Source organism: Thalassophryne amazonica, chromosome 6 (assembly GCF_902500255.1).
Source record: "Thalassophryne amazonica chromosome 6, fThaAma1.1, whole genome shotgun sequence".
In the NCBI taxonomy this organism is placed as follows: Eukaryota; Metazoa; Chordata; class Actinopteri; order Batrachoidiformes; family Batrachoididae; genus Thalassophryne; species Thalassophryne amazonica.
Window position 1 is genome coordinate 31,755,105 of NC_047108.1, and position 288,358 is coordinate 32,043,462.

The 288,358-nt window shown below is 41.2% G+C and overlaps 2 protein-coding genes across 4 annotated transcripts; both read left to right on the plus strand.

Annotated features, from left to right (window-relative positions):
* Positions 1 to 1,838: 1,838 nt before the first annotated feature.
* Positions 1,839 to 233,613, plus strand: mib2 (mindbomb E3 ubiquitin protein ligase 2). 3 transcript variants are annotated; one of them, XM_034171925.1, is made up of 20 exons: positions 1,839 to 1,990; positions 30,235 to 30,395; positions 85,823 to 86,227; positions 89,121 to 89,292; positions 132,067 to 132,173; positions 133,557 to 133,751; positions 135,558 to 135,700; positions 137,089 to 137,196; positions 150,111 to 150,215; positions 150,479 to 150,641; positions 151,233 to 151,366; positions 155,744 to 155,892; positions 160,004 to 160,160; positions 175,276 to 175,430; positions 204,231 to 204,357; positions 204,881 to 205,141; positions 216,065 to 216,243; positions 216,430 to 216,626; positions 220,223 to 220,288; positions 232,503 to 233,613. In XM_034171925.1, exons 2-20 carry the CDS (start codon positions 30,356 to 30,358, stop codon positions 232,742 to 232,744), a joined length of 3,105 nt encoding a protein of 1,034 aa, XP_034027816.1. In that variant the 5' UTR covers positions 1,839 to 1,990; positions 30,235 to 30,355; the 3' UTR covers positions 232,745 to 233,613. The 3 variants fall into 3 exon arrangements, with proteins under 3 accessions (XP_034027816.1, XP_034027818.1, XP_034027817.1); XM_034171927.1 differs by lacking the exon at positions 30,235 to 30,395 and having other exon boundaries at positions 1,839 to 1,992; XM_034171926.1 differs by lacking the exon at positions 137,089 to 137,196 and having other exon boundaries at positions 30,235 to 30,397; positions 85,825 to 86,227.
* Positions 233,614 to 254,485: 20,872 nt separating this feature from the next.
* Positions 254,486 to 272,100, plus strand: LOC117512008 (E3 ubiquitin-protein ligase MIB2-like). The gene is made up of 4 exons (XM_034171944.1): positions 254,486 to 254,745; positions 254,932 to 255,128; positions 258,715 to 258,780; positions 270,991 to 272,100. The coding sequence occupies exons 1-4, from the start codon at positions 254,501 to 254,503 to the stop codon at positions 271,230 to 271,232; spliced, it is 750 nt and encodes a 249-aa protein (XP_034027835.1). The 5' UTR covers positions 254,486 to 254,500; the 3' UTR covers positions 271,233 to 272,100.
* Positions 272,101 to 288,358: the final 16,258 nt, after the last annotated feature.

Genomic DNA, 288,358 nt, shown 5'->3' on the forward strand with positions numbered 1-288,358 from the left:
TTGTACATTCTATTAACATAAGAATATACACGAATGAGATTCATTTCTTCATTTCATTCATGATATACTGAATATTCCAGTGTGATGTTTTCAGATTTCTTTCAGCTTGGTCCAGAAATTATTGAATAATTTTACTTTCACCCTGGCTGGTGTGGCTGTTTCATTTTATTTATTTCATTTGATATTTTCGCGGAGAAAGGTCGCCGCAGTTGGGTTAAGAGCAGTCTTTAATATTAAACTCTTACTTTCACCCCTGATTATTTACCATCTTTAAACGGTAAATGGACTGCATTTATATAGCACTTTTCCATCTGCATCAGATGTTCAAACTGCTTTACAATAATGCCTCACATTCACCCTGATGTCAGGGTGCTGCCATACAAGGCGCCCACTACACACCGGGAACAACTAGTGGAGTAATTAACTAGCCAGACAACCGACCTGAATTAGGCTGGATACTGGCCACCATTTAGGAGTGGGTTTTTAAAAAGGAATCGTTTGCACCATGTGTCATGCTTAGCTATCATGTCACAGGGTAACATATGTCACATGTTATCAAATCCAATGGATGTCTACATTGTTTGACCTTTACTTTACAGACCAAGCATTCAACACAGTCAAAACTATTCGATATATTCAAGGTTCCTTCAATATATTGAAGGTTTCCATTCAATATTTTCAGGCTTCCATTCAATATTATCAACGTTTAAATCAAATTTTCAGTTTTCCATTCAATTTATGCAATGTTTATTCAATATTCTCAAGGTTTCCATTAGAGCCCGACCAATATATTGACCGGCCGATATTATTGCCCGATATAAGCCCTTTTCAATGTACTCACTATCGGCCGAAATTTTGCCGATAGAACACAGATAGTTTCTCATAAACAGAACAGCTACTGAAATAATGTTTGTGTCGGCAATGTAAAATGTCCTTGCACCGTTTGTCCAGTAGATGGAGCTCTGACTCCATTCAAATGAGAGCTGCTTACACCCCTGCTTAAATGTGTTCATTACCGGCCCCTGTAGTTCGCTGTCACACTGCACTGATTGACTGACAAAAGCATACAAGTTTATAAGGATGTTGTTTGTAATAACTTTATGATTACATTCACCCCACATTTCTCCCGTTTCAATTCAACTCAACTTGATTAACTCAGTTTATGTAGTAAGATCAGATGTATTTCACAACTCTTTTTAAGGATATGTATTTGCTAATTTCACAAAGGTTTAATTCTTGATTGCATTTTTTGAACTTGAAAATTCTTCTCTGTTATAAAGTTAATCAATATGAGGACAAAGCTTCAGCTTTTAGCTCATACCTTTTTTGTTAAGGGTCCAAAAAAGAACATTTTATTCATTAAAAAAATATTAATAATAATATCGGCTGATTTATCGGCTATCGGCAAATCAGCCGATTTATCAATTATCTGCATTTTTTTCATCCAAATATCGTTATTGGCATCGGCCTCAAAAATCCATATCGGTTGGACTTGAGTTTCCATTCAGTTACTCAAGATTTCATTTTTGTATTCTCATATTTTCCTGTTTGGCATGCCATAAAATCAATCAATCAATCAATCAATCAATCAATCAATCAATCAATCTATCTATCTATCTATCTATCTATCTATCTATCTATCTATCTATCTATCTATCTATCTATCTATCTATCTATCTATCTATCTATCTATCTATCTATCTATCTATCTATCTATCTATCTATCTATCTATCTATCTATCTATCTATCTATCTATCTATCGTCTAAAAACACTACAATGCTATTTAATACGAGGAGCATGTGAAGGCAGCATTAACAGTGACGTCATTTATGGGCGTGTTGTCATGGTGGCTGTGAGCTGCACAAAAAAAAAAAAAACCCTTCGCGTGTAGTAAATAGTTCTGTCCTAAAATAAACCATGTCAGCGTTCTTAATGCACGACAACATGCCGTTTTATCCAACCACACACTGAACAGTCTGGCAAAGGTCCGGTAAGTTTCCCCAGCATAACGGCAAATGTTTTTTTTATGGCGATAAGTGATTTGGAAGCGGGAGTTAGCTAGCTAGCGTCAACGCGGGACAAGCTCGAGTAATCATCATCCCAGCTCCCGTTAAATGAAGCTGACACTCACTTCCAAATAAACCTTTACGCCATTATCGCCTCAACACTCTCAACTGTCGTATTATTAACTAAACATGATCAAATAGACGCTGAAACTACGAGTGTAAATGCTTTTCGTTGCTCGAGTGTGCCCATTTCTCTTCATTCATTAAAGGTTCATTAAATCAGAATCGAATTAATTTGTCAAGTAAGTTCGCACATAAAATGAGTTTGATCTGGTGTTGTTGGTGCATAAACAATAAGAAAAGAAACGACACATATGAGAATTAGAAAGCGTCAAATAGACTAACCATATCACTGTTAACTCAGCATAATGTTTTAAACCAACCAGGTGAAAGTTGACTCGCGTGGACTGCTTTTGACCAGCATGTTCCTCCTTGTTTTCAGTTGTCCCTCTGTCTGCAGTGTCAACGTGTTATGACTTGAAACTGGAGTTTAAAATGTCACAAATGAAAGTAAATACAAATAATATTTTCAGCTCATTTATCCAGCAGTCCCGTTGGTATGAGCAGTCCGATTGTTTCTAACGTGTTTTTTTTTTATTTTTGAAATGGCTTGGTTTTGTGGCGTTTCTGATATTTTGATAGTGGATCAAGAAATAGCCACACCTTCTGAGGAGCACAGCTTCCCTCATTTATTTCTGGCCACAAATGATCAGTTCATTCATTATGCTTGCTGGTTTGCATCACAGAAATGATGTTGAGAGAAACTGACAGATGACTATTTGTGGTTGTGGTTGAAAAGAAATGATGAAAATATTGTGTAGACTCTGTCCAGGTAAGATTCTGCATTAAAGATTGGCCATGGGTATTCTCACGGCAGCCATGTCCATAACTCTCATTTGGCTATTCGCACGGCAAGACTCTGGTGGCAAAACTTGGAACTACTTCTATAAACAACTGCATTGATGATGTCATAATTCCTTTAATATTGTTCGATTTTGATGATTTTTTTTTTTTTATTCGGCTGTGTCCACATTTCACTATTCGCACGGCAAGACTCTGGTGGCAAAACTTGGAACTACGAGGTCTGTTAGAAAAGTATCCGACCTTATTATTTTTTCAAAAACCATATGGATTTGAATCACGTGTGATTGCGTCAGCCAAGCTTGAACCCTCGTGCGCATGCGTGAGTTTTTTCATGCCTGTCGGTTGTGTCATTCGCCTGTGAGCAGGCTTTGAGTGAGGTGTGGTCTACCCCTCTCGTCTATTTTTTTATTGCGAATAAATGTCTGAACGATTTGGATCTTTGCTCCATCAATTTTTTTCCAGAAACTGTAAGAGACCTCCAGGAGGACACCATTCGAAAAATTAATATGGCTTTCAGGGACGATTTTATGGGGATTAAACAGATTACGGGGTGTTACTGCCGCTTTAAGGACTGCCCACAACTGCTGAGAGCTCAGCGTGCTCCCAGCACCGATGGACAGGCTGACACCCCGCACAAACAACCAAATCATTTCCAACGTGAAAGCTTTGTTGATCTGGGACCTCATCTGACTTTCACAAAAAGGCAGAAGATGTGGACATCAGCACTTTTTCCGGCACATTCCACCGATACAGGAGTTTTTTTTTTCATGGAAAAAGAAGCCGAGGGACGTGCTACGGAGCCGTTCATTACGCGGGACAAAACCACCTCGGTGTTGGTCTCACAGGATGGCTTAAAGGTGGATTTCAGACGGATTCCGGTTGCTTTCCAGTCGTGTGAATATCTGATTGTGATTGTACATGAGCTGAACATGCCAGAACATGTCCTGTAAGGCTTCATCACTGCATTTCTTTTCGCCATGCAGCTCCGCCGCGACGTGCGGAATTCCTCCGCCTTTGTTCCTCTTTCCATGACAAAAACTCATGTAACAGTGAAATGTGCCGTTCATTTCTAAACTGGACGCTGTCTTGATCCGGTATGTCCTCTGACTAGCACAGGAATTGTGAAAAGACGTGGACATCAGCACTTTTTCCGGCACATTAAGACAGACGTGCGGAGGAGTTCGGCACGTCGTGATGAAGCCTCACAGGACATGTTGGGGCTTGTCAAGCTCAAGCTCAATTTCTTGGATATTCACACGTCAGAAAAGCAACCGGAATCTGTCTGAAAGCCGTCCTGAGAGACCAACACCGAGGTGGTTTTGTGCCGCGTCAAGAGCGGCACGGTGGCGCGTCCCTTGGCTTCTTTTTCCATGAAAAAAAAAACTCCTGTAACGGTGGAATGTGCCGGAAAAAGTGCTGATGTCCACATCTTTTCACAATTCCTGTGCTAGTCAGAGGACATACCGGATCAAGACAGCGTCCAGTTTAGAAATGAACGGCACATTTCACTGTTACAGGAGTTTTTGTCATGGAAAGAGGAACAAAGGCGTAGGAATTCCGCGCGTCGCGGCGGAGCTGCATGGCGAAAAGAAACGCCGTGATGAAGCCTCACAGGACATGTTCTGGCATGTTCAGCTCATGCACAATCACAATCGGATATTCACACGACTGGAAAGCAACCGGAATCTGTCTGAAATCCACCTTTAAGCCGTCCTGTGAGACCAACACTAAGGTGGTTTTTTTGTCCCGCGTAATGAACGGCTCCGTGGCGTGTCCCTCTGCTTCTTTTTCCATGAAAAAAAAAAAAACTCCTGTAACGGTGGAATGTGCCGGAAAACGTGCTGATGTCCACATCTTCTGCCTTTTTGTGAAAGTCAGACGAGGTCCCGGATCAACAAAGCTTTCACGTTGGAAATGATCTGGTTATTCCAGCGGGGTGTCAGCCTGTCCATTGGCGCTGGGAGCGTGCTGCGCTCTTAGCAGTTGTGGGCCGTCCTTAAAGCGGCAGTAACACCCCGTAATCTGTTTAATCCCCATAAAATCGTCCCTGAAAGCCATATTGATTTTTCGAACGGTGTCCACCTGGAGGTCTCTTACAGTTTCTGGAAAAAAATTGATGCAGCAAAGATCCAAATCATTCAGACATTTATTCTCAATAAAAAATAGACGAGAGGGTAGACCACACCTCACTCAAAGCCTGCTCACAGGCGAATGAAGCAACCGACAGGCATGAAAAAACTCACGCATGCGCACGAGGGTTCAAGCTTGGCTGACGCAATCACACGTGATTCAAATCCATATGGTTTTTGAAAAAAAAATAGTCGGATACTTTTCTAACAGACCTCGTACTTGTATAAACAAACACACTGCATTCAGGATGTCTTAACTCCTTTAATATTTTTCGATTTTGATTATTATTTTTTTTTATTCAGCCGTATCCATAACTCTCATTTGGCTTTTCGCACAGCAAGACTCTGGTGGCAAAAGGCAGACCCTATTCAAACGGCGGCCGTGTCCATAACTCTCATTTAATGCAGTATGTTTATACAAGTAGTCACCAGAGTCATGCAGTGCGAATAGCCAAATGAGAGTTATGGATACGGCCGAAAAAAAAAAAAAAAAAAAATCATCAAAATCGAAAAATATTAAAGGAGTTAAGACATTTTGAATGCAGTGTGTTTGTTTATACAAGTACGACGTCTGTTAGAAAAGTATCCGACTATTTTTTTTTTCAAAAACCATATGGATTTGAATCACGTGTGATTGCGTCAGCCAAGCTTGAACCCTCGTGCGCATGAGTTTTTTCTTAAAGATTTTGAAGTGGCTCTCGGTATTCGAGGCATATCCTAAAACACGAATTCTACACGAATTCTACAGCTGCAGTGGGAGAAATACAGAGCTGCAACAAACATTTATCTGCATGGGAGGAATAATGTATAGTCCCTTAGGGTTAGTGTTAGGGTCAGTGATGGTGAATGGCATGGCCATGTCTCTTTGTCTTTCAGCCAATCAGAATCCATGTTTTGGGATATGTCTCATGTACCTGAAGCCAGTGCCTAAAGATTCTTGTTCATCTTTGTTGGCATTTTAAAGGCAGCCTATGTTCCACTAGGTCTACAGTAATAATTTTAGTTTTGAGCTCTTTTTTTGTAAGTTTTTGGCATCCGTTCAGAGATCATTTAATGGACTTGTAAAACAGCAGGTGACTGTTACTTCTATATCAGTAACTGGATCCAGATCATGGTTGTTAATAAAATGGACTCTTTCTCTTAAATGGACTGCATTTATATAGCGCTTTTCCATCTGCATCAGATGCTCAAAGCGCTTTACGATTATGCCTCACATTCACCCCGATGTCAGGGTGCTGCCATACAAGGCGCTCACTATACACCAGGAGCAATAGGGGATTAAAGGCCTTGCCCAAGGGCCCTTAGTGATTTTTCCAGTCAGGTGGGGATTTGAACCGAGGAGCTTCTGCCCAACACCTCTTGCAATGATGCAATAGTTCTACAAGGTTTGACAAAACAGAGTTTGTAACACAAAGGTTTAACAGACCCAATCTTTTATCACAGTCTGGTTACAGGAGATGTACAGTAACCAGTTCTAATTTTGAACTAAAGTTGCAGTTGGCAGCATATTGGAGCTAATTGGGGCTAATGCCTTTAATTGTTGTTGTTGGGTTTTTTTGTGTGTGAATTTTTGTGTCTGTGTTGAATGTGATTTATTGAACAGTGGAAGTAGTTCTGTAACAGTTTGAAGATCGAGCCAAAGCCAGTCATTAGAATTAGTCAGGGTTGAGATTTCCAGTTTAACCTTTGTGTTGTGTATGTACTCTCTTCTCCATTTGAGCTCCAGGTCATAAACAAACCGCAACACATGTCCACTGTATCGTCACTTTTTCCTTTGCATTTTCACTTTGTTTGCATATAATTTGCCCAAATACTCAGAGAAAGTGGCATGTTGCTGATGGGGACAGATGGGTGTGTCCCCGGTTGTAGAAAAATTGCGTCATATTTTACCCCTTTAGTGCCCTCTCTCAAACAAGACCGTGCTGCCCAATTCCTTAATTCTGCAGAACATATGTACTGTGGTCTTGATGTTTAAAGGGACAGTGTCTCTCTCCCCCAAATAAGCCCAATTACAGTGATTTAGGTTTTTTTCCTACATATCAGATCTGAGTGCATTAGGGGTGTCGGAAAAAATCGATTCATGTCTGAATCGCGATTCTTATTTATTACGATTCTGAATCGATCCAAAATGTCCAAGAATCGATTTTTAAAAAGCATTTTTTTTAAACATTTTCTTGCTTACTCGCGGCGTGTACTGTTTGTCAGGCAACGGCTTCCGTACTACAGCGTCCCGGGGGGGGGGGGGGGGGGGGGGTCTGGCATGCTTCAAACACTCGTGAGCTGCAGAGTTCATTGGCTGTAGCTTAGCATGGTGGACGAAGAGCTAATTCAGCCAGCACCATCTTTGCTGAAGGCAAATGTTTGGGCGCATTTTGGATTTTATTATTTGCTGTGTAAGAAGGAGCTTGACATGACTTATGCAGTGTGCAAAATCTGCAAAATGAAAGTCAAATACTTCGGAAACACTTCAAATCCGCAAGCCCACATGCTACGTCATCACCCGGAGCTAAAAGAGGGGAGCAGCGGTATCTGCCGACTACTGACCAGCGCTTCGCTAAACTGCCAGCCAACTCTGAACGTGCAAAGGAGATAAGTAAATTTACATCTAGAATCACTTGATTAACCTTGTAAAGCTGCATTTTCTTAAACATAAACATTTTTTAAGTAATATAACTATTTCTCAGAGCTCTCTGAATCGAAAATCGATTCTGAATCGAATCGTCACCCCAAGAATCGGAATCGAATTAAATCGTGAGTTGTTGAACGATTCACATCCCTAGAGTGCATGTCATCTTTTTCATAGCTATTAGCTGTTGCCAATTGTTAAATTGAAATTGGAACTGTTGCAAGCTTATCAGTGTAAAAACTTTGTGCACTTGTAGGTGTCAGTGTTAGTGTCAGTATTATGAAGGAGCTCATCCCTTCAGTGTCTGAAGCCAAAAGTAATGCAGTCAGCTGACGTACAGAGCTCTTAACAGTATCACTGGTTCATCTAAATTAAAGAATGTGATTGTGTACTTGTAGATAGCATGAAGGAGCTCGTCCTCTCAGTGTCTGAAGCCAACAGTAATAACAGTAATGCAATCAATTGAAGTACAGAGCTCTCAACAGTGTAAGTGCTTCATCATTATTTATATAGTCAAACTTGATCCGTTCGAAGTCGTCTAGAATAAAGTGGAATGTTATAATCAAATAACTGTGGCATTCAGAGTGCATGGATACAGTACAACCTGCATGGCTATCAAGAATTATGCATAGATCACTTATATACTGGACAAAGCCTATGTGACATCACCCATAGGTTTTCCTGTTGAGATCCCGAACAGACCGTATGAAACCCATGTCAGGATGTTACCATTTTGGCAGCAGTGGCACCGCTGACTCTGGATAGGCTACGGAGAACCCATGAATGGATAAAGAAGTGGAGTGTGAGATCAGATTTTAAGGTTCTGCTACTAGCCTATAAAATTGTTCACAGACTGGTACCTCCCTACCTAGCTGACCTAATTAAACCCTACATACCGGTCCAGGGTGCAGGATTAGGCTACGGGTCACAGAGCTTTCTCTTATCATGCCCCTGTTCTGTGTAATGATCTCCCTGTGTCAATAAAACAGTCAGATTCTGTAGAGACTTTCAAGTCCAGACTTAAGATGCACTTATTTTCTCTTTTGTATGGCTAGCACATTGGCATAGTATGTTACTATGCTTTTTACCCTTTAAATTAATTTTATTAGGAAACAGAGCAGGCTATGGCCTCAACTTCATCTAAATTCTGGGTCTTTTAGTGAAGCTTAGGGCTAGTGGCCGGCGATCACCTTACTAGTTCTTTTGTTTTTCTTGTTACTTAATGCTGACAAATTATACTGTATGTGTTGTCTTTCTGATGCCTGATTCTGTTTTTTTTTTGTTTTTTCTCTTTGTTTGAGGTGCGGCTCCATCCGGAGATGGGTTTGGTGTCTGTTACAGATATCCTCCTGTCCTGTGCACTGGACCAGCAACATTTCCTCTATATTGTTTTATGAATTGTTTTGTAATTTCTGTCGGTAGCATGGCCCAAGCAGAGGGTCACCCCTCTGAGGTTTCTTCCTCAGAGGGAGTTTTTCCTTACCACTGTTACTCAGGGGGTTGGTAAGGTTAGACCTTACTTGTGTGAAGCACCTTGAGGCAATTTTTTTTTGATTTGGCACTATATAAATAAAAATAAATTGGAATTGAGTGTGGGTAGCTCACTTGTGTGACAGCTGCTGGCAGTGCTACTGGAGTTGGGATACAAGATTAAATAAGACAAAATATCACTCGGTGTGAATATTGTAGCAGGAACGTCTCAGCTGATCCGTTAGAACATTTCACCACACAACAAACCAACAGCGGTGTGAATCTTTCAGCATCTCGCGATTTGATTGGCATTTTCCACAACTCGGTAGGGGTGCAGGTCTTTTCAAATTAAATGGGTATTGGCTCTATTTATTGTTTTTGCACATTCAGAATTGACTGGAAATTTGTTAAAGTGAAGCAGAGTAAAATAAATCAAGATTTCTAGGTTTTTTTTTAATCTGATGTGAGAGCCACAACTTGAGTCAATTTAAGTTAAACATGATGCAGATTTCAGATTGCAATATTTTGTTATATTTTATGTAATTTGATGTTATATATTATTCATAAATACCATTTAAATAGTTAAACACAATATCAGTTTTGTGTGTGTGTATATATATATATATATATATATATATATATATACACACACACAGTGATGAAAATAAGTATTTGAACACCCTGTGGTTTTGCAAGTTCTCCCACTTAGAAATCATGGAGGGTCTGAAATTTTCATCTTAGGTGCATGTCCACTGTCAGAGACATAAAAAAAAACACAACAACAAAAAAAAATGGTTCCTTTCGGGTATCGTTAAGAAATGATTCGATCCACCGACATCAATAACCTTTTTACTTAACGATTCCCTTATCAGTCCTTCAGAGTGGCCGTTGTTTTTGGGGGTGTTTGTCAGGAAAATTATAATTTCTCTGCATTGATTACAGACCCTGCAGCGGGTCTGTAATCAACTTTTCTGCAGCGCGGCTTTGCCTTGAACCTTGAACCAATCGAAGCAGTGATTCGCAGATCGAAGCAGTGCTTCGATCATTGCTTCGTTGATTAATTTTTTCTTTCGCTTTCCCCCGCAAAAACCCTAAAGAGCATATGGCTGTGAGTATTATTTACCTTTTTTATGTTAAACCGACCTGTTATGGTCTTCTGAAACAGTAGATAGATGTATTTTATTTGAGTCCAGTCGTAATTAATAACTTCAAAGCGAAACACCGTTTTGTTTATTTTTATTTATATCCAGAGATCAAGGATACAGTGACCAATTTCATATTTATTTACTTTAAGACTCAGTGAAATACATAGAAAACCTGTAAAGCCTACTTTTAGTACAAAATTCACAATAGGTATCGATAAGGGAATCGATAAGGAATTGGATTGATAAGCAGAATCGATAATGGCATCGATATCGATAAAATCTTATCAATACCTATCCCTAACAATGTATGATTTTTTTTAAAAATAATTTATTTGTATGTTACTGCTGCAAATAAGTATTTGACCCCCTACCAACCAGCAAGAATTCTGGCTCTCACAGACTTGTTAATTTTTCTTAAAGAAGCCCTCTTATTCTGCACTCTTTACCTGTATTAGTTGCACCTGTTTGAACTTGTTACCTGTATAAAAGACACCTGTTCACATACTCAATCAATCACACTCCAACCTGTCCACCATAGCCAAGACCAAAGAGATGTCTAAGGACATCAGGGACAAAACTGTAGACCTGCACAGGACTGGGATGGACTACAGGACAAGAGGCAAGCAGCTTGGTAGAAGACAACAACTGTTATTATTTATTAGAAAGTGGAAGAAACACAAGATGACTGTCAGTCTCCTTCAGTCTGGGATTCCATGCAAGATCTCACTTTGTGGGGTAAGGATGATTCTGAGAAAGCTCAGAACTACACATGAGGACCTGGTCAATGACCTGGAGAGAGCTGGGACCACAGTCACAAAGATTACATTAGTAACACATGATGCTGTTATGGTTTAAAATCCTGCAGGGCAGCAAGGTCCCCCTGCTCAAGCCAGCACATGTCCAGGCTCATTTGAAGTTCACCAGTGACCATCTGGATGATCCAGAGGAGGCATGGGAGACGGTCGTGTGGTCAGATGAGACCAGAATAGAGCTTTTTGGAATCAACTCCACTTACCATGTTTAGAGGATGAGAACAACCCCAAGAAAACCATCCCAACCGTGAAGCATGGGGGAGGAAACATCATACTCTGGGGGTGCTCTTCTGCAAAGGGGACAGGACGACTGCACCGTATTGAAGGGAGGATGGTTGGGGTCATGTATTGCGAGATTTTGGCAAACAACCTCCTTCCCTCAGTCAGAGCATTGACGATGGGTCATGGCTGGGTCTTCCAGCATGACAGTGACCCCAAACACACAGCCAGGGCAACTAAGGAGGGGCTCTGTAAGAAGCATTTCAAGGTCCTGGAGTGATCTGGCCAGTCTCCAGACCTGAACTCAATAGAAAATCTTTGGAGGGAGCTGAAACTCCAAACCTGAATGATCTAGAGATCTGTATGGAGGAGTGGACCAAAATCCCTGCTGTAGTGTGTGTAAACCTGGTGAAAAACTACAGCAAATGTTTGACCTCTGTAATTGCAAACAAAGGCTACTGTACCAAATATTAACATTGATTTTCACAGGTGTTCAAACACTTATTTGCAGCAGTAACATAAAAATAAATTATTAAAAAAATCATACATTGTGATTTCCGGATTGTTTTTTTTTTTTTTTAGATTATGTCTCTCACAGTGGACATGCACCTAAGATGAAAATTTCAGACCCCTCCATGATTTCTAAGTGGGAGAACTTGCAAAATTGCAGGATGTTCAAATACTTATTTTCCTCACTATATATATATAGATATATATAGATATAGATATATATATAGAGAGAGAGAGAGCGAGAGAGAGAGAGTTTTTCTTCTAAACCGCGAAATAGGGGCACTGCACCCCCTTGTTTAGGCTGCGTGCCTCCTTACCAAAATGCAGAGTTTTATTTCTTAAAGCGTAGCATACATCATACAGCCTTCTGCGATCTATTCTTCTGTAAATACATGACATTGATGCTCGGAAATAGCAAGCTCATTCATAATGAACAATGTATTTTTTTCCCAAAATACTAAAAACATGGCAAAATTACAGTAACAATGCATAAACATGTCCTATTTTACGCAGCTGCCATGCTCTGTTGCTGTAAGGATTAAAGGTCTCTGTTTCTACGACAGATTTCCATCGATTGGGCTGCCAAAAGGCAGCGTTCACGCTCTGGAGCCATCCTTATGCAGAATCAAGGCTGGACACAAGATATAAAATTTACTGCCTTCAAAATGTTCAAAAATAAATTTTTAGAATTTCTCTGCTTTGTTTTTTCTCCTGACAGCAGGTCTTTCTGCCTCTCTCTCCTCTCTGCACAGGGTTGAGTGTATCACAGCACCGTGTTGAGACACGGAGCAAAAAGAAAAGCAGAGTTTTACATATTTTTAAACTTTGCGATACACCCAAAATTTCTTTCTGAGGACACCTTATGTCTCAATCAACCCGCGCTTTGCACATAAATACATACACAAGATCTTGATTGTTCCTGCTCAGAGACTGCAACCCAGGGCCAAATCCAGATAGAAAGAGGGTGCTGTGTGGGGAACTTGCCCTCCACAATCCTCCTTGATTGAAGGTCCACTTTTGAAGACATTTTCTTACTACTACTATTACTTATAATAATAATAATAATAATTAATAATTTTAACAATTAAAATGTTTAAAATCAGTATTATTCTGGGCCCAAGTTTTACTATAGTAAAGATTAAGTTTAATTGATGTGTTTTCTGTATAACTAAAGTGGGATGTGAAGCAATATCTTTTTTTTATGTTGTGTCTAAGCTTGGCATTACTGGGTCTGTTTGGAGCTCTACCTTTTAAAATGAAGTCAGTTAGGATGAGGGAAGCCAAAAATATGAAAATCTTTATTTAAAATGTACATTTATTCATATGAACAAACTGTTTTGGTGCTATAAATTAGTTCATTAAACTTTTGGGCCATAAAAGTAGTATAATACGATAATAATTGTAGATAAGTGAAAAATAAATGTCCAAAATAACTGTGTATTTTTTTTGTACATTGTTACTCTACATTTACCAGATTTTACAGGTATAATGCCCATGTGTTGCATATCAACTGTAATTCATAGTGGTGTGATTAGAATAGTCATTTTCATATAATCGCCTCGATATTTAAATGATGCAATAATTACTGCAATTATTCCTTGTTGGCCCAGAACAAAGTTGTACTGTCTCTATTAAGATAAAATCTTCCTGCAGTTTGAGCAGCAGAAACAGAATGTGTGCCCACTGTTGACATAAAAGTGTGTATGTGTTGTGAGGAGTGATGACGACTTCAGCGTAGACGTCAAACTCATCAGTCCAATTGTCTTGAGCAACACACATACGTGCATGTATCGAGCTTATCATTTTTATTAAAAACCCATGTAAATGATATGGATTCACCAGTAGAAATGATTCCTTTAAAACTAGATTCCATTCGGGTTGTAATTATTCATATAAACTTTGCTAGTATAACTGGTTGGTCATAAGTATTTTATTTAGATTTATTTCAGCATGTAAGCATTGTGTTAATTTCCTGCCAGGACTTAATCACACTCTCATTTCTGCAGTCCTTTTGTAGAGAGGCTGTGTGAATGAATGAATGATTCATATCATGTGATCTGGATCTCCTTGTCTGTGGGAGAGTGGAGCATTAACCTGCATAATAAACTGTGTCTGGACCCCTTCCTAATCCCCCATTCATTCATAGCCATTCATACTCTGGCGCCAACCAGCATCAACAGATTGCTGTTTTGCTTGGTTGGGAACCATACTGGTGATGCTTGCCACATTAAAGTGTCTTGAATCATTGGCGGGCACATTGTCCTTGTCTTTCCTTGTAGGTCTGGAGGAGATTGTGGGATGATCATACCAGCCTGACAACAGCGATTGCACTCGCAGTTTGTGATTGTAAGTGGAAATTGTGACAGGTGTCCATTCATCAAAATTGCTTCTCTTTTTTTTTCCTGAGGACCACCTACTTTGGGGGGGTGGGGGGGAGCACCCAGGCCCTCCCCTCTCAAACGTGTTGCCCCTCCCCCTTCACACTGTCCTCTGCTTGCCCGTGCATTGGCAGTATAGCGAGCACTGTCCCTATGAGCTGTACCGTATAATGAACTCTGTGTACGTGTTTATACAGATTGAAGAGTAAGCACAGTGCGCTAGCTTCACATGCGTTACTGATGTTCATGATCTTCTGGGATGGACAGTAGCTTCTGCAAAGTACATGGAACACAGCCCACTGGTCTACTTTCATATAGCGGGGGAACACGGAACCAGATACAGCGCTCATCAGGCAGGCAGCCGCTCTCTCCGGTCGTCGTCCTTCGTCTTGTCTTCATGCACGGTGGTAATCTTGCTGACACAACGCACAAAGGACTAAATGCAGGCTGCATCCTCTAGCAGCAAAGGTTTTTCTTTTCTGTCCTCCACCTTTGATCCTCTTCAGCCAGGCAGTTCGTCTGTGCAGCTGGATTGTTTTTATGTAAGATTGTTCACGACTGTTTGTCACACCTCTGGAACACAAGCGTGGCTGCTTTCTTCTGCTGCCTCCTTCCTCCGGATCTCCTCCTCCTCACCTCGTTCACTCAGAGATCGTCAGGGCATCTTTCAGTCTTTAGGTGGTATTGTTTTTCCACCCCCCCCCCCCCCCCCCCTTTTTTTTTTTCTGGAAACTGGTAACACCTGACAGTAGATTTTTAATATCTTTTCCCCCTCCCAACCATTGATGTGCTAGTTATTTGTTACATTTTTATTTGACCACTCACCCTGCTGCATACTACCATTCCTTCAGGTAACTATTATTTACATAAGTAATTTAATCTTGTGTTTTAGATAATATTGGTGTATTTTTATTAGGCTGTGAAATGTATACGTGGATGCTGTTCAGTTTGTATAGGTTGGAAACAGGACACCCAGCAACTAATTAAAGAGAAAGTCTGGGAAGTGTGACAAATGATGTATGATGCTTTGTGTACTGTTTGGGGAACCAGTTGTCCTCTTAGGGTGCTTTTACAGGTGGGTTGTTTGGTTTGGACCTTTATTTACTCCAAACCAAAATACGCGTGAAAGCTGCCTCAGACCACAGTTCGGACTGAAGGACCAAAATTTGGTCAGACCAAAAAAGGTGGTCTCTGTCCTGATCAAACTGAATCATAGCCTGGTTTGTTTGGAGAGTGAAAACACTTTATGAATTGGTAGGACTTTCAGACCAGCTACAGGAAGTTGAGGCAGGTTATTGTCACTCATTAAATTGCAGAGTAAGGAAGAAAGAAATGGACAATTTCATAATTTTAAGGATGCAACAGAGTTTTGGCGTTTTCTCTGGCTGTGATGGCTGCTTAAAAACTCAAATTTGTGTGACATTATATATTACGTAACTTCTCTTTGTAATGTGACAAATTATGTTTCCACAATAACAACCTTCCTTTAGTCCTCATTGCTGCAGCAGGCAGTACAAATTGCAAATTTTACTTTTGATAGCAAGTGCTATCGCATGCTGCTGCTAAAACAAAACAAACAAAAAAACCAACAAAAAAGTAGCAGTAATAGTGTAGTTACAATGAAAGTGATCTGTTCAAATGGAACTTCCCCCAGACTAACAAGTCACATCTACACACACATCGACAAACTAATCAGTGCTGTGTATGGATTGTATACATCGACAATGATGTTGGAGCATATGTAAATCATAAAAAGTTCTTTAGTGCGAATGAAATGTAATATAAAACCATAGTAAAACAGGCCAAACACGTAACAACATGAACCTTGGTTTGATTTTTGTCCTGAACTTCCAAGTGTGAAAATGCCCTTACTAGGCCTGCTAACATGTACACATTTTTCATACCAGGAATGTGTTTTGACATCAAAGTGCAGATCGTACCAACATACGATTTGTCACTTAAAACTATACTACCCACCAAAAAGCTCAAGAAAATTATTGCCCAGTTGTGCTGTCTGTAAAAATAAAAATAAGTTGGTCATTATTTTTAATACTGGCAGCCAAGCCACTTATCATGAAAATTACCACCCACTCCACAAAAATAAGCATCTAAGCATCGAGGGCACGGGAACCAAAGCTATCCTGTTAGCTTTAGCTTGTTTGGTAACTGAGATGGGGGCCTAGAAAAGCAAAGTTTGCCACTTATGAGGCTTCATAATACAACTAAGTAATTAATACTTGAACTCTTTGTTTATATCAACTACGTAAAACTTAGTAAGACAAATTAAAAACTCCTGGAAGAGTGTAAAATATGGACATTTTTTTCTAAATGAAAAACCTCAAATTTATTTTGTTAGGCTACTATTAGTTTGTCTTGATTTGTTTATTCACAGAACCTTTGACTTCAATTTACAGTTTAGTTCATATTAAATTACTGTAATTGTCTTATTTTATTTTCAGGTGGACTCTGTCAGTAATCTCCCCCCCCCACTAGGCAATTCTTATTATTTGTTTTCACTTTCATTTGTGACTTATTCAGTATTTCAGTTTCATTTCATTTTATATAGTACCAAATCACAACAAAGCTGCCTCAAGGTGCTTCACATGAGTAAGGTCTAACCTTGCCAACCCCTAGAGCAAGCATACAGGCAATAATGGTAAGGAAACACTCCCTTTGATGATATTGAGGAAGAAACCTCAAGCAGACCAGACTCGGTGGGGTGACCCACTCCTTAGGTCATTCTAACAGTTAAAAGGTTTTTGCAAAGTTTTACAAAGCTAAAGAATCAGAAAGCAGGAGATCAAAGCAACAATAAAAACAAGATGCAATTGTTCAGATGACCACAAGCATTTATGCCGCAGGCAGGGGGTCATCCAGTGCCCTGGGGTGCAGGGCCATTGTTCATTTCTCATGCTGTCAGTGGGCCAGTCACCGCGGCACACTATTCCAAATGCAGAGTGCAGTGTGCTGCATCAGCTTCAGGCATGGCATCTCATGGTCAGTCCAGCGCCCTGTGGTTTGCAGCTGTCAGTCTTGTGCGATGTCATCAGTACCTTGGACAGAGAGAAAAAGAGCAGAGTCAGTTGGCCAGAAAAACTACACCTAAGGTATAATTCATAAATTAAGGTCGCCAGCCACTAGCTGTAAGCTTCACTAACTCAGAATTTAGATGAAATGAGGCAGAGACCTGTTCCATTACTAATAAAATTAATTTAAATTTAATAAAATTTTAGAGGGAACTCTAAAAATAGTAGGACCTGCAGGAGCTTTTTGTCATCCGCTAGTCTCTGCAGCGCCTTGTTGGCACAGAGTTGATTGCTGCAAGAAACGTGTGAGTAGTTTTTCTCATTAATGAAATGCATTTATGCGAGCACTATGATTATAAATCCTCATTATTAAGCAAGCTAGCTAGATAACATATTTGGCTAACATCAGCAATCTAGCTGAGTAGCAAGCATTTATGAAGGGGCTGTGAGTACATATGCACCATATTTCAAACTGATTTGAAACTGTTATTTCATTGGTTAAAACATCTGTATTCAGTTGGTTTGGGTCTGATGACATTCTGAAATTTTGGGGCTAATCTGTATGTACATTTGTATGCTTTCAGCTGACTTTGACAGGTCTGATGCAACTAACTGTACTCTTCCATGTGACTTTGCCGGCAGCTGACAAACCTTCCTGGTGGTTTCAGCTGATGCTGGATTGGTGGCGCTAGAGCTAGTGCATACTGTTCCTTAAGTATCATAGTGAATTGTGAGACAATGGCCAAACTATTCAAGTTAGTGAACCCTACTGAGCCTGGAATGTCTGATACACAGTGCCTGACCACAGACTGGGATAAATGTGTTCTGTGTCAGGAAGATAGAGATGAGATACTGAAATGTCCAGCTAATTCAACACATGGCAGAGATGGAGCAGGATCACTGATCTGTATATAACACTGGATAGCTCATTGGCTAACATTTTTTGAAGCAAATCAGCTGCCATATTGCCACTCCCACTGAAAGCTCTTGGAGTTAACGCGCTAATGTGAAAAAACTGCAGTGGCGGATACAGTGGCGGTCCACAAAAACCATAGTATTCCCTTGCTGAGTCATCATTTGGGGATATAAATAGGACCACTGCATTCCTCATCCTTAAAAATGTAGGATTAGGAACCAGGATCAAGACCTTTGGTGGTCTAAAGCCTGAGCTACTAATAAAACAACACATGGTGGCCAGCATGGAAAATGGCCGCCTCTGTGATGTCCCTATAGCCAAAAATTATATTTAGGCTATGCTCGAACACTGTGCCAAATTTCATGCTTTTATTGTCAAAGTCACGATTCATCCACGTATCTGTTCCGCTAGATGGGACAAAGCTTCCCTGTGTTTTGCAGGTGGAAGAAAGCAGTCCTTGTAATATCTCTAATGTGTAGGTCAAAGGACAGCGTGGGATCAAAATCACCCCAAAGTTCCTCATGTCAATGTGATGTATGATATACGAAACTAGGTTAAGTGTTAGCTGGTCAAACTGATTCCAGTGTCTCGCTGGACCAAGAAGCATCATTTCGGTCTTGTCCAAATTTAAAAGAAAGAAATTGCTGGACATCCAACTTTTCAGTGAGGCAAGGGAATCCTCTAAGCAGTTATTGGCATGTACAACTGAGTGCCATCAGCATAGCAATGAAAGGTAATCCCAGAGCACCGCAGTATGGGCCCAAGGGGTGCTATATAAATGTAGAAATGCAAGGGGCCTAAGACGTACCCCCGTGGAACCCCATATTTCATGTTACCAAGAAGTAGTGTTGTTGTACAAGACACAGTGAGAGTGACTGATTAGGTACAATGTCAACCACGGAAGGACATGCCCAGTAATCCAAAAATGAAAATGTTTTTTGCCAGGTTTTGGACAGACATACTGCAACTGGTTCTGTTTTTGAGTTCAGGTACATTTCTTACACCAGTGGTGTAGCAACCTCAGCACGGGCCCCAGTGCAAGATGGGCCCTATGTGCATGTTACTAGTTATTACGCGTATGGACGCAAATTGCGCAATCATGCACATGCATGTGCCCACCCACACTATGAATTCTATATAGATTTTTACCAACAATGTTGGATTTTATAATCAAATAAATGACTTGGGTTATTGTATTAAAAAATTTTTAAGAGGTGAGGAATTTAAGTTTTAAAACACCCCAGCTCTGAATCACATGTGCACAAGAGTCTGCAGCCAACATACCTCATCATGGCATCAGACAGCAGAGGAGAAGCTGTCTAATTCATGGCGCTGCTGAAATGACTACAAAATCATTTTTCTTGCAAAGTCAAGTGTGCACCCCTACATGATAAACCTTAAGGCAAAAGAGATGATCATAAAACGAAGCCTATGGCATGACAAGACAGAAGAAAGATACTGTTTTTTTTTTACACTTTATTTAAAGATTTTGTGACTTGCACGGATTTGATCCACGCACTGGCATGCAATTTGGCATGCCAGTGAGTAAACCCGTCGTAAACGGTTGTAAACTGTGCATGAACTGTGCGCGGCTGCATGCCCATACACAAAGAAAATTTTGAAATGTTGTAGGGCTGCAGCTATCGAATATTTTTGGAATAGAGTATTCTTGCGATTATTTTATTGATTAGTCAAGTAATCTGATAAAAAGTACTTTTGTGTTTTTAAACAATATCCATAGTGGATAGGCTCTCCCTAAACAATGGCACAATGTTGCTTTGCCGTCATGCAGATTTTTAAGTTTAGGTTGTTCCCTCTCTCTCTGTGTTTTCCTGGGTAATTATGTATTTTTTGACATTATTAAGCATGTTGGAGCTTTGCGCCCAAGCAGTCTGTGAAATCTTCAGTCTGCGGACAGGACATTCTTTTTTTTCTCTTATTGCACATTTCATTTGCACTTTTTATTACTGTGATTTTAGTGTGTGTTTGTACATGCCTTACAGAGTGCAACTCAAACCGAAGTCAAATTCCTTCTTTTCTGTGGATACTTGGCGAATAATACAGCCTTTGAAAAACGGCTGTGCAGGGTTCTCAGCAGGATTTTTTTCTCAGCGTAATAGGATGGAAAAATCACGTTAAGAAGCTGGGGGTCCGGGGACTGCTTAGGCTTTGACCCCGCTGAAGCTTTTGCTTTATCGGTTTATAAAGGGCCTTCTTTGGTGTTTTTTTTTTTTAATTTCAAAATGTAATCAGAAATTAATCGTGAAGTTAAAAAAAAACATTTTGTAAGGATTTTCTACAGTAAACTGCGGTGTATAAATTAGCTCCTGTGCAGTGACACACATTTCTACACTCTTCCATGTTTTGGTGTGATGCCTCTTTCTTTTGGCTTTAAAGTAAGGCTGTAACAAAGACAAAAAAAAACAAAAACAAAATGATGGCCCTCTGAATGCAGGCAGCAGTGTTTCGGAGGGATATAAATGGAGCACTGAGAAACCAGGATAAATTCTCCCCGACGGAACAGAGGACATCTCATTTTGGGGAAAAGCGGCTTTTTTCAGATGAGCTTGTAGTTTGTCTGTTTTGCAACATTTGGAAAGAGGTGTCATTTGATTTTAAATGGCGATTCGCTTTGAAGTTATTGATTGCGGAATGATCCGTCTTTCCATCTCAGCAGAGAGCCACAGCAAATCCCGCAAGACACACAGACACGGAGCAGAGGATATTATCGTTAGTATTAATATTTTCATGAGGGACACTAACTTTAGTTTATGAACCAGAGAAGCGGGAGATAGATGTTTCAGTCCACGGCAGAGAACCACATCGTTAGCTGCACCACACAAAAGGCATGTTAATGACGATTGAATAAAAACTGTCCATGTGAAGCAGGGATGATTCTCGCAGAAGAGTCCCGTTTAGAGACTTTAATCAGCAGAAAAGGCAGAAATGGCTTTGATACAGGTTGATGAATAAATTGTGGATGCGCTGCTTCTATATCAGAACCAGCAGCTCCACAATCAACATAGAGAAATGATTATTTTCCATTACACATCATCAAAAACAATGTAACGGTCTGTTAGGCTGTTATAATGCTGGTGAGAACCCTGCTCTGAAGTGCAGCATTTCCAAAAAAGCTGCACTGATAAATCACCTGTACAACCTGTTGATGAAAACTCTTATCAAATCTGAATAAAGGCTTTTTTTTGAATAGTTAAACATGATTCACTTGAAGTGCGCTTCCTTTCGAAACGATTAGTCGAGTAACTCGAATAATTCGATTACAAAAAATGTTTGAGGCAAATTCTGTGCCTCGAAGCTTCATTTAACATTGTAGTACATATGCCAGGCCTTTGTGTGGTGCTGTAACGTCCCCAGAAAAAAACAGAAGAAGACTAGAGCATGCGCATATGCCGTGTAAACGGTAATGAATTAGCGTGAAAGGCTACCACTTTCCAATACGGCACACAAAGTAAAAAATAGCCTTTTAAGAGAACGACAGTCCATGCTGATGATCTGAAATAGACTTTCTGCGTTGGGATGGGTATTGGTAAGATGTTATCGATATCGATCCCATTCCTTATCGATACCTCTTGTGAATTTTGTATTAAAAGTAGGCTTTACAGGTTTTCTATGTATTTCATTGACTCTTAAAGTAAATAAATATGAAATTGGTCACTGTATCCTTGATCTCTGGACGTTCTAACTTGACTCGGCAGAGAGCCGCGCAGCATTTGGAGCTGTGTGAACAGAACAGGACGATTCTCGTTTCTTTCTCGAAACAAGACAGGAGTCCCAGTTCGTAACTTTAATCCGCACAAAAGTGACTCATGATTGACATATTCAGAAACCCAAAATTACCCCCCAACACCACCTGCGCGAAAATGTTTGAATTCTAGAAGCTCTGAAATGCAGTCTGGGACTATTCCAGACAATAAACCACAGTGAGTGCAGCATCCATTTTGGTGAGGGAAAAAAAACAAAAAACAACTTTCTTTATTCAAAGGTGTAAGAGTCACTAGGTGTATGTATTTATGTATGTTCATTGTTAGTTGGTCTTATATTTTCTGTTACGTTTTTATTCAGGTTCTTTTTGTCTCTTTCTCTAAAATTGTATATAATAACTAATCATTAGATTAGTTATTATTACTATTGTTGTTGTGGTTACTATTATTATTAATATATAAACAAACATAAATTTAAAAAATATTACAATGCACCCAAACGTGCTGACAGCTGCTACAGCTTAATGCTAACTTTAACATTGAAAACGCCATAGACATGCTAACGCGTTAGCATCGGTCCTGTTTTTAAGTTATAAAATACATCTATCAACTGTTTCAGAAGACCATAACAGGTCGGTTTAACATAAAAAAGGTAAATAATACTCAGACATATGCTCTTTAGGGTTTTAGCAGGGGAAAATTAAGATATAGCGAAAGAAAAAATGACTCAACGAATCAGTAGATTGAAACCCTGCTTCAATTGGTTCAAGGTTCAAAGCAAAGCCGCGCTGCAGAAAAGTTGATTACAGACCCACTGCAGAGTCTGTAATCAGTGTAGAGAAATAATCATTTTCCTGACAAACACCCCCCAAACAACAGCCACTCTGAAGGACCGATAAGGGAATCGTTAAGCACAAAGCTTATTGATGTCGGTGGATCGAATCATTTCTTAACGATACCCGAAAGGAACCGGTTCTCGATACCCATCCCTATTACTGCGCATTTAAAGCAAAGCAGTGTGTTTGTCTATTTTTAAAAAACACACGGTCCAGTGACTATGCAGCCGGTTGCTGTCTCTCCCTGCCTGAGTCACAGCTCCGTCCCCAGATACACTGACAAACAGTTTCTGAAAGAAGATCCTCTCAGCAAAAGTCAACTCTTTCTTCTGTGTTTTGCTCAGATTCACTGTTTCGCTTTTTAATTTTCGCTTTTTTGGGCAACACACAACGCTTCACAAACGCTGTAATGGAAATTAAATTGTAAAAAAACATAAATTGACTGCGAGGCTTGCACGTTCAACTTCCAGCTGAAATGCATCTGCTGAATCAGAGAGAGAGGGATTAAAAAAATCACGCAGGGACCCATTCCACCACCTTAAAAAAAAAAGCTTAAAAACAAAACAGAAAGCCTCATCCCATCACCATTTCAGCAAAATGTCAAGACTTTGGTGCAACGACATTGTGCCATTGCTTAGGAAAAGCCCTGGACTGTTGTTGATGTTTAAAAATGCAAAAGTACTTTTTTATCCGATTACTTGAATAATCGATAGAATACTTGATTACTAAAATAATCGATAGCTGCAGCCCTAATTCAGTCTATAATAAACATAACTTTACAGATACATTATCTAATTCATAAGAAGGAAAGAAAATGCAACTGTTTTACCAATCCATTAAAATACATGTATTATAAATAATTACTTTTGAGACAAGATTACAAATGCGTTCACCGCATGGCACTTATGCGACAGCTTGTAGCTGTAGATGATTTCTCTGTGATTCTGGGAGCGATGAGAGAATGATTTCATTAGCCAAGTTCTGAGAGCAAATGCATCATCAGCTACAAGATGATTAGGCCTATTTTATATAGCATGGCGTCCAGCAGGACACATTGGCATGACAAATTGCGTGGTCGTGCGGGGATCAAATTTGTGCAAGTGTCAAGGTGCCTGAAAAACACAGACACCCCCCCCAAAACTGGCACACAGCTGTGATCAAACAGGAAAGGGTCATGGCAACCCATCACAGATTATTATAAGATACCCCAAGTTCCCTGAAAATATTTGGCTCAGTGGCAGGATGTCTTGCGAGCCTTGCGCGGGACAAAATTTTCTGTAACATTCCCAATGTCCTACTCCCTGGCTCTTGAGTTTTCAGTGGAGAGGATAGCTAAACCACTCATCTGCTCCTGCCCCATGGTGCTCCTCAGACATGTCTTAATCACTTTTAACTTGGAAAACGATCTCTCAGCTGACGCTACTGTCACTGGCAACGTCAAAAACGAGAGGAGTGGCCGGTCCCTGGCTCGTCGGTGGGCTGCTGCCGCTGGCTGTGCTGGAAAATCCAAAACTGTCTAATTTAGTCAGCTTTGCTCTTATCTTCTCCTTCTTTTCTGTCCTTTCTGTTATTACTGTTGGACTTGTGTTTGTAGGAAGCCTTTTTTTTTTTTTTGAAAGGTCTTTGGTGTCATTAGTTGTCATAAATGTAGCTATGTCATTGGTTGACATTAGAGCATGACACAGGAGTGGATTTTCACTCCCGTCCCATCCCGCTCCCAGAAAAAAAAATCCCATCCTGTCCCAATCCTGGACTGGAGTAAAAAAATAAATCCCATCTCGTCCCAATCCTGGACTGGAGTAAAAAAATAAATCCCATCCCGCTCCCACTCGAAATCAGTCCCACTCCCATCCCACTCCCGTATGTCTTCGTGGCTAGGATGCGGTTTGACATCTCCCAATTGTGGATGTAGTGCACGGTGACCGTTATGTAATTTGTGTTAGTTCTCTCTTCTAACCACAGATCTGTGGTAAACGCATGGTCTCTGCTCTAAGCGATTTTGAGCGATTGGCGCGTTTGTGGCGCGATATTGCGTCGCATCAAGTTGCGTTGCCCTCCTCCCCAAGTTGAAAAATCAACTTTATCGTCTCATCGTGCCGCGATGATCAATCAGGGACTGAATATGTAGTGACGTGGAGATGTCTGGAGTTTGACTGAAGATGTGAACATGTCCTGTATCTGGTAGCAGCCTGTGAGCAGGACTTATGTCTCTTATCCTTTATTTCACAATTATGACAGAGTTTTTGGAGTGAGCAGCAGCACCACAGCAGTGGGGAGCGGAGTTTCTTTTTCTTTTTATTTTACGTGCGCGCACGAATGAATCATCCATGGAGATTATTTTACTTATTAACTACACAGATGTACGAGGGTTGTCAATAAAGTATAGGTCCTTTTTATTTTTCAAAAACTATATGGATTTCATTCATATGTTTTTACCTCAGACATGCTTGAACCCTCGTGCGCATGCATGAGTTTTTCCACGCCTGTCGGTGACGTCATTCGCCTGTGAGCACTCCTTGTGGGAGGAGTCGTCCAGCCCCTCGTCGGAATTCCTTTGTCTGAGAAGTTGCTGAGAGACTGGCGCTTTGTTTGATCAAAATTTTTTCTAAACCTGTGAGACACATCGAAGTGGACACGGTTCGAAAAATTAAGCTGGTTTTCCTTGAAAATTTTAACGGCTGATGAGAGATTTTGAGGTGATACTGTCGCTTTAAGGACTTCCCACGGAGTGAGACGTCGTGCAGCGCTCCCAGGCGCCGTCGTCAGCCTGTTTCAAGCTGAAAACCTCCACATTTCAGGCAATATTGATCCAGGACGTCGTGAGAGAACAGAGAAGTTTCAGAAGAAGTCGGTTTCAGCATTTTATCCGGATATTCCATTGTTAAAGGAGATTTTTTTTAATGAAAGACGTGCGGACGGGTCTGCACATCGGGACGCAGCCGGCGCGGTGCGGCGGCACAGGAAAAACACCTCCGTATTGATAACCATTTGTAAAATCCAGGCGGCTTTTGATGGCTTTCAGTGGAGTGAGTATATGAGAAATTGTTTAACAGCTGGACATGTTCCAACTTGTCCTTAAGGCTTCCAACGGAGGTGTTTTTCCTGTGGCGGAGCGTCGCGGCGGCTGCGAGCCGACGCTGCAATCCGCCCGCACGTCTTTCATTAAAAAAATCTCCTTTAACAGTGGAATATCCGGATAAAATGCTGAAACCGACTTCTTCTGAAACTTCTCTGTTCTCTCACGACGTCCTGGATCAATAGAGCCTGAAATGTGGAGGTTTTCAGCTTGAAACAGGCTGACGACGGCGCCTGAGAGCGCTGCGCGACGTCTCGCACCGTGGGAAGTCCTTAAAGCGACAGTATCGCCTCAAAATCTCTCATCAGCTGTTAAACTTTTCACCGAAAACCAGCTTAATTTTTCGAACCGTGTCCACTTCGATGTGTCTCACAGGTTCAGAACAAATTTCAAACAAAGCGCTAGGAATTCCGACGAGGGGCTGGACGACTCCTCCCACAAGGAGTGCTCAAAGGCGAATGACGTCACCAACAGGCGTGGAAAAGCTCACGCATGCGCACGAGGGTTCAAGCATGTCTGATGTAAAAACATATGAATGAAATCCATATAGTTTTTGAAAAAAATAAAAAGGACCTATACTTTATTGACAGACCTCGTATAATAAAACAAATGGTTTCTAAACACAATCATGACAGAGTTTTTTGGGAAAGCGCGAGGAGCAGCCCTGGAGCAAGCAGCAGAGTTTCTTTTTATCTTATGTGCACGCGCGAGCGAATCGTCCATGGAGATTATTTTACTTATTAACTACACAGATGTATAATAAAACAAATAGTGACTGGTTTCTAAACACAATTATGACAGAGTTTTGGGGGAAGAGCGAGCTGCAGTCCCACAGCAGGCACCAGAGTTTCTCTTTTTTTTTGTTGTTTTTTTTTTTTATTGTTTACACGTGCACGCGTGAACGGGACAGGAGGTCCTCAAACTGGGTCCTGCAGAGGTGGAAGGGCCGCTGAAAGCGGCCGTCATCCAGACTCAGCTCCTGCAGCAAATAATGATACTCCTTGTATTGGGAGCTTTCCACAACAACTCGCTCCGTATGATCAAGGTCCATCATGTTAACTTGACTGACAACCGGAGCCGGCGAGCAGAATGGAAGCTCCTCCTATTTGATGACGGTGCACCGGGGCGAATTTTCGCAGCAAAAGCAGAGCGACACACCGGGCGAAAGAGGCGCGTCCATCGCCACGCGACCCCCGTGAATTTGTAGCGTCTGATCGCGCCCGGTGTGAACGCGGCATAACAATGGACGGGTGTAATTTTGGTCGTTTTAAATAGATGAAAATCATCATCTATTTTTGGCATTCCGGCTCCTGCCCGCTCCCGTTCACTTTTATTCCCATCCCATCCCAATCACGGGATTGATAAAATTTTAACTCCCATCCTGCGGGAATCCCTAAGGAATCACGTGACCTACGGGAATTCCCGAAAAATGTCATCCTCTAGTTGACATGGAGGCAGCGTATAGTTTACCCAGCATTCATCACTACATAGCATCTTCTGAAATACCCTAACAGACATTTTGTTATTCTTTTAACGGAGTGTTCTTTATTGTAAATTTAGCCTATTATTCATTAAAAAAATTACACTATTTGGGAATATTTTACGCTTAACTATTTCACCAATTGGGAAACCATGACAGAAAGAGGTTTGCTTAAAGCTATAAGGTAATGAATCAGCTGTGTAATGTGCAAGGTGTGCATAATGTAAATTAGTTATGACAAATTCACAGGCCCCCTCCTGGGCCCCAGTGCGATGGCACGTGCTGCGCTGTCTATCTCTACACCACTGGGTTACACAGATAATAAATAAATAAATTGCTAAATTGCTACACAGTATATTTTTATATACACATGCACATTCTGCTTTTGGTCATGAGTGATTGTATTATGAGCTGTCTTTTTTCCGCTCGCCTGCATGAAGTGCTTCTCCATGAGTTTGTGTTTGTGTTGAGACGTTTGCGTACCTGTGAACTTTTACATGTTTGAATTTTGTAATAACATAAAAAAAAAATCAGACGTCTTTATATTAAAATTTCTAAAATGATTCCTCTTAAACCCACAGTCAAAATCTCTACAACATGACATAAATTAAATAAAAAAAAAGTCTAAACAACTGTGTGCATATGTGTGGATGTCTTTAAATATAACACAACTAAATCACTTGTACAGTCACTTGACGGCCAGTGATGGGGTGGGGTGGGGTGGGGGTGGGCTGTTCTAACCATGACTTGGGGTGGGGGCTGGGCGTGGGGGGTGGGGGCTGGGCATGGCCTGAGTGCTGGCCGAGGACCCTCTGGCATATGTTTGGGGTGGTCTGTGGCTGTGGCCCTCAGGTACACCAAGGCAATTCCTTGGGCAGTTGCCTGCGCTGTGGGCACGGGCACATGCCAGGAAGCTGCATGGTGATGGTGCTGTTGTCCTTTGGTCTCTGAGGGGTGGGGGAGTGGATATCTGGTTGGCTGACAGGTGTTGAGGAGGTGGTGTGCTGTGGGGCTTTTGGGGGCCCACTCAGTGGGAGATGAAAACCAGTGCATGCCTGGCTCCAGTGGCCGAGTTGAGCTCGGCCCTCTGCATCAGTGTGGGGACCTTGGCCATGGGAGGGGCATTTTGGTGCTTTGAGGAGGTCTGGCCTTGCTCCTGTGGGTGGTCCCAGCGGGGCTTTGAACCATTAGGTCTGTGCAGTGCTGGACTCTGTTTGGTGCTCTGATTGTGGTTGGTGTCCTGCTTCTTGAGCTTGCAGGGCTGCTTCGCTCCCATGTGTGCACTGTCTGGGCTGTAGTACCCACGGCTGCTTTTCATTGTCAGATAGGATGGGGTACTCGTCAGGGTTCGATTTTAGTTACCCGGGAACCTGTGGCACCCTACTTTGGGGGCGGGCACACAACTCTTTAGACTTGCATTCCCGACTGGAATCCACCTTTTTTATTTCATAACTGTACAGAAATCTATCAAATTTGGATAAAATTTGCGCAGAATTTGACTTTCTGAGACAGACACATACACAAAACGTCATCAAAAAATGTTCTCCTCCTCTGTTTGTAATGCCGCGTTTTATTATACACAGATCAAATGGATCGTTTTTGAGGGAAGAGCAAACAGCAACCAGCGGAAAGTTTTTTATATTTCTCTACGTGCGCGCGTGAGCAAATCATCCGTGAAGATTATTTTATTTATTAACTACACAGATGTATAATAAAAGCAAATGGTGACTGGTTTATAAACATAATTATGACAGAGTTTTTGAGGGAAGAGCGAACAGCAGCCAGCGGAGAGTTTTTTTTTTTTTTTTTAATTTCTCTACGTGCGCGCGCGAGCAAATCATCCGTGAAAATTATTTTATTTATTAACTACACAGATGTATAATAAAAGCAAATGGTGACTGGTTTATAAACACAATTATGACAGAATTTTTGAGGGAAGAGCGAACAGCAGCCAGCGGAGAGTTTTTTTTTTTTTTTTTATTTCTCTACGTGTGCGCGTGAGCAAATCATCCGTGAAAATTATTTTATTTATTAACTACACAGATGTATAATAAAAGCAAATGGTGACTGGTTTATAAACACAATTATGACAGAGTTTTTGAGGGAAGAGCTGCCTTAGATTCTGAGCTTAATTCTGATTCTGAGGAAGAACACCTTGAAGTGCTGCAGAGAATGGCAGATGACCATGATGACTGCCAATAGATTTTCTGTAATCACAAGTGTAATCAACACTCATGGCAGCCATGATTGTTAATGGGCTGGATGTTTAATAAAACATCGGCAGCTGAGATGACCCCATGCCAATCTGCCTGTGCATATTAGCATGGGGTCATCTCAGCTTCTGACAAGGTTAGAAAATTTCAAAATTTCAGAAAATATTACTCCAAAAACACAAAAATTCCCTTCCATAATTTCATCCTGTCTGATGAAGGGCGAGGCCCGAAACGTCACCTTTGGTGTGTTATTAAAGGCTTGTTTGGGAGCTAACTGGCTGTGCGGATCTCTTTCGTTTTTTGTTCTTCCATAATTTCACCCCAAATCTGCTCCAGATATCACCAGAATGCACAATTTGCATCCTTTTATATCAACATTTTGTGGGGGGCATGCCCCCAGACCCCCCTAGTTGCTTTGCCGCTATGCTGCGTAGCGGTAGGTTTGGTACCGAACTTTTCTGAGGGGCACCAAACTTTTCAGATTTTGGTGCCCTTAAGGCACACAACTACTGCCTTCTCTTGCAGGGGTGCTTTGGGCTTTGGTGTTTACTGTGGCTGCGGTACTCCGTGGGGCTGTGTTTGGGTTTTGGGCCTTTTTAGGGCTAGGCGGTGTTTCAGTAATATAAGTTATGCATATGTATTTTTAAAGGAGATCTGTAAGTAGAGCAATACCACAATGCTGATATAACTTTGATGTTGCGTTATGAGCTTTTTTTTTTCATTAAAGTCATTTGCTCTTCTCTTCGAGTCCACAGAAAACAGGCAGGGTGGCTCAACCCGGCCCCCTTTCTCCATCTGCAAGGGGAGCTCTTCCTCACACACAACTTTCCAGCAACATGAGGCTACAGAGTTGGATTTAACACCGATGCAGATACATGTAGCGTCCTGCGGACACAGAATGAACGGTACGAAAAGTTCTGTTTAGACCGCTGAGAGCTTAGCTTCATCATGGGAGTTCACTTAAATAAAGCTGTTATTAAAACAATCCAAACATTATTTTGTAATGGTTTCACACAGTGTTTAAGCTGTAAAACACAAACAAAATGTTTCTGTCCTGATGCTTTCAGTGTTGCTCATGAATTTCGCTGATTACTCTATTTTCTGGAGTCTAACGGAAGTATACACACACTTGTCCAAAAGTTCTTTTTTGCATTTTTCTGTCTATGTTAAGAAAATAAATAATGTTGAAAAGTTTAAAAACACATTAATATTTGACGGACATAACATTTGCTCTCTTCTTCAAATATGACACACTGTACCTTTAATCCAGTAAGACAGGCAGAGTTTTTCTGTCATGTTGACAGTTTAGGTTTTTTTTTTTTACATTTTTGAGTGGGATTGCATACTTTAAAAAAACAAAACAATATAACCCGCATTAATCAGGTGTGATCACCCTGATCGATCACGTCATCTGATCATCACACCACAGTGACGACGCGTTAAAAGTTTAAATCATCAGAGCGCTTCTGTGTATTCAGAGCATGACATAGGCATCCCATGAGAAACGCACCAGAAAAACCACAGAGGGACTTGCTTTAAAACACTACGTTTCCAGCCATGAATTAAAGTATTTTCAGAGGTCATTTTCAAAAATCAGGAGTTTTATGTGGATTCATGTCCGTCTGTGATGGTGAATTGGACTGAAATGAACAGGTCAGATTACTCCATGTGTGAATGAAACAATTGTTCTGTTTTGAGGAGCTCAGGTTATTAGGACATACATCAGCGAACGTGTTTCAGCGTACTTCAACTTGCTCTTAACTTATAAAAAAAAAACTTACCCTTAACTTATTGGACTTATGCCAGCGTTTTTAATACAGCTGGCTAAATCGTTAAGGTGTGACAGGGCCTTAAATCAGTCTCAAAATAAAAGTTTCTAAAATGATCTTCCTTAAACTCAAAGCAAATCTCTACAGCTTTAAATAAATTAATTAAAAATATAAAAGCCAAGATGATGGGTTCCATAAGTAATGGGCCCTTTTGTATTAAGATAAGACTTTATTGATCTCACAGTGGAGAAATTCACATGTTACGTCAGGTCTTAATAAACACAAGATGAGTGTGAGTAGAAGAAAATGTGCATCAAACAGTGTGTGCAAGATAAAGCAAAAATAATAATAATAATAATACCTGTAACACTACAATAAAATAAGAAAATGAAGTAGGAATAATATATATATATATATATATATATATATATATATACGTACATACATATATACATGATTGAAATTAAAAATAGGAGCATCTTATTTAAAATATGTGAAGTAAGGTTTAGATGTGATAAGGTGACACTAGTGCTGGAATTTATAAACAAGTTATTGCACATGATTTGTGGACATATTATTGCATGTGGTTATTTCACAGTGTTATTGTACAGTCTGACAGCAGCAGGGAGGAACGACCTGCGGTATCATTCCTTCTTGCACTGAGGATGCCTCAGTCTGTCACTCAAGGAGTTGTTCATGATGGATGCTAACTTGGCTAACACTCTCCTCTCAGCCACCTCCTCCAACGAGTCCAGAGGACAGCCCAGGACAGAGCAGGACTTCCAGCTTCTCTCTCCTTCTCTCTCACGGACCTGGTAGTTTTTCTTTAACCCTCTGGGGCTGACGCCGTCGTTTACGACGAGCCAGCCGTTCACCATCTTTGTACTCCTCATAGAAGCTGTGTGATGTTGTGCACAGTGTGAGTGTCCAATCGGAATTGGTTCACTGTCACATAGTTTTCCGAAATCCAATCATAGGGCAGATTTACCTCACATGATAAACCAAAGATTGTTTTTAGGAGTGATGTGTTACTAGTTGGCCCGTTTGAACAGCCCCCTGGCTGCTGGCTTCTATGCGCCCTGCGCCATTATGCACAGCGGTCAGTGAAAATGAGCAGAGGGAGCAGACAGAGGGCCTTTCATACAATCTCACATGCTCAAACACAGAGTGTGAGTTTCAGAGATGCTCCACTACTCATTGGCTGTGAATATTATTGAATAAGCCTGTGGCAAGCTCTCTTGCTCCAGCGTAAAGCACTGTTTACCATATCAATGGAGCAAGGGGGGAGGGGCCGCTCCTCAAACTGTGAATAGCCCTCTCTAAAGCCCCTTTCACACCGGGGGTGCTCCCAGTTGCTCCCAGTTGCGCCGTGCATCATTATGATGACGCCGCATAGAAGCAACTCAGTGCCAAGACGATGCAGCTCGGCACCACAACAGCGCGAGGGGCGCAAAGGAAGAAGCAAGTCGGACGCTGAAAAATTAAACCTGTTTAATTTTTTTGGTGTCCTGTGCTCGACGCAGAAAGGAAGTGGTTCCAGCACAAGTCGGGGCAAAGTGGCGTTACTCGGCATGACTCGGAAACCAATTTATGATTCCCGCTGTTTTCCATTGTTCCTGCAGTATAAATCATGCAGGATTGTTTTTATACTGTGTACTTAATGCAGTAAAAACTACGCGCTTAAAAAAGAAAGACCACAGAAAAAAAAATGCTGATTGCAGCTCAGCTCCTTCTCTGTGTGGAGCTATCTGGTGAAGAGAGGCACTGTGAGGCAGCAGCTTCTTCTCTCACAAATGTGTTTAAATAAAATCCATTAAAGTCCTGCTCACAGACTGATTGCCAAAGACATCCAGTAAAAAGTCCGGACATCTCTAGTCCACTCATGGATGGGTCGTTCACGCGCGCACAGGTGAACAATTAAAAGAAAAAAAGTCTGGCTGCAGGCATTAGTTCCTTGTTCTCTGCTCAAACTCTCTCATCACAGTTAAAAAAAGGACAAAAAACGACATAAGTCCTGTTCACAGACTGATTGCCAGAGACAGGACATGTCAACATTAAGAACTCTAGACATCTCCACATTTGCTTACGGACGGTTCGTGCGCGCGCACATCTCGCGGTCAAAGGAGGAAAGATAAACTATAACAGAACTCAGAGCGCAGCCCTGCAGCTCTGCACAAGAACAAATATAAACTAGAAGAGAAGTCAGAGTGCACAGTCTGTCTGCAGCCAAACTGTGCACGCTGACCTCTCTGTGCAGAGAACCTGCAGGCTGCATTCTCACCTCCTTTCTGCCCCCTGCTGCGCGCACCTGACGCAGATATTCCTGCGTTGTCATGACACCACAGGAAGCAACTGGGAGCAGCCCCGGTGTGAAAGGGCTTTAAATGTGAAAGCTTTTCAGTGCAGGCACTCACTCCAGAAACACAGTCAACTTCATAGTAGAAGTTTGTGATGTGACCTTTGTGAAATAGCAGACAGAAATTGCTTTGAGATGAAGACAAACAAAATGCATAGACCATTTTGTATATATTGTTCAAAATGTGCATTTGTGTTTATTGTTATAACCTTTTTGTTGTACAGTTTTTATACAATAGAATAGAATAAAATGGAATAGAATGCTTTTATTGTCATTATACACAAGGTACAATGAAATTAAAAGACAACCCCCGTAGTGCAAGGGTGTAAAAAAAAAAGTAAATATAAAAAGACAAATAAGAATATATACATGCATTTACAAAGGAGCCAGTAGGTGTATATAAATAGAAGAATACATGATCCCAAATTACCTTTATAAAGTCAAAGTGAACTTTATTTTCAGTCAAGCCATGCAGCAGTACATTACACAGAAGACTGAAATTGTGTCAACAGTCAAAACAGTTGTTTATTATAGTTTGCTGTGTTTTGAATAAATGTGTGTGGAAAATTATTTTCTGCTTTACTTTTTCCTTTCTTATTTCTGATTGTAAACCTTTATTACACCTATAAAACACCACTATAGCATATATATTCTGAACGTACAGGTTGTCCTGAAAAAAGAGACATAAAAGTTGATTGTGGGATGAAGGGAGAGCTGTTAACAGCAATAATAAAACATTTATGCCAGACGAGTGAACTGTCCAAAAAATGCTCTCGGACCCCAGACGGTTAAGAAGTCCTCCTATTCTGCACTCGTCACCTGTATAAAAGATACCTCTCCACACACTCAGTCAATCGCACTCCAACCTATCCACCATGACCAAGACCAAAGAGTTGTCTAAGGACACCAGGGACAAAATTGTAGATCTGCACAAAGCTGGGATGGCTACAGGACAACAGGCAAGCAGCTTGTTGAGAAGGCATCAACTCAGAAAATCAGAAAATGTGATTTTCTGATTTTCTTTTTCTTAGATTCTGTCTCTTACAGATGAAGTGTACCTACAATAAAAATTACAGACCTCTCCATAGTGGATCAAATACTTACTTGCCTCACTGTGTGTGTGTGTGTGTGTCTTTTACACAACATCCCAACTTAATTGGAATTGGGGTTGTAAAGGGCCTTTCAGACCGGAAGCGTCAGAAGCGGCAGTTAATGTGCATCAGTGACGTCAGATGGGTCGCTCCAGATGCGGCAAGGGGGGGGATTTCTACGTCACTTCTTGACTTTTTCCAAAGCCTGAGAAAGCTGAGCGATCACCATCTTGATTTTTCGCCTGTAGAACCACAAAAAAGCTTTAAAAAAAAAACAGCATTAGAACGAGTCTCCCATCATCCTGCTGGGAGAAGCTTTTTTTTTTTCAGCTACTTTTCGGAGTGACGCCCGGCCGAGGGAGGATCGATGACTTGGTGGGTTATCGATTGAACCGCGATAGCATGCAGGAGCCGGAGTTCAGGCTTCATTCCGGGGCAGAGGAAGACATGGAACAGTGGCAGTGGAGCAGACCGACTAAATCGGAAATTCCTCACTTTTGGATATATATACAAACACCCAGTTTGAACAGCGGAATTTAGTTCTACAGCTTAGTCTGAGATGAGAATAATTTAAAAATTAAACGTGACGTTACTGCACTGCTGAAGTTCAGCTAACATTAGCTTAGCATTTTAGCACAGTTGAGCTGAGTGAATGCTTTAATTTGTAAATTGTTCAGTTTTTATTTTTACCAAATAAAGCTACAGCTTTTTTTGTTACTTCTGAGACCACAAAAAGCTCAACTTTAAATAAATTGAAATTGAAATGTTGTCAAGAGTGGCTGGAACCCCCATCACTCCTTGGCCATATTAGCTGCAAGACACAGAGGCAAAGTGACCAGGTGCCACTCATTTTTAATTAGAGTGAGGGTTTTTTTTTTTTCCAGCAACAAGAGACAAGTCCTCACTTTCCTGCCACATTGGCAGGACAAAAATAGATGAAAAGCCTATCTTATGCAAATGCTGAGTCATGCAATATGGCAACTGTCAGTCCGAGTGAAGGCAGTGTGATGAGCAGCAGACGTTGGTCGGTTGCTCCAAAAAAGTAATGCAAGATCACGAACTATGCTCCCAGACAGCTATATTAAATAACTTAGATTTTTTTCGAGTGTTTTTTTTCCCCCATTTTTTTAAATGAACTGTTTAGTGTTTCTTTATATTTTAAGATTTTTTTTTTAATTTGTACCACAGTCAGGAACATTTGCTGTGCAGGCAATCTAAATTCAGACACGCTTCAAAAACCTCCAGTGATGAGTTGAACACCATGAAATTCCAGTCAGAAGAAAACAGTTCTGTTCTTAAAAATGGGACCAAAGTGTCTTCAAAAACTCCACCAGAGGTCAAAGCTGCAGAAGACACCTTCATCTGGTTAAATGTCCTGAGAATCCAGCAAACCAACACCTGCTCCTGCTTCTACGCTTCTAAATAAAACAAAGACTCTTTAAACAGCAACTATTTTATTATTTTTTAAAAAGCTTTCATTTTATATTTTACGTTAAATGAATGGATCATTGAAAATGTCCATGAATTCAAAGTTCAGTCAAAAGACATTTGCACAGGTAGAAGAAGCCCTGCCCCCATTGTGCACAGTTTTAAAACATTCACAGTCACTAGTCACATTAAATTAGTCAAAACTAATCAACAAGAATTTTTTTTATTTTTTACGGAGATAGAAGGAATATATAATTTCAGTGGCTTGTATCATTTTGAAATTGCTGGCGCTCGTGATGACCAGGAAAGGCTTCTGTGTCTCCATTTGTGGTCCCCAAAAAATTGAATGATCTAACTGAGGAACTCAAACAATGTCCAAATATTGCCTGGTTTAAATATCTATATAAAGAAATGTTCTGTGGATATGTATCTGATGAAGTAAGTTGAGTTTTGTGTTTTATGTGTCACTAGACTGCGAATATATATTAACATTCGGATTGTGTCCTTTGAGTTAGACTAATTAATGTGACTGAAAAAGGAGAGTAGGAATAAATAAGTTTTACATCCCCCCCACTCCTTTTCCGACTGGATTGGACTGATGGACTGGATGTGTCAGCCAGGCATGTAGGCGCAATGGTGCTGAGTTGTTGTTGTATGCATTATGTCCGAATAAACTATTCATTCATTCATTCAAAATTCATATTTTAGAAATTACTCTGTCCTGATCACAACATTAAAGGCAATCACATATTCTGTATTTACAAGCTGAAATGGCTCAATTAAAAAAAAAAATGATTTCATCATGAGGTTTGTCACATTATTTACAATTGCACTGCAATCATTGTTAAATAATCTCCTGTTGCATTTATAATAAACATTTGTATTTATTTACAGTGTCTGTTTTTATGGTTGTAACGAGATATGAATAATCTACCAGACTTAAAAATCTACACATTTCCATGCTATTTTATTTGTCTAAAAATAAATGGTCAAGGTTCCTTATGTTAAACAAGAAATCATCTCATCTGAAATAACAGGTTAGTATGGTTTTAATTTAAAGATGAAGAAAGGTTTCTAAAGACTCTTTAAATTTTTACTATTTTAATTACAAGTGTTCCAATGTAAGAAACATTTTTTGTACAATAATCAGAAATTAATTTTGAGGTTAAAACATTTGCAAGGATTTTCTGCAGTTCTGTGACACGTTTCTGCCACTGATCTGTATATAACACAGTGTTATATATAGATCAGTGGTTTCTGCCACTGTAGTCTAACATGTTTCGGCCTGATGTCTCATTTCTATTGGGCAGTGTGACGCTACGCCGCAGCTCACAGCAGCGAAAGTTGGATTTGGTTGAATTTTGACCATGGCAGCTTGACGGCAAGCCGCAACACACTCTCCCGGCGATGCGTCTCTTTAACCTTGATTTTTGTCGCAATGCCAAGTGTCAGTTTCAAAAACTTGAAGCGTCTCATTGAAAATAATGCTTTTTAGACTGATCCGCGGCACTTCAACGACTTTGACACTTCGGGTCTGAAAGGCCCATAACACAGCTGAAATGATCTTGTTTTTAAATAAAAACCTTTGAAGCCCCCAAATCTCCTTCTTGTTGTACAAGTATGGTCATAACAGTCACTAGTTGCACAAGCAGTCCACAATTTATATCTCTATTACATAAAGTATTTTATGATGGCACAATCATATTAAAACACAAGCATATTATTAATGTCTTTAAATGAAAATATTGTCAAAAATTTCAAGATGCACATAAACCCTTTATTAATTAACATAATAAACAGTATCAGTAGCTGACTGTTATATTGTTCCATGCAAGTGCTATGGTAAAGATTGGCCAGCAAAGGTCTATATCAAATTCTTCAAAACACTGAACCATTTCAACATAATTAATTCATTGGTACAAAAGGCTTCGCTTTCTCCGTCCCTAATAATTAGCAATAAAATGCGTCAGCGACCACTAATTATTATTACACGTGCATGGATAGACTTACAATCGTGACTACTTGCTAACCAGGATGTTAAATAATGTGCGACATGCCTTTGTAACAACCCACAACCCAAGTAATCCATTCATACAAAGAAATCAAACCATATATGCTCAAAAATTGTGTAATGTGAAATGACATAATGAGTTGCAAAAAGGCATGAAAAGCCATGACACCAGCTGAAATCTGTGCAAATTATCAGCTGGTTCAGTCCCAACTGATGGCTTATAAAAAGGTGTCTCATTACCAAAGTGTCACACAAGAAGTCTCTCACGATGGATGTTTGCAACTTTATTGTTGCAAAACATACTGATGGCATTTGTTACAGAAGAATTTTTAACTTCTGAATGTTCCAGTGAGTACTGTTGGGGCCATAATTTGAAAGTGCAAAGAACATCATTTCACTGTAACCTGGGCATGACTAGGTGCTCCTTGCAAGAATTCTGACAAAGGAGTGAAAAAAATTATCAGAAGAGTTGTCCAAGAGCCAACAACCACTTGTGGAGAGATTCAGAAAGACCTGGAATTAGAAGGTACAATTGTTTCAAGGAAAACATTAAGTAACATACTCAACCACCATGACCTGTATGCACACTCACTAAACAAGACTCCATTGCTGAAATACGAGGGCTGTCAATAAAGTATAGGTCCTTTTTATTTTTTTCAAAAACTATATGGATTTCATTCATATGTTTTTACGTCAGATATGCTTGAACCCTCGTGCGCATGCGTGAGTTTTTCCACGCCTGTCGGTGACATCATTCGCCTGTGAGCACTCCTTGTGGGAGGAGTCGTCCAGCCCCTCGTCGGAATTCCTTTGTCTGAGAAGTTGCTGAGAGACTGGCGCTTTGTTTGATCAAAATTTTTTCTAAACCTGTGAGACACATCGAAGTGGACACGGTTCGAAAAATTAAGCTGGTTTTCAGTGAAAATTTTAACGGCTGATGAGAGATTTTGAGGTGATACTGTCGCTTTAAGGACTTCCCACGGTGCGAGAAGTCGCGCAGTGCTCTCAGGCGCCATCATCAGCCTGTTTCAAGCTGAAAACCTCCACATTTCAGGCTCTATTGATCCAGGACGTCGTGAGAGAACAGAGAAGTTTCAGAAGAAGTCGGTTTCAGCATTTTATCCGGATATTCCACTGTTAAAGGAGATTTTTTTAATGAAAGACGTGCGGACGGGTCCGCGCGTCGGGATGCAGCCGACGCGGTGCGGCAGCACAGGAAAAACACCTCCGTGTTGATAACCATTTGTAAAATCCAGGCGGCTTTTGATGGCTTTCAGTGGAGTGAGTATATGAGAAATTGTTTAACAGCTGGATATGTTCCAACTTGTCCTTAAGGCTTCCAACAGAGGTGTTTTTCCTGTGGCGGAGCGTCGTGGCGGCTGCGAGCCGACGCTGCAATCCGTCCGCACGTCTTTCATTAAAACTCCTTTAACAGTGGAATATCCAGATAAAATGCTGAAACCGACTTCTTCTGAAACTTCTCTGTTCTCTCACGACGTCCTGGATCAATAGAGCCTGAAATGTGGAGGTTTTCAGCTTGAAACAGGCCGACGATGGCGCCTGAGAGCGCTGCACGACGTCTCGCTCCGTGGGAAGTCCTTAAAGCGACAGTATCACCTCAAAATCTCTCATCAACCGTTAAAATTTTCACTGAAAACCAGCTTAATTTTTCGAACCGTGTCCACTTCGATGTGTCTCACAGGTTTAGAAAAAATTTTGATCAAACAAAGCGCCAGTCTCTCAGCAACTTCTCAGACAAAGGAATTCCGACGAGGGGCTGGACGACTCCTCCCACAAGGAGTGCTCACAGGCGAATGACGTCACCGACAAGCGTGGAAAAACTCACGCATGCGCACGAGGGTTCAAGCATGTCTGACGTAAAAACATATGAATGAAATCCATATAGTTTTTGAAAAAAATAAAAAGGACCTATACTTTATTGACAGACCTCGTAAAAGCAGGGTAGGGTAGGGTAAATAAAGGTAGTGCAGCGTGAATGGAAAAATTAAAAATTCTTGATAAAAATCTGCTGCCATCTACTAGGATGATGAAAATGAAAAGAGGGTGGACATTTCAGCAAGACAATGATCCGAAACATGTAGTCAAGGAAACTCGGAATTGGTTTCAGAGAATGAAAATAAAGCTGCTAGAATGGTGCAGCCAATCAGCTGACTTGAATCCAACAGAAAATCGATGGAAAGAACTAAAGATCAGAGCTCATAGAAGAGGTCCACAGAACCTTTAAGATTTGAAGGCTGTTTGTGTGGAAGAATAGGCCAAAATCTGGCCTCTGGTGAATTTCATGTCAGTAGCACCTTTAGAAATATATTTCCTGAGAAAAATGGTGACTAAGGTTGGGACCGATCCAATTCATTATCGGTATTGGCTTCCGATACCAACGTAATTCAAGTATCGAAATACTGCTACAACTTGTCATGTTTTCCGATACCGGAGAGAAGCCACGTATGTGAAACTTCTCAACTGCTGCTGTTGTTCTCTGCTTGGTTTACTGCTGAGCAGACAAATTTTGGCAAATTTTCTGCCCGGCTCTCAGGTTCAAATTGTCTGTGCCGCTGAGCATGGATTTTCTGAAAAATTAACTGAATTGTTGCTTAAAAAAAATCAGCCATTTCAGCATCCTGAGGCTGTGAAATGCTATTAAGCAGCAGCTCAGAACACAGCACAGGAGCAGTCAGATTTTCTCTCCACTGAATTGGGAAAAAACTCCATCAAAATCCGTCAGTATTAATCCAGAGTTCCTTGCATGAGTGTCGATGATACATATAGACATTTACGGTTTATTTTACAGTTGAAAAGCTTTGTGTTTCCAAAATGTTCCACGTTTGCACAGCAAGAAGACTGAGAGAGAGAGAGAGACTTACAGAGGGAGACAGAACTTAATTTTTTAATTTGTAATGTAATACTTGCTTTGACAATGTAAATATGTTTCCCATGCCAATAAACTCCATTGAAATTGAGAAGGGGAGAGAGAGAGAGAGAGAAAACACTGTCTTTTCTCTTTTACATCTGTAAAAATAAGTCTTTTAGCTGAACTTTCAGGCCTTCTTTTTAAGAAAATCCTCCTTTAAACACTTCATTGTGAAGCTCTATAACTGGGAATACAAAATATCCTCCTAGAAAAGCAACAGTAATGATAATAACAATATTAAAACAAACAGAGCTCTGGTATCGAAATAGTATCATTATTGGCAGATATCCAAATTCAAGTTTCGCGATCGAATCGCAAGTGAAAAATGTGTATCGGTGCATCCCTAGGTGTTCAATATGTATTTTTCCCGCTGTATGACTTTTTTTTCCACAAATGAATTGGGGTGTTTTAATTTGAAAACTTTTTTTTAAACAATTTATGACTTTTATTCTTTTCATTTGCTTTAGGAAATTATATTGTCGTCAAAGCATTCCAAAAGAATTTCACAGGTGTGTTTTGGATTAGTGATGAAGTGGTGAGTGATATGGTGCATGTTGTGCCAAACAGCTGATAGCAAAAACGCTGCTGTGAGATTCATTTTACAGACGTGTGTGTGTGTGTGTGTTTAAAGCAGAAATGATGCCTGTCAGCACTCGGTGTTTCTTTATTCAGATACTGAGTAAAATGTCCTTTGTGAGAGTGAACAAGTGGTTTGAGTTGAAATCGATAGCGTTTTGGATTGGCTCAAAATGTGTAGGTAACTCATTGTTCTATTGATTTTTGAAATGACGTTGAAGCTGATTGAGCCAGTTGAGTGAGTCTAGCTCACCTTTACAGCAGCATAAGCAAACAGAAAGGTCAAAGCTGCCTTACATGGTTGTGAGCTGCCTCTACTGGTGGTTGGCTCTCACTGCGGTTTTGTATCACTTCCTGTTCCGGAGCACAGTGGTGTTTTTGCTGTATCTGTTAGCTGTTTAATTTGCGCAGTTAGATTGATCTAGTTAACTAGATAACGATTTGTTTCACAGTGTAATCTTCACATGCCTTAACTAAAGCACTCCCTCTGCTGAATCACCTCTAAATTATTTACACATTATTCACTTTGCGTGTTTTTAGGAATCCGCTAGCTCAGCGCAGCTACTAGCTCTTAGCCGGTTTAGCATGGCGGCTTCTCCTGTCTCTCCCGCACTTTTCTGCTCTGGGTGTGAAATGTTTAGTTATTCCTCGTCCTCCTTTAGCAGTAATGGTACTTGTAATAAGTGTAGCTTATTCGTAGCTTTGGAGGCCAGGCTGGGCGAATTGGAGACTCGGCTCCGCACCTTGGAAAATCCTACAGGTAGCCAGGCCCCTGTACTCGGTACGGACCAAGGTAGCTTAGCCGCTGTTAGTTCCCCTCCGGCAGATCCCGAGCAGCCGGGAAAGCAGGCCGACTGGGTGACTGTGAGGATGAAGCGTAGTCCTAAATAGAAGCCCCGTGTACACCGCCAACCCTTTCACATCTCTAACCGTTTTTCCCCACTCGGCGACACACCCGCTGAGGATCAAACTCTGGTTATTGGCGACTCTGTTTTGAGAAATGTGAAGTTAGCGACACCAGCAACCATAGTCAGTTGTCTTCCGGGGGCCAGAGCAGGCGACATTGAAGGAAATTTGAAACTGCTGGCTAAGGCTAAGCGTAAATTTGGTAAGATTGTAATTCACGTCGGCAGTAATGACACCCGGTTACGCCAATCGGAGGTCACTAAAATTAATATTGAATCGGTGTGTAACTTAGCAAAAACAATGTCGGACTCTGTAGTTTTCTCTGCGCCCCTCCCCAATCGGAACGGGAGTGACATGTTTAGCCGCATGTTATCCTTGAATTGCCGGCTGTCTGAGTGGTGTCCAAAAAATGAGGTGGGCTTCATAGATAATTGGCAAAGCTTCTGGGGAAAACCTGGTCTTGTTAGGAGAGACGGCATCCATCCCACTTTGGATGGAGCAGCTCTCATTTCTAGAAATCTGGCCAATTTTCTTAACTCTTCCAAACCGTGACTATCCAGGGTTGGGACCAGGAAGCAGAGTTGTAGTCTTACACACTTCTCTGCCGCTTCTCTCCCCCTGCCATCCCCTCATTACCCCATCCCCGTAGAGACGGTGCCTGCTCCCAGACCACCAATAACCAGCAAAAATCTATTTAAGCATAAAAATTCAAAAAGAAAAAATAATATAGCACCTTCAACTGCACCACAGACTAAAACAGTTAAATGTGGTCTATTAACCATTAGATCTCTCTTTTAAGTCCCTGTTAGTAAATGATATAATAATTGATCAACATATTGATTTATTCTGCCTTACAGAAACCTGGTTACAGCAGGATGAATGTTAGTTTAAATGAGTCAACACCCCCGAGTCACACTAACTGCCAGAACACTCGTAGCACGGGCCGAGGCGGAGGATTAGCAGCAATCTTCCACTCCAGCTTGTTAATTAATCAAAAATCCAGACAGAGCTTTAATTCATTTGAAAGCTTGTCTCTTAGTCTTGTCCATCCAAATTGGAAGTCCCAAAAAACAGTTTTAATTGTTGTTATCTATCGTCCACCTGGTCGTTACTGTGAGTTTCTCTGTGAATTTTCGGAGCTTTTGTCTGACTTAGTGCTTAGCTCAGATAAGATAATTATAGTGGGTGATTTTAACATCCACACAGATGCTGAGAATGACAGCCTCAACACTGCATTTAATCTATTGTTAGACTTGATTGGCTTTGCTCAAAATGTAAATGAGTCCACCCACCACTTTAATCATACCTTAGATCTTGTTCTGACTTGTGGTATGGAAATTGAAGACTTAACAGTATTCCCTGAAAACCCCCTTCTGTCTGATCATTTCTTAATAACATTTACATTTACTCTGATGGACTACCCAGCAGTGGGGAATAAGTTTCATTACAGTAGAAGTCTTTCAGAAAGCGCTGTAACTAGGTTTAAGGATATGATTCCTTCTTTATGTTCTCCAATGCCATATACCAACACAGGGCAGAGTAGCTACCTAAACTCTGTGAGTGAGATTATCTCGTCAATAGTTTTATATCCTCATTGAGGACAACTTTGGATGCTGTAGCTCCTCTGAAAAAGAGAGCCTTAAATCAGAAGTGCCTGACTCCGTGGTATAACTCACCAACTTCCAGCTTAAAGCAGATAACCCGTAAGTTGGAGAGGAAATGGCGTCTCACTAATTTAGAAGATCTTCACTTAGCCTGGAAAAAGAGTCTGTTGCTCTATAAAAAAGCCCTCCGTAAAGCTAGGACATCTTACTACTCATCACTAATTGAAGAAAATAAGAACAACCCCAGGTTTCTTTTCAGCACTGTAGCCAGGCTGACAGAGTCAGAGCTCTATTGAGCCGAGTATTCCTTTAACTTTAACTAGTAATGACTTCATGACTTTCTTTGCTAATAAAATTTTAACTATTAGAGAAAAAATTACTCATAACCATCCCAAAAACATATCGTTCTCTCTGGCTGCTTTCAGTGATGCCAGTATTTGGTTAGACTCTTTCTCTCCGATTGTTCTGTCTGAGTTATTTTCATTAGTTACTTCCTCCAAACCATCAACATGTCTGTTAGACCCCATTCCTACCAGGCTGCTCAAGGAAGCCCTACCATTAATTAATGCTTCGATCTTAAATATGATCAATCTGTCTTTATTAGTTGGCTATGTACCACAGGCTTTTAAGGTGGCAGTAATTAAACCATTACTTAAAAAGCCATCACTTGACCCAGCTATCTTAGCTAATTATAGGCCAATCTCCAACCTTCCTTTTCTCTCAAAAATTCTTGAAAGGGTAGTTGTAAAACAGTTAACTGATCATCTGCAGAGGAATGGTCTATTTGAAGAGTTTCAGTCAGGGTTTAGAATTCATCATAGTACAGAAACAGCATTAGTGAAGGTTACAAATGATCTTCTTATGGCCTCGGACAGTGGACTCATCTCTGTGCTTGTTCTGTTAGACCTCAGTGCTGCTTTTGATACTGTTGACCATAAAATTTTATTACAGAGATTAGAGCATGCCATAGGTATTAAAGGCACTGCGCTGCGGTGGTTTGAATCATATTTATCTAATAGATTACAATTTGTTCATGTAAATGGGGAATCTTCTTCACAGACTAAAGTTAATTATGGAGTTCCACAAGGTTCTGTGCTAGGACCAATTTTATTCACTTTATACATGCTTCCCTTAGGCAGTATTATTAGACAGCATTGCTTAAATTTTCATTGTTACGCAGATGATACTCAGCTTTATCTATCCATGAAGCCAGAGGACACACACCAATTAGCTAAACTGCAGGATTGTCTTACAGACATAAAGACATGGATGACCTCTAATTTCCTGCTTTTAAACTCAGATAAAACTGAAGTTATTGTACTTGGCCCCACAAATCTTAGAAACATGGTGTCTAACCAGATCCTTACTCTGGATGGCATTACCCTGACCTCTAGTAATACTGTGAGAAATCTTGGAGTCATTTTTGATCAGGATATTTCATTCAATGCGCATATTAAACAAATATGTAGGACTGCTTTTTTGCATTTGCGCAATATTTCTAAAATTAGAAAGGTCTTGTCTCAGAGTGATGCTGAAAAACTAATTCATGCATTTATTTCCTCTAGGCTGGACTATTGTAATTCATTATTATCAGGTTGTCCTAAAAGTTCCCTGAAAAGCCTTCAGTTGATTCAAAATGCTGCAGCTAGAGTACTGACAGGGACTAGAAGAAGAGAGCATATCTCACCCATATTGGCCTCTCTTCATTGGCTTCCTGTTAATTCTAGAATAGAATTTAAAATTATTCTTCTTACTTATGAGGTTTTGAATAATCAGGTCCCATCTTATCTTAGGGACCTCTTAGTACCATATCACCCCAATAGAGCACTTCGCTCTCAGACTGCAGGCTTACTTGTAGTTCCTAGGGTTTGTAAGAGTAGAATGGGAGGCAGAGCCTTCAGCTTTCAGGCTCCTCTCCTCTGGAACCAGCTCCCAATTCGGATCAGGGAGACAGACACCCTCTCTACATTTAAGATTAGGCTTAAAACTTTCCTTTTTACTAAAGCTTATAGTTAGGGCTGGATCAGGTGACCCTGAACCATCCCTTAGTTATGCTGCTATAGACTTAGACTGCTGGGGGGTTCCCATGATGCACTGAGTGTTTCTTTCTCTTTTTGCTCTGTATGCACCACTCTGCATTTAATCATTAGTGACTGATCTCTGCTCCCTTTCCTGGTTCTCTCCCTCAGCCCCAACCAGTCCCAGCAGAAGACTGCCCCTCCCTGAGCCTGGTTCTGCTGGAGGTTTCTTCCTGTTAAAAGGGAGTTTTTCCTTCCCACTGTCGCCAAGTGCTTGCTCACAGGGGGTCGTTTTGACAGTTGGGGTTTTTCCGTAATTATTGTATGGCTTTGCCTTACAATATGAAGCGCCTTGGGGCAACTATTTGTTGTGATTTAGCGTTATATAAATGAAATTGATTTGATTGATTTGATTTGATCTGATATGACAATGTTCCCACATTATTTAAAGTACAGTGACTTTAAAAAGTATTCACCTCCACCCCCTATCCCGAGGTTTTACTGGTAAGGCATCATATAAAACTATAAACATCCAGCCTTAAAAAAAGTTTTGTCTAAAACAGAAAGTGGATACTAACAACATGAACTCAAAAATAAAACAATTTCATAAATATTTACCTCTTAATCCATCACTGCATTCATGGCTGTACTCACCATTGAGGCCCCATGTTCTGCACCCCTTTTTTTTTACCTGAAATGTTTTGAGGTAATTTCTAAAAATTGACTTTACTTTGGTGGTGTAATGACATTGGAAAGTGCCATTATAACTGACAAGTGATCACCACCATTACATGACCATGGGTGTGGTGATCTTGACCTTGTGACAGTATGTTTGTGCAACACTGTGGTTCTTGATTTATGTCAACAAACCAGAGAGATGCCAACACTGTGGCATAGTGGTTAGCACTGTTGCCTCACAGTGTGAAAATCCTGGATTTGCTTCTGCCTTGGTCCTTTCCGTGTAAAGAAGCGGTTTCTTCCTGTGTTTGTGTGGGTTCCCTCCAGGTACTCCAGCTTTCCCCGCCTCCAGAGACATGCAAAATTAATATGTATATATTTTTAACTTGTGAGTTTCCCACTGAGTGAATACAACCTTTTGATCTTAGAGCACAATTTTTTGATTATAATTTGTGTTATTAATGTGTATCTACACAGTAATGAGGAAGTAAAGCTGTCAGATAAATGTTGTGAGGTAAAATGTACAGTATTTGTTACCAGTTGTAGTGAAGTAGAAATATAAAATGGGAGAAATGTAAGACTGGGGCAGTTATGCTTGATGTTATTAACTAGGAGAAAAGAAAGATTGCAAACCAGACACAATAAAACAACTGAGAAGATGGTTTGCCAAACACACCTACACTGTCTTACTGCTCCCTTAATCTGGAACAGAAGCCCGGCTATTTATGTCAAGATATGCTATTTTGTTTTTTTTAATCCCACAAAATTTATGCTGATATTATCATTTTCATTATTATCATGGACGATATTATGGAAAGTACTGCAGATGCGAGGAGGGAGGCAGATGGCTAGGAAGGTACTAGGCCTGACATCTGAACAGTGGAAGGAAGACGAGGAGACTTGCTCGTGGAATAAGTATAAGGGGAAACAGGTTGGCGAAAAAAGTCTTTGGATAGTCTGGGAGATGATGAAAGTAGACAGGAGTACATATTGGCATATAGTGAACTGAACATGAAGCTAAACAGGAAAGGAGGAGAAAAGGACTTGTACCAGTTGGCTAGACAGAGGGACCGGGCTGTAAAGGAAGTGCAGCAGGTTACAGTGATACAGGAGGAAATGTGTTGAGAAACGAGGAGAGTATGTTGAGAAGGTGTTTTGTGTGTGTGTGTGTGTGTGTGTGTGTGTGTGTGTGTGTGTGTGTGTGTGTGTGTGTGTGTGTGTGTGTGTGTGTGTGTGTGAAAGAAAGAAAGAAAGACTGGGGAAATGCAAGGACGAGGATTAATAAGGATGAGGAGTAGATGAGGATGCTGCGAAGAGGATGAAGAGTGAAAAGGCAGTTCTAGATGACATTACAGTGGAGCCATGGAAATGTTTAGGTTATAGAGATGGCAGTGGAATTTCTAACCAGATTGTTTAATAAAATCTTGGAAAGTGAGATGATGCCTGAGGAGTGAAGAAGAAGTGGGTTTGATTTTTAAGAACAAAGGGAAATGGGCAGAACTGCAATAACTACAAAGGCATAGAGTTGACCAGCCACTGCCTGACATTATGGGGAAGAGTAGACGCTAGGCTTAGAAAACAGGTGAAGATCTGTGAGCAGCAATATGGTTTCATAGTGAGAGAGCACTACAGATTGAATATTTTCTCTGAGAGTGCTGATGGAGAAGTATAGAGAAGGTCAGAAGGACTTACATTGTGTGTTTGTGAATTAAGAGAGCGTAAGACAAGGTGCCAAGAGTTGTGGTATTGTATGAGGAAGTCTGGAATTGCATGGAAGTATGTGAGGGTGGTGCTGGATATGTACAAGGACAGTGTGACAGCATTGAGATGAGCAGTTGGAATGAGAGATGCGTTCAAGATGGAGGTGAGATTACCTCAAGGATTGGCTCTTAGCCCTTTCTTTTTGTAATGGTGATGGTAGGCCTGGGCAATTTGGCCTAAAAGTAAATTCCCCCCCCACACACACTTTTTTAAAGAAAACATTTCAGTACAAATGACAGAGATAATTCAAAACAAGTTTTGCTTTTATTGTATCAAAAACTTGCTTTTATTGTATCAAAAACGTAACAAAAGTAACCCCTACTTACCTCCTGGAATTGAAGCGCCACCTGTTCTTTTGATTTAAAAAATACACTTGGGTAAATGATTCCACCAGAGTAAAGCTAACTGCTTTTTAGCGAGAGTTTGCACTCTTGTTCCCCTCGTAAAGTGTGGCATTTCTCCCATGCAGCTGGATGCCTCTGTTTTAGATGCTGGAATAAGTTTGTTGTACATCTGCATTTTGTTGCAATGGGCTTTAGACAAACTTTGCAGAGTGCAGTCACTTGTTCCACATCTGTCGCAGTAATCCCAAACCACTAACGAAACGTGCTCTTCATTAGTGGTTAGCCATGTTTGTTATTGTGTGAAGGAAACGGGATGGGGAGGGGGGAGCTACAGAAGGCCCTGGGGACAAAAAGGTGCGCCGCAGCAAGAGGAGAAAAAAACTCAGATTTTTTTATTTTTTAAATCGTCTGCAACAAAAAACTCAAATTAATCGATAAAATCGATATATCACCCAGGTCTAGGTGATGGACAAGTTGACAGATGAGATCAGATCCATGAACTATGATGTTTACAGATGACAGTGATTTGTCGTGAGAGGAGAAGGCAGGTTGATATATACCTGGGGAGGTGGAGGTACGCTCTGGAGAGAACGGGAATGAAAGTCAGTATGAGCAAGACTGAGTACATATGTGAATGAGAGGGAGCACAGTGGAAATGTGTGGTTTCAAGGAGTAGAGTTGGTGGAGGTAGATGAGTTTAAATACTTGGTGTCAAGTATCCAAAGTCGTGGAGAGTAGGGGTGCGTGGTATATGCAGTGGATGGTAAAAATGAAATCAATTTGGCCTACGGTAGAGATTTGGACTCCACCGACCAATCATGATAACGTTGGTTGACGTCATTGTATTATCCTCAGTGTGAAAATGGCTGCAAGCACAGGGACCACAGAGCAGGAGGAGCTGGTTAAAAAACATGGTGCTACGTTGGTGATTTGAATTTGGTTCAGATTTAAAAAGTCAGAATGCAGTGGGTTTCAATACGTGATTAAAACCCTTGATCTATGATATGTAGTGCTGAGCCGCAAGTACTACAACCCCTGGCAAAAATTATGGAATCACCGGCCTCGGAGGATGTTCATTCAGTTGTTTAATTTTGTAGAGAAAAAGCAGATCACAGACATGACACAAAACTAAAGTAATTTCAAATGGCAACTTTCTGGCTTTAAGAAACACTATAAGAAATCAGGAAAAAAAATTGTGGCAGTCAGTAACGGTTACTTTTTTAGACCAAGCAGAGGGAAAAAAATATGGAATCAGTTCTGAGGAATAAATTATGGAATCATGAAAAACAAAAGAACGCTCCAACACATTAGTATTTTGTTGCACCACCTCTGGCTTTTACAGCTTGCAGTCTCTGAGGCATGGACTTAATGAGTGACAAACAGTACTCTTCATCAATCTGGCTCAGACTTTCTCTGATTGCTGTTGCCAGATCAGCTTTGCTGGTTGGAGCCTTGTCATGGACCATTTTCTTCAACTTCCACCAAAGATTTTCAATTGGATTAAGATCCGGACTTTTTGCAGGCCATGACATTGACCCTATGTGTCTTTTTGCAAGGAATGTTTTCACAGTTTTTGCTCTATGGCAAGATGCATTATCATCTTGAAAAATGATTTCATCATCCCCAAACATCCTTTCAATTGATGGGATAAGAAAAGTGTCCAAAATATCAACGTAAACTTGTGCATTTATTGATGATGTAATGACAGCCATCTCCCCATTGCCTTTACCTGACATGCAGCCCCATATCATCAATGACTGTGGAAATTTACATGTTCTCTTCAGGCAGTCATCTTTATAAATCTCATTGGAACAACACCAAACAAAAGTTCCAGCATCATCACCTTGCCCAATGCAGATTCGAGATTCATCACTGAATATGACTTTCATCCAGTCATCACAGTCCACGATTGCTTTTCCTTAGCCCATTGTAACCTTGTTTTTTTCTGTTTAGGTGTTAATGATTTCTTTCGTTTAGCTTTTCTGTATGTAAATCTCATTTCCTTTAGGCGTTTTCTTACAGTTCAGTCACAGACGTTGACTCCAGTTTCCTCCCATTTGTTCCTCATTTGTTTTGTTGTGCATTTTCAATTTTTGAGACATATTGCTTTAAGTTTTCTCTCTTGACGCTTTGATGTCTTCCTTGGTCTACCAGTATGTTTGCCTTTAACAACCTTCCCATGTTGTTTGTAGTTGGTCCAGAGTTTAGACACAGCTGACTGTGAACAACCAACATCTTTTGCAACATTGCGTGATGATTTACCCTCTTAAGAGTTTGATAATCCTCTCCTTTGTTTCAGTTGACATCTCTCGTGTTGGAGCCATGATTCATGTCAGTCCACTTGGTGCAACAGCTCCCCAAGGTGTGATCACTCCTTTTTAGATGCAGACTAACGAGCAGATCTGATTTGATGCAGGTGTTAGTTTTGGGGATGAAAATTTACAGGGTGATTCCATAATTTATAATTTATTCCTCAGAATTGAGTGAGTCCATATTTTTTTCCCTCTGCTTGGTCTAAAAAAATAACCGTTACTGACTGCCACAATTTTTTTTCCTGATTTCTTATAGTGTTTCTTAAAGCCAGAAAGTTGCCATTTGAAATGACTTTAGTTTTGTGTCATGTCTGTGATCTGCTTTTTTTCTACAAAATTAAACAATTGAATGAACATCCTCCGAGGCCGGTGATTCCATAATTATTGCCAGGGGTTGTATAATGATACAGAAATGTCCAAACTGTATGGCCAGCTCTGAGAGAAAGTTGAAAAAGACCTCCGTGAATTAAAGTATTTCGCAACTACTACGGACTTGTGGTCGAGTCGCACCATGGAGCCTTATATCAGCCTCACAATCCGTTTTATAAGTGATGAGTGGGAACTGGCCAGCCGGTGCTTACAGACTTCATATTTCCCTGATGACCACATGGGTGAAGCAATCGCAGAAGGATTAAAGGATGCACGGGAGTAATGGGGTCTCTAGAATCTCTAGTGTGCATTACTACCAACATTGGCACAAATGTGAAGACAGTGACTCCGAGCAACTGGAAAAGGCTGCAGTGCTTCAGTCACTGGCTCCATCTTGCCATTAGTAGGTGAAAACCTCTTTGTAAAAGTGTAACATTATAAGTGATTTTAATTTACTTACGCCACCAGGTGGAGTGTACAACAGAGGTCGTGTTAACAGAATATTTTCTGTTGTTGACGGATTCTTTTATAACAATGACGGAGCACTTTGAAGTGTTGAGATCTGCATTACAAATGTTCTCAAAATTCCATTATATCTGTTTTTGTTTTTTGATGCTTTTTTAATCAGTTTAGCTTTGCTAAGGGACTATATAATCCATTCAGAAACACTTCCATTATAATTTTTCCACTTACTTTTACATCACAATATATACAGTTACTGTGAAGTGATTCAGTTTATACCACAATATGAATTTTAGGTCATATCGCCCATCCCTAATGGACAGTGTGGTAGAGAGGTGGAGAAAGGATATCTACAACAGTAAAAATTTGCAAGGCTGGAGACAGACCAGCTTTGTTGTACAGCTGAGAGACAGCGGTACAAACAAAAGGACAGGATACAGAGTTGAAGATGCTGTGATTTTCTTTGGAAGTGACATGTCGGGACAGGATTAGGAATGAACATATCAGAGGGACAGCTCAGGTTGGACGGTTTTGAGACAAAGTCAGAGAGGTGAGATTGAGATGGTTTGAAGTGTGGAGGAGGGACCCAGGGTACATAGGAAGAAGGATGCTAAGGATGAAGACACCAGGCAGGAGGAGAAGTGGGAGGCCAAAGAAGAGGTTTATGGATGTGGTGAGGGAGGACATGCAGGTGTTTGGTATGACAGAGGACAGATTGCAGCCCTTGACATTAACAGTTGTCTGATTGTCCGGGACAAGCAAATAATATGATTGGACAACACAGACCCCTATTACATTGGTGTCCAAACTATTCCAGAAAGGGCCAAGAGGGTGCAGATTTTCTTTGGAGCCACTGACTCCAGCAGGTGATTTCACTGATAAACCCATCCCATCTGCTCAATTTGATGTAAACCAGTGATTGTAACCCTCTAACTTTGGGTTGTCTGGATGTCTTGGTTAGAGGTCCACCGATCGATCGGCCACCGATCATTATCGGCCGATCACGCCTTGATCGGTGATCGGCAAAATGCGCCGATCAAAAGGATCGATCACAACAGTGCACAATTGTTTTGGGGGGTGTTTGTCAGGAAAATGATAATTTCTCTACATTGATTACACACCTTGCAGCGGGTCCGTGATCAACTTTTCTGCAGCACGGCTTTGCTCTGAACCTTGAACCAATCGAAGCAGTGGTTTGCAGATTGAAACAATGCTTCGATCTGTTGCTTCGTTTATACTTTCTTTCTTTTGCTTAATTTTCCCCCGCTAAAACCCTAAAGAGCATACGTCTGTGAGTATTATTTACCTTTTCTATGTTAAACCGACCTGTTATGGTCTTCTGAAACAGTTGATAGATGTATTTTATAACTTATTTTATAACTTAATCTAATGCTTATTATATACAATTTTAGAGAAAGACAAAAAGAACCTGAATAGAAACACAACAGAAAATATATAATAGCAACTAACAATGAACATACATACATAAATAAATAAATACATACATATAGAAATAAATGTTTCCTGTGAACACCTAGTGTCTCTTACACCTCCCTTTCATTCCTGTCTTATTTAAGTTTAATGACAGTTTGTTTCGGTCAAACCATATTTTCAATTTGTTAATTTCTTCAGTGATTTTCTCCAGAACTATCTGCCAAACTAGAAAACTGCTGCATCCTAGTAAGAGCAGAATACTACTGGAATGAATTTGAATAAGGAAAGTTGTTTTGTTTTTTCTCACCTAAATGGATGCTGCACTCACTCCAGTTTGTCTGGAATAGTCCCAGATTGCATTTCAGAGCTTCTAGAATTGAAACATTTTTGTGCGGGTGGTGTTGGGGAGTAATTTTGGGTTTCAGCTTTTTTTGTTTTTCACCACTTTCGTCCCTGAATATGTCAATTGTGAGTCACGTTTGTGCGGATTAAAGTTACTAACTGGGACTCCTGTCTTGTTGCGAGAAAGAAACGAGAATCGTCCTCTGTTCTGTTCACACAGCTCCAAACACTGCGCGGCTTGCTGATGAGTCAAGTTAGAACGATAGAATCCAGTCTGAATTAATAACTTCAAAGTGAAACACTGTTTTGTTTATTTTTGTTTTTGCTTTCCTCTGTGACGTAAACTCATTTTGACTTCTGATATGAGCTGGACGGACAAGGAGAGCAGTTGCCATCATCTAATGTAGTCTGTGTCCGTCCAGCTCATATCAGAAGTCAAAATGAGTCAGATGGCACTGAGAGATCTAAATAGACTGCTGTGTAATGAATGGAACCACACTGCCATCTAGTGGGTATCCAGTGTGCGTGAGTGTGTATTTGTGAATCAGTAGGCATTTGTTTGTGGATCTGTGGATTTCGCGAAAAGAATGTCTCAAAATTACGTCACAGAGGAAAGCGATGAATGCATGTAATTGGTGATCCACAAATGCTGAAACTCAATTCATAAATACAATTTCCAGGTTTACAAATGTAATTTTTTTTTTTTTACAAATTAAGTTTTATATGTGCAAATACAACATTATTTGCAAAGACCAATTTACAAGTTACAAATATGAAATTTGCATTTGTGGATATCTGAACACATTTGCAAATCAATGATTATTTGTAGATCACCCTGTGTGCATTTACAAATATTAATGAGACACTTTTAACCCCATAGAATGAGGGCTGTATTTTACATTCTCAACGTTCTGTAGGCTGTAACCTGAGCAACATGAAACATGGAAAAGAAAAGCTTGCTGGTAGAACAAAGTCAGTGTAATAAAACAAAAGTTGGCAGTTTATTCTAGTGTCTTTATTTGAATGTATGTTTTTTGTTTTCATCATTAAGTTTTAATGCAAAAATAGTCCTATACATTAGATCTATATTCTTATTTTGGGCCTGATCCAAATATGTACTTGATCGGTATCGGCCTTGATCGGTATTGGCCGATCAAAATTTCAGTGATCGGTGATCGGCCTAAAAAATCCTGATCGGTGCACCTCTAGTCACTCTAGGTGCACTGTTGTCGTGTGTTACCTGCGCTGCTCCACAGCCTGTTCAGTGGATTTTTATTTTATTTTTTGGCACTGTTGTCGTGCGTTACCTGTGCTGCTCCACAGCCTGTCCAGTGGATTTTTATTTTATTTTTTAGCACTGTTGTCGTGCGTTACCTGTGCTGCTCCACAGCCTGTCCAGTGGATTTTTATTTTATTTTTTACCACTGTTGTCGTGCGTTACCTGTGCTGCTCCACAGCCTGTCCAGTGGATTTTGATTTTTTTTTTTTTTTTTTTTTTTTGGCGCTGTTGTCGTGCGTTACCTGTGCTGCTCCACAGCCTGTCCAGTGGATTTTTATTTAGCGCTGTTGTCGTGCGTTACCTGTGCTGCTCCACAGCCTGTCTAGTGGATTTTTATTTTGTTTTAGCACTGTTGTCGTGCGTTGCCTGTGCTGCTCCACAGCCTGTCCAGTGGATTTTTATTTTTATTTTATTTTATTTTTTAGCACTGTTGTTGTGCGTTACCTGTGCTGCTCCACAGCCTGTCTAGTGGATTTTTATTTTGTTTTAGCACTGTTGTCGTGCGTTACCTGTGCTGCTCCACAGCCTGTCCAGTGGATTTTGATTTAGCACTGTTGTCGTGCGTTACCTGTGCTGCTCCACAGCCTGTCCAGTGGATTTTTATTTTGTTTTAGCACTGTTGTCGTGCATTGCCTGTGCTGCTCCACAGCCTGTCCAGTGGATTTTTATTTTATTTTTTAGCACTGTTGTCGTGCGTTACCTGTGCTGCTCCACAGCCTGTCTAGTGGATTTTTATTTTGTTTTAGCACTGTTGTCGTGCGTTGCCTGTGCTGCTCCACAGCCTGTCCAGTGGATTTTTATTTTTATTTTATTTTATTTTTTAGCACTGTTGTTGTGCGTTACCTGTGCTGCTCCACAGCCTGTCTAGTGGATTTTTATTTTATTTTAGCACTGTTGTCGTGCGTTACCTGTGCTGCTCCACAGCCTGTCTAGTGTCGGATTCCCTGTTTGGGAATCCGCTAGCTTAGCGTAGCTACTAGCTCTTAGCCGTTTTAGCATGGCGGCTTCTCCTGTCTCTCCCGTACTTTTCTGCTCTGGGTGTGAAATGTTTAGTTATTCCTCGGCCTCTTTTAGCAGTAACGGTACTTGTAATAAGTGCAGCTTATTCGTAGCTTTGGAGGCCAGGCTGGGCGAATTGGAGGCTCGGCTCCGCACCGTGGAAAATTCTACAGCTAGCCAGGCCCCTGTAGTCGGTGCGGACCAAGGTAGCTTAGCCGCCGTTAGTTCCCCCCTGGCAGACCCCGTGCAGTCGGGAAGGCAGGCTGACTGGGTGACTGTGAGGAGGAAGCGTAGCCCTAAACAGAAGCCCCGTGTACACCGTCAACCCGTTCACATCTCTAACCGTTTTTCCCCACTCGACGATACACTCGCCGAGGATCAAACTCTGGTTATTGGCGACTCTGTTTTGAGAAATGTGAAGTTAGCGACACCAGCAACCATTGTCAATTGTCTTCCGGGGGCCAGAGCAGGCGACATCGAAGGACATTTGAAATTGCTGGCTAAGGCTAAGCGTAAATTTGGTAAGATTGTAATTCACGTCGGCAGTAATGACACTCGGTTACGCCAATCGGAGGTCACTAAAATTAACATTGAATCGGTGTGTAACTTTGCAAAAACAATGTCGGACTCTGTTGTTTTCTCTGGGCCCCTCCCCAATCAGACCGGGAGTGACATGTTTAGCCGCATGTTCTCCTTGAATTGCTGGCTGTCTGAGTGGTGTCCAAAAAATGAGGTGGGCTTCATTGATAATTGGCAAAGCTTCTGGGGAAAACCTGGTCTTGTTAGGAGAGACGGCATCCATCCCACTTTAGAGGGAGCAGCTCTCATTTCTAGAAATCTGGCCAATTTTTTGGGATCCTCCAAACTGTGACTGTCTAGCGTTGGGACCAGGAGGCAGAGCTGTGGTCTTATACACCTCTCTGCAGCTTCTCTCCCCCTGCCATCCGCCTATTACCCCATCCCCGTAGAGACGGTGCCTGCTCCCAGACCACCAATAACTAGCAAAAATCTATTTAAGCATAAAAATTCAAAAAGAAAAAATAATATAGCACCTTCAATTGCACCACAGACTAAAACAGTTAAATGTGGTCTATTAAACATTAGGTCTCTTTCTTCTAAGTCCCTGTTGGTAAATGATATAATAATTGATCAACGTATTGATTTATTCTGCCTAACAGAAACTTGGTTACAGCAGGATGAATATGTTAGTTTAAATGAGTCAACACCCCCGAGTCACACTAACTGTCAGAATGCTCGTAGCACGGGCCGGGGCGGAGGATTAGCAGCAATCTTCCATTCCAGCTTATTAATTAATCAAAAACCTAGACAGAGCTTTAATTCATTTGAAAGCTTGTCTCTTAGTCTTGTCCATCCAAATTGGAAGTCCCAAAAAACCAGTTTTATTTGTTATTATCTATCGTCCACCTGGTCGTTACTGTGAGTTTCTCTGTGAATTTTCAGACCTTTTGTCTGACTTAGTGCTTAGCTCAGATAAGATAATTATAGTGGGCGATTTTAACATCCACACAGATGCTGAGAATGACAGCCTCAACACTGCATTTAATCTATTATTAGACTCTATTGGCTTTGCTCAAAAAGTAAATGAGTCCACCCACCACTTTAATCATATTTTAGATCTTGTTCTGACTTATGGTATGGAAATAGAAGACTTAACAGTATTCCCTGAAAACTCCCTTTTGTCTGATCATTTTTTAATAACATTTACATTTACCCTGATGGACTACCCTGCAGTGGGGAATAAGTTTCATTACACTAGAAGTCTTTCAGAAAGCGCTGTAACTAGGTTTAAGGATATGATTCCTTCTTTATGTTCTCTAATGTCATATACCAACACAGAGCAGAGTAGCTACCTAAACTCTGTAAGGGAGTTAGAGTATCTTGTCAATAGTTTTACATCCTCATTGAAGACAACTTTGGATGCTGTAGCTCCTCTGAAAAAGAGAGCTTTAAATCAGAAGTGTCTGACTCCGTGGTATAACTCTCAAACTCGTAGCTTAAAGCAGATAACCCGTAAGTTGGAGAGGAAATGGCGTCTCACTAATTTAGAAGATCTTCACTTAGCCTGGAAAAAGAGTTTGTTGCTCTATAAGAAAGCCCTTCGTGAAGCTAGGACATCTTTCTACTCATCACTAAGAAAATAAGAACAACCCCAGGTTTCTTTTCAGCACTGTAGCCAGGCTGACAAAGAGTCAGAGCTCTATTGAGCTGAGTATTCCATTAACTTTAACTAGTAATGACTTCATGACTTTCTTTGCTAACAAAATTTTGACTATTAGAGAAAAAATTACTCATAACCATCCCAAAGATGTATCGTTATCTTTGGCTGCTTTCAGTGATGCCGGTATTTGGTTAGACTCTTTCTCTCCGATTGTTCTGTCTGAGTTATTTTCATTAGTTACTTCATCCAAACCATCAACATGCTTATTAGACCCCATTCCTGCCAGGCTGCTCAAGGAAGTCCTACCATTATTTAATGCTTCAATCTTAAATATGATCAATCTATCTTTGTTAGTTGGTTATGTACCACAGGCCTTTAAGGTGGCAGTAATTAAACCATTACTTAAAAAGCCATCACTTGACCCAGCTATCTTAGCTAATTATAGGCCAATCTCCAACCTTCCTTTTCTCTCAAAGATTCTTGAGAGGGTAGTTGTAAAACAGCTAACTGATCACCTGCAGAGGAATGGTCTATTTGAAGAGTTTCAGTCAGGTTTTAGAATTCATCATAGTACAGAAACAGCATTAGTGAAGGTTACAAATGATCTTCTTATGGCTTCGGACAGTGGACTTATCTCTGTGCTTGTTCTGTTGGACCTCAGTGCTGCTTTTGATACTGTTGACCATAAAATTTTATTACAGAGATTAGAGCATGTCATAGGTATTAAAGGCATTGCGCTGCGGTGGTTTGAATCATATTTGTCTAATAGATTACAGTTTGTTCATGTAAATGGGGAATCTTCTTCACAGACTAAAGTTAATTATGGAGTTCCACAAGGTTCTGTGCTAGGACCAATTTTATTCACTTTATACATGCTTCCCTTGGGCAGTATTATTAGACGGTATTGCTTAAATTTTCATTGTTACGCAGATGATACCCAGCTTTATCTATCCATGAAGCCAGAGGATACGCACCAATTAGCTAAACTGCAGGATTGTCTTACAGACATAAAGACATGGATGACCTCTAATTTCCTGCTTTTAAACTCAGATAAAACTGAAGTTATTGTACTTGGCCCCACAAATCTTAGAAGCATGGTGTCTAACCAGATCGTTACTCTGGATGGCATTTCCCTGATCTCTAGTAATACTGTGAGAAATCTTGGAGTTATTTTTGATCAGGATATGTCATTCAAAGCGCATATTAAACAAATATGTAGGACTGCCTTTTTGCATTTACGCAATATCTCTAAAATCAGAAAGGTCTTGTCTCAGACTGATGCTGAAAAACTAATTCATGCATTTATTTCCTCTAGGCTGGACTATTGTAATTCATTATTATCAGGTTGTCCTAAAAGTTCCCTAAAAAGCCTTCAGTTGGTTCAGAATGCTGCAGCTAGAGTACTGACGGGGACTAGCAGGAGAGAGCATATCTCACCCGTGTTGGCCTCCCTTCATTGGCTTCCTGTTAATGCTAGAATAGAATTTAAAATTCTTCTTCTTACTTATAAGGTTTTGAATAATCAGGTCCCATCTTATCTTAGGGACCTCGTAGTACCATATTACCCCATTAGAGCGCTTCGCTCTCAGACTGTGGGCTTACTTGTAGTTCCTAGGGTTTGTAAGAGTAGAATGGGAGGCAGAGCCTTCAGCTTTCAGGCTCCTCTCCTGTGGAACCAGCTCCCAATTCAGATCAGGGAGACAGATACCCTCTCTACTTTTAAGATTAGGCTTAAAACTTTCCTTTTCGCTAAGGCTTATAGTTAGGGCTGGATCGGGTGACCCTGGACCATCCCTTGGTTATGTTGCTTTAGACGTAGACTGTGTTTCATAATTATTGTATGGCCTTGCCTTGCAATGTGGAGCGCCTTGGGGCAACTGTTTGTTGTGATTTGGCGCTATACAAGAAAAAAGTTGATTGATTGATTGATAGTCTTGGTGGCTTTTCTCGCTCTTCCACCTCTTGCACAGTCACTCGGTTTTTGAGAACTGTCTACTCCATACAGATTTACCATAGAGTGTTTGTGTTTCTTCATGATTGATGTAAATAAAGTCCAAGACATATTCAGTGGCAGTTTTACCATCAGAGAGCCTTGTCCACAACTACTACAAAAGACTCCAAGCTGTCAATGATGTTATTAAGTTTACATTATTATGTAAACTTTTGATCCTTAACTTTTCTTCCTCAAAATCTTATCTTTGGGAAACCTGTTCACCAAATAAACATCATGAGTGTTGCTGCTGCATGCTTCCAAAACGCACTTGTTCACCATTTTGACGTCTTCAACGTCAGAATGCACCAAAAAAAATACCAATTTTGAGCTGCAAAAATTTCTTATTTGGTTCAGTGACGTCTCTGAGTGTTAAATCAGATGATTTCATCCAAGTCTGCCTTTCTCAGGCTTATGTTTTGAACGTTTATCAGTGGCAGGTAAAATCAAGCTAAATTCCCCATGTTTATGACTTAATTTCTCAGGACATATGGCACAAAAAATGAAATGCAGTACATCAATACTATTCTTTCTTTATTTAGAATTGGTAGCCCATTTGACATTTCATTTACCAATAATATGCACTTTAATTGCAGGCACCATGATCAAGCATGTCCACATAGTTTCATAATGACCACATCACAACGTTAGCTTTTGCTTTTGTGATTATCTCACCTTTTTGTGGACAATGCACCCCACAGTTCAGGTGTTTTTTGAGAATACCTCTGGGCCTGAAACAAGTCTCTGGGGAAACACTGAATTTGATGTCTCAAAGCAATAAAAACATGTAAAAGCCAAAGGAAGTGAGTACATTTTACAGGCACTGTCATTCTTTTGGAGAAATGGCATTAGTCTCTAATTTCTTTATTGTAGTAAAGGTCTTTTTGAGATGACACACCAGGCATGGCCAGACCTTGCGCAACATGTATTAGACGAACCCGCCCCCCTCACAAAAAAAACAGTACATGGAAAACGTCATGTTCCTGATTAAAGAGCAAAGTTCACTGTAAACCAAATATGAAGAATGTCCCAGATAGGGTTCATGTCCCTGTTGGTAGCACTCTGAATTTCATATATACTGCTCACCGATCTGGATAACAGCAACAGTCTGGATAACAGCAACACAAAGCTCGAAGTGTCACGACACACCAGAATATAGCAGCCAACTATGTTCAAAGGAGGGATGAGAATCATTGGGAGTGAGTAAGATGATTAATAGTTTGATAATCACAGGAATTTTGCTAATTGGCAGTGTCATATTATGATTGTTGGGAAACGTAGTGTGTATAAAAGGCTTCAAGTATTATGTTGGCTCATGAAATTTGTTCTGCTGATTTCACAGTTTGACTTTTCTTTTCCCATTAAGCATTGTAAGGATGATGGTGGAAAATTCTGAGATATGAAATATATTAGCAATATTAACAGAAGATACTCTGTATTGTCATTTAATTTTGTTTTGTCTTAATGATTTTTTTTAAATGACATGTTGAAATTTTATTTATTTTTTAAAATCCTCTTAAATTACACAACTTATTAGATTGATATTTCAAACCGTGCTGAGGAACATGGGAAAAGTAGAATTCTAAAAGTGAAATAGTTTAACTGAGGATTTTGTTTTAGGTATTTTGCCCACTCTGAAGGAATCTAGTATGAATGTGTTATTTACTCAGTCCTTATTGATTTTTCCTGTGTCGCAATCCAGTCTGAGCAGGCTCTTACTCATTTCTGACATTAAGGCTGACAACTGTCACGGATTTCTGTGTGCACTGTATACTGTTAATCGTTTGGTCTATCTGTAGCATTAAGACTGATAACTGTTAGGGCTGCCGGAAAAAATCGATTCATGTCCGAATCGCGATTCTCATTCATTACAATTCTGAATCGATCCAAAATGTCCAAGAATCGATTTTTAAAAAAGCATTTTTTTAAACATTTTCTTGCTTACTCGCTGCGTGTACTGTTTGTCAGGCAACGGCTTCCGTACTACAGCGTCCCTGCGAGGGGAGGGTCCGGCGTGCTTCAAACATTCGTGAGCTGAAGCTTAGCATAGCGGACGAAGCGCTAATTCAGCCAGCACTGTGTTTGCTGAAGGCAAATGTTTGGGCGCATTTTGGATTTTATTATTTGCTGTGTAAGAAGGAGCTTGACATGACTTATGCAGTGTGCGAAATCTGCTAAAAGTCAAGTACTTCGGAAACACTTCAAATCCGCAAGCCCACATGCTACGCCATGACCCGGAGCTAAAAGGAGTGGAGCAGCGGTCTCTGCCGACTACTGACCAGCAGTTCGCTAAATTGCCAGCCAACTCTGAAAGAGCAAAGAAGATAAGTAAATTTACATCTAGAATCACTTGATTAACCTTGTAAAGCTGCATTTTCTTAAACATAAACATTTTTTAAGTAATACGAGGTCTGTTAGAAAAGTATCCGACCTTTTTATTTTTTTCAAAAACTATATGGATTTGAATCACGTGATTGCATCAGCCAAGCTTGAACCTTTCCGCGGAACTCCTCCGAACTCCTCCGCACGTCTGTCTCAATGTGCCGAAAAAAGTGCTGATGTCCACGTCTTTTCACAATTCCTGTGCTAGTCAGACGACATACCGGATCAAGACAGCGTCCAGTTTAGAAATGAAGGGCACATTCCACTGTTAAAGGAGTTTTTGTCATGGAAAGAGGAGCGGAATGCCGCGCGTCGCGGTGGAGCCGCATGGCGCAAAGCAACGCCGTGATGAAGCCTCACAGGACATGTTGGGGCATGTCCAGCTCATGCTCAATTTCTCGGATAATCACACGACTGAAAAGCAACCGACAGCCGTCTGAAATCCACCTGAAAGCCGTCCTGTGAGACCAACACGGAGGTGGTTTTGTGCCGCGTAATGAACGGCTCCGTGGCGCGTCCCTCCGCTTTTCTTTCCATGAAAAAAAACTCCTGTAACAGTGGAATGTGCCAAAAAAGTGCTGATGTCCACGTCTCCTGCCTTTTTGTGAAAGTCAGACGACGTCCCGGATCAACAAAACCTTCACGTTGGAAATGATCTGGTTGTTTTAGCGGGGTTTGAGCCTGTCGATCGGCGCTCGGAGCGCGGCGCGCTGTCAGACGCTGTGGGCCGGCCTTAAAGCGGCAGTAACACTCCTTAATCTGTGTAATCCCTATAAAATCTTCCCTGAAAGCCATATTAATTTTCTGAACGGTGTCCACCTGGAGGTCTCTCACAGTTTCTGGAAAAAAATAGATGCAGCAAAGCTCCAAATCGTTCAGACATTTATTCGCAATAAAAAAAAAATGACGAGAGGGGTGGACCAGTGGTCACACAAAGCCTGCTCACAGGCGAATGACGCAACCGACAGGCATGAAAAAACTCACGCATGCGCACAAAGGTTCAAGCTTGGCTGATGCAATCACACGTGATTCAAATCCATATGGTTTTTGAAAAAAATAAAAAGGTCGGATACTTTTCTAACAGACCTCGTATAACTATTTCTCAGAGCTCTTTGAATCGAAAATCAATTCTGAATCGAATCATCACCCCAAGAATCGGAATCAAATTTAATCGTGAGTTGTTGTACGATTCACAACCATAATAACTGTCATGGATTTGTGTGTGCACTGTATACTGTTAATCATTGTTCTCATTTCATTAATCATTTCATTGTTACGCAGATGATACCCAGCTTTATCTATCCATGAAGCCAGAGGACACACACCAATTAGCTAAACTGCAGGATTGTCTTACAGACATAAAGACATGGATGACCTCTAATTTCCTGCTTTTAAACTCAGATAAAACTGAAGTTATTGTACTTGGCCCCACAAATCTTAGAAACATGGTGTCTAACCAGATCCTTACTCTGGATGGCATTACCTTGACCTCTAGTAATACTGTGAGAAATCTTGGAGTCATTTTTGATCAGGATATGTCCTTCAATGCGCATATTAAGCAAATATGTAGGACTGCTTTTTTGCATTTACGCAATATTTCTAAAATTAGAAAGGTCTTGTCTCAGAGTGATGCTGAAAAACTAATTCATGCATTTATTTCCTCTAGGCTGGACTATTGTAATTCATTATTATCAGGTTGTCCTAACAGTTCCCTGAAAAGCCTTCAGTTAATTCAAAATGCTGCAGCTAGAGTACTGACAGGGACTAGAAGGAGAGAGCATATTTCACCCATATTGGCCTCTCTTCATTGGCTTCCTGTTAATTCTAGAATAGAATTTAAAATTCTTATTTCTTACTTATAAGGTTTTGAATAATCAGGTCCCATCTTATCTTAGGGACCTCTTAGTACCATATCACCCCAATAGAGAGCTTCGCTCTCAGGCTGCAGGATTACTTGTAGTTCCTAGAGTTTTTAAGAGTAGAATGGGAGGCAGAGCCTTCAGCTTTCAGGCTCTTCTCCTGTGGAACCAGCTCCCAATTCGGATCAGGGAGACAGACACCCTCTCTACTTTTAAGATTAGGCTTAAAACTTTCCTTTTTGCTAAAGCTTATAGTTAGGGCTGGATCAGGTGACCCTGAACCATCCCTTAGTTATGCTGCTATAGACGTAGACTGCTGGGGGGTTCCCATGATGCACTGAGTGTTTCTTTCTCTTTTTGCTCTGTATGCACCACTCTGCATTTAATCATTAGTGATTGATCTCTGCTCCCCTCCACAGCATGTCTTTTTCCTGGTTCTCTCCCTCAGCCCCAACCAGTCCCAGCAGAAGACTGCCCCTCCCTGAGCCTGGTTCTGCTGGAGGTTTCTTCCTGTTAAAAGGGAGTTTTTCCTTCCCACTGTCGCCAAGTGCTTGCTCACAGGGGGTCGTTTTGACTGTTAGGGTTTTTCTGTAATTATTGTATGGCTTTGCCTTACAATATAAAGCGCCTTGGGGCAACTGTTGTGATTTGGCGCTATATAAATAAAATTGATTTGATTTGATTTAATCGTTTGGTCTATCTGTAGTATTAACGCTGATAACTGTCATGGATTTGTGCATGCACTGTTTACTGTTAATCATTTGGTGTAATTGTAGTATTAATTTTAATCTAGTATTAATTTTAATAACTGTCATGGATTTGTGCGTGCAATGTATACTGTTTATCGTTTGGTCTATGTGCAGTAGACTTGTGCATGCACTGTATACTGTTAATTGTTTGGTCTGTCTGTAGTTTTAAGGTTGATAAATGTTATGGATTTGTGTGTGCACTGTATACTGTTTATCGTTTGGTCTTTCTGTAGTATTAAGGCTGATAACTGTCATGGATTTGTGCGTGCACTGTACGAGGTGTGTTAGAAAAGTATTGAACCTTTTTTATTTTTTGCAAAAACCTGATGGATTTGAATCATGTGTGCTTGCTTTGAGCAAACCTTGAACCTTTGTGCGCATGCGTGAATTTTTTCATGCCTGTCGATTGCGTCATTTGCCTGTAAGCAGCCTTTGTGTGAGGATGGGTGGAGTCTCTCGTCGTTTTTTCTTTGCAAGGAAATGGCGGAATGACTGGAGCAGCGCGACTGCATCAAATTTTGCCAGAAACTGGGCGACAGCCAGGTGGAAACCATTCGGATTATTCAGACGGCTTTCGGTGACGATCCTATGGGTATCTCACAGATTAAGGAGCGGTACAACCTGTTAAGACAGCTGCACAATGGTGGAGAGCACGCCGCGCTCCAGTCGGCCATCAACATGCTGAAATGACCAGATCATTCCAAAGTGAACGCTGTGGTGATGTGGGACCGTTGTGTGACTATCCGAGAAATTGAGGTGGACATCAGCACTTTTTTGGGACATTCCACTGTGACAGAAGATTTGGCCATGAAAAGAGTTGCAGCGAAATTCATGCCGATGGCTTGGGCACGAAGGTGATGGCGGAACAAAAGCGCCACCGTGTTGAAGTCTCACGGGACATGTTGTGACATGCTCACCTCTTCCACCATTCGGAAGATTCAGATGGCTTTCGGTGGCTTTTCAGTGGTGTGACTATCCAAGAAATTGTGGAAGAGGTGAGCATGTCACAACATGTCCTATGAGACTTCAACATGGTGGCGCTTTTGTTCTGCCATCAGCTTCATGCCAAAGCCATCGGCATGAATTTCGCTGCAACTCTTTTCATGGCAAAATCTTCTGTCACAGTGGAATGTGCCGAAAAAGTGCTGATGTCCACCTCTTCTGCAATTTCTCGGATAGTCACACGACGGTTCCACATCACCACAGCGTTCACTTTGGAAATGAGCCAGTCATTTCAGCGTGTTGATGGCCGACCGAAGTGTGGCGCGCTCTCCACCGTTGTGCGGACGTCTTTAAACCGGTTGTACCGCTCCTTAATCTGTGTGATGCCCATAGCATCGTCACTGAAAGCCGCCTGAATAATCCAAATGGTTTACATGCAAGGTTGGCTCATGCAAGCACACGTGATTCAAATCCATCAGGTTTTTGAAAAAAATAAAAAGGTCCAATAGTTTTCTAACAGACCTCGTATACTGCTAATTGTTTGGTCTATCTGTAGTGTTAAGGCTGATAACTGTCATGGATTTGTGCGTGTACTGTATACTGTTAATCGTTTGGTGTAATTGTCGTATTAAGGCTGATAACTGTCACGGATTTGTGCGTGCACTATATACTGTTAATCGTTTGGTCTATTTGTAGCATTATTAACATGCGGTGAAGGCAAGCAGCCTGTTGTTTGAACACAATGAGTATATAAGGTCGTGAGACCATGTACTCGTACGGTAGGACACACAGCCTTTGCTGCCTCACACAGTAGGTCATATCTGATGGCAGTGGCTGTGTGAGGAATAATAAAACATGATTCCTTTTCCATTTTTACAATTTAATTGTAATTGTGAATTTGTTTGTTAGCATTTGGATTGTGTCCTTTAAGATGAAGAGATTGAAGTGGTTGAAAAAGGAGTGGGAATAGATGTTTTTTTTTTTTTTTTTACTTTCGGACGAGATCATTTTATTTTTGGTTAAAGGGGTAGGCGTTAATGAGCTTTGCTTCTGTCTGTACCCTTTCAGACACATGGATGCATTGTTAATCCATTTTCTTTCTCCGTTGTAAGGTTTTTGTTGTTGTTTTGGACTGTGTGCTGAATAAATTTATTCATTCATTCAAATTTATTCATTCATTTTTGAAGCTGCTCAGTGGTTATTGCCGTTATGCGCAATTGTCTGCTTGGGTCAACAAACCTTTCACTTATGTACTTGAAATCTGAGAATTTGGATATCAAAAGAATGACTCAGGATGATTCATCAATTGTCAAAATAAAGTAATTGCTGATTTTTAGATAGTTGATTAAAATTGGTTAATCATTACAGCTCTCAATTATTGTTATCTTATAGATGTATAAAAATAATGTTTTGTTCATTGTAATATAGAAGTAATTTTGAAAATAACTTACAAAACACATTGATAATTAAGGTACCGTTCGATTAATACAAATCATAATCATCAATATGAATGTAAAATCTTGTTTCATTTTAAAATAATTGCATTTCAATGTGTAAAAATTCTCGCAGTTGAAAGTTGACGTTTGTCGTTGCATAATATATATTTGTTTCCATTGTTGAATTTGGATGCAGTTTGCATGTTTGTTGTTGCTCAACTACTGTGAGGTTGTTGTGTGACGCAGGTGGATGTGACTTTTTTTAGATTTGCTCTGTGTGTGTATGATGGAAGCCAGTCCATCTGTTACAGGCAGAGAGCTGTAATCCTGGCCGTTTTAGCCTTCAGTCGTGGATTGGCAGTGATGCTTCAGCAGAACAGGTGGCCTGACCATGACCGACTTTAACCCGCTGACTGTGAGGGAATGAATGTTTGCTGGCCTTTGGCAGTGAAATTCTCGAGCAATATTATATTTTGTTCCAACTAATTGGCCACAACAAACGTTTACAGTTGTTGAGGCAAGAAATGGTCTCCCAGCTTGAGGAATTATTCACCATAATCCATTCTTCTTTTGTCAGTTTTTTGCTTTTATCATGTCTGATTTGAAGTCCTGCATGCTGTCTAACTTAGCCAGGTTTCAGGAGGTTCAGGTTAGAAATGATCTTTGCGTATTGCCAAATAACAGTTAAATTCATACAGTGAGATTATTAACACAACTATCCTGCCAAACTAAATTTTGATGTGAATATATTTTACTTTTCTGCCTCATTTAAAGCATACAAGTCTTTCTCATTGTGAATCATAAATTTACTTCTTATGGATGTTATGGCTGGGTGTTATGGCCTAAAATTCATATTGTGGAATAATTCCAAGCATAGACTGACATGGTATATATTGCAGTATATTCTTTAGTATATGAATTTCAATATAAATGCAAGTCAATTCATTGTTTTTTTTCACTTTAACAGCATTAAGAAAAAAAAATCACCTTCAATCTAAGCAGTCTATTTTTTTAATTAAATAAGCAGATTTTTTGTTTTATCAATTCCACAAAACTAGAACACTCAGAGTAATAGTAACTGAATCACATTTTAGCTGTTAAAATACATTAATTATCATCATCTAGAGATGTACCGAATCCAAGACTCGGTTTCGGATTCGGCCGAACATTGGACTTGTTGACGGGGTTCGGTTTCGGCCGAACCCTAGAGCACCAACCGAACCGAATCCTACCGCACGTAAGCACAACGTGATTACGTTGTTAATGTAAAAGGCCGGGTTCACACGGCAGGATAATTAGCCCGATATCGGACCCGATCTTCCCCTTCCGACAATCTTAAGGACGCACCGGCAATCGTGATGGCGCTAAAGATAATCTTATCAGATATTTCTGTCATGTGTGGTGTGTTCAGAGCGCTCTGATCTGCTCGGAAGGGTGTCAGGAGCGCTCCGATTGCAAACCGGGGATATTCAACATGTTGGATTTTTTTGGCCCGATATCGCAGTGTGTGTGGTGTCCTCCAACCACAAACGAGCACGCAGCCTGCTGAATGTAACGTGCAGCCAATCAGAAAGCGAGGTGACGGACGCACGGAGCGGAAAATAAAATCAAAACAGCTGTTTTGACTTACCAGAAAGTCCGGTGGTCGCGCTGTCTCCACTCTTTTAAAGAACGCCTTTTCTTTTTCTTTTTGTATCTTTTTTCCCCTCTGTTTTAAATAGTCCACAAAGTATCTCTGTTTGTTTACTCTGAAGTCACATTTAATCTCGAGAGATTTTGCGAGATTTCCTGTCTGAGCTGTGAATGTTCGTGTGTGGTGGTGTTCTTACCGTGTGGCTAAACACCACACACTGTACGACCAAACCTGTTAGAGCTTGATTTTTTATCTTCACATGTGTGGTCTCTCAGGTTTTGGAAACCTAAAGATCATTTTAAAATCCTTTCGTGTGAACCAGGCTTAAGAGAAGATAACCTTTTTGCTCTCTTTCTTTGTTCTTTGGAATGAACAGAACACTAAGCCTGTACACTGAATGGCTTTAAGCTTAACATTTCAGTGGTGTTCTCTAAGTGTGACTAGGAGGTGATGGTCTAGTGGTTAAGGTGTTGGGCTTGAGTCCAGAAGATCATAGGTTCAAATCCCCGTCTGACTGGAAAATCACTAAGGGCCCTTGGGCAAGGCCTTTAATCCCCTATTGCTCCCGGTGTGTAGTGAGCGCCTTGTGTGGCAGCACCCTGACATTGGGGTGAATGTGAGGCATAATTGTAAAGCACTTTGAGCATCTGATGCAGATGGAAAAGCACTATATAAATGCAGTCCATTTACCATTTATAAAAAAAAATAATGGTAGAAGTTATTGCCTATGTTTTATCTTACTGTTAAGGAAAGGAAATACACTGTGCAATGGTTTTCATTGCATTATAATGTACTAGCTGATGATCGGAGTAGGATTCGGTTTCGGATTCAGCCAAATCTTAAGCAGTGGATTTGGTATTTAGCAGAACCTTAAAAATCAGGATTCGGTACATCTCTATCATCATCATTATAATTATTTTTTTTGTTTAAAAAAAAATTTTAAAGGACACATCCCACAGAAAAACAAAAGCTGTTATTGACCATCTGATGATTTGCTGGGATTACTTTGTGCACTTCCATGAACACTCTCGAAGTATACGGTATTCACCACAAACAGCAACGGAGACTACTGAAAAAAGAGGACTTGTGAGTACTCGTTTTTCTGACAGCATTTACATAGCTTTGAGGAAACGTGCCAGAATGCTGTTGAAAGGAATGTAGCTGCTAACATTAAGAACAGAGCTGCAGATTAAGTGCGAAGTTTACATAAGTGTGATGTTGTGTTATAATTAGGGCTGGGTACAGAACTTTGGCTCTTTTGTGGCACCGACCGAAATGCTTCGGTAGTACAGAGTATCAAAACATGCCTCCTCTTTCGGTGCCAAGTTTTGGTACCCAGAGGTTAATCACGTGATCAAGACTTGACTTATCGGTCTTTCAGAGCGGCCATTGTATTTGAGGGTGTTTGTTGGGAAAGTGATCACTTCTCTACACTGATTGCAGACCCTGCAGCGGGTCTGTAATCAACCACTTCTGTAACTGCTCCGCTTTGAAGCAGTGAACCAACGAAGCAGTGCTCCGATCCACTGCTTCGTTGGTTCGTTGCTTCGCTGCTTCACTGTTTTTCAGAAGTGGCAAATCCGCTTCTTAACCCCTCTCAAAGCCATTAAAATATGTCAATCGTGAGTCACTTTTGTGCGGGTTAAAGTCACTAACTGGGACTCCTGTCTTGTTGCGAGAAAGAAACGAGAATTGTCCTCCATTCTGTTTGCATAGCTCCAAACATGGCACGGCTCTCTGCTGAGTCATGTTAGAACGATAGAGTGTCCAGTCAGAATTAATAACTTCAAAGCGAATCACCGTTTAAATCAAATGACACCTCTTTCCAATCATTAAAACCCAAACAATAAACTGCAATCGATGAAAACATTTTTTTTCCTTCCAAAATGAGACGTCTTGCGCTGAGGTGCAGCAGCCAGCTGAGTTCAGCTCAGAAATATGGAGTGACATTCATGCCAAAATATCTGAAAGGAAATGCTTTTGATAAAAAAAACTACAGATTTTGTTTATTTCTATTTAAGTCCAGAGATCAAGAATCCACCATGTAGATTTTATTTCAGTCCAGAGATCAAGGATCCAGTAACCAATTTCATATTTATGTACTTTAAGACTGAATAAAATGTTGTTGATAATAATATTATAACATAAAATTGCTATCAAAAAAGTATCGTTCAGGAACCGGTGTTGGTACTGGTATCGAAAATTTTTGATTGATACCTTGCCCAAGGTTATAATGACTTGTTTTTAAGTGATAACTGTTCATTTTGATGCTGTTATGGTAAAAGCAACATCCGCTGTCCACTGTAAGAAGACTTATTGTATGTGTGTGTGTGTATCATTAACACAGCCTGTTAAAAACAGTGTCTGCTATTGCCTCAGGTTTGCGCATGCTTATTAGTGTTGTCATTGATATAACTGAAAAATCTAAGAAATACATCTGTGTGATCAGGCAGCCTGAAAAGCAGCGGAGAGTGTGCATGTTCATGGGGTTAAAATGGTGTGCTGCTCAGGTACAGAGAGCAGACTCCACACACATCGAGTTCTGACATCTGACATCTCAACATAAAATAAAATTAACAAAGCCAACCAGCTCCACTGAGAACAAAAAACAAAAGGAAAAAAAAACTGAACAGGGCACTCACTTGTAGAATGATTTCCAAGATTATATATGTGAAGTCCACACTTTCAAAGCAGTCGTCATGCACAGATGATGCACAATTGCCAGCCGGAGAATAATGTTCAGGTTTATGCCATCCTCCTGTGGACAGATGTCCTTCATGGTTCTGCTGTGTTTAAGCCCATTTCTGTTTGCGGGGGCTGACCATGGCTGCCAGCATAAGACATTTCCCCATTGTGGTCTTGATTTAAAGGAAGAAGGATATTCCCAGCTGGTGGGGACAGGTGTGTCCAGCCCACTTACCATTAGCCACAGCTGATGGACTCTCTCAGCCACTTCCAAAAGCAGCTCCCTCTTCTATCATCTCTGCTATTCTGGTGTGCTCCCACGCAGCTCTGCCATCAGCTCCTCACAACGTTCTTTCACAGTTCTGTCACATTAGATAGAAAGTCCATTATCTCCTGAAAATAATGTATTCTGACTTTCTCCAGTGTAATAAATACATCTGCATGTTCAGGCAGTCTGTTCAAACAGCATTGTGGAGACATTCCTTGTGCACAGACAGAGCATCCTGCGGCACAGACAGCAGAGTCAGCACACGTTAGGATCCAAAATCCAACAGACTCAAAGAATTAAGAGTTTTGGGGTGAATTGTGTCATCTTCTCTCTGTACAGCCTGTGTAAATTTGGACCATCACTTTCAAATGAAAGCTTAGAAGCTTTGTTGCGGACGTAGCAGTGTTTGCTTCACTCTGTCAGCCATCAGGATGTTTCTGCTTTTGCTAAAATGCTAAAAAATCAAGAGAGGTGGAAACTTTCCAACAGGGCTTGATTACTTCCAGCACACTTTAAACAGTCGGGTCACACAAATGAACGATCATGATGCCATTACTGTTTTGAGCTTTTCCTCATCTCAGGCTCCAGATAAAATACAATTAGCAGGCATGCTCACTTCAGGCAAATAAAAATGAATAAATGTCTTAATCAAACAGCAACTAGTACTGTCAAATGACATAAAGAACTGCACTGTGACAATACACAGGAACAGATGTTCATGTCTGTTCCTATGCGTCGTTAGGGTGCAAATGAACACACTTACATTTCCACAGAAGAATAACAACGTGAACAGGAAACAGATAAATACACTGTGACCTGATTTAAAACTAAATTTACCGTATGTGTGTTGGACTACCCTGTAAAAGTAAGTCCCTTCAGCTGCTCCCTTGTTTTCACTTGGGGTCGCCACAGCAGAGGTGGCTCTGCATGTTGATTTGGCACACGTTTTATGCTGGATGCCCTTCCTGATGCCTGTTACTTTGGGAAATGTTCCACATAGAAAGGCAATCCAAAAGAGATCAGTGCTGAGCTCAAAATGTCAGCATGATAATCCACCATTAAACGTGGAAGAGGAAAAGTCCCAAACAGCTGACTCCACTCTGGAACAAGACTCAAATAAAACAGTCTGTCCTCTGATCACAAATCTGGGTCCGTAGCTGGGAAGATCCATGAAGGAGCCCCTTGGCAGTCCAGAGGGAGAAACCACCCACAGAGTGCACCCGCCGGTCTTGCAATCCAGAAACACAAATGTCCGATTTGTAACTTGTTGTCATTTTTTAAAATAAATAAATGTGCATTTGTAAATGTATTTTTTTTTTCATTTGTAATAAAAAAAAATGCATTTGCAAAACTGAAAATGGTGTTTATGAAGTGTGATTTAGCATTTGTGGATCACCGATCACACGCATTCATCGCTTTGCTCAGTTACGTAATTTTGAGACAATAGCAGTGTTGTTCTATGCATTGATGTGACTATGGTTTGCACTCAACTTAACTGGACTTTAGCTTTCATGGTGAAACCATGTGTGAAGGAGATAAGCTATTCCTTGCCCTACATTAAGTTATAAATGGTATATTTTGTAAAAAATAACAATGCAAATGTTTGTTTTTTACAAATGAAAAAATTGTATATTTACAAATACAGATTTATTTGTAAAAAATCAACACACAAGTTACAAATCAGAAATGTATGTTTGTGGATCACAAAACACATGCAAATCAAGGAATATGTGTAGCTCACCGTCTGCTTTTGCAGGTATTAATGAGACAAATTTAACCCCACACTAAAGCAGTGTTTGTGTTAAAATAGACATATATGTAAACATACGAATGATACACTGAGTTTTCAAAGTTTCATCGAGTGGTAGGTTCATCTCACATATGATCATCTGTTCCGTGGCTGAAAGAAGCAGTTTACTCGCATTTTATGCCCTTATACTCACATGAATTAGCTCATTAGCTGTGCTCCTTAACACCATATGCCTTATAAATGAATAATACAGTAATTTAACCCATTTTGCTTCTTCTTGCATGAAGTGATACATGCGACTTATACTGTAATGCAACTTGTACTGTAATGCAACTTATACTCGGGAAAATATGGTAACTGATGCCATCAATCAAAATAATACCTTGATCTGGCAATTTTCCTGAACAAAACTTTGTGGTTCTCACTTTTGATGCAAGTCGATAATTTCATTAACAAGCGCTACCCTGGTTCACTGGTGTAGTCAAAGTCCTTACTGTTGGACAAATTTATTTAATTTATATTGTCATTAATACTGCCCAGCCTGAATGATCATGCAGACTTCTGAACTTTCACAACATGAGTGTCTTGTGTTTTGAAGTGTTGGACTTCAGAAATTTCTCTATGTACTCCATTCAGCACCGGATGTGTCCTCAGGCACGGCGTCAAGCCAAAAGCAGTGGAAGCTCTGTATTTAAGTCCCAGTTGGCAAACAGTTTGCACCAGAAAGCCTACTCTGAAATCAGGGTGGAGCGATACTCCATGACACAATGCATATCACAATACACCTATATAAATCATTTAGAACAATCAAACCCTAAGCTAATAAGCAAACTCTACAATGGTCCAAGTTTATTAAATCTGTCTCATCAGAAGGTAAAGTTCTAGTTTAACACAGGATAGTTGATGCATGCTAAATGCAAAGTTGTGACATCTCGGTAAACTGGTCAGCGAGCATCCATTGGTGCTGTGTGTTGCCGTCAAGCGGCAACACTCGAGCTCGCATTTTGACCAAACCAGGAAGTGTAGTTCCCTGACTGGCTTGAGGCCGGCAGAACAGAGTACATTCCCATGAAAGCCCATTTGAGGTCATCAAACTTTAGAGCAGAAATAAATTTGTTTATAGCTTGGTACAAAAAAAGGTTTTGGTCTCTGTAGATAGTTTCCTTCTCCATGACAACAGCATGGGGTGACGTTTTTGGTAACTTCTTAGTTTAAGATGATTTAATTAATGAAATTCTGTATAATTGTGTGCGTGACTGCTTTGAGTGACAACAGCTGTGCACATTGATGACTCCTCTCGTGGTCTCCCACCAAAACAGAGCTACTTGCTTTTCTGTCTGTTTGGAGTATTTTGTTACTGTTCATCTAAGACATCTCTGTTGCAATATTGATGCTGAGTGAAATGTTGTATGGTAACTGTGTTACCACTTTAAGCAGTGGTCAGTAGGTCCACTTAATGTGTGATTGCTGAGGAAATATGTGGCGGATAACTTTTACTGTCTGCACCAAAGTAAACAGTTCTGAGAACCACTGCACAGTCTCCAAAAATATAATTTAATAAACACCCAAACTGAGGTTAGCTGGACTGTTGTTCGGATTCAGAGACATGGGTGTGTTCAGTTTTTTATCGTCACACACAGAGCCACCCACACTCCACCCCTTCATGCATAAATGAGTTAAGGCCCGGTCACACGGCACTTAATGAAGGGCAACGAAGCTCAAACGAAACAAGAAATCTGGATTTCCATTGACTTTCGTTGGCATTGTTTAACCTTCGCGCAGCTTCGTTCCTGCAGCTGGCGCTTCATCAGGATTTTTAAACTGTTGGAAAATTTGAATGAATGTCGCCAAAAACCTCAATTCGTCCATATTTTGTTTTGCTGTAGTTCTTGGTGTTTTTTTTTTTTTATCATTTGCTTAGTTATTGTAACGTTAGCATTTAGTTTGACTTTGTTTGACCAGCTGAATGTTTTCATACAGTGCAGTAGCCGGTTTGTGAGCGCTGCTGCTGAGGCTGCGTTCATGTACCGTCTGAACTTATGTGACAAGTGACAAAGTTTTTATTCGGCACACAAAATATTCAGATAGAAAAAAAATGAACAATTCCACAAACAAACACAGACAAAACTAGTGAGTCCGAAAGGGTGTGGGCTGAAGCAAAGCTTATTAGCGCCCACCCCTGCTAGTACAAGTCCAACAATTCTAATCAGTCATATTTACATAAATATAAATTCACTACTACATGTCGACACACAGACATACACATCAATATACTATTCACTTATATTTATATAGTACCAGATCACAAGAAAGTCGAATCAAGGCACTTTACACCAGTAAGGACTAACCTTACCAACCCCCAGAGCAAGCACTAGGCAACTGGTGAGGAAAAACTCCCTATAAGGAAGAAACCTCAAGCAGACCAGGCTCTTGGGGGTGACCCTCTGCTTGGGCTGTGCCATATATACCTATATACATACGTATATACTTTACAAACATAAATATATACATACATATACACAGTCACTTATATACATATACATATACACCTACCCATATCTATATATCTACATACGCATATACATACCCACACATTCAATATACAATACGTCCCTCTTATAAATTGAACATTCCATATAAATCAAATTATATTTGCTTCTTTATGATACTTAGACATAATGTTCTTTTTGAGTAGTTTCTTAAATCTCACTAAGGTACTACTCATTCTAACCTCTGTTGAACATTTGTTCCATTTCCTCACCCCAACCACAGACACACAAAAACCCTTTACATTTCTTACTGGTGGTTTCATAAAAATTGCACAACCTCTTAAACTATATCTGGATTCCCTCAATCGGAACAGACTCTGGACATGTCTCGGTAAGGCTTGGTTTTTCGCTCGAAATAAAGTTTGAATTGTAATGTAATCGACCAAATCAATGAATTTTAATAAATTTAAAGACACAAATAGAGAATGAGTTGGTTCACGATATTGTTTATTGCAGATGATTCGTATGGCTCGTTTTTGCAAAAGGAATATTGGATTGGTATTTGATTTGTAAGTGTTTCCCCATGACTCAACACAATATGTCATATATGGTACCATCAGAGAATGATATAAAGTAAGTAACCCTTTTTGCGGCAGTAGGTCTTTGGCTTTATACAAAATGGCGATAGTTTTTGACAATTTTGATTTCACATAATTTATATGTGGTTTCCAGCTAAGTTTATTATCAATTATAACACCTAAAAATTTATTCTCTGTTACTAACTCAATTTCCTTATTGTTTATAGTTAATTTTTTACATTTGGGTGCCTGTTTATTTCCAAATATAATACATTTAGTTTTCCTAAGGTTGAGTGACAACTTATTAGCGTCAAACCAGACCTTAAATTTTTCCAGTTCTTTCTCCACTATGTCCAGAAGCTGTTCAAGATTTTCACCGCTACAGAACACAGTTGTATCATCCGCAAAAAGGACACATCTCAGTGAACTCGACACCCAACTTATATCATTTATATAGATTATAAACAACAAAGGACCCAGCACTGAGCCCTGCGGCACCCCAAATGTGACATCCCTGAGTTCAGAATTTGTATTATTGAATTGAACATACTGAAATCTGCCTTGTAAATAACTAGCTATCCATTCATATGCCAGACCTCTGATTCCATATTTCTGCAGTTTACTTAATAGTATTCCATGGTTAATTGTGTCAAACGCTTTCTGTAAATAAAAAAAAAACACCTATTCTATATTGTTTATTGTCAATTGCAGTTGCTATACTTTCCACAAAGTCCATCAAAGCATGTGATGTAGTTCGAGACCTTCTGAATCCATATTGTTCTTCACAAATGATATTATGCTTCAGTAAATAATCATTTAATCTTTTAGCAAATATTTTTTCCAAAATTTTGGAAAATTGTGGCAGGAGTGATATAGGTCTATAATTAGAAAATGTGTGTTTGTCACCAGTTTAAACAGAGGAATTACTTTGGCTATTTTCATTTGAGAAGGAAATTTACCAGTACTTAGTGACATATTGCAAATATAATTGAACGGTTTTACTATACAATCAATAACTTTTTTTTAATAAAGCCATATCCAAATTATTAAAATCAGTCGATTTCTTACTTTTTGAACCATGAACCAGATCAAGTATTTCCCTTTCATGAGTACCACCAATGAACATTGAAACAGATTTGTTAAACGTTGAATTATTTACCCAGAAGTTATTAGTTGATGAGTCAATTTTACTGGCAAGATTTTTACCCACATTAACGAAGTATTCATTAAAGTGTTCAGCAATAGACTCGTCGTTATCAATCGTGATGTAGTTGTTACTCTGAAAAAATGAAGGATAATCTCTAGTTACTCTGTTCTTTTTTACTATTTCATTTAATATGTTCCATGTGTTTTTGATGTTATTTCTATTTTTGACAAGTAACTCATTATAATATGTTTTTTTACTGAGTCTCATGATATTAACTTATTCTTATATGTTTTATACTTACTTTCAGCTTCCTTAGTTCGTAGTTTTATGAATTGTTTATATAGTACGTTTTTCTTTTTACATGCCCTCTGAAGTCCCTTAGTTATCCATGGTTTGTTGCTATATTGATTTCTATATATTTTGTCAACAAATGGACAGTGTTTATTATACAAACTGAAAAAATGGAAATGAAAGCATCATATGACCTGTCAACATCATCAACAAAAACATCTGACCAATTCTGACTTGATAAATCCTCCCTTAAATTATCAATTGTTTCAGGTGTTACTTTTCTACTCATGAATTTGATATTGCTTCGATACTTACAACAACCCTCCAATGCAAAGACTGAGAAAACTGGCAAGTGATCACTGATATCACTGACCAGTAGTCCCCCACTAAGATTACCGGATATAACGTTAGTTAAAATATTGTCAATGAGAGTTGTTGTATCCATAGTTATTCTGCTAGGATGAATGATGGTTGGAAACAGTCCTAAACAGTACAAGGTGTTTATAAATGAGGTAACTTGTGGATGATTGTGAGGGTTTAAAAAATCTAGATTGAAATCTCCACAGACAAATAAATGCTTATTTCTGTTGATTTTGTTGTACATTCCTAATATAATGTCTTCAAAGGTGTCAATATTTGTCCCAGGAGCTCTGTAAATGCAACTAACAACTATGTTTTTGGAGTTTATAGATGTAATTTCTATGGTAACACATTCCATGATGTTGTCCACTGTAAATGACATGTTAATGAGTTTACAGTTATAATCTGACCTTACAAACAATGCAACACCTCCGCCCCTTCTCGTCTGCCTATTAACCAGGAACAATTCATAACCATCAAGATATACCAGATCTTTATTATCCTCATTTAACCATGCTTCTGAAATTGCAATAACTGAAAAACGTTTTTTGGATGTTTTCAAACAATCATTAATAGTGGACAGATTACGAGAAAGACTTCTGCTGTTGAAATGTATAATTGAAAAATCTTCATCATTGATTTTATAATTTTTGAATTGTTCTTCTGTAAAATATTTGCACTGTCTCACAATATTCTCACTGAAAAAGGTATCAGGATCATTTTCAGATTAGAAGGGGTGGTTAGCAGAGTTATTATAATTAAATGTATCTAGACAGAGCTCCTGGGCAGAAATAAATGGATCATTATCCTTAGTCATTATGTCTCTCTTGTCTCCGGGTGTAGATGATGTGGATGAGTGGGATGCTCCAGTCTGCATCATGGTGCTGTGATGTGTTTGAGTCCTCATACGTATTGTTCATATTTGTCCAGCTCCTCGATGTTCCTTATTGCCATAACCTTTGCTTGTTCAGGTGATCCGTTCAGTTTGATGAATATTTTACAGTTTGAAGTCCATGTGTGCTGGATTTTTCCCTGTTTCTTTAAGAAGCGTGCTTTCCTGGCGATGTCGGCATTCCGTTTGGTGAGATGTTCATTGATGAATACGTTTGTCCCTTTCAGTTTTCTTCCTTGTTTTAACAGTGCTGTTTTGTGTTTTCTGTTGATGAATCTCATGACGGTTCGTTTATCACCGTCATTTCTCCGGGGCAGAGGGTGGCACGCTTCAATGTTATTTAAATCCATTTCTATACCTTTAGATAGGAGGAAATCAGCAACCTGTTTTTCCACAGAGCTGACCTCCTGTTCACTGGGCTCCCCTCCGCTCTCATCTGTTACCGCCCGTGCGTAGGACCGTGGTTTGATGTGAAGACCTGTGATGATGATGTCGTTGATTCTGGTGTACTGCTCCAGTTCAGCCACTCTGTTTTCCAGCTGCACCAGACGCCGGTCTTTCTCAGCGTTCTGGAGCCGTAATGCCTTCACCTCCTCCACCAGATCCATGATTGATTTCTGTTGCTGCTTCACAACAGAAATCTCCTCTGATAGAAAGTCCAGAGAGATTTAAATATCGTCACCTTCCTCCGCTGTCCGAACCTTCTTAGGCCCCATGGTCGGCTTATGAGCAGCTTGTCGATCGCCGATGTTAACAGCCTGCGTTGTTTGTCACCGGGATGGATCTGCACTGCGCTGGTGCCGCGCGGCCTCGGTGTTTCCGCGCTGATGGATCCGCGGTGGCTGCACGAGGCCTCGGGGAAGCGGCACTCGTGACGCGCGGCCTCAGTGAATTCACCACGTTGGGCGGGCCTCGGACGTTGTTGCTGTCCAGTCGCGGGGCTAAGTTGCCGGTTGAGGTGGTATTCCCACTGTCCGGGTTGGCAAACACCGGCGTGGCAGATGGCAACTACAAACACCACCTCTGAAAACTCAGGTACAAACTTTTTACAGCTCGCTCTGATGACACGCAGCTCTCTGACAACACGCAGCGACAACAAATACTGTAGAAAAAAGCAGATCACAGACGTGACACAAAACTTAAATCATTTCAAATGGTAACTTTCTGGCTTTAAGAAACATTATAAGAAATCATGGAAAAAAATTGTGGCAGTCAGTAAAGGTTACTTTTTTAGACCAAGCAGAGGGAAAGAAATATGGAATCACTCAATTCTGAGGAAAAAATTATGGAATCATGAAAACAAAAGAACGCTCCAACACATCACTAGTATTTTGTTGCACCACCTCTGGCTTTTATAACAGCTTGCAGTCTCTGAGGCATGGACTTAATGAGTGACAAACAGTACTCTTCATCAATCTGGCTCCAACTTTCTCTGATTGCTGTTTCCAGATCAGCTTTGCAGGTTGGAGCCTTGTCATGGACCATTTTCTTCAACTTTCACCAAAGGTTTTCAATTGGATTAAGATCTGGACTATTTGCAGGCCATGACATTGACCCTATGTGTCTTTTTGCAAGGAATGTTTTCACAGTTTTGCTCTATGGCAAGATGCATTATCATCTTGAAAAATGATTTCATCATCCCCAAACATCCTTTCAACTGATGGGATAAGAAAAGTGTCCAAAATATCAACGTAAACTTGTGCATTTATTGATGATGTAATGACAGCCATCTCCCCAGTGCCTTTACCTGACATGCAGCCCCATATCATCAATGACTGTGGAAATTTACATGTTCTCTTCAGGCAGTCATCTTTATAAATCTCATTGGAGCGGCACCAAACAAAAGTTCCAGCATCATCACCTTGCCCAATGCAGATTCGAGATTCATCACTGAATATGACTTTCATCCAGTCATCCACAGTCCACGATTGCTTTTCCTTAGCCCATTGTAACCTTGTTTTTTTTCTGGTTAGGTGTTAATGATGGCTTTTGTTTAGCTTTTCTGTATGTAAATCCCATTTCCTTTAGGCGGTTTCTTACAGTTTGGTCACAGACGTTGACTCCAGTTTCCTCCCATTCGTTCCTCATTTGTTTTGTTGTGCATTTTCGATTTTTGAGACATATTGCTTTAGGTTTTCTGTCTTGATGCTTTGATGTCTTCCTTGGTCTACCAGTATGTTTGCCTTTAACAACCTTCCCATGTTGTTTGTATTTGGCCCAGAGTTTAGACACAGCTGACTGTGAACAACCAACATCTTTTGCAACATTGCGTGATGATTTACCCTCTTTTAAGAGTTTGATAATCCTCTCCTTTGTTTCAGTTGACATCTCTCGTGTTGGAGCCACGATTCATGTCAGTCCACTTGCTTGCTAAATTCAGTAAGTCTTTATTTTTGAACTTTTCAGGCTAGTTGAATGAAATTTTCAGTTGTTCTTTGGTACTACATGTGTGTACTATAAAAGAAGCTCCACAGTTGCATATTTGCCAGTTTATAGCTTGCTGAAAACTATAAAAAACAAAAAAAGATTTTCATGTGTGCTTTGGAGCAGCCCTCTGTATTTCTACATTAAAGCGCATCAGATCTCTCAAATTCTGAGATTTATTTCTCATGTTACCTTACTATTTGGGTGACTAATATTGAATAAAGCATCTTTTTCTATACCATTCATTTTTGCAGTAAAATCACTTGTCATGCTCCATTTTTAAAGCCCCAGTATGCCACAATCCAATAAAGATATAAGGCTGAAATTTTGTATGGTGTTTAATGGGAATAACAACATTTGTTTGTGAACGTATGGAGTAAATCGGAAATGGTCAGGCCAATGATGATTTTGCATGGAGAATGGGGGAACTCTGCTGCAACACAAGCAAAACTGAAATGAACACCTGGTGTTAATACAAAAATGTATCAACCGGCTCCGACTCCTCTCTGCTCTCATCTCCTGCTCCAAACATAGTACATCAGAAGTGACCACAGCACAGCGGGGAACTGTTATAACAGTAATCCAGTGCAGCCATTCCTGGCTCGTGTCTCATGCCGCTTCAGTAAAACCACATAAAACAAGTGCAGGTGGCCTCCCAAAATAAAACCTCACAAATTCACCACGTTATTGGAGGCATCTCCTGTCACATCTCCAAAATTTCTCCATTCTTCAAAAAACTCAACAATAGTACCCTGGGACAAGCCAGCTATAAACTTAGTGCACATCCAGCCCATTGCATTTTTTTTCAAATCCTGGTCATCCTTCATAAAATAGAAATCCAACTAAACAGCGCCTCAGATGAGAACCGTGGTACATGTTCAACCAAGCAACAGTAATCCAGGCAAATAGACAAATATTTATGCACAAATTCAAAACTGAAATGAAACTCTGTTCATGCAACAGCAATTCAAAATGCTGCTATCATGTCACATGACAACGTGAAAATACAGTTGATATAGTAGCATTTCAACCACCCTAGTTAGCTTAAGTGGAATGTGTTGCATGAGAACTTTGAGATATATATATATATATATATATATATATATATATATATATATATATATATATATATATATATATATGGGTACTACTCATCGGTCCAGTGGGGAGAGCTCTTCTGCACAACAAAAATGTATCGGTTTATCTTCCAGTGCCAAAAACAGCACCATTAACAGTTGGATCTTACAGTACTCCAGGTTTTAATAATTTAGCCCTTTGTAATACTAGGTTTCAGCACCTATTCCTTGTCAAGTAGCATGGAAATTGTTTCATGCAACTTGTAAACTGCAGTTAGTTGCATAAACGTTTCACTGTGTAAAGCCACCCAAAGGAGGAACCTGACATTTGAAAAAATGTCTAAAGTGGAATATGCACAGGAGAAAAACATTTTTCTGTCATTGTGTCCCTTGTGTGTCATTGTTGTCGTCATATTTCCTTGCTGTTCGTGCGCCAGGACTTCACACACACACACACACACAGCGACAGAGACAAGGAACTCATTTTGCACTTTATAACCACGCTTAATAAAATTAACTTTATTCATTAAAATGATGACAAACAGCCCCGATCATTGTGTGTTCATTCATCATCCGTTGGGGGGGGCATCATGGCATTGTCTGTGCATTGTTTGAGCGTCCTCCAGCCTTCTTCGGTGTTTGTCAGGCGCGCCTCCATACTTCACTGCGACCATGGTGAGCATGGTGTGTAGTGCGCAACTACAGAGCGTGCTTTGTAAGGTCTTCGCAATGCAGTGTGCATTTCTACCGCATCCTGTGGTGATCTCCTGCTTGCATAACGGATGCGGAATGGACACTGTCCCTGTGTAATGGGGATCTTAGGGCAGTAACTCATGGTAATTTACATAATTGATTAATTGTTCAGTATTTGGGTCTATGAAATATATACTGTGTGTGTGTGTGTGTATATATATATATATATATATATATATATATATATATACTCGTGTGTGTGTATATATATATATATATATATATATATATATATATATATACACACACACACACATTTTATTGGCCCATCTTGTGTGTGTGTGTGTGTGTATATATATATATATACACACACACACACATATATATATATATATACATATATATATATACACACACACACACACACAGGATGGGCCAATAAAATGTTTCCACTTTTTATAATCCAAAGAAGAGGAGCGTGGATTGAACATGTCATCATCATTGAACTGTGTGGAAAACAAGAGACAAAGTGGGTAGTCTTTGGTATCAAATGTTAATTCACGAGTCGATAAATAAAATTTTCGAATAAGTTCTCATTTCAAAAACTTGTGTACGATCAAAAAGTGGTAACATTTTATTGTCCCACCCTGTGTGTGTGTGTGTGTGTTTTTCAAAACTTTTCTTCAAGGAAGAATAGCAGCATTTCCAGTTTTCTAAAATAGTTGCTGGAACTTCCTGTGGTTATTTTTCTGACTTTGGAATTCCGGAAACGTGAGACAGTGCAGTTCTTTGAGTGTATAATTTACCTTGACTGAACTAACAACTGATTGTTGTCCTGATTAAGTGTGCTTTTCATGTCGGGCCTTTATAAGCCCAGCAGGAATTCATTACCAGCTGCTCTCCAGAAGTCAGCCATGGCACAATGTGAGGCCTGTACTAAATGATCTGTCAGCAGGATCACTGCTGAAATTACAGCTGTGACACACGTAGCCTTCATGATTCCCTCAGCAGCCACTGATGGGCACAGCAATAGACAAAACTGTCAGGTTATGGACTTTCCACTGACTTTCAAAGCAGTGGAATGGACATCCTCTGACATTTTGGCAAATGAACTGCTGATTGGTTTCCACTGCAAATATAAGCATAGCACAAACAGAAAAAGAAAAGTTGGGAAGCAGATTCCATTCTGTGTTTTTGTGAGGAAAAAGCCACTGTGACTAAAAACTTGGAGCATAATCTTGAGCTGTCACATGTTCTGTCAAATAAATTCCACTCACAGAGCTGCAGCTGTGATATCTTTGAGCAAGACTGTAGGCTTTCGCTGCTACAGGGTACTGTGGTTTCCAACCGAGAGCCTATGATTTAATTTTTTTCATTTGAATTATATTGTGAATTTATTCCTGTGTTATTTCGAGATTTTTAGGGAAGTCCTGTATCCAGTTAATATTTTTTCTGGTCTTGTGTGATTCTAGATGATCTATGTTTCTTCTCTCTCACATCCTTGTACCAGATACAGAAAAACACTTGTAAGATGTGTGATTTCTATAACATTTGAAAGTGACACTGTTGAGCAAAAGCTTCCCTCTCTCATAATTAAATTAAATTTTCAATTCAAAATTCTATTGATGTGACAAATATGTACTTGTATTGCGATAGCAGTCATTTCAAACTGCGCTATTCTACAAAAGATGTGCAGACGAGAAGCATTTACGTGATTACATGATTTCAGAGATTATATCTCCAATATGTGTGAGTGATTACAGAAATGTGTGCATCACATCTTTGCTGTTGAATGCATTGCTGAATTTTTTGTCTTTTTTTCTCCCCTCTATTCACTCCAGCGGCTCCTGATCCATTACCAAAAACCCCACTGGCACCACCTCTGCCTTCTCTATCATTGGCACGAACCGGCCCCACCCATCAGGAGACCCAGAGGCGAAGCAGCAGCAGCAGCGGAAGTGTTGGCGCTGCCAGGCCTCGGCCGTTGCACTCCACCGCCAGGCCAGGCCTCAGCAAAGGCAGCATGGAGGTGGGCATGCGTGTGGTGCGTGGCTTGGACTGGAAGTGGGGAAACCAGGATGACGGCGAGGGTCACGTGGGGACTGTGGTGGAGATTGGCCGGCAAGGCAGCACCACCACTCCAGATAAAACTGTAGTGGTGCAGTGGGACAGTGGCACTCGAACAAACTACCGCACCGGGTACCAGGGGGCATATGACCTGCTGCTGTATGATAATGCGCAAGTTGGTAAGTCTTATACAAGAGGCACATTATTTGACTTATTTTGAAAATATTTACAGTGAGCCAACATACTGTGTGCATGGGGGGGGGGGGGGGGGGGCATTAGTATTTAGTTTTTGTTTTTTGTTTTTGTTTTTTTTTTGTTTTTTTTTTCTCTGAGCTTGTTTGTTCCAGCGCCGGCACAGTGTGAGACTCAGTTATAGGAACTGCTGCACAAGACAGCGGACAGACCGCTCCCCTCATCCAGCACTGATATATTGACAATATTGGGATGGTAAAACTGGTACATCTAGCGAACATCTTATGCCAGTTACTAATAGTGTGAACTGGTCTTGGCCCCTAGTAAGCATAGACAATACCAGTAGTGCTAACTGATTCAGTGTTCTGTGTGCAGCTGTCTTGTTGAGATCGTTAACCCGATGTAGCTTCTTCTTCAAACCTTCTTGGTCACACTTGCTTAACATGGATGTGAAGCATTGTAAACAGTTCTCATCACTGCATATACGAGTACGTATATGCAGTGACGTAAAAACGTGCTATGGGGAACACAATTTTTTTTTATTTGAATTTTCTGAGATTTTGTGATGAGCGTATTTCCAGCTTTATTGTAGCCCATGGTGTATTCTGAAACCCCCCCCCAAAACATCATATACGTCTAAATAAGACTGGATAAGCACAAATAAATAATACATTCCCTGAAACACAACCGCATCCCGTTGATTGGGTTTCTGCTGTGTTAACACACAGCAGCCATGTACAATGTTGTTCTGCTGTCGAACGTTGCTCCGATTTCACACAGCTTCGTATGTAAACAAAGTCATTGTCCCCTTCATTACTTCAAAGTCCTACAACTTCCACATGATGGTCAGTATACATTTGATAGCCATTGTCATGTTTGCATCGCTTGATTATTTCATTTGTCTGTCCACAATCAATAAGCAGGTAAGCATAGACACTGGTAACGTAAATGACTAGTAGCCATTTCAATTCCCTTGTCCACATTACAGCTGTCTCGTTGAACCATGAATAGAGCCGTTCATCGTAGTCATCCACTGTTGCTTATATCACACAACTCTGCTCAGCAAAGGGGACAAGGATCACACTCTTAATTGGTAACTTGGGTTTAATCAGTCTGATATAGATCACTCAAAAATGCTTGGATGCACCATTTCTGCTCAAGGATGATTTTTTTTCTGTTTGTCATCTACTCACTGCTGCTTCGCTTCCTCATGTCTAAAAATATGTCTCAGGCCGCGGGTCACGCAAGGTGCCATCAAAAGTGTATCTGTAGAAGGTGTTCAACTTGTAGAGATGTCAACTTATCTCAGCAGCAACATACATGTCTCTGTGTCCTCTGCATTTGTGATTGAGATACACTTAGGAAACGTGGAATCATGGGTTCGTTGGACAAGGGTTTGGCGATGCCTATATCTTTGCAGGAGAGCATCAAAGTCTTTACCCCTCGCTCACACTGCCTCCGGTGTTACCGTTGCGTGGTACGGATGTGGGACCCACAGAGAATCCAAGTCATTAAAAAGATACAGACCTGTCTCAGTGACCACGGGGGCTCTGCGGCTACGGTTACCGAGACCCTGCGACGCTGCGGATTTTTACGCAGTCTGTCCTTTTAAGAAGTCTATCCTTGCAGGCTGCCAGAGTGCTCCGCATCAAAACAGCGAGCGTAGTCTCTGGACCTGTTGCCGGAGTTGGCCGCAGCTCCGCACAGTAGACGGGGGGCAGTGTGAGTGGCCCACTGCAGTGCTTGCCGAGCCCGCAGACTCGGTAAGTGCATTGGAGGCAGTGAGAGCAAGGCCTTAGGGTCCTGGTGCTTCATGTCTGTGTGGCTGTGAGATGTAAACACTAACCAGTGACCTATGTGGACAACTGTATGGCTTTGGCACTAGGTCTCTTTAGAGGGTCCTTGGTTACCCCTTGAATCAGACCGGTTACTTGTGGGAAACTCAGGTGCGCATCGGTTACAGCCTTTTGGCCATGTGGCATATTTCTCTTTGTGTGATCCAGCATGTAGAATTCTCAGTGTTGAGGATCCCAACACGTGAAGAAAGCCAAGGGAATGCCCACGTTTTAACTGGTTGTTGTAGATAATTGGTTGCTTTTGAGAGGTGGAGATGGATCACTTTTCTGCCTGAGTGATTGCCATCCAGGGGCTAGGCCAGTTCTGTGGTTTGGTGGATGCAGCACAAATGCTTCCAGATCTGGCTTGATCTAAGAAAAAGATTAAGGGATGGTGATACAGTATGGTTTCACTGGTCACAGGCTTATTATGAAAATGGATTTCCTTGTGTTTCTCCTGTATGTTTCCAGTTGAAGTACAAGTCTTGCAATAACTCATTCGGTTTTCCAAAAGCCTAAATTTAGCAAACCCATTTCTGATAGTTACCTAGACAGTGCTCTTTTGGATGTGAATCACAGGAGAATGTCAGAGTTTTAACATTGTGCTCATTTTAAAGCAATGTTTTCTGCCTCAGAGGTTTGGCCTTTACTTAATGAAGACTTGATAAGATGAGGAGCTCAGGGGGTATGTGTATTTTTGTCACACTTGTTTGTGGCCTAATTCTTCCCCATCTCATTATATCAGCGAGTGTGACAAATAACATAGGTAACATGATGCATGTGTTAAATACATTAATGATTTTCATATTGAAGACCAAATAATGTAATAAAACATTAATTAGAGCTGAAATGTGATCATAACTCAATAGATATGTCATACTGTGAAGGATATGAATGTTCCTTATTGTAGTTTGGAATTGACTCACTGGGAGTAAACACAGTATTCCCTTTTTTGTGAAAATTGTGGAAATATGGTCCTGATTTTAGAGTAACACTTATTTTTGGGTATATTTAGACCTTTTGACATTCTCTTGTTCCATTCTAGGGGTGCGTCATTCCAACATCATCTGTGACAGCTGCAAGAAGCATGGCATCATGGGAATGAGATGGAAGTGCAAGGTGTGCTTTGACTATGACCTTTGCACTCAGTGTTATATGAACAACAAGCACGACTTGAGCCATGCTTTTGAGCGTTATGAGACTGCACACTCCCAGCCGTGAGTACTGCACCGCCACTCACCCACATTAGTTCCTCATAGCTGTTAGGACTGCATATGTCGTTTGAACATTGTCATTGTGATGTGCACGTGTGCGATTTGTTATGTTGCAGGGACTTGCAATGTAGCATAATTACGTTAAGCATGCGCATTTACATTGCTGAGTGATAAGGCTAAAAATCTGCTTCCGTTTTTCATGACGAACCAACAAAAAACATTGAACCTACTTGAATAAAGGATCCTGGTAATGCGAGTGCGTGACATGCTCCTTCTCCCTTGCTGCGCTGCACGCATCAATCACGTTCTCAGCTGAAAAAAAGACAAAGCACTGGGAGCACCGTATCATAACACTGAGACTTCTTTAAAATTGCTGTTTATTCACAAGCAATTTCCAAGATACAATATTTAAAGTAGACCTGCTTTGAAATAAATGTGGTCAGATCTTTTTTTTTTTTTTTTTTGCCAGCTTGCACTCGGCTGAGACGGACGCATTTTCTCCTCTCCCTCCCTCCTTACCTTTCCTGCTTCTGTGGCGTGTTGTCTGTGAGGCTCCAGTTTTTGCTCTTCTGAAAAGTGACAAAATGGAAGGGAAAAAATGGATTTGTTAAAGTGGTCTCTGAACGCAATTGACACTATTTTTTCTACAAGACATTCGGGGGTGGAGGACCCGACCTGTCCTGCCGGGACACATGTGATGGGCTACGTGATGGACTCATGGAGGAGATGGCAGGTCATGTGCCTTTACTCGCTGTCTGTGGAGGACATCGAAGATGTGTATCTATTTGGCTTGGGAGTGACCGGCTTTCTGCTGTGTGACGCGGGCATAGCGCTGGTTTACTGGAAAATCAAAAAGTGGAGGCTGTTTTGATTGGGCCGTCCAGATTGCCCCACTTGATTGATTCGATTGGAAGGACAGTGACTGCTCAGTCGGTGGGTGTTAACCGCACGTTGGAAGACATCTCTGGGAGGATTGCAGCGCTGGAAAACCGCCTTGACCGTCAGTAAATGACCACATTTCCTTTCTACATTCAGATGCATTGAGAGCCACTTTGTTCTCAGAACTGTGGAATCTTTCAGGCGTCTGCTAAACAGACATTCATTTGGCTTCCCCAAGACAGCTGCACTTCAAGGCCGCTGCGATAATAAACCTCCAAGAAGATTAAACACTCAAGCCTCGCTTCCCTGGTTTCCCCCTCCCTCAGCTTCTCCAGTTCTGACGTTGACTGTGAACAGTGGACTGCTCAGAGAACCCCCCTCCCTTCCAGGATTCAGTCATGGCCGTTGTTTAGCGCCAAAAAGGGCTGCTACCGGAGTGTTCTGATAAACTGGACTTTCAAATCTTGGCTGTCGTCCTGTGTTCTTGTTTGTCTGTGTGTTTACTGTTCTCTGTGCTGATAAGAGTTTTTTCCTCATTGTTGTGGCTTCTCGAAGGCAGCGACCTTGAGGGTTTTTTCTCTTCTTTACCTTGTGTGTGCTTTTTTTATACGTGTTTATGTACCAGGCCGGCTTATGTCTGTTACGTGTGTGTTGTTTGTCTTTGGGTCGGTCATGGTTTGCTCAGCCCTGCTGTGACCTAAAGCAGGGATGTACATCTAGAGCTGGTCCCCGTGCGCCTTATGGCGACTTCTGCTCCTAACTGGCAATTAGGATGGGTTCAATGCAGTAGACACAATTCATTGTGCAGGGAACATGTTCCTTTGTGCATATGACAATAAATTCTTTTGAATCCTTGAATTGAATCTCAGAAAGAAATAGCTGTTTTGTATTTATAAGACCCTTATGAATGCAGTAAAGTAAATCTGCAAGCCCAAATTTGTAATTCAGCAGAGAAATCTTTGTTTAAAAATGACAAATTTGCAGCTAAAATTTGGCCCTCTGTGAAAACTGTTTGTACATCTGGGACATTGCCGTGACGTAAGAGAGAAGACAGAGCGCTAGCGCCTTCAGTCCGATCCCGCGCATTGAGTGGATGCAGTACTAGCTATTTCTCAATTCGAACGCTTGAAAATGATCGCCGAATTGTTGGACAGTGAGCTCAATCTCGACATGGAAGTTGACGTAGAGGATCCTGATGATCTTAGCAGTACCTCAGATAGCTCAAATTGTGACCAAGATGATGGTGATATCTGAGAATTTGATGAGGAAAATGACGGCGGAGATTAAGGTGGAGAAGCAGCAAGGGTGGCGGACACACAGCTAAGACCTTATCAGCACAAACCCGAGCCATGAGGGGAGAAGCCGCTGATCCAGGCGCCGAAGTGTGGGATGAACCGGCAGATCCTGGTTTCATCATCCAAAAGTAAGCTGCAATGAATGCGAGATACAGCTCTGCATGCTCAGATCAGCGGCGACATCGACAGCGGGCGATGTTCATCCCCAACTCTTACTGTGCCAGCCTGCTTGCTAGCATGCGAGCGAGTCGTCGCGGTAACCCCGACCCCAGCCCTGCCCCGTGAGAAAATATTGGCTTACATGGAGTGCCTCCATTGCAACACCACTCAATCAAATGGGCGTATGAAAATGTCCCCAAAAATAATTTTCAGGCAAAAATAAAAGACATGTATACTCACCAAACTTACTGCAAGACAATATGAAGTTTTATAAAAAGTCGCTACTTCCGTATAAGACAATAAAAAGGTGCTTTTGTAAGAGATGCAAACTGACGTAAATCCACAAATTACAGTTTACACTGCTATATCCATCCCGGTGTGCGCAATGCATGCTGTGATAGGGTCTTTTCTCTTATGTCACGGCAGCGTCCCGGATGTGATGAGTTTTGCGGAGGTCCAAATTTTAGCTGTAAATTTGTCATTTTGTTTAAATGTTGTATGGCTCTGGGGTAAAAACTGTTCAAAAGTCTGTTCGTGTGTGTTTTTATGGCTCTGGAAAGGGCATAAGGTTGAATATTTTGTGTCCAGGATGTGAAGAGTCTTTTAAAATGTTTTTGGCTCTGGAAAGGTATCGAGCACCTGCAACATCTTCCAGGGAGGGAAGAGGACAGCCAATAATCTTTTGTGCTGTTTCCACCATCGTTTGTAGAGTCCTTCTTTCTGCTGCTGTACAAGCTGCATACCAGACTGTGACTCCGTAGGTCAGCATGTTCTCAATAACAGCGTGGTAGAAGGACTCCATTACTGCTCTGCTGAGATGATGTTTCCTTAGGATTCTGAGAAAGTGAAGGTGTTGCAATGCCTTCTTGATTAGATCAGTTGTGTGCACTGTCCAGGAGAGTGTGTTTGTGATGTGTATACCCAGAAATTTATAGCTTTGAACAATTTCCACTGAGTCACCTTTTATAAAGAGGGGCAGGTAATCGACCCTGTTCTTCCTGAAGTCTATTATCATTTATTTTGTTTTTCTTATGTTCAAGTTGAGGTTGTTCGCAGAGCACCACATTGTCAGACTTTGGACTTCCTTGCAATATGCTATCTCATCCCCCCCTGAGATGAGGCCAATGACCGTTGTATCATCTGCAAACTTAATTATTGTGTTGGCTGTGGAAGCAGATGTGCAGTCAAATGTATATAGGGAATACAGCAGAGGGCTTAGCACACAGCCTTGAGGGGAGCCTGTGCTGAGAGTTAGTGAGGAGGAGAAATGAGAACCAAGTTTAACAGACTGGGGACGGTGTGTAAGGAAGTCCAGGATCCAGGAGCAGAGATGTGAAGAGAAGCCAAGATGGAAAAGTTTCCTGATAAGAATATCCGGAATGATGGTATTGAATGCTGAGCTTTAATCAGTGCACAGCATCCGGGCATACATGTGACTTCGTTCCAGGTGCTGTAAAACTGTGTAAAGGGCTGTATTTATGGCATCCTCGTGGATCTGTTTTGTCTATATGCAAACTGATGGTTATCAAATGATGGAGGGAGGTTGGCTTTTATATGCTGTGCTATCAGTCTCTCTAGGCATTTGGTGACCACGGGTGTGAGGGCAACAGGTCTATAATCATTCAAGTTCTTTATGTTGTGTTTTTTGGGTACTGGAATGATTGCAGCTGTTTTAAGACAGGAGGGGACTGTGGCACTGGCAAGGGACAAGTTGAAATGTTTCTAAAAAACCTTTGCTAGTTCATAGCTACAGGCTTTCAAGACCTTCCCAGGTACACTATCTGGGCCTATGGCTTTCCTTGGGTTGACAGCTCTGAACACACTCCTCACTTCATGTTCTTGAACAATCAGAACCCTCGAGTCCATAACAGGGATGTTTATGTGTGAGGGTAGAGAAGTTGCCTCAAACCTTGAGAAGAAGCAGTTCAGCTTCTCCGCCAGAGAGGCACTGCTCTCAGAGATGGTGGCAGTATTTCCCTCATAGTTGGTAATTCCTTTCAGTCCCTGCCATGCCTGTCTTGCGTTGTTATTCCTGACACTCTCCTCAATCTTCTTTGAGTGCGTCCGTTTCGCCTTCCTGATGCCTTGTCTTAAGTTTGCCCTTGCGCAGCTGTATAAGGCCTGGTCTCCTGACTTGAAGGCCCTATCACAAGCTCGTATGAGCATGGAGACCTCCTTTCTAATCCATGCTTTCTGGTTTGGAATGGTCCGGACCCATTTCTGCACTGTGACACTATCCACACAGCACTTGATGTAGAAAAGAACCTGCTGTGTATATAATTCCAGGTCAGAATGGTGGAATAAATCCCAATCAGTTCGTTGGAAACAGTCCTGAAGTTGTTCGAGAGCTCCACTGGGTCAAGTTTGAATTATCTTTGTCACAGGCTTTGTTTTCTTCCTGCGAGGGATGTAGGCTGGTACCAATAGAAGAGAGACATGGTCTGACAGGCCAAGATGGGGCAGTGGTACAACTCTGTCTGAATATACATGATCAAGTATATTGCTACCTCTGGTGGGACACTTAACATACTGTATGAATCTTGGAAGCACTGTTTTCAAGCAAGCCTTATTAAAGTCACCAGCTATGATGTGTGTCCCTTCTGGGTACGCCTTTTGCTGGAGGGTGATGATGTCATACAGATAACTCAGAGCTGTGCTCACATTGGCCTCAGATGGAATGTAAACAGCAGTGATAACTACAGCAGAAAATTCCCTCGGTAGATAAAATGGTCTGAATAATACAGTCAAAGTTTCTATATCTGATGAGCAGTGTTTGTTAATGACACGGCTCTGCGATCACCAATCGTTATGTGCGTACAAGCAGAGACCGTCTCCCCTCTTCTTACCAGAGCTGCTGTCTCGATCCTGTCGGTAAAGCGTGTGGCTAACTAGCTGCACACTAGTGTCCGGGATCGATGGATGAAGCCAGGTCTCAGCTATAATAAGCACGCTACAGTCCTGCACAGTCTTATTAGTGGAGATAAGGAGTTCCAATTCATCCACTTTGTGCACGATGGACCGAGAGTTGAGGAGAAACAGGCTGGGAAGAAGGGGTTTTTGCGGTTGTCTCCGTAGCCGTGCTAGTAGGCCCGAACGACATCCCCACTTTTTCTTTCTGTCCCTCCTCCGCCTGCCGCGTTTGATCGAGCCGCCAACAATCCAGGGAGCCCCGGCTGGTCGTGTAATGTCCAGGGAAATCTTATGATCCCACTGGAACTGTTTTGTCATACCGGCGCGTGACTGTAATCCATGCAAATCAGTTCTTGTCGGCTGTAGATATGCTTTGTATAGCAAAACGGGGAAAGTCAAAGGACCCCAAATAAGACAAACGTACACCATACTGGAAAGCCTAAAGCTGCAGCACTAGTGCACCCATCATCACGTTAAAACAAATATTTCTCTGTTGAATGATAGATCTGGGCTTGCATATTTACTTTACTACATTCAGAAGGATCTTATGTGTAAATATAAGTCATTTTTTGGTCCAAAGATCTGACTGCATTTATTTCAAAGCAGGTCTACTTTAAGTATTTCCACTGCGATGATCCAGCCGAAACGACGAAACAGGTCAGAATAAAAGACTCTGCTTATTGCTTTGAAACATTCTAACCTTCTGCTGCTACACTGACATCACGGGTAATTATTTCTAGACAGGCTGTGTGTGAATGTGAACACAGCTTGTGAAAAACTGGGCTGTGTTAGTGCAGCTTTTCCTCCAAAGACACATTGATAAATCCACTGTTCACCATGTTGATCAAAATCTTATCAAATCCAAATAAGGGCATTTTTTAATAGGTAAATTTGATTCATTTAAAATGCAGAAGTTGCAGATCAGCCAGTGGATCAGTACACAGCGACATGTTTTGTAAAAATACACAAACGCACTGCTTCACTTTAAATTCGCAATAAGGCTTTCAGATGCTCATTGCAGGCCCTCTTTCTCTTAAAAGGCTTTATTTTACTCAGTGTGGTGCTTTGCAAAAGTTGTTGATTTGACTACTGCAATGTTCTATTTTCTGGTTTACCGCAGTCCAGCATTAGGGGTCTCCAAATTGGTTCAAAATGCTGCAGTCAGACTTTTGACACGAAACAGAAAGTTCGACCACATTACACCCATTTTGGTATCCCTTCACTGACTTTCTGTCCCATTGAGATCAGATTTTAAGGTTCTGCTACTAGTCTATGAAATTGTTCACGGACTGGCACCTCCCTACCTAGCTGACCTAATTAAACCTTACATACCGGTCCGGGCTTTGCGTTCTCAGGGCGCAGAACTACTTTGTGTTCCTAGGGTGAATAAGAACTCTACAGGTCACAGAGCTTTCTCTTATCGTGCCCCTGTTCTGTGGAATGATCTCCCTGCGTCAATAAAACAGTCAGATTCTGTGGAGACTTTCAAGTCCAGACTTAAGACCCACTTCTTTTTCCTTTCGTATGGCTAGCACATTGGCATAGTATGTTACTATGCTTTTTACCCTTTAAATTAATTTTATTAGTTTTGTTATATAGTTTTGTTTACACTTTTTACTCTTTTAATTCATTTTATGAGGAAATGGAGCGTGCGGCGGCCTCAACTTTACCTAAATTGTGGGACTTTTAGTGAAGCTTAGAGCTAGTGGCTGGCGATCACCTTAGTCTTTCTTCTGTTTTTCTTGTTGTTTAATGCTGGCAAATTATACTGTATTTCTTGTCTTTGTGATGCCTTATTCTGTTTTTTTTTCTCTCTGTTTAAGGTGCAGCTCCATCCAGAGATGGGAGTTGTGTTTGTGCTGACAACCCTCCTGTCCTTTGCACCAACACAGTTTCCTGTATATTCGTTTTGTGAATTGTTCTGTGAATTGTTCTGTAATTTATGTCTGTAGCATGGCCCAAGCAAAGGGTCACCCCTTTGAGTCTGGTCTGCTTGAGGTTTCTTCCTCAGGAGGAGTTTTTCCTTACCACTGTTGCTCTGGGGGTTAGTAAGGTTAGACCTTACTTGTGTGAAGCGCCTTTAGGCAACTCTGTTGTGATTTGGCGCTGTATAAATGAAAATTTAAAAAATAATTTGCTTCTGATGCACCATCTGCTGCACCATCTGTTTTTGTGGAAGTTCCACAAACCCTTTCCATAGTGGAAGCATTGCAGTGACACATACAGGCCTGGCATATGTACAGGGCTTTCAGCCATTTTCAGTGTATCCTGAAAAATCCTGCAAGTTATTCACATATCACCATTGGCAAAAATAAATAAATAAATAAATAAAAATTAAAAAATATTGCAATGTCAATTTTTTTTTTCCAAAATTGTGCAGCCCTGGTAGCTGTCTTCAGTTATAGTTTCCTGCCAGTATTATGAATTGTTCAGTGTTTCTTTTTGTTAATGTCTGCATGGACACTTTGCAAGATATCTTCTGTTTTGTGGCCTAGCATGTTGTGTTGATGCTTTTCTTTCACGATAAATTTTTAAATCTATGTCTATCTAATCTATGTGGAGGTAAGATATTGGTATGTTTAATTTACAAATATTGTTTCTCAACATCTTTTCCCCACCTGTGTGTGGTTGGTGTTGAGACATAAATTCTGGCTGTCCAAAATGAGGCACAATAGGAAGAAAAAAAAGTTGCAGTTCCTTGACTGGTCACTTGAGGAGTGAGGTTTCCATAGAAGCACATCTTAAAATGTCTGGTTTTAAAGCAGAAATCAGGCGTCCAGTCTAACTTTTTTCAGTTGGAGCACTGTAGCCTCTTACTGAAATCTTTAGGAGTACAAGTAGAAAATCTAGGGGTGAAAATCACCAGGACCCAAGGCAATGTTATGGCATTGTGGATGCGGTAAAGCTCAGCACCACCGCATGCTCCCAGACTTGACACCAAAGCAAACTGCTACAAAAGCCCCCAAAATATGATTAAATTAACAGCCAAACCAAGGTTAGCCTGTTAGCTTAGCTTGCTCAGTAACTCTAAAATGGGCAGACGTTCAGGCATCATTCATCTCACCTAGGTCATGCAGGGTCTCACCCACACTCCACCTCTTTATCCATTTTTGTGTTTGTCGTGATGTAGACAGCGTGAGTAAGCACTACCAACATGGTGACACCCAGAGCAGCAACTTTTGGCTTTCAAAAGTGCTGCTTTGGGACTCCATAGATAACCTATGGCTGACATCACCCAGGGTTTATCCAGTGTATGTACAGTCTATGGTCAGGGTGTGGAATTCAGCACTTTCAGCTTCAGTGATTTTGATCAAGAAATGCTGGAAAGGGCTTATGGAGTCATGAGCTGGAAAGGGCTTATGGAGTCATGAGGTCTTTGAACACAGGTGCTTCCAGTCTTACTGTATGGTTGTCAGACCTGGATACTCACCAGGGGCCCAAGGTTGTGGCTGGATATCTTTCGTGCTCAGTGTCTTCTGAGAATTCTTGTATGCTGTTGGAAAAATGTTGAGTCACAGGGAAAATGAGATGAGGTACACTGTTTCCATTGTGAGAGATCGTCCGTTGCAGCACTGTTATGGCCTCTTGGTCTGCTTCCCTGAGCATGATATGAGCCAGTCTGCTTTTTCAGTCCCAACACTGGTTTTTAGTAACAGTGCAACATTTTTCAGTTGATTTCACTGCCAGTATTTTCATTTTCATTTTCTGCTGTGTCTTTCAAAGTCCAATTTTACTTTCAGTACCAAAAGTTAGCAGTCATCGAACTGGCTCCACATAAATGGTGTCATGTTAAAAATCCTCAAGCACATTATTTGGCATTTAAAATGGGCCATTGTTTCACTTATTTGTAAGTTTTTAAGCTATTCCTAGTTGTGCAGCAACTAGGAATAGCAGTTACTGCATCAACTGTCATAGTATGCTAATTTATTTGCGTGCAAAGTGATGTGATCAGTTACTGAACCCTTCCAAACATTGAAAGGTACAGTGCTAACAGGGCTCGATGATTGGCTATTTTTCAGAGTTTAAATGTAAGACTGAGCCTCCACTGATGAGACGCACAGACGCATGTGGGGTTGGGCCCTGGATGGCTGTGGGGGCCTGAGGTGGGGGGGTCTCGCCTCTTTCCTAGGGGCTGGGCCCCACCCTCATGTGCCGGTGGTCTCTGCCTGCGCTCTGGGTTCATTTGCGGTGGCTCCTTTGCCCCCCGTCCCCGCCGCCGCTCGCTCCTCCCTCTGGTGCTGTGGGCGGGGTGGTGAGGTTCTGGGCTCCCCCCTCTTGGTGGGCCCTGCCGGCGCCCTGCATGCTCCCCTCGGGTGTGGGGTTAGTTCCTGTGCCTCCATTGGTGGGGGGTGGTGTCGGGGATGCTTTCCGGCGCCGTCGGGCCGCTTCCTTGTTGGTCCTTCATGCTGCCCCGGTGGCTGTGGTGGCTGCCCTTCCTCGCCCCTGTGCCCTTCTGCTTCCCTTTTTTGCCTGGTTCCTCCTGGGGCCCTACGTCCTGGGCCCTTTTCCGTTGTCGCTTGCGGTTGGCCGTATTGCTTCCGATACGCCTGAGTAGTCCATGTCTTATGGTAGGGTTCTGTACTTTTATCTTGGCCCAACACACCAGCCACAGTAGTGATCGAAAATATAGCTGTGATCTGGGTCTCTGTGTGTGGCTGGTCACGTGTTCGTGGCCGGCACCACAATTCGGTTTTGGGTGCTTTCAAAGGGATCAAGACTCTGGTGTCCTAGATTAGGGAATGAATGCTCACTAACTAGACAATAGATTGTCACTGTCACTGCTTGTTCATGTGTGGTGGTTTGTTCCGGCATGTTTTATGTTGGGGCCCCGTCTCCTCGGTGTCTCACTTCACAGTTATTGCTTTCACCACTTGTCTTTCGTTTTTGTCTGTCTTCATATTGTTTTGGTGGTCAGTCCCTCCTGATAGAAGTTGTCAGTTGACCTTTGAGTAGGATCTTGTAGGGTGATCTGGAAGGGCGGATGGGGGTCACTCACGCACTACATACCTTCTGTCCTGCAAGAATAAATTGCATATACAGTAGTGTTCAGAATAATACTAGTGCTATGTGACTAAAAAGATTAATCCAGGTTTTGAGTATATTTCTTATTGTTACTTGGGAAACAAGGTACCAGTAGATTCAGTAGGTTCTTACAAATCCAACAAGACCAAACATTCATGATATGCACACTCTTAAGGCTATGAAATTGGGCTATAAGTTTTAAAAAAAAAGTAGAAAAGGGAATGTTCACAATAATAGTAGTGTGGCATTCAGTCAGTGAGTTCATCAATTTTGTGGAACAAACAGGTGTGAATCAGGTGTCCCCTATTAAAGGATGAAGCCAGCACCTGTTGAACATGCTTTACTCTTTGAAAGCCTGAGGAAAATGGGTCGTTCAAGACATTGTTCAGAAGAACAGCGTAGTTTGATTAAAAAGTTGATTGGAGAGGGGAACACTTATACGCAGGTGCAAAAAATTATAGGCTGTTCATCTACAATGATCTCCAATGCTTTAAAATGGACAAAAAAAAAAAAAAAGACGCATGGAAGAAAACGGAAAACAACCATCAAAATGGATAGAAGAATAACCAGCATGGCAAAGGCTCACCCATTGATCAGCTCCAGGATGGTCAAAAACAGTCTGGAATTACCTGTAAGTGCTGTGACAGTTAGAAGACGCCTGTGTGAAGCTAATTTATTTACAAGAATCCCCAGCAAAGTCCCTCTGTTAAATAAAAGACGTGCAGAAGAGGTTACAATTTTCCAAAGGACACATCAACTGGCCTAAAGAGAAATGGAGGAATATTTTGTGGACTGAAAGTAAAATTGTTCTTTTTGGGTCCAAGGGCCACAGACAGTTTGTGAGGCGACCCCCAAACTTTGAATTCAAGCCACAGTTCACAGTGAAGACAGTGATAGATTATCTCGTCAATAGTCAGTCACAGTCAGTCAGAGCTGCGTGTCGTCAGAGCGAGCTGCAAAAAGTTTGTACCTGAGTTTTCTGAGGTGGTGTTTGTAGTTGCCATCTGCTACGCCGGTGTTTGCCAACCCGGACAGTGGGAATACCACCTCAACCGGCAACTTAGCCCCGCGACTGGACAGCAACAACGTCCGAGGCCCGCCCAACGTGGTGAATTCACTGAGGCCGCGCGCTGCGTCATTAAAGCCTCCTATCTAAAGGTATAGAAATGGATTTAAATAACATTGAAGCGTGCCACCCTCTGCCCCGGAGAAATGACGGTGATAAACGAACCGTCATCATGAGATTCATCAACAGAAAACACAAAACAGCACTGTTAAAACAAGGAAGAAAACTGAAAGGGACAACGTATTCATCAATGAACATCTCACCAAACGGAATGCCGACATCGCCAGGAAAGCACGCTTCTTAAAGAAACAGGGAAAAATCCAGCACACATGGACTTCAAACTGTAAAATATTCATCAAACTGAACGGATCACCAGAACAAGCAAAAGTCATGGCAATAAGGAACATCGAGGAGCTGGACAAATATGAACAATAGGTATGAGGACTCAAACACATCACAGCACCATGATGCAGACTGGAGCATCCCACTCATCCACATCTTCTACACCCGGAGACAAGACAGACATAATGACTAAGGATAATGATCCGTTTATTTCTGCCCAGGAGCTCTGTCTAGATACATTTAATTATAATAACTCTGCTAACCACCCCTTCGAATCTGAAAATGATCCTGATACCTTTTTCAGTGAGAATATTGTGAGAGTGCAAATATTTTACAGAAGAACAATTCAAAAATTATAAAATCAATGATGAAAATTTTTCAATTATACATTTCAACAGCAGAAGTCTTTCTCGTAATCTGTCCACTATTAATGATTGTTTGAAAACATCCAAAAAACGTTTTTCAGTTATTGCAATTTCAGAAACATGGTTAAATGAGGATAATAAAGATCTGGTATATCTTGATGGTTATGAATTGTTCCTGGTTAATAGGCAGACGAGAAGGGGCGGAGGCGTTGCATTGTTTGTAAGGTCAGATTATAACTGTAAACTCATTAACAACATGTCATTTACAGTGGACAACATCATGGAATGTGTTACCATAGAAATGACATCTATAAACTCCAAAAACATAGTTGTTAGTTGCATTTACAGAGCTCCTGGGACAAATATTGACACCTTTGAAGACATTATCTTAGGAATGTACAACAAAATCAACAGAAATAAGCATTTATTTGTCTGTGGAGATTTCAATATAGATTTTTTAAACCCTCACAATCATCCACAAATTACCTCATTTATAAACACCTTGTACTGTTTAGGACTGTTTCCAACCATCATTCATCCTAGCAGAATAACTATGGACTCAACAACTCTCATTGACAATATTTTAACTAACGTTATATCCGGTAATCTTAGTGGGGGACTACTGGTCAGTGATATCAGTGATCACTTGCCAGTTTTCTCAGTCTTTGCATTGGAGGGTTGTTGTAAGTATCGAAGCAATATCAAATTCATGAGTAGAAAAGTAACACCTGAAACAATTGATAATTTAAGGGAGGATTTATCAAGTCAGAATTGGTCAGATGTTTTTGTTGATGATGTTGACAGGTCATATGATGCTTTCATTTCCATTTTTTCCAGTTTGTATAATAAACACTGTCCATTTGTTGACAAAATATATAGAAATCAATATAGCAACAAACCATGGATAACTAAGGGACTTCAGAGGGCATGTAAAAAGAAAAACGTACTATATAAACAATTCATAAAACTACGAACTAAGGAAGCTGAAAGTAAGTATAAAACATATAAGAATAAGTTAATCAATATCATGAGACTCAGTAAAAAAACATATTATAATGAGTTACTTGTCAAAAATAGAAATAACATCAAAAACACATGGAACATATTAAATGAAATAGTAAAAAAGAATAGAGTAACTAGAGATTATCCTTCATTTTTTCAGAGTAACTACATCACGATTGATAACGACGAGTCTATTGCTGAACACTTTAATGAATACTTCGTTAATGTGGGTAAAAATCTTGCCAGTAAGATTGACTCATCAACTAATAACTTCTGGGTAAATAATTCAACGTTTAACAAATCTGTTTCAATGTTCATTGGTGCTACTCATGAAAGGGAAATACTTGATCTGGTTCATGGTTCAAAAAGTAAGAAATCGACTGATTTTAATAATTTGGATATGGCTTTATTAAAATAAGTTATTGATTGTATAGTAAAACCATTCAATTATATTTGCAATATGTCACTAAGTACTGGTAAATTTCCTTCTCAAATGAAAATAGCCAAAGTAATTCCTGACAAACACACATTTTCTAATTATAGACCTATATCACTCCTGCCACAATTTTCCAAAATTTTGGAAAAAATATTTGCTAAAAGATTAAATGATTATTTACTGAAGCATAACATCATTTGTGAAGAACAATATGGATTCAGAAGGTCTCGAACTACATCACATGCTTTGATGGACTTTGTGGAAAGTATAGCAACTGCAATTGATAATAAACAATACACAATAGGTGTTTTTTTTTATTTACAGAAAGCGTTTGACACAATTAACCATGGAATACTATTAAGTAAACTGCAGAAATATGGAATCAGAGGTCTGGCATATGAATGGATAGCTAGTTATTTACAAGGCAGATTTCAGTATGTTCAATTCAATAATACAAATTCTGAGCTCAGGGATGTCACATGTGGGGTGCCGCAGGGCTCAGTGCTGGGTCCTTTGTTGTTTATTATCTATATAAATGATATAAGTTGGGTGTCGAGTTCACTGAGATGTGTCCTTTTTGCGGATGATACAACTGTGTTCTGTAGCGGTGAAAATCTTGAACAGCTTCTGGACATAGTGGAGAAAGAACTGGAAAAAGTTAAGGTTTGGTTTGACGCTAATAAGTTGTCACTCAACCTTGGGAAAACTAAATGTATTATATTTGGAAATAAACAGGCACCCAAATGTAAAAATTTAACTATAAACAATAAGGAAATTGAGTTAGTAACAGAGAATAAATTTTTAGGTGTTATAATTGATAATAAACTTAGCTGGAAACCACATATAAATTATGTGAAATCAAAATTGTCAAAAACTATAGCCATTTTGTATAAAGCCAAAGACCTACTGCCGCAAGAAGGGTTACTTACTTTATATCATTCTCTGATGGTACCATATATGACATATTGTGTTGAGTCATGGGGAAACACTTACAAATCAAATACCAATCCAATATTCCTTTTGCAAAAACGAGCCATACGAATCATCTGCAATAAACAATATCGTGAACCAACTCATTCTCTATTTGTGTCTTTAAATGTATTAAAATTCATTGATTTGGTCGATTACATTACAATTCAAACTTTATTTCGAGCGAAAAACCAAGCCTTACCGAGACATGTCCAGAGTCTGTTCCGATTGAGGGAATCCAGATATAGTTTAAGAGGTTGTGCAGTTTTTATGAAACCACCAGTAAGAACAAATGTAAAGGGTTTTTGTGTGTCTGTGGTTGGGGTGAGGAAATGGAACAAATGTTCAACAGAGGTTAGAATGAGTAGTACCTTAGTGAGATTTAAGAAACTACTCAAAAAGAACATTATGTCTAAGTATCATAAAGAAGCAAATATAATTTGATTTATATGGAATGTTCAATTTATAAGTGGGACTTATTGTATATTTGAATGTGTGGGTATGTATATGCGTATGTAGATATATAGATATGGGTAGGTGTATATGTATATAAGTGACTGTGTATATGTATGTATATATTTATGTTTGTAAAGTATATACGTATGTATATAGGTATATGTGGCACAGCCCAAGCAGAGGGTCACCCCCAAGAGCCTGGTCTGCTTGAGGTTTCTTCCTTATAGGGAGTTTTTCCTCACCACAGTTGCCTAGTGCTTGCTCTGGGGGTTGGTAAGGTTAGTCCTTACTGGCGTAAAGTGCCTTGATTCGACTTTCTTATGATCTGGTACTATATAAATATAATTATAAGTGAATAGTATATTGATGTGTATGTCTGTGTGTCGACATGTAGTAGTGAATTTATATTTATGTAAATATGACTGATTAGAATTGTTGGACTTGTACTAGCAGGGGTGGGCGCTAATAAGCTTTGCTTCAGCCCACACCCTTTCGGACTCACTAGTTTTGTCTGTGTTTGTTTGTGGAATTGTTCAATTTTTCTATTTGAATATTTTGTGTGCCGAATTAAAAAAACTTTGTCACTTTGAAGCATGGTGGTGCAAGCATCATGATATGAGCATGTTTCTCTTACTATGGTGTTGGGCCTATATGTCGCATACCAGGTATCATGGATCAGTTTGGATATGTTGAAATACTTGAAGAGGTCATGTTGCCTTATGCTGAAGAGGACATGCCCTTGAAATGGGTGTTTCAACAAGACAATGACCCCAAGCACACTAGTAAACAAGCAAAATCTTGGTTCCAAACCAACAAAATTAATGCCTCGCAGATGTGAAGAAATCATTCAAAACTGTGGTTATACAACTAAATACTAGTTTAGTGATTCACAGGATTGCTGAAAAAGCAGTTTGAACATAACAGTTTTGAGTTTGTAGTGTTAACAGCAGATGCTACTATTATTATGAACACCCCCTTTTCTACTTTTTTTTTTTTTTACTAATAGCCCAATTTCATAGCCTTAAGAGTGTGCATATCATGAATGCTTGGTCTTGTTGGATTTGTGAGAATCTACTGTATCTACTGGTACCTTGTTTCCTATATAACAATAAGAAATATACTCAAAACCTGGATTAATCTTTTTAGTCACATAGCACTACTATTATTCTGAACACTACTGTATGTGTATTAATGTTCATAAATGGTTCTGCCAGTGTGGCATTTACCATTACTATATATGCAGACAGGGGAAAAAAAAGGGGGGGACGCCAGAACAACACCACCCGGACCACGTCCCTGAAAGGGAGGACCGAGCGGCGGTGGGGACAGGGGACAAAGGAGCCACTGCACCCGAAACAAAAGCGCAGGCAGGGACCAACGAGCCATATGAGAGCTGGGCCCGGCTCCCACACTAGAGGCGAGACCCAACGCCCCGGGCCAGGAAGCAGACGAGGCTCCCCCAACACACAAGACTCCTCCAACGCAGCCAGCAGGATGCGTCCCATCTCCCCCCCCAGCCCACCTCCCCACCCCGAATCCCACCCCAAACACCAAAACCCAAAATCGGGTGGCCACCCAAGCGAGAGCGGGGTGACACCCCACAGAGACCACGGCCCCCACCCCCCCAGCAGCCGCGCCCCACTGCAATCACCCACTCTCCCAACGGGCTGTGGGACCCTGGGCCCCACAAGCCACAGAGTAGGCCCCCGAGACCATTGCAGAACCGGTGAGGCAGACCCCCCCACCCTAAAGCCCCGGTTTCCGACTCCCCTTGAACACAACACACATCCAGGCCCACACACACACACACACACACACACAGTTCTGTAATTTACTCATGCCCCCTGGCGAGAGAAACCATATGACGCCAGATGTCGTGTATCTAACAGAGCAGTCCTCGGCTTGCAGTCCAGAATCCAACCTTCCAAGTGCGGTGAAACGTCTCCAGCGACCATGTGATACGGGAACAAGTTCTGACGAACTTCCAGTTTGCAGCGAACTTCGGCACAAAGCAGACACACAATGTGTAGAACTTAAAACACTGCCATGGCCAGCGCGTGGAAAGCAGAAACAGGCTACCCGTTAGATGTCTTGGAAGATGCCGTATTTTCCATCAACACATCTTGGTGGTGTCTCTGCTGCTCTTGGGCATCCGTCTCCCTTCTCGAGGTTATCGTGCACTCCCGTCTCACCGTCCGGCGTTCCTCCTCACTCAGCCATGGTGATTCCCACGTCTCCTCCTTCTGGTTGCCCACCGACAGTGTGGCGACTCCTGTCTAGTTTGTGTCCGGGGTCAGTGTTCGCTTATGCGGCGTCGAAACTGCTCTCTGCATTGCTCAGTCTTAAGAGAAAAATAGTGAACGAGTTCTCTCAACGACAGAGCCTTCCCCATAAAAGCACCTCCAGTCCACTTCCGCATCCTGCTCTTCAGACTGTGGCTGTGGATCTCCCTGTGGATGGTACAGGCTAGTTCGCGACTTACAGACCCCAAGCATTCTCAGCAGATCCTTAATCAATCTACTCTCAAAATACCTCCCTTGATCTGAATGAATGCGCGCAGGAAGACCGTAATGCACAAAATACTTCTCACACAGGATTTTTGCCACGGTAGCTGCTGTCTGATCCTTCGTGGGAAAAGCTTGCACCAAAAAAAAGCCAAAAACTCTAACTGATGCACAGGATAGTTCCGCTATAATGTCCTAAGCTTCCGGCTAGCAAAAGTTACTGGCCTAATGCCTTCAGGATGTTCCTGATTAAGGACAGCCCCCAAACCACCAAGACTAGCATCAGTATGAAGGATGTACAGCTTCGCCGGATCTGCACATGCCAATACAGGTGCACTAGTTAAGCAGTGAATAGTAGTCTGGAAAGCTTCCATGCACGATTTATCCCAACGCTCACCAAAAGGCTCCTGGACTTGATTATAAGTCTTCGCCACCAAGAGAACTGTCCTTCTCTTCCACTGAGTGGGGGGGATATCCCTTGCATAGATCGGTTAAGGGTTGAACCAGAATAGAATAGTTCTTTATGAACTGATGGTAATACCCACAGAATCCCAGAAAAGACTGCAAGGAGGGGAGGTCAATGGGCTGCTTCCACCGAGTCACCACTTCCACCTTAGCTGGGTCTGTGGCTATACCCTGTGCTGACACAATATATCCAACATAAGTCACTTGGGAATGACAAAAACTGACACTTATCCAAGGACAGTCCGGTTTCTTCCAAACGAGTCAAAACCTTAAGCAACCTTCATTCATGTTCCTCCAAGGTAGCACCAAACACAATCAAGTCATCCAAATACACTATTATCTCCAGCATATGCATGTCCCCGACAGCCTTCATCATCAGCCTTTGAAAAGTCTCCGGGGCCCCCATTATAACGTGCGGCATTTGCTCAAACTGATAGAATCCCAAAGGGCATATGAAAGCTGTCTTTTCCTTGTCCTCCTCTGCCATGGGAATCTGATAGTAACCACTTCGCATATCTAACACCGAGAACCACTTACTGCCAAATAAACAATCCAGGGCATCCTCAATGCATGGTACGGTATACTCATTTGATAGTTCACTGATTTATAATCCACACACATACACAATTGTCCATTCTTCTTACAGGCAAGTACAATAGGCGAGGCATAAGGGCTCCGGGACTCTCTTATGATCCCTGCCGCTTATGATCCCTACCCCTGAATGCCTAAGGTCATCCAGATCTGCAGGAGCTATGCTATGAGACCGCTCCTGGAATGGAGTATCATCCCGCAAATCAATCCGATTCTCTGCCCTCTTAGCCAAACCTACATCCCATTCCTCCCTTGAAAAGACCTTTGAATGTTCTGACAACTTTCTGCGTAGCCTCTCCTTCTATTTCTCACTAATCAGAGTATCCCCAAAATCCAACAACGATGAGTCCAAAACCGGAGCAGTACCCCCTTTCGGACATGAAGTGTCCATCACCATGTCTGCTACATGCAAATGAGAAATCACTGTCCCCATGGAAATAGCAACCTGCTTTAAGGACTCATTACACAAAAGCACCAGAAATCGATTCCGATCAAGCAACTTGGAAAACAACGCACTGGGCTGGACCAAAACACTAGCTGGTAGGGCAACTGATATGGCACCCTCCATAATCAATATACTGTCTCCCACCTGTGCATTCTCTTTAACCTTGCATATTGCCACCTACTCGGCCCCAACAGGAATCACCAAGGGACCAGGCCTCGGCCACGTAACTCCCCCCCACTGGCAACTCACAGCCATGATCCAGTCTCGACGATCCTGCACCTGCACTCAACCAGGCTGGCAATATTCCTCCACTTTAGGTGAAGTACACGACTGAATGGATTACATCCCTCTTACATTAGTACCCAGCAAAACTGGTACCGAGTCGGAACCACCAGTATCCGGACATACCAAGGCCAAAATAGATTCCGACTTGGTTTTCCTAGTGTATGGCTAGGCAACTCAAAATCCACATTTTGCTAGTCCTGTCAAAGGATGCAACGGAATATGAGACAAATGTTCAGGGTACCAGCGGCCAAAGATGATCGTAACCTGAGAACCACTGTCCACCAAAGCAGTACAGGGGTTTCCATCAATTCTAACTGGTACAGTAGATGGAGGTCCAACCAGTCCCTCTGGCAACTTGCTCACTGGCCTCTGCACCATGCTCCTCTTAACACTAGCTTGAATGGTCTGATCTCCAGGATTTCGGTCAGATGCCAGCCTAACCTTCTGTTTCCATCACTCTTGTAACAACTTTTGTACCACCTGAGCATAATTCTCTGTCAACATACTTAAAAGCCATATGCCCATCCTCATCACACCAGTAACAACAACAACAAAAAAATCCCTAGACTCTCACTGAACACAACTTATAGGTGTTACAGACTTGGGCCTCGCCTTCCTCGACCCGGACACCTCAACCGGCCTATACTGGGGTTTAATTCCCATAACGGAAACTTGCTTTCGAAGCTTCTTTACTTCTTTCTTAAATGCTTATACACTTGCGGGGTCAGAATTCTCCACCGACATTAACACGGTGGCTGGAACATGAGTGACTGCAGACCTAGGTGAGACGGCAACTATCGTGAGCTCCTCCACACGACTCTTAAGCTCCTGTATCTCGGCCTGCAAACCTCGCACCTCTGAGTCTGTTGTAACCATAGCATTCCTAGCATACACCCCACTCCCAGCTTGTAGTCGCTGGCGAGCCGCCTCATGCTCCTCTTCACTCTGAATTTCATTCAACAGCCTCAAAAAGATAGGAGGATTATCCTGACGCTCTCGCATCATATCACATCATATCGGCTCAAGTAGCACCCTTAATAAACTGATCCAGACGTGCATTGTCTGCTGCTGTTACCTGCAACCCACCTTTCTGCACCATCCTATTAAGCGCATGCTCTAACCGCCTCAAAAATTCAGAGTTTCTCACCCGAATGTTGACACAGTGATCTAAATACAAGATAAAGTTCCTCCCCCGTTTCAGGAGTACCAAATGTATTCTCCAATATGTTCAAATATTTCAGAGCGGTAGTATCTGGACTATTAAACTGAACAGCATGCAACATCTCCAAAGCAGGACCCTTCACACTTTCCATTATCCTCATTCTCATCTCCCGTTCCGGACAATCATTCCTCAATCATTAGCCTAGCTTGTTTGAGCCAGATTTCCATCTGCTCCTCCCCCACTGGGTAGGTAAAATTCCCCAAAATGTTCGCAATCGCTGGCACAGGCAAGTTTCACTACTTCAAGGCGGGTTAGTCATCTGCAAAACATCCCCCATGGCTCTTTAATAGCTAATAGCTTTGGGCGTAAATGCTGAGAATGAAGAAGGTGTACTAGGGGCTGACTTTACCGTACCTTACTCGACAAAAGGAGGCAATGCACTTTCCCCTTCAATTCGCCACGCCCGATTGAACCCTTCGGGCAGCACCTCTGATGGAAGAACTTTTGCGATAACGTTCTCTTGACACTTGCATAACACCACAAGGCTTTGTGGCTGTGGGGCATATATCCTGGCTCGTACCCGAACTCGCCCTAATGCTTTGACAGATTGCAGTGTTTCTTCTACGAAACCCACTTCAGCTTCGAATGAAATGTCCTTCACTAGAATAGCATTATCAGGGTCAATACCTTCCCCCTTACACCAGCACATTAATTGCGCTATCGCCACAGGATCAGTCATAATGACATTAACACAGCAAAAACACTCAGTCACGGTCCACATAATTCCCACGTTTGTTAAAACACAAACAAATTCCAACCATAAAAACAAATCCATAGTTAAATTCAAACACAACACAACCCCCCCCCCCCCACACACACACACACACAGACACACACACATCCACACAGGTCTGTCTTTTACTCACGCCTCCCAGTGGGAGAAACTGCATGAAGCCAAACGTAGCATGCTCACAGACCAGTCCTCGGCCTGCAGTCCAGAATCCAACTGTCCAAGTGAGGTGAAACGTCTCCAGCGACCATGCGATATGGGAACATGTTCTGACTAACCTCTGGTTTGCAGTGAACCTCGGCACAAAGCAGATACACAATGTGTAGCTCTTGCAACACTGCCACGGCCAGTGCGTGGAATCAGGCTACCGGATAGATGTCTTGGAAAATGCCGTATTTTCCATCAACGCTTCTTGGAGGCATCTACGCTGCTCCTGGGCGTCTGTCTCCCCCCTTGAGGTTGTTGTGCACTCCCATCTTGCCATCCAGCATTCCTCCTCGCTCAGCCGCGGTGACTCCCGCGTCTCCTCCTTCTGGTCGCCCACCGACAGTGTGGCGAGTTCTTGTCCGGGGTCAGTGTTCGCTTATGCAGCGTCGGAACCACTCTCTGTGTCACCCAGACTCCAGAGCAAACGAGCGAACGCATTTTCTCAACGACGGAGCCTCCCCCGTCGAAGCACCTCCAGTCCACTTCCATGTCCTATTCTTCAGACAGCGCCCAAGCACTGAAACCCCGCCTCACTCACACTGCAGCAATCACTACGTGCCACAAGCCCTCCAACCAGCCAATCACGATCCACCAGCTGGTACACATGCAACTCATTTCGCAGTGCCTCTCCTGATCTCAATCTTCTAATCAAACATTATTACAAATAGCAAAACACCATCATACACGTGCAGCATCTGACCTTAATGCAAACAGTCAATTTACATAAAACAAAAAAGGTACACACATATCCCTCTTCTATAATAATATAATAATAATATAATAAGTATTTGAAAACCCAGCAATTTTGCAAGTTCTCCCAATTAGAAATCATGGAGGGGTCTGAAATTTTCATCTTAGGTGCATGTCCACTGTGAGAGACATAATCTAAAAAAATAAGTCCGGAAATCACAATGTGTGATTTTTTTTTTCTTTTTTCTTTAAGAAGCCCTCTTATTCTGCACTGTTTACCTGTATTAATTGCACCTGTTTGAAATTGTTACCTGTATAAAAGACACCTGTTCACACACTCAATCAATCACACTCCAATCTGTCCATCATAGCAAAGACCATAGAGCTGTCTAAGGACACCAAGGACAAAACTGTAGACCTGCACAGGGCTGGGATGGAATACAGGACAACAACAACAACTACAGGACTACAGGCAAGCAGCTTGGTAGAAGACAACTGTTATGATTATTTATTAGAAAGTGGAACAAACACAAGATGCATGGAATCCCAGACCAAGGGAGATTGACAGTCAAGATCTCACTTTGTGGGGTAAGATGATTCTGAGAAAACTCAGAACTACACAGGAGGACCTGGTCAATGACCTGAAGAGAGCTGGGACCACAGTCACAAAGTTTACATTTGTAACACATGATGCTGTCATGGTTTAAAATCCTGCAGGGCAGCAAGGTCCCCCTGCTCAAGCCAACACATGTCCAGACCCCTTTGAAGTTCACCAGTGACCATCTGGATGATCCAGAGGAGGCATGGAAGAAGGTCATGTGGTCAGATGAGACCAGAATAGAGCTTTTTGGAATCAACTCCACTTACCATGTTTAGAGGATGAGGACAACCTCAAGAAAACCATCCCAACCATGAAGCATGGGGGTGGAAACATCAAACTCTGGGAGTGCTCTTCTGCAAAGGGGACAGGACGACTGCACCGCGTTGAAGGGAGGATGGATGGGGTTGTCTATTGCAAGATTTTGGCAAACACCCTCCTTCCCTCAGTAAGAGCATTGAAGATGGGTCATGGCTGGGTCTTCCAGCATGACAATGACCCCAAACACACAGCCAGGGCAACTAAAGAGGGGCTCCGTAAGAAGCATTTCAAGGTCCTGGAGTGGCCTGGCCAGTCTCCAGACCTGAACTCAATAGAAAATCTTTGGAGGGAGCTGAAACTCCAAACCTGAAAGATTTGGAAAAGATGTGTATGGAGGAGTGGACCAAAATCCCTGCTCCATTGTGTGCATACCTGGTGAAAAACTACAGGAAACATTTGACCTCTGTAATTGCAAACAAAGGCTACTGTACCAAATATTAACATTGATTTTCACAGGTGTTCAAATACTTATTTGTAGCAGTAACATACAAATAAATTATTATTAAAAAATCATACATTGTGATTTATGGATTTTTTTTTTTGATTATGTCTCTCACAGTGGACATGCACCTAAGATGAAAATTTCAGACCCCTCCATGATTTCTAAGTGGGAGAACTTGCAAAATCGCAGGGTGTTCAAATACTTATTTTCCTCACTGTATATGTATGTATGTATGTATGTATGTGTATGTCACGTGCCCGTGGCTCAGAGGACAGTGACAAGGAGGAGACACAAACAAGAGGATTAGAAAAATAGAAGTATTTATTTACAATAGTTTGTCAATAAATTAAAAGGTGCAAAGATGTGCAGCTGTGCAAAAAGGCACTCTGTTACCGGTCGGTGCAGCGAGACGTCCTAGAAAGAGAGAGGGAGAGAACCAGATGAATTAGTTGGGCCCACTTAAATAAGAGACAGGGACACCGGGCCCAGGTGCCCCTGATTATGGGCCCGCCCTGCTACAAAATGGCGGGGACCGTCACACCCTCCCCCTTCAAAAGGGAAGTCCACCTAAGGACTTTCCAAACCAATTGCAAACAGCACAATTCTCTCTCTTTTTTTTTTTTTTAGTAGTACTACATTATATTTTTTTTGTTGCACCAAAATTACAATATTATTTACAGCTTACCTATATTCAGCTATACATTTTTTCCCTTTACAAACTACTTTAAAATCTGATAGGACTAAGTTTTTTCTTCTGTTTTCTATTATCAAACAAGAGAAATTCTACCATTTGCAAGGAATCAAATTAGACTTAGCTATACAAGGCTAAAGATGACACCAATTGGTAAAGTCACAAGTTTAGCACACGTTCCGGCGCCTGAACCTGGGGAGAGGCAGAAGAGAGATGGGCACAAAAATTAAGGCAACTTTGCTTTTTCCTTTTTTAAACTGGCACACGTGACAAAGCATCAGCCAACAAGTTATCAGAACCTTTAATATGATGAATGTCTAAACTGAACGCCTGTAGAAACAGCACTTTCAACGTTTTTTTTCACACCTAAGTGACCAAAGTCATCATGGGCAACTCTGAGCACATCATGAAACATCTCAGGAACAACAATCTGAAGAATGGGCTCACCAACGAAGTCACCGTGACATGGGACCCACTTGCGCACCAACAGACCCTCCTGCATGAAGTACCCATGAGCAGCACTCTGTACCTTGTCACCTGGAAGAACATTTTCAAACAAAACTGAAAGAGTTGGATCAGACTTTTGATGCTGACTCCATTCCTTCACAGAAACAGATGCGGGGAGCTCGGGCAACAAGACTGAGCTCTCAAGCACATCTGACTCAGACGTACGAAATTGAGCGCGCATCACGACACAAGCCAGAAACACCTCTGGACACTGCTCTTCAAGCAGAGATGATGAATGTGGCTCAGGGGTCACCACGGGCAAAGGAGACCTCGGCCACACCGCACTACCAACCAAATCATTGCCTAAAATCAATGAAACCCCAGGAAGCGGCAGAGCGGGGCGCACGCCTACAATCACCAGACCATTAATAAACCCACATTCTAACATAATTGTGTGCCTCGGCGCGGAGACCACACCCAGCTCCATCCCATGCATAAGGACAGAGTCACCCGTTTCTGTAGCAGAGGCAAATGGAAGCACAGAAGCCACTATAAATGAGTGTTAGCCCCTGTGTCACGCAGCATCTTAATATGAACACACTGCTCGCTCCCTACAATGGACACATACGCATCATGGATGAAAGGAGCAAAAGCTTTATCGAACTTTTTCCTGGACTTATTGTTTGAAGCTGACAGAACAGGAGCTGAAGGTACGTACATTTTACGCCTGCTTTTAGACTTGAGCACAGGACACTGAGACTTCCAGTGGCCCGTTGCCTGACAGTAATTACACCTGCTAGAGTTCCCTCTGAATGAAGCAGAGCGACCCTGCGCAAAGGTCTGTGAGTAGGAGCGACTTTCACTGACTATAGGCTTGGTCCTAAATGGAAAAATTTCACCCATAGCCCCCTTGTGAGTCAGGACAAAATCATCTGCCAGCTCCGCTGCCTTCAGAGCGGTGCTGGGTTTCTGTTCAGTAACATAAGTAGCTACATGCTGAGGAATACAGTTCTTAAACTGCTCCAAGATCATCAACTCTGACAAACCCTCAAAAGTGTCAATATTCAAAGCAGAACAGCAACGATTAAATTGACAGGTTAAATCTCTAACAAATTCCACGTGAGTTTGACGTTCATTTTTCTCAAAATTCCTGAATTTCTGGCGATAAGCTTCTGGGACTAATTCATAGGATTTTAGAACCGCAGCCTTTATTTTGGCATAATCCAGACACACTGCAGCGCTCAATGCAGAATAAGCCTCCTGGGTACGGCCAGTAAACACGGACTGCAACAACAACGCTCTATCACAATCCGCCCAATTTTTAACATCTGCAATGCGCTCAAACAGAACGAAAAAAGTATCTGGATCTTTTTCATTAAACTTTGGCATTAGGTGCAGACTAGCACCCACGTCAAACGCATTAGGAGCAGGCCTACAAACAGCAGAGGAAAATGATTCTTCACTCACCTTACCTATAACCTTACCATCCCGAATCAAATTCAATTTATAGTGTTCCAATTCCAATCTCATTTTTTCAGTCTCTTGTCTGACACGTTCCAATTGAACCTCTTTTTCAGCTTCAGTTCTCAGTCTCATTTGTTCCAATTGAAGTTCAGCATCTTTTCTGCTTTTCTCTTGTTCAATTTGCAGCAACATTAATTCCTTACGCTGCTCAAAACTCAGTCCATCAAACGAAACAGACAGCTCGGGTTTAGAATTGACATATAAACCCGACTGTTGCTCTCCCCCTCTCAGGACGCCTTTATTAAAGAGCGTAGCAGTGATTATATCTCTAACATCATCTTTGCGTATATTATTTCCCACTGTAATGCCATAGTGTTTAGCTATCTGCAATAAGTGTTTCTTTTGACAATTTTCCAAAAAACTTTCAGAAGGAGTGGAGAAAAAATGCGAAACAGAAACCATGGTTACAAAAAACGTAATGTGAACCGAACTGAATGCAAACTGTCAATCTCACATAACCGAGGCTGAGGGCCAGCGTGTCCCTCGGAGTCCCCCGCCCTGAACTACTTAACCCAAATCTACCTGCTTAACCTAGTCTTCTTGCGGTCTCATATGGTGGGTATTTATGCGCTAAAACCCGATGGGTCTGAGCAGCGACCAGCAAGCTGACAACACCCAGAACCACCGGACGCGTCCCAAGCCGAAGCTTGTAGCCACGTTCACCGTTGCCCTCACAAACAAAAGCAGGCAAATCTCCTTATGAGAAAAGCCACTAAAGCCTAACGAAGGACTCCAAAACACCATGCAGAACGTATTTGGAGCTGTCAAAAAGGTAATTATTTGTCATGTTTATATTGTAATAGCTTGGTAAAACAGCTGTATGTTCTTTCCTTCTTGTGAGCAGCTGTAAAAGTATGACAGATTTAACATCTCATTATAATCGTTCAGATGAGCTGCGCTCTGATGCAGTGCCGTCATGCAATCACTCCCACTCACAGTGCATTCGCACTCGCAGTGTTTTTGACTTGTTTGGTTATGTTCACGTGAAGTTCACGTAATTAATGCGTGATGGAGATTTAAAAATTTTCTTTGCGCTCTTGCACGAAGCTGCGCACAGTTTACACCAGTTTACAATGAGTTTGAGACACGTTTACTCTCATGCCCGGCAGAGTGCGTGCAAGTGCGTGGATCAAAGTCATGCAAGTGTCAGGGTGCTTTAAGGGAGCTAATGCCAAGTGTCTAATGTGTTGAGATTTACTGGAGTGAGTTTTCGCATCAGAATCCACTCTTCTGCATCAGTGCACATTAAAGCTACAAACTGCTCAGGCACTCTGAATGTCAGCTGAATGCCATCTTTTTATTTTAATGAAGTGATATGTATGACCTAGTTTTCTTGTATAATTTGTCCAGTTCCAATACAATTTCATTTATTTTCCTTTGCCAGCTGTCCAGCGAGATCCGCAAATAGAATACACAAATTAAATGCAAGTGATTCAAGCGAGAGACTGAGAGATTCACCTTGGCACTTTAGTTAAAGACAACCTTTTTTCTGTTAAATTGAAACCTTAATTCAACAAGGAACAGTCAGAAAAGTGGAAATAAAGGTCATATGAGGGACAGTGAACAACAAATGCAGAAATCCCTTCAAGTAGGGTTGGGCATTGTGAAGGATTTTTTTCTTTTTTTTTTTTTTTATCTTTTTCTTTACATATGGGGATATGTAAAGAAAAACCCAAACACACACAGACACACACTGTGTGTGGGGCAGTGTTCACCAACGTTGAGCAGTGTTTGGAGTGCAGTGTCTTGCTTCACACTTGGCAACAGTCAGGACTCATTGACCCTTCAGTTAATGGACAACATCTTTCTCCAGCTGAGACATAATCATCCCTCAAGAAAATATTGATGTGCTCCAATAATTATCAAGGCAAAGTTTCTCTTGTATTAATAAATTAAGTTTAAATTCATGTAAGAAGCAGTCTGCTATAATAACGTGGTTGTTCTCCAATCAAATAATTAGTGGTTCAAAATCAAGATCCATGTTTTGGAACTTCTAAAAGTAATGTTTCAGCATTCAGGATGTGTCATTATACAGTGTGTGGCAAGGCAGCGCCTCCTAATTGTGCTTCACAATAAAGTACTTTATTGTGGCAGTATTGTAAACCCCTATAATTAATAATAAAAAAAAAAAATCCAGGAATGGCAGTTAAATTTAGTGACTGTACCTTCCTAAAACAATGACTATGAATTGTATTTAGGGTTTTATTGGGAGTGGGTCTGTTTTTCTTCCATTTTATTTTGAAATCAGAATGCCTGCCTCACTGTTAAATTCTAGATTTGATTTGGTTCACGTTGTTTGCAGTCGATGTTGACATTTTGGGTGGAACTGACACTCTGTGTACATATTTTACACCACATGCAGTTTTCCCACTTTAAGTGAAACCCTGCCTGTGCCAGTCTGGGAAAATAGTACAGTGATCATTTAGCATTCTGTCAGGCACTGGAATTTCATTTCTTCTCTCAGCACAGCTTCTCTACTGAGGTATTGGTTCGTCATTGAGGTCCGAGTGTGGTTTGGCTCAGCATTGTGGTTCATTAAAATGTGTATTTGGTGGGGCAAACATATTTCTGTGACATTCAACAGATTTGATGAGGTCCCAGTCCTCCACAACCAAACAATACACACATATGACCACAGTTTTACTGGCAAGCTTATTAATGCTCTTTTCTTAAATCTGGTAAGTTCGTTTGGGGTTTTTGTGTGATTGGATAATACTGTGGTGCATAATACTGAGACTAATTTTAAACTTGGAAAGCACAGCTTGCGAGCTACTTTTAAAATGACCAAGTCAAAATGATTAACCTACATTACCTACACCAACACTAACATGCCTCAATCTTGTATTTAATTTCTCACTTCTACATTTCACCCATTTCATCAAACAGTAGAACTGTGCAACAGTGTTGAGCACTTATGTGCATGCCGTCTTGGCTTCTGCATGACTGTTGTGTCCTTCTGTACATGCAAACATAAAAGTGGGCAGCTTGTCCTGCATACAGCGAGGCACATACAGTGATGTGCTCCCTGACCACCGGCGATGGACAAACGCAGTGATGGCTGAGCCAAATACCATCAATTTTATATATATATATATATATATATATATATATATATATATATATGTGTGTGTGTGTGTGTGTGTGTGTGTGCGTGCGTGCGTGCATAAGAAGGTGACTATGGCATATGTTTCAAACTTAGTCCAAAATTGGAACTCTGTGCATGTGTCACCACAACTTCTCCCATGTCGTAAAAATAAGGAGAAAATAATCTTTACTACTTGTTGTAAAAAGACCTACCGCTTTCAAACAGCCCTACCCTCCCTCCCCAAAAGCAGAGCAGTGTAGCATGGTATATTATAGCCAGTAAATAGTCTCTATTTGATTTGCTAGTGGTTTAAAAAGAATTTCACTTACCACTTCAATTTCAATTTTTTCAATTTATTTTCATTTATATAGCACCAAATCACAACAGAGTTGCCTCAAAGTGCTTCACACAGGTAAGGGCTAACCTTACCAACCCCCAGAGCAACAGTGGTAAGGAAAAACTCCCTCTGAGGAAGAAACCTCAAGCAGACCAGACTCAAAGGGGTGACCCTCTGCTTGGGCCATGCTACAAACATAAATCACAGAACAATTCACGGACGAATATACAACAAATGCTATTGGCACACAGGACATGAGGATTACCAACACGAATACAGCTCCCATCTCTGGATGGAGCTGCACCTTAAACAGAGAGAAAAACAGAATCAGGCATCAGAAAGACCAAAAAAAATAGTGTATAATTTGTCAGCATTAAACAACAAGAAAAACAGAGAAATACTAAGGTGATCGCCGGCCACTAGCCCTAAACTTCACTAAGAGACCCAGAATTTAGGTAAAGTTGAGGCCGTGGCCCGCTCCAATTACTAATAAATGAATTAAAAGAGTAAAAAGCGTAAAACAAAACTGTACCAGTATGCTAGCCATATGAAAGGGGAAATAAGTGTGTCTTAAGTCTGGACTTGAAAATCTCCACAGAATCTGACTGTTTTATTGATGCAGGGAGATCATTCCACAGAACAGGGGCACGATAAGAGAAAGTTCTGTGACTTCCTGTTTGGTCATCCATTCAGATCTCTCGTCCTGCAGTTAAAAAGCTGAAAAGTTGCTCTAAAACATGGTGTCAGGTTCTGTGAAAATTCCGTATGGCAGTCATTATGCAAATCCATTCCCAACTTTTATTCATGTAATTGTCCGCACGCATACAGTACCTGTTGTGTGGTCACATTTGTGCTGTAAGAAAACACAGCTTCCTCTGCAGTGTAAGGATGTCTGCAGTGTCCTGATTGCTCCTAAAGTCAGGCACATGACAACATTTAGTGATGTAATGTGACATGCCTGCAAATTACAGCCTAATTAATAAATAGTCCAGACAGTCCCGTTGTTTTAATGCTGTATCGACGCACCCTCATCATCACATTTGATGATTTGGGGCCACTTAAATATAATAAAAGTGCAGATATTGCTGTGCTCATAACATCTTGCACTGTTGAATATGAAATTATGAATTTCAGTGGAAATATGCACAATACTACAGTGAAATCATAACACGTTGCTCTTGACTTGCTACTTTATTGATGATGCTATTTAGTTAATCAGTGAGGTAAGTATCTCTTTAAAGGTGCCTTCAGCTGTTTCATATGATCAGTTCTACTGATTAAAATCAAATGTCTGGGGGTTTGAACTACAACAATTGGCAAATAAATTGTTTGGTCACTTGACTGAAAAATACTCCATGTTGAATTGTTTTCGTAATTTATTTTGGAAAATGTAAATTATTAATTGGATCCTGTTTCTCAAATGTGAGGTTTGGCTCATTTTCTCTGTACACTAAATGGAATAGCTTTGGTTTTGGACTGTAATTCAAACAAAGTATGAAGTCAGTGTGAATCCCCCCCAGTATTTGATCATTTGCTCAAGCAGATAATTGATCATGCTTTGTTCACGGTACTCTAGCTGTTCTGCAGCAATGAATAACTGCACTTTGACTGACACAATGGCTTCATAACGTGAACAGGGATCATGAGCATATTTGCTTTTAGCATTTGTTTTGATAGAAATAGCCACTGCTATTTCAGGTGCTGCTCAGGTTGAAGACTACATTTAAGGTTCCTTGTTTGGTTCTTGTGGGGAATGAACAGATGTGTCCAGACAATCCTCAGGACCAGGATTATGTATTTACTTCTTTTTTTTTTTGGTATCTGAAAACACTAGTTTTGAGTGTTTAGTAACACTCAAGTAGTAACTAGTATGTTTCTGTAAATATTAGTAAGTAGTAGCTTAGCATGGCGGACGAAGAGCTATTCTGCCAGCACCGTCTTTGCTGAAGGCAAATCTTTGGGCGCATTTTGGATTTTATTATTTGCTGCGTAAGAAGGAGCTTGACATGACTTATGCAGTGTGCAGAATCTGCAAAATGAAAGTTAAGTACTTCGGAAACACTTCAAATCCGCAAGCCCACATGCTACGCTATCACCCGGAGCTAAAAGAGGGGAGCAGCGGTCTCTACCGACTACTGACCAGCGCTTCGCTAATCTGCCAGCCAACTCCGAACGAGCAAAGCAGATAAGTAAATTTACATCTAGAATCACTTGATTAACCTTGTAAAGCTGCATTTTCTTAAACATAAACATTTTTTAAATAATATAACTATTTCTCAGAGCTCTTTGAATCGAAAATCGATTCTGGAGCGAATCGTCACCCCAAGAATCGGAATCGAATTGAATCGTGAGTTGTTGTACGATTCACATCCCTAATGGTCAGACAGGTGTGAATGATACTGCGACAACGGTTTCATGCACGCTCATACACGCACACAAACACAGTGTGAGCACCTGGAATATGTGACACCACATCACACCACTGCTGTGGGGAAAAAAGACCACACACCAAAAAACACTGAATTTCTAATATTTAATCCCCCTTATTGAGCGGATAATACAAGTATGATCCTTCTGTTCCTTTGTATATGGCCCATGGTCATAGATGTACAGTCATGAAATGACATGAATGAAGCAGTGGGCCCTTATGTCCACATCTGCCGGTGCCGCGTGTCCAGCCATCCCCGCATGTCCAGCGAGTGGCACGCCGAAGGACACCCCGTCATGTGGACCATAGCTGACATGGGTGACGTGACATTCAGATCGCCAGCTGAGTGTACACATGATCAGACAGTTCTTTTCACATGTACAGCCCTGCTGTTTGTGCTGACATGGTAGCTCCCGTCTGTTGCAAAGGCAATGTGTTTTTATGTATTTCCACGTGAGGACAGCATGCCCAAGCAAGCGCCACATGGTGGGGAGTTGTCAGATGATGTCCTTCATAACATGGCGTGTGCTCTCCAGCTGAGACTTGCAGGTCCACAGATCTCAACAGCAGCAACTGGCGCGGACACGCCCAGCTTACCGAACAAATTCAGCTCAAAGACAAAAAAAAATCATGTTTCTGTTCCTTTGTTATATGATTATTTATGTCATGTATTTGTTATTATGTTTGTAGTTATTGTTGTATTTATTTAATTGGCCTGTTCTCTGTGTTTTTAATTTAACACATCGTGTGCACTGAGCTGCTTAGTGCAGCAGATAACTGAAACAATCTTTCAAATGGTGATACAAACACCAAATTTGGCACACATATTATTTAAACATTACTCTTTTGAGAAAGCAGACTATCCACTTGATTGTTCAATAGGCGGCCAAGTAGGGGTCAATGAAGAATTACACAGGGGTCAAGATTTACATATGCTCCAGTCATATTGAAAGATATACCACATTATTCATCTGATCATACAGATACCAAAAAGGTATAGTTTGGACCATCTTTGATTGAATGTTATGAAGTTATGGGGTAAAAACAGCATAAATGGTACCAACGGTCAATCTCAGTTTGTAAAGGGGGCCAAAGTTAAAGTTGCTCCAATTTTGGTACAAAGTGATGCAAATTATTGGTTGAGTGAATAGGGTTTTAAAAAGGAATAGTTTGCACCATGTGTCGTACTTAGTTATCATGTTACAGGGTAACATATGTCATATGCCATAGAATCCAATGGACATTGACATTGTTTGACCTTTACTTTGGACAGTAAACATTCAACACTGTCAAATCTATTTAATTTATTAATCCTATTAGTTCAACCAACAATTTGTATCACTATTTACCAAAATTGGAGCAACTTTAACTTTGGCCTCCTGCACAAACTGAAATTGAGCTTTGTCACTGTTTTTGCTGTTTTTGCCCCATAACTTCATAACATTCAAAGATAGTCCAAACTATACCTTTTTGGAATCTTTATGGTTGGATGAATAATGTGGTATAGTTTTCAATATGATTGGAGCATCTTTTAATTTTGATCCCTGTGTAATTATTCATTGACCCCTACCTGGCTGCCTATTGAAAAATCGAGTGGATAGTCTGCTTTTTCAAAAGAGTAATGTCTCAGGACTATTTGTGTTGAATTTGGTGCTTGTATCACCATTTGAAAGATTCCCCTGTAAATATTCTCTAATCTGCTGCACTAGCTGTCAGCTGTAACTGACGAGAGCATGAGAGCCCACCCAGACATGTGCATTGCATGGAGTGTTCTTCATGTTGTTGATGGCATGACATATGTTCCCTAGCTGAGTTGCAGGTACACAGTGGTGAGCTGTTCCAGCTGGACATTACAGCTGTCCATATGTGTGCAGCGCTGGACAGCGATCGCACTCCAACCACTCCAGTCACACCTGGCAATGTTGGTTCATGGTGGGGGGCGGTGGACACACTCATATCCCATATTGTGTTGGGGGGACGCACTCGCATGCCACGTGTTGGGGGGATGCACTCGCACGCCACATGTGTTGGGGGGGCGCACTCGCACGCCACATGTGTTGGGGGGACGCACTCGCACGCCACATGTGTTGGGGGGATGCACTCGCACGCCACATGTGTTGGGGGGACGCACTCGCACGCCACATGTGTTGGGGGGGCAACACACTCGCACACCACATTGTGTTTGGAAGACACACGCGCACACCACATTGTGTTGGAAGACACACGCGCACACCACATTGTGTTGGGAAGACACACTCACACACCACGTTTCGGGGAGGCGACACACTCGCACACCACATTGTGTTGGGAAGACACACTCGCATACCACATTGTCGGGGAGGCGACGCACTCGCATACCACATTGTGTCGGGGAGGCGACGCACTCGCACACCACATTGTGTCGGGGAGGCGACGCACTCGCACACCACATTGTTTCGGGGAGGCGACGCACTCGCACACCACGTGTCGGGGAGGCGACGCACTCGCACACCACGTGTTGCTTGGTAATGGCACACTGGTCAGGCACTTAGACATTGCGGCAACTGGCTTGAATGTGGTTGCCTGCCCTCTACTCTCATGCCGGCTGCAAGAATAGCCCCGTCTTTTCTAAGTGCCCCGCGAGTGGTGTTGGAAGTTCGTGGGTGGCACATGGACTCCGGCCATCACCTGCCAAGAGGGGGTTGAATGGGCACTTGCTGTCTTTCAGCCGCTGGTGTAAAAGCTGCTTTGATCATGTCATTTGGGCACAGTGCGACATGGGCGATAATTTTATGCAGCATATTGTGCCGTAGCACGATATGTCTGACCTGTGTACGACATGCTGTGCGAATGCTGCGAACATGATCAGTTGACAATGCAACCTTATCTTGTTCGCCGTTGGAATGGGTTACAGGTGCCAGCAGCACACAAATGTAGAGTGTATGTGCTGTGCACAAATAGCTGTGGTGACAGCTGTATGAGGTGTTCGAGGCAGCTCCAATTTTTTCACGAGTGGCATGTGATTCCTCCTTCGTGCGCAGGCAGCTTCAGTGTTTTATGTGTGAAGGGCTCTGTACAGTATTTCAAGTTTGCTATTGCTAATTTGTAAGACTGTCTCAAAATGTTGGTGTCATCCCCAGCCGCACATTCTTTCCATTCTTTAATTCCGGTTTCATTTTCCTGTTCTGTTTTATACTTGGTTCTGTATTTGCCTCCATAGTGGTCATGTTGTTTCTCCCCACATCTGCCAGTTTGCTAAGTAACGCTCATATGAAGGTGGTTGTTTTGTTAGCTGATGCTCACCTGGAGGCCGACAGTGGGTTCTAGTTTTCCGTAATCCATCCAGGATCCACTGACTGCCCACAAGGTGGCAAACATTTCAATGGATTTTACATAGATAAAACATATGTGCTTTTTAGATTCATTTGGTGCATCAAAGTTCATATAAATAAATCCTTCATGTCTCCCCCCAACTTAGTGACTAAAAGTCTTATCATGTATTGCATATAAACCAGGTGATTTCATTGATTAGCTCATCATCCTGCCTGAAGAGTTGAGCTGTTATATTTTCCAGAGTATAAATCACTTTTTCTCCAAGCTTCGAGGAGGGAGGAGCTTCGGGAGGAGCTCGGAGTCAAGCCGCTGCTCCTCCACGTCGAAAGGAGTCAGTTGAGGTGACTCGGGCATCTTTTCCAGATGCCCCCTGGACGCCTTGCTGGAGAGGTGTTCCGGGCACGTCCCATTGGGAGGTGGCCCCGGGGAAGACCCTGGACACGCTGGAGGGACTACATCTCTCGGCTGGCTTGGGAACGCCTTGGGGTTCCCCCGGAGGAGCTGGGGGAGGTGTGTGTGGATCGGGAGGTCTGGGCGGCTTTGCTTGAGCTGCTGCCCCCGCGACCCGACTCCTGATGAAGCGGAAGAAGATGGATGGATGGATGGATGGATGGATAAATCACATTTTAGTACTTTGGGAGGTCCTGTGACTTAGGCTCCGGTGCGACTTGTAAACCAAAAAAAAATCACCCATACTTTACTAGTAGTAATAATTAACTGTTTATACAGGACTTTACCAGGAATCAAAGCACTGAACAAAATAAACTCTAATAATAAAAGATATAAATGCCAAGTACATTACAACAGTGCACAAAATCATATATATAATATGGGTTTTTCCTCATTTCCTCAGACATTTTTTAACAGGGGCAACTTAGCCTCTACTCTGGAAAATAGAGTAATTACAACATGGAGCAAATGTGTGGACTTTAACTCACAGAAGCTGAGTTTGAGGTTTCGTTTGTTTGTTTTACACATGTTGTCTGGAATGGACTAACACTGTCCCGCATTATTGCTATCCAAGCCTTGCACTGTTTGCATTGCAGGGAGAAGTTCACAGGTTGTCTGTCAATCATATTACAGCCAAATCATGTTGCGAAAGCGATCTGGATTTTAATGTGTAATATAATCCACATTTCCTCAGCATTGATTAAAGGGCCTGTAAGAATTCAGGTTACGACTTTGATTTTTTTGGTTCAGGCTATCTGTTGTGCTGTGAAAATGCTATAAAGCTTAGTGCAGATGGTTGTTTACTATGTTGTGTTCTGAGTGCCTCACAGTGTCCTGTTTGTAGTTAAGGCCCATATATTAAAAGCTACCTTGAGTCATGTCTAGCCGCTTGCATGCTTACAGCACTCAGGGCAGCATATGTGTGAGCCATATGTTTATAAGAGGTGGTTACTGTTCAGTGTATGAGGTCTGTTAGAAAAGTATCTGACCTTTTTATTTTTTTCAAAAACCTGATGGATTTGAATCGCATGTGCTTGCATGACCCAATCTTGAACCTTCGTGCGCATTCGTGAGTTTTTTCACACCTGTCGATTGCGTCATTTGCTTGTAAGCAGCCTTTGTGTGAGGATGGGTGGAGTCTCTCGTCGTTTTTTCTTTGCAAGGAAATGGCGGAACGACTGGAGCAGCGCGAATGCATCAAATTTTCCCAGAAACTGGGTGACAGCCAGGTGGAAACCATTCGGAAGATTCAGACGGCTTTCGGTGACGATGCTATGGGCATCACACAGATTAAGGAGAGGTACAACCGGTTTAAAGACGTCCGCACAACGGTGGAGAGCGCTCCGGGCGGCCATCGATATGCTCAGATGATCAAATGATCATTTCCAAAGTGAACACTGTGGTGATGTGGAACCATCGTGTGACTATCCGAGAAATTGTGGAAGAGGTGGACATAAGCACTTTTTCAGCACATTCCACTGTGACAGAAGATTTTGCCATGAAAAGAGTTGCAGCAAAATTCATCGGCACAAAGCTGCGCCTTCGTGTTGAAGCCTCACAGGACATGTTGTGACATGCCCAGCTCGTCCACAATTTCTCGGATAGTCACATGACTGAAAAGCCACCGAAAGCCGTCTGAATCTTCTGAATGGTTTTACCTGGCTGTCGCCCAGTTTCTGGCAAAATTTGATGCGGTTGTGCTGCTCCAGTCATTCCGCCATTTCCTTGCAAAGAAAAATGATGAGAGACTCCACCCATCCTCACACAAAGGCTGCTTACAAGCAAATGACGCAATCAACAGGCCTGAAAAAACTCACGCATGCACACGAAGGTTCAAGGTTGGCTCATGCAAGCACACGTGATTCAAATCCATCAGGTTTTTAAAAAAAATAAAAAGGTCGGATACTTTTCTAACAGACCTCATATTTCCTTAATCGGTTTTTCAACACACCGACAACACACATACAGTTCCAGTAGCGTTACTGGGTCAGCGCTGTCTAATCCATTTGTTGAACATAATGTTCCACAGCTCCACCTGACCTTCTCAGTTCTATGTCCTATAGTTGCAATAAAGATGCATCACAATTCCACCGTTAGCCTGTTTCTGGACTTTCTCTGCAGTGTAGTTCCAAACACCAGCAATTACAGCTGTTTGCTGCTGTTTTTGTAATGATTACAGTATGTAACCCCTTAGTTCGAGTAACTTGATTAATTTCTTTCACTTCATTCCATTCACTTCTACCGCTTAGTCCAATGAAGGGTCGCGGGGGGCTGGATCCTATCCCAGCAGTCACAGGGCATGAGGTGGGGTACACCCAGGACAGGACGCCAGTCTGTCGCAGGGCCACAAACAGACATACCCACACGCCACACTAAGGGACAATTTAAAGATTCCAATCCACTTAACCCGCATGTCGTTGATGTGGGAGGAAACCAGAGCACCCGGAGGAAACCTACGAAACACTGGGAGAACATGCAAACTCTACACAGAAAGGCCACAGGAATTGAACCCACGACCTTCTCACTGTGAGGCCAACAGTGCTAACCACTAATCCACCGTGCCACCCAACGCGAGTAATTCGATTACAAGAAATGTTTGAGGCAAATTCTGTGCTTCGAAGCTCCATTTAACATTGTAGTACATATGCCCAGGCCTGTATGTGGGCTATAACGTCCCCAGAAAAAAACAGAAGACTAGAGCATGTCCATAGCCATGTAACCTGCTAATCAATTTAGCACCAAAGCTTCAGCTTTCCAGTGCAACCCACACACAGAGTAAAATAAGCCTTTTTTGAAAAGCACGGTCCATGCTGATCATCTGAAATAGCTCACTGCGCATTTAAAGGCGAAGCAGCGCGTTTTTGAGTAATCATGGTGAACAACGAAACAACCAGCTCACCAGTGAAACCTTAACCTCTGGTGTCTTTCAATGTAAAGGTTGTGATTTTCTGACAGTTCTGTGTGAAAGGGAAGTGATCTCTTGTCAACAAATGTTACTTTTGTACATGCCATCTTGCTATATTTGGCAGTGCAGCACGCAGGTGGCTGTTGACCCATGGGCAGTTATTTCGGGAGGTGTATTCCTCTCGTCTTGATCCTGTTTGGGAACGTTGGTAACATTTGGTTAAATAGGATTAGTAATCCTGATCCCTTGTGGTCTTACACAGAGTTGCTGAACTTAAAAAAGAAACAAAACATCATTAACAATGATGTCTGGCTTCTGTTTTTATGATACAAGGAATCTGACACTCATTCATGAAATATTTTGAATTGCCTTTGAGAAAATACTTTTTCTCTAACTAAAATTGTTCTACTTGTCATTTATCATGTACTTGGTCATATTAAGGCTGCACTACTTATGTTTTGTGCTTTTAGGGAGTTCCCCTTTTTTTTTCTCTGACTTAAAATAAACAGTATCTTCCTCAAACCAGCATTACGTTTCCTGAAATTTACTGCAGTAACGCACTGAACCAAGTGGAACATGTACGGTCTTATCTGTCTAATGACAGACTGATATATCCACATGGCTCTCGGTTCACATTCCATGCTTTCCATGTTTTGACCTGAGGTATCCTGCCTTCTGATAGCCATGCTGTCCAAGGATTAGGCTCAAAGCTCTTTTCATAAACGCGTCCAAGCTGAGCTCAGACAGTTTTACGCTGAGAATTACTGTTCTGTGAACTGCTGCAGGATCCAGGGACTGAAGAATTCTGACAGGCAGCGAGGCAATGTTTGAGAGACATGGGAGAAGCAAAGCCTCCCTGAGGACTCACGCTCACAGAGCGTGTTTCAAGTACTGTGGATTCTCTAATTTTTTTTTTTTAATATATCTAAAACAACAAAAACAAAAAAGCTGTTCTGTTAACATGGAAGCCATTGTTTAATCGCCTGTAGAAGTTATGGGAATAGGCAGCTCCTTTGCATCAAGATCGGATCAAATCTTCACCATTAGGTATGCTACCACTTGAAAGCTTTTTGTCTGTACTTGTATGTCTGAAAAGACTGTTATTTTGGAACAGAGGAGGATTATTTTCTTCAAAAGAGGACATCAGCTTTCAACAACAGTTTGTCACAAGGCACATGGGAGACTCTAGACTAGATTTGACCATTTAAAAAAAAATTTCAATCTTTGTGTTTCTCTCCACTGTGAAGCTCTATGACTGATGGTGCAACAGACCAGACTTACACAATTCTCAGTTTCTGTAATCACATCCACAGAAGACTGTTGTTTTGTCCACACAGAAACCGAACTTTCCCAATACAGTCTCTTTCTTTGTTGCTTTCAAAAAGTGTTCAGTGAACACGACACCATTTCAAGAAATATCTGTGTACACGCAAAACTACTGAAAAAGACTAAAAATGCTGTAGGATATATATTAGCAGAGGAAGATGTGGCGCATGCGCATAAAGCTTACATGCATCTGCAAACACAGAAGATGATGATGACATCGTTTCACAGAAGTTGCATATTCATTGTACACACAAAAATACAAAAGCGGTATTATGAGATGTATCCACTGTGAGACCCGTTTTCGAAAAGTAGTGTTTTTGGGCTCTGAAATGCTAACATGATACAAACCTTTTGCGGATATGCCTAAACTCGTCTCCGTGTGGACTGGCTCTGTAACTCTTTCAGGGTTGCTATCTGTCTTGATGGCTTCCCTCACTTGTCTCCTTTTTTGCATAGTCACTCAGTTTTTGAGATCCACTACTTCAGACAGATTTACCACAGTCCTATACTGATTTTATTTCGTAATGATTGGTGTACATATTCAGTGACTTGGAAATTTTTGTGTGTCTGTCCTCTGACCTGTCTCATGAAAACTGGCTATAAGTGTTTTTGTGTTAAAAATAACCGTTATACATAATTTGTCCAGTTATGGAGTCTGAAAATAGAGGCACCGTGTACAAAAATAGCTGGGTAGCACTTTACTATAAAGATACATTAATTAATATGGTAATATGCATTAACCAAGAGGAAATTAAGGGCCTGGTCACATGGCACACTATGATAGCTGAACGAAGGAAAAAAGTCACAAAGTAAAAAATCGTTGAGAAAAAGAGGACAAATGAGCTTGGAGTTTTCCCATCACTGAAAAGTCTGCGAGTCCAGACCGCATAAATGAACAAAACAAAACCGAAACTAACAAAAGAAAAACGAAGCGAATGTCGACCTTGACGCTTTAGACAAAATTAAAATGAACATTCATGATGATGTGACTTGACAACGGGTATCAGACCGAGTGCCAGCCTGTGGTCAACTCTGCAGCCAGTCTGCGGCACCTGCAGCTGCAAGATCTGGATGTCTTGACAACAGGTTTGTCTTCATTACAACAATGTATGCACACAGAGACAGCTGCAACGTGTGTAAATAGTTAAATTAGTTGATAAAACGTTCTTGCCACTATTGTTTCTGTATGTAAATGTTGCTTTTCGTCCCACACATGGACGAGTTACGTTCAGCTCGTCGAATCTTTAGTTATTGATCTGTTCAGATGTTGTCGATGTTCGTGCAAGACGTCGGACTTGGGAGGTTGGTTGGACAAAGTTGGATGACAGTCAAACGGGACGCTGATGGTACAGGGACTACGCAAATGATGAGGAACCGTCAACACAGAAAGCAAAATGGAATACAGATGAATTGAGGTTGTTATCGGGATTTGTTCACATTTTTTAACAGTTCGAAAATTTTGACGAAGCGGCAGCTACAGGAACGAAGCTGGACGGTGGTTAAACGATGTCTCAGAAATTCAACCTAAGTCCAAATTTCTTGTTTCATTTTGGCTTTGGTGTCCTTCGTTAATGCTGTGTGACTGGGGCTTAAGACTTAACTGTACTGAGTAGCCTAATCATTTGCTAAGGATGTCCATGTTAACTAGCATAATAATTCATACATTGTTTTTCATTTTTTTCAGCAGTTGTGTTCTGTATTGTAAACCTTTTGGTAGAATGGCCTAAGCAGAGGGTCACCCCTTTCAGTCTGATCTGCTTGGGTTTCTTCCTCAATGTCATCAGAGGGAGTTTTCCTTACCACTATTGTCTGTGTGCTTGCTCTAGGGGTTGCTAAAGTTTTGGACCTTACTTGTGTGAAGCGCCTTGTGGCAGTGTTGTTGTGATTTGGCGCTATATAAACTAAATAAATTGAAATAAATAGAAATTGAATTTATAAAGATGCTAGTAAGTAATTTCTTTTGGCTTCTTTCTTTTTCAATTGGGATCACCACAGCAGTTCCATTATGGATTTTCATGTTGATTTGGCACAAGCATTATGCCAGATATCTTTCCTGATGCAACTGCACATTCTATGGAGAATGGGCAGAGGTGGGTCTTGAACCACGAACCTTCTGCTTTGGAAATGAGCACACTAACCATTTCTCCACCACCTATCCCAATTTATAAAGGTGCAGAATACGTTAATAATAGTTACTCAGCACACTTCACTGTTAATTCACTGCACAGTGAGTTAATGCAGAAGTCAGCATTAACTCACATGAACACAATAAATGATTACTAAACACAGTTAGCATTAAATTCACTTAGTTGATGCTTATTACTGCATTAACTAAGATCAGTTGATGTGCCTTTATTGTAAGGTGTTACCATTGGCTATCATTCCTGAATGGTTAGTGAGCCAGTTTTGTTAAACTGCTTGTATTAAAACTGAAAGTCAACACTACATGCACATGTTCAGTTTAACTCTGCTGTGGTGGTATAGAGCACAAAAACTGCTGTACTCACTGAAAACAAATACACCACTTTACACTGACAGAAGAATTTTTTTGTGAGCTTCATATTCCCAATTTACTTTAGCTGTGGAAAAAACTGTTCATGTGTTTTATTAAATCCACCACTGTTGCATTATAATTGGTATTTTTCCCCTTTGAAAAGCATGTCATTCTGTAACTGTCTTCAAACATTTTCTTTTGGTTTTGTTGCACTGGACATATCTGGTTTATTATATAACCAATATAAATTATAATACCAATATATTTCTTTCTTGTACCTGTTACTGGAATTGCATTTCTAATAACCTTTTGATTAGATTATACGTATTGTAGCATAAGATGGGTTGTTTATTTGAGATTCTTTTTGTTTATCACAGAGTGTCTTTGTCACCAAGGCAGAACCTCCCACGAATTATCCTTAAAGGAATCTTTCAAGGTGTTAAAGTGGTTCGTGGACCAGACTGGGACTGGGGCAATCAAGATGGTGAGTGGTGAGGTGGATAGCATGTGAAGCACGTCTCTGGACTGCTCATACCACTAAAGCCTCATTGCCCACACAGCAACTTCCTTTCATCTTTGCTTTGGAACTGTACCTCCTTAAAGTGTTTAATCACCTGCTAGCCATAATAACCTTTTATCCTCATGTTTCAATAACCCATGAAATGTTGCATTAATACGTGTCTGCGTGCACTCATCGTGTTGCCAGTGACTCATCTAAGTCTGCTGTGCATATGTGCTTTTAGATTTGCATGTCTGTGTCATGACAAAGACCATATTCAATAACATTTCCTTTTTTTTTTCTTTTTTTTTAATTGTTCTCATTCCAGCTCTGTTTAGCGACATAAACTGAGAAGGTCTTTAATTTGAAAAATAGTTTATGGTGGAAGTTGAAAATTGCGGTCTTTGGGGTTGTTTCTTGTTTGAATTCTGTTTTTATGGCTCCTTGAACAGCTGCCATTTCATTTCTGATGAACCATTATTCAATATTGTCGCTGTATTTATTTTTATTTATTCTTTCAGCATTAGAGGTGATTAGCCTCTACTAGTGGACGTTCAAAATAGTTTCAGAATTTCAGAATTTTTTTCTGATCACTCAGCTAAATGAGCACTCTTTAATGTTTCTTTATGGAGAACTGATGTGTTAATAAATGGGTGTTTTCTGGTATCATCATTTTCTGAGAATAGCAACACTCCCTTTTCTGGGTTGGAATGAATGAGTCAAAATGTCCTTTTGGGGTCTCTGAAATCACCACCCTGGGCTCTGGCTTAAATTGCTCATCAGGCTTAAACGGTGTGTGCTTTAAGTGCAATGTGCACAGTGCCATGCGCTTGCTTGAAATCAGCCAGGTCACTGCTTTACTTGATGAAGTTCGGCACTGAGGCAGATTGATGACTTTCATCTCAGTTGAATTTTATTTATCTCTTGCAATTCGGTGTGCAGCTTTGAAAAGTGAAACGTTTGTTTTTTGTGTTGTTTTGCAGTGCTATGATATAGAATGCAAACGTTTTATTCATACCATTAGGTCTGACTTGCCACTAAACAAATAGAAGTGAATGACTTTGACACCTACTAGCTCATGTTCCTACAGCGAATACGTTTTCTAACATTCTTCTGTGTCTGTCATCTCTCTCTCACCTTACATTCACTGTCGTTCATTCTTGTGTGTTGTCTGCATTGGTCTTTTGAAACATGTTTGCACTGTTGTTATTGAGTCGTGTTTAGATATTTCTTGCAAACAAATCTACATTTTTCAACCATAATGCATGAAAACTTTTTTGTTTTTAAAACTGACTTTTAATTCTTCATTAAGGTTGTTACTGTGCTTTCCTCTTAAATATTTGTGTTTGTGTGCACCTGTATGTTTAGGCGGGGAGGGTAAGGTTGGGAAAGTAGTGGACATTCGTGGCTGGGACACAGAGTCAGGTCGCAGCGTGGCTAGTGTCACCTGGGCTAACGGCACTACCAATGTCTACCGAATGGGTCACAAGGGCAAGGTAGACCTCAAATACGTCACTGATGGCCAAGGAGGCTTCTTTTACAAAGACCACCTTCCAAAACTTGGTAAGCTACAGCGACTTCTTTGTTTAGACACCACATCACTCTTTAATCAGTCATCTGTGTATTAAGCCGATATGGACCATCTTGAAAAATCTGATGTCCATCTGTGAAGCCATTTTCTCCTGCTTAATGATGAGCAGCCCTTTACTTCATGCTCAGTAATTATTAAAGTACAGTGAGTGGCCAGAAAGTATTCATAGCGCTTAGGCATTTTCCACATTATGTTATGTTACAGCCTTATTCCAAAATGGATGAAATTCATTTTTTTCCTCAAAATTCTACACACAATACCCCATAATGATATTAGAAACGTTTTTTTTTTTTTGCACATGTGATTTATTAGACTGAAACGAACTGCTAAAATGAACATTAAGATAAAGATCAAGAACTTTTTGGTATGAATGCCAGGTGTCATGTTTGGATGAAATCAGACACCGTCTTTACACTGAAGCGTGGTGGTGGCAACATCATGCTGTGGGAATGTTTTCCAGCGGCAGGAACTGGGAGACTAGTCAGGATTGAGGGAAAGATGAATGCAGCACTGTACAGAGACATCCTGGATGAAAACCTGCTCCAGAGCGCTCTTGACCTCAGACTGGGGTGACGGTTCATCTTTCAGCAGGCTAATGACCCTAAGCACACAGCCAAGATATCAAAGGAGTGGCTTCAGAATAATGTCCTTGAGTGGCCCAGCTAGAGCAGATCTGATTGAATATCTCTGGAGGGATCTGAAAATGGCTGTGCGCCGACGCTCCCCATCCAACCTGATGGAGCTTGAGAGGTGCTGCAAAGAGGAATAGGCAAAACTGCCTAAAGATAGGTACACCAAGCTTGTAGCATCATATTCAAGAAGACTTGAGGCTATAATTGCTGCCGCCAAAGGTGCATCAACAAAGTATTGAGCAAAGGTGTGAATACGTACGTGTGATTTCTTAGTTTCTTATTTTTAATAAATTTGCAAAAAAAACAAACAAAACAACTTTTTTCGTATTGTCATTACGGGTGTTGTGAGTGGAATTTTGAGGGGGGAAAAAATGAATTTACTCCCTTTTGGAATAAGGCTGTCAAAATGTGGAAAAAGTGAAGCACTGTGAATACTTTCTAGACGCACTGTAACCAAACATAAAATGGTTTTTGAAGATATTTTTACTATACAAATGTTTTCAGTGGGGTCTTTAAAAAGTACCCCTGCCAAAAGGTTGTATTTTTATCTGCAGCTGTTGGTTTTATTTGCTAGAGTACATATAAAATAATGAACCTGTTCTGCCAAAGATGAAAGCCAAAACTTATCAAACTTTCTTCCATGATTTCAGTTTGATGACACTTGGTGAAAATGCTGGACCAAACCTGGAATAGATGCTTATGTTTTGAGGTAGATCAATATAAAGGGACAGAGCTAAAATACTTAATAATTTTGCAGTAGGCAGATTTGCCTGGTCTGCAACAGATATCTTGACATTCTTTAGAAGAGCTGTATACAGGAGCAGAGCCATTAACCTGTTCCCCCACCAAAAAAATTAAAAACAGGATTCAAACAGATATTCATACCATTTTTGATACAAATCTGTAATTTCCTACGGCATCTCCCTTTGTTCACTCAGTGCCACCACAGCAATCAACTTTTTAACATGCTTTGGATCATACTTTAATGGAATTCATGAATTTGTCTGGTGGCTCCTCCAAAATGGACATAAAGGAAAGTTATTTTTTGTGACAGTTTTATAATCACTGTAGTATTTACATTGATTTTTAAGATGTTTGTTTGTTTGTTTTTTGTGCATAGTACTTGATGCTTATTTGTGTGTCCAGGAGAGCACGCGGAGCTGCAGCGCCAGGAGAGTGCAGATGGCCACTCCTTTCAGCAGGGAGACAAGGTTAAGTGTCTCTTGGAGGTGGACATCCTGAGACAGATGCAGGACGGCCACGGAGGGTGGAATCCCAAAATGGCAGAGGTACTTAAATCTTCTCTTTCATCTGAGTGATGTCATACTTATTTTAACTGTAATTTTACTTGGAAAGATCTGCTTGAAATTAGAAAAGCATCTATAGCAGGTACGAATGTAGTTGCACACAACAAAATAAAATACAGTTGTTGTTGTTTGCCTTGTGGCTGTTCTTTTGTTCAGGGGTACCACAGTGGACACAGCACAGATCCGCATTGAGATTTGGCACAAGTTTTACTCGGGGTTCCCTTCCTGATGCAATTCTAGTTTTAGCTGGAGAAGCACACCTTTCTCTCCCTCTCCCTCTCCGTGTCTCTCTCCAACCTCCCCCCCTCTCTGATCACTCACGCGTTTGCTGGTTTGAAATGCAGAGCTTTTTGGAAACGTGATCCCTTTCAAACTGTAAATTAACTGCAAATTTCTGAATATGTCATCAGATACAGAAGGACCTCTGGTTTATTTAATGTAGAAGTTTTATGGCAGAGTTTTCTTTTTTTTTCTTCTTCTTCTTCTTCAGTTCAGAGCGGAGCAGAGACACTGTTTTCAGCTGCTGCTCTTCACAGCTCTGTGGCCACAGAATGCGCTGACTCTGATCTCTGCTGTTTGCGATTTGATAAGAAGAAAATGACAAATATATTTCTTATAACTTTAATTATTGGTTTAAAATTGCAGAACTATGACTCTATAAGCTTGAAATACAATTGAATTGGTACATTTTCAGCAACATTTCAGTTCATTTTTCAGAAATTCTGTGCTGGGTGCCACAGCCAATTTGAACCAGAGAGCTGGGTGAAAATGTGCAGTACTGGGCAGGGGCCACCTGGTGCCGCCCACCGTGGCTAGAACCCTGTGTATAATGCGTTTACATATAAAAACCGTTTTATACTTTTTTCCTGTTCTCTTCTGCAGAGTGACAGAAAGCTGGGCGCTTACCCCCCCCCCCCCCCCCCCAAATTACATTTGCTTGAACCCATAATCCTAGGTATACACTATAGTTTATTAGCTTGGGGGTGAATGGCTGTGTGTCATGAAGGACCAAAACTGCAGGTTTTTCTTTAAAACCAGTCGCCTCAGCAGATGATTTTTTTTGATGAGGTCCTCCTACCAATTTAGTCTCCATCTGCTGAAATCACCTGCTGAGTTGATTGGTAGCAAGTTAAACCTGCACTGCCTTAGCTCTTTACATTCACCTCTGTGTTACACAAGCATTAACTGAGTTTCAGTGCAAGAACGTCTCTTGAACGTGGCATGCACATTATTTATGTAATGCTCAGATGGTCATCTGTGTTCAGCAGAGTGAAAGTAAACCCACTGTGAAATCACAGCTGCTAAAATGAACATTAAGGTCACAGCAATACAGCGAGAGACTCAGGGTGATGAGCTTTTTGTGTTTGCAGTACATTTGCAGGATCGGGACTGTTCATAGAATTACTGACCGAGGCGATGTCAGAGTGCAATACAGTAACAACATCCGCTGGACTTTCCATCCTGGGGCTCTTACCAAGGTACTGTTCCAAAAAGCTTCTATTACTTTAAAGAATAGGCTCTTAGGCAGTTCCTAACCAAACATTAATTACCTCTTGCTGCTGAGTGGAAAGAGCGCTGCTGGAAGGCATACCACCCATCCATTCTTTTGTTAATGCATTTGTTTATCTGTGCATTGGTCCAGATCATTCGGAAAATGATACAACTTGATGAAACATGATGGCACTTTTGTGCACTGAGCACCCCCGCTGGTAATTTGTGTCATGGCATTCACTTGACCCGTTTCACAAAAGGATTTGTCAGTTGTTGGTTGGTAGAGATCGGACAAAATATGCAGTGCATCATGGGAAATTGTTGAGAAAGAAACCCGGTACCGCATGATCCACTTCTCATGCTGTGTATATACTGTTTATGGAAACATAAATAACTCAATTTTCATACCTTTTTGATAAATTCCTTGAGCATTTTCATTTGTGAATCAGATCAGTCTTATTCCTGTACATCACATATCTGCTCTCCTTCACTGTCTTTGCAGTCTGTGAGTCGGTCAGAGTCCAGACTGTTGATGTTTATGCTTGTTACTATATTGTGAATCTACTGTTTTTTCTTAGGGCCTCATAGTGCGAATAAGTACAACTCAGGGTGCTTCACGGTGAAACAGGTCATATGAGCGAACCACGAAACATTGCGCCGACGAGCAGGCGTGCACAATCCCATTGCAACGGTTCATGCACACGACGGTGTCTTTCAAGCAGGAACAGTGTGAAAAGCTGCTGCTCACACTGTGTTCCATAGGACAAGATGCATCACATCATGCCGCTGATGGGGGGTGGGGGGGGAGCGCACGAAACACACGCACACGTGTTGTGGGTAGAGGCGACACTCTGGCACACAGTCATGGGGCACTTAGACAAATTTCACATCCAGCTCAAAAGTGATCGTCTGCTGACTGTTTTTTGTTAATAGTGTGAATGGCCGCACATTTTCCAAGTGCCAAGTAAGCGGTGTTAGATGTTCGTGTGCGTCAGCTGGAATTTGGCCGACACCTGCTGCGAGAGGGTTCGATGGGCTCGCACAGCACACACTCTCTTTCAGCCGCTGGTGTGTGCAAATATCTGTAGCAACAGGTGTACGAGGCATTGGAAGCAGCTACGATATTACACGTTTTGCACACTTAGGCTGAATCTCAGTTCTACCCCTTGGCCCTTCCCCTCTGTTTTGCGTGGGCACGAGAGACAGAGGGGTGTCTCAATTCTCTTTTTGGAGCGAGGCTGAGGGGAAGGCGGAGGGCTGCAAACCCCTCCGTTTGGAGTGAATCTGGATGCACACTCCGTTTGGAGGGGTAGGAGGAGCTTACTGCTGTCTCCGAAAAAACAAACATGGCTCAGAAAGAGCCGCACAAATGTAAGCAGTTTTCATTGCAAATTACGCTGTTTAGAAAGTTATAACTTGCCAAATAACTTTACAGGCCGTTGCCTATGACAGCAACGTGTATGCTGCTGGATGCATGTTGCGTATGTTGTCGTTCTGAAGAATATTGTAACGTTGCTCATGCGCTGAGGTGTTCTAATGCACATACACACGAACGCTACGATAAGACACTTTTATATCTCACAATGGAGAAAATCACGATAAAGGATAAGCATGTTAATTTGTATGTTCATAAATCTTTGGATAATAATGATCCCTGCTGTTGGATTTCAAGGTGTGTAACGTGTGTATTTTGTAAACAAACAGGGAGCCCTGAGTACACTCCTCTCCTAATAAGAAAATGAGAAGTTTCATCAATGGGAATAAGTTGGAAAATATATACACACACAAGTATATGTGTAACACATAACCTGACATCCTAATAGACTGATATTGTTTGTCAAGGAAAGTTCTAAAGGAAATAGTGCTGGATGCAAAAAATGGGAGAATTTGAAAAAGAAATATCAGGTTAACAGAACTAGATGCAGCCCATAACATACATACAGGTGCTGGTCATATAATTAGAATATCATGAAAAAGTTGATTTCAGTAATTCCATTCAAAAAGTGAAACTTGTTTAATGTATACATTCATTGCACACAGACTGATATATTTCAAGTGTTTATTTATTTTAAATAAATAAACTGTTTTCCTGTTTTATTAGTATTTTATATGATTGTGTCTTTTTTTATTCTTTTTATTCTTTTACTTCTTTTACTTACACTCAACAAAAATATAAACGCAACACTTTTGGTTTTGCTCCCATTTTGTATGAGATGAACTCAAAGATCTAAAACTTTTTCCACATACACAATATCACCATTTCCCTCAAATATTGTTCACAAACCAGTCTAAATCTGTGATAGTGAGCACTTCTCCTTTGCTGAGATAATCCATCCCACCTCACAGGTGTGCCATATCAAGATGCTGATTAGACACCATGATTAGTGCACAGGTGTGCCTTAGACTGCCCACAATAAAAGGCCACTCTAAAAGGTGCAGTTTTATCACACAGCACAATGCCACAGATGTCGCAAGATTTGAGGGAGCATGCAATTGGCATGCTGACAGCAGGAATGTCAACCAGAGCTGTTGCTCGTGTATTGAATGTTCATTTCTCTACCATAAGCCGTCTCCAAAGGCGTTTCAGAGAATTTGGCAGTACATCCAACCAGCCTCACAACCGCAGACCATGTGTAACCACACCAGCCCAGGACCTCCACATCCAGCATGTTCACCTCCAAGATCGTCTGAGACCAGCCACTTGAACAGCTGCTGAAACAATCGGTTTGCATAACCAAAGAATTTCTGCACAAACTGTCAGAAACCGTCTCAGGGAAGCTCATCTGCATGCTCGTCGTCCTCATCGGGGTCTCGACCTGACTCCAGTTCGTCGTCATAACCGACTTGAGTGGGCAAATGCTCACATTCGCTGGCGTTTGGCACATTAGAGAGGTGTTCTCTTCACGGATGAATCCCGGTTCACACTGTCCAGGGCAGATGGCAGACAGCGTGTGTGGCGTCGTGTGGGTGAGTGGTTTTCTGATGTCAATGTTGTGGATCGAGTGGCCCATGGTGGCGGTGGCGTTATGGTATGGGCAGGCGTCTGTTATGGATGAAGAACACAGGTGCATTTTATTGATGGCATTTTGAATGCACAGAGATATCGTGAGGAGATCCTGAGGCCCATTGTTGTGCCAAACATCCAAGAACATCACCTCATGTTGCAGCAGGATAATGCATGGCCCCATGTTGCAAGGATCTGTACACAATTCTTGGAAGCTGAAAATGTCCCAGTTCTTGCATGGCCGGCATACTCACCGGACATGTCACCCATTGAGCATGTTTGGGATGCTCTGGACCGGCGTATACGACAGCGTGTACCAGTTCCTGCCAATATCCAGCAACTTCGCACAGCCATTGAAGAGGAGTCGACCAGCATTCCACAGGCCACAATTGACAACCTGATCAACTCTATGCGAAGGAGATGTGTTGCACTGCATGAGGCAAATGGTGGTCACACCAGATACTGACTGGTATCCCCCCCCAATAAAACAAAACTGCACCTTTCAGAGTGGCCTTTTATTGTGGGCAGTCTAAGGCACACCTGTGCACTAATCATGGTGTCTAATCAGCATCTTGATATGGCACACCTGTGAGGTGGGATGGATTATCTCAGCAAAGGAGAAGTGCTCACTATCACAGATTTAGACTGGTTTGTGAACAATATTTGAGGGAAATGGTGATATTGTGTATGTGGAAAAAGTTTTAGATCTTTGAGTTCATCTCATACAAAATGGGAGCAAAACCAAAAGTGTTGCGTTTATATTTTTGTTGAGTGTATTTATGTTTTAAATTTTTTATTGTGTTCTAATCTTATTTCATTTTATTCTGCTTTTAAATGATGTTTGTGAAGCGCCTTGAGGCGATTAGCCGTGATTTGGTGCTATATAAATGAATAAATTATTATTATTATAAATTATTTTAATTACTAATTAATTAATTACTAATCAATCAATCAATGATTAATCAAACTAAATTAATTATTACTATTATTGATTCATTATTATTAGTATTAACATTAATCAATTACTAATTAATCAATTATTAATACTATTAATTATTATTATTATTATTATTATAAATTACAAATTAATTGAATTAATTAACATGACATGATTGCAATGCGTCGAAAGCTGCGACTTCTATTTCTTTGCATTTATGCAGAAAGGCGAGAAAATAAAAAGAGCAAACAGGCTGCTGCAACATGTTGCGATGTTAACAAACAGTGAAAACGGCAGTTTGACACGGGCAGTTTTTTTTCTCCTAAGGCGGAGGGGTGTCTCAATTCATAGGGCTAGAGGAATATCCCTTCACCTTACCCCTTGTTTTAAAGGGGTAGGGGTAGGGCCAAGGGGAAGGGGTACAAAAGAGAATTGAGATTGGGGGTTAAGGTGCAGTTCGACCAACTTCGTACTATGTGTGAATGGGCCCTTAGTGTTGGCTTGATCACTTTGGGAACTAAATTTGAATGAAACATGACTTTTGTGTTGTGATACTGTGTGTGGAATAAAAACAACTAGCTGTGCTGCTAACTTAACCATGCTATCACATTGGGAATTGGGTAAATAGAGTATTGGCATGTCTGCTTTCAGTATCCAGAACTTGATTGCTTATTTGTTTGTATTTATTTATTTATTAGGATCCCCAGTACCTTCTGCCTAAGCAGTTGCTAGTCTTACTGGGGCCCTTAATCAAAAGAAAAGTTTACACCCAAAGTCACACAATATACAACAATGAAAATATAACAATGTGCTAAAACCCCAGATAGCACTGTAGTCAGTACACTCAATAAAATTCCAGTCTAATCATTCACATAGTTCAAACAAACAACCAAACAAAATATTTTAGATGGACGTTAAAAATGTACGTACAGGTTAAATTTCTGATATCATCAGGTAAAATATTCCATTCTGTGAAAGCTCTCTAAAAAACAGGCTGTTTAAAAAACAAATTGTGCCTAGGAAGAACTTTTCCTGCAAGATTAACAATAACTGAGTAGAGCCTAACATGGCTTTCTTTACAAACATTTAGACCCAAGTGAAGTCCAGTTTAAAATAAACAAACAAAAACAAAAAGCATTGTAACCACTTATGAATATCAGTAATTTCAACGTCAATTTCAACGTCACAGTGAGACATTCAAGATATTGTTATTACTACCCTTGTTAGCGTGATATCTCAAGAACTAGTTGACCAGTTTCATTCATATTTAGCATACTTGTGTACTTGGGCGACCCTCTTTACACTTTGTATTACTGATCTGTTGGGACGGGGGGTATATGTCATCTCCTGATGACTCTGATGTATACCCTTTTTGTTAGCAACAGACCATATAACAGAACATTAACTCAACCTTCATAATCATTGAAGGTTCAAGATTCTTCTGTTCATGCTTCACTATCCCCTGGCAGAAGATGGTCACATCTTGACCCTCCACATACCTTTGTTTTGGTTGAGGCCAACAACTTTTTGTAGTACCCTGATATTCATTTTATACACAGCATTTGTCAACCTTCTGCAGGGGTGGTGGCCAAGTGGTTAATGCGCTTGGTTTCAGTTCAGAAGGTTCCGGGTTCAAATCCCACCCCTGCCACATTTCTCCATGTAATGTGGAGTTGCGTCAGGAAGGGCATCCGGCGTAAAACTTGTGCCAATTCAACATGCAGATCCACTTTGGATTTGCTGTGGCGACCCCGAGTGCAAACAAGGGAGCAGCCGAAGGGACTTACTATTTGTCAACCTTCTTTCTATTGATCAGTCAAGTGACCAGCTAGATCATTTTGCTGTAATTATTGCTATTTGTAATTATTAGGGCTTTGTGCTTGGTCCCTTGTTATTTATTTTATATATTAATGATATAGGTCGGGTGTCGCAATCACTAAAGTGTATTTTATTTGCAGATGATACAACTGTCTTCAGTAGTGGTGATAATCTAGAACAGCTTCTGGACATGGTGGAGAATGAGTTGAAAAAGTTTAAGGCTTGAATTGATGCTAATAAATTGTCACTCCACCTTGGGAAAACTAAATATATTATATTTGGAAATAAACAAGTACCTAAATGTAGAAACCTTACTATAAACAATATGGAATTAGAATTAGTAACGGAGAACAAATTCCTAGGTGTTATAATTGATAACAAACTCAGCTGGAAATCACATATAACTTATGTCAAATCAGAAATGTCAAAATCCATCACCATTTTGTATAAAACTAAAGACATACTTTCACAAAAAGGGTTACTCCTTAATAACTCCATACATGACATATTGTGTTGAGATGTGGGAAAACACAAATCAAATATTTCTTTTACAAAAACGAGCTATAAGAATCATCTGCAATAAACATTACCGTGAACCAACACATTCTCTATTTGTGTCTTTAAATTTATTAAAATTTAGAGATTTGGTGGATTACATCACAAGTCAAACTTTGTTTAAAGCAAAAAGCCAAGCCTTACCGATACATATCCAGAATCTGTTCAGATTGAGGGAATCCAGTTACAGTTTACGAGGTTGTGCAATTTTTAAGAAACCACCAGTAAGAACAAATGCAAAGGGTTTTTGTCTGTCTGTGATTGGGGTGAAGAAGTGGAATGAATGTCCAACAGAGATTAGAATGTGTGGCACTTTAGTATTTTTCAAGAGATTATTTAAAAAGAATATTATAACAAAGTATTACAGTGAAGAAAATATGATTTGAATTATAGGTATTGTTTAATTATGGACAAATATATGCATATAAGTGTGTGTGTGTGTGTGTGTGTGTGTGTGTGTGTGTGTGTGTGTGTGTGTGTGTGTGTGTGTGTGTGTGTGTGTGTGTGTGTGTGTGTGTGTGTGTGTGTGTGTGTGCGCACATGTATGTATCATCATTCATTCAGGTGTATGTAGGTATGTGTATATATGTATGTAGATAAACATATGGTGTTCACTAGATATGTTTATGATGGGAATTGAGTTTGTGTTGTGTTAAATGTGTTTGTAGCATGGCCCAAGCAGAGGGTCACCCCTTAGAGTCTGGTCTGCTTGAGGTTTCTTCCTCAATACATCGGAGGGAGTTTTTCCTTACCACTGTTGCCTGTGTGCTTGCTCTTGGGGTTGGTAATGAGTATACATGTATGTATGGATGGATGGATGGATGGATGGGGTGGGCGTTTATTAGCTTTGCTTCTGCTCACCCCCTTTTGGTCACACGTCACTGTGGAGTTGTCTTGTGTATCAGTTTTTTGTTATTGTTGAGTCTGTGTGCCAAATAAATTCATTCATTCATTCAAAAAATCTCTGAGCATCAAAGATTTTAACTCCTGATCAAGCCTTGGAGAACTTCTAACCATACAGCTCCACGGAAGGGTCTGTTAAAACAAACTATGTTAACACAAAGCTCTTTGAATGAATGTGATTGATGCGTGAAGATTTGTAACCGCCTAAGTTGTACAAACTCTAGTTGAAGTGGATATAATCTGGGTCAAACTACAAAGAGACGTTGATGTAACTTCTTCTTAGCAGTACATTTCTGACATAACCAGTCAATATTGAAATCCCCTAAAACAAATTTTTCTCTGTTAGCATTCATTTTCTACACCTGCTTTCTCCAATTAAGGGTCACAGGGGCTGGAGCCTATACTAGCAGTCATAGGGCATGAGGTAGGGTACACCCTGGACATGATGCCAGTCTATCGCAGGGCCATATATCGACAGACAAACACATCCACGTCCCAACGCACACCTGTGGTCAATTTAATGTTTCCAATTCACCGAACCTGCATGTCTTTTAATGTGGGTGGAAACTGGAGCACCCAGAGGGAACCCATGCAAACATAGAGCGAACATGCAAACTCCACACAGGAAGGCCCCAGGTGAGACACAATCTCATGACCTTCTTGCTGCAAGGCAACAGCACTAACCACTAAAGCGCCGGTCACAACCCACTGTGCGTTTTTTTTTTCGCCGTATGTTTTCTGCGGATGCCATGGCCACTACGTTTTTGTGAAAACGTACGGAGGCAGTAGCAAGAGGAGGGAGGGAGTACGTTCAACGCACATCTCTAGGAGTGTAACGATAAAGAGAGTTGACAATAAAGCAGTGTGTGTGTGTGGGGTCGCTTTTCTTTTTTATGAGCGGACCGGAGCGGCAGGTGTTATTCGGCATCGGCGATGCATGAGCATGTCCAGCCTGCAGCGGTCAGTTGTACAAGTGTTTACTTGCCTCGAAAAGTTACAGCTAGTTATCAGACTGAAGCTGTGGAGTGTGTGTTGCTGACGTTTGGAAATAAAGTCCAAGTTGAAGTGAGAAGCTGCGTTGTGCATGCAAGTCTGTCGGCCTCCATAGTATGTGGTGAGTGCCGTAATCCGTACTGCCTACGTACGGATTTGGTTAATTCAATAGTAATTGAATGAAAATGTGCTGCTTTGAATCCGTACTGAGGCAGTACTCACAACGTGTGTCATCTGTACTGCTGGTGAATCCGCAGCCTGACCGCAGCGAAAGTTCTGCATGCACTAAAACCTCTACGGCGTGTCTGCGTGCTCCTAAATTCGTACTGAGGCAGTACTTACGACGTACGAATCTCCAAATTTAGCCCACGTTTTTGCAAGTAGACTGCACGCACATGCAAGTACGGCGGGTTGTGACCACGGCTTAAGCCACCACGCTGCCCCGTTTTCTGTTTGTTTGTTTTTTTTTTCCTGACAGTTTGTAGCTGCTCACGGATCTCATCTGAGCATGATTTATTGGCATTCTGCGGTCTATGACAACATCCAATCTGAAGTGGCTTCGTGTGTAGCTGAACCCAAATGATCTCCAAATCATGTCTCATTCAGTCTGACTGAAGTTTGCTAGGAATAGCATTATTAACGTATAAAGCAACTCCACTCCACACCCATTCCTGTCTCACCCATGACGCTTGTACTTTTGAAACTGGAAATCACTATCAACAAATGTAGAGTCTAAATGGGTCTCAGAAAGAGCTAATACATGAACATGATTAAATGTCAAGTTAAACTGAAGTTCATTTATTTTTATATCTAAGATGACAAATATTCACATGAGCAAACAATAAACCTTTCCCTGTAAACCCAGCTATGGGCATCAGACAAGCCATAATTCATCAACCATTAAAACAAGCAAACATAATAATTCAGTCTGACTAATTGATTTATCTTCCAAGACATGACCAGTTTTATCACCATGTACTGTACAAGGACAGTACTTTTGAGTTTATTCAGATCAAAGAGTTCTGAATTTCTCTACTTCCTAAAGGTCTTTCACATGCACGGCTTTCATCCCTCCTTTTCCAGAATCCAGACTTATGGCCCAGTCACACGGCACATTACGATTCCTAAACGAAGGGAAAAAGTAAAAAAAAGTCACAATTCGTTGAGAAAAGGTGGACGAAAGAGCTTTATCACTGAACAGTCTGCGAGGCAAGATTGTAAAAGGGACGAAAGAGGAACTTAACAAAACCGAAGCTCACAATCTCTATGCTTTAAATGAAACGTGCCTGGAGCCACAGCTGGAGCAGTGTTTGTCTGCATCTTTGCGTTCCAGGACTCAGCGCTGGGATGCACCTCATAGTGCCTGAGTCTTGGAGAAACTGCAAACAGGAGCTGTGGAGATCTGTGTGCACATCGGTGGACCACCTGCTCTGGTTCCTGAACAGTTTCTGTTCAGGAACCAGAGCAACAAACGAGGGATCATCTACATCATCAGAACCCACACTGTCTGTTGACACGCTGCATGCTCAGTCTTGCTCCAATAAAAAAAAAAAAAAAAACACACACAAACTCTGGTGTGCCGTGGTCACTGCTGTATCATTGTGTTGTGTTAATTAAGATATATATATATATATATATATATATATATATATATATATATATATATATATATATATATATATATAAAACAGAAAACTGTCAAAAGGGGGAATAAATATAAGTGTAAAGATGATTGAATATATCAGAGCAGTAAATTGATCAGTGCGCGTGAAAGCGCACATTGACTCACATGTGCGGTTATTTCAACCAGCTGCAGCTGATCCACAACGTGACTTCTGCCTTCCAGAACAGCTCTTTTTTATAATCATCTGAATCATCTACCTGTTGCCACATGTACATAAGGGCTGGATTGTCATTCCTACACTCATATTGTTATATTTAATAAAAAATAATAAGCGCACTCAGCAACTGCTGCTGCTGCATTCAAGTACTGTCGGAAATTACACATCGTTTTTGTTGTTTCAAATTCAGCAGTTGCTTGTGGCAAAATAATTCATTATATCCACACAAAATCTTAATTCTGGCCTATATAAGGTGCCTGAGCCCAGTGAAGCTGACTCCCCACCCAGATAAAAAAAAATTCAAGCAAACAGGCTGAGTTTGCCCTGTAATTTCCAACGATACATGAATGCAGCAGCAGCATCAGTGCTCACAAACCAGCTTCTGCACTGTGTGAAAACATTCAGCTGCTCAAACAAAGTCAAATTAAACAATAACATTACAAAAACTAAACAAACGATTAAAAACGTCAAGAACAGCAACAAAACGAAAAACAGACGAATTGAGGTTTTCCTTGCCCTTCGTTCAAATTTTTCAACGGTTTAAAAATCCTGACGAAGTGCCAGCTGCAGGAACGAAGCTGCGCAAAGGTTAAACGATGCCAACGAAAGTCAACGAAAGTCCAGTTGTCCTAAATGATCTACGGTATTCTTTGCTTTAAAAATCATGCAATCTTTCTCCTTAGTAGCTTTAGTTCCTTTATTTCTTGCAACAGTGCTGTTATCTGTGGTTGCTGTGTCAACTCCCCAGGCATATAATTTAAGGAGTTTTTAATATACGAGGTCTATTAGAAAAGAAACCGACCTTTTATTTTTTTCAAAAACGATATGGATTTGAATCACGTGCGATTACATCAGACAAGCTTGAACCCTCGTGCGCATGCGTGAGTTTTTTCACGCCTGTCGGTTGTGTCATTCGCCTGTGGGCAGGCCTTGAGTGAGGAGTGGTCCACCCCTCCCGTCTATTTTTTCATTGTTTAGGAATGGCTTAGAGACTGCCGCTTTGCTTGATCAAAATTTTTTTCAGAAACTGTAAGGCACATCCGAGTGGACACCATTCGAGAAATTCAGCTGGTTTTCGGTGAAAATTTTAAGGGCTGATGAAAGATTATGGAGTGTTACTGTCGCTTTAAGGACAACCCACGGAGTCGGAGAGCGCGCCGCGCTCCAAGCCGCCGTTGTCAGCCTGTTTCGAGTTGAAAACTTCCAAATTTAAGCCTCTGTTGACCCAGGACGTCATGAGAGAACAGAGAAGTTTCAGAAGAGGTCGGGATCAGCAGTTTATCCAAACATTCCACTGTTGAAGGAGATTTTGTAATGAAAGACGTGTAGACGGATTGGCGCGTCGGCAGGCAGCCACTCATGGCCCGGCGCCACAGGAAAAACACTCCATCTCACACATTTGTGCCACAGATAGATAATAGGCCATGGAAGACTTCACTGAATTTTGGAGGTGATCCGGATCCGAATCCGGATTCTGGATCAAGATTTCACTTGATATAGTCATTGAAGGATTATGTCAAAACTACTTCACGGATTCTCACCACATCTTCACCATGGATACATATTAGGCCATGGAAGACTCCATTAAATGTTGCAGGTGATCAAAATCTGGATTCTGGGTCAAGATTTCAGTTTATATACGCTTTGAAGGATTACTTCAAAACTACTTCCTGGATTCTCACCAGATTTTCACCACGGATACATATTCAGCCATGGAAGACTCCATTAAATTTTGGAGGTGATCCAGATCCTGATCCAGATTCTGGATCAAGATTTCACTTTATATAGGCTTTGAAGGATTACTTCAAAACTACTTCATAGATTCTCACCGAATTTGTACCACAGATAGATATTAGGTTATGGAAGACTCCATTAAATTTTGGAGGTGATCCGGATCCGGATTGGTGGATGTCAGAAATCTCTGATTGCTCTTGTTATTAATATGCATTTAGCTGGCCTAGCCAATCCCTAATGGTTAGCAAGCAAGCCAACAAAGCTTTTTTGAGAGGTTGAGCCAATGACAAAAGCTTGTTGATCAAGACAAAAACAGGAACATGATGATTCAGCTTGGCGACAAGAGAACTGCTGGTCACACAGACTGGCAGGATGACAGCAAGAAGCAGGCTAATCCAGCCCCCAGCAGAAGGCTAACTTACTCAGCAAACAGTTGAAGGCTAGCTGGTTAAGCGATTGGCAGGAGAATTGCAGTTCAAGCCTACAACAAAATGCTAGCTGGTTGGGCTGATAACAGGAGGGTAATTGGCTGAAGGTTTAGAATTTATGTTGGCCATTGTTGATGTGTTTTTGTGGCTGATTGGTTAGGGTCTGCAAAAGAAAAATTTCCAGCTGATACTGACAAAAACAAACAAACAAAAAATCATGGCTGCTGGACAATAATTAATTACAAGTGCCGATGCTTTAAAGTGGGGGGTGGGGGGTCCTTAGGGGATCTTATTGAAAGCCATCGTTCTCAAAATCAAATTGTTTTGAGATGCACTTACTTGGGATGCCCTTAACAAATCTGTTGATAATCTAATCAATTTTCTTGTTATTGTGTAGTTATTATGGACACAAGAAATATGATTGACACATGGACTGACTGAATGTATTTCTATGTCCTGTTTCTGGCCTTCAGCTGACGGGGATATTTAGTGAGGTTTTTCAAATGTGCATACATTTTGGAGGGTTGTGGTCAGTGCCTCTTGTAGAGACTTGGGAGGTCAGCAGACAGATATGACAGCTGCTGCCATTAAGTTTCTCAATGCAAACATTATTGTAGTATTGCTAGAGTTTTCTTGAAGTATTATCTTAATACAGTGAAACTTTTGTGTCTTTGTTTTTTTCTTGCAGGTGAACACTTTTGGAGTGGGTGAACTAGTAAGAGTATTGGAGGACATGGAGAGTGTTAAGAGACTGCAGGCTGGCCATGGAGAGTGGACGGACAGCATGGCTCCAGTATGATAACATAATGTGATGATGAATGCCCCATAATGCTCTTAAAATCTAATGGTCTACTTATTGATAAATGTCTATCTGACACTCCCAACCATGAACAGTTTCTGTTCAGCACAGGCTGAAAATTAGTTTAACTTGTTTGTCTTCACTTTTGCTTTTCTTGATTTGTTTTTTTTTTTGTTTTTTTTTTTCCTTCCCTTGGAAGAAGAAAGCATTCTCACTTTACCCATGCCATATTCATCTTACTTTTTTTTCCTTGAAAGGTTCTTGGCCAAGCTGGGAAGGTGTTGAAAGTCTATGCTGATGGTGACCTTCGTGTGGCGTTTGGGACCCAGACATGGACGTTCAACCCTGCGTGCCTGTCGGCACAACCTGTGGAGGTGGATGCAAACCTCATGACAACTGAGAACCCCAACGAATCTGGAAGTAAGGCCTGTGCTGGAATGAGGATGCTCATGTCTATCAGTTCATCCAGCCAGCTCCAGTGTTGCCTCATGTTTTTCTTTTTCGTCCTTTTCTGTCCTCATTCTAGCTTTGCCTCTGCCATGCATGCTAAATACAGGTTGCAGATATGCTACCCATAGCAGCAGTGATGGCCATTTCCTGTTTGGCTTCTGTCGTCAGTGTGTGTGAACAGGATATACAATTCAGTCTCCTGAAGTGTTCCAGTCTATAGCATGTCATGATTGTGCATGTTTACAGCTGGAGGTGATTCTGCAGACAAGGGTCATCTTGCTCAAAATTCTCAGCATGCATCTGTGCTTGTTTATGCCTGAGTGCATGTTTGCAGCCAGGTTTTGTTGCTGCATGTAAGGACATTTTGACTCATTCCAGTGATCCTCTTTTGAACTTGGTTTTGACAGTCCCATTGACCTGGAAGATTTGTTTCTAAGCATGCTATCAACATCAGACTGGTCGATCTAATTCATCTTTTTTGTCTCACCTGCCTACCCCTTTTTCTCAATTTTTATTATCTTTTGTTTGCCTCCCTCTTTTCCAACTCTTGTCTTACATCAGGTACTGTCATCTCAGTGTTAGAGAAGCTGTTGTCTCAGTCTACAGAGCACGACAACCCCAGCCGGCTGGTGATTGAGGCGGCACATGGCACTGCCAGCAAAGTACGGGAGTTGGTGCAGAAGTATCCTGACAAGGTTAGTGCAGCACTCCTCATCTTTGCTGCAGTCTGCTGCCTGTTCCAAGAGCTCATTCCACCAACAAACAAAGATAGGGGGCAGGGAATTTAAAGACCAAAATATTTCAGATAGAATAAGTACGCTCTCCAAAATTTTGTGCACTGTACAAAAAAAATTAGTGGTGTTTGTCATCACATATGACAAAATAACGGTTGAGATAAGGGAATCTCATGCAGCCGTTAGGGCTGTGCTGATATGTACAGTCTAACATACAAGGAAACAATGAGTGGACCATCGTTGTTTGCATATTTTTTGCTTCTGTAGTGCTGATCTCTCATTAGTAGTTTCCAGTTACTCTACAGGAAGGTAGTGAGAGTGTATTTGATTTATGGTGAACATGAGCAGACTGACTGCTATAATCAAATGACCTCTGCCTTCAAGCAGACTGACTGCTATATTCACATGACCTCTGCCCTGATCTGATCTTGTAAATGCAGAGGTCATTTACAAGATCATCAGGAAAAAAAAGCCTGCAGGTCTCATTATAGAATATGAACATTGATTGTAAACCAGCTGAGTGCGAACAGGCTTTCTTTGTCATGAGTTCAACATGTCTTTGAGTTCTTAGGTTCCCCCTCCCCCAAAATGATATCTGTGAATTTGATAGTTTATACTTAAAAAAAAAAAAAAAATCATGTGTAGGATGTTTTTTTTTAAAGACAAAAAATTGAAACCACATCAACACAAAAATGTCATGAACAATATTCCACCTGTCCATATGTGTATCTATGAACTTTCTAACATACGTATTTTGTATTAACATACATAGGAGCTTGGCATAACTAGATTATGGCTTTCGATCTAGAAATAATGTATAATTTCAGTTAGCAAAAAAAAAATGTTTGTTTTCTCTTTGTGGATCTCTCAGTCATGTATTATATCAAAAAGTTATCCTGCTTCTATATTTAAATATGTTGTAACTCAACCACACAGCTTTTGACTTCATAAAGCTCAAAACAGGAAAACAAAGTTGAAATGAAAATATGTTTGTGTCTCAACTGTCTAAAGAATATTAACTGTCATATTCTGCTGGAACTTTGTAATATTACCATTTCTAAAAAATAAAGCACTCCAGATAAATAAATAAATAAATATGCAATGACTTTGAACGTTATTTTTTCAGCAAGCTCTAGAGGAAATTTCAATAACTGACTGTAGTTTTATTTTGCAGCATATTACTCTTTAAAAAAAAACCCACTTTTTTTGTCTGGACCCTCCTCTGTGTGGTCTTCAGGTTGTGTTAAGCTGGTGTCATCAGTCTCCTCCGACGTGCACTTTACATCATCATCATCTCTCATATGAGAGCACAAATTAACGTGATGTACGAAAGTGAATGAGGATAAAGAGTGTTGGTTAACTCGATGACAGACTGTGTTCATGCACTTTACTCCGAGAATAAACTTATGGGATAACTTAACATGAATCCCCAACGTTAACTTGAACTAAATCCACACCTTTGGCTCAAAGTACGCCTCGTAAAAAAATTTAAAAAAAGGAACGTTGAGTTAGCGTGATTTTATCAGGACTTACCGCTTTCCGGTGACTCGCGTGAACTTTCCTCCGGTGGAAAACCGACTTCTACTCCGGTGTCCTCCTTGGAGAGGGTCGACCTCCGATTATTACTCCATTAATTCATAATAAGAGAAGCTGTTTGGAGCCGCGCCGCTTCTGCTCGTTTAGCTTCTCCTTGTAGAAAGCGCTCGTTGGTTCCCTGCGGTTTTTAATTTGCTCTACTTACCTGCTGACTCTGGACACAACAAGTCTGTGCTGCCAACTTACGTCCGTCAAGCTTTTCCACTTATTGTAAATTCTTTTAAAACGTCGAGGAGTGTTGGCTCTTGTTAAGTCCAGCTCTGTTTTTTCCGTCGCCATTTCCGCAAACACAGAGCAGGAAGCGTCACGTGGTGATGTGACGTAACAGACATGCGCAGTAAGGCTCCTCACAGGCGGACAATCCGACGTGCCGTTTACATGGAACGCGATTGGGTTAAAAACAGGGTTACACCACCTCCTCTAACCCGATTGTAATTTCGATCGGATTGGGCTATTCTAATCAGATGGAGCTGTTTACATGGTGTGATTTTGATCTGATTGTTCAATTTGGTTGTTCAATCAGATTACTTTTGGTCCATGTAACCGCAGCTACTGATGGTTGTATGGTCTTAATCATTTGGTGGATGCAAATTTCAGTGGGCTTGACTGGAACACACAACTCATCTACTGTTTGCATTTTCATTACTACTAAGGATACAGAGCGGAGTTTCTGTTTGCTCTCACTTAATTTTTTTTTCTCTGAATGTGGCCAGAAACACCTGTTTTGAACTTCGATATAAAATGGGTGCCCTCACTGTGCTTCAGAAATAGGTCATTAGTTTGATATACAGTTGCCAACTTAAGTTTAGACATACCTTGGCTAAAAATTTTGAAGGTCAGTTTTCCGTTTTATCAAACAATATGCGTGTTGGCCCTGCGATACTGGCATCCTGACCAGGGTGTACCTACCTCTTGCCCTGTGACTGCAGGGATAGACTCTAGCCCCTCCATGACCCTTAAATGGAGGAAGCAGTTATAGGAACTGAGAGAATATGCATGTTGAGTTACGCTGCTGTGAAAAAATGTTTGCCCTCTTGACCCTTTACATGTTAGATTTTTATTAGGACATCAAAAAAAAAAAAAATTCAGGCCTTGTATATTAGAATTTCCAAAATCATCCAAAATCCAAAACTCAGTGAAAGTAAATCTCTACAGTTTGATATAAATTAATTAAAAATCTAAAAGCCAAAATGATGGTGTGAATAAGTAAGTGCCCCCTTTCGTATAGCACATGTAAACAATCACTTTTATATACACTTTTCTTCGGACAAGTTAGGGGATGGATATGTGAATATTCCCAAGACACTGACTATGTCTTGGACATTATTTACATGAATTATGAAGAAATACAAACAGTCTAGCACTCTATGGTAAATCTGTGTGGAGTAGACAGTTCTCAAAACTGACTGTATAAGAAGGTGAAGAGTGAGGAAAGACACCAGGACAACCCTGAAGAAGTTATAGATTTCTGTGCCTGTGATTGAAGAAATTGAAGTGCAGGTTTTGAGTGTTGCATCACCAGTTAGACAGCTTCATGATGAAGTGGTATAGAGAAGGTTTCTATAAAAAAAAAAGAAAAAAAAAAAAAACACTTGAAAGTTCAGCTACAATTTGCCAGAAGGCACATTGGAGATTCAAGCATAGATTTGATGTTTTATTGAAAGAAAATTATTCTCTGTGCAACTCCACTATGAAGGCAGGAGTGGTGATACAAAATGGAAAACTTGCACTATGCACACGGTAATTAGTGCTAAATGTATTCAAATCAATAAAATGACAAGGGTGCCCAAATTTAAGCACCTGCCCAATTTTGTTTAAATAATTATTGCACACTTTCTGTAAATACTAGAAACGTCATTTCACTTCTCAAATGTCAGTGTGTTTGCTATATGACATATTTAACTGAAATTTCTGATCCAGACAACCAATGATTTATAAAGGAAAATCATGAAAATTATCAGGGGTGCCCAAGCCTTTGCATACAACTGTATTAATTTATTATAACCTCAGAAAAAGTTAACTTTTAAAGCTGCTATCGGAGCCAGGGCTTCCTGTTTGTTAGAATGCTATGGAAACACTAAAACTCTAGATCTTTAAGTCAATTATGTCCATGTTATTTGTTTTTTATACCCGCTTACTCCAATTAGGGGTTATATTGGAACCGGAGCTTATCCCAGCAGTCAGTGGGTGAGACTGGAGGTGGCTGCCAATCTATCACAGGGCCTCATACAGGCAGACAAACACATTCACACTTACACCTGCCATCATTTTAAAGTTTACAGTTCCCCTGTCTTTGGAAGTAGGACGAAGTCTGAGCACCCCGGGAGAGAACCCACTCAACACAGGGAGAACATGCAAACTCTACACAGAAAGACCCAGCTGGAAAACGAACCTGGAACCTTATCAGTTTGAGGCAACAGTGCAAACCACTGAGCCACCGTACTGCCCAGTGGGCATGCCATTGGCATTAAAAAAACGATGCCTTGTGTCGTCACTGACAGTTTGCCGCTGCAGACCACAGGAATTCTGCTGTTACGATCACTATGATGCCTTTTCTACCACCAGCATATGAAAGCAGCATGATCTGTACCACGTGACTATTACGCTGGTTTGGGATTATGGATCAATGGCATGACAGAGGTGGCTACAGTTAATGCGCAGATTATTTCCAGCCGGTGTCCAGTCAGTTGTGCAAACAGCAGCAGCAATATGAATTTGCAGCAGTGTTTGTTTTACTGGCAGGTGGACATCAAGAACCAGGGAAAGACTGCACTGCAGGTTGCTGCTCACCAAGGCCACATGGAGGTAGTGAAGGCACTGCTGCAGGCCAACAGCTCTATTGAGGTTAAGGATGAAGATGGAGACACAGCATTGCACTACGCTGCTTTCGGGTGAGAATAGATGTGCTCTTTTCCTGTATGTTTGAGTATACAGATGATGCAAAGTCTTTTGATTTGGAGGCACTACACAGTATGTAGAGCATTTTTATTTTTCTTACCTGTTACGTGATAATTCACTCACATAAGACACTCAAATCATCGGCCTTTGATACCATCTCTCAGGGTATGAATACTTGTTGAAAAGTAACAGTCTTGTTGGTGGCATGCAAGATAAAAGTGAAATATTAGTTCATGAAGCATGATGATTTTGTAATCTTACATGCAAACTTTGGTCCTGTAGTGGTTTTTGCAAGCATATCAAATCAAATCAAATCAATTTTATTTATATAGCGCCAAATCACAACAAACAGTTGCCCCAAGGCGCTTTATATTGCAAGGCAAAGCCATACAATAATTACGGAAAAACCCCAACGGTCAAAACGACCTGCTGTGAGCAAGCACTTGGCGACAGTGGGAAGGAAAAACTCCCTTTTAACAGGAAGAAACCTCCAGCAGAACCAGGCTCAGGGAGGGGCAGTCTTCTGCTGGGACTGGTTGGGGCTGAGGGAAAGAATCAGGAAAAAGACATGCTGTGGAGGGGAGCAGAGATCAATCACTAATGATTAAATGCAGAGTGGTGCATACAGAGCAAAAAGAGAAAGAAACACACAGTGCATCATGGGAACCCCCCAGCAGTCTAAGTCTATAGCAGCATAACTAAGGGATGGTTCAGGGTCACCTGATCCAGCCCTAACTATAAGCTTTAGCAAAAAGGAAAGTTTTAAGCCTAATCTTAAAAGCAGAGAGGGTGTCTGTCTCCCTGATCCGAATTGGGAGCTGGTTCCAGAGGAGAGGAGCCTGAAAGCTGAAGTCTCTGCCTCCCATTCTACTCTTACAAACCCTAGGAACTACAAGCAAGCCTGCAGTCTGAGAGCGAAGCGCTCTATTGGGGTGATATGGTACTATGAGGTCCCTAAGATAAGATGGGACCTGATTATTCAAAACCTTATAAGTAAGAAGAAGAATTTTAAATTCTATTCTAGAATTAACAGGAAGCCAATGAAGAGAAGCCAATATGGGTGAAATATGCTCTCTCCTTCTAGTCCCTGTCAGTACTCTAGCTGCAGCATTTTGAATTAACTGAAGGCTTTCAGGGAACTTTTAGGACAACCTGATAATAATGAATTACAATAGTCCAGCCTAGAGGAAATAAATGCATGAATTAGTTTTTCAGCATCACTCTGAGACAAGACCTTTCTAATTTTAGAGATATTGCGCAAATGCAAAAAAGCAGTCCTACATGTTTGTTTAATATGCGCATTGAATGACATATCCTGATCAAAAATGACTCCAAGATTTCTCACAGTATTACTAGAGGTCAGGGTAATGCCATCCAGAGTAAGGATCTGGTTAGACACCATGTTTCTAAGATTTGTGGGACCAAGTACAATAACTTCAGTTTTATCTGAGTTTAAAAGCAGGAAATTAGAGGTCATCCATGTCTTTATGTCTGTAAGACAATCCTGCAGTTTAGCTAATTGGTGTGTGTCCTCTGGCTTCATGGATAGATAAAGCTGGGTATCATCTGCGTAACAATGAAAATTTAAGCAATGCTGTCTAATAATACTGCCTAAGATGAGTCCACTGTCTGAGGCCATAAGAAGATCATTTGTAACCTTCACTAATGCTGTTTCTGTACTATGATGAATTCTAAACCCTGACTGAAACTCTTCAAATAGACCATTCCTCTGCAGATGATCAGTTAGCTGTTTTACAACTACCCTTTCAAGAATTTTTGAGAGAAAAGGAAAGTTGGAGATTGGCCTATAATTAGCTAAGATAGCTGGGTCAAGTGATGGCTTTTTAAGTAATGGTTTAATTGCTGCCACCTTAAAAACCTGTGGTACATAGCCAACTAATAAAGATAGATTGATCATATTTAAGACCGAAGCATTAATTAATGGTAGGGCTTCCTTGAGCAGCCTGGTAGGAATGGGGTCTAATAGACATGTTGATGGTTTGGAGGAAGTAACTAATGAAAATAACTCAGACAGAACAATCGGAGAGAAAGAGTCTAACCAAATATTGGCATCACTGAAAGCAGCCAAAGAGAACGATATGTCTTTGGGATGGTTATGAGTAATTTTTTCTCTAATAGTTAAAATTTTATTAGCAAAGAAAGTCATGAAGTCATTACTAGTTACAGGAATACTCGGCTCAATAGAGCTCTGACTCTTTGTCAGCCTGGCTACAGTGCTGAAAAGAAACCTGGGGTTGTTCTTATTTTCTTCAATTAGTGATGAGTAGTAAGATGTCCTAGCTTTACGGAGGGCTTTTTTTATAGAGCAACAGACTCTTTTTTCCAGGCTAAGTGAAGATCTTCTAAATTAGTGAGACGCCATTTCCTCTCCATCTTACGGGTTATCTGCTTTAAGCTGCGAGTTTGTGAGTTATACCACGGAGTCAGGCACTTCTGATTTAAGGTTCTCTTTTTCAGAGGAGCTACAGCATCCAAAGTTGTCCTCAAAGAGGATATAAAACTATTGACGAGATAATCTATCTCACTCACAGAGTTTAGGTAGCTACTCTGCCCTGTGTTGGTATATGGCATTGGAGAACATAAAGAAGGAATCATATCCTTAAACCTAGTTACAGCGCTTTCTGAAAGACTTCTACTGTAATGAACCTTATTCCCCACTGCTGGGTAGTCCATCAGAGTAAATGTAAATGTTATTAAGAAATGATCAGACAGAAGGGGGTTTTCAGGGAATACTGTTAAGTCTTCAATTTCAATACCATAAGTCAGAACAAGATCTAAGGTATGATTAAAGTGGTGGGTGGACTCATTTTGAGCAAAGCCAATCGAGTCTAACAATAGATTAAATGCAGTGTTGAGACTGTCATTCTCAGCATCTGTGTGGATGTTAAAATCACCCACTTTAATTATCTTATCTGAGCTAAGCACTAAGTCAGACAAAAGGTCCGAAAATTCACAGAGAAACTCACAGTAACGACCAGGTGGACGATAGATAACAACAAATAAAACTGGTTTTTGGGACTTCGAATTTGGATGGACAAGACTAAGAGTCAAGCTTTCAAATGAATTAAAGCTCTGTCTGGGTTTTTGATTAATTAATAAGCTGGAGTGGAAGATTGCTGCTAATCCTCCGCCTCGGCCCGTGCTACGAGCGTTCTGGCAGTTAGTGTGACTCGGGGGTGTTGACTCATTTAAACTAACATGTTCATCCTGCTGTAACCAGGTTTCTGTAAGGCAGAATAAATCAATATGTTGATCAATTATTATATCATTTACTAACAGGGACTTAGAAGAGAGAGATCTAGTGTTTAATAGACCACATTTAACTGTTTTAGTCTGTGGTGGAGTTAAAGGTGCTATATTATTTTTTCTTTTTGAATTTTTATGCTTAAATAGATTTTTGCTGGTTATTGGTGGTCTGGGAGCAGGCACCGTCTCTACGGGGATGGGGTAATGAGGGGATGGCAGGGGAGAGAAGCTGCAGAGAGGTGTGTAAGACTACAACTCTGCTTCCTGGTCCCAACCCTGGATAGTCACGGTTTGGAGGATTTAAGAAAATTGGCCAGATTTCTAGAAATGAGAGCTGCTCCATCCAAAGTGGGATGGATGCCGTCTCTCCTAACAAGACCAGGTTTTCCTCAGAAGCTTTGCCAATTATCTATGAAGCCCACCTAATTTTTTGGACACCACTCAGACCGCCAGCAATTCAGGGAGAACATGCGGCTAAACATGTCTCAAAATTGTCTCACATTTCTCAAAACAGTCGCCAATAACCAGAGTTTGTTCCTCGGCGGGTGTGTCGCCAAGTGGAGAAAAACGGTTACAAATGTGAAAAGCATATGAATTCTGACCTCAGCGTTAAGTAATTTGAAAACTTTTGGGATTGTCTGAATGGGTTGAATGGGTCATCAGAATTGGACAGTGGGGACTTATCTATGTCTTTGTGTGTGTGTGTGTGTGTGTGTGTGTGTGTGTGTGTGTGTGTGTGTGTGTGTGTGTGTGTGTGTGTGTGTGTGTGTGTGTGTGTGTGTGTGTGTGTGTGTGTGTGTGTGTGTGTGTGTGTGTGTGTGTGTGTGTGTGGTTTAGTAACCAGGGGGAGATTGTCCGCTTGCTGTTGAGCAAAGGAGCTAATGTCAATCTTCTGAACAACTCTATGTGCACGGCGCTCCACATCGCTGTCAACAAGGGCTTCAGTGACGTAGTGGGGGTGCTCTGTGAGCACTCAGCTGACGTCAATCTGCAGGTGAGCAGCTCACGCATCAGCAGTACTACATAATAGGCTAATGTTAGCCTGAGATTAAAACCAGTCTGTGGTCATTAACCACAGAATTGGTTGCACTTGTGGTTTAGATTAGATTGTGTTGCTTGTGTAATTCTGGATCATTTCCCTGGTACCTGTTTAACTTTATGCGTACCTGTTACTGTATTACAGTAGGTAATGAGGTATCACTGCATAGACATCCTTGGCTGTTGGTAAATCTCAGCTCAGTTCTCTCACTGCTACACACCAAGTAGTAAGCATCATATGTCCAAAATGAAGCCACAAGGTCCATATACGGATCAACTACAGTCCATTACACCACTAAATTATATATGCACGCACAGTAGTTTGTACAATGCCTACTTCAATGACTTTAAAATATTCATGTATACATTCCTTGACTTGCCTAAAAAATGGGAGTAAAAGTTAATTTTGTCATTTGGTTAATTTACCAGTAAATCTTAATAACTTTTATCAATAGTTTTCAACCTTGCAACCTCAGAAAAGTGTTTATTTTACAAATTTTCAAAATTCGCAACATATGCAGGATATAATGTGCCAAAAATTAAAAAGTCATTCATGGGGAAAAACTATGGACAAAAATGTACACTGCTCTGCCTCTTCCAGAAGGACAAAAGACAGAAAATATACGGTGCACCCAGAAAGTATTCACAATGCTTCACTTTTTCCACATTTTGTTAGATTACAGCCTTATTTAGAAATGGATAAAAGTCATTTTTCCCCTCAAAATTATACACACACAACACCCCATAATGACCATGTGAAAAAACATTTTTAAAGATATTTCCAAATGTATTAAAAATAAAAAAAACTAAACGATTACATGGACATAAGTATTCACAGCCTTTGCCAAAAAGCTCAAAATTGACAACGTAATTGGAGTCCACCTGGGGTAAATTCAGTTGATTGGACATGATTTGGAAAGGCACACACATGTCTACATATAAGGTCCCACAGTTGACAGTGTATATCAGATGACAAACCAAGCATGAAGTCAAAGGAATTGTCTGTAGACCTCAGAGACAGGATTGTTTTGAGGTACTAATCAGGAATGGCACATTTTGGCTGCTTTGAAGGTCCCAATGAGCACAGTGGCCTCCATCATCCATAAATGGAAAAAGTTAGGATCTACTAGGACTCTTCCTAGAGCTGGCCATCCGTCTAAACTGAGTGAGCGGTGCAGAAGGGCCTTAGTCAGGGAGGTGACCAAGAACCCGATGGTCACTCTGTCAGAGCTCCAGCCTTCCTCTGTGGGGAGAGGAGAACCTTCAAAAAGGTCAGCCATCTCTGCAGAATTCCACCAATCAGGCCTTTATGATAGAGTGGCCAGACAGAAGCCACTCAGTAAAAGGCACATGGCAGCCCACCTGGAGTTTGTCAAAAGGCACCTGAAGGAATCAAAGACCATGACAAACAAAATTCTCTGGTCTGATGAGACAAAGAATGAACTGTGAATGGTGTGAATGCCAAGTGTTATATTTGGAGGAAACCAGGCACCATCCCTACAGTGAAGCATGGTCGTGTCAGCGTCAGGCTGTGGGGATGTTTATCAGTGGCAGGAATTGGGAGATTAGTCAGAATTGAGGGAAAGATGAATGCAGCAATGTACAGAGACATCCTGGATAAAAACCTGCTCCAGAGCGCTCTTGACCTCAGACTGGGGACACGGTTCATCTTTCAGCAGGACACTAGCCCTAAGTTCACAGCAGAGCTATCAAAGGAGTGGCTTCAGGACAGCTATGTGAATGTCCTTGAGTGGCCCAGCCAGAGAATGAGATGCACACCTCCTTAGGGTGGTTAAAGATACTGGATAAGTTAAATGCAAACGTACTATGTTATGTACACACTGCTATATTTAAAGGGTATCCAGCTTTCTTTGTAGATAAGTTGGTGTATAGTGGCTACTGTCATCAGCATGTCACTCGGCAGGTTAATTTTCAATTTCAGTTCAATTTATTTTCATTTATATAGCACCAAATCACAACAGAGTTGCCTCAAAGCGCTTCACACAGGTAAGGTCTAACCTTAGCAACCGCCAGAGCAACAGTGGTAAGGAAAAACTCTCTGAGGAAGAAACCTCAAGCAGACCAGACTCAAAGGGGTGACCCTCTGCTTCGGCCATGCTACAAAACATAAATTACAGAACAATTCACAGAACAATTCACGGATGAATATACAAGAAATGCTATTGCCGCACAGGACAGGAGGATCACCAACACGAACACAACTCCCATCTCTGGATGGAGCTGCACCTTAAACAGAGAGAAAAAACACAATCAGGCATCAGAAAGACAAGAAATAGTGTATAATTTGTCAGCATTAAACAACAAGAAAAACAGAGAAATACTAAGGTGATCGCCGGCCGCTAGCCCTAAACTTCACTAAAAGACCCAGAATTTAGGTAAAGTTGAGGCCGTGGCCCGCTCCAATTACTAATAAAATGAATTAAAAGAGTAAAAAGCATAAAACAAAACTGTACCAGTATGCTAGCCATATGAAAGGGAAAATAAGTGCGTCTTAAGTCTGGACTTGAAAATATCCACAGAAGCTGACTGTTTTATTGATGCAGGGAGATCATTCCACAGAACAGGGGCACGATAAGAGAAAGTTCTGTGACAGACTTCTTATTCAACTTAGGGACACAAAGTAGTCCTGCACCCAGAGAACGTAAAGCCCGGGCCGGTACGTAAGGTTTAATTAGGTCAGCTAGGAAGGAGGGTGCCAGTCCATGAATAATTTTATAGGTTAGTAGCAGAACCTTAAAATCTGATCTCACTGGGAAAGGAAGCCAGTGAAGGGATGCCAAAATGGGTGTAATGTGGTCGAACCTTCTGCTTCGTGTCAAACGTCTGGCTGCAGCATTTTGAACCAATTGGAGACCCTAATGCTAGACTGCGGCAAACCAGAAAATAGAACATTGCAGTACTCCAATCTAGAAGAGATAAATGCATGGATCAGGGTCTCAGCATCAGCCATAGACAGGATGGGACGAATCTTCGCTATATTTCGCAGGTGGAAGAAAGCAGTCCTAGTAATATTTCTAATGTGGAGGCCAAAGGACAACAAAGGATCAAAAATTACCCCAAGGTTCCTCACTTTGTCAGTGTTATGTATGACACACGAGCCGAGGCTGAGCGTTAACTGGTCAAATTGATGCCGATGTCTCACTGGACCAAGAACCATCATTTCAGTCTTATCAGAGTTTAAAAGTAGGAAGTTTCTAGACATCCAACTTCTCACTGCTGCAAGGCAATCTTCTAAGGATTTTATGTAAACGAGATTACCAGCAGTTATTGGCATGTATAACTGAGTATCATCTGCATAGCAGTGAAACGTAATCCCAAAACGCCGCAATATGTGCCCAAGGGGTGCTATATAAAGGGAGAAAAGCAGGGGGCCTAAGACAGACACCTGTGGAACCCCAAATTTCATGTCACTAAGGTTATCGGTAGTGTTACTGTACAAAACACAGTGAGAACGACTGGTCAAGTATGACGTCAGCCATGCAAGGGCACTTCCAGTAATCCCAAAATGATTTTCCAGCCTATCAAGTAAAATATGATGATCCACTGTATAAAATGCAGCACTGAGATCTAACAGCAACAGAACCGTAGTGGTGTCCGAATCCATTGTAAGCAGAAGATCATTCACCACTTTAGTGAGAGCCGTCTCTGTGGAATGATATTTTCTAAAAGCAGACTGCAGTGGCTCAAAGAGATTATTCTCAGTAAGATAGTCTACGAGCTGCCGTGACACCACTTTTTCCAGAATTTTAGAGAAAAATTATAGATTTGATATCGGCTGATAGTTTGTCAACACACTAAGGTCAAGATTAGGTTTCTTAAGTAATGGTTTAATCACTGCAGATTTGAAACATTTAGGAACAGATCCAGAAGTTAAAGAAAAAATAATAATTTCCAGCACAGTCGGCCAAAGAGTGGGCCACAGGTCCTTAAACAGTTTTGTTGGTATAGGATCAAATAAACAGGTTGTGCTTTTTGTTGACATTACGAGTTTTGTCAGCATGCCTAGTGAGATACTGTCAAATTCTGTAAATCTAGGTAATACCTCAGTAGTGGTGCCCACATCAATAGCAGGGTGTAGTGGCTGGATTAAGGCATGCCGGGATATGTTTAACCTGATGTCTTCTATTTTCTTCCCAAAGTAATCCAGGAAATCTTGTGCTGTAAAAGGAGCGCGAACTACAGGTGGTTGTCCATGCAAAGGTGTTGCCACCATGTCGAACAAGAACTTTGAGTTATGCTTGTTTTTGTTGATCAAATCAGAGTAGTAAGGCCGCTTTGTCGCCAATAATGCATGCTTATAGTCTAAGATAGCATCACGCCACGCAAGGTGAAATACTTCTAATTTTGAACAACGCGATTTCCTTTCTAGACCTCTTGCTTTATGCTTGAGGTCACGCAGATATTCATTGAACCAAGGTGACTGTGATTTGGGGGAGCGCAGTTTTAACACAGGTGGTGCAATCATGTCGAATGTAGTTTTGAGCACTGAGTTTAAACTATCCGCTAGTCTGTCTACTGACTGGGTATTTGTCAAATGTGAAGCTAAGACATCAGGCAGTCTAGCTTCGAGTTCAGTCAGTTGAGGAGTTGATGCATCGCCGTAAAGATATAGAAGGTTGTTGTTCCACTAAACACGGCAGCGAAACTGTAAACTTAATAAGTGAGTGATCAGACACCACTGATGTAAGAGGCATGTCAATATTCGTGACAGCAATACCACGTGCGAGAACCAGATCCAGGGTATTTCCACTAATGTGCGTCGAATCCCGAATGCATTGCCGAAATCAGAATGTTATCTACACTAGTTGACAAGTTAGAGATGAATGCAGCAAATTCATCTAAGAATTCAGAATATGGGCCAGGAGGCCTATTTACAGTGACAAAGTAATACGACTGATATTTATTCTTCTGACCTTGGCAATGTGTAATATCCTGAGCAGAGCGGAGAATCTGATGCTCAAGTGAGTGATATTTGTAACCCCCAACAGCTAATAAGCTAAATCTAGATTTATAAATAAGAGCAACACCCCCGCCTTGCTTCGCATCACGAGGGATGTGACTAAATGTATATGCTGGTGGGCAGGCCTCATTTAAGGGGAGGACAGCTGTAGGTTTAAGCTAGGTTTCACATAACCCAATCATATCTAAGTGATGATCAATAATTAGATCATTGATCAACAATGATTTTGAGGACAGTAATCTTATGTTAATGAGACCCAGTCTAAGGACCTCACTGGGGTTGACAGTTGAACTGTTTGGGTTTAGGTGTGGTTCCAGAGTAGCATATATAAGATGCCTAGAAGTTTGGATTTAAAACATTCCATGCGCGTTGTAGGTAGCACATATGAAATCTTTGCTATTGCTGGAACAACCACTGGGCCATCTTCAATTTCAACATCATCCAATATAGTAATGGGTATTAAGTTTGGAAAGCATATCCCTCTATGATTTTTATGGACACGACTACGAAGCAGGCCCCAGTCTCAACTTGTTGAAATTCTCTCCCTGGCAAATAAACTGCACTATCACCATAGTGGATTTTCTGCACTAAATTTCCCGCTAAGCTAATGGATTCCACACCCACATTTGTCATAGAGACCTTGCAGGGTCTCTAATCACCTGCTCCGTGGCCTGCTGTAGATTCCTAATGTTACCCTCCCTGTAGAGCTCTATCTATGTTCGCAGATAAGATGGCGGCACCTTCCCCAGTAGGGTGGAGGCCGTCCGGCATCAGCAAGCCACGGTGGCCCCAGAACGAAGGCCAGTTATCAATAAAGCTAAAGCCTTGCTGTCTACAAAACTGCGCCAGCCACCTATTTAATGATGTCAGCCTGCTAAACGCCTCATCAGTACCCCGGGAGGGGAGGGGACCAGAGACTATTAATCGATGTCGACACATCTTTCTGGCAAGGTCACAAGTCCTCTCTATGTCCATTTTTGTGACCTCTGAGTGCTTCATCCTGATATCATTGGTGCCAACGTGAATAACTATGTGACTATATATCGTGTCATGTTCCTTCATCTGTCTTCCCTTCTGCAGCGTCAGCACCCTAAGATGAGATGCAATGTCGGGAGCTCTGGCCCCAGGAATACATTTAACGTCAGCTGGCGTCTGTAACCTGACTTTGCGGGTGATGGAATCCCTATCACTAAAGTCCGGTGTTTTGGCCTGGAGACAGGAGTGGAAGTCACTCGTGGGCTGAGAGAATTCACATCTGGCAAATCCAAGGGGGAGAACCGATTCACAGTTCGCACTGGCGAGTGTGATCGGGGTGCCACAACCGGGCACCAAGCCCTTCAGGACTTCCTCCGCCTAGCCACAGTCCGAAAGCCGTCCTCCACAGCCGGCGTTTCTAAGCTGATGCTAATGGGCTCACTAGCCGGCCCAACACTAACCTCATCTGGAGTGCCTGTAACATCTAACTCCACTGCGCTAAGAAGCTGCTCTAACTTACGGACACGGCTCTCTAAGAGAGCCACCCTATCTTCCAACATCACGCAGGATTTACGGAGGGTGTAAAGTATAATAAGTAGTGTACTTTGTGCACTAAGAAATTCAAAAATGTAGCCAAGCAAACACGAGCTAACCAATAATGGATAAGCTAGCCACTCCTAAGGCTCACACAGATGCAGATAAATGAATGAAAATTCACAGCAGTTACACTGAAAAAATAACAGAAGTATTAAACAGGTAAAAAAGCAGCAGCTATAAAATACACTAAACAGTTAATTAACTAACAGGAGTGTAAAAAAATGAAATAAAAAAATGATGAGAAGGGTCAGAAATAGCTAACGCAAGCTAACCACTAGCGAAAATGCTAGCTGCTCCTAAGATTTTACACAGGAGTAAAAATTACTTAAAATTCACAGCAGTTCAACTGAAAAACGAACAGAAGTATTAAATGGGTAGAATAGAAACAGCTATAAAAAGTAACAACGGAGAGGGGAGGTGTCGACCTAGCTAGCGAAAGCTGACCACTAGCAAATGCTAATGGCTAGCGAATGCTAACTGCTAACGATTCACAACAGGACTGTTGTTAAATAACGTTCAGAGTAGATACAATTAATAACCAGAAGAGTGCTAAACAGAAATAAAAGAAGCGTATACAACCGTGTGAAGTTCAGAGTGGCGTCACAGCAACAAATAATCCGTCAGAAGCAAGTTGCCAGATCTGTGAAAATCAGCCCAATTTGACCAAGGTTAGCCTTGGTCATTTAATCGTACCTTTTCCAAATTTCAACTGTATGAGGAGAACAGTGTTATTTAGATCCTCAGAAGCATGGAACCATTTGTCTGGGGTTTCAAGGCAAATAAACTGTTGATATTATTTTTAAAAGATTTTAAAACAAAACTGTATGAATGAATTGAAAAAAGCATAGATTGTGGACCGAGTTCAGTGTGAAGGATTATGAATTGAATTTGTTAATTGCATGGAGTATTTATTGAAATGTAGTTGTGACTTAATTGTATGTATTATTTATCGCTGGAATATAATTGTATTGTGATTTTAAGTTATTGGACCCCAGGATGACTAGTAACCACTTAGTGGAAGCTAATGGGGTTCCAAAGAAATAAAGAAATTGGCTGGGCCGATAATCGGCCAGGGGTGATTATCAGCCCCAGCCGATCGGCCAATGATGATAATTGGCCTATATACAGCCAGTGTCGACCAAGCCGATTATCGGTCTATCCCTAATGTTTGAAAAGCCCCAAAACACATAAACTGGCCTTCCTGAAAATTTGCACTGTTCTTTTCAGTTAAAGGTGAGACGGTAAGGTAGGAGGCATTTAATGAACTGACATGTAATAATGATCCTTAAGCATCATGAAAGCAGGACAATATCCAAAATCTACAAAAACTAGAGAAAACGTTGAGAGGTATTAAAATAATTGAGCCCCCCCAGTTCATTCATTGACTAGCTTGAGAGTAAGCTTATGACTAAGTCAGTGAATGGGAGTTGCATGTTGTGTGAGTAACCAGTGAACTAGTTTCTGAAGGCGGTTGTCATTTGGTGAACACTTCATTAAGGCTTTCATGAATTCTTTATCCAAAATTTACCCTTTTTTTTCTGCCTGCTTTCAGCCATTAGCCTTTTTAATGTAGTTTAGCATTTCTTTCATGATATTTTGTACTACATTTCAAAAGCCTCCAACTAGGTCTGGAGTCTTTCACTTGCTTGAGTATTGATTGTCAGAGCAGCCAAGAGTTTGATTTGCTGTACATATCTGGTTGAGGTTGATGCGCGCAATATCCCCAATTTGAGATAGCGCAGACAAGGGTGGCCTATCCCGAGCTCTGGTAGTGTGGCTGTTTTCTAGTGTGTTTTTATTGTGTTTTTTGTCCAAAGTCTGTTCAAATTGAGTATTTAATTTTTTTGAGTGTTGATATTTACTCTATCCTATGGATACCGGCTTTTACGCTGCTTGTAAGGGCGGTAACAAACTGGTTTACACACGGGCGTGGTTGCTGGCATTACGGACTAGTGGATTTAACATTACAGACATTTACATCATACCCAGGGAGTTGAGGAAAACTTACTGCGGCTGCAGAGCAGGCAAGAAGCTAAAATTCAGAAGACTGGAGAAGCAATGGCGGTATAAACCCTCTGTTCCTTCGGTTGTGATGGGGAATGTTAACTCATTTGCCAACAAAACGGATGAACTAGCAGCCTTGGTGAGGAATGTCAGGACATATCGAGAGTGCAGCGTTCTGTGTTTCACAGAGACGTGGCTAAACAGCAACATCCTGGATGCTAACGTTGAGCTACCCGGCTTTTCCACAGTGAGATTGGATGGAAGTCCGGAGCTGAGCGGAAAACATAAAGGTGGGGGGCTTGTACTTTTCATCAACATTAAGTGGTGTCACCCAGGTCACGTCACTGTGAAAGAAACAGTCTGCTGTCCGGATATAGAACTTTTAGCTGTCAGCCTCAGACCATACTACGTGCCTCGAGAGCAGTCACCTGATCGCTGTATGTGTTTACATTCCACCGCGTGCACTTCCTGAGAAGGCGTGTGACGTCATTCACTCCACTGTTGCTAAGCTCCAGACTCAACATCCTAATGCCTTCATTTTTATCTGTGGGGACTTCAGTCATGTTACACTGGAGTCAAATCTGTCTGCATTCTATCAGTTTGTGAATTGCCCCACAAGGAAAAACCAGACAATTGACCTCATGTATGCCAATGTGAGAGAAGCTTACAAGGCCATTCCTCTGCCTCCACTGGGTAAATCAGATCACAACTTCGTTTTACTGCAGCCACAGTACATCCCGTGTGTGCGCAGACAGCCAACCGTCACACGCTCAATTAGGGTGGGGTCCCCTGAGGCAGAGGATGCTCTGAGGGACTGTTTTAAGAGCACAGATTGGAGTGGAACAACAACCTTATGTATCATTACGATGATGCATCAACTCCTCAACTAAGGCTGAACTCGAAGCTAAACTGCCTGATGTCTTAGCTTCACATTTGACAAATACCCAGTCAGTAGACAGACTTGTGGATAGTTTAACTCGGCGCTCAAAACTACACTTGACTTGATTGCACCATCTGTGTTAAAACCGCGCTCCCCCAAATCACAGTCACCTTGGTTCAATGATTATCTGCGTGACCTCAAGCATAAAGCAAGAGGTCTAGAATGGAAATGGCGTCTTTCAAAATTAGAAGTATTTCACCTTGCATGGCGTGATGCTATCTTAGACTATAAGCATGCATTACTGGCTACAAAGCGGACTTACTACTCTGATTTGATCAACAAAAACAAGCATAACTCAAAGTTCTTGTTCGACACGGTGGCAACAGTTATTCATGGACAACCACCTGTAGTTTGCGCTTCTTTTACAGCACAAGATTTCCTGGATTACTTTGACAAAAAAATAGAAGACATTAGGTTAAACATATCCCAGCATGCCTTAACCCAGCCACTACACCCTGCTATTGAGGTGGGCACCACTACTGAGGTATTACCTAGATTTACAGAATTTGATAGTATCTTGCTAGGCATGCTGACAAAACTCGTAATGTCAACAAAAAGCACAACCTGTTTATTTGATCCTATACCAACTAAACTGTTTAAGGACCTGTGGGCCACTCTTGGGCCGACTGTGCTGGAAATTATTCATCTTTCTTTAACTTCTGGATCTGTTCCTAAATGTTTCATATCTGCAGTGATTAAACCATTACTTAAGAAACCTAATCTTGACCCTAGTGTATTGGCAAACTATCGGCCGATATCAAATCTGTCATTTTTCTCTAAAATTCTGGAAAAAGTGGTGTCACGGCAGCTCGTAGACTATCTTACTGAGAATAATCTCTTTGAGCCACTGCAGTCTGCTTTTAGAAAATATTCCACAGAGACGGCTCTCACTAAAGTGGTGAATGATCTTCAACTTACAATGGATTCGGACACTATGGTTCTGTTGCTGTTAGATCTCAGTGCTGCATTTGATACAGTGGATCATCATATTCTACTCGATAGGCTGGAAAATTATTTTGGGATTACTGGGAGTGCCCTTGCATGGCTGATGTCATACTTGACCAGTCGTTCTCACTGTGTTTTGTACAGTAACACTACCTCTAACCTTAGTGACATGAAATTTGGGGTTCCACAGGGGTCTGTCGTAGGCCCCCTGCTTTTCTCCCAGTCTCCCACCCCTTGGGCACATATTGCGGCGTTTTGGGATTACCTTTCACTGCTATGCAGATGATACTCAGTTATACATGCCGATAACTGCTGGTAATCTCGTTCACATAAAATCCTTAGAAGATTGCCTTGCATCAGTGAGAAGTTGGATGTCTAGAAACTTCCTACTTTTAAACTCTGATAAGACTGAAATGATGGTTCTTGGTCCAGTGAGACATCGGCATCAATTTGACCAGTTAACGCTCAGCCTCGGCTCGTGTGTACATCACACTGACAAAGTGAGGAACCTTGGGGTAATTTTTGATCCTTTGTTGTCCTTTGGCCTCCACATTAGAAATATTACTAGGACTGCTTTCTTCCACCTGCGAAATATAGCGAAGATTCGTCCCATCCTGTCTATGGCTGATGCTGAGACCCTGATCCATGCATTTATCTCTTCTAGATTGGACTACTGCAATGTTCTATTTTCTGGTTTACCGCAGTCTAGCATTAGGGGTCTCCAGTTGGTTCAAAATGCTGCAGCCAGACTTTTGACACGAAGCAGAAAGTTCGACCACATTACACCCATTTTGGCATCCCTTCACTGGCTTCCTTTCCCAGTGAGATCAGATTTTAAGGTTCTGCTACTAACCTATAAAATTATTCATGGACTGGCACCTCCCTACCTAGCTGACCTAATTAAACCTTACGTACCGGCCCGGGCTTTATGTTGTCAGGGTGCAGGACTACTTTGTCTCCCTAAGGTGAATAAGAAGTCTGCGGGTCACAGAGCTTTCTCTTATCGTGCCCCTGTTCTGTGGAATGATCTCCCTGCGTCAATAAAATCAATATTTTCAAGTCCAGACTTAAAACACACTTATTTTCCCTTTCATTTGGCTAGCATACTGGTAGTTTTGTTTTACGCTTTTTACTCTTTTAATTCATTTATTAGTAATTGAAGCGGGCCGCGGCCGTACCTTTACCTAAATTCTGGGTCTTTTAGTGAAGTTTAGGGCTAGTGGCCGGCGATCACCTTAGTATTTCTCTGTTTTTCTTGTTGTTTAATGCTGGCAAATTATACAGTATTTTTTGTCTTTCTGATGCATGATTCTGTTTTTTCTCTCCGTTTAAGGTGCAGCTCCATCCAGAGATGGGAGTTGTATTCGTGCTGGTGATCCTCCTGTCCTGTGCGCCAATAGCATTTCTTGTATATTCGTCCGTGAATTGTTCTGTGAATTGTTCTGTAATTTATGTTTGTAGCATGGCCCAAGCAGAGGGTCACCACTTTGAGTCTGGTCTGCTTGAGGTTTCTTCCTCAGAGGGAGTTTTTCCTTACCACTGTTGCTCTGGTGGTTGGTAAGGTTAGACCTTACCTGTGTGAAGTGCTTTGAAGCAACTCTGTTGTGATTTGGCGCTATATCAATGAAAATAAATTGAAAAATTGAAATTGAACCCACAAATTATTGGGTAAAAGGACAACCCCCTCTCATTGCCTTTGAAAGTGTTTGCTTACATCCAGCAATAACAATTAGAAGTAATTATAGTGAGCAAAACATTCTAAGTGCCATTCCTTTTCAGAGCCACAGTAATCTAGATTAATTACAGGTGACTGTTTACTACTGTACAGATCCATCTCTATATTATTAGCACTTTTGTCAATGCAAGAAAGTTCTAGGTTCAAACCCAACAATGCCCTGTTTCTTTCTGTGTGGAATTTGCATATTTCCCAAGTGTACTGTAGTGTTCAGAATAATAGTAGTGCTATGTGACTAAAAAGATTAATCCAGGTTTTGAGTATATTTCTTATTGTTACATGGGAAACAAGGTACCAGTAGATTCAGTAGATTCTCACAAATCCAGCAAGACCGAGCATTCATGATATGCACACTCCTAAGGCTATGAAATTGGGCTATTAGTAACAAAAAAAAAAGTAGAAAAGGGGGTGTTCACAATAATAGTAGTGTGGCATACAGTCAGTGAGTTTGTCAATGTTGTGGAACAAACAGGTGTGAATCAGGTGTCCCCTATGTAAGGATGAAGCTAGCTTTTCTCTTTGAAAGCCTGAGGAAAATGGGACGATCAAGACATTGTTCAGAGGAACAGTGTAGTTTGATTAAAAAGTTGATTGGAGAGGGGAAAACCTATACGCAGGTGCAAAAAATTATAGGCTGTTCATCTACAATGGTCCCCAATGCTTTAAAATGGACAAAAAAAACCAGAGACGCGTGGAAGAAAACGTAAAACAACCATCAAAATGGATAGAAGAATAACCAGAATTGATTAGCTCCAGGATGATCAAAGACAGTCTGGAGTTGCCTGTAAGTGCTGTGACAGTTAGAAGACACCTGTGTGAACCTAATTTATTTGCAAGAATCCCCCGCAAAGTCCCCCTGTTAAATAAAAGACATGTACACAAGAGGTTACAATTTGCCAAAGAACACATCAGCTGGCCTAAAGAGAAATGGAGGAATATTTTGTGGACTGATGAGAGTAAAATTGTTCTTTTTGGGTCCAAGGGCCGCAGACAGTTTGTGAGACGACCCCCAAACTCTGAATTCAAGCCACAGTTCACAGTGAAGACAGTGAAGCATGGTGGTGCAAGCATCATGATATGGGCATGGTTCTCCTACTATGGTGTTGGGCCTATATATCGCATACCAGGTATCATGGATCAGTTTGGATGTGTCAAAATAGTTGAAGAGGTCATGTTGCCTTATGCTGAAGAGGACATGCCCTTGAAATGGGTGTTTCAACAAGACAATGACCCCAAGCACACTAGTAAACGAGCAAAATCTTGGTTCCAAACCAATAAAATTAATGCCTCGCAGATGTGAAGAAATCATGAAAAACTGTGGTTATACTTGTACAACTAAATACTAGTTTAGTGATTCACAGGATTGCTAAAAAAGCAGTTTGAACATAATAGCTTTGAGTTTGTAGCGTCAACAGCAGATGGTACTATTATTGTGAACACCCCCTTTTCTACTTTTTTTTTTTTACTAATAGCCCAATTTCATAGCCTTAAGAGTGTGCATATCATGAATGCTTGGTCTTGTTGGATCTGTGAGAATCTACTGAATCTACTGGTAGCTTGTTTCCCATGTAACAATAAGAAATATACTCAAAACCTGGATTAGTCTTTTTAGTCACATAGCATTACTATTATTCTGAACACTACTGTATGTGTGTGGTTTCCTCCGGGTACACCGTTTGTGTCCACTATCAGGACACGACCAAAAAAAAAAAAAAGGTCCTCATGGAGTTGACATTGCAGCAACAAGGGCATCTGGTGAAAACGTTTTGCCTAACCAACATGCAGATTCATGTCTATCTGCTATGGCAAGCTGTTGCAAACTGGAACAACTCAAAAGCAGAGGAATCTGATGGATTTTATTTTTTTATCAAGTTCATACTTTTTAATCACTCGTGTTAAAGTACTCTCATATATAAAGTTACAAAAAACCCTTCTATCGTAATTTCTACACTATAGAGAGCACCTGAATATAAGCTGCACCTCCAATTTTAAAAAGAAAAAAAATGTACATAAATAGGCCACACTTGTCTATAAGCCGCAGGTCTCTACTTTGTAACATTTGACATTTACACAGAAAGATGTTAGACAGAAAGATTTTTTAACTTTTAATTAAATATGTACCGTAAATGCTTTTTTCCCCTGAAGGTGTTACATGTAAATATTGACCAGCACGGCATTCCAGGGCGCGCACGGTGGCATGTGGCATCTCCTCTCCACACGGAGAACTGAGTAACTTTAACTTTTTTCTTCTTTGTGGATCATGAGATAATTTCATCGCATGCAGCCAGGATCACCTGGTGTCTATGGTAAATGAGACGTTAATGAGGCATTGTGACTTTTTCAACTTGTGGTGCAAAGAGAGAGACCCGTTTGGGGGTGGGGGTCTCCGCTGACTGATTTGACAGCGCACCCTTGGCACAAAATTCCCTGAGAGGGACTTTTCTTCAGCCATGACAAGGAATTAAAGTATTTTCAGATGTCATTTTCCAAAATCAGGAGGCTTTAGGGGGATGATTTTTCTTCAGGAGGTGATGATGATTCCGCTAAAACAAATAAGTAAGACTTTATATTTACTTTGTGTGTGAATTTATGCCGCATGAGGACCTCAGCTTTCAGCCAATCAATGGACAGCCTCAATTGACGTATTTTGACTTATGTGAAAGCCTGTAAAAATTCACAAATTAGCTGCATCATTATTTAAGCCACAGTGTTCAACATGTGTGAAAAAAGTAGCGGCTTATAGTCTGGAAATTACGGTAATTCTATTTTCCATTTGTTATGTTAAGTTGTTGATAAACTTCAGAAAGGGCCCATACATCTCCAGCGCAAATATGGCACTGATTTGCACTGGATCCTCTTTCATGGTGCTACATTTTCTTATTTTTGTCTATCAGGATTCTTATGGGGACACGCCACTTCATGATGCCATTGCTAAAGATTTCCGCAGTATTATTGAGATCCTGGTCATGGTACCGAACATTGACTTCACCCAGCAGAACAATCGAGGATTCAACCTGCTGCATCATGCTGCCCTCAAAGGGAACAAACTGTGAGTAGAGTTTGCACATTGTCAAAAACATCTAAAACCTTCTGCAGTGGTATTTTGGGTTTATGGTTTTATGGCTAATCATGCTGCTGCAAAAGGTTTATACAGTTGTGTTTAAATTAATAGCAGTGTGTTTAAAAAAAAAAACTGAGTAAAGCTCAAAACCTTTGTAATAGCTTTTATTTTCATACACACAGATGCATTGGGAACACTGCACATTCTATTCCAAATCAAAGCAAATTTATTACTTTACAGAAAGTGAAGAAAAAGGAATATTAGGCTGTTCAAAGAAATAGCAGTTACTGTATAAACTGAAAAAAAATCTTGAAGATTTACCTTTCCTGTGAATCACTGAATTAATATTTAATTGTATAACCAGTGTTTCTGAGAAGTACTTCACGTCTGTGCTGCATGAAGTTGACCAACTTCTGGCGTCTGTGAACAGGTATTCCAGCCCAGGACCATTGGACTACATTCCACAGTTCCTCTGCATTTCTTGTTTTTGCCTCAGAAACAGCATTTCTGATGTCACACACATTTGATTGGTCTGACTACTCCATAATGTTGATCTTGTTGGTCGGGAACCAAGATGTTGGTCGCTTGCTGGTGTGTTTGGAGTCATTGTCTTGTTGAAACACCCATTTCACGGGCATTTCCTCTTCAGCATATGGCAACATGACCTCTTCAAGTATTGTGATGTATTCAAACTGATCCATGATTCCTGGTATGCGATAAGTAGCCCCGACAACATAGTATGAGAAACATCATCATATCATGATGCTTGCGTCACCATGTTTCACTGTCTTCACAGAGTAATGTGATTTGATTTCAGTTTTTGGGAGTCATCTGAAAAACTGTCTGTGGCCCCCAGACCCAAAAACAACAATGTTGCTTTCATCAGTCCACAAAATGTTGCACCATTTCTTTCTAGATCACTCAGTGTGTTGTTTAACAAATTGTAACCTCTTCAGCACTTGTTTTTCATCAGTGGGACTTTGCGGGGGCTTCTTGCCCATAGTGTGGCTTCACATAGGCATCTTCTCATTGTTACAGTACTCACAGGTAACTTTAGACCTTCATTGATCACCCTGGAACTGATCATTGGCTGAGTCTTTGCCATTCTGGCTAATCTTCGATCCATTCCATTCCATGACCTCAACTCAATGTGACATCTGTGGTGTAATCAAACTGTGCGAGCAAAGGAAATACTTATCTGCTTGTGTGCTGATTCACACAATATGGAAGTAAAACTTCAAGACAAAAAATTGACTTGTGTGGATGACCATTTTTTAAATTAATGAATTAAATAAATTAAAAGGACAGATCTTTGAATCTCTGTGAGCTTTGGAAATAGTGGTTATGAACATGAGAGTGGGGATCATCTGTTTTATGTGTTAAAATATGGACTCAAAGGTCAACTCTCAGCATTAACAGTTTGAGAGAGTTTGTCTCCCACTCAGCTTTTGCTGCTATTTGGAGGATTGTCTTGGAAACAGACAAAAATGTAGCACTTTTAAACGACCTTGTACTGTCTCCTACAGTTTATTTCCTTTTTGTCCCCACCCCTAAATAATAAGTATTTTAACAAAGTGCCCCCCCCTCCGCAATATCTAAAGCCCTGGTCCCACCGAATAATGAAGGATGAAGAATGAGCCACGTAAGCATGTTTTATTTGATAAGAATCCACTTATTCAGCAAACGTAGGAGAACTGTAGCTCTTAGAGGCTCTTCTAGGCAGAATATTCTGCTAACTAGGCTCATCTCTGAGTGTGGAGCTAATTTCAAGAAGTTCAAAATTTAGTAAAAACAGCATGGAGCAGTTTGTGTACGAGGTACTACAAGGACAAACAAGGATGTAATGACCCAGTGACACAGCACACGACGATTCCTGAACGAAGGGAAAAAAGTAAAAAAAGTCACAATTTATTGAGAAAAGGTGGACGAACGAGCTTTATCACTGAACAGCCTGCGAACCAAGAGCGCAAAAGGGACGAAAGAGGAACAAAACAAAACCGGAGCTAACGATCTCAACTCTTTAAATGAAACGCGCCTGGAGCTGCTGCTGGAGCAGTGTGTGTCTGCATCTCTGTGTTTCAGGACTCAGCGCTGGGACAGAGCTCATAGCACCTGAGTCCTGGAGAAACTACAAACAGAAGCTGTGGAGATCTGTGTGTATGTCGGTGGACCACCTGCTCTGGTTCCTCGCCCAGAACAAAAGCGGGATAATCTCCTCATCATCAGATCACTTGCACTCACTCAGTGTTTTTTAATTGTTTGCACAATGTTCATATTTGTAGCTCATTATTTGAATAATCACTAAAATTTCTGACAAATCCATATGAGTCATTATTCATGACTATTCATGACACTATTATTTAGTGGGACCAAAGCTTTACACCAGATTTGGGGATTCACAGGTCTAAAATCCTTTCCAGTTTTTTTGTTGTTTTTTTTTTGAGAAACATTGTTTATAAACATTTCAATAATTATGTTTTGTGCAAATTGTTGCAGGTTTGATAGCAAGGTGGATAAAACATGGTCTTGTTGGGGTCAACCTTAATGTTCAATGCGTCCAATTTAATTGAGCTCCTGCAATTTAAGTTTAAAAAGGCTTGGCTTGTGTCAAAGACACAGTGATAGACTTGTGCTTATGAGCAGCATCACACAGTGCTGTTCAGAGTGCTGCAGATGTACGTAAATGTTTTTTGATTTTCAGATTAATGGATATTTTGTGTTGTTTTTCATCTTCATGCCTGCATTTCTTAGTTGGTTCTGGGAAGTTGGTTCTTAGTTGGTTAGTTGGGGGAGGTGATGGTCTAGTGGTTAAGCGCTTGAGACCGAAAGATCCTCAGTTCAAATCCCAGCCTGACTGGAAAATCACTAAGGGCCATTGGGCAAGGTCTTTAATCCCCTATTGCACCCTCACATCGGGGTGAATGTGAGGCATTACTTGTAAAGCGCTTTGAGCGTCTGATGCAGATGGAAAAGCACTATATATATGTAGTCCATTTATTTCTGTTTATAAAAACTAAAAAACAATTCTGGCCTGGTAGGGGTGCTCATTAGCCTGGTGGCTCACCAGGCTAATAATACCACAAGTGAAACACTGGTGTCATAATTTAAAAATGATTGAACACAAAGTTGCAGACAGAGACCACACAGGAGTAGAAAATGTCAATAGTTTATTTACTGTTGAATGAGATAGTGGGGGGGGGGGGGGGGAAGAGGACAAGGGGAGACAAGCAAATACAGAGTTAGCAACTACTAACAGGAGCAGAATGAACCAGAATAACCTAGCGAAGTGAGGGCAGAACAGTGACAAACTTAAATGGCGACCTGTAATGAGAAAATGAGAGATAGGTGTGGGGATTGTGATGAGACACACCTGTGAAGGAACACCAAGTGACAAGGCCACACCCACAAACACATACAGGGACTGACAGAGACAAAGTGAAACATCAAGTTGACTAGCACCTACATCCCCAATTCCAATGAAGTTGGGACATTGTGTAAAATGTAAATAAAAACAGAATATAATGATTTGTGAAAGAGGAGGAGGAGGGTTACCCCGGAGGCGGTGGGGGAGGTGTGTGTGGATCGGGAGGTCTCGGCGGCTGTGCTTGAGCTGCTGCCCCTGCGACCCGACCTCGGATGAAGCGGAAGAAAATGGATGGATGGATGGATGGATATAATGATTTGCAAATCCCCTTCAACCTATATTCAGTTGAATGTACCACAAAGACAAGATATTTAATGTTCATCAGTTTGAACATTACATAGGTTGAAGTAGATTTGCAAATCATTGTATTCAGTTTTTATTTACATTTTACACAACGTCCTAACTTGGAATTGGGGTTGTAAAACAAACCATAAATAATTCCCAAAATAGAATAGTCTTTGTTGTCATTGTACGGGGGGGGATTACACCGACATTGGGGGTACTCCTGCAAAGTTATGTACTGTATAATTATATATATATATATATATATATATATATATATATATATATAATCAATAAAGTCCAGTTTAAAAAGTGTCTATAAACATTTAGGCAGTGATTGTGAACACTGGGGGCACAGAAGCCAGTGCTGTTAAGGTACTAAAGGTGGGAGAAGTTATGTTGGGGAACTCTCGTACAGGAAAACACAACAACTGACAGACAGTAGATGAGACCAGGGCAGGGGGCAAGACCACAACACACTTTGTGGGTATGGATTAGTTAAGTACCTGGGTGGTTGCCATCTGGGACCCAAGACAATGACCTAGTGTGGTGGAGAGAGCAATATTCATCAGCAGCGCATGCTCTCAGACGCTCATTACATAGCCTCTGTTCGGATGTTTTGATTACACCCTCCGAATGGGTTAGTGTCAGGCAGCACACCTGGTATGTCTTGTGTTTGTCTTTAGTTTTATAGTTTATTGTAATTTCAAACAGAACAGACCACAGGTCATAAACCTGAAAACACACAGAAATGAACAAAATTTACAATTATATTCATTGAATAGAAATGCAACATCATTTCAATTAAACAATACATTCTACTGTTTAGCTATGAATAATATGACCTTTATTTCTAATTTTTCATACTTGTATACTTATAATTATTCTTATAAACCCCATCCAATCTATATTCCCTGGTTTTCTAATCTCCCACTAATGCAGTAGGCCCCACAGACTACGTTTCCCATCATGCATAGCGTTAAACACGCTTGCGCAGAGTGCAGTTCCCCCACGCTCCGACTGGCACTGTGCATAAAGACCAATGTGACGCTCAGAGACAGCCCTTTAGACTAGCGCGACTCCTTTAAAGCCTACCACACTATCGTCTGCTACATTATTCAGCTTGGTAATCACCAAACACACAGTTGTGGCTGCAGCTAATATAGCTAACCGAGAGCACGCTCCCCACATGCCACGTACCACACATGATGCAATTTAACCAACCTTCTTTCATGCTACACGGACATAGCGCAGTAAAGTAAATAATTACAAACTAACTGTACTTTAAACTGCTTCTAAAGCAAGGTACATTAGCAATTGGTAGCTTTCAGTACACATTTCACAGTTTACAAGTTGCTACATACCAGTGGGCTGTGTGCTCCTGACGATGGGTTGATGATAAGTGACGAGACTGATCAACACTTTACTAAGATATGAGCGCAACCGCACATGCTCAGTTTTAACGACCGTCATGTACCAAACATAATAAAGGATTACGGGAATATATATAAACTTACAACTGAAATGACTGGACGAAATTAATTATTTGAAATGAATTACTCTTAATATTTTAACCAGATTCCCGTACCAATGAAATTTTTACTGTTTTATTAACCAGTGACCCAAAGAACCGAACATCTCCCACTTGGCCGACTGATCTTGATCCAAGGAGGCCACTACACAAACAGTCAGTAGAGCCTTTACATAAAAACAATGAAAATGTCTTTCAAAGCTATAATTAGCTCAAAGCCCTAACTAAAGATGTAGGCCCTACCATCTTGCCTCCTCCTGAGTGCAGGTTTCCCCTTAAAACACTCAGTTGCCTCCCAGGGTTATCCACTAACTAAACAAAGAAAGAGTCCTTTGGGTACCCACTGGTGAGGACTTTCATACCTTCTGCTGATCTTCAACAGGAAGCAAAACGACCAGTCTCCGTACATCTCTGAGAAGGATTATAGTTGAGGGTAGAGTAGAGTTCTTTACCTGGGCTCTGGATACAAGGGGAGCAGGAAGGCCTATACAGGTCACCACATCAGCATCACGAACCACACCAGTCTTATCCAGATAGGTGACGACAATCCGCCCAAGCCGGAACTGTCCTCTAAGGGCGTTCTGGTCTGCGATCCAAACCAGATCCCCAACCTTGACACTTCTTTCCGCTCTGTGCCATTTGTGCCGGATAAACAGGTTTGGGCCTGCTAGTTCACTCCACTTTGACCAAAACTTGTCAATTCCTGCCTGGACGGCCCTCAGTCTGCGCCAAGGGTGGATCTCTACGTCGATCCCGTACAGGTCTCCTCCGTGACCAGTGCGCCCCAAAATGAGGGAGTTAGGAGTCAAGTATTCCACAGTTTCTTCTTGCTCCTGTGCCTTGGCGTCGATGGGTCGCTCGTTAGTCAGGTTGGCTGCTGAGTAGAGAAGAGTCTGGAATTTGCCACAAGTGTAGCAGTCTGTTGTTCCACTGAGGCTATTGAGCGCTCTTTTAATAAGTTTAACAGCTGCCTCTACCGCTCCGTTTCTGTGGGGTGAGTCTGCAGGATGGAAGTCCCACTGCCATTCAGTTCCATTCTTTGCTGCTGTGCTTTTGACAGACCCATTCTGTAAACAGGCTAAGTGCTTGTGTAAGTCTTTCAGAGCAGGCTTGGTACCCACAAAATTTGTGCCTCTGTCGGACCATAACGTCCGAGGATGACCCCTCAGGGCAGTGAATCTGGTGTAGGCCTGAAGAAAGCTCTCGGAAGACAAGTCGTCGACAGTGTCTGCGTGGACTGCTCTGGAAGCCGTGCAGCAATACACCACACCCCAGACCTTCTTCTTGGTTCTTTTCTTTACAGCATCTCTCACCTCGAAGGGGCCAAAAAGATCTAACGTAGTATACTCAAATGGGTTTGCTCTGCTAGTATGCTCAGGAGGAAGGTTGCTCATCACTTGCTGGCATAGTCTGGCTGTTTGCTTTTTGCAAGCGATACACTTGTTAATAACCTTCTTGACTATCCTTCGACCTTCAACAACCCACGCCTTTCTTCTCGTGCGTAGTAGGGTGGCAGCAACACCTTCATGATGGGCACTGTGATCTTCTCTAGCCAGCAAGGTCCCCAGCCATGACCGAAAGGGGATCAATGGTACAGTTGTACCGTCTTCATTCCAGGATTGGACTCTACCACTGCAAAGCAGGAGTCCTGTGCTTTCATCTTTGGTTACAACCAGGCGGTTCAAGGTTGTAGTTTTGAAGTTCACGCCTTGCTGGGCAGCGAGGACAAGAGCTTGGAAGGCCACTGTTCTCTTTTCTGCAGACAGCTTAGAACCCTTTGCCTCCCACTTTGACACCAAGGCTTGATACTTCATATTTAGCCAAGATTCTGCAGCTTGTTGAACCCAGGCAAGAGTTCCACATAGCTTTGACAAGCTACTGAACCGTTCAGGCTCAACTAGGCTCACAAGTGCCACACTCCAAGGTTTTCTCTTTGGCTGACTCGCTGCTTGGGTTGGCCTGTGATCTTTTGGTAGTGGCCGTAGTACACTTGCTCCCACGGCAGCGCTATCATCAATGCTGCAGGAACTTAAAACCTTTCGTGCCTGAGCCCTGGTTGTTACAGCTGAAAATGCCTTCCTCCGCATTCTTTTTACATCATCAGCAACTTTTGTTACAATCTCACTGGCCATCTTCACAGGCCATTCTGCTTCAGGTCGTTTTAGGAACTCAGGGCCTTGTTGCCATTTTGATTCTTCGTTGAGTTCTTCAGGGGTAGCTCCCCTCGTGACAATGTCAGCTATATTGAGATTACCGTCGACCCATCTCCAATCTTCCACTGGCCCCGCCATCTGTATCTCACTAATACGGTTGGAAAAGAAAGTTTGGTAGCCATAACTATCTTTCTGAATGGCTCCTAAGATAGTTTGGCTATCTACAAAGTGGATCCAGCGATCAACCTTAAGGCGGCAGTGCTTCTCAAAGTACATTTTTAAATGGGTCGCAAAGACGGCTCCACATAACTCTGCCTTGATAACGTCTCCTTTCTGGTTGAGAGGAGTGAGCTTGGCTTTTGATTCTACCAATCTCACAACAACTCCTTCTTCAGTCTCCCACCAAAGATAGAGCACGGCACCATAGGAAGCTTCTCTGCCGTCTGAAAACGTGATACCCCAGGGGCAGCCAATAGCTCTAAAGGGTGTGAGACTTCTTTCGAACCTTATCTGGCCGAGTCTGACATACTCCTCAAACAGTCTTATGGCAGCCTCTCTGAGTTTTGGTGACCGTGGCTCATCCCAAGTGTCTTTGGCTGGGTTGCCTGTGCTGGCTTCTTGGTAGGACTCCCTCACAAGCATTACTCCTTTCTGTTTAACAGGTGTGGCAAGACCGATAGGATCGTAGAAGCAAGCAACCTGGCTTAGAAGTATCCAATGAGTTAAAGGGTTTGGAGTGCTGCTTCTCACTTCATCTTCCCGTAAATCAATTCCCATCCTCATCTTTCCTCACTTCTTTGAGAAATTGATGGACGTCATCACACGAAGTTTGTCTGTTTCAGGTTCGTAGCCAACCCCCAGTGCTTTACTTTCTTCATCTTGCATCTGGTTAGGCGACACCAGAGTCTTTAGCGCAAGCGGCGTTGGCTCACTCTGACCTCCCACTTTGGCCAGTCAAGACCCATGGTTTTAGTGAGAAGCCTCCAGCCTTTAAGATCTTTTCCACACTTTTGGTGATCTTCTTCAGTGTTCTTTTGAGCTGGGTTGAAGCTGATCCAACTCCTCAAGAATGTCTTCCTGTTTCTTTAGGTACTCCAGTAAGCAGTCAAAGTGATTCCTTGTGGAGAAGCCGCTCATTGGGTCGTTGTTATATGTTAGCCACTTTTCTTTCAGGGAATCCGGCAGCTTGCTCTTAATCGACTGTGCCACAAGCCGATTTTTCACAGCATCTTCTTCCCCTAGGACTTGAAGGTCACGAAGAGCACTCTCGACAGCCTGAATCAGTTCGATTGTCTTTCTGGGGTTGTTTCCCTTGACAGGTGGCAGTCCATGCACTTCTCTTGAGATAAGCAAGACTATTTTAGGCTTGTTTCTGTACTTGTTGTCCAAGAGTCTGAAGACATCGTCGGCAGATCCGCAGCCGGACAGTACGAGGTCTCTCTTGACTTTGTCTTCTAGGCTTCCAAGGAGATGAAACTTACGTATGTTTTCTATTCCATGGGGGTTCCCCAGCTGCTGAAGGTCCTCCCATTCAGCTTTCCAGCGGTAGTAATCTCTCATGTTACCAGAAAATTTGGGCAGGTGAGCTCCTTCCAGGGTGATCTGTGGTTTGACGCTGAGTGGCCCAGGGTACATGCCGGGAGCTCCTTGGACTTGCAGTGGTGTGCTTGCAGCATCTGGAAGTACACCATAGCTGAGATCGGTGGGAATGCCAGGAGGGTTAGGCTGGACTTCTCATACAGGGGTATGACTATCTATGGGACAGGACAGGTTAATGTTAGGTTCAGAATGTATAGACGCAGCTTGCTCGTCTTGGTTCTTTTTCTCCGCAACATCTAGTTTCACCTGTTCTTTCTGCTCCTCTTCGTTGTCAGACCAACTGTTTCGCCGCCATGCCCACTAATCACTTAGTCTCTCTAGTCGCTTCCTCAGCTTCCTGCAGTCGTCACTTGACTTTGTAAACTTGGCTCGAAGGATCATGTCTGTCCACTCAGCAACTAGTCTGTCGACTTCATCAGCTTCTCTTTTGAGGTCTTTATTTGCCAAATTGCACTCCATCCTGCTCATCTTCAGGTGATCAGTCGCTTCCGCTTGATCCATGGCTGAGCCGGCCTCTTTTATGAGAGCGGAGATTTGCTCCTCAGCAAACCTGGTCCAGAGGCTATTTAAGACAAGATCCTTAACATCATCAAACTTATGGTCACATTCCATTATTTTCCTGTCGACCTGATCCGCCTTCTCTGTGGCCTGTTCATCCTCTAATTCTCGCAGGGCCATGGCATAATCAAGTCCTGTGTCCGTAACTTTGGCGTGTTCCCCTTTAAAGTTTCTCCACTCGCTCTTGAGCTCATTCTCTTCTAGTGCTTCTGCCCACAAGATGAGATGGTTGGCTCTTTTGGTGAATGCAGTCTGGGCCGCTATACAGGTTAACAGTTGAGTGGAAAGTGTATGGAAGGTCCGGGCTCTGTACTGGCTTCAAACTCAGGCCACAATGTTGACTGGTAGCCTTTGGTTTATGACTGTTCGGATGTTTTGATTACCCCCTCCGAATGGGTTAGTGACAGGCAGCACACCTGGTATGACTTGTGTTTGTCTTTAGTTTTATAGTTTATTGTAATTTCAAACAGAACAGACCACAGGTCATAAACCTGAAAACACACAGAAATGAACAAAATTTACAATTATATTCATTGAATATAAATGCAACATCATTTCAATTAAACAATACATTCTACTATTTAGCTACGAATAATATGACCTTTATTTCTAATTTTTCATACTTGTATACTTATAATTATTCTTATGAACCCCATCCAATCTATATTCCCTGGTTTTCTAATCTCCCACTAACGCAGTAGGCCCCGCAGACTACATTTCCCATCATGCATAGCGTTGAACACGCTTGCGCAGAGCGCAGCTCCCCCACGCTCCGACTGGCATGGTGCATAAAGCCCAATTTGACGCTCAGAGACAGCCCTTTAGACTAGCGCGACTCCTTTAAAGCCTACCACACTATCGTCTGCTACATTATTCAGCTTGGTAATCACCAAACACACAGTTGTGGCTGCAGCTAATATGGCTAACCGAGAGCACGCTCCCCACATGCCACGCACAACACGTGATGCAGTTTAACCAACTTTCTGTCGTGCTACACGGACATAGCGTGGTAAAGTAAATAATTACAAACTGACTGTGCTTTAAACTGCTTCTAAAGCAAGGTACATTAGCAATTGGTAGCTTTCAGTACACATTTCACAGTTTACAAGTTGCTACATACCAACGGGCTGTGTGCTCCTGACGATGGGTTGATGATAAGTGACGAGACTGATCAACACTTTACTTAGATATGAGCGCAACCGTACATGCTTAGTTTTAACAACCGTCATGTACCAAACATAATAAAGGATTACGGGGATATATATAAACTTACAACTGAAATGACTGGATAAAATGAATTATTTGAAATGAATTACTCTTAATATCTTAACCAGATTCCCATACCAATGAAATTTTTACTGTTTTATTAACAAGTGACCCAAAGAACCGAACAGCCTCAGCATTCGGAAGTATGAAATATCATACTGTGGTACATTGCTACACCCCTATTGGAAGGTATCCTGCAGCCTCTTGCATGCCATATGCACAGTAATGCAGCCTGAGTGCACCAAAAAGACAACAAAGCAATATCTGGAGGTAGGAGAGCAGAGAATAAAAGTCTGTGCTATAGTCTATATTTAATGTGATCTGTTTTGGCATGTGTCATATGTACAATTGTGAGAGTTCAGGCTGCACTGCCCAGCATTCATTTAGCCTGTCACCAGCTGCTGTGCCAAAAATGGAGACTGGATTTACAGGATTAACATGGTTCACCAGTCCATTCACATACCATCATATGCTACTCAGATGTCAGTAACCAAACAGCATCCTCTATGCTGAAAAATCAAGGGATCATGGAACTGCTATAATCTGCAGTTCTTTGAATGGCTGCTTGAGGCTGGTTCCAAAAGCACAGACATATTTTAGGCATGTGGGAATTGTGCAGATTTCCACAGTTGATGTGACCAAAATGTCCATCTCTGCGATCCGTGCAAATCTGTTGCTGCATGGCGGCAATGTAGCAATTTCACTGTGAATGTTATGACCTCTCGCTGCGGCTATAATGCCCTGAGAAATTACTGTGCACCTCCCAGTGCCACGGCCTTTGTCTTCCAAGTCTAATTTCCAACTACTTTCAACTCACTTTGTGTACTTTTGTGAACTTCACATGGCTAGCGTGAAACTTGGAATTTTCAAAGTGCTCTTCAAAGCTGAAGCTTGGAGGCATTCAAAGCTTCTTGCAGGAGTTCAGAACAAGCAAATTACCAGCTAATGAGGGTATTCCATAGAGCACCATTCCATTCTGTTTAATCCCAAATAGCAAATCCCGGTGCATTTTGAAGCATCACAGTAACTCCTTGATCCATCTTTTATCAATGTTGAACAAACTTTGTATACAAAGTAGTTACAGCCATCTTTGGCACCAGTTTTGAAATGTGTGAAATTTTTGAGCTGTTCAAAAATTTCATCCAGATTTGCCAAATCTCCATCATTACGCGGTCACTTCCAGGTGTTCGTAGTCTTAACAGCTTCAGTCATGTTCAAACATCTTTAAACGGGATATTCCTAGTGAGCACAGCAAGAAACATGTTTGATTGTGCTCCAGTGGGATAAAAATTTGACGCAGAAGCAGTGTTTGTTGCGGTTCTAGCCGATGACGAAGTCGATCGCAACTTTATTTGCGTTTTTGAGCAGGTTGCCAGGTATGCACTTTTAGCCTGAGTAAGTCGCTTATCCCATGTTTGCACGTTCTCTGGATCATGGGGGATCATAATGGAACTGTCCCATATGGAATAGGGATGTATGCAAGCTACGATACAAAGCTATCGATTGTTAACATTAAATATCATGATAGCATCAGATAATCCACTGTGTTAGCACACGTCTGGTTTTAAACTGTGCTGCTAACCGGTGGCTTTTTAGAAGTGTGCTGAATCAGCATTATGCCAGGATTTAAATAATCATGTCAACTACAGGGAAAATGCTTACGTGAGTTGTTAGTAAAACGCATGAAACTAGACATGTGTCAAAGTGTGAGTTTTAAAGTATTTGACTCAGATTTAATGCACTCTTATCAGTCATATCTGCGCAGAGTCACAACTGCCTCATGTATTTCCAAGCAGAAGATTTAAGTGTAAGTGAAGGGCAGCCTATATTTAGTAAAATTGTTCTTATTGAGGCATAGTCGGGGGGGGAGGAGGGTATCATCACTGCTTTTTGCAGATGATGTGGTCCTGCTGGAATCATCGGCCTGTGACCTCCACCACCCTCTGGGTTGGTTTGCAGCCAAGTGTGGAGCAGCTGGGATGAGGATCAGCACCTCTAAATCCGAGGCCATGGTTCTCAGCAGGAAACCAATTGATTACCTGCTTCCATAGATGTGTCCATAAAAATCATAGAGGGATATGCTTTGCAAACTTAATACCCATTACTACATTGGATGATGCTGAAATTGTGGATGGCCCAATGGTTGTTCCAGCAATATCAAAGATTTCATGTCTGCTACCTACAACGCGCATGGAATGTCTCAAACCTATACCTTCTCCCGTTAGGCTACTCTGGAACCACTCCTAAACCCAAACAGTTCAACTGTCAACCCCACTGAGGTCCTTAGTCTGGGTCTCATTAACATAAGATCACTATTCTCAAAATCATTAATTAATGATCTAATTATTGATCATCACTTAGATATGATTGGGTTATGTGAAACCTGTCTTAAACCTACAGCTGTCCTCCACTTAAATGAGGCCTGCCCACCAGCATATACATTTAGTCACGTCCCCCCAATGCAAAGTAAGGCGGGGGTGTTGCTCTTATTTATAAATCTAGGTTTAGCTTATTAGCTGTTGGGGTCACAAATATAACTTGTTTGAGCATCTGATTCTCCGCTCTGCTCAATCCAATCCAATCCACTTTATTTATATAGCACATTTAAACAACAGAACAGTTTCCAAAGTGCTGCACATAAAAATGATTATATAACTATACAAAACAATAAACCCACTCAGATACTAATAAATGAATAAACATAAAAACAATAAAACAATAAATAAATAAAATACTAGGCCAAAGACAACAGAGGACCATACAACTCATGCAGAGCTAAAAGCCAGAGAATAAAAGTGGGTCTTCAGACGAGACTTAAAACACTCCATTGTGGGGGCTGTTCGAACGTGGAGAGGCAGAGCGTTCCAGAGTCTGGGCCCAGCCACAGAGAAGGCCCTGTCCCCCCTGGTCTTAAGTCTCGTCCTAGGCACCACAAGCTGGAGCTGGCCCTCAGACCTCAGAGCACGCGCTGGGGAGTAAATTTGGAGGTCTACAATATATTGTGGGGCCAGTCCATTTAAAACTTCAAAAACAAATAATAAAATTTTAAAATCAATTCTAAAATTAACAGGGAGCCAGTGCAAAGATGCAAGAATAGGTGTAATATGTTCATGTTTTTTGCTCCCAGTTAAGAGGCGTGTAGCAGCATTCTGGACTAACTGCAGTCTGTGAAGTGTATTTTGATTAATTCCATAAAAAAGTGAATTGCAGTAGTCCAGGCGTGAAGAAATAAAAGCATGCATGACGCGTTCCAAGTCAGAAAAGGATAAAATTGATTTAATTTTGGTTAAAAGACGAAGCTGATAAAAGCTGGATTTAACAACCGCCTTGACCTGCCTGTCCAGTTTAAGATCAGAGTCCATAATGACGCCAAGGTTGGTGGCTGTGGGCTTCATGTGTTGACTGAGAGGGCCCAGGTCTAATCGAACTGTGGAACCAACACTGAGCCCAAACACCATCACCTCGGTTTTGTTCTCATTTAAGCTAAGAAAATTTTGAGCCAACCAAGCCCTGACGTCTTCCAGGCACACAAGCAAGGGTGTCAGGGGGCTGCTAGAGTTCTTCTTAATAGGCAAATAAATTTGAGTATCATCTGCATAAAGATTATAAGATATGCCATGTTTTCTAAACACCTGACCTAACGGGAGAAGGTATAGGGTGAAGAGAAATTATGCTCAGGATATTATGCTTTGCCAAGGTTAGAAGAATAAAAATCAGCCGTATTAATTTGTCACTGTATATAGGCCTCCTGGCCCATATTCTGAATTCTTAGATGAATTTGGTGTGTTCATCTCTAACTTGTCAACTAGTACAGATAACATTCTGATCATTGGTGACTGTACTGTCCTCGCTGAGGCGTAGGAGCTCAGACTAGACAGTGAGCTAAACTCTGACTCAGTGATGAAGGATGAGTCTTTGTTGTAGTTTGCGAATTTATTTAACTGGAAAAAATAAAGAGAAAATCTGCAATTAGCTATCTCTTTTCATTAATATATAACTTCACAATAAATATAAATTGTAACTGAAAGCTTGTGGCTGCTAATATAAAAGTCACCATAAAATAATAACAGATTGCCCACAAATGGCGGCATATATCAACAGGTAAACAGCAAATAAATGAATTATTATCGCTCAACATGAGTCTCCAAGAATGAGCAGTGAAACAGCTCCGACTAGTGGTGGAAATAATTGGCTTAAACAACGTGGGTAATATTTCCCATTGACTCTAGCTAGCTTCACAAACTTATTTTTAGCACAGATTCTACAGTGAAAACAGATAATACATACAGGCATTGCTTCTTCAAGAAATAACCAAAGTTTTAGCCTTTTTCATATTTTAGACTGTAAGCTCTCATCTCTGTCTGCAGCATACACAGCGTACACAGCACTTCCTGCTCTATTGCAGTTTTTAGTGTCAAAATAAAAGCATGCCTGTCGAAATAAAACCCTTTAACAAATGAACTAAGATGCCTGAAAGGCAGAACACTCCCTGCCTGACCATACTAGGTCACTATAACCAACTCTAACCTTTCTATTTAATCTGTTGGCAAAAGAAGTACTACTTCTGTAATCGGTCTCTGAAAAGACTTTAAAGTCTTTGCCATAGGCCACTTGTTGCGTGCAGCTTGACAGTCCTTAAGGAGCATGATGTCTCCTACTTTCAGATCTCTTTTTGTGTCTGTCCATGTTTGTGTGCTCCCTCCGGAATAGCTCTCCTGAGTCCATACACGGCCACAGATGGGGACAGGCTGTTCGGGACGGGCCCGAACACATGCACCCGCATTATATGGTCGATGACATCTTTGGACATGTTGTTATCTCTGTACCACAAAAATCTCAGGTAGTTCCTGTGGTCTTTGTGAACGAGGAAGCAGTGGAACATCTGCTGTATATCGGCAACCACAGAAACCTGCTCTTTCCTGAAGTGGATCAAAACCCCTATGAGGGAGTTATTGAGGTCGGGGCCTTTTAGGAGAGCATCATTTAGAGACATGCCAGAGTACTTGGCGAGAGAGTCAAAAAACATGCGTATGTTTTTCTGGTTTCTGTGGGTGAAAGACTCCGAAGGTCGGCAAAAACCAGCACTCCTCATTTTCATTCAAGGGCGGGGCCACCTCTGCATGTTTGTTCTGAAAGATTTTAATTCATGAAGTCAAGAAACTGGTCTCTCATGCCTGGTTTTCTTTGTAAAGTCTTTTGCAGTGAGTTGAAGCGAGACATAACATACTCACGGTTGTTCGACAGCCGTTGTCGCTGGGCTCTGAAGGGTAAGGGAGCAACCCAATGATTTGACTTGTCCTTGAACATTTCTCTGTCCATTATTTCCAAGAAGATTGTGTCTTTGATGGACAGGCCTGGTTTGTTGTCAGAACCTGTTTCATTGAAGACATTCTGTCCTAGGGCCTCTAATGATCCTTTACCAGATTTAGTCATTTGGTCTCTGTTTTGGCAGGCGTTCTCAGTTAGCCTAGAGTACTATTTTTCCATCAAGAGATTCTATCTGGAAACCTTCTGCTTTGCGACCTGCTGTCTCAGTTGGCCCAGCACAAGTTTTGAGTCTGTAGGGGAACAGATTGCTCTTTATATCAAACAGTTTGAGGAAGACTGAGCGGACTAGTGAACGATTACTTTGGTCATCTAGAATAGCATACATATTAGCTGCTTTTTCACGCTGACCATGGTAATACACTCGAACCAGACAGATCTTAGAGCAGGATCTACCTGTTTGTCCTGTGCCACACACCTGAGTACATTGTGAGCTCACTGCTGTACTGTCGACAGTGCTTTCTTCCTCCCCGCCATCACTTGCTGCAGGTAAGGACCGAGGGGAGACTTGAGGTGGTGGACCTAGATGCATGGCACTCCGTACACTTCACGGGCGCTTTACAATCCTTCGGTAAGTGACTAGTCAAGGTGCAGCACTTGAAACAGATACCATTCTCTTTGAGAATAGCTTTTCTTTCTTCAATATTTTTTGGTCTGAATGCTCTGCATTTCTTTATTGGATGTGGTTTGTTGTGGATGGGACAGTTTTTCTCTAGTCCGTCACTTTTCTTTGTAGGCAGGTTTGCTAGCTGTCCTTGCCCTGTAGAGATTTCGGTTTTCTGAACAGATATTTTACTGCCATAACTCCTAGCGGGAGCTTGATTTGGTCTCTCGTTTGTACATGGAAAAATAAAACTTGGATCATTTCTCCTACGTGCCTCATGACAGATGAAACTGGCAAAGTAATCGAACGGGACAAATAGTCCATTGTTTTCCTCTTTGTACTTTGAGCCGACTGAGACCCATTTCTCTTGTAGCCCATAAGGAAGTTTTTCTGTGATAGGCCCTATGCCCCTGGCAGTGTCTAGGTATGTTAGTGCCGTCAGGTAGCCCTCTTCCTTAGCACATTGTAGCTCCATGAGGAGACCACCTAGGTCTCTTAGCTTCCCATAATCTTTGGTAGATATTTTAGGGAATTCATCAAGTCTTTTAAATAGAGACTTCTCTGTCACTTCTGGTGCAGCGTAGCATTCCTGGAGACGTGCCCAGGCCTTTTGTAGAGCTGTGTTTGGGTTTTCGGGATGTACAGAGCGGATTCTTTTGACGTTTGCCGGACTCCGTCCCAAGCCACTTAACCAGTAAATCCAAAATTTCGTTAGCTGTGAGTCCTAAATCTGAAGTGGCACTGTTGAATGACGACTGCCATGCGTGATAACGCTCTGGTTTGTCGTCAGATTGGTAGAGCCTTGTACTCAGTAGGTCATGGCCAGCCACGTCTCGTGCTAGGTGTTCTGTTTCAGCTGTTACGCTGATGGGAGTTGTAAAGTCTCTGGGAATGAATGATGCCGCTGTTGGATTTGGTGAAGGGCTACAGTAGTAGTGAGTTGACTTGGGCTTAGGTTGGAGTCTGTTTTGTCCATAATGAATGCTTGTTTGATCATTGTTTCCATAATTGTCTCGGCTGTTAGCAAACGTTTTGCTTTGGGGTTTGTTACGCTCATTATCGTCTTTATCCTGTCCCTTTAAGTCCTTCTGTGATAGGACATCCCATGCGACAAAGCTCTCTTCTGGCAATACTGGACCGGGTACTGTGGGATGTGCACCTTCCTGACTTTGTTGTGATTTAAGTTCTACTTGTCTTTGGACATATTCTTGAGTCCGTGTAGCAATGTCTTTTTGTAAGATTTCACGAGCAGGTGATTCTGACTGCCTCCAATGCTTCAGCTTGTGCAACGGCTGCAGCTGCCTCTCTTTGAAATGCCAGTGCACTCAGTTCAGCTTCCAGCCTTGATTTTTCTAACTGTAGCTCTGCTTCTCTTGCAGCCTTTTCCACTTTTAGCTTCGCTTCCTTTTCTGCATATGCAGCCCGTGCCTTTGCTGCCTCTGCATTGGCTCGTGCTTGTACCATTGCAGCAGATGTAGAGGAGAGAGAACATTTTGTGGTTTTTGAACATACTGATGCTTTGTCCGACTGTGCTGGTTCTATTTTGTATCCCTTCTGCTTGGTGCCTTTGGTGTAGAACTTTGGTTAATTCTGCCTTTTCACTGTACTGTCCTCGCTGAGGCATAGGCGCTCCGACTAGACAGTGAGCTAAACTCTGACTCAATGATGAAGTGTCCTTGTTGTAGTTTGTGAATTTATTACACAGTCTCATCGTTTTGAATACAGAGTGAAACTGGAAAAAATAGAGAAAATCTGCAGTTAGCTATCTCTTTTCATTAATATATAACTTCACAGTAAATATAAATTGTAACTGAAAGCTTGTGGCTGCTAATATAAAAGTCACCATAAAATAACAGATTGCCCACAAATGGCGGCATATATCAACAGGTAAACAGCAAATGAATGAATTATTATCGCTCAACATGAGTCTCCAAGAATGAGCAGTGAAACATCTCCGACTAGTGGTAGAAATAATTAGCTTAAACAACGTGGGTGATATTTCCCATTGACTCTAGCTAGCTTCACAAACTTATTTTTAGCACAGATTCTACAGCGAAAAACAGATAATACATACAGGCGTTGCTTCTCCAAGAAATAACCAAAGGTTTAGCCTTTTTCATATTTTAGACTGTAAGCTCTCATCTCTGTCTGCAGCAGCGTGTGTGGATATCACATGACGCACGTACACAGCACTTCCTGCTCTGTTGCAATTTTAGCGTCAAAATAAAAGCATGCCTGTCGAAATAAAACTCCCTTTAACAAATGAACTAAGATGCCTGAAAGGCAGAACAGTGACATTAACATTCATATAAATAAGCCTTCTGATCCCCTCTGCAAATCATTTATGGAAATTTTGAATGCATTAGGATTTCGGCAATGCATTCGGGACTAGTGGAAATACCCTGGATCTGGTTCTCACACGTGGTATTGCTGTCACGAATACTGACATCATGCCTCATACATCAGTGGCCTCTGATCACTCACTTAAGTTTACAGTTTCGCTGCCATGTTTAGTGGAACAACAATCTTATATATCACTACAGTGATGCATCAACTCCACAGCTAAGACTGAACTCAAAGCTCGACTGCCTGATGTCTTTGCTTCACATTTGGCAAATACCAAACCAGTAGGCAGTCTTGTGGAGATTTTAAATTCAGTGCTTAAAACTACACTCGAAATGATTGGGCCACCTGTGTTAAAACTCCGCTCCCCCAAAACACCGTCACCTTGGTTCAGTGATTACTTGCGTGACCTCAAGCATAAGGCTAGAGGTCTCGAACGGAAATGGCGTAGTTCAAAATTAGAAGTATTCCATCTTGCGTGGCGTGATGCTATCTTAGACTATAAGCATGCATTACTGGCTACAAAGTGGACCTATTACTCTGATTTGATCAACAAAAACAAGCATAACTCAAAGTTCTTCTTCGACACGGTGGCAACACTTATTCATGGACAACCACCTGTAGTTTGCGCTTCTTTTACAGCACACGATTTCCTGGATTACTTTGACAAAAAAATAGAAGACATTAGGTTAAACATATCACAGCATGCCTTAACCCAGCCACTACACCCTGCTATTGAGGTGGGCGCCATTACTGAGGTATTACCTAGATTTACAGAATTTGAGGGTATCTCTCTAGGTATGCTGACGGAACTCATAATGTCAACAAAAAGCACAACCTGTTTATTTGATCCTATACCAACAAAACTGTTTAAGGACCTGTGGCCCACTCTTTGGCCGACTGTGCTGGAAATTATTAATCTTTCTTTAACTACTGGATCTGTTCTGGATCTGTTCCTAAATGTTTCAGATCTGCAGTGATTAAACCATTATTTAAGAAACCTAATCTTGACCCTAGTGTACTGAAAAACTATATCTATGTTGCCTACGCGATCCATTCCCAGATAAGTGATGTTTTTAACGAACGTGCCCATAACTGTTAAATACATTGATAAATTATTAGTGTTACCTGACAGGTGAGATTAATACTGTGAGTAAGAGAGAGAGCGTGTGATGTAGCAAGCATAGGCGGATCCAAGTGGGGCATGTCGTGCTACATGTCAAACCAGACCACCTTCAATATTTTGTCCATTTTGAGTATGTTTTATTTTTGTTCAATAACAGCATCTCACCTCACTCTGTACAGCTGGCATGCCCAACCAGTCGATCGCAATCGATCGGTCAGTCATGGGCTGAGTTCCAGTAGATCACATGAAAAAGAAAAAAAAAATCAGGACTCATCGTGCTGCTATAATGGGCTTGTGCAGAAGGTGGCAGGAATGCACGAATAAGGATGCCGACTGTCATTAAACACCATAGAAAAGAAGAAACACCAGAGAAGAAGAAGGGCGAGGGAATGCTACATTGGCAGCAGTGTTGCCAACTTAGCGATGTTGTTGCTAAATTTAGTGACTATTCAGACCAGTCCAGCAACACCTTTTCAAAAAAAGTGACTAGTGAGAAATTTAGCAACGTTTCCTGGTGTTATTGGAGACTTTTGGAGACTCTGATGTGAAAGCATATATTTATCCTCAATGAGCAGCGATTGTTGCCGTCCCAAAGCGCTCACAGGAGACCGACTGCCTCCTCCACTCACACGGAAAAGGAGCAGACAGCCAGCAGTGAGTTACTCAATTTCATTGGCTGAGAGCGCTTTGTACTGAGCACTGATTGGCTCACACAGATACAAGACAGTCAGGTTCCCACCTCTGTCCTGAGATACTAACCTTTGCAATTATAAAATTATATTCATAAATCGGGTTCCTCCGAGTGTTAAACGTTTTTTTCACCGGTACGCAAATGAAAGTAGAACAGCAACATAATGAATAAATGTCCCAACTTCTTGTGTGTCACGTCAGTTCGGGGCAGATTTTTTTCTTTGTCAAAAATGAATCACTCCACTAAATACCAGACTTAAGAAAACTAAAGTTAAAACAAACAAAAGAAGAAGAAAATAAAAACATGCAACTCTGCTAGAGTGTCTCTTCTGGGACACTTTTGTTGGTTCAAAATCCAAGAATCAACAGAAGAAAGATCATTTATATTTGTAAAATTTGTAGGTTGTTTTTTTTACTCACTTTTTGTCCCTCCCACAGTGTTATTCCTCTCTCCTACAGCATCAGTAACAATTGCATGCACATACAGATACAGATCTTTATTGTCATTTTAACCAGTACTATGAAAGTTCCATTTATGATGGAATTGGATAATTCCATTGGTGATAGTTTATGTTAATTTATTTTCTTTTTTCAAAGTTTCATATTGGTGTGGTGGGGTGATTAAAATAGGTCAAGCTTTAACTGTTTGAAGAATACGTTGAGGGATGTAAAAAGGTCAGCGAAATGGATGCAAAAAATTAAATATGTTTAATTTTTTTTCACGGACATGCAGCATAATGCACTATGTACAGTGCTCCGCAAGTCTATGCAACACTCCACACTTCTCTACTGTATGCAAGTCTGCATAACACTGCACTACTGTACACCAAGCCTCCACAATTGTACACAAGTACGGCAAAAAATCTTTTAGGTTTTTTTAGCAGTACGTACATACCTGCATTGCTATATTTTATTCATCCCGCTGGACTCTGCTGAACTTTGCTGGCAGTGAAGCTTCAAAACCACAGAAGAAGAGGCAGGCCAAAGCTAGAGTCCCTTGATTGAGGAGAGTAAGGTAAACTCAGAACATGGTGACATTTTGGGTACTACTACTGAATTAATCTTTTATGTTTTCAACATTTTTTTTTAAATCATTTAACCACATACAGCAACACATCTAGATACAGGTACTATTAAAATAAATATAAAAATAGTTACGCTATCAAATTTACATAAATTTACAATTTATGATGATTTATTTAATGAATTTAAAGCCTGATTTATGCAGCTGCAGCTCTGTAACTGTCATGCAATGATGTATGTGACAGTTTTAAAGTTCTCTGTCACTGCATTATGCTTTATTATGGACTAATTTGACCCTCAACAAGCTTTTCTTTCTACAATAATCACCTCCAAATCAAAGGTATTCTGTACAGTTTCCTCTTTTACCAACTTCGTGCTATAAAGTTGCGGACTTTTCTGATCCATTTGTAATCAGCGCGCGCAATACAAAAACTATTAATATATGATGGCAGATGAAGGAGTGAAAGCAGAAAAGTGTCAAATCACAGGCTTTTGTGTCTGATTTAACAGGTGCACATCAGGCTGAGGGTCGAGTTTGAACACGGTATGGAAAAAATAAATGGTTGGACTTTAATCACGGAAGTGACTGCGGTTCCACTTTCCTCAAATCGGCGAGTGTCAGAGCGGTGAACATTAATTTGTACCTTTGTTACTGTGCACGTCCAGACTGCTCAGGGTTTTAATGGAAATACATTGCGATCGGACGTGACATTTTATCTGATGTGAGCGAAAATCTGTTATACAAAATCTGATATATATGGTGTTAATACAATACAAAACTTTGGGACTTTTTTGTCCAGCGACTGTGAATATCCGGTTTATACAATGACAGTTTAGGTGAGTTTTACTGTACATGGGACTGAACAATAAATTTACCTCTCAAAACTTGTGAAGTCACAAAACAGTGAAGTCGCTTTCATCCCTCACGGCTGACTTTATTTTCCCAAATTTTTCTTCTGTTTGGATCTGAAGGGAATCTCTGCATCTTGAAGCCCTTGTTGTGTTTGTGCAACCAAATGCACAACCACCCGGCATTTTCAGCAAATAAACAAATAAAATAGCTGGATTTACATGCAGACAGATTAACAGCGAACGCTATTTACCATGAGTCACGTGACCGTTTTTTCCGACTCGTCTCTAGCCAAAGCTCCCCCTCCGCAACACACTCAGCACAATGCAACTCTATACAGGCCCGGTGTGAAAGGGGCTTTCGACACACTTAGAATATGATAAATGTTGAATGAAACCAGAGAATTAGTCATTTAATGCAGACAGTCAGTCCATTTGTGGAAACCTATTACAGACAATTCATACAAGATAGTCAAATTGTAATGAAATCAAGACTTGAGCCATATTTTGTTTGAGTCAAATACCACTGTGTTTTAAACCAAGAAAAACTGACGAAAGGGCTCTCAGAAGGCACCAAATTGCACAATTTTTTTCAAAAATTCACAGGGGAGCATGCCCCCGACCCTCCTGGGGACCTCATGGCACTCGGCCATCCACTCAAAGAAACTGATCAGTCAAATGATTTTCAGTTACTTGCAGCCATGAATGTCCCATACAACCATCCATCTCCACCACAAGACCGGGCCCATGGCACTGCAGCAATAGTAGGGCCCCCATGTTGAAGGGGCCACAACACAGCTTTAGGGACAATATAATCCTACCTCAGCTCTTAGTACAAGGAATAATTTGCAGCTATAAGAGAATTACAAAACAGTATTTATTTTCCATAAAACTATATATCTAAGCAGTTTAGAAATGATGAAGAGTGGCAACAACAACCACAATAACAGCAGCCACTACAATAAAGTCTGTTACAGTGAGATTGTCTGTAATTTGCAATGAGGTATAAAATTCACAAGTCCCAATTCTTCACTGAATATACTTCATAAGAAAGTATACTTCACCAGTTTTTAATGTCTTTTTTTTTTTTTTTGGTTTTCTCTGCACTTCCATCAACTCTTTTGTTATTCCCCTCTTAAAAAAAAAACTCCTTTCTGACCCATGAAGTCGATGTCATTGTCCTTGAACTTGCACAGCTAATTGTGCATGTATTTAGACTAATTAAATTCTGTTTCAGCTTCCAGAGCTACAGTAAATCACTGGCACAATCTGTTTGTTTTGCTTTAATGGTGCTTTGATGAAAGCACAAGCATGATGTAAAATCCCCAAAATAACCAAATGATGAATTGGTTCTCCAGCAAAAGTCATTACCGGCAATGCCCCAAAATGCCCTCTAGCTGTGCATGAAGGCGTGTTAGTACAGACATCATCAGCTGAAGCCTGAGCTTTCAGGAGCAACGATATGGAAATAATTCACATAACTGACTCAGAATAGGTTCACAGGTGACAACAGCATCAGCGCTGTTATCCAATCACAAAGGCTGCTTCAGAAGTGTGAGGGCGAGTTCTTTATCACAGTTTGATGACAAAGACTCATGAACAAGCGTGATATTAAAAAAAATACACTGACAGAGTTCCTTTGCATGTGAAAGAGGAGCCTTGTTGCCGCTTTCAACCTTAATAAGGCAACCCAGAGGTGACCCGACCATACGTGACTGTGCATGTAATAATGCATCACGTGCACTTAGCTGATGTGTTTGAGTGTGTCAGCAGTCTGATGGGAATAAACCTGTGATCGTACTTTACCTTTGTAAATTTTTTCAAATCCTGTCCTGAACCATGAGCACACAGCCTTAACATTGTGTGGAAATGTTTGTTTTGCAATTTAACAGCATGTATAAAAATGGATTATGGAGAATTAAAACACAATTACTTAAACTTCATCCATTCGAATGTAACTAAATAAAATAAGCAAGATATTAAATGTAATAAACTATCATTTCTTAGCTATTTTCAGACAGTGTGGAAGGCCACAGCTCTGGAATGCCCTTCCAGAGACCCTGAGGGACCCACAGAGTGTGGGGGCATTTAAAAAAGGCCTCAAGACATTTTTATTTAAAAGGGCCTTTTAAAATGTTAAAAATGTTAAAATGTTTAAAATGTTTGATTTTATCTGTCTGGTTATGTTTTATGAATATATGTTATTGTTTTTGACCCTGTACATTGTTTGTTTTTAGTCTCTGCTCTGTAGCACTTTGAGATTCCATGAATGTAAAGTGCATTACAAATAAAATGTATTATTATTATTATTATTAAGGCGCAAAAAAAAAAAAAACCTGTACTGATCCTTACATTTACTTTGACTTCTGTTTCATCGCTGAATGAACCCAGGCTATTTCATGTTTTTTTTTTTTTTGAGGAGCTTCATTTCAATGGATGATTTTCAAGTTGTGATAGAGCAGCACCTACGCGCATACGTGATGACGTCACAACTCTGTCCGTTTAGGGAGACGCGGTTTCGTTCAATAACAAGAACTGTCGAGAATCTTTCTCGACGCTGTTTGGGAAAACGTGTTCATTGCATCCAGAATGTTGGTATTTTGGTCATTGAACTTTCCTAGCAATGAATGTAACGTAGCAACGAGTGTAAAGCCCCGGTCACACGGCACTAATGAAGGACACTGACGCCAAAAAAAACAAAAAATCTGGACTTACGTTGACTTTTTGAGACATCGTTTAACCGGCGTCCAGCATCGATCGGTCAGCCGCTCCGTGAGGCGATATAACATCTGATCGGTTAGCTGCTCCGTGAGGCGTCATAGCAAGCTGTTGTTTGTAATGGCGCCAAACACTTGAGCGAGAGGCTCCCTAGCCGGAAGTCTTGTTTCAAGACGGCATCGCAGTTTGAAAATCCCCCATTGTTAATATACATCCGTTCCTGCATTTAAGGCCTGCAACATATACCATAAAAGTTGGGACAGTGGCATTTTATTTGAAATTAAAGGATTAAATCATCACTTTTTACAGGCAGATAGAAAAATAAATAGATACAGATAGAAAAATAAAATCTTTCCAACTGATTTGTAGCTGTACATTTACACACTAGGGCATGGTAGAACTTGGCTAAACCTGTGTTATTATTCCACTTTGGTCAGCGTTTTGGGGTTATCAATCAATCAATCAATGAGCATTTATTTATAGAGAACTTTACACCAGCTGGACGGTGTCCAAAGTGCTTTACAGTAAATAATACAGATTCACACAACTAAAAATAAAGCACACATACAATAATGTTAAAGCAGCACATAAAAACAGAACATGTCACTTTCCCACTAGGCGTTAAAAGCCATCTTAAATAAGTAGGTTTTTAACTTAGAATTAAAGTGCTAGGTCAGGAATAGTGCGCAAATCAAGAGGTAGCTTGTTCCACAGTCTGGGTTCAGCTATCGCAAAAGCACAATCACTCCACAGTTTATATTTTGACCTCAGAACATCTATGTAAAGCTTGTCAGATGCCCATAATGTCCTACTGTAAGTGTGGAGAGTTAAAATTTCAGACAGGTAAGAGGGTGCAAGGCCATTAATAGCTTTTAAAAAAAAACATTGAAATGAACTTTTAAAAAAACTAAAATGAGCTGGAAGCCAATGGAGTGAGTACAAGACAGACGTAATATGCTCACATCTAGAAGTGTTTGTTAAAAGACGAGCAGCAGCATTCTGCACCAATTGGAGGCGTGCAAGAGAAGACTGGTTAATGCCAGTATAAAGTACATTACAATAATCAAGCCTGAAGCTGATGAAAGAATGAATGGCCATCTCAAGATCACGTCTACCGAGGAAGTGCTTTACTTTAACCCAGAGACGAAGCTGGAAAACACAACTTGCTTTGACAGCAGAATTTATCTCTTGCTTCAAACTTGTCGAACAGTTGTCAAATGTCACTCCCAAATTCTAGACAGCAGGTTTTACAGCCAGAGCACCAAAGTTTGGTGTTACCTCATTCAGCATTCCAGAATGTCCAAACACAATGGTCTTACTTTCATCATCATTCAGGTAAAGGAAGTTGTGGGACAGCCACTGCTTTACATTACGAATACAATTAAATAATGCTGACAAAGTATCACTTCCATAAGTCCTCATAGGCAAATAGATTTGCAGATCATCTGCATAACATTGAAAGCACAGGGCTTGCTCAGCTATAATTGACCCCAACAGCAAAATGTACAAAGAAAAAAGAATTGGCCCAAGAGCAGAACCCTGTGGCACTCCACAACACAGGAGAGGTCAACAATCATAATAGAAAACCTCTTTTCGGACAAATATAATTTAAACCACTTAAGTGCAGTACCTTGAATGCCAACAAGATGTTCTAACCAACAAACAAGTACTGTGTGATCCATTGTATCAAAGGTTATTGTTTGTAGCATATGCCCATTACTTGTACAGATGCAGCTTGCCCTCAGCAGGCTCTGATTTAGCTCAGTGTCACTGTTTTACCCCATTATGGAGGCTATCACAGTAATTTGAGTAATGCTGACATTATTTTTGGCGTTTGTTCCAGCGATTATAATCTTCTTCCATACATCATGCTAGTATGAGAGGTTTTGCTGTGTTATGCTCCTTCATTAGAACCAGTAGACTGCTGCCCCACTGGTCGGTACGTGATCTGACTCATAACCTCCGAACCGCAGATGAGCCTATGATGCTGTATGTCACCACAACATGTAGCGCTGCCACTTGTGGAAAAATCTCATGGATCTCAAAATCTCTGTACTTATGATGCAACTCGTGGGCCATTCCTATGTCATTTTCTTACTTTAAAAGGAGAAAAAGGAAAATATATTTTTCATCACTTTATGTCTAATACACAAGGCATAATGTTTCATATTTTAATTTCTGATATAAAAATAAAATCTTAAATCTTTCATGGGCTGAATTATACTGACCCCCACCCCACCCCCACCTGACGTTTACTGGTTCAGCGTACGTGTCTCTTGAATCAGTTGTTCTTTCTTGACTACATAGTCCACCCTTCCTGTGGTGTTGTAAACCATTTTGTATTTTGGTCACGTTGTCTGTACTCTGCTTCGCTAGCTCACTTCCTGTTGAAAATTGACATTTCATCATTTATCAAGTTGAGCAACACCAGTGTTTTCAAGCAGTGAGATCCGGCAGATGTAACATTCACCGTCATAGAAGAATTTGTTCCGTTGGTACAGACACTGCTGCGGTGGCCTGCCACCTTCCTGGCTGCTCACTAATGCTGCCGGCTTCAATTTCACATGTCATAAACCGCGTTTCCGCTACAAAGCAGAGAACAACACAACCGTGCAGCCTGACCTTACTGCAGCATCAGCCCATGGCACACATCCCCCAAACATGACCTCATTCTCTAGCACAGCTAACCTTCATATTACAGCTAACCATGCTGTGAGGTCGCAAAGTCTGTTTACATGTTTGACCTTCAGAGTTTTTGTAACATATTGAGACGTGGTGATTTTTCACTCTTGTGTACTGAGGCTATAGCTGTTGGTACTTTATGTGGTGGCAGACTTTGAAAATCCACAGCATGATGGCAGGTGCATGGATTATGGAGATTGAGACAATAGCAAATGGACACAGGAAGATTAAACATATGCTCAACTCCTTTCTTCTGCTTTGATTTGGCATCAGTTGTTTGTGTTTCCTGGTTGTATGTTTGACTCCTTGCCTCCCCCCAGTTGTTTCCTAAGCTCATTAGCAGCTCTGCAGCATCACGCTAGTGAGAGGAAGTACACGATTACGCAGGATAGTACGGGTTTCATATTATGAGAGCAGTTGGAGTTTCCCTTGTGAGCCTGTGGCAGAAGTGCTGGTTTTTAAAATGACTATTCATCTAGGAGCCGGTGTATTTTTGTCTGTGGTGTGAAGGAAATAAAGAGGGAAAAACCCATAGATATTAAAAAACGAATAAATTATCCCAAATTGCAACACTGGCAATGTTTTTCTCAATGGAACCTTTTGTCCTGGGTGCAGGGCCATGGAGAAGATGCTGGGACGTGCACGGCAGCTTGTGGATGTTAAGAAGGAGGATGGCTTCTCTGCGCTGCATCTGGCTGCCCTCAACAACCACCATGATGTTGCTGAGATCCTCATCAAGGAGGTGACCCAGTCACTGTCTCCTGCAAATGTCTGCCTCTGTTGTCGCTTTATTTTTAACATTGCACATAAGATATTTACCAGTGTTAGTAACTGTTAATTTAACTACCTTTTTAACCAAACTTTCTCACTTCAGCTTGTATTACTTCATTTTTATTTTGTCCTTTTTTGGTTGGACTGTTGTCTAGGGGTTGACTGTTAATTGCTTTTTCAGGGCTTATACTGATTATTACAAATTTATTAGACTAATGACAGATATTTGAAACAGATATTTGTCTGCAGTAAAAAAAGTGTCAAGAAGATGTCAAAATTTAGACAACTTGGGAGTAAGTTGAATGATTTTTATGAAACTTGGTGAAAATGTTTGGCCTGGAATAGAAATGGTTAAACTTTGGAATACCTCCACATAAAGTGTGCGCCCAGGGAAAGTGTGGATTTTGAAAAATGTGCAATTTTTGGTTTTAGCAGAAAGATCTGAATGCTCTTCAGGTTATTTGTTTGGTTTCATATTTGCATAAACCTCACAGGGCCGCTGTGACATCAACATCCGCAACAACCGCAATCAGACACCGCTGCAGCTGGCAGTGACACAGGGCCACACTGAGCTGGTACAGCTGCTGGTTGCAGAAGGTGCAGACATAAACATGGAGGATGAGGATGGAGACACCGCCATGCACGTGGCCCTTAGCCGCTCACAGCTGGCCAGCGTTATGCTCAGTCCAGGTGTAGGCACAAGCAGCATGGAGGAAAGTGGCGAAGGTTGCTCCTCTACATCACTGTACTGCAGGGTAAGGAGGAAGGAGAGGTGGCATGTCTGGCTATTTATTATATATTTGTTTATTTCATATATGGGGGCCAAAGTTGTTGCATGAATCGGTTTTTCATCAGCAAAGATGTTTTGAATTCAGATCCTATTAAGCAGAAACATTTCATGTGATGTTGATTTTCTTAGAAAAACATTTCAAGTTATCCTACCAGTTTGTTTATTACAGACCACAGATGGTTATATAGGAAAGAATATATTAAGATTGAAGAGAGATAATCAGCTTTATATATCGGCCATTGGCTGTCCTGCTCTCTAAATACTGTCTGCATCAACCGTTGAAAAGCCTATCTTGGTCAGTCGCTACTCAGCACGCTCCAGATTTCCTTAATTCCCCGTAGATCTCACATACCTCAGTCCTGGAAAGATTTTAGGGATAAGATGGATAGAGAGAAGGCTCTTTGAAGAGCCAAACAGTTTTAGTCTGTCTCCATCAGTATCTTGAACTAAGACAGAGAACAAAGCAGGAATCGATCAGCCAGACCAGCCAGTTCACAGTAACACCATCTTAGAACAGCAACGTAACCAACAAAGTGCTCATCTGTGTGCTGGCAGTGGCATCCTGTGCTTCACTAAAGTTATCCAGAATTTGTACATGATGAAACTTTGTCCACCAGTAATGCCAATAATTGAAGTTGGACAGACAGAATCATTCAATACAGCTAAGTTTGTTAATTATAATATACAGTGAACAGTGAAATCTTTAATCTGGATTTAAATAGGTCCACAGAATAAAGGGCCTTTTTCACTGAACACATTCAGGGTGTTAAAAGCGTCATTAAAAGCCTTTATTTTCAATGAGAAGCATCATGTTTTTGATGTGTCGTGGCTTGACGTGTCAAAAACGAAACTTGCGCTCTGCTCTGCTGAGAGTGCGCATTGCTGATTGTCGTCAGGCCACCGCATTCAAAGTTCAACCCAATCCAACTTTTACTGCTGCACACTGTGACATAACTTCACGCGTCCAATAGAAACAAGGCATCAGGCCAAAACACGGAAGATGACAGAGTGCAGAAATGTGTGTCAGGGGAACATCAGAACTGCTAATTTATACACCACAGTTTTCTTAAGAAAATCCTTACAGCTGTTTTTTTTTTTACCTTAAGATTAATTTCTGATTACTGTACCTTTGGGGGGGAAAAAAACAAAACCAAAAAAAAATAGTTTCTTACATTTGAAAACTCATAAATGAAATAGTTTTAAGTAAAAAAAAAAAAAAAAAAAAAAAAGATTCTTGAGAAATCTTTGTTCATCTGTCAATTAAAACCATAACTTACCTGTTGTTCTTTCAGATGAGATAATTTCTTGAGTAACACAACCTTGGACATTTTTTTTTAGACAAATAAAATTGCATGAAAATTAGTCTGGTAGATTTATTCATTCATATCTGCATTTCATCCAGGAAAAAAGACACTGTAAATATAAATATTTATTATAAACACAACTGGAGGTGATGGAACAATGACTGCAGTGTGTCTGTTAATTAGGATTTAAAATGTGACATAAACCTCATGTTGAAATTCTTTTTTAATTTATTCGTTTGAAAATTTTATGTCCTCGTTGACTATGTGATTTCCTTCAGTGTTGTAATCAGCACAGAGTAACTACAAAAATATGAATTTGACTATTCGAGGGATTGTAAATGCTTTGAAATTGTGTACAGTAGGGGCAGGGCTTCTTCTACCTGTGCAAATGTCTTATTGACTGAACTTTGACTTCATGGACATGTTTAATGATTCATTCATTTAATCTTAAAATATTAAAAGAAACAGCTTTTTCAAATATTACAATAGTTGCTCTTTAAATAGCCTTTGTTTTATTTAGAAATTATTCAGAGATGACAGATGAGCTGGGCTCTCAGGACATTTAACTAGATGAAGGTCGCCTCTGCAGCTTCGAGCTCTTGGTGGAGTTTTTGGAGACACTTTCCTAACATTTTAAAGAGCAGAGATGTTCTCTTTTTCCATCTGGACTTCAGGTTTTGGTGTTCAGCTCCATTACTGGAAGTTTCAGTGGATCTGTATTTACAAGGTTCTCTCTCCACAGCAAATGTTGGCATATTCTGATGTGGGACAAGTGAAGAAATATATTTCTTAACATATAAAGAAACATAAAACAGTGCTTTGCTATTTTCTTTAAGATCAGATTACTAGATAGTAAAAAAAAAAAAAAATTGAACTAAAAAAAAATTTAAGTTATTTAAAGTTGAGATGTTTCTTGTAGTTGCAGCACTAACAATTTAAAAACTGGGAAGCTTTATTTGGTAAAAATAAAAATATATTGAACAATTTACAAATATGAAATGTTCCCTCAGCTCAACCAAGTCATTCTGCAGCTCAAGGCTAAGCTAGCATTATCCGATAAATCTTCAGTGGTCCACTACGTCATGTTTTATTTTCAGATTACTCATTCACCTTTGACAAATCTGCAGACGCTCCGTTGCTCAGTAACACCAGTTGCTGCTGTCTCTCGCTCTCTGACCGGGTCTCTGGCCCGAGCACCGGCCACTTCAGCTATGGCCGGCTAGCTCCTTCTGCTCGGTGTAACTCTGAACAGTCGCTGAAAAAAGCTTCTTCCAGCAGTGATGTCCGTCACTCATTCTTCTGCTTTCTTTCTCTTAATATTGTGGTTATGACTGGCAGACTGTTTTGCTTTTTCCTGATGTGAATCCATGATGGCAGTTGTAGTGTTGTTCACTGGGCCTTGGAAAAAACAGATAGTGATGTAGAAATCTCTGCCCCCTCTGCGCATTGTTGCCACGTCCAACGTGTTGAACACGTCCAATGCGTTGTTGCTGCGTTCAACGCAAGTGAAACCGTTAACTAATCAACTAACGCATTCGATGTGAAAGACCCATAAGATAATTCCATAGAAAAGGTGCACAATAAGAAGAAGCTTTGTGATCTGCTGACTTCTTTACCTTAGGAGCACTCAGAAGTCCTACATCCCGAGAATGCAGAACACTCACCTGTACCTAAGGTTTCATTTGATCATTTGAAGGTGCAAATCTGTGTTGGAAATCACAAAAAATATTACAGTAAAAAGGTGGACACAGTTCTTCAGTTGTGGAATCAGACAAAACCATCCTGCTATCGATGTAAATTAATGTTGTGTGTGCCACATAGTGCATTTTTTTCTGCATAACACATACTAAAGAGTCTGATATGTGTTGAGATCTGTGATCATGGGACCTGTGCTATGTACAGATGGCACCGCAAGTGTTCACCAGGCTGACTTAATATCATTAACAAAATGTTAAAAATAAAAAAATATACACTTTTAATGATGAGATTACAAAACCAGGCTCAGCTGTGTGATTGGTCTTGTGTAAAATAAAGCATGGTCTGAAAAACACCTTTCCTGTATATCTCAGCAACCAAGAAGCTGAGATGGATGAACTGCAGCATGTATTTAGATTTAAATTCAATTTTCAATTTATTTTCATTTATATAGCACCAAATCACAAGGCACTTCACACAAGTATGGTCTAACCTTATCAACCTCAGAGCAAGCACACAGGTGACACTGGTAAGGAAAAACTCCCTCTGATGATTTGAGGAAGAAACCTCAAGCAGACCAGACTCAAAGGGGCGACCCACTGCTTGGGCCATGCTACCGACAGGAGTAGGCCCAAGCAGGAGTAGTTTAGGAGTAGTTTGGTCAAAGGTCAAGGAAAACATGGTAGGACATGAACTTAAAATGAGATGGTTAATTATAGAACTTGGTACTGTTCAAAATATGTTAAGTGAATGTGGCTTCTTGAAGAGAAAAACAAACTTTTTCAACTGGTGACTTGTCTCAGAATCATGAACAAACAGACATTTGTAGTAGAGAAAATAAAACTGAGTGAAGAAAGTTTTTCAGTTTTGTGTGGGAAAATTTTAAAGAAAAGAATAGAATGCTGCACATTTGCACAAAATTGTCAGACTTCCACACTCACACAGGTTGGCGTTGTTGCACTCTCAACATCTGTCTTCTCTCACAGGCTTCTGCTCTGCTCGCTCAAGTTGGAGCAACATTAATTTCATCTCAAAGTTCTCCATCACCCAGTGTAGCTTAAAAGCTTCTCATTGGCCAATCTTCTGTCCAATCAATACTCACGATTACTGCACTGACAAGGAGTTCAGTCGTTTTGTACCAGTCCATTTGTCACAAATGCTTTCAGTTCATTTCAGAGTGATTCAAATATTTGTTTTGTGCATACTTCAGTGGCAGGGTGACACCTCTGTTTCCATTCGAATCAGGTATTGTCTCGTCATGTCCTCACCAGCTCTGTCAGTACAAGAGAAACTGGAAAACACCCAACTGGCAAGACACCAACACTGTTAATGAAGGCAGAGCAGACATGCTGAGGGCTTGAGGAATGAACAACCCTCTTTTGGGGTTGTGAGACTGTATGTGGAAGATTGTATATGTCGAGGCACCGTTTAAGATGTCTGAAATCATTTTTGATCCAAACATATAAACCTGGTTTTGGTTTGGAGGATCAGAAGTACACATCCATCATCAACTCACCATATGCATGCTCTTTTTCAAAATGAGAACAATGGTATGATGAAAACTTGGTTTTGTTTGTTTTTTAAAAATTATCAAGTAGTGACCGTTATGAATCAGACGGAGCTGTTTTACTACTTCAGTCAACCAAAAACAACCTGATGAGGGGACATTTTTCACCTGCTAATAAAGTTGAAATTGTATCCAGGAGGAGATCAGAATGTTAGCCTTTGATGTCTCCTTCAGGTGTTTCAGTGGGATGTCGACACACACAAGCCAGTGTAATATTTCTCATTAGGAGACTCTGCTTGGTGCAGCACTTCTTATATCAGCACTTTTACAGGTGTTGGATTTGATCACAGCTCTCAGTTGTTGATATCGCTGCAACAAAGAACAGCCTTTTCCAGTCTACATGAGTGCAAACACTCCAGCTCTACTCAGCCTGCTGGGTGCGTGCCTATGGAGCTAAATCAAGGCCAAAAGTTTTGTAATCTGAAAATAAAAAAAGATTGAAAAAATAAATTTTGAAACTGAAAATTCAATGTTTGTTCTTGAATTTTATAATCATTTAAAAAGTATTATTAAAATAAAAATGTGTAAGATATATATTTTTCAGTTTAAATTTTTGATTCAGCTCTGGAATTATTTTGATCAAATAATTTATTTTCATTCATATTTCTTTTTTTCACCTTCAGATCTTTTTTCACTTTCAGATCTTATTTTTTCAGTTTCAAACTTTTGGCCCCGTTCTGGCGTGGGAGGGCGTGGCTTCGATTGAGAGGGGCGTGAAATTGTGAGTGACAGCAGAGCAATCAGTCCTCACATGATGTTGCTTTCAGGAAACGTGGGTACTTTGATGATAATGACTCTGCTGCCGTCTCCATCGTTTATTTACTACGCGGCTGGCGCGTGAAAGAAAATAGAATGAAAGCTTATTACGAGGCTTTAAACCCTCGAGATAAAGCTGTTTATTGTGACTGATGTGTAGCAGTTGGTTCAGTGGATCCGTATGTGGTACCAGATAGTGAATTTAATGACGATGTAACAAAGTGGCTGGCAGTTTCACAGCGTAAACTTAATATGACCAGAACCAAGCAGACCGCCGGTAAATCCATATTGTTTAGAAGCCCCACTGTTACAGGCCCGGCACTGAGGTGCTGAGAGAGATCCGCCGCTACCAGAAATCCACTGGTGGTGATGATCCTCAAGCTGCCGGCCTCCTGCAGAGCATCACAGTGGAGCTCTGAAAGCGGAGGTTGGTCTTGAAGTCCTGAGCGATTTCTCTCACCAGGTGCTGGAAGGGCAGCTTGTGGATCAGCAGCTCGGTGGATTTCTGATAGTCTGCGCCTGTAATGGCGAGGCTTCTTCACACCGCCAGTAGCCGGAGCGCTCTTCCCGGCGGCTTTGGATTTGGATTTACCGGCGGTCTGTTTGGTTCTGTCCATATTAAAGCTTTCTTCAGATCTGCTGAGCCAGGTCTCTCTGTGTCACTTAGAAAGCTCGTAACACTCCACTGCAGCCTGTAAAATGAGTGACCTGCCTCATTTTCATGCGGCGATGCTGCGCTGCGTTCATGGTCTTGTGTGGATTTGGGACACATCGTTTTTTTAGGTATAGGCGTTAAACTTTACAATCATGCATATTTTCCAGTTTTTAAACATCAAAAATGACCAACAGTGGTCTAGAATTACTTGTAATAGACATCACTTTATTTACAGGTATCAAGACAACACAGTGGAGAGAAAGTGTTGTCATTATCTATTAAAGTACCCACGTTTCCTGAAAGCAACATCATGTGAGGACTGTTTGCTCTCCTGTCACTCACATGTCCACGCCCCTCTCAATCGAAGCCACGCCCTCTCACGCCAGAACGGGGCCAAAAGTTTGAAACTGAAAAAATAAGATCTGAAAGTGAAAAAAAGATCTGAAGGTGAAAAAAAGAAATATGAATGAAAATAAATTATTTGATCAAAAAAGTTCCAGAGCTGAATCAAAAATTTATTTAAACTGAAAAATATATCTTACACTTACTTTTATTTTGATAATATTTTTTAAATGATTATAAAATTCAAGAACAAACATTGAATTTTCAGTTTAAAAATGTATTTTTTTTTTTCAATCTTTTTTTCAGATTACAAAACTTTTGGCCTGGATACATCTTCTTATCTTAGACCTTCTCCACAACTACATTTCTGAACTTTATTACTGGCATTATTGGGCAGCACAGTGGATTAGTGGTTAGCACTGTTGCCTCACAGCAAGGTCATGAGTTCGATTCTCACCTGTGGCCTTTTTGTGTGGAGTTTACATGTTCTCCCAGTGTTTGTGTGGGTTTCCTCCGGGTGCTCTGGTTTCCTCCCACATTTAAAGACGTGCAGGTTAGGTTAATTGGAGACTTTATAATTGTCCAGGTCTCCCTTGCAAAAGAGGTCTTGATCACAATGGGACTAACCTGGTTAAAGTTAAATTAAATTACCCCCAGTAATAGACACAGCAGGGTGGTGACAATGTAATCATTCCAGTCTGTTTTTGTACAGAATAACCTAAACAGTAGAGGACAGTTTTGGGGAAATAATTGTGAGTAGATGATTCTTGGTCACTTAATGGCTTTTTGAGGTTTCTTCCTCATTATCACCAAACAGATTTTTTCCTTACCACTGGTGCCTGTATGCTTGCTCAGGGGGGTTTATAAGACCTTACTCTCATGAAGCGCCTTGAGGCAGCTTTGTTGTGATTTAGCCCTATACAGATAAAAAATAAATTGAAATACAAATAAATAAATAAAAAGTTGGTGAAATAAATACAGATAAATTGAAATTGAATTGATTTAAATAGATTGTAGACACAAGTTTGAAGTCTTCTTTGTCAGGTGGCAGCACTAATAGTCGCTGGCCATTATTACCCCTGCAGAGGTACAGTACATCTGGAAAGTATTGACATCACTTCACTTATTCCACATTTTGTGTTACAGCCTTATTCCAAAATGGATAAAATTAATTTTTTCCCTCAAAATTCTGCACACAGTATCCTATAGTGACAAAAATGTTTTGTGTTTTTTTTTTTGTTTTAGTTTTTTGCAAATTTATTAAAAATAATAATAAAAAAAACCCTAAGAAATCAAATATATGTAAGTATTCACAGCCTTTGCCCTGAAGCTCAAATTGAGCTCAGGTACATCCTGTTTCCGTTGATGTTTCTACAGCTTAATTGGAGTCCACCTGGGGTAAATTCAGTTGATTAGAAATTCAGTTGACCTGTCTACATATAAGGTCCCACAGTTGACAGTACATGTCTGAGCACAAACCAAGCATGATGTCAAAGAAATTGTCTGTAGACCTCCAAGACAAGATTGTCTCGAGGCACAAATCTGAGGAAGGGTACAGAAACATTTATGCTGCTTTGAAGGTCTCAATGAGCACAGTGGCTGCCATCATCCATAAATGGAAGAAGCTCGCATCCACCAGGGCTATTTCTAGAGCTACCTGCCTGTCTAAACTGAGTGAGCGGTGGAGAAGGGCTTTAGTCAGGGAGGTGACGAAGAACCCAATGGTCACTCTGTCAGAGCTCCAGCCTTCCTCTGTGAGGAGAGGAGAACCTTCCAGAAGGATGACCATCTCTGCAGCAATTCACCAATCAGGCCTGTATGGGGAAGTGACCAGCAGAGGCCACTTCTTTTTAAAAGGCACATGGCAGCCCACCTGGACTTTGCAAAAAGGCACCTGAAGGACTCTCAGACCATGAGAAACAAAATTCTCTAGTCTGATGAGACAAAATTGAACTCTCTGGCATGAATCCCAGGCATCATTTTGCTAACAAAATTTTGACTATTAGAGAAAAAATTACTCATAACCATCCCAAAGATGTATCGTTATCTTTGGCTGCTTTCAGTGATGCCGGTATTTGGTTAGACTCTTTCTCTCCGATTGTTCTGAGTTATTTTCATTAGTTACTTCATCCAAACCATCAACATGCTTATTAGACCCCATTCCTGCCAGGCTGCTCAAGGAAGTCCTACCATTATTTAATGCTTCAATCTTAAATATGATCAATCTATCTTTGTTAGTTGGTTATGTACCACAGGCCTTTAAGGTGGCAGTAATTAAACCATTACTTAAAAAGCCATCACTTGACCCAGCTATCTTAGCTAATTATAGGCCAATCTCCAACCTTCCTTTTCTCTCAAAGATTCTTGAGAGGGTAGTTGTAAAACAGCTAACTGATCACCTGCAGAGGAATGGTCTATTTGAAGAGTTTCAGTCAGGTTTTAGAATTCATCATAGTACAGAAACAGCATTAGTGAAGGTTACAAATGATCTTCTTATGGCTTCGGACAGTGGACTTATCTCTGTGCTTGTTCTGTTGGACCTCAGTGCTGCTTTTGATACTGTTGACCATAAAATTTTATTACAGAGATTAGAGCATGTCATAGGTATTAAAGGCATTGCGCTGCGGTGGTTTGAATCATATTTGTCTAATAGATTACAGTTTGTTCATGTAAATGGGGAATCTTCTTCACAGACTAAAGTTAATTATGGAGTTCCACAAGGTTCTGTGCTAGGACCAATTTTATTCACTTTATACATGCTTCCCTTGGGCAGTATTATTAGACGGTATTGCTTAAATTTTCATTGTTACGCAGATGATACCCAGCTTTATCTATCCATGAAGCCAGAGGATACGCACCAATTAGCTAAACTGCAGGATTGTCTTACAGACATAAAGACATGGATGACCTCTAATTTCCTGCTTTTAAACTCAGATAAAACTGAAGTTATTGTACTTGGCCCCACAAATCTTAGAAGCATGGTGTCTAACCAGATCGTTACTCTGGATGGCATTTCCCTGATCTCTAGTAATACTGTGAGAAATCTTGGAGTTATTTTTGATCAGGATATGTCATTCAAAGCGCATATTAAACAAATATGTAGGACTGCCTTTTTGCATTTACGCAATATCTCTAAAATCAGAAAGGTCTTGTCTCAGAGTGATGCTGAAAAACTAATTCATGCATTTATTTCCTCTAGGCTGGACTATTGTAATTCATTATTATCAGGTTGTCCTAAAAGTTCCCTAAAAAGCCTTCAGTTGGTTCAGAATGCTGCAGCTAGAGTACTGACGGGGACTAGCAGGAGAGAGCATATCTCACCCGTGTTGGCCTCCCTTCATTGGCTTCCTGTTAATGCTAGAATAGAATTTAAAATTCTTCTTCTTACTTATAAGGTTTTGAATAATCAGGTCCCATCTTATCTTAGGGACCTCGTAGTACTATATTACCCCATTAGAGCGCTTCGCTCTCAGACTGCGGGCTTACTTGTAGTTCCTAGGGTTTGTAAGAGTAGAATGGGAGGCAGAGCCTTCAGCTTTCAGGCTCCTCTCCTGTGGAACCAGCTCCCAATTCAGATCAGGGAGACAGATACCCTCTCTACTTTTAAGATTAGGCTTAAAACTTTCCTTTTCGCTAAGGCTTATAGTTAGGGCTGGATCGGGTGACCCTGGACCATCCCTTGGTTATGTTGCTTTAGACGTAGACTGTGTTTCATAATTATTGTATGGCCTTGCCTTGCAATGTGGAGCGCCTTGGGGCAACTGTTTGTTGTGATTTGGCGCTATACAAGAAAAAAGTTGATTGATTGATTGATCATTTTTGGAGAAAACTCGGCACCATCCCTACATTGAAGCATGGTGAGGCAGCATCATGCTGCGGGGATGATTTTCAGTGGCAGGAATTAGAACACTTCGGGATTGAGGGAAAGATGAATGCAGCAATGTACAGAGACATCTTGGATGAAAACCTGCTCCAGAGCGCTTTTGACCTCAGACTGGGGTGACGGTTCATCTTTAGCAGGACAGTGACCCTAAGCACACAGCCAAGATATCATAGGAGTGGCTTCAGGACAACTCTGTGAATGTCCTTGAGTGGCCCAGCCAGAGCCCAGACCTGAATCTGATTGAACATCTCTGGAGAGAACTGAAAATGGCTGTGCACCGACGCTCCCCATCCAACCTGATGGAGCTTGAGAGGTCCTGCAAGGATGAATGGCAAAACTGCCCAAACATAAGTGCGCCAAGCTTGTGGCATAATTCCAGAAGACTTGAAGCTGAAATTGCTGCCAAAGTTGCACCAACAAAGTATTGACCAAAGGGTGTGAATACTTACGTACAAGTGATTTCTTAGTTTTTATTTTTAACAAAATTTGCTAATTAAAAAAAAAAAACTTTTTTCATGTTGTCATTATGGGGTGTTGTGAGTAGAATTTTGAGGGATTTTGGAATAAGGCTGTAACATATTAAAATATGGAAAAAGTGAAGTGCTGTGAATAGTTTCCGAATGCACAGTATGTGCTCTCCAAGTGCACCTTCTAAATTTGTCTTTCCATCATCTTTGTTTTCACAGTTGAGTGGCTCAGGTCTCCTGGGGAATACTGAGTTGAGTGTTGGTGCAGCCATTGCTTGTTTTCTGGCACAGGAAGGTGCTGACATCAATTACGCCAACCACAAGGGCAAAAGCCCGCTGGACCTGGTGGCTGATGGCACCATGCTGCAGCTCATCAAGAGCTTCTCTGAGAAGCACAGGTAGCAAATGTGGTGTCTTACATTCCCAGTGTGGGTATTCTTCACTTTATCACAATGCTGTATTGTTGAATATCACATCAGCATATTAAGGGTGTTATCATTCACTGAGCACATCTGTTCATTAGCTACAGGATGATAGGATTTGTATCAAGTTACAGCTGTAATTTCTTATGTGTTTTCCCATAGGTTGCAGCGTCTGCACGCAGTCACATGTGGGCAGGGCCTCAGTAGTGCCAGTATGCGACGCATCCATACTACACCCAACACCATGACTAACCTGGTGCTTCCCACACCACCAGGAGGTCCCAGTGAATGCCTCATCTGCTCTGAATTGGCTCTGCTTGTTCTCTTCTGCCCCTGTCAGCACAGTGTGGCCTGTGAAGGTAGGTAGTGATATTAGTGGGCTCTGTAGCATAAACTGCTGATGGATCCAGTGGCAGAAAGGGCCACAGTGGTGTCAATGATAAATGATAGCAGTCGTCGTCTACAGAAAACCTAAACTAGTATGTCAATTTTTGAGGTACTTTTAAAACAACTGTTAGTGTTCAGCAAATAATTACAAATATATTTACAATTGTTGAACATGAACTTTCAGACCTCCTTCCAATGTGTATAATTGTAAAAACAACTTGTAGCCTAGTGCTCTTCAACAGAATTTGTCAGTTTATGTATAAATCTTCCAGCATCAGCAGTTTTACATGGATTCTACTTTCCATCTATATGTTAAAGTCTTCCTGGTACCAGGAGACTTGAAAAGAAAAGTTATACATCAAATTGTATTTCACACTTGAGGTACACAGATTATTTAAAAAAAGTTGTATTTTGTTACAGTTGCAGTTAAAAGGACATAATTAGAATATTTATCTTCAGAACTAAGTAAAAATAGGCAGTATTGCCAGCATTACATATTGTTAAGTGTAGATATGCCAAGATTTTGCAGTTTTTAAAACTCTTCTAAAACCTCTCTTTCGGCTTACCTTATGGATAGGAGGGGACCCTGGCAGTGTGGGGGTGAAACGGTAGTTTGGGACTTCAATCACTGTTAAACTACCGTCAGATTAGCTACAAATGGGTGCCACAATCAGTTGGCATTTGTCGCTTGATGAGTGTTTGCTGGGAGTGGCCAGCTCGTGGTTACTTGGCATTACTGTGCACAATGTTTAAATAGATCACAAAGGACAGGAAAACACAACACTGTCACTATGAGTTTATACTTCATGCCTGACTGCTTAATGGGACCAGACTGATTTGTTTAGTGAAATGTCTTAAACAGTAACATTCCTGTATCACTAGTTAGCATGATAACTTTGCCATAAGATGTCTTGCAAATCACTTTAGTGGTAATGTCTGGTTACACAAACAACATTTTTAGATTTAGAAATGTTTATTTCACACTAACCTTTACAAAATATAAGAGAAAAAATACCAAACATATGTTCATAGAGAAATTCTGCTTTTCAGAGCATATTTTGCCATCTTGGATTATTTTGTTTAAGCGAGCAACCAATGTACATCGCGCTTCTTTCACTTAGATGGGCAGTCACTATGTCCCATGGCTCAGCATTTGCATAAAATATACTTCTCGTCTATTTTGACCCTGCCTGTCTGACAACATAGTGAGCACTTATCTCTTGTTGCTTATCTTTTACTCAATGCCTATGTTTATAATCCAGATCTGTTTGAGACTTTACTTCATGTGCAATGTTATTATGACCAAGTAGATTGTATTTTATTTATTACCAATGTTCTCATGTTGATGTTAGCCTGTCCACTATGACGTGTGCTGCTGCCTTTCCTGGCCAGGTCATCCTTGTAAAAGAGGTTTCGATCTCAGTGAAATTCTACCTGGTTAAATAAAGGTTATTATTATTGTCACTGTAAAATGGCCACTCTGATTGAAAATCAATGGCAGCTCACTATTCTGCCTCTGTCGCTTAAAATTTGACATACATTTGTAAGTAGAAAAGTAGCTCCCAGTAATAGCAGCTAGTTACTTCACTGGCAAACCAAGGTGATGCACTAATGCCCTGGACCTTTAATGATCTGTATGCCAACTGATACTTCTTTACCCTGTAATTATGTTATTTTGCAAAAGCCTACATTCATAGGAAGTGATTTGACTGAGTCTATGCAGGACACCAAAACTACATATAAACACATAGTAAAAGGTGATGGCTTTTACAGCAGTGACATGCAAAAAACAACCACCAAGAAAACCACACACACAACATAAAATCTCATGAGAATGGAAAGATTTGCAAAATGAAAAATGGAAACTATTTAAATACTTGAAAAAAGCTGTTTATGAAAAATACGTCAGGCAGGGGAGAATGAACAATTATGGGCAACGACTTAATCAAATATGCAAACTATTTTTACACTAAGATTTTTGCTCCAAAGGACATCAGGTTCGGGTGAATTTATTTGTACCTGTAGGTAGATTTGTCTTGCAGCAAAACAAAACAAAGGTGGTCCATGTCAGTCAGACAAAAACATTGACCATAAAAACATTGACAATGAACATATGCAAAACAAAAGTGTGACACAGAAACAAACAGGTACTCACTCACAAGCTTACTAAACACTAAAAACAGGAATCAAGAGAAATCACTAAAAGATCCCCAGCATAAATGCCTAACCCTGCTAAGATTTGACATGATAAATAAATAGACTGCATTTCTATAGGATTCACACATCTAGAGGAATTTTCTGAGAGCATGAGGATAGCTTTAGCCTAGCTTCAAAACGCCTAAAAAGGGATGAGTACTGGTACAAAGATTTAGCTTCCATTCATACAATCTAAATGATCATTTAAAAAAAGGGGGGGGGGGCGATATTACAAAAATAACTTATGAAAACATCGTTGTTTGGGCAACTTCTCAGTCAGAGAAAATTAAAAATCTGACCGCATACATGCAAATGACAACGTTGTCAGAAATGGATAAAAAATTCAGAAACAGTCAGTAACCACAATAAACCTGGAGTAGTTGGTGAATGTTTAGGCCCAGGTTTATTATGAGAGAAATCAGGCACATTATAAGACTTGGCAAACAACAACATCTTTAACAAAACATACCCAAATACATCCTAATCCTCGTCAAAGACTTGGCTAGTGTCAAAGTCTAGGCTCACATGAGGTAAAATAATCTACCAAAATTGACAAAACACACAAGTGTGTGCGCGCACACACTAAATAAAAAAAGGTAACAGAATATGGTTGAGTAACTGCTAATAACTAGCTTAAAATGACCAAACATCTTAAGGAATATTTAGGAATACTAAAGAATCACTCCAACCACAGTCGTAAGCAGTGTTTGGATCACTAACAGTGCAGCACATGTTTTACAAAAACTTTATAAAAAAAAAGACACTGAATTGGACCAAAAGAGCTATATAGTTTGGCAGCTTTAATTTTTACATCCCTGATGCACACATACTACTTCTAAATGGGCAAGCTCATTGGACAAGCATATCCACCTTAATTGCAGAAGCAACATCACCTTCTTTTGGCTGCAACAGAAGATCATTTGTCTCCATCTCACCCTGGCCCTGCATCTTCTTCTGTCACAACTACCTGCATGTCCTCCTCCCTGCATCCGTAAACATCCTCTTTGGCCTTCATCTACTCCACCTGCCTCGTGACTCAATCATCATTATCCTTCTGCTGATGTACCCTCCATCTCTCTGTGCACGGGCACAAACTATCTTAATCTCCAGAATACTAGCCAGGCTGTACAGAATCTATACTAAAAAATAACATCTGTACAGATAAGTGTGACGGTTACGTTGACGATGACGATGGTGCTAGAATGTGTGTCATGCTTTTGCCACTTTTTACACCAAATAAAATGCTCCTGCCTCAGCACTCCACCACCGCACACACATGCTTAGTCATCATGATACTTGAACAGCAGTATTCAAATAAGTAATAATAAGTTGTGCACAGTTTGTATTGACTTTTTTGTTTGTTTTTAAACAGAGTGTGCACATCGAATGAAGAAATGTATCAAATGCCAAGTCACAATCACCAAGAAAATCAGACAAGGTAAGGACACTGTTGGTCTGTTTCACTGTGTGTGGATACATGTGGGTAAAATGAATGTTTTCTCTTATAATAAAGTACATTCTTTTTGGAGCATAAAAAAGCAGATGTTTTTAATCAAGATGAGGAGCAAACTGAGCAGATGTTCAGTGAAATTTTTCATCATCTTGCATTCAGGGTTGTGTTGGTTTCTGGCAGACTGCTGATGCTGTCTAAAATCAAATTAATTTGAGATGGTTCTCCTGTGGAACCAGCTCCCAATTCAGATCAGGGAGACAGACACCCTCTCTACTTTTAAGATTAGGCTTAAAACTTTCCTTTTTGCTCAAGCTTATAGTTAGGGCTGGATCGGGTGACCCTGAACCATCCCTTAGTTATGCTGCTATAGACGTAGACTGCTGGGGGGTTCCCATGATGCACTGTTTCTTTCTCTTTTTGCTCTGTATGCACCACTCTGCATTTAATCATTAGTGATCGATCTCTGCTCCCCTCCACAGCATGTCTTTTTCCTGGTTCTCTCCCTCAGCCCCAACCAGTCCCAGCAGAAGACTGCCCCTCCCTGAGCCTGGTTCTGCTGGAGGTTTCTTCCTGTTAAAAGGGAGTTTTTCCTTCCCACTGTAGCCAAGTGCTTGCTCACAGGGGGTCGTTTTGACCATTGGGGTTTTACATAATTATTGTATGGCCTTGCCTTACAATATAAAGCGCCTTGGGGCAACTGTTTGTTGTGATTTGGCGCTATATAAAAAAAAAAAAATGATTGATTGATTAATGAACAGACCCGGGGTCAGATCTGATTTCAAAAACCCGCTTAGGCTACATGTTCAGAGGATATTGTTGATTGGAACAGGTTTCCAACTGGAACTGGCTCCTGATTTCCATCCCTATTACAGGTGTATCTCCTCGTGCATTTTACTCAGGCAGCTGTTCCCAAACTTAACGACGCCAGGGCCCACTGTCAGGAAAATCTTCTGTGGCCCAACCAGATCTTTAATCACACTTTTGATCAACGTATGAGACAAAGTACTTTGATGTGTACATATAAAAGCAAAGTGTTGGTTGGTCGGTTGGAGCACTTATCAATTGAGAACTGCTCAATCTGGGTGTAGAAAAAAATTTAAGCACACAATTGGAGATGCACTATTTTTAGGCTATAACTGCAGTACATCAGTCCGAACATGTATACATCTATGAAGGAAAAACGGAAAAAATTAACCACACTGTTGGAATCGATGTATCAACATGGTCAATTTCAACAGAGCCTCAAGGTCATGAGGCTAAAGTTTAAGGAGCCCCGTGTTCAGATACGGCCAGTTATACGTTGGCTGCTCGCAAGTGGGAAATCCAAGAAATCTTCATATACTCTGCAGTGATGAAAAGACTAAGAACTTGGTTTATCCAGAGGTTCTGCAAAATTAGACAATGAAATATTTAATGTCTACTTATCAATTATTTGTTATTCTTTGTAATTTATTACAAAACTAAAGTAGGTCATTACAAACTGAATTGAGCTGTGGCCCCAGACGTTGTAGCTGGCTGCATTTTAAGTAGGCCTGCAGCTGTTGAATTTTTTTGTAATTGAGTATTCGTTTGATTATTTTAATGATGAATTGGATAAAAAGTACTTTTGTGTTTTTAAAACAACATCAATGGTCTAGGGCTCTCCCTAACCATATTTTCCAGTGTATTAGCCGCTGGGTTTTTGTTGTTGTTGTTTTTTTTTTGTTTTTTTTACTAGTTTGAGAGGCCCTGCGACTTATATTCCGGTGTGACTTATATATTGAAACAAAAACAAAAAAATCACTATTCACGACCAGGAATTTTCATTACAGTGGAAACCACAAACACATTAAACTGCCTTTTGTTTTAAAAAAGCAAGTGGTGGAAACTTCCTAACAGGCTCAGTTACATTCAGAAAGTGTTTGAAACAGATGGATCACACTTTTAAATGTTCTTTATAGGAAATGGTCATAGCCTCTGCTTTCTTTATACGAGCGATCGTGATGGTGTTACTACATACTTTGAGCTTTTCCTCATGTCGAGCTCCAGAGGAAAAAATACAATTTGCAGTCATGCTCATTCCAAGCAAATAAATGTATTTATCAAACAGCAAAGCATCGCATGGAATGAAACAAGCCACTGATCAAATGAACGTCTGTTCCTGCACACTGCAGAGCGAAATACACACACAGTAAATGCTACATTGAGCTGACTTAATCTGAACTCACCTTTTAGTGAATCAACACCAGTCGTGTCAGGGAATCTCCAGTCAACTTTTAATCAAACTACGCTGTTCTTCTGAACAGTGTCTTGTATGTCCCATTTTCCTCAGGCTTTCAAAGAGAAAAGCATGTTCAACAGGTGCTGGCTTCATCCTTAAATAGGGGACACCTGATTCACACCTGTTTGTTACACAAAATTGACGAACTCACTGACTGAATACCACACTAAATGGTAAATGGACTGCATTTATATAGCGCTTTTCCATCTGCATCAGACGCTCAAAGCGCTTTACAGTTATGCCTCACATTCACCCCGATGTCAGGGGTGAATGTGACTATTATTGTGAACACCCCCTTTTCTACTTTTTTTTTTTTTTTTTTACTAATAGCCCAATTTCATAGCCTTAAGAGTGTGCATATCATGAATGCTTGGTCTTGTTGGATTTGTGAGAATCTACTGAATCTACTGGTACCTTGTTTCCCATGTAACAATAAGAAATATACTCAAAACCTGGATTAATCTTTTTAGTCACATAGCATGACTATTATTCTGAACACTACTGTACAATAGCACAGGCTAACTTCTTCTTCTACCCCTACACTTGTAGCATCAGCAAGAAGAAGAAGAAAAAAATAAGGGGGGGAAATTGACAATTTTTTACCTATTTGGAAGAAACCTTATTTGGACATATTTGCTCTTTTTAAAGAACATCAAGAAAATTGAAGGTAAAGCAAGTCCCTTTGGCTGCTTCCTTGTTTATTCACTCGGGGTCGCCACAGCAGATCCAGGGTGGATCTGCATGTTGATTTGGCACGTGTTACACCAGATGCCCTTCCTGACGCAACTTCAAGTCACATGGAGAAATTGGCAGGGGTGGGGTTTGAACCAGGAGCCTTCCGCATTGAACCAGGAGCCTTCCGGTGGTGGCCAAGTGCACTAAGCACTTGGCCACCACCGCTGCCAAGAAAATTGAGGGTGAGTTTAGGTGTACAGGCAACAATTTAACATTTGAAAATCTGGTGCATTATTTATGTATTCACAACACAAATACTGGTTCAGGAGCTGAAAGCTAATTAATGATTTTGCTAGAAGTGCAAATCACAAGTAACCTGCTTCTTTAAGTCACTGAACAGACGATCATATGTGAGGTATACATGTAATAGAAAGTTACAGAAAGTGTGCAATAATTCTTTAAACAAAATTAGGCAGGTGCATAAATTTGGGCACCCCAACAGAAAAAATACATCTGTATTTAGTACATCCTCCTTTTGCAGAAATAACAGCCTCTAAACGCTTCCTATAGCTTCCAATGAGAGTCTGGATTCTGGTTGAAGGTATTTTGGACCATTCTTCTTTACAAAACATCTCAGGTTTGTTAGTTTCCGAGCACGGGCAGCCCGCTTAAAATCACACCACATATTTTCAATAATAGGGACTGAGATGGCCATTCCAGAACATTGTACTTGTTCCTTTGCGTAAATGCCTTAGTAGATTTTGAGCAGTGTTTAGGGTCGTCGTCTTGTTGAAAGATCCAGCCCTGGCGTGACTTTGTCACTGATTTATGAACATTGTTCTCAAGAATCCGCTGATATTGACTGGAATCCATGTGACCCTCAACTTTAACAAGATTCCCAGTACCTGCACTGGCCACACAGCCAAATTTTACTGTAGGTAGCAAGTGTTTTTCTTGGAATTCTGTGTTTTTTGTTTTTTTCAGCCATGCATATCACCCCTTGTTATGTCCAAATAACTCATTTTTAGTTTCATCAGTCTACAGCACCTTATTCCAAAATGAAGCTGGCTTGTCCAAATGTGCTTTAGCATACCTCAAGCAACTGTTTGTGGCGTGTACGCAGAAGAGGCTTCCTCTGCATTATAGCATCATACAGCATGGATGGCGCATGCTCTGCTGCGACAGCACTGACTGTACTCCCATGTTTCTTTGGCTGTACTTCGTGTTTCTTTGTGTTTAATGTGTTTGTATTAAGTCTAAATGTTTAATGTGCACTATATGTGGGCTAAATCAGACTGATCAGTCATGACAACAAGCTATAAGGTGATCACCGTTTTCCTCGTAATCCTATGGCTAATTTGTGATAGCTTCGCACTTCAGCCCGACACCGGCAATAGGCTACTCACCTACAGCCAAGATGAACTCCTGCTACACCGGGCCGCGCTGTGGAGCAACATCAAGCCTGCTGTGATTCTACTGCCGGAGCTTAAACCAAGGAAAAGGGGGAGACGTGGAGGTATCCGATGCTGGGTGAGAAGACGTCCCTACAAAGCCCCCTCCCCACCATCATCGTGTCCAATGTTCGGTCACTTCGTAACAAGATGGATCTACTACAGGCAAGGTGCCTATTTGAAAGGGCCTTCAGGGACATCTGTATCATTGCTCTCTGTGAGACTTGGCTAGAGGAGTCAGTTCCTGACTCCGAAGTCAGCCTGGACAATTTTACCATCATCAGGTCCGATAGCACTCGGGGAAAACGCGAGGTGGTGGGGTCTGCTTTTACATCAGTAACAGGTGGTGGAATAACATCAAAGTGCACCGTAAACTGTATACACCTAACCTGGAGCTGCTGACCCTGTCCCTCCATCCCTTTTATCTCCCCCGGGAGTTTCCCACTGTTGTTGTCAGCTGCGCCTACGTAGCCCCCAATGCTAACATCAACATGGCAGCGGAGCTAATAGCCGAGGATGCTAACGCCATATTAGCCAAGTATCTCGATGCTCCTCTGTTCATCCTGGGGGACTTTAACAGCTGTAGACTGTACTGTGTGTTACCATCACTTCAATATGCAAATATTCCAACAAGAAGGGGAAACATTTTCAGACTTCAGACAACTTTATTGATCCCAAAAAAGGGCAGTTACATTTACACTCCAATTACCTCAGACAAGATACAGCAATTAATCCACAATTATTACTTGTTTACCGTAATAATGGTACACATCAAAATTAAAGACAACACATATACATTTGACATTGTTTATGTGCACTGAACTTGAAGTAGTCCATCTTCCGAATTGAGGCAAAGTGGGTGAAGGCCGCAGCAGGAGGGGCCCATGCCGCCCAGCCTGGGGGTTGAAGGCTGCAGCAGTAAAAACCGCGCTGCCTTTGAGGTGGCAAGGAGGAAGCCAGGGTGAGGGGAGTGGAGAGACACGGGGGGGATAGGGATGGAGGAAGGGAGACATGCGTCGTGTGCAGATGAGTTAAATATAATAAATTTTGGACTTGTGCTACGGGATATATCATTGATGCTTTCCGTGCCCGTTCATACCCACCACTCGGACTTGCCGACCATAACGTTACGTGTTTACTTCCACTGTACAAACAAGAGCTAAAACGCCACAAACCACAATGCCATAGCGACCCCAATGGTCGGAGGATGCCATTATTCAACTACAAGGCTCCCTGGCCTGCACTGACTGGGACATTTTTGATGGAGATCTGAATGACAGGGTTTCTGTCATTAAAGATTACATCAAATTTTGCATAAGTTCCACTATTCCAACTAAAACAATAAAAATATATCGTAATTCTAAACCATGGATCACCCCACAAATTAAGCAGAGCCTGAAAGAAAAACATAAATCCTTCAGGCACAAGGACTGGATCAGCCTCAAGGCAATAAACAGGAGCATAAGGAATGAGGTTTATAAAACTAAACTGGACTACAAAAACAAGCTTGAATTAGAATTTAGTAATATGAACACCAGCAAGCTTTTCATAAGGTGAAAACCTTGACAGGATGTGAGCCCAATTCATATGTACAGTCAGTGACCCAGAAACCCTTACTAAAGACCTGAACATATTCTATACCCGTTTTGACAACCAGGACTTCTCATCTGAGTGTCAGGCCTGGCTGAGAACCCTCCCACCACCAGACCCTGAAGAACCAGCCCCCTTCACAGAGGAGGAGGTACGATGCCAGCTGAGTCGCTGCAAGCCTGGCAAGGCTCCGGGGCCTGATGGCATTCCAGCTAGGGTGCTTAAGACCTGTGCCATGGAGCTCTCCCCAATCCTGCGCTCACTTTTCTGTCTTATCGGACTGTCACAATACCCACACTATGGAAGACTGTCACTATAATTCCAGTACCAAAAAACCTAGACCTACTGAACTTAATCATTATCGCCCCATAGCCTTAACATCCATAATCATGAAATGCCTGGAGAAACTGCTGCTGAACATCATTCTTCCACTTGTCACCCCACACTTGGATCCCCTCCAATGTGCTTATAAGGCAAAAAGAGGTACAGAGGATGCTGTGGCCTGCCTGCTGCACCTCCTCCTCCAGCATCTGGATTCCTCAGGCAACTTCACTAGGATACTCTAAGTAGATTTCAGTTCCGCCTTAATTCCTTACAGAAACATTTGCTGATCCAGAAGCTTTACCATCTCAACATTCCTCCCCATCTGATTCACCTCATCCACAACTTTCTCACAGATAGACTACAGGCAGTAAGGGTGTGCTCAACCACATCCCCTGTACTTACCATTAACACCGGGGTCCCACAGGGATGTACGTTGAGCCCATTCCTGTACATTCTCTACACTAATGACTGCCTAAGCATCTCACCAACTATATTGTACCTCAAATATTCAGATGATACAGCCATCCTCGCACTCCTTTCTGAAAATCAATCTATCTTGGATTACCATAATACAATCACTCACTTTACAAAATGGTGCACAGACAACCATCTTCAAATAAATGTTAATTAAACAAATGAACTTCTGGTCAGACCCCCCAATCCCCTCACCCCAGCTCCCCACCATCATAAACACACAAACAGTTGAGGCAGTGGTCACTTTTAAATACTTAGGAATAACTCTGGACAATAAACTTACCTTTGATCAGCACACCAAGGACATTCAAAAAAGAAGCCAACAAGACTGTCAGCCATCCGCAAACTCAAAGGACTACACGTTGCACCCCACTTGCTGTTGTTACTTTATCAAAGTATCATTCGACCCATTATTCTGTACTGTTCCTCATGTTTCTTTACCATGCTTTCTGTCACAAACCGGGCCAAAATCACACGCATCACAAACACAGCTGCCAAAATCATTGGACTCCCTACACCCAACCTCACAGAATTGAATAGATCTATTATTCATATAGCAAATTCTATAGTACGAGACACTATTCACCCACTTCACCAGTTCATCACTTTACTTCCTTCAGGGCGCAGATACAGAAGTATTAAGTTTAGGAGAACTTGCTTCGGGAGGAGCTTGATAGCTGCCCTTAACAGCAAGCCCCACTGACCAGTCTATCTGCTATTGTATTGTTATTTGTTATTGTTGTTATCAGTGTTATTGTAGATATTTGTGCTGCCTATTTTGTGTTGTGCAATTATGATACTGTTGTTGTCTGTCCTGTGATGTGTTATTGAGTTTACTGTGTTGTCTGTCTTGTTACGTACAATATATTGTACAGTCGGTGAAGACAAATTTCCCCACAATTTCATTGATACTTACTGGACTGGTAAGCATTGAAAGCCGAGATAGACTTGTCCTCTGACACGCCGAAACGGAGGTGTTCCTTTGTCTCGCTTCCAAAGCGAATCGGTCGTGACGCGCGAAGCCTCTGCGCGGCTTTCCATGACAAAATCTCTTGTTAAAAGTGAAATCTGCCGGAAAATGGCTGATGTCCAGCTCTTGTGATAACCAGAGAAAGAGCACACGACGGTCTCGTATCCACAGAGCCATCAGCTCAGAAATGGTCCGGTGGCTTGTGCCGTGTCGTCACAGCTCGGAGCGCGGTGCGCTGAGCGTCCTTAAAGTTGTACTACCAGACCTTATTCTCTGTGAAGCCCGTAAAATTTTCACCGAAAGCCAGATAAATTTTTCGAATAGTTTCCAGCTGCCAGTCTCTAACAGCTTCTGAAAAAATTCTGATGGAAAAAAACCCCAAATCATTCCGCCATTTCCAGACAATGAAAATCCGACGACGGGGCGGGAGCACTCCTTCCACAAGGCATGCTCACAGGCGAATAACGTCACCGACAGGCGTGGAAAAACTCACACATGCGCACAAGTCCTGTGAGACCAACATGGAGGTGCTTTTGTCCCGCAACCATGAGCGGCTCCGTGGCGCGGGGGTGGACCACTGCTCACACAAAGCTTGCTCACAGGCGAATGACGCAACCAACAGGCGTGAAAAAAACTCACGCATGCGCACGAATGTTCAAGCTTGGCTGATGCAATCACACTTGATTCAAATCCATATGGTTTTTGCAAAAAATAAAAAGGCCGGATACTTTTCTACAGACTTCGTATATATATGAATGCAATTATATTTTATATTTAATACATTTATATATATATATATATATATATATATATATATATATATATATATATATATATATATATACAAGGTCTGTTAGAAAAGTATCCTACCTTTTTATTTTTTTCAAAAACTATATGGATTTGAATCATGTGCGCTTGCATCAGACAAGCTTGAACCTTCGTGCGCATGCGTGAGTTTTTTCACGCCTGTCGGTTGCGTCATTCGCCTGTGAGCAAACTTTGAGTGAGGACTGGTCCACCCCCCTCGTCGGATTTTTATTGTTTAGGAATGGCGGAGTGACTGCCGCTTTGTTCCATGAAAATTTTTTCAGAAACTCTGCCAGACAGCCAGATGGAACCATTTGGAAGATTCAGATGGCTTTCAGTGAAGATTCTATCGGTATCACACGGATTAAGGACCATAAAACTGGATTAAAAACGGCCCACGGCGGCGGAGGGCGCACCGCGCCACGAGCGGCCATCAACAGGCTGGAACAAGCAGATCACTTCAAAATTTAAGGCTCTGTTGATGCAGGACATTGTGTGACTAGCAGAGAAGTTTCAGAAGAGGTCGGGATCAGCACTTTATCGGCACATTCCACTGTTAAAGGAGATTTTGTAATGAAAGACGTGCAGACGGATTTGTGCGTCGCGACACAGCCGCTCATGGCGCGGGACAAACAACACCTCCGTGTTGGAAGTCTCACAGGACAAGTTGGAACATGCCCAGCTGTTAAACAATTTCTCGGATACTCACTCGACTGAAAAGCCACCGAAAGCCGTCTGAATCTTACAAATGGTTTCCAAAAAATAAAAAGGTCGGATACTTTTCTCACAGAGGTCTGTGGGATAGTTTTCTCACAGACCTTGTATACGAGGTCTGTTAGAAAAGCGTCGCGGTGGTGCCGCATGGCGCAAAGCAACGCCGTGATGAAGCCTCACAGGACATGTTCTGGCATGTCCAGGCTCATCCACAATTTCTCGGTTAGTGACACGACTGAAAACCCACCGACAGCCGTCTGAAAGCCATCTCAAAGCCGTCCTGTGAGACCAACATGGAGGTGGTTTTGTGCCGCATCCGTCCTTTTTTCTTTCCATGAAAAAAACTCCTGTAACAGTGGAATGTGCCGAAAAAGTACTGATGTCCACGTCTCCTGCCATTTTTGTGTAAGTCAGACGACGTCCCGGATCAACAAAGCCTTCATATTGGAAATGATCTGGTTGTTTCAGCGGGGTTTCAGCCTGTCGATCAGCGCTCGGAGCGTGGCGCGCTCTCAGCAGCTGTGGGCGGTCTTTAAACCGGCTGGAGCACTCCTTAATCTGTGTAATCCCCATAAAATCGTCCCTCAAAGCCATTTGAATTTTCCGAATGGTTACCACCTGGAGGTCTCTCACAGTTTCTGGAAAAAATTAAGCAGCAAAGCTCCAAATTGTTCAGACATTTATTCGCAATAAAAATCCGACGAGAGGGGTGGACCACTGCTCACACAAAGCCTGCTCACAGGCGAATGACGCAACCGACAGGCGTGAAAAAAACTCACGCATGCGCACGAAGGTTCAAGCTTGGCTGATGCAATTACACGTGATTCAAATCCATATGGTTTTTGAAAAAAATAAAAAGGTCGGATACTTTTCTAATAGACCTCGTGTGTATATATATATATATATATATATATATATATATATATATATATATAATTTTACACAGATATACTTTATTGACTGAGTATCATTCATGAAGTCAGTGGTGTGGGTGCGCATCTCTGTGTGAGGCTGTGACTGAGCGGCACAGCGCGGGTCATTATAATCTCTGAGCAGCAGCTTGTTATTTTAATGTGCAAATAAAAAAAAACTTCGGTCTTGTTGAACAATTTTAATCACTAACAAGTATTTTAACTAGACATCGGTCTAGCATGAGAAAATATCAGCTAGACATAAGTGAAGAGTTAGCCCGTGTCGTCAGACGACACAGGCATGGCAGGCAACATACACCTGTTTATCAACCAAATGTCACGGACAATGTGACAATAACTAAAACCAATTACTTATGAAAGGAAATATTGCCTCCTTTCTTCCTCCATTTGTGGGATTGCCAACATGTGCATCTTTCCAGCATATTCCACCTGTTTCTTGCCGAGACTAATTGAAATTCTGTGGGCGCTGCGTCCTGACTTGCCCGGAATTAAAATAGCAACCACGCCTTTATGCCAGGACATGGCTCAGTGCGATGGCGGACTGTAGTTCTCATATATAACCTCTTGGATCAATCATACCAAACAAATTGCTCCAAGCTTCCTCCAGTTGAAGAGAATGGGTGGAACTTAGAGGACAGAGTGTATGTTCCAGTAAGATGTTTGGTCTCTTTGGCCTGCAGGCAGTAATTGAGTTGACAAGTGTGGCTACAAAGCAGGTTGCTCTGGACAATGCAGCTGCTCAAAGAATGGTCTGCTGTGTACTCCTCTATGCAAATCCCATAGTGGAGACTGAAAACAGTGTAAAGGACGACGCTGTGGACACCGACTCTGATGATGAATAGATTAACACTGAACTGTCTAACGTACATTTAACTTCACAAAGCAGCTGTAATCTAATGTAAAATCGGTCAACAATGGCAGAGAAAGATGTTTGTCATTTTTGATGGGGAGGGGTAATTGGAGTGAACCCCCCCCCCACTGAAGAAAGTGATAGGGTCTGAAATTGGCTCTAAAATAGTTCAACTCACTACACATAAAAAAAACTATTTTCAGGTTTTTCATTTATGTTGCGCCAAATCACACCAAAGCTGCCTTAAGGCACTTCACACAAGTAAGGTCTAACCTTACCAACCCCCCAGAGCAGCACAGAGGCGACTGTGGTAAGGAAAAACTCCCTGTGATGATTTGAGGAGGAAACCTCAAGCAGACCAGACCTACAAAACAACTCAAAATTTATGAAAGTTGGTCAGTACATGGAAATAGGTGTATGTATTTTTGGTTCTGGAGGGCCCCCCACGCCCTTCTGGTTGTGGGTCTCAAAATTTCCTCTGAAAGTACAAACATTCAGCTCAGTATACATAAGAGCTTACGTTTTTTTTTTTTTTTTTTTAATTGAAAAAAGTTATATTTACAGTTTTGAGGTGGTCAAAACAGAAGTAACCCCCCACCACGAAAGAGAAAGAGGGGCCAGGAAATTTAAACCCAATAATTTTTGGACAGTCTGGTCCCTAATGAACCCAAAACAACAACAATAACAAAATTTGATTTTAGCACAAAATTTCTACGGGACCTGTTTGATTAATTTACCAAACTGCGCTGTGATGTCTGCAGATAATAGTTAACGGATGTGTTTTTTTGGACTGCTGCATTTCTGCTGGTTTCAGACCTCACTTTTTCAATTCACTTCCAAATTCCATTCACCTTATTTACATTTAGACACAGCGTGGTCTGAGATTTGGATGTTCTCACCTTTGGCACAAAGTGGTACATTTAGATTTTACGAAGTCACGTATTGTTAGCACAGTGTTGTATTTTTAATCGTATGGACATTTCCAACGAGGATTTAGAACATGATGACTGTTGCATCAGTGAGACTGCAGACTGGACATGAAAGTAGTTTTGATGTGAGGGGCAAAGCTCAGTAAGGAGGAAACATGGCAGACACACTTTCAGCACATTCAGGCTTTTGATGCTGTGATTCATGTTGATTGACCCTCTGCAGACCAAACGGAGGTGGACTGCAGCCCCGGCACTGAGAACTCTGAGCAGCACAACCTGCTGGAGCAGCTGCAGTCGCGCTACCGCCAGATGGAGGAGCGGATCACCTGCCCCATCTGCATCGACAACTACATCAAGTTAGTGTTCCAGTGCGGACACGCCTCCTGCATCAACTGCAGCGCTGCACTCAAGATGTGCCCCATCTGCCGGCAGACCATCCGCGAGCGGATCCAGCTGTATGTCTGAGCCCCAATCCCCCCCCTCGTCATCTCCCAGACAGGATGGGAGGGGGCGGCTCAGCGATTGGAGGAGGGAACGGCAGCTGTTACCTGTGACAGAAGCGCTTGCCACGGTCATAAGTCTGCTTGTTCCCCATGTCCGCTGCTTCACGATGAGACGCTGTGTTACATCACAGTCCACTTCCTGTGGCTGTTTTACATTTCGACCCGTTTCTGTCTCGAGCCGCTCAACAGCGTTACGTCCATCACTTTATTTTGACAACTTGTTTCCCTGTGTGAGCAGAGCAGGAGGCAGGAAAGGCCCCGCTGTGCTGTGATCGAGCCACTTTTCTGGGAGGAAATGCCTAAATAGCATAAACGTACTAAACATCCCCTCCCCAGCTCCCCACCCTTCCCACTTCCCGTAGTCTGTCTTATCTTTGCTGCTTTAAGTGGATGTCTGTTACCCATCATCCTCTCTGCCTGTCTGGCCTCTCCTGTTTACACGGCTGCACACAGTCTTCTTTGCCCCCCCCCGGTCCCCATGTCCTGTCAGTTCCATTTGCTGTCATTCATTCCCTGTTGCTCTGTATAATCAGTGTTTGTGTATGCCTGTATGCAAGGGGACGTCGGCGCTATATATGCATGCCTGTATGCATACGGTAAAGCTGGTGACTGTCGCTACGGGCGATTTTATTTCCTTCTGGTTGCATATGTGATTTGTAATGTAGCGAGAATATTGTTATTTATGTGTGAAAGGTGGTATTATTTAGTCATGTTTTCATTTGGTGTTTGCTTGGCAAAAATGTTTCTACTGATAATCACCCCAAGCCTCATGTCCTCGACTCAGGGTGTCAAACCATTGAAAGCACTTGTGATCATAACAGTTATAGAAAAAAATGCATCCCTTTCTATGTCACTGTCCATTCCCCCATGCCCCCCCCCCCCAAAAAAAGCAGAGCTGCAGCGTGCCACGCGGTTCAGGTGTACGCCCACTGACAGGTGTAAGAGCTGTTCCGTCCCCTGTTCACTTTGCCAGACATTTTTTTTTTTTTTTCGGTGACGTGAATGTTTCAGCAGCAAAACAGACATTATCAAACAGCTGCTTTACAGGATGCTTGTGTTATGTTATTTATCTGATGTAAGATATCCAATCAGAAGGGCAAAAATGTTGCTGTTTATCGCTCGTTCTGTTGAGTCATTTCAGAAACCCCCCGTCCTTTCTCCTCTTAATTCCAGCCATTGGTCAACTTCATCCTTTCTAATGTTTTGGTGTTTTCTTGAAGGGCTTATGCATATATTTAAAAAAAAATTCTATGTATTTCAATTTTTATTTAAATTTTATTTTTTACAAAAAGAGACTTGAATTTCTTTTTTTGATGTTTTTTTTTTTTTTTTTTTCTTTTTTCTATCCCAGGTTATGGGGACAGCCAATGTTAAAGTTGTACACATGAATGTCGGTGGGGGACTTGTCCCGTGTTTGACCTTTGGTGTCTCAACGAATGAAGACGCTGAAGGAGCTGGACAGGCTGAGACAGTTTTACTTTTAAGAAAGTACTACATTAGTGCCAAATTGCACGAAGATGTGCACGTCCACGTTTATGCTAAAACCCCACCAGGCGGGTGTGAGGGTTCCATTAGTCCAGCAGTCAAACTGTTTCCTGTGGTCAGAAACCCCAGACTCTGATCTCAGTGACACTACAGTCACCTCCAAAAGCTTTCTACAGCTCTGTATATTTTGTGAGACACAAAGTACATTGGACAAGGTGTTACAGAAATTTGAACATTGTGATCTTGGTGTTCTGAGTTGGTTTTCCAGGTAAAGGCAATAATATTTTTGACTTTTGGGAAAGATGTTTGAATTTTTCTCTCCACAGGAGGGGGACGGGGAATAATTCTGTGTATAAAACAAATGTTACTGTTGGTGTTTGTACAGTTCAGCCCCTGGAGTTCTGATGTTGGCCTTACTGTCCATTCCTTCTCTGTTTTTCCCCCATCAGTTGTATTCTGTACAAAAATATTTTGCAATAAATCTGGAGCTGTTTTATAAGAACTTGATCCGTTTGTCCCACTGTTCGCTCAATATAACTATTATTACAAACACTGTAGTGCTCATGCTCCTGTACGTGCACTCCCTTTAACATTTAAATATTAAATGAATATTTGACCTGGATTAGTAGGTGCCAGTGTTCAGCAGGTGGCAGTACAGCATATAAAGTGTTTCTTTCATGTGGACTCAGGACCAATGTTTCAGAATTTTCAAAAGGTTTTGGAACACTTGTAATTTGCACGACTGACAAAAACGTTTTCATCCCCAATCACACATTCTATCCATCATTTAAATCTGGTCTTACTCTGACGGTGTGATCCATATTTTGGTTCCCTATGTGGTGACTTCATGGGCATTACGATTCTCCAACACTCATTAGCTTAAGGCCCCATGTCCATATACAGTGGAGAAAATAAGTATTTGACCCCCTGTCAGTTTTGCAGGTTTTCCCACCTACAAAGAATGAAGAGGTCTGTAATTTTTATCGTAGGTACACTTTGACTGTGAGAGACAGAATCTAAAAAAAAAATCCAGAAAATCACATTGTATGATTTTTAAATAATTAATTTGCATTTATTGCATGAAATACGTATTTGACCCCCTAGAAAAACAGAGCTTAACAATTGGTACAGAAACATTTGTCTGCCATTACAGAGGTCAGACGTTCCTGTAGTTCTTGACTAAGTTTTCATACACTGCAGCAGGGATTTTGGTCCACTCCTCCATACAGATCTTCTCCAAATCTTTCGGGTTTGGAGTTTCAGCTCCCTCCAAAGATTTTCTATTGAGTTCAGGTCTGGAGACTGGCCAGACCACTCCAGGACCTTGAAATGCTTCTTACGGAGCCCCTCCTTAGTTGCCCTGGCTGTGTGTTTGGAGTCATTGTCATGCTGGAAGACCCAGCCATGACCCATCTTCAATGCTGTTACTGAGGGAAGGAGGTTGTTTGCCAAAATCTCACAATACATGACCCCATCCATCCTCCCTTCAATGCGGTGCAGTCGTCCTGTCCCCTTTGCAGAAGAGCACCCCCAGAGTATGTTTCCACCCCCATGGTTCACAGTTGGGATGATTTTTTGGGGTTGTTCTCATCCTCTAAACATGGTAAGTGGAGTTGATTCCAAAAAGCTCTATTTTGGTCTCATCTGACCACATGATCTTCTCCCATGCCTCTTCTGGATCATCCAGATGGTCACTGGTGAACATCATGGACATGTGCTGGCTTGAGCAGGGGGGACCATGCTGCACTGCAGGATTTTAAACCATGACAGCATCATGTGTTATTAATGTAATCTTTGTGACTGTGGTCCCAGCTCTCTTCAGGTCATTGACCAGGTCCTCCTGTGTAGTTCTGAGCTTTCTCAGAATCATCCTTACCCCACAAAGTGAGAACTTGCATGGAATCCCAGACCGAGGGAGATTGACAGTCATCTTGTGTTTCTTCCACTTTCTAATAAATAATCATAACAGTTGTTGTCTTCTACCAAGCTGCTAGCCTGTTGTCCTGTAGTCCATCCCAGCCTTGTGCAGGGCTACAGTTTTGTCCCTGGTGTCCTTAGACATCTCTTTGGTCTTGGCTATAGTGGAGAGGTTGGAGTGTGATTGATTGTGTAACAGGTGTCTTTTATACAGGTAACAAGTTCAAACAGGTGCAGTTAATACAGGTAAAGAGTGCAGAATAAGACTCAGACTCACTTTTATTGTCACTCGACCCTTACAGGCAGAACGAAATGCAGTTTCTCCAGGTCTTGGTGTAGTTAACTGGGACAATTTTTTTTAACCTAACCTATTGTATAAACTTTTGCAATGTACAATATGTGCACCCCTGTGGCCATAGAATATATATACAAGGCACAGGGTTGGCAGCAGCAGCAGCGTTAGAGTATTAAGAAAGTGACAATGTGCATGTAGTGCAATGTTCACAGTTTGGTGGTGGATGTTGAACTGTTCAACAGTCTGACAGAGGGCTTCTTAAAGAAAAATTAACAAGTCTGTGAGAGCCAGAATTCTTGCTGGTTGGTAGGGGGTCAAATAGTTATTTTATGCAATAAAATGCAAATTAATTTAATATCATACAATGTGATTTTCTGGATTTTTTTTTTTTTTTTTTTTATTCTGTCTCTCACAGTTGAAGTGTACCTACGATAAAAATTACAATGACATTCTTTGTAGGTGGGAAAACCTGCAAAACTGACGGGGTCAAATACTTATTTTCCCCACTGTAGCTGGGTTTTTTTTTTTCTTTTCAGTGTCAGCGTGTTTCCTTTTGTTTTTTCTCCTCACTTACTGTAATGAAACTGGAGTGTATGCGGCTGCCTCTAGAAAAAGTGTCAAGCCCAGCGTGCTTTTTTCCATACTGTGCACCAACTGCCAGTGTTTTAAGTTGAAAATTCCTGAACTTTTCAGAAAGGTGCTATGATGTCACCGTATCACGTTTTCAGGGAGCCAGTCAGATGGAGCAAAACAGCAGCTGGCCTGCTCCACTCTTCTGCTGAAGGATTGAGCTCACAGTAGAGGTGGGCGATACCGGGAATTTTGGTACTGATCCGATACCAAGTAAATACAGTCCCAGTATCGCCGATATCAATACCAATACTGATACTTTTTCATATTTAAGCTTCTTAGATCCAAAAGACCCAGGATAGAATTTCGCCAAACATTGTACGTGACAACAAAATACTTTATTATCACAATCAACATTTTTGTTTAAAAAAATATCACTCAACTTAAAACAAATCTCCTGAGGTAGAGGCTGACAAACCACAATACAAGGGTGCGCTGCTCTGTGTTGTGTGACACAGAGCAGCACTGCTCTTACAGATGGAGAGTAGACTTTGATGAATCTGCGTGCACAACAGGTAGTGCGTGCGGGAGAGAAAAAAGTTATCAATCTTTTTACACAAGGATCGTTCAATATCAATACCAGCGCTGGTATCGATATTATCGATATTAGGATCGATCCGCCCACCTCTAGCTCACAGCTGTCCTGAACACATCAGACAGAAGCTCTCGCTCGTTGCTTGTTTTTATTTTACTCAGAAGCCTCGGCGGTGCTTAAACTCGAAACTGGCTCATCAGTAGCCGACAGTACTAAAGGTTAGCGGTTAGCAGTAACTTCAGCTAATTTTTTTTTTTTTTTTTTTGCGGCTTATTGGTTTAGCATTATAAAAGTTAACTTTTAGTTAGTGGATTAGCAGTTATCAAAGCTAAATTTTTGGTTAGCTGTGCCCACCACTGCATGAGAGTTTATTTAAAAAAAAAAAAAATCTGTGACAGATGTTATGTTCCTGCTGACAGTGAATACGTTTGTTTGTCGTGCATTATAAGTTGGCCATTAACTTGTTCTTATAAACCAATCCTTTGAGGAGCACTTCTTTTTATGAAAATGCTGGGATGAGAGGAGATGTTTCTGGGTGCCCTCTCAGCACTTTATTGCCCCCCCCCCCCCCCCCCAAACAAACAGCTATATTAACATTATCTAAAATGAAAGTGGGCGCTGCTCCAGAAAGTGGCATGTCTACCTTAAATGACACACACTAAACAAAGTTGCATTTTGGGTTGATCTGGTGCATACCAGATTTTAATCAATTCCTACACTTTATGTGATTTTATAAGTTGACGTACAAGCAGACTGATATTCTGCTGCCGCCTGTCAACCTTTATTGGAAAAGAAATCATCTCACATACTGTGAGAAGTTTGAAAAAGCCTGACAACTCCAAAAATGTTTGTGCTCTTAAGAGCCAGAGTCATGTGACGGTCCCTCTTTGTGTACCTGACACAGCAGCTACAGGAAGTACACACACCTTGAGTTTTTACTTTTTATTTTGTTATGAAAAGTCAAAATTCCTGCAATGTAATTGAAAGTAACTATAAAGAGAAACTAATAGGTTGCATACATCAAGCATACAAACCCATTTCAGTCAGCTGGTGATGGGATATCAGGTAGATGGGATGATACGAGAACATTTCCCCAAAAACTGAGCGTTCAGAGGACACTAGTGAGGTAAGCCACCAAAACACCATGATGACACTGAGGGCATTACGGGCTTCAGTGGCTGTGACTGGAGCATCTGTTCCTCGAGAAGAACCTTTAGTACATAGATGGATACATACAACAAAAACCCATCCCAATTACAGTTACACACGGTCCATCCACTAGGAGAAGTGGGCAGCTGCAGTTCAGCACCCAGGGTCCAACTCTCCAGGTGAAGAGACGTCTTGGTCGAGGGCACAGAAAGGACCAGACCCCGAATAAGCATGATTTTGTTTGTGGGACGAAATCTGAGTGCCCTGAGAAAAGACACGGGGAGAACATGCAAACACCACACAGAAAGGGCCAGGTGGGAAGCAATCCCAGGACCTTCTAGCTGTGAGGTAACTGTACTAACCACAAAGCTACTGTGCCACCTTTTAACAACCTTTCTGTTACTTCATCAGTCACAGCTTTGTGGTAGTGTAGAACAGAGAAGGATTTCGTTAAAAGTAGCATGTGAAGTTTAGGCTCACGCCTCCTACTCCAGTCTGGTTTCTTTCTTTTCTTTTCCACAGGGGATTTTTCTGTGCCATAGGAAAGGACTTTTTGTTTCATGTAAAGAAACCTGAATTTTTAAGTTTGATCTTAATTGGGGAAATCCCAGAATGTGTGCAATTCTTATTGGCACTACAAGTATGTTATAAAAAGTTTTGACCAGATTTCTAGGCAGAGGTCATTGGGTCACGGAAGGAATAGTTACAGTACTGAGACCATTACAGATCTGCTTCGTTAAATTTGACTTCTGTCAGTATTTATCCCCCCAATATGAAATACGGGGGGATAAAGCTATCAGCGTGTCTGTTTTTGCTTGTTAGTGCGATTTTCATTCATATTTAGCATAAGGGTGTACTTGGGTGATCCCCTGACACTTTGTGTTCCTGATGTGTGTGAACCGGGGGATATGTCCTCTCCTGATGACTCTTCTTTTAATTGTTGCTGAGAATTCTACACGCAGGATTTGGGTTTTATCGCTGGATTACGTTCCATTGGAGGATTGTCTAGGGGATGAACAATGCATCGTGTGATAATTGTATTGTGTGGCCTGTATCAAATTACATTTTTTAAACAAATATGATATAATGAAAAGTATTGCATGGAAGAATCATGAATGATTTATAAACATATTCAAAGGATTCTGTTATGTGCTGGGGTGTTTGGCTGGCTTGGTTTTGTTTTCTGTTTCTCCCACCAGGTGGTATGCATTCAGGACTGAGTGGCTGAGTATTAGGACCTCACCCTGAACACCTGAGGCTTGTTTTCACGTGCAGGTCATCAGGACTCACAGCTGTGGTGTATTCTGTCTTGATCAGAGATTGCTGCACTTAAACCTTGAATGCACAGTGTGTGATTGCCAGAGACTCGACCTTGTGAGCAGACGTGTGAGATCGACGTCAGGAGAACAATCTCACCATCACGGACGCAGAGACCACTCCAGGTTTGACGCCACAGTCTGTGAAGGAGGATTGGGTGAGGTCTCACGCTCTTCAGCACACTTCCTGAGGTAATTTGGTTTTGGTGACATTTATGAAGTAATGACAGTGGATTTGGTGTCCCTCACACCTTGTGTTATTGAGCTGTCACGTTATGCTAATTGTCTAATCAGCTTCTGCTGCAGTGGAGATTTGAACTGAATTGTTCCGTGCCTGCAGGGTGAGAAGCTGAGATATATATATATATATATATATATATATATATATATTATATATATATATATATATTTAAGCCAGGAAGTGTTTGCTGATTGTGTGCACCTTTTGAGCTGTGTCTCTCTGGGTGGAGAGTGTTGGACTCACCTCATGTTTTCTTTCTTCACAGACTTGGTTTGTCGCGGCCACCTGGGGGTGTCGGCGGGGTCCCTGGGTCCGAACTGCTGTGGCTCCGGACCGTTTACGCTGCTGAGAGCGCGCCGTGTTTTCACCTCACCAGACCGTGGATTTTTGGTTGTTTATCACTAAACTCACTATGATTATTAAATTCTGTTATCTTTTTGAAAACCGTGCTCTGCTTATTTTATGCTGGGTCCTGTCAAAACGCTGGGTCGGTGCTCCGACCGCGTCCGACACATAACAGATTCAAGGATTCAAAGGAGTTTATTGTCATATGCACATACAACCCCTGGCAAAAATTATGGAATCACCGGCCTCGGAGGATGTTCATTCTGTTGTTTAATTTTGTAGAAAAAAAGCAGATCACAGACATGACACAAAACTAAAGTCATTTCAAATGGCAACTTTCTGGCTTTAAGAAACACTATAAGAAATCAAGAAAAAAAGATTGTGGCAGTCAGTAACGGTTACTTTTTAGACCAAGCAGAGGAAAAAAATATGGACTCACTCAATTCTGAGGAATAAATTATGGAATCACCCTGTAAATTTCCATCCCCAAAACTAACACCTGCATGAAATCACATCTGCTCGTTGACACTGACCCTATGTCATGAAATGACCCTATGTGTCTTTTTGCAAGGAATGTTTTCACAGTTTTTGCTCTATGGCAAGATGCATTATCTTCTTGAAAAATGATTTCATCATCCTCAAACATCAGAAAAGTGTCCAAAATATCAACGTAAACTTGTGCATTTATTGATGATGTAATGACAGCCAGCTCCCCAGTGCCTTTACCTGACATGCAGCCCCATATCATCAATGACTGTGGAAATTTACATGTTGTCTTCAGGCAGTCATCTTTATAAATCTCATTGGAACGGCACCAAACAAAAGTTCCAGCATCATCACCTTGCCCAATGCAGATTCGAGATTCATCACTGAATATGACTTTCATCCACAGTCCACGATTGCTTTTCTTTAGCCCATTGTAACCTTGTTTTTTTTCTCTTTAGGTGTTAATGATGGCTTTCGTTTAGCTTTTCTGTATGTAAATCCCATTTCCTTTCCTCCAGTCTCCTCCCATTCGTTCCTCATTTGTTTTGTTGTGCATTTTCGATTTTTGAGACATATTGCTTTAAGTTTTCTGTCTTGACGCTTTGATGTCTTCCTTGGTCTACCAGTATGTTTGCCTTTAACAACCTTCCCATGTTGTTTGTATTTGGTCCAGAGTTTAGACACAGCTGACTGTGAACAACCAACATCTTTTGCAACATTGCGTGATGATTTACCCTCTTTTAAGAGTTGATAATCCTCTCCTTTGTTTCAATTGAACATCTCTCGTGTTGGAGCCATGATTCATGTCAGTCCACTGGTTGCAACGCTCTCCAAGGTGTGATCACTCCTTTTTAGATGCAGACTAACAAGCAGATGTGATTTGATGCAGGTGTTAGTTTTGGGGATGAAAATTTACAGGGTGATTCCATAATTTATTCCTCAGAATTGAGTGAGTCCATATTTTTTTTTTCCTCTGCTTGGTCTAAAAAAGTAACCGTTACTGACTGCCACAATCTTTTTTTTCTTGATTTCTTATAGTGTTTCTTAAAGCCAGAAAGTTGCCATTTGAAATGACTTTAGTTTTGTGTCATGTCTGTGATCTGCTTTTTTTCTACAAAATTAAACAACTGAATGAACATCCTCCAAGGCCGGTGATTCCATAATTTTTGCCAGGGTTGTAGGAACATGTTCCCTGCACAATGAAATGTGTTTACTGCATTAACCCATCCTAATTGCCAGTTTAGGAGCAGAGGTAGCCTTTATGGCGCCCGGGGACCCAGCTCTAGATGTATGTCCCTGCCCTGAGTCACGAGCACGGCTGAGCAAACCTGACCGGCTTCATGACACACTTAACAACAACACACATAAGCCAGTCCGGTACATGCACACACAAGGAAAGTATTGGGAAAGAAAAAACCTCCATTGCTGCTGTGTTGAACACAACACAGCACCACTGAAGCAAAAAAAACAAAAAAACAAAAAACATAAGCACAGAAAACAGTCACAGAAAAACAGTAAACAATCACAGCAGACGACAGCCGAGACTTGATTGTGTTCAGACAGACATAAATAGGAAACAGAAAACATCAAGGATTGCAATCCATACTTCAGAATATTTTTTTTAAGTTAAATGTTCACCACAGATGACTTTCTACGATTAATGTGAGCAGCGATGTAGTTATGTATCATATCGTGAAGCTAGTGTATTGTACCACCCATAGTACTGTCATAAGGAGAAACCATTTTTTCTGAATGTTCCAGTATCCCTGATGGTGGTTTTGGTGGAGGAATGTCTCCAACTTGCTTAGAAATTGTAACAACACAAAACTGAGATTTGTCCTCTGCCAAAGCAAATAATGTCTTAATGTCTTGGTCCTGCTCCAAAATTTAAGGATACCTATTCCAGTCCCAACATTTCCAACCGAATCATCTGGTACCCTCCTCTTTTCTCAGTTGGACTTAAAGGCTGTAAAAGTGATGATAATTGACCCCTTCTGATGTTGTAGGTCATAATGCAGGAATGAATGTATATGAATAAATTAAATTAACCGCACACAGTGTCTGCTACAGAAAACAAGTCAAAGTATACAGTGGGGAAAGAAAGTACTTGATACACTTGCGATTTTGCAAGTTCATCCACTTACAAGTTATGGAGGAGGCTGACATTTTCAGCGTATGTGCAGTTCTGTGAGAGACAATCTAAAAAAAAATCCAGGAAATCACACTGTATGAGTTATAAATTTATTTGCATTTCATTGCATGAAAAAGGTATTTGATACATTAGAATTCTGGCATTCACAGACCTCTTAGTTCTCCTTTAAGAAGCCCTCTTGTTCTCATCTGTATTACCTGCACCTGTTCAAACTCATTAGGAGTATAAAAGACACATGCACACAACACAAACAAACCCCAACTCTCCACAATGGCTAAGACCAAAGAGTTGTGTAAGAGCACCAGGGATAAAATTGCAGACCTTCACAATGCTGGAACGGGGTACAAGACAATAGCCAAACAGCTCTGTGAGAAGTCTCCTACTGTTGGTGGAATTGTCAGAAAATGGAAAGAGTTCAAGATAATAGTCAATCTCCCTCGGTCTGGGGCCCCCTGCAAGATCTCACCACATGGGGTATCAATGATCTTGTGGATGGTGAGGAATCAGCCCAGAATTACACGCCAGGACCTGGTCAATGACCTGAAGAGAGCTGGGACCACAGTCACAAGGAGGACCATTAGTAACACACTACACTGTCATGGATTAAAATCCTGCACCGCACGCAAAGTACCCCTGCTCAACCCTGCACATGTCCAGTCCGTGTGAAGTTTGCCCAATGACCATCTGGATGACCCAGAAGAGTCATGGGAGAAAGTCAAGTGGTCAGATGAGACCAAGATAGAACTTTTTGGTCAAAATGCCACTTGCTGTGTTTGGAGGAAGAAGAAGGATGAGTACAGCCCCAATAACACCATCCCTACTGTGAAGCATGGAGGTGGAAACATTATGCTTTGGGGATGCTTTTCTGCACAGGGGACGGGACGACTGCACCGCATTGAGGGGAGGATGAACGGGCCATGTATCGCGGGATCTTGGCCAAAAACCTCCTTCCCTCAGTCAGAGCACTGAAGATGGGTCGTGGCTGGGTGTTCCAACATGACAATGACCCGAAGCACACAGCCAAGATAACCAGGAGTGGCTCTGTAAGAAGCACATCAAGGTCCTGAAGTGGTCTAGCCAGTCTCCAGACCTGAATCCAATAGAAAATCTCTGGAGAGAGCTGAAACTCCGTGTTGGCCAGAGACAGGCCAGAAACCTGAAAGATCTGGAGAAGATCTGTATGGAGGAGTGGGCCAAAATCCCTGCTGCAGTATGTGCAAACCTTGTTAAGACCTACAGGAAATGTATAGTCTCTGTAATTTCAAACAAAGGTTTTTGTACCAAGTATTAAGTTCTGTATTTCTAATGTATCAATACCTTTTTCATGCAATGAAATTAAAATAAATTATTTAAAACTCATAAAATGTGATTTGCTGGATTTTTGATTTTTTTTTTTTTTTTTTAAGATTCTGTCTCTCACAGTAGAACTGCACATACGCTGAAAATGTCAGCCTCCTCCATAACCCTGTAAGTGGGTGAACTTGCAAAACCGCAGGTGTATCAAGTACTTTCTTTCCCTACTGTAGAAAGCAACTGAACAGCAGACAAAAGCACTGCTATTAAAGTTAGACGAGATGGTGACTTGGCCTGGAAAAACAGTCAGCTTTATTTTATTGCTTTAGTTCCTGGTTATGTTGGTGACACTGCAGAATTGCCTTTAGAGGGTTTGTTTTGACAAAGGCCAACATCATTGGTTCAAATGACAACATTTAGATTTCCCTTTCCCCATCAATGCCCACCAAACCTATGTGGGTGCACACACATGGGTATGAGGGTTCTGGGATTGCTCAGGTGAATCTGAATTTGGCTAAAGGTCAGTCATTGGGGTCAAATGTAAAAATTTGTTGCTTTGACATTCAGCCTGGCACATGTATGGACATGAGTTCCAGAATTTGTAAAATATCAATCATTAGGGTCATGTCTGCTTGCTGGTTGTCCTACTCTGTCCAGGTATTTCTGCTTATTTTGACCACATTATATCTTAATAAAGATTTACCCTGAAATCACCTTTAAATAATTAGTTTTGGTCAATAAATCAAGGAATTAGATTCTCCACCTAATTTAGACTAAATGTGGCTTACATGTGGATTCTAGAATTGTCCTGTAAGGTCAGAAAGACGGGAGTCATTTGGGTCAAGGTCACTGGGGTCAAATGCCATAGCCTTGTCTTCATGCCCAAGGGTACTATTACCTAGCTACTACTGCTGCTAGATCTCAGTGAAGCATTTGATACAGTTGATCACTGTATATTTTTGGGAAGGTTTGAAAATTATTTGGGAATATTGGTCAGGTTGTCTCATGGTTGACATCATATTACCTAACCTATACCAAATGTTCCCTGCATAAGAACATTTAAAACTTGCTCCAGTAAATATGGGGTTGCCATAGGGTTCTGTGTTAGGCCCCTCTGATATTCTCTCTTTACCTAACACTTCTTCACAGATACTGTGATGCTATGGGATTTTCACTGTTTGTCCTGGCAAAAACAGAACTTTAAAGATTGTCTTGTGTTAGTGAAAAACTGCTTGTCCTATAGTTTCTTTGGTTGATCTACTCATTAAGCTAATTACAAAGAATGATTTTTTTCATCAGCATAATATTGCTGAAATTTGACCTATTTTGTCAGTGGCGGATACAGAAATCATGCATGAATCATGTAAAACTGATTATTGCAATGCCTTCACTTCTGGATTCAGTGTTGTTTGTAATCCAGTGTTGTTTGTAATGTGTTACAAAGTAACGTGTTACTGTCATCACTTTACATTTGTCTGTAATGCAGTAATGTAATGCATTACTGTTGTAAATTCAGTAATCACACCACATTTCCTAAGAAAGCATGAAAAAATAAATAATTTCCCTTGAATACAGCATTAACATGTAGCCTGAGAACTTGACTGGCAAGCCGATAACTTTGCTTATTCTCACGGTCACGGCAGAGGATGAGAGAACTCCGTCAATGTCCATTCCAATGGAATATTCATGGGACGGGAAATCACATAAAGTTGGACGGCAAAATGTGTGGATTAAAGAGCTTCGTTCATTCCCATGCTGTCCTGCACACATAAGTCTGTTAATTAGTTTTTACTGAAGTACCATGCTTTAACAACTGTCAGAAATCAACATGTCTCTCTGTCTGTGTGCGCATCCATGTCCTAAGTAGCGGGCTTCCATACTAAACTGCTCTGTAGGCTTTAACACAGGTTAACAGTGATGGTTAAAAGTGGAGAGAGAGAGACAGAGAGAGACTAGCACCCGCACTCTTTTACTACGAAGCCACGCTGTTGTAACGTGCAGAATGTGGCTTGGCATTGTCTTGCTGAAATAAGCAGGGATGACCTGAAAAAGAAGTTGCTTGGATGGCAGCATGTGTTGCTCCCAAACCTGGATGTACCTTTCAGCATTGATGGTGCCATCACAGATGTGTAAGTTGCCCATGCCATGGGCACTAACACACCCCCATACCATCACAGATGCTGGCTTTTGAACTTTGCGCTGGTAACAATCTGGATGGTCTTTTCCCTCTTTGTCCGGAGGACATAATGTTCATGATTTCCAAAAACAATTTGAAATGTGGACTCATCAGACCATAGCACACTTTTCCACTTTGCTGCGTTTCTAGATGTTCTTGATGTATGGCTTTCGTTTTGCATGGTAGAGTTTTAACTTGCACTTGTCGATGTAGTGATGAACTGTGTTAACTGACAATGGTTTTCTGAAGTGTTCCTGAGCCCACAGGGTAGATCCTTTACACAATAATTAAAACTAATTCATGCATTTATTTCCTCTAGGCTGGACTATTGTAATTCATTATTATCAGGTTGTCCTAACAGTTCCCTGAAAAGCCTTCAGTTAATTCAAAATGCTGCAGCTAGAGTACTGACAGGGACTAGAAGGAGAGAGCATATTTCACCCATATTGGCCTCTCTTCATTGGCTTCCTGTTAATTCTAGAATAGAATTTAAATTCTTCTTCTTACTTATAAGGTTTTGAATAATCAGGTCCCATCTTACCTTAGGGACCTCATAGTACCATATCACCCCAATAGAGTGCTTCGCTCTCAGACTGCAGACTTACTTGTAGTTCCTAGGGTTTGTAAGAGTAGAATGGGAGGCAGAGCCTTCAGCTTCAGGCTCCTCTCCTGTGGAACCAGCTCCCAATCGGATCAGGGAGACAGACACCCTCTCTACTTTTAAGATTAGGCTTAAAACTTTCCTTTTTGCTAAAGCTTATAGTTAGGGCTGGATCATGTGACCCTGAACCATCCTTAGTTATGCTGCTATAGACTTAGACTGCTGGGGGGTTCCCATGATGCACTGAGTGTTTCTTTCTCTTTTTGCTCTGTATGCACCACTCTGCATTTAATCATTAGTGATTGATCTCTGCTCCCCTCCACAGCATGTCTTTTTCCTGGTTCTCTCCCTCAGCCCCAACCAGTCCCAGCAGAAGACTGCCCCTCTCTGAGCCTGGTTCTGCTGGAGGTTTCTCTCTGTTAAAAGGGAGTTTTTCCTTCCCACTGTCGCCAAGTGCTTGCTCACAGGGGGTCGTTTTGACCGTTGGGGGTTTTTCCGTCAATTATTGTATGGCTTTGCCTTACAATATAAAGCGGCTTGGGGCAACTGTTTGTTGTGAATTGGCGCTATATAAATAAAATTGATTTGATTTGATTTGACAATGATGGCGGTTTTTTAATGCAGTGCTGCCTGAGGGATCGAAGGTCATGGGCATTCAATGTGGGTTTTTGGCTTTGGTCACTTACGTGTAGAAAGTTTTGCAGATTCTCTGAATCTTCTACTTATATTAGGACTGTAGATGATGGAATCCCAAATTCCTTGCAATTAAATGTTGATAAATATTGTTCTTAAACTGATGGATTATTTTTTCACGCAGTTAACAAAGTGGTGATCCTCGCCCCATCTTAGCTTGTGAATGGCTGAGCCTTTTGGGGATGCTCCTTTATACCCAATCATTACACTCACTTGTTTCCAGTTAACCTGTTCACCCGTGGAATGTTCCAAACAGGTGTTCTTTGAGCATTCATCAACTTTCCCAGTCTTTTGTTGCCCCTGTCCCAGCTTTTTTGAAATGTGTTGCAGGCATCCATTTCAAAATGAGCAAATATTTACACAAAAACAAGCAAAAAAAGTCTATCCAGTTTTGAACATTAAATATCTTGTCTTTGTGGTGTATTAAATTGAATATAAGTTGACGAGGATTTGCAAATCCATTGTATTCTGGTTTTATTTACATTTCATACAACATCCCAACTTTCATTGGAATTGGGGTTGTACTATGAATTGTTCATTCCTGCTTTGTTCTCTGTCCAAAGTCAATTTGCTGATGAAGAAGCAGACCATCACTGAGAAGGTCCTGGGTGCAACTGACAGTTGGGACCGTCAGAGATCCTTATGTCCATCCATCTGTTCCTCTGAGATCCTTCAAGGACTGGAACATGTGACAACTATGAGGAAACTGTGGAAATATGGTGTGTGCTGCGGACTATTGGAATCTACTTGTGAATGAATTCTGAAGAATGTTCCTTCTATGACTGAACTGGCTTTGATCACCAACTCTCCAATTAGTCTATTTTCTGAGACTCTGCATCATTTGGATGTTTTTTAACCATGTGTGGTTGCTTAGCTGCAAGATTTCTGTCCACATGGTTGACATTTATTTGTCGTGCTGTTTTATTTGTTATTTTTGTTATTGGTGGTATGGCCAAAGCAGATGATCACCCCGCTGAGTCTGGTCTGCTTGATGTTTCTTCCTGTAATGAAAAAACATCTGAGAGACTTTTTCCTGAGGTTAGACTTTATTCATGTGAATGGCCTTGTGTTGTGATTTGGTGCTGTATAAATACATTAAATTTCATCATAAAATTATGTTAATTAGTTTTTTGTAATTCCACAAACAATCCAAATCATAACACTTCAGCCCGACTTTGACCAATTCCTTTCTTTTTAATTCATTGATTTTGTGGGGTGGGGACACATTAATAAGAACTTTTTTTTAAGATTGTTGATGGACTATATGTTGTGGAGGTAAACAGCAGACAAGCAGGTTGTGTTTTTCTCTGAGCGGTTTAGACCGGCTTTGTGTCTGTCTCCAGTTAATCACTGTTGTGTGCCACTTTTCAATCCTAATTGTCTTACAGCTCACATGGCTTTGGCATATGACTCAGTGTTTTAGCAGTGATGTCGTCTTCTCTGAGGACAGGATGAGTCCTGTGGATGGCGGGAACAACCACAATAACAAAACTCCCTGCAAGGAATCTGGGTTGATGAACAACCAAAACCGTAAAAGAAACCTGCATGCATAGCTAGCCTACACTGCAGAAACACATCATTACACTCATCTACAACCCCTGGCAAAAATTATGGAATCACCGGCCTCAGAGGATGTTCATTCAGTTGTTTAATTTTGTAGAAAAAAAGCAGATCACAGACATGACACAAAACTAAAGTCATTTCAAATGGCAACTTTCTGGCTTTAAGAAACACTATAAGAAATCAAGAAAAAAAGATTGTGGCAGTCAGTAACGGTTACTTTTTTAGACCAAGCAGAGGAAAAAATATGGAATCACTCAATTCTGAGGAAAAAATTATGGAATCACCCTGTAAATTTTCATCCCCCAAATTAACACCTGCATCAAATCAGATCTGCTCATTGACATTGACCCTGTGCCATGACATTGACCCTATGTGTCTTTTTGCAAGGAATGTTTTTGCAGTTTTTGCTCTATGGCAAGATGCATTATCATCTTGAAAAATGATTTCATCATCCCCAAACATCCTTTCAATTGTCCAAAATATCAACATAAACTTGTGCATTTATTGATGATGTAATGACAGCCATCTCCCCAGTGCCTTTACCTGACATGCAGCCCCATATCAATGACTGTGGAAATTTACATGTTCTCTTCAGGCAGTCATCTTTATAAATCTCATTGGAACGACCCAAACAAAAGTTCCAGCATCATCACCTTGCCCAATGCAGATTGAGATTCATCACTGAATATGACTTTCATCCAGTCATCCACAGTCCACATTGCTTTTCCTTAGCCCATTGTAACCTTGTTTTTTTCTGTTTAGGTGTTAATGATGCCTTTCCTTTAGCTTTTCTGTATGTAAATCCCATTTCCTTTAGGCGGTTTCTTACAGTTTGGTCACAGACGTTGACTCCAGTTTCCTTCCATTCGTTCCTCATTTGTTTTGTTCGATTTTTGAGACATATTGCTTTAAATTTTCTGTCTTGATGCTTTGATGTCTTCCTTGGTCTACCAGTATGTTTGCCTTTAACAACCTTCCCATGTTGTTTGTATTTGGTCCAGAGTTTAGACACAGCTGACTGTGAACAACCAACATCTTTTGCAACATTGCATGATGATTTACTCTCTTTTAAGAGTTTGATAATCCTCTCCTTTGTTTCAATTGACATCTCTCATGTTGGAGCCATGATTCATGTCAGTCCACTTGGTGCAACAGCTCTCCAAGGTGTGTTCACTCCTTTTTAGATGCAGACTAACGAGCAGATTTGATATGATGCAGGTGTTAGTTTTGGGGATGAAAATTTACAGGGTGATTCCATAATTCTTTCCTCAGAATTGAGTGATTCCATATTTTTTTCCTCTGCTTGGTCTAAAAAGTAACCGTTACTGACTGCCACAATCTTTTTTTCTTGATTTCTTATAGTGTTTCTTAAAGCCAGAAAGTTGCCATTTGAATTGACTTTAGTTTTGTGTCATGTCTGTGATCTGCTTTTTTTCTACAAAATTAACAACTGAATGAACATCCTCCGAGGCCGGTGATTCCATAATTTTGCCAGGGGTTGTAAGAACCTAAACATACTCAATGTTGTGGACAACAAAGTGGAAAAAAATTATATTACACCTCCTATTCAAAGATAACATCTCTGATTATGTTTCTCTGCATTTGACTTACTGTGTTCTTTTTAAATAAATCTGATAGGAAATGTCTTGAACATCAACGCTGTGGTTCTAGGTTATAAACAACTGACAACGTTCACATTCTTTCCATTACACAAATGAAAAAAACATTCATTATTTGTTTTATCTAACACCTAAAATAGATCCTTGTCATTTGATATTTTATTAATTTATAAACAAGAGAAAAGGGACTTACATTTTGGTGTGCGTCACTGGTCCTTTGAGGTCAAGAGGTTCCAAATAGTCCAACATGAACTTTAAATAGCAGTCCAATCCAATCCAAAATTGTTCTCAGTCAATGTGCAAAAACAGTCAAACTCGTTCAAATCATCATCTGCCACCAAAACAAATCTCACACAGTTTGTTTTTAAACTAAGTGTTGTCGCCATGTCAAAGTGAGAGTGCTAGTGTGAGCGCGTACTTACACTAGTACAGTACATCAGTGTTTGATTGCTTCATGCATGCAAATGCAGTACGTCGTGTTTTTACATTAAGGTGGTCATGGCGTGCAATGACGCAAAACGTATGGAACCAAAATTGCATAGTAAATGGAAAAAAAAATTCAAATGGGACAAATGATCAATATCACATGGCATACAAACCACCAGGCAAATGACAAGGATCTATCGGTCAGGATATTGCTCTCTCTCCTTCCTCTTTATTCTCTTCTCCTTTTTGTTGTTTGCCCACATTTTTTTGAAGACTTACACTCCTGTGTGGATATTGCTTGCCATCTGGCTCAGTCCCTTGCTTGTTCTTCTCAGGTCCTCCAGTTGATGGAGCAGCTCTTGAGTTTGTGCTTCAGGAGGTCCGTGTAGTGTTTCTTCTGCCCTTCCATTTTCCTTCGCTCATCTGGGAGGAGAAAGTCTGCTTGAAAAGCCAGCGGTCATCCGTCCGAATAACAGGACCCATCCTCCCCATTATTTAATGCTTCAATCTTAAATATGATCAATCTATCTTTGTTAGTTGGTTATGTACCACAGGCCTTTAAGGTGGCAGTAATTAAACCATACTTAAAAAGCCATCACTTGACCCAGCTATCTTAGCTAAATAGGCCAATCTCCAACCTTCCTTTTCTCTCAAAGATTCTTGAGAGGGTAGTTGTAAAACAGCTAACTGATCACCTGCAGAGGAATGGTCTATTTGAAGAGTTTCAGTCAGGTTTTAGAATTCATCATAGTACAGAAACAGCATTAGTGAAGGTTACAAATGATCTTCTTATGGCTTCGGACAGTGGACTTATCTCTGTGCTTGTTCTGTTGGACCTCAGTGCTGCTTTTGATACTGTTGACCATAAAATTTTATTACAGAGATTAGAGCATGTCATAGGTATTAAAGGCATTGCGCTGCGGTGGTTTGAATCATATTTGTCTAATAGATTACAGTTTGTTCATGTAAATGGGGAATCTTCTTCACAGACTAAAGTTAATTATGGAGTTCCACAAGGTTCTGTGCTAGGACCAATTTTATTCACTTTATACATGCTTCCCTTGGGCAGTATTATTAGACGGTATTGCTTAAATTTTCATTGTTACGCAGATGATACCCAGCTTTATCTATCCATGAAGCCAGAGGATACGCACCAATTAGCTAAACTGCAGGATTGTCTTACAGACATAAAGACATGGATGACCTCTAATTTCCTGCTTTTAAACTCAGATAAAACTGAAGTTATTGTACTTGGCCCCACAAATCTTAGAAGCATGGTGTCTAACCAGATCGTTACTCTGGATGGCATTTCCCTGATCTCTAGTAATACTGTGAGAAATCTTGGAGTTATTTTTGATCAGGATATGTCATTCAAAGCGCATATTAAACAAATATGTAGGACTGCCTTTTTGCATTTACGCAATATCTCTAAAATCAGAAAGGTCTTGTCTCAGAGTGATGCTGAAAAACTAATTCATGCATTTATTTCCTCTAGGCTGGACTATTGTAATTCATTATTATCAGGTTGTCCTAAAAGTTCCCTAAAAAGCCTTCAGTTGGTTCAGAATGCTGCAGCTAGAGTACTGACGGGGACTAGCAGGAGAGAGCATATCTCACCCGTGTTGGCCTCCCTTCATTGGCTTCCTGTTAATGCTAGAATAGAATTTAAAATTCTTCTTCTTACTTATAAGGTTTTGAATAATCAGGTCCCATCTTATCTTAGGGACCTCGTAGTACTAATTACCCCATTAGAGCGCTTCGCTCTCAGACTGCGGGCTTACTTGTAGTTCCTAGGGTTTGTAAGAGTAGAATGGGAGGCAGAGCCTTCAGCTTTCAGGCTCCTCTCCTGTGGAACCAGCTCCCAATTCAGATCAGGGAGACAGATACCCTCTCTACTTTTAAGATTAGGCTTAAAACTTTCCTTTTCGCTAAGGCTTATAGTTAGGGCTGGATCGGGTGACCCTGGACCATCCCTTGGTTATGTTGCTTTAGACGTAGACTGTGTTTCATAATTATTGTATGGCCTTGCCTTGCAATGTGGAGCGCCTTGGGGCAACTGTTTGTTGTGATTTGGCGCTATACAAGAAAAAAGTTGATTGATTGATTGATCATTTTTGGAGAAAACTCGGCACCATCCCTACATTGAAGCATGGTGAGGCAGCATCATGCTGCGGGGATGATTTTCAGTGGCAGGAATTAGAACACTTCGGGATTGAGGGAAAGATGAATGCAGCAATGTACAGAGACATCTTGGATGAAAACCTGCTCCAGAGCGCTTTTGACCTCAGACTGGGGTGACGGTTCATCTTTAGCAGGACAGTGACCCTAAGCACACAGCCAAGATATCATAGGAGTGGCTTCAGGACAACTCTGTGAATGTCCTTGAGTGGCCCAGCCAGAGCCCAGACCTGAATCTGATTGAACATCTCTGGAGAGAACTGAAAATGGCTGTGCACCGACGCTCCCCATCCAACCTGATGGAGCTTGAGAGGTCCTGCAAGGATGAATGGCAAAACTGCCCAAACATAAGTGCGCCAAGCTTGTGGCATAATTCCAGAAGACTTGAAGCTGAAATTGCTGCCAAAGTTGCACCAACAAAGTATTGACCAAAGGGTGTGAATACTTACGTACAAGTGATTTCTTAGTTTTTATTTTTAACAAATTTGCTAATTAAAAAAAAAAACTTTTTTCATGTTGTCATTATGGGGTGTTGTGAGTAGAATTTTGAGGGATTTTGGAATAAGGCTGTAACATATTAAAATATGGAAAAAGTGAAGTGCTGTGAATAGTTTCCGAATGCACAGTATGTGCTCTCCAAGTGCACCTTCTAAATTTGTCTTTCCATCATCTTTGTTTTCACAGTTGAGTGGCTCAGGTCTCCTGGGGAATACTGAGTTGAGTGTTGGTGCAGCCATTGCTTGTTTTCTGGCACAGGAAGGTGCTGACATCAATTACGCCAACCACAAGGGCAAAAGCCCGCTGGACCTGGTGGCTGATGGCACCATGCTGCAGCTCATCAAGAGCTTCTCTGAGAAGCACAGGTAGCAAATGTGGTGTCTTACATTCCCAGTGTGGGTATTCTTCACTTTATCACAATGCTGTATTGTTGAATATCACATCAGCATATTAAGGGTGTTATCATTCACTGAGCACATCTGTTCATTAGCTGCAGGATGATAGGATTTGTATCAAGTTACAGCTGTAATTTCTTATGTGTTTTCCCATAGGTTGCAGCGTCTGCACGCAGTCACATGTGGGCAGGGCCTCAGTAGTGCCAGTATGCGACGCATCCATACTACACCCAACACCATGACTAACCTGGTGCTTCCCACACCACCAGGAGGTCCCAGTGAATGCCTCATCTGCTCTGAATTGGCTCTGCTTGTTCTCTTCTGCCCCTGTCAGCACAGTGTGGCCTGTGAAGGTAGGTAGTGATATTAGTGGGCTCTGTAGCATAAACTGCTGATGGATCCAGTGGCAGAAAGGGCCACAGTGGTGTCAATGATAAATGATAGCAGTCGTCGTCTACAGAAAACCTAAACTAGTATGTCAATTTTTGAGGTACTTTTAAAACAACTGTTAGTGTTCAGCAAATAATTACAAATATATTTACAATTGTTGAACATGAACTTTCAGACCTCCTTCCAATGTGTATAATTGTAAAAACAACTTGTAGCCTAGTGCTCTTCAACAGAATTTGTCAGTTTATGTATAAATCTTCCAGCATCAGCAGTTTTACATGGATTCTACTTTCCATCTATATGTTAAAGTCTTCCTGGTACCAGGAGACTTGAAAAGAAAAGTTATACATCAAATTGTATTTCACACTTGAGGTACACAGATTATTTAAAAAAATTGTATTTTGTTACAGTTGCAGTTAAAAGGACATAATTAGAATATTTATCTTCAGAACTAAGTAAAAATAGGCAGTATTGCCAGCATTACATATTGTTAAGTGTAGATATGCCAAGATTTTGCAGTTTTTAAAACTCTTCTAAAACCTCTCTTTCGGCTTACCTTATGGATAGGAGGGGACCCTGGCAGTGTGGGGGTGAAACGGTAGTTTGGGACTTCAATCACTGTTAAACTACCGTCAGATTAGCTACAAATGGGTGCCACAATCAGTTGGCATTTGTCGCTTGATGAGTGTTTGCTGGGAGTGGCCAGCTCGTGGTTACTTGGCATTACTGTGCACAATGTTTAAATAGATCACAAAGGACAGGAAAAACAACACTGTCACTATGAGTTTATACTTCATGCCTGACTGCTTAATGGGACCAGACTGATTTGTTTAGTGAAATGTCTTAAACAGTAACATTCCTGTATCACTAGTTAGCATGATAACTTTGCCATAAGATGTCTTGCAAATCACTTTAGTGGTAATGTCTGGTTACACAAACAACATTTTTAGATTTAGAAATGTTTATTTCACACTAACCTTTACAAAATATAAGAGAAAAAATACCAAACATATGTTCATAGAGAAATTCTGCTTTTCAGAGCATATTTTGCCATCTTGGATTATTTTGTTTAAGCGAGCAACCAATGTACATCGCGCTTCTTTCACTTAGATGGGCAGTCACTATGTCCCATGGCTCAGCATTTGCATAAAATATACTTCTCGTCTATTTTGACCCTGCCTGTCTGACAACATAGTGAGCACTTATCTCTTGTTGCTTATCTTTTACTCAATGCCTATGTTTATAATCCAGATCTGTTTGAGACTTTACTTCATGTGCAATGTTTTATGACCAAGTAGATTGTATTTTATTTATTACCAATGTTCTCATGTTGATGTTAGCCTGTCCACTATGACGTGTGCTGCTGCCTTTCCTGGCCAGGTCATCCTTGTAAAAGAGGTTTCGATCTCAGTGAAATTCTACCTGGTTAAATAAAGGTTATTATTATTGTCACTGTAAAATGGCCACTCTGATTGAAAATCAATGGCAGCTCACTATTCTGCCTCTGTCGCTTAAAATTTGACATACATTTGTAAGTAGAAAAGTAGCTCCCAGTAATAGCAGCTAGTTACTTCACTGGCAAACCAAGGTGATGCACTAATGCCCTGGACCTTTAATGATCTGTATGCCAACTGATACTTCTTTACCCTGTAATTATGTTATTTTGCAAAAGCCTACATTCATAGGAAGTGATTTGACTGAGTCTATGCAGGACACCAAAACTACATATAAACACATAGTAAAAGGTGATGGCTTTTACAGCAGTGACATGCAAAAAACAACCACCAAGAAAACCACACACACAACATAAAATCTCATGAGAATGGAAAGATTTGCAAAATGAAAAATGGAAACTATTTAAATACTTGAAAAAAGCTGTTTATGAAAAATACGTCAGGCAGGGGAGAATGAACAATTATGGGCAACGACTTAATCAAATATGCAAACTATTTTTACACTAAGATTTTTGCTCCAAAGGACATCAGGTTCGGGTGAATTTATTTGTACCTGTAGGTAGATTTGTCTTGCAGCAAAACAAAACAAAGGTGGTCCATGTCAGTCAGACAAAACATTGACCATAAAAACATTGACAATGAACATATGCAAAACAAAAGTGTGACACAGAAACAAACAGGTACTCACTCACAAGCTTACTAAACACTAAAAACAGGAATCAAGAGAAATCACTAAAAGATCCCCAGCATAAATGCCTAACCCTGCTAAGATTTGACATGATAAATAAATAGACTGCATTTCTATAGGATTCACACATCTAGAGGAATTTTCTGAGAGCATGAGGATAGCTTTAGCCTAGCTTCAAACGCCTAAAAAGGGATGAGTACTGGTACAAAGATTTAGCTTCCATTCATACAATCTAAATGATCATTTAAAAAAAGGGGGGGGGGGCGATATTACAAAAATAACTTATGAAAACATCGTTGTTTGGGCAACTTCTCAGTCAGAGAAAATTAAAAATCTGACCGCATACATGCAAATGACAACGTTGTCAGAAATGGATAAAAAATTCAGAAACAGTCAGTAACCACAATAAACCTGGAGTAGTTGGTGAATGTTTAGGCCCAGGTTTATTATGAGAGAAATCAGGCACATTATAAGACTTGGCAAACAACAACATCTTTAACAAAACATACCCAAATACATCCTAATCCTCGTCAAAGACTTGGCTAGTGTCAAAGTCTAGGCTCACATGAGGTAAAATAATCTACCAAAATTGACAAAACACACAAGTGTGTGCGCGCACACACTAAATAAAAAAAGGTAACAGAATATGGTTGAGTAACTGCTAATAACTAGCTTAAAATGACCAAACATCTTAAGGAATATTTAGGAATACTAAAGAATCACTCCAACCACAGTCGTAAGCAGTGTTTGGATCACTAACAGTGCAGCACATGTTTTACAAAAACTTTATAAAAAAAAAGACACTGAATTGGACCAAAAGAGCTATATAGTTTGGCAGCTTTAATTTTTACATCCCTGATGCACACATACTACTTCTAAATGGGCAAGCTCATTGGACAAGCATATCCACCTTAATTGCAGAAGCAACATCACCTTCTTTTGGCTGCAACAGAAGATCATTTGTCTCCATCTCACCCTGGCCCTGCATCTTCTTCTGTCACAACTACCTGCATGTCCTCCTCCCTGCATCCGTAAACATCCTCTTTGGCCTTCATCTACTCCACCTGCCTCGTGACTCATCATTATCCTTCTGCTGATGTACCCTCCATCTCTCTGTGCACGGGCACAAACTATCTTAATCTCCAGAATACTAGCCAGGCTGTACAGAATCTATACTAAAAATAACATCTGTACAGATAAGTGTGACGGTTACGTTGACGATGACGATGGTGCTAGAATGTGTGTCATGCTTTTGCCACTTTTTACACCAAATAAAATGCTCCTGCCTCAGCACTCCACCACCGCACACACATGCTTAGTCATCATGATACTTGAACAGCAGTATTCAAATAAGTAATAATAAGTTGTGCACAGTTTGTATTGACTTTTTTGTTTGTTTTTAAACAGAGTGTGCACATCGAATGAAGAAATGTATCAAATGCCAAGTCACAATCACCAAGAAAATCAGACAAGGTAAGGACACTGTTGGTCTGTTTCACTGTGTGTGGATACATGTGGGTAAAATGAATGTTTTCTCTTATAATAAAGTACATTCTTTTTGGAGCATAAAAAAGCAGATGTTTTTAATCAAGATGAGGAGCAAACTGAGCAGATGTTCAGTGAAATTTTTCATCATCTTGCATTCAGGGTTGTGTTGGTTTCTGGCAGACTGCTGATGCTGTCTAAAATCAAATTAATTTGAGATGGTTCTCCTGTGGAACCAGCTCCCAATTCAGATCAGGGAGACAGACACCCTCTACTTTTAAGATTAGGCTTAAAACTTTCCTTTTTGCTCAAGCTTATAGTTAGGGCTGGATCGGGTGACCCTGAACCATCCCTTAGTTATGCTGCTATAGACGTAGACTGCTGGGGGGTTCCCATGATGCACTGTTTCTTTCTCTTTTTGCTCTGTATGCACCACTCTGCATTTAATCATTAGTGATCGATCTCTGCTCCCCTCCACAGCATGTCTTTTTCCTGGTTCTCTCCCTCAGCCCCAACCAGTCCCAGCAGAAGACTGCCCCTCCCTGAGCCTGGTTCTGCTGGAGGTTTCTTCCTGTTAAAAGGGAGTTTTTCCTTCCCACTGTAGCCAAGTGCTTGCTCACAGGGGTCGTTTTGACCATTGGGGTTTTACATAATTATTGTATGGCCTTGCCTTACAATATAAGCGCCTTGGGGCAACTGTTTGTTGTGATTTGGCGCTATATAAAAAAAAAAAAGATTGATTGATTAATGAACAGACCCGGGGTCAGATCTGATTTCAAAAACCCGCTTAGGCTACATGTTCAGAGGATATTGTTGATTGGAACAGGTTTCCAACTGGAACTGGCTCCTGATTTCCATCCCTATTACAGGTGTATCTCCTCGTGCATTTTACTCAGGCAGCTGTTCCCAAACTTAACGACGCCAGGGCCCACTGTCAGGAAAATCTTCTGTGGCCCAACCAGATCTTTAATCACACTTTTGATCAACGTATGAGACAAAGTACTTTGATGTGTACATATAAAAGCAAAGTGTTGGTTGGTCGGTTGGAGCACTTATCAATTGAGAACTGCTCAATCTGGGTAGAAAAAAATTTAAGCACACAATTGGAGATGCACTATTTTTAGGCTATAACTGCAGTACATCAGTCCGAACATGTATACATCTATGAAGGAAAAACGGAAAAAATTAACCACACTGTTGGAATCGATGTATCAACATGGTCAATTTCAACAGAGCCTCAAGGTCATGAGGCTAAAGTTTAAGGAGCCCCGTGTTCAGATACGGCCAGTTATACGTTGGCTGCTCGCAAGTGGGAAATCCAAGAAATCTTCATATACTCTGCAGTGATGAAAAGACTAAGAACTTGGTTTATCCAGAGGTTCTGCAAAATTAGACAATGAAATATTTAATGTCTACTTATCAATTATTTGTTATTCTTTGTAATTTATTACAAAACTAAAGTAGGTCATTACAAAACTGAATTGAGCTGTGGCCCCAGACGTTGTAGCTGGCTGCATTTTAAGTAGGCCTGCAGCTGTTGAATTTTTTTGTAATTGAGTATTCGTTTGATTATTTTAATGATGAATTGGATAAAAAGTACTTTTGTGTTTTTAAAACAACATCAATGGTCTAGGGCTCTCCCTAACCATATTTTCCAGTGTATTAGCCGCTGGGTTTTTGTTGTTGTTGTTTTTTTTTTGTTTTTTTTACTAGTTTGAGAGGCCCTGCGACTTATATTCCGGTGTGACTTATATATTGAAACAAAAACAAAAAAATCACTATTCACGACCAGGAATTTTCATTACAGTGGAAACCACAAACACATTAAACTGCCTTTTGTTTTAAAAAAGCAAGTGGTGGAAACTTCCTAACAGGGCTCAGTTACATTCAGAAAGTGTTTGAAACAGATGGATCACACTTTTAAATGTTCTTTATAGGAAATGGTCATAGCCTCTGCTTTCTTTATACGAGCGATCGTGATGGTGTTACTACATACTTTGAGCTTTTCCTCATGTCGAGCTCCAGAGGAAAAAATACAATTTGCAGTCATGCTCATTCCAAGCAAATAAATGTATTTATCAAACAGCAAAGCATCGCATGGAATGAAACAAGCCACTGATCAAATGAACGTCTGTTCCTGCACACTGCAGAGCGAAATACACACACAGTAAATGCTACATTGAGCTGACTTAATCTGAACTCACCTTTTAGTTGAATCAACACCAGTCGTGTCAGGGAATCTCCAGTCAACTTTTTAATCAAACTACGCTGTTCTTCTGAACAGTGTCTTGTATGTCCCATTTTCCTCAGGCTTTCAAAGAGAAAAGCATGTTCAACAGGTGCTGGCTTCATCCTTAAATAGGGGACACCTGATTCACACCTGTTTGTTACACAAAATTGACGAACTCACTGACTGAATACCACACTAAATGGTAAATGGACTGCATTTATATAGCGCTTTTCCATCTGTATCAGACGCTCAAAGCGCTTTACAGTTATGCCTCACATTCACCCCGATGTCAGGGGTGAATGTGACTATTATTGTGAACACCCCCTTTTCTACTTTTTTTTTTTTTTTTTTTACTAATAGCCCAATTTCATAGCCTTAAGAGTGTGCATATCATGAATGCTTGGTCTTGTTGGATTTGTGAGAATCTACTGAATCTACTGGTACCTTGTTTCCCATGTAACAATAAGAAATATACTCAAAACCTGGATTAATCTTTTTAGTCACATAGCATGACTATTATTCTGAACACTACTGTACAATAGCACAGGCTAACTTCTTCTTCTACCCCTACACTTGTAGCATCAGCAAGAAGAAGAAGAAAAAAATAAGGGGGGGAAATTGACAATTTTTTACCTATTTGGAAGAAACCTTATTTGGACATATTTGCTCTTTTTAAAGAACATCAAGAAAATTGAAGGTAAAAGCAAGTCCCTTTGGCTGCTTCCTTGTTTATTCACTCGGGGTCGCCACAGCAGATCCAGGGTGGATCTGCATGTTGATTTGGCACGTGTTACACCAGATGCCCTTCCTGACGCAACTTCAAGTCACATGGAGAAATGTGGCAGGGGTGGGGTTTGAACCAGGAGCCTTCCGCATTGAACCAGGAGCCTTCCGGTGGTGGCCAAGTGCACTAAGCACTTGGCCACCACCGCTGCCAAGAAAATTGAGGGTGAGTTTAGGTGTACAGGCAACAATTTAACATTTGAAAATCTGGTGCATTATTTATGTATTCACAACACAAATACTGGTTCAGGAGCTGAAAGCTAATTAATGATTTTGCTAGAAGTGCAAATCACAAGTAACCTGCTTCTTTAAGTCACTGAACAGACGATCATATGTGAGGTATACATGTAATAGAAAGTTACAGAAAGTGTGCAATAATTCTTTAAACAAAATTAGGCAGGTGCATAAATTTGGGCACCCCAACAGAAAAAACATCTGTATTTAGTACATCCTCCTTTTGCAGAAATAACAGCCTCTAAACGCTTCCTATAGCTTCCAATGAGAGTCTGGATTCTGGTTGAAGGTATTTTGGACCATTCTTCTTTACAAAACATCTCAGGTTTGTTAGTTTCCGAGCACGGGCAGCCCGCTTAAAATCACACCACATATTTTCAATAATAGGACTGAGATGGCCATTCCAGAACATTGTACTTGTTCCTTTGCGTAAATGCCTTAGTAGATTTTGAGCAGTGTTTAGGGTCGTCGTCTTGTTGAAAGATCCAGCCCTGGCGTGACTTTGTCACTGATTTATGAACATTGTTCTCAAGAATCCGCTGATATTGACTGGAATCCATGTGACCCTCAACTTTAACAAGATTCCCAGTACCTGCACTGGCCACACAGCCAAATTTTACTGTAGGTAGCAAGTGTTTTTCTTGGAATTCTGTGTTTTTTGTTTTTTTCAGCCATGCATATCACCCCTTGTTATGTCCAAATAACTCATTTTTAGTTTCATCAGTCTACAGCACCTTATTCCAAAATGAAGCTGGCTTGTCCAAATGTGCTTTAGCATACCTCAAGCAACTGTTTGTGGCGTGTACGCAGAAGAGGCTTCCTCTGCATTATAGCATCATACAGCATGGATGGCGCATGCTCTGCTGCGACAGCACTGACTGTACTCCATGTTTCTTTGGCTGTACTTCGTGTTTCTTTGTGTTTAATGTGTTTGTATTAAGTCTAAATGTTTAATGTGCACTATATGTGGGCTAAATCAGACTGATCAGTCATGACAACAAGCTATAAGGTGATCACCGTTTTCCTCGTAATCCTATGGCTAATTTGTGATAGCTTCGCACTTCAGCCCGACACCGGCAATAGGCTACTCACCTACAGCCAAGATGAACTCCTGCTACACCGGGCCGCGCTGTGGAGCAACATCAAGCCTGCTGTGATTCTACTGCCGGAGCTTAAACCAAGGAAAAGGGGAGACGTGGAGGTATCCGATGCTGGGTGAGAAGACGTCCCTACAAAGCCCCCTCCCCACCATCATCGTGTCCAATGTTCGGTCACTTCGTAACAAGATGGATCTACTACAGGCAAGGTGCCTATTTGAAAGGGCCTTCAGGGACATCTGTATCATTGCTCTCTGTGAGACTTGGCTAGAGGAGTCAGTTCCTGACTCCGAAGTCAGCCTGGACAATTTTACCATCATCAGGTCCGATAGCACTCGGGGAAAACGCGAGGTGGTGGGGTCTGCTTTTACATCAGTAACAGGTGGTGGAATAACATCAAAGTGCACCGTAAACTGTATACACCTAACCTGGAGCTGCTGACCCTGTCCCTCCATCCCTTTTATCTCCCCCGGGAGTTTCCCACTGTTGTTGTCAGCTGCGCCTACGTAGCCCCCAATGCTAACATCAACATGGCAGCGGAGCTAATAGCCGAGGATGCTAACGCCATATTAGCCAAGTATCTCGATGCTCCTCTGTTCATCCTGGGGGACTTTAACAGCTGTAGACTGTACTGTGTGTTACCATCACTTCAATATGCAAATATTCCAACAAGAAGGGGAAACATTTTCAGACTTCAGACAACTTTATTGATCCCAAAAAGGGCAGTTACATTTACACTCCAATTACCTCAGACAAGATACAGCAATTAATCCACAATTATTACTTGTTTACCGTAATAATGGTACACATCAAAATTAAAGACAACACATATACATTTGACATTGTTTATGTGCACTGAACTTGAAGTAGTCCATCTTCCGAATTGAGGCAAAGTGGGTGAAGGCCGCAGCAGGAGGGGCCCATGCCGCCCAGCCTGGGGGTTGAAGGCTGCAGCAGTAAAAACCGCGCTGCCTTTGAGGTGGCAAGGAGGAAGCCAGGGTGAGGGGAGTGGAGAGACACGGGGGGGATAGGGATGGAGGAAGGGAGACATGCGTCGTGTGCAGATGAGTTAAATATAATAAATTTTGGACTTGTGCTACGGGATATATCATTGATGCTTTCCGTGCCCGTTCATACCCACCACTCGGACTTGCCGACCATAACGTTACGTGTTTACTTCCACTGTACAAACAAGAGCTAAAACGCCACAAACCACAATGCCATAGCGACCCCAATGGTCGGAGGATGCCATTATTCAACTACAAGGCTCCCTGGCCTGCACTGACTGGGACATTTTTGATGGAGATCTGAATGACAGGGTTTCTGTCATTAAAGATTACATCAAATTTTGCATAAGTTCCACTATTCCAACTAAAACAATAAAAATATATCGTAATTCTAAACCATGGATCACCCCACAAATTAAGCAGAGCCTGAAAGAAAAACATAAATCCTTCAGGCACAAGGACTGGATCAGCCTCAAGGCAATAAACAGGAGCATAAGGAATGAGGTTTATAAAACTAAACTGGACTACAAAAACAAGCTTGAATTAGAATTTAGTAATATGAACACCAAGCAAGCTTTTCATAAGGTGAAAACCTTGACAGGATGTGAGCCCAAATTCATATGTACAGTCAGTGACCCAGAAACCCTTACTAAAGACCTGAACATATTCTATACCCGTTTTGACAACCAGGACTTCTCATCTGAGTGTCAGGCCTGGCTGAGAACCCTCCCACCACCAGACCCTGAAGAACCAGCCCCCTTCACAGAGGAGGAGGTACGATGCCAGCTGAGTCGCTGCAAGCCTGGCAAGGCTCCGGGGCCTGATGGCATTCCAGCTAGGGTGCTTAAGACCTGTGCCATGGAGCTCTCCCCAATCCTGCGCTCACTTTTCTGTCTTATCGGACTGTCACAATACCCACACTATGGAAGACTGTCACTATAATTCCAGTACCAAAAAACCTAGACCTACTGAACTTAATCATTATCGCCCCATAGCCTTAACATCCATAATCATGAAATGCCTGGAGAAACTGCTGCTGAACATCATTCTTCCACTTGTCACCCCACACTTGGATCCCCTCCAATGTGCTTATAAGGCAAAAAGAGGTACAGAGGATGCTGTGGCCTGCCTGCTGCACCTCCTCCTCCAGCATCTGGATTCCTCAGGCAACTTCACTAGGATACTCTAAGTAGATTTCAGTTCCGCCTTTAATTCCTTACAGAAACATTTGCTGATCCAGAAGCTTTACCATCTCAACATTCCTCCCCATCTGATTCACCTCATCCACAACTTTCTCACAGATAGACTACAGGCAGTAAGGGTGCTCAACCACATCCCCTGTACTTACCATTAACACCGGGGTCCCACAGGGATGTACGTTGAGCCCATTCCTGTACATTCTCTACACTAATGACTGCCTAAGCATCTCACCAACTATATTGTACCTCAAATATTCAGATGATACAGCCATCCTCGCACTCCTTTCTGAAATCAATCTATCTTGGATTACCATAATACAATCACTCACTTTACAAAATGGTGCACAGACAACCATCTTCAAATAAATGTTAATTAAACAAATGAACTTCTGGTCAGACCCCCCAATCCCCTCACCCCAGCTCCCCACCATCATAAACACACAAACAGTTGAGGCAGTGGTCACTTTTAAATACTTAGGAATAACTCTGGACAATAAACTTACCTTTGATCAGCACACCAAGGACATTCAAAAAAGAAGCCAACAAAGACTGTCAGCCATCCGCAAACTCAAAGGACTACACGTTGCACCCCACTTGCTGTTGTTACTTTATCAAAGTATCATTCGACCCATTATTCTGTACTGTTCCTCATGTTTCTTTACCATGCTTTCTGTCACAAACCGGGCCAAAATCACACGCATCACAAACACAGCTGCCAAAATCATTGGACTCCCTACACCCAACCTCACAGAATTGAATAGATCTATTATTCATATAGCAAATTCTATAGTACGAGACACTATTCACCCACTTCACCAGTTCATCACTTTACTTCCTTCAGGGCGCAGATACAGAAGTATTAAGTTTAGGAGAACTTGCTTCGGGAGGAGCTTGATAGCTGCCCTTAACAGCAAGCCCCACTGACCAGTCTATCTGCTATTGTATTGTTATTTGTTATTGTTGTTATCAGTGTTATTGTAGATATTTGCTGCCTATTTTGTGTTGTGCAATTATGATACTGTTGTTGTCTGTCCTGTGATGTGTTATTGAGTTTACTGTGTTGTCTGTCTTGTTACGTACAATATATTGTACAGTCGGTGAAGACAAATTTCCCCACAATTTCATTGATACTTACTGGACTGGTAAGCATTGAAAGCCGAGATAGACTTGTCCTCTGACACGCCGAAACGGAGGTGTTCCTTTGTCTCGCTTCCAAAGCGAATCGGTCGTGACGCGCGAAGCCTCTGCGCGGCTTTCCATGACAAAATCTCTTGTTAAAAGTGAAATCTGCCGGAAAATGGCTGATGTCCAGCTCTTGTGATAACCAGAGAAAGAGCACACGACGGTCTCGTATCCACAGAGCCATCAGCTCAGAAATGGTCCGGTGGCTTGTGCCGTGTCGTCACAGCTCGGAGCGCGGTGCGCTGAGCGTCCTTAAAGTTGTACTACCAGACCTTATTCTCTGTGAAGCCCGTAAAATTTTCACCGAAAGCAGATAAATTTTCGAATAGTTTCCAGCTGCCAGTCTCTAACAGCTTCTGAAAAAATTCTGATGGAAAAAAACCCCAAATCATTCCGCCATTTCCAGACAATGAAAATCCGACGACGGGGCGGGAGCACTCCTTCCACAAGGCATGCTCACAGGCGAATAACGTCACCGACAGGCGTGGAAAAACTCACACATGCGCACAAGTCCTGTGAGACCAACATGGAGGTGCTTTTGTCCCGCACCATGAGCGGCTCCGTGGCGCGGGGGTGGACCACTGCTCACACAAAGCTTGCTCACAGGCGAATGACGCAACCAACAGGCGTGAAAAAACTCACGCATGCGCACGAAGGTTCAAGCTTGGCTGATGCAATCACACTTGATTCAAATCCATATGGTTTTTGCAAAAAATAAAAAGGCCGGATACTTTTCTAACAGACTTCGTATATATATGAATGCAATTATATTTTATATTTAATACATTTATATATATATATATATATATATATATATATATATATATATATATATATATATATATACAAGGTCTGTTAGAAAAGTATCCTACCTTTTTATTTTTTTCAAAAACTATATGGATTTGAATCATGTGCGCTTGCATCAGACAAGCTTGAACCTTCGTGCGCATGCGTGAGTTTTTTTCACGCCTGTCGGTTGCGTCATTCGCCTGTGAGCAAACTTGAGTGAGGACTGGTCCACCCCCCTCGTCGGATTTTTATTGTTTAGGAATGGCGGAGTGACTGCCGCTTTGTTCCATGAAAATTTTTTCAGAAACTCTGCCAGACAGCCAGATGGAAACCATTTGGAAGATTCAGATGGCTTTCAGTGAAGATTCTATCGGTATCACACGGATTAAGGACCATAAAACTGGATTAAAAACGGCCCACGGCGGCGGAGGGCGCACCGCGCCACGAGCGGCCATCAACAGGCTGGAACAAGCAGATCACTTCAAAATTTAAGGCTCTGTTGATGCAGGACATTGTGTGACTAGCAGAGAAGTTTCAGAAGAGGTCGGGATCAGCACTTTATCGGCACATTCCACTGTTAAAGGAGATTTTGTAATGAAAGACGTGCAGACGGATTTGTGCGTCGCGACACAGCCGCTCATGGCGCGGGACAAACAACACCTCCGTGTTGGAAGTCTCACAGGACAAGTTGGAACATGCCCAGCTGTTAAACAATTTCTCGGATACTCACTCGACTGAAAAGCCACCGAAAGCCGTCTGAATCTTACAAATGGTTTCCAAAAATAAAAAGGTCGGATACTTTTCTCACAGAGGTCTGTGGGATAGTTTTCTCACAGACCTTGTATACGAGGTCTGTTAGAAAAGCGTCGCGGTGGTGCCGCATGGCGCAAAGCAACGCCGTGATGAAGCCTCACAGGACATGTTCTGGCATGTCCAGGCTCATCCACAATTTCTCGGTTAGTGACACGACTGAAAACCCACCGACAGCCGTCTGAAAGCCATCTCAAAGCCGTCCTGTGAGGACCAACATGGAGGTGGTTTTGTGCCGCATCCGTCCTTTTTTCTTTCCATGAAAAAAACTCCTGTAACAGTGGAATGTGCCGAAAAGTACTGATGTCCACGTCTCCTGCCATTTTTGTGTAAGTCAGACGACGTCCCGGATCAACAAAGCCTTCATATTGGAAATGATCTGGTTGTTTCAGCGGGGTTTCAGCCTGTCGATCAGCGCTCGGAGCGTGGCGCGCTCCTCAGCAGCTGTGGGCGGTCTTTAAACCGGCTGGAGCACTCCTTAATCTGTGTAATCCCCATAAAATCGTCCCTCAAAGCCATTTGAATTTTCCGAATGGTTACCACCTGGAGGTCTCTCACAGTTTCTGGAAAAAAATTAAGCAGCAAAGCTCCAAATTGTTCAGACATTTATTCGCAATAAAAATCCGACGAGAGGGTGGACCACTGCTCACACAAAGCCTGCTCACAGGCGAATGACGCAACCGACAGGCGTGAAAAAACTCACGCATGCGCACGAAGGTTCAAGCTTGGGCTGATGCAATTACACGTGATTCAAATCCATATGGTTTTTGAAAAAAATAAAAAGGTCGGATACTTTTCTAATAGACCTCGTGTGTATATATATATATATATATATATATATATATATATATATATATATATAATTTTTACACAGATATACTTTATTGACTGAGTATCATTCATGAAGTCAGTGGTGTGGGTGCGCATCTCTGTGTGAGGCTGTGACTGAGCGGCACAGCGCGGGTCATTATAATCTCTGAGCAGCAGCTTGTTATTTTAATGTGCAAATAAAAAAAAACTTCGGTCTTGTTGAACAATTTTAATCACTAACAAGTATTTTAACTAGACATCGGTCTAGCATGAGAAAATATCAGCTAGACATAAGTGAAGAGTTAGCCCGTGTCGTCAGACGACACAGGCATGGCAGGCAACATACACCTGTTTATCAACCAAATGTCACGGACAATGTGACAATAACTAAAACCAATTACTTATGAAAGGAATATTGCCTCCTTTCTTCCTCCATTTGTGGGATTGCCAACATGTGCATCTTTCCAGCATATTCCACCTGTTTCTTGCCGAGACTAATTGAAATTCTGTGGGCGCTGCGTCCTGACTTGCCCGGAATTAAAATAGCAACCACGCCTTTATGCCAGGACATGGCTCAGTGCGATGGCGGACTGTAGTTCTCATATATAACCTCTTTGGATCAATCATACCAAACAAATTGCTCCAAGCTTCCTCCAGTTGAAGAGAATGGGTGGAACTTAGAGGACAGAGTGTATGTTCCAGTAAGATGTTTTGGTCTCTTTGGCCTGCAGGCAGTAATTGAGTTTGACAAGTGTGGCTACAAGCAGGTTGCTCTGGACAATGCAGCTGCTTCAAAGACTGTCTGCTGTGTACTCCTCTATGCAAATCCCATAGTGGAGACTGAAAACAGTGTAAAGGACGACGCTGTGGACACCGACTCTGATGATGAATAGATAACACTGAACTGTCTAACGTACATTTAACTTCACAAAGCAGCTGTAATCTAATGTAAAATCGGTCAACAAATGGCAGAGAAAGATGTTTGTCATTTTTGATGGGGAGGGGGTAATTGGAGTGAACCCCCCCCCCACTGAAGAAAGTGATAGGGTCTGAAATTGGCTCTAAAAATAGTTCAACTCACTACACATAAAAAAAACTATTTTCAGTTTTTCATTTATGTTGCGCCAAATCACACCAAAGCTGCCTTAAGGCACTTCACACAAGTAAGGTCTAACCTTACCAACCCCCCAGAGCAAGCACAGAGGCGACTGTGGTAAGGAAAAACTCCCTGTGATGATTTGAGGAGGAAACCTCAAGCAGACCAGACCTACAAAACAACTCAAAATTTATGAAAGTTGGTCAGTACATTGGAAATAGGTGTATGTATTTTTTGGTTCTGGAGGGCCCCCCACGCCCTTCTGGTTGTGGGTCTCAAAATTTCCTCTGAAAGTACAAACATTCAGCTCAGTATACATAAGAGCTTACGTTTTTTTTTTTTTTTTTTTAATTGAAAAAAGTTATATTTACAGTTTTGAGGTGGTCAAAACAGAAGTAACCCCCCACCACGAAAGAGAAGAGGGCCAGGAAATTTAAACCCAATAATTTTTGGACAGTCTGGTCCCTAATGAACCCAAAACAACAACAATAACAAAATTTGATTTTAGCACAAAATTTCTACGGGACCTGTTTGATTAATTTACCAAACTGCGCTGTGATGTCTGCAGATAATTAGTTAACTGGATGTGTTTTTTGGACTGCTGCATTTCTGCTGGTTTTCAGACCTCACTTTTTCAATTCACTTCCAAATTCCATTCACCTTATTTACATTTAGACACAGCGTGGTCTGAGATTTGGATGTTCTCACCTTTGGCACAAAGTGGTACATTTAGATTTTACGAAGTCACGTATGTTTAGCACAGTGTTGTATTTTTAATCGTATGGACATTTCCAACGAGGATTTAGAACATGATGACTGTTGCATCAGTGAGACTGCAGACTGGACATGAAAGTAGTTTTGATGTGAGGGGCAAAGCTCAGTAAGGAGGAAACATGGCAGACACACTTTCAGCACATTCAGGCTTTTGATGCTGTGATTCATGTTGATTGACCCTCTGCAGACCAAACGGAGGTGGACTGCAGCCCCGGCACTGAGAACTCTGAGCAGCACAACCTGCTGGAGCAGCTGCAGTCGCGCTACCGCCAGATGGAGGAGCGGATCACCTGCCCCATCTGCATCGACAACTACATCAAGTTAGTGTTCCAGTGCGGACACGCCTCCTGCATCAACTGCAGCGCTGCACTCAAGATGTGCCCCATCTGCCGGCAGACCATCCGCGAGCGGATCCAGCTGTATGTCTGAGCCCCAATCCCCCCCCTCGTCATCTCCCAGACAGGATGGGAGGGGGCGGCTCAGCGATTGGAGGAGGGAACGGCAGCTGTTACCTGTGACAGAAGCGCTTGCCACGGTCATAAGTCTGCTTGTTCCCCATGTCCGCTGCTTCACGATGAGACGCTGTGTTACATCACAGTCCACTTCCTGTGGCTGTTTTACATTTCGACCCGTTTCTGTCTCGAGCCGCTCAAACAGCGTTACGTCCATCACTTTATTTGACAACTTGTTTCCCTGTGTGAGCAGAGCAGGAGGCAGGAAAGGCCCGCTGTGCTGTGATCGAGCCACTTTTCTGGGAGGAAATGCCTAAATAGCATAAACGTACTAAACATCCCCTCCCCAGCTCCCCACCCTTCCACTTCCCGTAGTCTGTCTTATCTTTGCTGCTTTAAGTGGATGTCTGTTACCCATCATCCTCTCTGCCTGTCTGGCCTCTCCTGTTTACACGGCTGCACACAGTCTTCTTTGCCCCCCCCCCGGTCCCCATGTCCTGTCAGTTCCATTTGCTGTCATTCATTCCCTGTTGCTCTGTATAATCAGTGTTTGTGTATGCCTGTATGCAAGGGGACGTCGGCGCTATATATGCATGCCTGTATGCATACGGTAAAGCTGGTGACTGTCGCTACGGGCGATTTTATTTCCTTCTGGTTGCATATGTGATTTGTAATGTAGCGAGAATATTGTTATTTATGTGTGAAAGGTGGTATTATTTAGTCATGTTTTCATTTGGTGTTTGCTTGGCAAAAATGTTTCTACTGATAATCACCCCAAGCCTCATGTCCTCGACTCAGGGTGTCAAACCATTGAAAGCACTTGTGATCATAACAGTTATAGAAAAAAATGCATCCCTTTCTATGTCACTGTCCATTCCCCCATGCCCCCCCCCCCCAAAAAAAGCAGAGCTGCAGCGTGCCACGCGGTTCAGGTGTACGCCACTGACAGGTGTAAGAGCTGTTCCGTCCCCTGTTCACTTTGCCAGACATTTTTTTTTTTTTTTTCGGTGACGTGAATGTTTCAGCAGCAAAACAGACATTTATCAAACAGCTGCTTTACAGGATGCTTGTGTTATGTTATTTATCTGATGTAAGATATCCAATCAGAAGGGCAAAAATGTTGCTGTTTATCGCTCGTTCTGTTGAGTCATTTCAGAAACCCCCCTCCTTTCTCCTCTTAATTCCAGCCATTGGTCAACTTCATCCTTTCTAATGTTTTGGTGTTTTCTTGAAGGGCTTATGCATATATTTAAAAAAAAATTCTATGTATTTCAATTTTTATTTAAATTTTATTTTTTACAAAAAGAGACTTGAATTTCTTTTTTTGATGTTTTTTTTTTTTTTTTTTTTCTTTTTCTATCCCAGGTTATGGGACAGCCAATGTTAAGTTGTACACATGAATGTCGGTGGGGGACTTGTCCCGTGTTTGACCTTTGGTGTCTCAACAGAATGAAGACGCTGAAGGAGCTGGACAGGCTGAGACAGTTTTACTTTTAAGAAAGTACTACATTAGTGCCAAATTGCACGAAGATGTGCACGTCCACGTTTATGCTAAAACCCCACCAGGCGGGTGTGAGGGTTCCATTAGTCCAGCAGTCAAACTGTTTCCTGTGGTCAGAAACCCCAGACTCTGATCTCAGTGACACTACAGTCACCTCCCAAAAGCTTTCTACAGCTCTGTATATTTTGTGAGACACAAGTACATTGGACAAGGTGTTACAGAAATTTGAACATTGTGATCTTGGTGTTCTGAGTTGGTTTTCCAGGTAAAGGCAATAATATTTTTGACTTTTGGGAAAGATGTTTGAATTTTTCTCTCCACAGGAGGGGGACGGGGAATAATTCTGTGTATAAAACAAATGTTACTGTTGGTGTTTGTACAGTTCAGCCCCTGGAGTTCTGATGTTGGCCTTACTGTCCATTCCTTCTCTGTTTTTCCCCCATCAGTTGTATTCTGTACAAAAATATTTTGCAATAAATCTGGAGCTGTTTTATAAGAACTTGATCCGTTTGTCCCACTGTTCTGCTCAATATAACTATTATTACAAACACTGTAGTGCTCATGCTCCTGTACGTGCACTCCCTTTAACATTTAAATATTAAATGAATAATTTGACCTGGATTAGTAGGTGCCAGTGTTCAGCAGGTGGCAGTACAGCATATAAAGTGTTTCTTTTCATGTGGACTCAGGACCAATGTTTCAGAATTTTCAAAAGGTTTTGGAACACTTGTAATTTGCACGACTGACAAAAACGTTTTCATCCCCAATCACACATTCTATCCATCATTTAAATCTGGTCTTACTCTGACGGTGTGATCCATATTTTGTTCCCTATGTGGTGACTTCATGGGCATTACGATTCTCCAACCACTCATTAGCTTAAGGCCCCATGTCCATATACAGTGGAGAAAATAAGTATTTGACCCCCTGTCAGTTTTGCAGGTTTTCCCACCTACAAAGAATGAAGAGGTCTGTAATTTTTATCGTAGGTACACTTTGACTGTGAGAGACAGAATCTAAAAAAAAAATCCAGAAAATCACATTGTATGATTTTTAAATAATTAATTTGCATTTTATTGCATGAAATACGTATTTGACCCCCTAGAAAAACAGAGCTTAACAATTGGTACAGAAACATTTGTCTGCCATTACAGAGGTCAGACGTTTCCTGTAGTTCTTGACTAAGTTTTCATACACTGCAGCAGGGATTTTGGTCCACTCCTCCATACAGATCTTCTCCAAATCTTTCGGGTTTGGAGTTTCAGCTCCCTCCAAAGATTTTCTATTGAGTTCAGGTCTGGAGACTGGCCAGACCACTCCAGGACCTTGAAATGCTTCTTACGGAGCCCCTCCTTAGTTGCCCTGGCTGTGTGTTTGGAGTCATTGTCATGCTGGAAGACCCAGCCATGACCCATCTTCAATGCTGTTACTGAGGGAAGGAGGTTGTTTGCCAAAATCTCACAATACATGACCCCATCCATCCTCCCTTCAATGCGGTGCAGTCGTCCTGTCCCCTTTGCAGAAGAGCACCCCAGAGTATGTTTCCACCCCCATGGTTCACAGTTGGGATGATTTTTTGGGGTTGTTCTCATCCTCTAAACATGGTAAGTGGAGTTGATTCCAAAAAGCTCTATTTTGGTCTCATCTGACCACATGATCTTCTCCCATGCCTCTTCTGGATCATCCAGATGGTCACTGGTGAACATCATGGACATGTGCTGGCTTGAGCAGGGGGACCATGCTGCACTGCAGGATTTTAAACCATGACAGCATCATGTGTTATTAATGTAATCTTTGTGACTGTGGTCCCAGCTCTCTTCAGGTCATTGACCAGGTCCTCCTGTGTAGTTCTGAGCTTTCTCAGAATCATCCTTACCCCACAAAGTGAGAACTTGCATGGAATCCCAGACCGAGGGAGATTGACAGTCATCTTGTGTTTCTTCCACTTTCTAATAAATAATCATAACAGTTGTTGTCTTCTACCAAGCTGCTAGCCTGTTGTCCTGTAGTCCATCCCAGCCTTGTGCAGGGCTACAGTTTTGTCCCTGGTGTCCTTAGACATCTCTTTGGTCTTGGCTATAGTGGAGAGGTTGGAGTGTGATTGATTGTGTGAACAGGTGTCTTTTATACAGGTAACAAGTTCAAACAGGTGCAGTTAATACAGGTAAAGAGTGCAGAATAAGACTCAGACTCACTTTTATTGTCACTCGACCCTTACAGGCAGAACGAAATGCAGTTTCTCCAGGTCTTGGTGTAGTTAACTGGGACAATTTTTTTTAACCTAACCTATTGTATAAACTTTTGCAATGTACAATATGTGCACCCCTGTGGCCATAGAATATATATACAAGGCACAGGGTTGGCAGCAGCAGCAGCGTTAGAGTATTAAGAAAGTGACAATGTGCATGTAGTGCAATGTTCACAGTTTGGTGGTGGATGTTGAACTGTTCAACAGTCTGACAGAGGGCTTCTTAAAGAAAAATTAACAAGTCTGTGAGAGCCAGAATTCTTGCTGGTTGGTAGGGGGTCAAATAGTTATTTTATGCAATAAAATGCAAATTAATTTAAATATCATACAATGTGATTTTCTGGATTTTTTTTTTTTTTTTTTTTATTCTGTCTCTCACAGTTGAAGTGTACCTACGATAAAAATTACAATGACATTCTTTGTAGGTGGGAAAACCTGCAAAACTGACGGGGTCAAATACTTATTTTCCCCACTGTAGCTGGGTTTTTTTTTTTTCTTTTCAGTGTCAGCGTGTTTCCTTTTGTTTTTTCTCCTCACTTACTGTAATGAAACTGGAGTGTATGCGGCTGCCTCTAGAAAAAGTGTCAAGCCCAGCGTGCTTTTTTTCCATACTGTGCACCAACTGCCAGTGTTTAAGTTGAAAATTCCTGAACTTTTCAGAAAGGTGCTATGATGTCACCGTATCACGTTTCAGGGAGCCAGTCAGATGGAGCAAAACAGCAGCTGGCCTGCTCCACTCTTCTGCTGAAGGATTGAGCTCACAGTAGAGGTGGGCGATACCGGGAATTTTGGTACTGATCCGATACCAAGTAAATACAGTCCCAGTATCGCCGATATCAATACCAATACTGATACTTTTTCATATTTAAGCTTCTTAGATCCAAAAGACCCAGGATAGAATTTCGCCAAACATTGTACGTGACAACAAAATACTTTATTATCACAATCAACATTTTTGTTTAAAAAAATATCACTCAACTTAAAACAAAATCTCCTGAGGTAGAGGGCTGACAAACCACAATACAAGGGTGCGCTGCTCTGTGTTGTGTGACACAGAGCAGCACTGCTCTTACAGATGGAGAGTAGACTTTGATGAATCTGCGTGCACAACAGGTAGTGCGTGCGGGAGAGAAAAAAGTTATCAATCTTTTTACACAAGGATCGTTCAATATCAATACCAGCGCTGGTATCGATATTATCGATATTAGGATCGATCCGCCCACCTCTAGCTCACAGCTGTCTGAACACATCAGACAGAAGCTCTCGCTCATTGCTTGTTTTTATTTTACTCAGAAGCCTCGGCGGTGCTTAAACTCGAAACTGGCTCATCAGTAGCCGACAGTACTAAAGGTTAGCGGTTAGCAGTAACTTCAGCTAATTTTTTTTTTTTTTTTTTTTGCGGCTTATTGGTTTAGCATTATAAAAGTTAACTTTTAGTTAGTGGATTAGCAGTTATCAAAGCTAAATTTTTGGTTAGCTGTGCCCACCACTGCATGAGAGTTTATTTAAAAAAAAAAAAATCTGTGACAGATGTTATGTTCCTGCTGACAGTGAATACGTTTGTTTGTCGTGCATTATAAGTTGGCCATTAACTTGTTCTTATAAACCAATCCTTTGAGGAGCACTTCTTTTTATGAAAATGCTGGGATGAGAGGAGATGTTTCTGGGTGCCCTCTCAGCACTTTATTGCCCCCCCCCCCCCCCCCCCAAACAAACAGCTATATTAACATTATCTAAAATGAAAGTGGGCGCTGCTCCAGAAAGTGGCATGTCTACCTTAAATGACACACACTAAACAAAGTTGCATTTTGGGTTGATCTGGTGCATACCAGATTTTAATCAATTCCTACACTTTATGTGATTTTATAAGTTGACGTACAAGCAGACTGATATTCTGCTGCCGCCTGTCAACCTTTATTGGAAAAGAAATCATCTCACATACTGTGAGAAGTTTGAAAAAGCCTGACAACTCCAAAAATGTTTGTGCTCTTAAGAGCCAGAGTCATGTGACGGTCCCTCTTTGTGTACCTGACACAGCAGCTACAGGAAGTACACACACCTTGAGTTTTTACTTTTTATTTTGTTATGAAAAGTCAAAATTCCTGCAATGTAATTGAAAGTAACTATAAAGAGAAACTAATAGGTTGCATACATCAAGCATACAAACCCATTTCAGTCAGCTGGGTGATGGGATATCAGGTAGATGGGATGATACGAGAACATTTCCCCAAAAACTGAGCGTTCAGAGGACACTAGTGAGGTAAGCCACCAAAACACCATGATGACACTGAGGGCATTACGGGCTTCAGTGGCTGTGACTGGAGCATCTGTTCCTCGAGAAGAACCTTTAGTACATAGATGGATACATACAACAAAACCCATCCCAATTACAGTTACACACGGTCCATCCACTAGGAGAAGTGGGCAGCTGCAGTTCAGCACCCAGGGTCCAACTCTCCAGGTGAAGAGACGTCTTGGTCGAGGGCACAGAAAGGACCAGACCCCGAATAAGCATGATTTTGTTTGTGGGACGAAATCTGAGTGCCCTGAGAAAAGACACGGGGAGAACATGCAAACACCACACAGAAAGGGCCAGGTGGGAAGCAATCCCAGGACCTTCTAGCTGTGAGGTAACTGTACTAACCACAAAGCTACTGTGCCACCTTTTAACAACCTTTCTGTTACTTCATCAGTCACAGCTTTGTGGTAGTGTAGAACAGAGAAGGATTTCGTTAAAAGTAGCATGTGAAGTTTAGGCTCACGCCTCCTACTCCAGTCTGGTTTCTTTCTTTTCTTTTCCACAGGGGATTTTTCTGTGCCATAGGAAAGGACTTTTTTGTTTCATGTAAAGAAACCTGAATTTTTAAGTTTGATCTTAATTGGGGAAATCCCAGAATGTGTGCAATTCTTATTGGCACTACAAGTATGTTATAAAAAGTTTTGACCAGATTTCTAGGCAGAGGTCATTGGGTCACGGAAGGAATAGTTACAGTACTGAGACCATTACAGATCTGCTTCGTTAAATTTGACTTCTGTCAGTATTTATCCCCCCAATATGAAATACGGGGGGATAAAGCTATCAGCGTGTCTGTTTTTGCTTGTTAGTGCGATTTTCATTCATATTTAGCATAAGGGTGTACTTGGGTGATCCCCTGACACTTTGTGTTCCTGATGTGTGTGAACCGGGGGATATGTCCTCTCCTGATGACTCTTCTTTTAATTGTTGCTGAGAATTCTACACGCAGGATTTGGGTTTTATCGCTGGATTACGTTCCATTGGAGGATTGTCTAGGGGATGAACAATGCATCGTGTGATAATTGTATTGTGTGGCCTGTATCAAATTACATTTTTTAAACAAATATGATATAATGAAAAGTATTGCATGGAAGAATCATGAATGATTTATAAAACATATTCAAAGGATTCTGTTATGTGCTGGGGTGTTTGGCTGGCTTGGTTTTTGTTTTCTGTTTCTCCCACCAGGTGGTATGCATTCAGGACTGAGTGGCTGAGTATTAGGACCTCACCCTGAACACCTGAGGCTTGTTTTCACGTGCAGGTCATCAGGACTCACAGCTGTGGTGTATTCTGTCTTGATCAGAGATTGCTGCACTTAAACCTTGAATGCACAGTGTGTGATTGCCAGAGACTCGACCTTGTGAGCAGACGTGTGAGATCGACGTCAGGAGAACAATCTCACCATCACGGACGCAGAGACCACTCCAGGTTTGACGCCACAGTCTGTGAAGGAGGATTGGGTGAGGTCTCACGCTCTTCAGCACACTTCCTGAGGTAATTTGGTTTTGGTGACATTTATGAAGTAATGACAGTGGATTTGGTGTCCCTCACACCTTGTGTTATTGAGCTGTCACGTTATGCTAATTGTCTAATCAGCTTCTGCTGCAGTGGAGATTTGAACTGAATTGTTCCGTGCCTGCAGGGTGAGAAGCTGAGATATATATATATATATATATATATATATATATATATATATATATATATATATATATTTAAGCCAGGAAGTGTTTGCTGATTGTGTGCACCTTTTGAGCTGTGTCTCTCTGGGTGGAGAGTGTTGGACTCACCTCATGTTTTCTTTCTTCACAGACTTGGTTTGTCGCGGCCACCTGGGGGGTGTCGGCGGGGTCCCTGGGTCCGAACTGCTGTGGCTCCGGACCGTTTACGCTGCTGAGAGCGCGCCGTGTTTTCACCTCACCAGACCGTGGATTTTTGGTTGTTTATCACTAAACTCACTATGATTATTAAATTCTGTTATCTTTTGAACCGTGCTCTGCTTATTTTATGCTGGGTCCTGTCAAAACGCTGGGTCGGTGCTCCGACCGCGTCCGACACATAACAGATTCAAGGATTCAAAGGAGTTTATTGTCATATGCACATACAACCCCTGGCAAAAATTATGGAATCACCGGCCTCGGAGGATGTTCATTCTGTTGTTTAATTTTGTAGAAAAAAAGCAGATCACAGACATGACACAAAACTAAAGTCATTTCAAATGGCAACTTTCTGGCTTTAAGAAACACTATAAGAAATCAAGAAAAAAAGATTGTGGCAGTCAGTAACGGTTACTTTTTTAGACCAAGCAGAGGAAAAAAATATGGACTCACTCAATTCTGAGGAATAAATTATGGAATCACCCTGTAAATTTCCATCCCCAAAACTAACACCTGCATGAAATCACATCTGCTCGTTGACACTGACCCTATGTCATGAAATTGACCCTATGTGTCTTTTTGCAAGGAATGTTTTCACAGTTTTTGCTCTATGGCAAGATGCATTATCTTCTTGAAAAATGATTTCATCATCCTCAAACATCAGAAAAGTGTCCAAAATATCAACGTAAACTTGTGCATTTATTGATGATGTAATGACAGCCAGCTCCCCAGTGCCTTTACCTGACATGCAGCCCCATATCATCAATGACTGTGGAAATTTACATGTTGTCTTCAGGCAGTCATCTTTATAAATCTCATTGGAACGGCACCAAACAAAAGTTCCAGCATCATCACCTTGCCCAATGCAGATTCGAGATTCATCACTGAATATGACTTTCATCCACAGTCCACGATTGCTTTTCTTTAGCCCATTGTAACCTTGTTTTTTTTCTCTTTAGGTGTTAATGATGGCTTTCGTTTAGCTTTTCTGTATGTAAATCCCATTTCCTTTCCTCCAGTCTCCTCCCATTCGTTCCTCATTTGTTTTGTTGTGCATTTTTCGATTTTGAGACATATTGCTTTAAGTTTTCTGTCTTGACGCTTTGATGTCTTCCTTGGTCTACCAGTATGTTTGCCTTTAACAACCTTCCCATGTTGTTTGTATTTGGTCCAGAGTTTAGACACAGCTGACTGTGAACAACCAACATCTTTTGCAACATTGCGTGATGATTTACCCTCTTTAAGAGTTTGATAATCCTCTCCTTTGTTTCAATTGACATCTCTCGTGTTGGAGCCATGATTCATGTCAGTCCACTTGGTGCAACAGCTCTCCAAGGTGTGATCACTCCTTTTTAGATGCAGACTAACAAGCAGATGTGATTTGATGCAGGTGTTAGTTTTGGGGATGAAAATTTACAGGGTGATTCCATAATTTATTCCTCAGAATTGAGTGAGTCCATATTTTTTTCCTCTGCTTGGTCTAAAAAAGTAACCGTTACTGACTGCCACAATCTTTTTTTTCTTGATTTCTTATAGTGTTTCTTAAAGCCAGAAAGTTGCCATTTGAAATGACTTTAGTTTTGTGTCATGTCTGTGATCTGCTTTTTTTCTACAAAATTAAACAACTGAATGAACATCCTCCAAGGCCGGTGATTCCATAATTTTTGCCAGGGGTTGTAGGAACATGTTCCCTGCACAATGAAATGTGTTTACTGCATTTAACCCATCCTAATTGCCAGTTAGGAGCAGAGGTCGCCTTTATGGCGCCCGGGGACCCAGCTCTAGATGTATGTCCCTGCCCTGAGTCACGAGCACGGCTGAGCAAACCTTGACCGGCTTCATGACACACTTAACAACAACACACATAAGCCAGTCCGGTACATGCACACACAAGGAAAGTATTGGGAAAGAAAAAACCTCCATTGCTGCTGTGTTGAACACACACAGCACCACTGAAGCAAAAAAAACAAAAAAACAAAAAAACATAAGCACAGAAAACAGTCACAGAAAAACAGTAAACAATCACAGCAGACGACAGCCGAGACTTGATTGTGTTCAGACAGACATAAATAGGAAACAGAAAACATCAAGGATTGCAATCCATACTTCAGAATATTTTTTTTAAGTTAAATGTTCACCACAGATGACTTTCTACGATTAATGTGAGCAGCGATGTAGTTATGTATCATATCGTGAAGCTAGTGTATTGTACCACCCATAGTACTGTCATAAGGAGAAACCATTTTTTCTGAATGTTCCCAGTATCCCTGATGGTGGTTTTGGTGGAGGAATGTCTCCAACTTGCTTAGAAATTGTAACAACACAAAACTGAGATTTGTCCTCTGCCAAAGCAAATAATGTCTTAATGTCTTGGTCCTGCTCCAAAATTTAAGGATACCTATTCCAGTCCCAACATTTCCACCGAATCATCTGGTACCCTCCTCTTTTCTCAGTTGGACTTAAAGGCTGTAAAAGTGATGATAAATTGACCCCTTCTGATGTTGTAGGTCATAAATGCAGGAATGAATGTATATGAATAAATTAAATTAACCGCACACAGTGTCTGCTACAGAAAACAAGTCAAAGTATACAGTGGGGAAAGAAAGTACTTGATACACTTGCGATTTTGCAAGTTCATCCACTTACAAGTTATGGAGGAGGCTGACATTTTCAGCGTATGTGCAGTTCTGTGAGAGACAATCTAAAAAAAATCCAGGAAATCACACTGTATGAGTTATAAATTTATTTGCATTTCATTGCATGAAAAAGGTATTTGATACATTAGAATTCTGGCATTCACAGACCTCTTAGTTCTCCTTTAAGAAGCCCTCTTGTTCTCATCTGTATTACCTGCACCTGTTCAAACTCATTAGGAGTATAAAAGACACATGCACACACACAAACAAACCCCAACCTCTCCACAATGGCTAAGACCAAAGAGTTGTGTAAGAGCACCAGGGATAAAATTGCAGACCTTCACAATGCTGGAACGGGGTACAAGACAATAGCCAAACAGCTCTGTGAGAAGTCTCCTACTGTTGGTGGAATTGTCAGAAAATGGAAAGAGTTCAAGATAATAGTCAATCTCCCTCGGTCTGGGGCCCCCTGCAAGATCTCACCACATGGGGTATCAATGATCTTGTGGATGGTGAGGAATCAGCCCAGAATTACACGCCAGGACCTGGTCAATGACCTGAAGAGAGCTGGGACCACAGTCACAAGGAGGACCATTAGTAACACACTACACTGTCATGGATTAAAATCCTGCACCGCACGCAAAGTACCCCTGCTCAACCCTGCACATGTCCAGTCCCGTGTGAAGTTTGCCAATGACCATCTGGATGACCCAGAAGAGTCATGGGAGAAAGTCAAGTGGTCAGATGAGACCAAGATAGAACTTTTTGGTCAAAATGCCACTTGCTGTGTTTGGAGGAAGAAGAAGGATGAGTACAGCCCCAATAACACCATCCCTACTGTGAAGCATGGAGGTGGAAACATTATGCTTTGGGGATGCTTTTCTGCACAGGGGACGGGACGACTGCACCGCATTGAGGGGAGGATGAACGGGGCCATGTATCGCGGGATCTTGGCCAAAAACCTCCTTCCCTCAGTCAGAGCACTGAAGATGGGTCGTGGCTGGGTGTTCCAACATGACAATGACCCGAAGCACACAGCCAAGATAACCAAGGAGTGGCTCTGTAAGAAGCACATCAAGGTCCTGAAGTGGTCTAGCCAGTCTCCAGACCTGAATCCAATAGAAAATCTCTGGAGAGAGCTGAAACTCCGTGTTGGCCAGAGACAGGCCAGAAACCTGAAAGATCTGGAGAAGATCTGTATGGAGGAGTGGGCCAAAATCCCTGCTGCAGTATGTGCAAACCTTGTTAAGACCTACAGGAAATGTATAGTCTCTGTAATTTCAAACAAAGGTTTTTGTACCAAGTATTAAGTTCTGTATTTCTAATGTATCAATACCTTTTTCATGCAATGAAATTAAAATAAATTATTTAAAACTCATAAAATGTGATTTGCTGGATTTTTGATTTTTTTTTTTTTTTTTTTAAGATTCTGTCTCTCACAGTAGAACTGCACATACGCTGAAAATGTCAGCCTCCTCCATAACCTGTAAGTGGGTGAACTTGCAAAACCGCAGGTGTATCAAGTACTTTCTTTCCCTACTGTAGAAAGCAACTGAACAGCAGACAAAAGCACTGCTATTAAAAGTTAGACGAGATGGTGACTTGGCCTGGAAAAACAGTCAGCTTTATTTTATTGCTTTAGTTCCTGGTTATGTTGGTGACACTGCAGAATTGCCTTTAGAGGGTTTGTTTTGACAAAGGCCAACATCATTGGTTCAAATGACAACATTTAGATTTCCCTTTCCCCATCAATGCCCACCAAACCTATGTGGGTGCACACACATGGGTATGAGGGTTCTGGGATTGCTCAGGTGAATCTGAATTTGGCTAAAGGTCAGTCATTGGGGTCAAATGTAAAAATTTGTTGCTTTTGACATTCAGCCTGGCACATGTATGGACATGAGTTCCAGAATTTGTAAAATATCAATCATTAGGGTCATGTCTGCTTGCTGGTTGTCCTACTCTGTCCAGGTATTTCTGCTTATTTTGACCACATTATATCTTAATAAAGATTTACCCTGAAATCACCTTTAAATAATTAGTTTTGGTCAATAAATCAAGGAATTAGATTCTCCACCTAATTTAGACTAAATGTGGCTTACATGTGGATTCTAGAATTGTCCTGTAAGGTCAGAAAGACGGGAGTCATTTGGGTCAAGGTCACTGGGGTCAAATGCCATAGCCTTGTCTTCATGCCCAAGGGTACTATTACCTAGCTACTACTGCTGCTAGATCTCAGTGAAGCATTTGATACAGTTGATCACTGTATATTTTTGGGAAGGTTTGAAAATTATTTTGGGAATATTGGTCAGGTTGTCTCATGGTTGACATCATATTACCTAACCTATACCAAATGTTCCCTGCATAAGAACATTTAAAACTTGCTCCAGTAAAATATGGGGTGCCATAGGGTTCTGTGTTAGGCCCTCTGATATTCTCTCTTTACCTAACACTTCTTCACAGATACTGTGATGCTATGGGATTTTCACTGTTGTCCTGGCAAAAACAGAACTTTAAAGGATTGTCTTGTGTTAGTGAAAAACTGCTTGTCCTATAGTTTCTTTGGTTTGATCTACTCATTAAGCTAATTACAAAGAATGATTTTTTTCATCAGCATAATATTGCTGAAATTTGACCTATTTTGTCAGTGGCGGATACAGAAATCATGCATGAATCATGTAAAACTGATTATTGCAATGCCTTCACTTCTGGATTCAGTGTTGTTTGTAATCCAGTGTTGTTTGTAATGTGTTACAAAGTAACGTGTTACTGTCATCACTTTACATTTGTCTGTAATGCAGTAATGTAATGCATTACTGTTGTAAATTCAGTAATCACACCACATTTCCTAAGAAAGCATGAAAAAATAAATAATTTCCCTTGAATACAGCATTAACATGTAGCCTGAGAACTTGACTGGCAAGCCGATAACTTTGCTTATTCTCACGGTCACGGCAGAGGATGAGAGAACTCCGTCAATGTCCATTCCAATGGAATATTCATGGGACGGGAAATCACATAAAGTTGGACGGCAAAATGTGTGGATTAAAGAGCTTCGTTCATTCCCATGCTGTCCTGCACACATAAGTCTGTTAATTAGTTTTTACTGAAGTACCATGCTTTAACAACTGTCAGAAATCAACATGTCTCTCTGTCTGTGTGCGCATCCATGTCCTAAGTAGCGGGCTTCCATACTAAACTGCTCTGTAGGCTTTAACACAGGTTAACAGTGATGGTTAAAAGTGGAGAGAGAGAGACAGAGAGAGACTAGCACCCGCACTCTTTTACTACGAAGCCACGCTGTTGTAACGTGCAGAATGTGGCTTGGCATTGTCTTGCTGAAATAAGCAGGGATGACCCTGAAAAAGAAGTTGCTTGGATGGCAGCATGTGTTGCTCCAAAACCTGGATGTACCTTTCAGCATTGATGGTGCCATCACAGATGTGTAAGTTGCCCATGCCATGGGCACTAACACACCCCCATACCATCACAGATGCTGGCTTTTGAACTTTGCGCTGGTAACAATCTGGATGGTCTTTTCCCTCTTTTGTCCGGAGGACATAATGTTCATGATTTCCAAAAACAATTTGAAATGTGGACTCATCAGACCATAGCACACTTTTCCACTTTGCTGCGTTTCTAGATGTTCTTGATGTATGGCTTTCGTTTTGCATGGTAGAGTTTTAACTTGCACTTGTCGATGTAGTGATGAACTGTGTTAACTGACAATGGTTTTCTGAAGTGTTCCTGAGCCCACAGGGTAAGATCCTTTACACAATAATTAAAACTAATTCATGCATTTATTTCCTCTAGGCTGGACTATTGTAATTCATTATTATCAGGTTGTCCTAACAGTTCCCTGAAAAGCCTTCAGTTAATTCAAAATGCTGCAGCTAGAGTACTGACAGGGACTAGAAGGAGAGAGCATATTTCACCCATATTGGCCTCTCTTCATTGGCTTCCTGTTAATTCTAGAATAGAATTTAAAATTCTTCTTCTTACTTATAAGGTTTTGAATAATCAGGTCCCATCTTATCTTAGGGACCTCATAGTACCATATCACCCCAATAGAGTGCTTCGCTCTCAGACTGCAGACTTACTTGTAGTTCCTAGGGTTTGTAAGAGTAGAATGGGAGGCAGAGCCTTCAGCTTTCAGGCTCCTCTCCTGTGGAACCAGCTCCCAATTCGGATCAGGGAGACAGACACCCTCTCTACTTTTAAGATTAGGCTTAAAACTTTCCTTTTTGCTAAAGCTTATAGTTAGGGCTGGATCATGTGACCCTGAACCATCCCTTAGTTATGCTGCTATAGACTTAGACTGCTGGGGGGTTCCCATGATGCACTGAGTGTTTCTTTCTCTTTTTGCTCTGTATGCACCACTCTGCATTTAATCATTAGTGATTGATCTCTGCTCCCCTCCACAGCATGTCTTTTTCCTGGTTCTCTCCCTCAGCCCCAACCAGTCCCAGCAGAAGACTGCCCCTCTCTGAGCCTGGTTCTGCTGGAGGTTTCTTCCTGTTAAAAGGGAGTTTTTCCTTCCCACTGTCGCCAAGTGCTTGCTCACAGGGGGTCGTTTTGACCGTTGGGGTTTTTCCGTAATTATTGTATGGCTTTGCCTTACAATATAAAGCGGCTTGGGGCAACTGTTTGTTGTGAATTGGCGCTATATAAATAAAATTGATTTGATTTGATTTGACAATGATGGCGGTTTTTAATGCAGTGCTGCCTGAGGGATCGAAGGTCATGGGCATTCAATGTTGGTTTTTGGCTTTGTCACTTACGTGTAGAAAGTTTTGCAGATTCTCTGAATCTTCTACTTATATTATGGACTGTAGATGATGGAATCCCCAAATTCCTTGCAATTAAATGTTGATAAATATTGTTCTTAAACTGATGGATTATTTTTTCACGCAGTTAACAAAGTGGTGATCCTCGCCCCATCTTAGCTTGTGAATGGCTGAGCCTTTTGGGGATGCTCCTTTTATACCCAATCATTACACTCACTTGTTTCCAGTTAACCTGTTCACCCGTGGAATGTTCCAAACAGGTGTTCTTTGAGCATTCATCAACTTTCCCAGTCTTTTGTTGCCCCTGTCCCAGCTTTTTTGAAATGTGTTGCAGGCATCCATTTCAAAATGAGCAAATATTTACACAAAAACAAGCAAAAAAAGTCTATCCAGTTTGAACATTAAATATCTTGTCTTTGTGGTGTATTAAATTGAATATAAGTTGAAGAGGATTTGCAAATCATTGTATTCTGTTTTTATTTACATTTCATACAACATCCCAACTTCATTGGAATTGGGGTTGTACTATGAATTGTTCATTCCTGCTTTGTTCTCTGTCCAAAGTCAATTTGCTGATGAAGAAGCAGACCATCACTGAGAAGGTCCTGGGTGCAACTGACAGTTTGGACCTTCAGAGATCCTTATGTCCATCCATCTGTTCCTCTGAGATCCTTCAAGGACTGGAACATGTGACAACTATGAGGAACTGTGGAAATATGGTGTGTGCTGCGGACTATTGGAATCTACTTGTGAATGAATTCTGAAGAATGTTCCTTCTATGACTGAACTGGCTTTGATCACCAACTCTCCAATTAGTCTATTTTCTGAGACTCTGCATCATTTGGATGTTTTTTAACCATGTGTGGTTGCTTAGCTGCAAGATTTCTGTCCACATGGTTGACATTTATTTGTCGTGCTGTTTTATTTGTTATTTTTGTTATTGGTGGTATGGCCAAAGCAGATGATCACCCCGCTGAGTCTGGTCTGCTTGATGTTTCTTCCTGTAATGAAAAAACATCTGAGAGACTTTTTCCTGAGGTTAGACTTTATTCATGTGAATGGCCTTGTGTTGTGATTTGGTGCTGTATAAATACATTAAATTTCATCATAAAATTATGTTAATTAGTTTTTTGTAATTCCACAAACAATCCAAATCATAACACTTCAGCCCGACTTTGACCAATTCCTTTCTTTTTTAATTCATTGATTTTGTGGGGTGGGGACACATTAATAAGAACTTTTTTTTAAGATTGTTGATGGACTATATGTTGTGGAGGTAAACAGCAGACAAGCAGGTTGTGTTTTTCTCTGAGCGGTTTAGACCGGCTTTGTGTCTGTCTCCAGTTAATCACTGTTGTGTGCCACTTTTCAATCCTAATTGTCTTACAGCTCACATGGCTTTGGCATATGACTCAGTGTTTTAGCAGTGATGTCGTCTTCTCTGAGGACAGGATGAGTCCTGTGGATGGCGGGAACAACCACAATAACAAAACTCCCTGCAAGGAATCTGGGTTGATGAACAACCAAAACCGTAAAAGAAACCTGCATGCATAGCTAGCCTACACTGCAGAAACACATCATTACACTCATCTACAACCCCTGGCAAAAATTATGGAATCACCGGCCTCAGAGGATGTTCATTCAGTTGTTTAATTTTGTAGAAAAAAGCAGATCACAGACATGACACAAAACTAAAGTCATTTCAAATGGCAACTTTCTGGCTTTAAGAAACACTATAAGAAATCAAGAAAAAAAGAT

What these genes read in the sequence shown, in the direction of transcription:
- mib2 (XM_034171925.1), top strand. Translation starts at nt 30,356, where the DNA reads ATGCAGATACATGTAGCGTCCTGCGGACACAGAATGAACG. An exon ending in GAACCCCAACGAATCTGGAA is followed by an intron (nt 150,642 to 151,232) that starts GTAAGGCCTGTG and finishes GTCTTACATCAG; the next exon opens with GTACTGTCATCTCAGTGTTA. An exon ending in TGCAGAAGTATCCTGACAAG is followed by an intron (nt 151,367 to 155,743) that starts GTTAGTGCAGCA and finishes TTTTACTGGCAG; the next exon opens with GTGGACATCAAGAACCAGGG.
- LOC117512008 (XM_034171944.1), top strand. Translation starts at nt 254,501, where the DNA reads ATGCACAGTATGTGCTCTCCAAGTGCACCTTCTAAATTTGTCTTTCCA. An exon ending in AGCTTCTCTGAGAAGCACAG is followed by an intron (nt 254,746 to 254,931) that starts GTAGCAAATGTG and finishes GTTTTCCCATAG; the next exon opens with GTTGCAGCGTCTGCACGCAG. An exon ending in CACCAAGAAAATCAGACAAG is followed by an intron (nt 258,781 to 270,990) that starts GTAAGGACACTG and finishes GACCCTCTGCAG; the next exon opens with ACCAAACGGAGGTGGACTGC.